At 41.7% G+C, this 288,358-nt stretch overlaps 5 protein-coding genes, 1 long non-coding RNA gene and 1 pseudogene across 24 annotated transcripts in view; 3 read left to right on the forward strand and 4 right to left on the reverse strand.

Moving 5' to 3' along the window:
• The first annotated feature begins 351 nt into the window (after positions 1-351).
• On the forward strand, positions 352-10,881 carry SPIC (Spi-C transcription factor). Of its 2 annotated transcripts, none has more exons than XM_039483661.1 (6): positions 352-418; positions 2,047-2,073; positions 2,725-2,818; positions 4,862-4,977; positions 7,003-7,111; positions 10,180-10,881. In XM_039483661.1, exons 2-6 carry the CDS (start codon positions 2,071-2,073, stop codon positions 10,599-10,601), a joined length of 744 nt encoding a protein of 247 aa, XP_039339595.1. In that variant the 5' UTR covers positions 352-418; positions 2,047-2,070; the 3' UTR covers positions 10,602-10,881. The 2 variants fall into 2 exon arrangements, with proteins under 2 accessions (XP_039339595.1, XP_039339603.1); XM_039483669.1 differs by having other exon boundaries at positions 4,865-4,977.
• Positions 10,882-11,495: 614 nt separating this feature from the next.
• LOC120369936 lies at positions 11,496-80,586 on the reverse strand. Of its 2 annotated transcripts, none has more exons than XR_005583517.1 (3): positions 80,496-80,586; positions 70,019-70,174; positions 11,496-11,986 (listed from the first exon to the last, which is right to left on the reverse strand). It is a non-coding gene; the product is annotated as an uncharacterized LOC120369936 (long non-coding RNA). The 2 variants fall into 2 exon arrangements; XR_005583516.1 differs by lacking the exon at positions 11,496-11,986 and adding an exon at positions 56,779-57,385.
• On the forward strand, positions 72,753-189,094 carry MYBPC1 (myosin binding protein C1). Of its 7 annotated transcripts, none has more exons than XM_039483618.1 (33): positions 72,753-73,022; positions 103,702-103,755; positions 105,328-105,369; positions 116,024-116,059; positions 116,452-116,490; positions 117,848-117,883; positions 120,266-120,370; positions 121,065-121,213; positions 121,629-121,746; positions 123,365-123,416; positions 126,170-126,226; positions 136,804-136,967; positions 140,555-140,687; positions 142,157-142,281; positions 143,450-143,555; positions 143,880-144,046; positions 145,770-145,932; positions 147,338-147,444; positions 148,472-148,605; positions 149,963-150,122; positions 151,081-151,185; positions 151,859-152,047; positions 154,172-154,306; positions 158,553-158,606; positions 160,065-160,232; positions 161,504-161,592; positions 162,135-162,330; positions 163,154-163,293; positions 169,402-169,561; positions 171,064-171,200; positions 172,192-172,378; positions 182,504-182,543; positions 188,407-189,094. In XM_039483618.1, the coding sequence occupies exons 1-32, from the start codon at positions 72,998-73,000 to the stop codon at positions 182,512-182,514; spliced, it is 3,543 nt and encodes a 1,180-aa protein (XP_039339552.1). In that variant the 5' UTR covers positions 72,753-72,997; the 3' UTR covers positions 182,515-182,543; positions 188,407-189,094. The 7 variants fall into 7 exon arrangements, with proteins under 7 accessions (XP_039339552.1, XP_039339520.1, XP_039339510.1 ...); XM_039483586.1 differs by having other exon boundaries at positions 182,504-182,510; XM_039483576.1 differs by lacking the exon at positions 182,504-182,543.
• On the reverse strand, positions 184,989-187,371 carry LOC120369878 (annotated as a pseudogene).
• Positions 189,095-199,917: 10,823 nt separating the features above from the next.
• On the forward strand, positions 199,918-240,217 carry CHPT1 (choline phosphotransferase 1). Its single transcript, XM_039483647.1, has 9 exons — positions 199,918-200,403; positions 215,391-215,538; positions 217,547-217,688; positions 230,000-230,084; positions 231,826-231,957; positions 232,492-232,650; positions 234,539-234,664; positions 235,564-235,674; positions 239,972-240,217. The coding sequence occupies exons 1-9, from the start codon at positions 200,161-200,163 to the stop codon at positions 240,014-240,016; spliced, it is 1,191 nt and encodes a 396-aa protein (XP_039339581.1). The 5' UTR covers positions 199,918-200,160; the 3' UTR covers positions 240,017-240,217.
• SYCP3 (synaptonemal complex protein 3) lies at positions 231,265-263,505 on the reverse strand. Of its 10 annotated transcripts, XM_039483738.1 has the most exons (11): positions 257,667-257,800; positions 253,057-253,210; positions 250,105-250,183; positions 248,883-248,917; positions 247,201-247,318; positions 245,043-245,142; positions 244,054-244,152; positions 240,219-240,323; positions 237,622-240,051; positions 235,627-235,695; positions 231,265-231,535 (listed from the first exon to the last, which is right to left on the reverse strand). In XM_039483738.1, the coding sequence occupies exons 2-9, from the start codon at positions 253,187-253,189 to the stop codon at positions 239,998-240,000; spliced, it is 723 nt and encodes a 240-aa protein (XP_039339672.1). In that variant the 5' UTR covers positions 253,190-253,210; positions 257,667-257,800; the 3' UTR covers positions 231,265-231,535; positions 235,627-235,695; positions 237,622-239,997. The 10 variants fall into 10 exon arrangements, with proteins under 10 accessions (XP_039339672.1, XP_039339689.1, XP_039339682.1 ...); XM_039483755.1 differs by lacking the exon at positions 244,054-244,152; XM_039483748.1 differs by lacking the exon at positions 235,627-235,695.
• GNPTAB (N-acetylglucosamine-1-phosphate transferase subunits alpha and beta) overlaps positions 259,096-288,358 on the reverse strand; it is a 60,622-nt gene continuing 31,359 nt past the window's right edge. Inside the window, exons 9-22 of one of the 2 annotated variants that reach the window (XM_039483562.1) lie at positions 286,331-286,510; positions 285,303-285,473; positions 283,694-283,817; positions 279,100-279,303; positions 276,569-277,695; positions 274,139-274,338; positions 273,617-273,836; positions 272,359-272,472; positions 270,312-270,397; positions 268,847-268,945; positions 265,670-265,837; positions 264,987-265,077; positions 263,466-263,578; positions 259,096-262,294 (exon numbers count right to left, since the gene is read on the reverse strand). In XM_039483562.1, the coding sequence (XP_039339496.1) occupies positions 263,501-263,578; positions 264,987-265,077; positions 265,670-265,837; positions 268,847-268,945; positions 270,312-270,397; positions 272,359-272,472; positions 273,617-273,836; positions 274,139-274,338; positions 276,569-277,695; positions 279,100-279,303; positions 283,694-283,817; positions 285,303-285,473; positions 286,331-286,510 (2,862 nt within the window). In that variant the 3' untranslated portion in view covers positions 259,096-262,294; positions 263,466-263,500. Of the gene's footprint in view, positions 263,579-264,986; positions 265,078-265,669; positions 265,838-268,846; positions 268,946-270,311; positions 270,398-272,358; positions 272,473-273,616; positions 273,837-274,138; positions 274,339-276,568; positions 277,696-279,099; positions 279,304-283,693; positions 283,818-285,302; positions 285,474-286,330; positions 286,511-288,358 lie in introns of both variants that reach the window. The other variant, XM_039483557.1, reaches the window with a different exon arrangement.

Genomic DNA, 288,358 nt, shown 5'->3' on the forward strand with positions numbered 1-288,358 from the left:
AATCATCATGGCAAAGAGAAGGCAAGCAAATTTTGTACCTGGGCTGTAACATTTTCATGACAATTTTACAAGGCTGTTCCACAGTCACACAGAATCAGTTTTAATTGCTTATAATTTTGCTTGTTTTAAGCAACAGTTTAAACACTTTTTACTTTATTCCAAAGTAAATTGCTACTATTTTGGAAAAAACATTCTGCAGCACATAGTCATTCTAGCTATTGCCCTACGCAAAATTAAAAACTATGATGGCACTGTGCTGCACCTTTGCTCAAAAACAAAACAAAAACCCCTAGTTGAAGCACTTCCCCAAAATCGGCTATTTAATGCAACCTTTCTGCCAGCCTATTGCTGTAATAATTCAGTCCTTCATTATTTATATAACTGGTTCTTTGAGTTGTATGTGAAGTTTCTATCCTAGGTAAGTGTTCAGATTATTTTTCTCTCTCTTTCTCTGTTTTCAGCTCTGCAAATGGTACAGTCATTCAGCGGTTACCAGTATTTTACCTTGTTAGGCTATGTAAGCCATCAGTTATTGTAGCAATGTAATCAACTTTACCACTTACTAGTCTGGACTTTTGGCGGGATAAAACAGCTCCATTTTAAGAAATGTATGTTAATTAAAATGCCAGGAATGATGGTTTTAAATAAGAACTCCCATGGGTTTCAGCAATGCAGAATCAAGCCTTTAAATTAAATTCTAAAGCTCAGTATGCAACAAATACCAGGGCCAAAATCTGTCTTAAGTTACCTCTGAAATCAAAATCAATAGTTTTATACCAAAGAACAACTTGGTCCTTCCTGTGTATGTTATAGAGACAGAACATTGAGGAGAAATCCTGATCTCATTGAAGTCAATGGCAAAACAACCATTGACGTTGCTGGGCCAGTATTTCACTCTTTTTTGTGTATACCCTCAGAACCACGTATATGGTAACAAACAATTTAGTCAGGAAGGGTTTAAAAGACATCTATAAAATTAGACAGTACCTTGATATACATTTTAAAATACACTGCTACTTGTTTACAGGAGTGTATTTAACAGGTCAGATCTTTACAGTCAGTTAGGAACAAAGTATTTGTTTCTCATTTATATTTAAATACCTCATCCAGATTCTCTTACGGAGCTTAATTCTACTTCCATTGAAGTCAGTGCCAAAACTTCCACTGTTTTCAATGGAGCAGGATCAAACCTTTAATGAGGTAAAATATAGATTGATTGAATTTTTAAGGTAATTTGAATATTACACTTAAAACTGAAAAAAATTACAGGTCCCATTTCAGAGAGGTAGCAAAAACTAATTATATAAAACTGCATAAATATATATGTCTATATGTGCCAAAAGAAATGCTAAGGAACCATCTATACATAATGCTGCACATCACATATATTCTATGTTCAGCTGGTTAAAAATTAATCTATCATAATTGTTTATAAAACAGCCTAATTTGCTTGAGGGACTGACAATTACTCTGGATGGCTATGTATATGCATACATATTTATATGCTAAATTACAGTGGGGGAAAAAACTATTCTTGTTTTCAGTGACGTCTGAAAACCAGAAAGACTTAAATACCTGCAGTTGAGTCAGGCCAATAATCTTTGGGAAATTAAGAGGTTAAGGTAATCAAGATTTAATGCCAATAGCAATATATAGTCACTTTAAAATTTCTCTAAAATGTTCATATATAGAGGTTAGATATGTGAGGTAATAATGTCAGAACTAATAGTTTTAGTGAAAGTAACATGGTGCTTCCATGAAATCTTAATATTGAGAAATTGTGTGGAATTTTTAATACAAAATCCAAGACAAATCTCTAAAATCAATGTTGTAACTAATTTAATATTAATTATATTAAAAATTTCAGTCAAAGTGCACTTTCTAAACGTAGGTACATTTTTATCAATAATGATTTAAATTACATAAATATTTCACATTCTGTCCTGAGTTGCACTGCTAATAATCTGGAGTAACTCCATTGATTCCACTGAAGTAATTTTAGTCATGTTGAAATACCTGAAAATAATATTGTTTCCTTTTAAACAGGATTGCAACTTTGGTATCTAAATAATGGTAAGTCTGCAGTCCGTTTATTCTTATTTTTCATTAAGAACAGCTTCCAATTTACTACTAGAAAACTCTTAGGAGTTTGCATAGTTTGCAAAATTATTGTTATCCCTACTTTGAATAAAATACCAAACTGCCATACAAATGGCAAAAAGTGGTTTTATAAAATTCCACAATGTGGCTTCCTATATGCTGCTTTACAATATTGTAGCCTTCAGTTCCTAATTTGTGTGTCACATGTTAAGCCACTTCCATGTTATTGTTTCATAACTTTAGTTTTAATAAGTCATATTATATTACAGATATAAAACTTCTTATTAAAGCCTATAAAACAATCCAACAATCTTTTGTAAACTTTTGCTGCAAATTAAAGACATGATCCTGGAAACATTTGCACTCCTGGGTAATTATACTCACATTAATAGTCCTGTTGATCTCAAAGAGACTTCTCAAAAGACCAGAAACTAGTCACATATATAAGAGTTATAGGATCAGGCTGTCAGTATCTGCAAAATGTATATTCTTCCAGGATGGTTTATTCTATGCATAATCTATTATATTGTTCTATTTATTTGGGATTTTCCAAGTATTTGGAATTTGAAGTATCAAAGCTGTTCTTTGTTGATTTCAAGCAGAAAAGACCTATTGTTCTTACAGAATTATTCTGACCAAGACATATTGGGTCAAGCCTTTGAAGATGCCTTAGAGGTGTTACAGCAACATTCTGATGGTGAGATTCAGTATTCACCAGGTAAAAATAATTATTTTCATTATACTTTATCATTTTTAATTTTTTATACACAAAAAACCTTAGACTGCTTTGTTTGGACAATTGTTTCTTATTGTCAAAATATTCATAATTACTGTGCAGCAGTCATTTATCAGTTTTCCTGATGTATTTAACTGCAAAATGTCCCGCAAATTACTCTGTGGATGAACTGATGCAACAATGATTTGCAATGCAAAAACAAAAAAACAAAACAAAAACTCTCAAGGACAATTGATTTCTATATTCACTGAATTTACATTAAGATGGATCCATTAAATACAAATTAAGATAAACATTTTTGTGCATATATAGTAACTTAAGTTCTGGATAATCTCTTTTAGAAAATTGTGATTTTATAGGTTTTAAGTGTAAACATGATGGCTTTTAAAAACTTGAAACAGTGGCAGGTTGTCAATTGAGACCTGCAATATAGAGAGGTCTTTTGAATCAAAATACAGTACAACTTGAGCTCTTTTCTATTTTTTGTCTGTTCATTTTACATAATGAATAGATATGGGGACACAGGAAGACAAAGGGTTAAATCCTGGTCCCATTGAATCAGTGGCAAAACTGCCATTGACAGTTTTCTCTCAAGAGGTATATATTATTATTTGACATGTTAACCTATTATAGTCTAATACAGGGGTGGCCAACCTAGGGTTCCAGAGCCACATGCGGCTCTTCAGAAGTTAATATGTGGCTCCTTGTATAGGCACCGACTCCAGGGCTGGAGCTACAGGCACCAACTTTCCAATGTGCCGGGGGGCGCTCACTGCTCAACCCCTGGCTCTGCCACGGGCCCTGCCCCCACTCCACCCCTTCCTGCCCCCTCCCCTGAGCCTGCAGAGCCCTCACTCCCCCCCCCCCCCGCCCGCCACACAACAGCTGGTCAGGAGGTACTGATCGGCAGGGCTCCTGCCGATGGGAGCAGGGTTGGGGAGCTGATGGGAGGCTGCTGATGTATTACTGTGGCTCTTTGGCAATGTACATTAGTAAATTCTGGCTCCTTCTCAGGCTCAGATTGGTCACCCCTGGTCTAATACTTAGATAGTAATATATACATTGGGCCAGATCCTCAGCTGGTTTTTATCAATGTAACTCCATTCTATGCTGATTTACATTGGCTGAAGAACCCATTATATATAATTTCTTACAAGTGTTGATAACTTGTATCATATGTAGGACTGATCTTGTGTAAATCCATAGGGGTCCAATCCAGAAAGATGCCAAGCATTTGCAACTCACAGTGCTCAGCACGTCTCAGGATTGGCCCACATTTCAAAATGGAATAAGCATATCCCTTCAAAATCGTCTTCTGTTCATTTAAACAGTGTGTAATTGTTTCCAGATGTATCAACCCCGTGTTCCCTTATGCTATCTTTAAACAACCTGAGGATTTTAGTTATTTCAGTGTAAATTCTTTTTGGCATTGCAGATGCTCACACCACAGGAATATTTTCCCTGTAGTTCATTTAGATTAGTAGCATTCTCTAGGCCCCTCATTATGAAGATTTTTAGATCAATAGGATGGAACTGCCTAAAATCATGTTTACAGAATTCTATTTATTATTTCATTCCACTTGGCTGTACTGATGGACATCTGCATAGAAAGTGTACAAAGTATTCTTTTCCTTTCTAACAATTCTAACATTTGTTTTAGTCCTCTATGATGTTCCCTGCTTTCATCATTATATTTGGTGAGCATGGACCTTTTCTTTATTATCCAAACTATTTTATATTGCTCAATGAGCCTCTTTTCATTCATTCCATTTTCCGTCAAACTAACAAAAACAACAACCTAGTGACATTATTATTATTAGTCTTAGTATATGACTACTATATGCTTGGTGCTGGATAAGCCACCAATATTAAGAGAGTCCCTGCTCTGGAGAATTTCTAATCTACAAGGCAGACAGAGAAGGACAAGGTAAAATGGTTGACCTGGAAGGAAGATTTAGGTGATTAAAAAAAATATTTCCTTTTCTTCCCTTTTCTCACTCATTCTCTTTTTTCCAAATTCTCAAGTAGATTATAAAAATTGCCCGACCCTAATCAACCACCATCCTCACCTCAGAGCAAGTCCAAACTACTCTGCAGCACCACCTACAGAGGAACCAGTATACAACTGGAGAAATGTAATAGTAAGTAAATCACACAGTGTAGCAAGCAACCATAAGAATGAAAGCTGTCTTTTCATATTTCACATACGGACAAAAATCCACCCTCATAGGCGCCGACTCCATGGGTGCTCCGGGGCTGGACAACCAATGGGAAAAAAATGGTGGGTGCTTAGCATCCACCGGCAGCCCTCCTATCAACACCTCTCCCTCCCCCCAGCACCTCCTGCCTCCAGCAGGCCCCGCCAATCAGCACCTCCCCGTCCCTTCCAGTGCCTACCACCTGCCACAGATCAGCTGTTTCACGGTGCCAGGAGGCGCTGGGGGGGAGGGAGGAGGAGTGAGGGCACAGCACACTCAGGGGAGGCAGAGCGGAACGGGGTGGGAAGAGGCAAGGCGGGGGCATGAATAGGCAGGGAAGAGGCAAGGCGGGGGTGGAGTGTGGGTGGGAAGAAGCAGGGTGGGTTGAGGCATTGGAGGAAGGGGTGGACTGGGGGTGGGGTCTGGGCAGAGCCAGGGGGAGCACTCCCTCGCAGATTATAAACTTGGTGCCTGCCTGGTCAGGAGCAATTCAGTTTAAACTGCATGGGAAAATCTTTGCACAGTGTGTTTCATGGTCTCTTTTTAGCACCAAGATTAACTATTTGACACCATTGGATAGAAGAGATCAAAGGGTACTGATGGAGATGTAATTCTTAGTCGTTTGCATAGTGGTTCATCAATTAATGTGGATCACTGGAGCTCTGTGCAAATTAGCAGACAAAACTACCAATAAGGTATTATTTGGGCAGCAGGCTGAGAAGAACAAACTCCAGTGTCCAGTCTGTCTCCATTTTAGGATGTTTTTAAATGATTCTCTTATCTGACATGGATTATAAGAAGGAAAGCAAGATTGCCGAGTACTGTGCATGTGGTTGCCTCACCAGCAGCCTAATTTTAGAGAGGAGAAGGTGGCGGAGGGTGGAGGGTTAGGGTTTGGGCCCCTTGGTACAACTCTACCCTGCAAGACCTTCTCCATTTTTTAATGAGAGTGGTCTTCCAAGTACTGAAAGAAAACATCACCCTTACTCCATGGTCTGCTTCTTAGTATGCTGATAGGCCCTAGGCTGCATTGCCTTCCCCACAAAGTCCCCTCCACAGCAGGAAGACCTGGTGAGAGTCACAGGTAGCTTGGTTCCATCAAAGCGATCACTCTATGTCTGACCTATCAGTCCTCATCCTCAAAGGGAACCTGCCCAACACTTTCCAAAGAGGAGCCTGGGAGCTTAAATTCATAACTTTGCTGGACACTAAGGGCATGGCTACACAAGAGAGTGTACAGCAGCGCAGCTGCAATGCAGCAAGAGGTAATGCAGCTGTGCTGATTAAAGCTCTCTAATGTAGCCGCTCTAAGCTGTCTCATTGGCTTACCTACTCCAGCCTCCGTGACATAGCGCTGTCCACACAGTTCCTATGTTAGTGTAATGTATGAGGCGTGTGTGTGTGTGTATGTGTGTGTGATTTATTCATCCCCTTAAGTGACATAAGTTACACTGATATAACCTGTAGTATAGATATAGCCTAAAAATCATGGACTGAACAGAGACACTAGATTTATGGTTTATTACAATCTGTAACCCACTAACCACCCTTTTTGTCCTATGACTGCAGAGGGTGTTAACAGACCACTCTACCTTGAATGTCCCTTAGAATATATGCTAACTACTTTTGCTATAACAATCTGTTATTTAGCCATGACACTAGGAATATCTTTCCTGGACTTGAAGAAGAGCTCTGTGTGGTTCAAAAGCTTGTCTCTCTCACCAGCCGAAGTTGGTCCAATAAAAGATATTACCTCACTCACCTTGTTTCTCCTAGTTTGACAGTACTCTTTATTAACACTATGTACTACACACAGTAGTTGGGGGGGGGGGGAGGGAAATCTCCTGTGTGTTATGTGATGAATGATAGGTTTCCTGAGGCTATCCAGTGAGCCAGTTCTTTTCAAGTTTTCTTTTTCTCACATGGTGTTTTCTGGTAGTAATGCTTTGTTGTCTTAATTTCTTGAAGAATAGTGCAACAGATTTATATTCTGAAGGAACTGTTTACCACACTCTGTCGAATATTCCAGAAAACCAAGTGATGCATACTACTACTAGCCAGCAAAAAGGAGGGAAAGGTGTGTAGAAAGAACTCTGCTATCTGTGAACATTGTGTTATCGCCAAATCCTTCTTTTAGAAGTGGTGAATCATGCTTCTTTCATTATTTCCTCAATTCTTTCCTTTACTATTATCAGGAGAAATTTAATTAATCTTTTGATGTAATATTTACTGGAATACAACTCCCAAAAGGCTTAATTCTGATCTGAGGTCTGCAGACAGATAGCAAAAAGACTGGAATAATCTAGCCATCTGATTTATAGAACCCCCTACATCAAAATGTTACTCCACTAGAAGATTGTAATTTTCCAAGAATAGATACATCTTTTGATATCTCAGTCTTGGACAATACCACCTCCTTACCTGAAAAAAGGTAAATCATCTGTGGTGAAGACCAGTGCAAAGAAATAATTTAGCTCTCTGCAAATGTCCACTTATCCACTTTATTTACTTCTTTTATTCCCTGTGGTCCAGCAGACTCATCAGTTCCCTGGTAAGCTTTTGATATACCTAAATAAAACTTTAATTTATTTTATGTCTTTGTCTATTTGCTCTTCAAATTCCCTTTTAGCTTTCCTAAATTCCATTGTGCATTTTACCATAGTTTATGCTCCATTCTATTGACTTCACTAGAGTTGGATTTCCGTTTTCTGAAGGATATCTGGTTTGGCTCGAATTACCTCATGCACCTTGCAATTTAACCACTCTGTTTTTCTTGCCTTTCTGCTTGTTTTTGTTTAGGGGTAAGCATGCCTTCTGTGACTCTGCTATGGTAGACTTAAGTAGCCTTCATGCTGAGATGAAATGCTCCTTTTTTGACTTGAGGGTCTTCTTGAGTAGCTTCCCTTTTCTGTTGTTGTGTTTGAAAATTCCCTTTCTAATGTTTAGTCTCAGAGTGCCAACTTTTGTTATGTTCCCTTGCTGACTGATGTTAAACTTGATTATACTTTGGTCACTATGACCTAGTGGTTCAACTATAGTTACTTCTTGAATAAACTCTTTGGGACTAAGTCAATAATAGCCTCTCCTGTGCGCATTAGAGCTCACTATTCCAAGAAGCAATCACTAAAAATATGGAAATATTGCCTCTCTAAACTTATCCTAATGCAATACTTGACCATTTTACATGTTGTTAGTTGCAGATACATTTGATTATTATTCTTTTATTAGACTAAGTTGTCTGTTTGCTCTCTTTCAACCTTGTGTACTCAATATCCTTCTGCTGGTCAGGAGACCAGAACTACACACCCTACTAATATATTTGTATTCTGACTTGGGATTTGTATCCATACTGATTTTCCACTCCAAACTTTTAACTTTATTATATGGAATCTGTTAATGCTACTGCTGCAACTTCCTGTATAGTTTCTAGCCAGGGTGCCTTGACTTTTGTCATTCTACCAAGTTTCAGAAGTGCCTATTATGTCCTGTAGAAGCAGCAAAGAGTCCTGTGGCACCTTATGGACTAACAGAAGTATTGGAGCATACCCACTTCGTCGGGGCCCTCTTCCATTGCCAGGCATTCTAGTTCACTTATTTTTGCTTTTAAACTTTTCATTGTGGTAGCAGAGTATTTGTTTCTAGCTGTTGCCTGATTTTAGGGAGGTTAATAATGTTGTTTAGATAATATGGGTCCTATAGGCTACATAGCTGTATGCCTATTTTTAATTAACTCCTTAGCCTGACATCCTGTTACTTTTCTGGAAAGTACCTCTGAGCTCAAGTGGTTCCTCCTCCAGTACAGCTGTCCTATTCTTTTTGACCAGATGCAGGGTTCCTGTCATCCCTAGCAGATGTCTTGGTCTGGACTAAGTGGTCCTGGGCAACTGTCAGCTTGCCCCCTCCTAGTTTAAAACAATCACCCCAAATCATATTAGTTTTAGGTGCCAGCAGTCTGCTTCCACTTTGGTTAAAGTGGAACTTCTGCATAGACTCTCCCTTCCCCCAATTTTCCCCGTGTTCAATAAAATTAATGGCAGGTCTACATTACCGCTTAAGTCGATCTAACTTACATCCCTCAGGGGTGTGAAAAAGACACCACCACCCCGAGCGACTCCAGTTACAGCAACCTAAGCGCTGTCCACAACGGTGCTATGTTGGCTGGAGACACACTCCCAGCAACATAGCTCCCGCCTCTCAAGGAGATGGAGTAATTCTGCCAATGGGAAAGCACTCCCCCGTTGGCAGAGAGCATCTTCACCAGACGCGCCACAGTGGTGCAGCTGCTGTTGCACTTTTATTGTAGACCTGCCCTAAGTCCCACCTCTTTACACTGGCTTCTCATCCCCTGTCTTGCTGCTCTGAGCATGGAACTAGAAACACTTCCGACAAAAGCAACTTTAAAGCCCTGGAGTTAAGCCTGTTTCCTAGTAATCTACCTTAAGCCTCCAGAACCAGAGGTGGCTGGAGGATGACAACTCTGTTTCACGACAACTTTTGAGGTATTAAAATTTGTTTTAGTTCTACCTTGGAATGAAAACAAAAGCTTTCAAACATTTTTGTGAAATGGAATTGTGTCAATTGCCTATTTTGTGATAAAAAAGGTCAGGGTTTCGATTCAGATCTCTCTCTTGAATTGACCAGCAAGTCCACCCTGGACCTCAGAAACCTTCCCAGTTGGTCAGAATCGATTCGTTGAACCCAAATTGTTTTGGCCTTGACAAAACAGCATATTTCAGCAACCACAACAACAACAAAAAATCCACCCCTTTTACCTTAATATTCTGACTGGTTCCATTCAGAACCTCTTTCCTGCATTGCTCCATGGCATTGGTTCCAATATGTATCTTGACTATGGGCTCCCCCAAGCATTCATTAGAAGTCTGTCTAAATATCTTGTTAAATTTGCCACTTTTGAGGCCAGCTACCAAAGTGCCAAATGTTATTTATGGTCACCATATACCCCACTATCAATCTTGTAATGATCAAATCCCTATTGCCACAGTCTGGCTATATCTCACAACTATAGCCCCATTAAATCCATTGCTGGTCTTCTACTGCTCCTGTTATACTGGCCTTTTAATCTGTGACTGGGTACTACCTTGACCTAGACTTTGCTCTGACCACTTGCATTTTATTTTTTGATAGGGAGAAAAAAACTTCGCCTGTTTGAATATCTTCATGAGTCTCTGTGTGACCCAGATATGGCAAACTGCATCCAGTGGGTGGATAAACCCCATGGTGTCTTCCAGTTTGTTTCCAAAAACAAGGAGAAACTTGCAGAGCTGTGGGGGGAAAGAAAGGGAAACCGCAAGGTCATGACATATCAGAAAATGGCCAGAGCATTGAGGAACTATGGAAGAACAGGGGAAATCATTAAAATCCGAAGGAAGCTGACATATCAGTTCAGTGCAGCTGTTTTACAAAGACTCTCCCCTTCTTACTTCCTGGGGAAAGAAACAGTTTATTGTCAGTATCTTCAGTACAATCAAGAATACCAGTGTTCAGACGACTGGATCACTTATAACAATTACATGTATAACAGTGAGCTGCAGCATGCTAACGGCTAGACATGTGTCACATTAATTTATCTTTTTAATAGTTAGAAATATCTTAAAGCTCACAATTCTTCTCTCAATATATATTTTTCTTTTAAAATGTAACAAATACACACACACACACACACACACACACCATGGGTGTGCTTATCAGAAAAGAATGTTTCAGTACTGGCCTAATTTTGCACCCATTGCAGTGAATGAGAAACTTTAATTGACTATAAGAACATAAGAACGGCCATACCGGGTCAGACCAAAGGTCCATGCAGCCCAGTATCCTGTCCACCGACAGTGGCCAATGCCAGGTGCCCCAGAGGGAGTGAACCTAACAGGCAATGATCAAGTGATCTCTCTCCTGCCATCCATCTCCATCCTCTGACAAACAGAGCCTAGGGACACCATTCCTTACCTATCCTGGCTAATAGCCATTAATGGACTTAACCTCCACGAATTTATCTGTGCAAGCAGCAGTTGATAGGTCAGATTCTGATCTCCATTATACAATTAGAGGAGTTACTCCAGGTTCACACCTCTGTAACCAAGATCAGAATTTGACCTGTTGCCTGTTTGACATCACTGGCCATATCCTGACATTGATCCTCGTGCGACTCTCACTGACTTCACTGGCACTTCTGTGCATGGAAAAATGGCAGGGTATGGCCCTGAGTTTTCAAATCACAGAGTTCATATGTACCTATACTCCACTACTCAGACTTGCTTTCAGATGGATGCACATGAAATACGAGTTAGAGGGTGTTAAACCACTTGCCACTAGTGCTAGCTTTATTAACCAATACTTCTCATTAGTGACATTTTCTAAGTAAATACCATGCTGGATTTGTGTGCCTACATGACATGGAAGCTGGGACCTGCGAATGCTGGTGAAGGTACTAATCCTTAAGCATTTAAGTTAACTCCTTGATATACAGAGTCAGGATTTCCAGGCACTCATTTCATTACTGACAGTAACACTCACTGGGAGAGCTACTATACCAGGAAGGAGTTCATCAGGGATTAAACTTTTTAAAATTTATTTACAGTTCTTTTCCTCCTATTTCTAGAAGCTGCATTTTTAAAGGGACAGCAATTTTGTATTCAGTTGTAAATAACAAATCTATTTTTTACGTTCTCTTAAGTAGTTATAACTTACATGTTTAAAATACCACTCTCCGTCTCCACTCAGCAGCCTCACACTTTATTAGTGTTGAGGAAATTAAATTTAGATAGATACAGAATACATGCACTCGTTGCAAAGTTAGTGCAAGTTATATTACTTTACCATTTACATCTGTTCACTGACCAACTTACATCATCATTTATGTCACTTCAGGTTTTGTCCCAGATAGATCCATGGGATCTGTATCCAGTCCCACCAGGCCTTGATTTGCCCATGGTAACTATAAACACAAATATGTATGGAGAAAAAACTGGTTTGTAAAGGGCATTAATAATGTTGACCTGACCTGTCTGACATTAACATGAAATCATGAGGAAGTAGCTCCAGTGTAGATGGGTATGAAAATAACAGGCTTGATTCTGATCTCACACTGATTTTTACCCCAGAGTAACTCAATTGACTTTGATAGTTAATCCTGATTTACACCAATGTAGGTAAGATCAAAATCAGGCCCTACATAGTGTTTATTAATATTGGGGGTGGTAAGGCAATCACTTTTGATGGTGGCTCCAATACTACATTCCTTAGCAAGCAAAACTCTAACGGAAGTTAATTTTTAATATGATAGACGGGTTGTATTACAAGAAACTTGAGTGAAGCCATAACATTATACCAATAATGGGTCCAATTACTGAACTCAGTGGGAGTTTGCTGACTAAGGAGTGGAGGAGTTATCAGTGTTTTGTTTTTGTTGACATTTCTTATAACATAAAGACTTTAATATAATAAAAAAGACACCAGAATGTCTCTGGTACTACACATTTGGGTCCAATCCTGCCCTACCACTAAAGACCAATCCTACCATACCAGGAATATTACCCAAGGTCAGAGTGTGAGCTGAAGCTCTTTAATTTGTGATTCTTTCTCTATGTAAATAAACATGCAAGTACAAAATGTAACTAACTTGAACTTTCTGAATGTGTGCAAACTATTTAGAAAGCTGAGTGAGCTTAGTTATTATGTCTGTGTCTCCCCTTCCACACTGATTTTGATATTCAATTGAATTTTACAACAGTATGTATCAAATTAAATGTTTGCTTTGTCTAACATTGTATGTTCAGATTTGCTGCTTTTGACCTCAGCTGTTTGCCTAGAAAATAAATACTTATTGAGATTGATACAATTATTTTGTTTAAAATTTTGATATAAGCATTAGGCTTTGGCATGTTGGTTTGATAATCTGCTAAACAAAGCATGGAGAGTTAACAGCAGTGGTGAACATAAGCATGGCCATACGGGGTCAGACCCATAGGCCATCTAGCCCAATATCCTGTCTTCCAACAGTGACCAGTACCCCATGCTTACAGAGGGAAAGAACAGAACAGGGTAATTGATGGGTGACCAATCCCCTGTCATTCAGTCCCAGATTCTGGCAAACAGAGATTTAGGGGCACCCAGAGCATAGGGTCACGTCCCTGACCTTGTGGGCTAATAGCCATTGGTGGGCCTATCATCCATTAACTTATGAAATTCTTTTTTGAACCCACTTATACTTTTGACTTCACAACATCCTGTGGCAATGAGTTGACCCTGTGTTGTGTGCAGAACTACTTCCTTATGTTTCTTTTAAACCTGCTGCCTATTAATTTCATTGGGTGACCTCTGGTTCTTGTGTTATGTAAAGGGAGTAAATAACACTTCCCTATTCACTTTTTCCACACCATTCATGATTTTATAGACCTCAGTCATATTTCCCCTCCCTCCCTAGTCATCTCTTTTCTAAAATGAACAGTCCCAGTCTTTTTAATCTCGCTTCATATGGAAGCTGTTCCATATCCCTAATCATTTTTGTTGCCCTTCTTGGTACCTTTTCCAATTGTAATATATCTTTTTTGAGAAGAGGAAACCAGAACTTCACCCAGTATTCAAAGTATGGGAGTGCAACAGATCTGTAGAGCGGTACTATGGTATTTTCTATCCCTTTACTAATGGTTCCTAACATTCTGTTAGCTATTTTGACTGCCGCTGCACACAGAGCAGATGTTTTCAGAGAATTATTCACAATAACTCCAAAATCTCTTTCTTGAGTGGTAACAGCTAATTTAGACCCCCATCATTTTGTATGCACAGTTGGGATTATGTTTTCTAATGTGCATTACTTTGCATTTATCAACACTGAATTTCATCTGCCATTTTGTTGCCCAGTCACCCAGTTTAGTGAGATCCCTCTGTAACTCTTTGCAGTCTGCTTTGGACTTAACTATCTTGAGTCATTTTGTATCATCTGAAAATTTTGCCACCTCATTGTTTACCCCCTTTTTCCAGAACATTTATAAATATGTTGAAAAGCACTGATCCCAGTACAGATCCTTAAGCGACCCTTTCTCCACTGTGAAAACTGACTAGTTATTCATACCCTTTGTTTTCTATCTTTTATCCAGTTACTGATCCACGAGAGCACCTTCCCTCTTACTCCATGACTGCTTACTTTTCTTAAGACCCTTTGGTGATTGACCTTGTCCTAGGCTTTCTGAAAGTCCAAGTACACTATAGCCTTTGGATTTCCCTTGTCCACATGCTTGTTGACACCCTCAAAGAATTCTAGTAGATCGGTGAGGCGTGATTTCCCTTTACAAAAGCCATGTTGACTCTTCCCCAACATATCATGTTCATCCATGTGTCTGATAATTCTGTTCCTCCAAATACCATCATCTGCCTGTCTAACTGGCCCTAGTCTAACAGGTGAGAGTATATACCTGTAGGTGTAGAGAAATGGGGATGAAGGAGAATTGTGGGGAACTGCTAGAAAAGCACTTTGTGAGGGGTAGAAGAACCGGAGGTTATTCAGACCGAGAAGAAATGAGGATGTAAAGAGAATTTGTAGAGGCAAAAGGGGAAGACCACATGCTCTTAAGAAGAATTAGTGGGGACTGGAAAGAGAGGTCAGGAGAACTAGAAAGAAGGGCAAACAATGAGAAAGTTAAGATCTCATTTTTGCAGTGGGAGAATATGGGTGGGGGGAGGAGTGCTAAATGATTGGTTTGAGCCTGGGGATACTTATGAGCAATGATGAACTGGAGCCGGTTCACTCCGGTTCGCATGAACTGGTTGTTAAATTTAGAAGCGGGTTTAGAACCAGTTGTTAACAGGGTGGGCAATTGGGAGAGGGAGGTTTTTCTGTCGTTACACCGGCCCATGGGCCACATCCGGCCCACAGGACCGTCCTGTCCGGCCCACCTGAGCTCCCGCCAAAGGAGGCTCCCCCGGCCCCTCCCCCGCCTTCTCCCTTCTCGCAGAGCCTGGCGCCAGTGCTCTGGACCGCTCCTGGGCAGCTCTGCAGCTCCTGCTGGCCGCACGGCATCCATACACGCTGCCCTGAGCAGATTGGTAAGGGGGCTGGGCCAGGGCTGGGAGGAAGGGTTGGATAAGGGACAGGGAGAGGTTGGAGGGGCAGGAGGTTCTGGGGGGGCAGTCAGGGGATGGGGAATGGGGGAGTTGGGTAAACGTGGGAGTTCTGGGGGTCTGTCAGGGTGGTGGTGGATGGGGTTGGGGCAGTCAGGGGACAGGGAGCATGGTGAGTTGGGGAGGGGGTGGGGTCCTGGGGGGCAGTTAGGATGGGGGTTTCAGGAGGGGGTTGTTCAGGGGACAAGCAGCAGGGGGAGTTGATGGGTTGTGGGTTCTGAGGGGGGCAGTTGGGGGCAGGACGTGGGTGGGGGTCGGATCGGGGGGGACAGGCTGTTCTGGGAGGCACAGCCTTCCCTACCTGGGCCCCAACACAATTTTGCAACCCTGATGTGCAGGGCCGGCTTTAGGAAGTGCAGGGCCCAATTCGAACAGTTTTGACGGCTTCCCCGGCTTCCCTGGCAGGGATACTGAAAAAAACATGTAATAAAACATGTGGGGCTTGTATTCACTGGGCAGCATTCCGAGTCTTCAGCGGCACTTCGGTGGCGGGTCCTTCACTCGCTCTGAATCTTCAGCAGCTGAAGACCCGGAGCAAGTGAAGGACCTGCCGCCGAAGTGCCGCTGAAGACCCGGTACGGAACCGGTTGTTAAGATTTTGGCAGCTCATCACTGCTTATGAGGAGCAGGCAATGGAGTGAAGCCAGGGTATATTGTTGTGAATTAAAGAGGATGACTGGATTCTAATTACAAATGTACTTACATGGATAAGTTAACATTGTTAAAGAGGAATAAAAGGTCACTTTAAAAGATGTTAACACTTCCAAAACAACTAAAGGGAGCTGGATAGTTTTTAGGAACAAATAGTTTTACTATATTTATGTAGCTACATATTTAGTGTCCCTGAATATGTCTGATGGCCCTAGGTTGTACATATATGCTGAAGAGATTTCTGACTGAGATGTCATTTACTTTAGGAGAAAAAAGCATAAAAAGATCCAATGGCTGGAAGATGAAGATAGGCAAATTCAAACTGGAAATAAGGTGCAAATTTTTAAGAATGAGAGTGATTAACTTTTGGATCAATTTACCAAAGGATAAGGTAGATTCTTGAACACCTGAAGTCTTTAAATTAAAAGTGAATATCTCTCTATAATATATGTCATAGCTCAACCAAAAGTTGTGGCTTGATGCAGAAATTGCTGTGTGTAATTCTACAGCATGTGTTATACAGAAGAACAAATTAGACTATTGTAATAGTCCCTTCTGGTCTTAACATTTATTAATCTATATGATTGTATCATGGAAATACATGAGAATAGCTGCAGGGCTGCGACAAAAGATTTGCAAAGAATTAAGTAGTCATATGTAACTAATACAATGCTATGTGTAACTTCAGTTACTCTCTGATTATATAATACGCCCCTCACAACCAGTATTAGCAATCTAGTAGGAACTACAGCAACCCTGTTGTGTAAGTGTAACAGAGAGTTGTCTCAATGTTAATGTCGGTACCTCACATTCTCTTTCTTCAGAACATTGGGGACAAGTCTAGGTGTCCCTAGGTGTGTTTTAAATATTTGCTTTTGTCCCAGCTCCCTTCTCTCCCCTGCCCCCACACCCAATTTATGTGCTCTGTAGTATGTTGAAGGACCTAAAAGCAGCAGAAGAGGAAGGAAATGTACCCCAAATAGTGTACAGAGGGTGGAATAAGCTTAAACATCTGAAAAGAGAAGGGTAAAAACAATCTTCTGATTAAAAATGCTGCTGCATCAGTGTTGTTCTTGTGTAGTGAGGCTTGCTTATCATATGTTACAAGGTCATGTCACTGTGTCCTAGCCAGTGTCTCGCTAGTTAATACATTTAGCAATAGCAAGAGTAGGATAACAATAATGAAAAACATTGTCATGTGACCCTGTTTCAGCCAAAAATATTATGTCTGTGAATTTAAGAGTGTAATATATTACAGAGAGAATAAACTGGCAGAGATCCCTGCAAGGTTATGCTGCGGTTTTGAGAACCGTAACTCTTTTGAGTTGTGCTATCTCTAGAAACCACGAGATGGCAATATAACCTCATATTTCAGTTTGATTGAGACAGGATCTGAATTGTTTTGGAGGCTTGTTTTATGCACCTCTTCATTTTTCACTTAACTTCTTCACTCTTAAGATTGCATCAGCGACTGAACCCACAGCATCTTTTCTTGAAGTTGCTACCAGGGCAGCTTCAACTATGGAACATCCTAAAAATGTTGTAACTCCTGGGCTTGACATCACGGCTGTGAATTAGAGCAGTTGAGTAATATCTGCACCACAGTATAATTACACACAAAAAAACTACATTTAGTTGAATAGTGTAAGTTTCACACAAACTCTCCCTTGCCACCCATAAAATTTGGATCATTTTGTACATATGTCCTGGGCATCAACTGTTTTTTGGGTTAATCAGCACTTCAGCCACAGTCTTGGCAACATCTGAACAACCACAGCTAAATAACCAACTGTCACAGGAGCATAGAGCCATGTATCAGTTTAGCACTGTGCCTCAGTGGTACATTCAGTCCTGTATTTATTGGGATCTTCACAGAACTGAAGGCAGCTTGTCTCAAGACAAGGTTTGGTCAGTGCTTGGAATTTCCTAGTATACAAACTTGCTTTTGAAGGGGACAAAAAAGTTCTTGACCCCAATCCTGCAGCAGGATCTGCAAGACCCATTCATCCATACAGAGCCCTACTGAAGGCTTTTGCAGGGTGCAGTGGTCTGCATGCATGGATCCAGTTGCAGGACTGGGGACTTAGTGGGTAAGTGATACAATGAGTTAATATATTAGCCTTTCATCACTGGAGTTCAAATCTGCCTTAAATTTCGGGTGACTAGATATTCTGTTTTGAAAGGGACAGTCCCGTATTTAAGTCCTCCTGCAGGTGTCCCAACTTTTTCCTAAAAATGGGCAAATTGTCCTGTATTTTCTCTCTCCTCCCCATCAATACTGGAGAGTCCTGCTGCTGGCCAGATCCCTGTTCGCCAGCCGCCTCCCGCCAGCGGTGAGTGGTGGGGTCCAGTGACCAACGATGGGAGTGGGTGTGCCAGGCTGGTGGCAAGGCAAAGCTGCAACCTGCGGGAATGGCTGCTCTCCCTGCTGGTCCATCAGTGCAGCCCCTGCTGTGTCCTGGCTCTTGGCCAGCAGAGCTCCACCCTCACATCCCGTTTCCAGGCGGCACAGGCTGTGTGCTGTGGTGGCTGGGTAGTGCAGGCAGGTGCCAGGTGGCAGCCAGTTACATGTCACCTCTACTGCCCACCACCAGCCCTTTATGTGCTCCCCCTCTCACTGTCCTCTCCCTGCTTTTCCCCTTCAGCCCCCCAGCTCCACTGCTCCTCCATATCCCCACTGTGGGGTGTGTCCCACTCCCAGTGCTGTGCGGAGAACCAGCCCCTGGTCAGAGAGCTCAGCTCACCAACAGCCTGGCTGTGGGGCTCCTTCCTTCCTTCCCCCACTGCCTCTGGCTGGGCCAGCAGCCCCCGGAAAGCCCAAGACTCTCTCCAGCCCTGGGCCCTGGCCAGGAGGAGCTGAGGCCTGCATGTGCCAAAGCCCCATGTACCATGGGCACAGGGAAGCCTCTCCGCCCCTCAGCTAAGCTCTTGGGGCGGCACGGGGAGGGAAGCGATTTCCAGCCTGTTCATGCCCCGAACCTGCAGGCTGCACAGCAGCCCCCGGGGCAGGAGCTTAGAACCCTTTTCACCCCCACACCCTTCCCCACCCTGCAGGGCTTCTCCATCCCCTAGGCACCCTCCCCTGCTGAGCCACCTCTCTGGCCAGGTTCACTGAAGCCCCTGCAGTCAGGTACCCTGGGCCCTGGTGCACAATGCATCCTTAGAGCTTAACTCCTTCCTGCCTGTGTTGTAGCTGGGGGGCAGGAGGTGGGACAGGAGGCAGCTGGGTTATGTCGGTGGCCAGCAGCAGCCTGGAGGTGTTAGTTAGGTATTAGTGCCTTTTGACACTGTGCAGGCAGGAAGGGACAAGCTGCTTCCACCCATGGGGTGTGGGGACTCGGGGAACAAAGAAGAAGAGATGAGCTGCTCTGCAAAGACACAGGCCGGGTCATCCTTTCCCCCCTCCTCCTCCCCTGTGGCTGGATTCAGCTCTGGTCCCTTCCCTCCCACACAGTGCTGAAAAGCTGCTGCTGGCCACATTCTGGTGTGAACCCTGGCAGAAATCTGGGATGAGGAGAATGTGACCCTGAGTGTCCCCCACCCAATGTTGCCTCAGGAAGACATGGCGCCAGGTATCAGGAGAGGTGGGTCAGTACTGAGGGCCCAGCCAGGCATGGAGGGCAGCAAGTGCTTGGCAGGGAGAGTTAGGTCAGCTGGTTACCCCCAACTGTGTGAGAGGTGTGTATGGGAATGTGTGTGTGTCATCTCTCCCCGTGTGTGGGGTAGGTAGGAGTGTGTGTGTCACCCCTCCCTATGTGAACCCTGAAGCCTTAAAGATAAGAAGGTAAATAAAAAGCATCCAACTACACAGTATTTCTTTTTAAAGGGGGCTCAGTCAACTTGATGTTAATTTGAACATTTGTACTGCATAGCTCTGATTGATTGCCGTTGAACTCACTTGAATACGAGTAATTTTATCAGGTGTCCCATATTCCACATAGGGAAATATGGTCACCCTACTTAAATTAGATGTTCAGGAGCTCAGTCTTATCCACAGTTGGACAGTTGTCCATATGGTAAAGACAGCCATATGATTTAGGCCTGTTCAACAAAGCTCAAATCAAGAAATCCTTATTGAGGAGTTCTCTATAAAACAGAATTGTCTCTATACATGTAAACAACTGGGTAATGCATACATTGCCAGTAGATGGTGCTCAAGAATACACAGCATTATTCCTGAGTTTTGTAGGACCAATAAAACTTGTGCACTACAAATAGCTTCTTGTGTCAAATTCTTTACATGCAGCTCCTAACAATCCCTCCTCAGGCAAAATTTCCCATGGCATGGAACTGAATAAGGACTGGTGAAGATACAGTCACTCCCCAGGGCAGAAGGCCTATGCACCTACAGCCTTAGAGCTGCTTAGGGCTTCTGCTGGCTCTCTGTGCAGGGGTGAATTTCATGCTACATGATTCAAGCCCAGGATTGGTAGGTTTATTCAGGACAGGTCTATATCTGTAATAATGGAGTGTAGGAGGTCACCAATGAAATGATTTAACAGAGGTATATAATAATATCTAATTCTTAACACCTTTCAATCGGTAGAGCTCGGAGTGCTTTATAAAGGAGATGTCATTATCCCCACTATATACAAGGGGAAAACTAGGGCAAAGGGAAGTAAGGTGACTTGCCCAACATTACCCAGCAGGCCAGTGGCCAAGCTGGGAATAGTATAGAGGCTACCTGAGTTCCAGTCCAGTGCGCTATCTGCCAGGCCATACTGCCTTGCATAAGAAACATGCTTTGTCTCTGTTTCTGCTTTAGTGTCCCCCTTCCATGTGCATCATCTTCACAAAATAAATAAAAATTCTAGTGCGTTTGTTGAAGGTGCTCAGGAGAATGCAATCCTCCTGTACAAGCACAGACAGCACAAACTTTTTCTCTCTGCCCAGCAACATGCCTCGATGCTGCATGTAGGGAACATTTGGGCAGGCTAGAGGGCAGTAGGCAGCATTTCTGAATATTGTTTTCCTCTCTCAAGGTAAAGAAGATATTGCAAAATACCTTGTGGAAATTGTAAGGAGCTCTCAGTCCAGAGAGTTTGGCCGCTAGGGGGCACTTTAGAAGTGTGTGCTTTCAGGACAGTATACTGCGTAAAGTATCAGCCATCTTACTGCGAGCTTGGACATTGGACAGTCCATGTTGATACAATGGCTTATAAGGTGAATTACTGTGCAACCAGGCTGTATTAGCAGAATGCCATCCAAGTGCACACAGAGTATAAGATGATGGATGGAAAAATAAATCCTTTACTTGACATTCCAGAATCACATAACCTGAGCCAAGGGCTCAAGAATAATGGTGGAATAAGAGAAAAGACAACTGGCAGCTAGTCATAATGCCTCTTTCCAGTTTTACAGGAACCAATTTCATTGCAGTAATATTAATGAGAGCTTAACAGCTGAATATACCTAATAAATACTTGTACTGTAATATCTCCAGTCGGAAATCTAACCATGCCAACATTTTTCCTGCATGGGAAATGAAAACACAACAAACCCTATTGGAATACCAGCAATCTGCACTTTACCAGTTTAAACCCAATAAGGATTTGGCCAGAAATTCTCCCCTGCAGGATCAGGATTTAATCACAATTAGCTGACACATAATTTGACCTAGCAGTACTGCCAGCCCCAAGCATTCGGACATCATGGTGTGACTTGCAATAAAATCGGGCGTATTGGCAACACTAACCATACTCAACAATGAGTTGCAGTCATCATCTTGTCAGCTATATCTGGTTCTTCACAGTCATGTTCAAATGGTAATATTTTGTAAGTTAGACACACTATAAGGGGTACCTGCAAGATGCTAGGTAGCCTCAGCCTGACCAGTGAAGCCATCATCTAAAGCAGGGATCAGCAACCTTTCAGAAGTGGTGTGCCGAGTCTTCATTTATTCACTCTAATTTAAGGTTTTGCGTGCCGGTAATACATTTTAACGTTTTTAGAAGGTCTCTTTCTATAAATCTATAATATATAACTAAACTATTGTTGTATGTAAAGTAAGTAAGGTTTTTAAAATGTTTAAGAAACTTAATGTAAAATTAAATTAAAATGCAGCACACCCTGGACCGGTGGCCAGGACCCGGGCAGTGTGAGTGCCACTGAAAATCAGCTTGCATGCTGCCTTCGGCACGTGTGCCATAGGTTGCCTACCCCTGATCTAAAGAAACAAAAGTCCTGATCCTCAGCTAGTGGACTAAATGGAGTTTATTTACAACAGCTGAGGATCAGGCTCAAGAGTCTTAAAAATAATAAGAAGACCTGTTTTAAAAATAGAAACACATCCCAGCAGAAAGACTGGAGTTCTGACCAATCAGCTGCCTGATGCCATCCTATCTTAGGTAAAGAACTTGCTAGGAACAGAAAATGTGCTGTTTAAAAAGAGTTCAAAGGCAGAATTTATGACTTGCAGTTCTAAAGAATAAATGAAACAATCACGCAGTGCAAGTTGTAGAAAAAAAAAGTTGTCTGACCTTATATTGTGTTATTTGAGAAAAAGCATTCAGAGACAGCGGGGAAAATTGGCATGGCCCTTGCCTGGCTCCAAGGTGATGGGGCCATCCAAGAAGCCTCCCTAACTTGAATGGCGAAACAAAGACCTCCTACAATACTAACAGTAGAGTGCAGAGACCACTTGCTCTCTCCCCCCTCAGACAGTAATGTCCCCAAACATGGATAGGGAAGAAGTTGGACCACAGTGCAAACTCCACTCCCCCACCACAATGGTAGAAGGATCAAAGTAGGACACTCTGCGGGAGCAACCTGCACCAGCCAAATGGTGGTGTAAGGGACCAGGGCACAGCAGGCTTCCCTAGCAGTCATGGCTGGGGCTTGCACCCATAAGTCAAGGAGAGCCTGGAAGCAGTACTCAGTGAGCAGGGACTGGAGTAACCACTAGAACCAGAATTGATAAGCAAGAGTCAGGGTCCGAATTAGGCCAGGGTCAGAGATCAGAGAGAGCTACCAGGCTGGGATTGGAGACTGGAGATCAGAAATCAAGGTGTAGTCGAGCATCACAGGAGGCTGGAAGTCTATATGGTTGCCCAGACAACTTCCTGGAGCAACCTTCCAGGGTTAAATATTGTGCATGGCCAATCAGAGGGCTGCAGATTATTGTCACTCTGGACATTTTGGCTAGTACTTCCTGTGGCCTGTACTCTCCACAATCAGAGCTGGATTACAGTTTTGTGGGCCCTTGGGCCACAGCAAATGGGGCCCCTCCCCACCTTTTCCGCCTGCAGTCCCCCTCCCCTGTGGCGCTCCTGCCAGGGCACGGGGTCAGGGCTTCCCTTGCCCACCCAGCACTTCTGCTGGGGGGCAGAGCGGGGTCTGCACACAGGAGCAGCAGGCAGAGTGAGGCAAGCCCCAGTGCCCTGACCTCACTACCCTCGGCAGGAGTGCCGGGAGGGCTGAGTAGGTCAGGCGTGAGGTGCCCATTTTTCTGGGGCCCCCACGCATGGGCCCGTTGGCCCAATAGCTAATCCACCACTGTCCACAGTACTCCTAGGATGTATCTTAGCCTGCCCTCCTGGTGGGAATGTGGGATGTCAGCTGTCTAAGGCCCTGCAGACTTGGGTTCTGGCCCCCTACAGACTTCTAGATTATCCCAAAGCATAGCTCCCCACCCCTGTGCACACTAAGTCTGCTAGAGACTGTTCCTCCTGCCAGAGGAAAAATCTGTCCTGTGTTCTTCCTATGATGAACTCTACACCACTCTTTGCATAAATGTCACAATCTAGCCCTGAATCATAATGCATACACATGAGATAGAAGAGTTAAGGTGGCATGTTCAACTATAACTTGGGCATGTCTCAGCTTACAACTGTTGCTTTGCATTTAATAGGCATATAACTCCCAGTGTGGTTCATGGGCAAATATTGTAGCCCTTACTGAAGCTTTGTCTACCTGGGAAAGTTTATTTCAATATAACCCGAGGTGTGAATTTAAACCAACATAGTTACACCGGTATAACTCCCCATGTGGACACACACTTATTCCAGAACAGAAACACTTTTTTTCAGTTTACCTTATGGCACTTGGGAAGGGGTTTAAGCTAAACTTACTGGAATACGAATGGCCGTACATGGGGTTATACCAATATAACTATAACCTGTACAACTTATAAAACTTTCCCATCTAGACAAGCTCTAAGGCATATGAGAGTTTTGTATGTGTAAGTGCTTCAGGATGTGCACTTCTGCAGAAGCAAACATGCACTTAACCACTACAAGTTGAGCAAAACATAGAAACATCAATGGCAGACTCCCTACTGTTAATCTTGGTCATTGAAGGCCTGATCCTGTTTCCATTGAAATCAATAGCAGAGTTCATATTGACTTCTGCGGGAGCGGGATAGGATACCAAACCATTATAGCTTAAGCAGATGTTTCTGATTCATAGGAAACCTCATCAATCTCCCATTTAGCTGAGATTAAGATTTTGCCACCTAGGGCAGTGCTAGAAATCAAACACCAATGTAACCTGATTCAGAGCGTTAAATCTCCAGGTGAAGAAAGAACAATTTAGAGAGTTCACTCTGACTACAAACAACCTTACATATTGCTGGATACTTTCCAGTTGAGAGAGACAGAGAGAATCTGTTTTAAGTATACATGTCTTTAAAAAATAAGGAATGAAAGTATTTCTTGTCACTTTACTAACCAGATCATTCCATTTGTATACTGATATGTAGCACCTTAGAGTATGCTGGCAGATTGCCCATTCCTGTCTTCTGGTTAGTCCCGATAATTAACGTTGAGCATGTGGGATAGATTTTCAGTACAAAGAATGCAGGATTAATTACTATGATTCACAAGGCAACCTGACTAAAACTCAAGAGACAGTATTAGATTATATAATTGCTCAGATTTCTACCTGGTGGAAATTACTCTGTTTTAGGCACTTGTCTGTGAAGTATCCGATTCTGCAAGGGCAAAATTCACCTCACGAAGCTTACAGAAAGCCTATGCACCACTTCAACCCTCAAAACAGGGATTAAGGCTATGTCTACACTACACAGCTTTTAGCGACATGGCTGTTCCGCTACAGCTGTGCTAATAAAAGGTGCGCAGTGTAGTCGCTGTTTGTCGGCAGGAGACAGCTCTCTCGATGACAAAAGCTTCCAACTCCCCCCGCCCATGAGCGGCGGTAGTTTTGTCAGCAGCAACTGTTCACACCGGTGCTTTTCCTCGACAAAACGTTTCTCTTTTTGGGGGGAGGGGGTGCTTATTTAACACCTCTGAACGACAAAAGTTTTGTTGTTCACTTGTCAGTGTAGACAAAGCCTAAGTGGGCCTTAAGTGAGACATAGGTGCACAGGGATGAATTTCACCCTCACTGAGAACTACAGTAGCATAGTGGTCCAAAGGATGTTCACTTGGAACTTTGGCTGCAATATTTATATTCAAATACATATATCTACAATATTGAACCTCCAGCCCTGATTCTGCAGATTCTTAATGGACTATCCATCAATATCAGTGGCTCATTGGGATAATAAATAAATAAATAATAATAATGTGTATTGTAGATACAGTCGTGGATCATTGTGCTAGGTGCTATGTGAACACAGTCTCTGCCCCAAGATATATGTTGTATATTCATTAGCAGTAAAGATGGTAATGTAGATTGAGTGTTGAAAAGATCTTGGTCTTTTCTTCTCTAGACAAAGTGAATGCAGCATCAGGCATTCTGTATATACTACACAATACAGTAAAACTATCTCAGAAATATTTTAGAAAGTGTTAAAAAAAATTGCTGAGACTATTTTTTAGAAAGCTTTGTGACTTAGTTACCCTGAGTTCAACTAGATAAAGCCTCAGAGGAAGGAAAAACTAATAACTAATACATTTGAAAAACATTTAAATTGATCACAATTTTTTTCTATACATAAAAATGCCATCAATTTATAAACTGATATTCTATGACCTTCCAAGATTAGAAGCAAGCACTGTGTCCCACGGAAAAGCTGAACTTCTTCCCTTTCTAGTGCTGTAAAGGCTTCATTTCTACGCCTTCAGAACTGAAACCTGTTACAGGTGTGGAACTTATGATTACTCAGCCTGGGCCTTGGGCCAGTGTAATTTGGAAATGGAGGGAAATTCTATATTTAGGCCCTGGCCTTGGAAAGATTTAAGTAAGTCCTTAACTTTATGCACTGTGTGTAAAGATAAGTAGCTGTGTAAGAATTTGGGGGATTGGGGCTTTAAGGGAAAAAAAGGAAATATTTTGCTAGAAGGGTTTTAATTTTGTTTTTTCTTACAATGGCAGCTCAGAAATTCTCAGGAATCTGGAATATTAGAATAAGTCCTGGGGAGGTGTATTAGGCCTCAGTCCTGCAAAGAATTGAAGTAAATGGGACTACTCACAGTGTGTAATATTAAGCATGTACAAAAGTCTGTGCAGGCTCAAGCCTATACAGGCAGCATGAAGATGAGGTGGGCAGAGCACAGGTCAGGTGGCCAAGGGTATAAGATACATGCAACTTATCGTATGAGTCCACAATTTATAACAAGACTTTCCAATTTATTGTATTGTTATCTCAACATAGGCAAGTTTTCATGACAATTTTGCAAAGATTTGTGTGTATGTGTGTGTGTGCGAGAGAGAGAGAGAGAAAAATTGATGGTGTCTGGAATTTTCTTTGATGCAGTCTTATCATTTATAAGGAATGTATGAAGTCCTGCTTCTCTAAATGCAGGAGGAACCAAGAACAAGAGGAGCATTTTCTTAGCTTACAGCTTAACAAATCCAAAAGATCTCTCTCTCTAGTTCAGTGGTTCTCAACCCTTGGCCCGTGGGCCGCATGTGGCCCAATTAGCACACAGCTGTGGCCTAGCTGTGTGCTAAAAAAATTTCAAAATTTGCTGCTCCGGTCTGGCGGGGGGGAGACAGCGTGAGGCAGTCCTGCTGAAGCGCTCCTGCCAGCAGCAGACTGGTGAGTGCTGCAGGGTGCAGGGTGCAGGAGAGTGGGTCTCTGGGGAGGTTTGGGGGGGGGACTCTGGGCAGTGAGGGGGTGGGAAGCTCTAGACAGCATAGGTGTAGGAACTAGGGATGTGCGGGGGTGCTACAGCGCCCTCAAGTTTTATGTGGGTCTCAGCTCCTGGCCCCACACCTGGGGTCCTGGCTGTGGTCCCGTACCTGGGGCTCTGCTCCTGGCCCCACACCGGTGGTTCCGGCTGCTTGACCCGGCAAGGCTCAGATCCCGGCTGCCCAGCCTGGCACAGCAGGGCTCAAGTCCTGCCTGCCCGGCCCCACGCCCGGGGCACCGCTCCTGGCCCCAGTCTGTGCGGGGGGCACTAGGCATAGGGACTTGTGGGGGGGGGGGTTGGGAAGGCAATGTGGTTCTCAACCAGCAGCTCACATAACACATTGTGGGCTGCATATGCAGCCTACAATGATAAATAGGTTGAGAATCACTGCTCTAGCTTTTTCCAGGGTCACACTGTGCTCACTGGCTACAGCTTGGCTTGCTTGCTTTTTGCCTCTGCCTCCTTCCCTGTTCTGTGTGTTCTGCCTTCCCACACCCACACACAAAATACTCAGAAAAAGCCCTTCACTCACCCAGTCCAAACTCCTGGGTGGGTTCACAGTTCCCTTTTGTGTTAAGTGAGGTGCTTCTGACTCAATCATCCTGACAGTGCTGTTAATTGAAGGGTGAATTCACACCCAATCCCAATCAGATTTTAACTCAACCCATAACAAGGTTTCGATATATATATAAAATCCATGACATGTTTCCTCACTTAGGCCCTGATCCAAAACCCAGTGAAGTTATTGACTACAGGGGCTTTTGATTGGATCTGTAGATTAATGGTTAAACTCCCACTGACTTCGATGAGAGCAATACTGAGCCCTTAGGATATTTCATAAGTGAAACAAGAAATTTTGTTTCTACTTTGCTTTTTTTAAGTAAAATAAATAATTTGTTGGTATTTGTTGAATGCCCACAGGTGAAGAATATCAGAGGGGTAGCCGTGTTAGTCTGGATCTGTAAAAAGCGACAAAGAGACCTGTGGCACCTTATAGACTAACAGATGTATTGGAGCATGAGCTTTCGTGAGTGAATACTCACTTCATCGGATGCATGTAGTGGAAATTTCCAGAGGCAGGTATAAATATGCAGGCAAGAATTAGGCTAGAGATAACCAGGTTAGTTCAATCAGGGAGGATGAGGCCCTCTTCTAGCAGCTGAGGTGTGAACACCGAGGGAGGAGAAACTGCTTTTGTAATTGGCAAGCCATTCACAGTCTTTGTTTAATCCTGAGCGGATGGTGTCAAATTTGCAGATGAACTGAAGCTCAGCAGTTTCTCTTTGAAGTCTGGTCCTGAAGGTTTTTTTGCTGCAGGATGGCTACCTTTAAATCTGCTATTGTGTGTCCAGGGAGGTTGAAGTGTTCTCCTACAGGTTTTTGTATATTGCCATTCCTAATATCTGATTTGTGTCCATTTATCCTTTTACATAGGGACTGTCCAGTATGGATGATGTACATAGCAGAGGGGCATTGCTGGCACATGATGGTGTATATTACATTGGTGGACGTGCAGGTGAATGAACCGGTGATGGTGTGGCTGATCTAGTTAGGTCCTGTGATGGTGTTGCTGGTGTAGATATGTGGGCAGAGTTGGCATTGAGGTTTGTTGCATGGATTGGTTCCTGAGTTAGAGTTGCTATGGTGTGGTGTGTAGTTGCTGGTGAGAATATGCTTCAGATTGGCGGGTTGTCTGTGGGCGAGGACTGGCCTGCTACCCAAGGCCTGTGAAAGTGAGAGATCATAGTCCAGGATGGATTGTAGATCACTGATGAAAGAAGAGGCCAAATTTATTCTTATTCCTTGTGTGGTGTCTAAGCGTATATTTTTACATTGTTATAGAAAAAATAGAAAAAGTATTTACAAAATCTAAAAAAATAACTAATATATATATATAATTATATATAGAGAATGAACACACACAAACTTTAAAAAAAAAAAAAAATTAATATTTTAAAACATTCTAAAAATTAATAAAAAATATATATATATATATATATATAGAGAAAGGTCCACACAAATGGGGGATAGAAAATAGTCCCTCTAGCGACATTTCTCTGAAGGTGTCATTCAGTTAACAGGAATCTTTATGAATAAAGGGTTATTTATAATCTTTAATATGATTACCTTAGATCTTCATTAGCCCTGGTGCAGTATGAAATTAGCAGGGCAAGAACATTTCCAGAGCATGTACTGACATGAGTCCTGTCACTGAAACAAATGTGATATATTCACTCTTCACAGCAATGGGTTCCATGTGGAGGTACACCAGATAGATAGATATGCAGCGATACACTTGTTAAGAAGTTATTTTCAATGACTGCCTATGTTGCCAATTTTCCATGGTCTGCACTGGCTTCCAGGTGGAGTTTAAAGCATTAATTTTGACCTATAAAGTACTAAACAGCTTGGGACCTGCCTATCTGAGAGCCCGCCTCTCTCCTGTCACCATTCAGCCCCAGTAGCGAATCCATCTCTTGTGCCTAATCCCTCTTGTTAGAAAAGGGAGCAGTTGAAAGAGCATTCTCTGCAAGGGCCCCTTACCTTTGGAACATTTTCCCCACCAAGATACAAAAATAGCATGAATTTGTTGATCCTCCAGACATGCTGCAAACCCCATCTGTTTGAGCGGGTATTGGCTGTAGTAGTAAAGGGAGGCTGAAGCAGTTGAAGGTGGGATTTTCACTTGGCAAGGGGTTTAAACTGAACTGATAATGAAATGATGTGTGGGAGGAAGGAGAAGTACCGCTGCTTTGCAGGATTTATGTTCTGGAATTCCTATGTTGTTTTAAAATGCCTGGAAAGGCCACCTGGAGCTTTGGATGGGTGCCCATTGGTGTGGGGTTTCTTTTAGAGTGAAACATACATATATACATGTGTCAATTTGTGTCTGATTGACCAGTATCTATGGTAGGTAAGTGCTGAAAGTACAAGAAAGATTTGACCATAAAGATGAAAGTGTGTGTAGGAGGAGCAGAGAAGTGGCCCTATAGGAACAGTGAGGTGGCTATGCCTTCCCTCTATCTTGCACAGCGCCCGCCTTTTCCACTAATTATTCATATTGATTAGAGGGGAGAGAGATCAGTTATTCCAGCACATACACTGTACTTTAAATCAATATGATGGGGAATAATCCACTCCCAGTCAAACTAATGATATCTTAAGATAAATGAAAGAAGGTCTGCTAAAGGTGACAAAACTGCTCCGTTATTTATAATCCTGATTATTAAACAGTGCTTTTAAAATTATTGAATTTCTCTAGTCTAAAGAACAGTGTTATTTTCAATTGTTTGAAATGCACCTATATATTGTACACTCTGCATGTAGAACACCTTAATGCATGCATATGTTAACAGAAAAGCAATTAATGAGGAATAAAACTTCCCAATGACAATGCTCCCAGACCTCTTCCCCCACCCACACACACACGTGAGGTTTGGGAGCATTGTCTTTGGGGAGTTTTATTCCTCATTAACTGATTTTCAATTAACACATTGTAACAGGGTGGGACTCACCACCTGGCGCCTCCTGCTGGTGACTCTGAGAATTAGCTCTGTCCAGTGGAGCGCCCCCTCCTTGTGGTGTCCCGTCCGTCGTTCCACCCTCTGTTGCTGTCTCTGGACCCACGTTGCTGCCTGCTCGGCGACGTCCTCTTTGAGGCCACTGCCCTCCGGCAGTGCTCCTTAGTCCATCCACACCCCCTTCCGGGGGTCGGTGATCAGCAGTCCTACGCCCCAGCCACTATGTCCAAACACACCCTCTGAGTCCAATCCCTCTTGTCAGGGATCTGGCGTAGTATAATGGCTGCTCCTTAGGGCCATTGGCTGGGTGTACTGCAAGGGCGAAGGGGGGGGACCCAGGACAGCCCTCTACTCTGGGTCCTGGCCCAGGGACCCTCTGGCATCAGCATCGCTGTCCTCCTTCTCTCCCCTCCTCTGTCTGTTTCCCTGGGCTGCTTCCCCTATGGCCCCTTGCACTCGCTAGGCCCTTCCTTTCAGGGCCTGCAGCCTGGCAGCAGGGGCAGCTCTAGTCATTTCGCCACCCCAAGCATGGCGGCATACCGCGGGGGGCGCTCTGCTGGTCGCTGGATCCGGCGGCTCCGGTGGACCTCCCGCAGGCTTGCCTGCGGATGCTCTACCGAAGCCGCAGGACTAGCGGGCCCTCCGCAGACACGTCTGTGAGAGGTCCACTGGAGCCGCCTGCTGCCCTCCCAGAGACCGTCAGAGAGCCCCCCGTGGTGTGCTGCCCCAAGCACATGCTTGGCATGCTGGGGCCTGGAGCCGCCCCTGCCTGGCAGGCTACTGGCTCAAGCTCCCTAGCCTGGCCAGCACTGCGCTGTCTGCGGTGCTAGTGTCCTCCCTTGGAGACTGACCTTCTCCTCTCAAAGGCCTGGGACAGACTGACTGCTCCCTTCCTGGGCAGCCTTTATATGTGGCTGAGCCTGGCCCTGATTGGCTCCCTCCAATCTGGGCCCTGATTGGCTCCCTATAAGCCCTTTTCTGATTGGCTCCCTGTCTGCGTAGGTGCCCTGGCCTGTCGCAGCCCACTCTCACAGGGAGTGGGGCTGTCCGCCCCACTACAACATGCAGAGAGAGAGGCCTATATATATATTTATATAGATAAATATATTTGGCAAAGAAACACAACAACTTATCTACATGGGAAAGTTTCACCAGTTATACCACTAGTTATACCTGTTTAATCCCCTATGTACATGCTTTAGTTCAGTTGTAGGGGTGGATTTTTTTTTCTATTTAGCTTAACCATCTTCCCAAGAAAAGTAAGCTAAACTGAAAAAAAAGGCACTCATACAAGAATAAGGGTACGTCTATACTACCCGCCGGATCGGCAGGTAGTAATCGATCTATCAAGGATTGACACCTGTACTCCACCTCGGCAGGAGGAGTAAGCAGCGTCGACGGGGGAGCCGCAGCAGTCGACTCGCCGCCGTGAGGACAGCCAGGTAAGTTGAACTAAGATACTTCGACTTCAGCTACGCGAATAGCATAGCTAAAGTTGCATATCTAAGACCTGGTCTACACTACGCGTTTAAACCGGTTTTAGGAGCATTAAACCGATTTAACGCCACAACCGTCCACACTAAGAGGCCCTTTATATCAATATAAAGGGCTCTTTAAATCGGTTTCTGTATTCCTCCCTAACGAGAGGAGTAGCGCTAATATCGGAATTGCCATATCGGATTAGGTTTAGTGTGGCCGCAAATCGACGGTATTGGCCTCCGGTTGGTATCCCACAGTGCACCACTGACCGCTCTGGACAGCAATCTGAACTCGGATGCAGTGGCCAGGTAGACAGGAAAAGCCCCACGAACTTTTGAATATTTCCTGTTTGCCCAGCGTGGAGCTCCGATCACCACGGGTGGCGATGCAGTTAAAAATCAAAATAAAGAAAAAGCTCCAGCATGGACCATGTGGATGTGATCGCTGTAAGGGCAGGCAAATCTGTTCTATCAGAGCTCCGTTACAGAAGACGAAATTCAAAATCATTTTTAAAAAATCTCCAGACAGACGCCATAGCAGGGGCTCAGCGCACTGCTGCGTGACAAGCGTAACGGAAAGCCAAAGAATCAAATGGACGCTCATGGAGGGAGGAGCGGGGACTGGAGGACTCAAGCTATCCCACAGTTCCTGCAGTCTCTCTGAAAAGCATTTGCATTCTTGGCTGAGCTCCAAATGCTTCTAGGGTCAAACACAGTGTCCGCGGTGGTTCAGGGCATAGCTCGGCAATTTACGCACCTCCCCCACCCACCCCCAGAAGTGAAAGGGAAAACAATCCTCTCTTGACTCTTTTACATGTCACCCTATCTTTACTGAATGCTGCAGATAGACGCGATGCTGCAGCAGTCAACACCAACATCCTCGCTCCCCCCCCACCACCATGGGTGGCTGATGGTACAATATGGCTGATATCCAGCGTCATCATCAGCCTTTTGGCAGATGTTGTAGTGCAAAAGGACTGGTAACCATGCTGACTAGCATCAGTGAGGTCAATCAAGGGCACCTGTGTAAAAAACTCCTAATTTTTCCTGGTAGATGGTGCAGTATGGCTGGTAACCATCTTCATCATAGCAACAGGGGGCTGAGCTCCATCAGCCTCCGCCCTTCATGTGTAAAGAAAAGATTCAATTGTCCCTGGACTAGCAGCGGGATGCTGGGCTCCTCTCCCCGACACTGCTTAGTGTCCTGTCTGGGTTATCATAGCAGCTGGAGGCTGCCTTCTACTCATTTCTCACTAACAAGTCACTGGGTCTTATTCCTGCATTCTTTATTATGCATTGGGGGGACAATGCTACAGTAGCCCAGGAAGGCTGGGGGAGAACGGAATCAACAGGTGGGGTTGTTGCAGGAGCACCCCCTGTGAATAGCATACAGCTCATCATTTCTGCAGGATCTGACACAGAGCAGCTGTGCTCTCTGGTTCTATGATACACTGGTTCTATAGTACACTTTACCCATATTCTAGGCAGGACTGATTCTATTTTTAGATACCAAAAAGGAGGGATTGACTCAGGGAGTCATTCCCAATTTTGGCTTTTACGCCCCCAGCTGATCTCAGCCAAGGGCACTTATGACAGTAGCAGAAGGTGCAGTGCAAAAGGACTGGTAACCATGATCATCTTTTTGCCAATTTATGGCATGGTAGATGGTACAGTATGGCTAGTAACCATCTCTGCTGTCATGCAAAAGCAAATGCATGCTGCTGTGTAGCACTGCTGAATCGCCTCTGTCAGCGGCATCTAGTACACATACGGTGATGGTCACGAAAGGCAAAACAGGCTCCATGCTTGCCATGCTATGGCGTCTGCCAGGGCAATCCAGGGAAAAAAGGCGTGAAATGCTTGTCTGCCGTTGCTTTCCCAGAGGAAGGAGTGACTGACGACATTTACCCAGAACCACCCGCGACAATGATTTTTGCCCCATCAGGCACTGGGATCTCAACCTGGAAATTCCAAGGGGCGGGGGAGGCTGCGGGAACTATGGGATAGCTACGGAATAGCTATCAGGAGCAAAAGGCTGTAGCAAGCAGAGTTTGTTACCTACTCACACTGCGAATAATGAGAGCATCTTCCCAGCTGTAGATGTTTCATTGTGCGGTCTAAACTGAATTCATATCCTTTTACTAATGGTCAACGTTGCAAGTACAGTTGGTTTTCATTGTACCCATTCAGTGAATACTCAGCTGTAATGGATTCTGGTTTTTTGTTTTCCATGCTGTCACTTAGCTACTCAAAGCGCAGTTAGACCAGGAAAACAGTTTGGCAACAGACTGAGTGTGGCTGTAAGAAATGGAAAGGTTTTCAGTGCGTGTTAAAACAGCATGCAGTCAGTTCCAGGCATCAGTGGCAAGAGTACAAGAAAATTGAAACTAATAATTCAGTATGTGTTGCAGACATGCTCATGTCCAGTTGTCATGCTACCAAAACTGAAAATTGATAGAATGTTGAAATTCAGTGTAGTTGTAGCCATGTTGGTCCCAGGATATTAGATAGACAAGGTGGGTGAGGTAATATTTAAAGATATCCATAGAATCATTGATTATTAGGGTTGGAAGGGACCTCAGGAGATCATTTAGTCCAACCTCCTGCTCAAAGCAGGACCAATCCCCAAATGGTCCCCTCAAGGATTGAACTCACAAACCCTGGGTTTAGCAGGCCAATACTCAAACCACTGAGCTAGTCCTCCCTCCCTCCCATTCTCTGTACAAGCCAGGTTACTGCTTTTTGGGGACATGAAACACATAGAAATTACTTTCTTTTGTAAGAGTCTAAATGAACTGAATGAATTCTCCCCTGACAGCTGGGAGGGGGAGAGACTTCCAGAGCAAACTGATTTGCATAAATACACCCACTCTAAATGTCCAGCAGATAGAGCGGGGTTGTTCAAAATAATCAACTTTGGCTGGTGTTGGGTTACAAGTCACTTTGGTGCTGAGTGCTGGGCTGGTGGGGTGCTGTTGCCGATGTTGTGGGCTTTGTTATTGGGTGCAGGGAGGCAGGGCTGTGCTTGACCTGTCCCTAATGAGGGGCACCATCCTCAGCTGAAAGGACCTCATTAAGCCAGGGGCTGGAATGCCAGAAGCCCTGTGAAAATAACAGGGGTGGGGACAGGTGTACTAGTCGGGAGGTGTGGCCTATCCCCTAAGGCTCCTCCCTGGACTGGTCTAACCTATTCCCTGCCTTCCCCACCCCAGCTGTTCAAAGCAAGAGCTAAATAGGCTTCATCAGGAGCCTCTTTATTATTTTAAATGCTCAATCAGAGCTGAAATCACTTGAGATGGGGCAGTGTTTCTGACCAGCCTGCAAAGAGCTGAAAATTAGTCCACTAGTCTACACTGGCAACTTAAAGCAGCAACGCTTTAACATGGCTTGTGTAGTCGCGGCAGGGTGCTGGGATAGAGCTCTCTCTAAAAAACCCACCTCCACTAGGGGCACAGCTCTCAGCACTGGTGCACTGTCTACACTGGTGCTTTACAGTGCTGAAACTTGCTGTGCTCTAGGGAGTGTTTTTTCACAACCCGGAGTGAGAAAGTTGCAGAGCTGTAAAGTGCCAGTGTAGACAAGCCCTATGAGACTGATGTGCAGAGGTCACAGCAGAGAGGCAGGTGGCAGCAGAAGGTGACTGATAGTCAGCTGGCGAATGAGTGGCTGGAGAGGCGCAGAGAGCGGCCAGGGCAGCTGGTGGAGAGGTGCAGGGAGTGGCCAGAAGGGCAGCTGGTGGAAAGGTGCAGTGAGTGGCCAGAAGGGCAGCTAGCAGAGAGGGCCAGAGCAGAGCCCCACAGAAAGGGGTGGCAAGCGAGTGCCTCTTTGCCCCCCCTCCACCCAGGATGGGAGGTGAACTCTGCAGATGCATCTCTGAACTCTGGGTGTGCACTGACCAAGGACAGCAAATATGAGTGGGGTGCAGAGAAGGGTCTGGCACATGAAAGGGACTTTTGGGTTGCTGGACTTAAGAACCTGAGGGGAAAAGGACACTACCCAACTTACTTGGGGTTGGGTCTTTTGCTCATGGTTTAACCATGTTTGTGGTGTTTTCCCAAATTAATGCCAAGTTACTTCCCTCCTTTTATTAAAAGTTTCTTTTCTACACTCAGACTTTGTGCTTGTAGGTGGGGAAGCATTGCCTCTCAGAGGCACCCAGGAGTGGTGTGTAACTTTGCCAGGTTACTGGGTGGGGGGTTGAGGTGGTTCTGTGTTGTATCAATGGAAAGGAACCCCTAGATATTGAACCCGGCCCTGACTGCTGCTGGCTCCATCTGGCGGAAGGGTTACACTTCTATTCAACCCTCCCTTTACAATTGACTAGCAAGCTGGTGTGGATGTTATATATCTCATCAATACCAGAATGAATAAATGTATATAATATATGTAATATAATATATATTTTGCTGCATAACTCCTAAGAGAAAGCACTGCTGAAGAGTTGAAGAAGACAAGCCATGTATTTTTCTGTCCTTGTTGATGAAACTAAAGATGTATCAAAAAAAGAACAGATGTGTCTCTTAGTGAACTATAATTGAAAAGTAATCATTCAGGAACGAGCTCTAGGGTAATTCCACATGGAAAACCTAAATGCTGAATTGTTTTCTAACCTGATCTATTCAAGAGCTACAGCGTTGAAGCTTGATATCAATTACATCAATTACTGTCATCCTCACAGGGATAATCTCGTTATTGCAGACATGTTCTAGCATCATCCAGTGCCAGGAAGTCTTTATATTTGCTCAGGAGCTCTACATGTTCCTCAACAGTGGTTATAATCACCATAAGCTGTTTCTTAAAGCACAACAAGAGCTAGGCCTAGAAGACCTTGAGCTTGGTGCGTAATGTGAAACTTGGTCTTGGCAATATGATTCTATCTAAAAACTGCATGCAAGATATGGCACTGTAGTGGAAACACTGGAAGCTATTTCAGTTCAGACAGCTGATGGAATATTAGCTAGCACTGAAAAGGGCCTGTTGGAGAGACTGGAGAGATGTTTCTTTATGCTGAGGATCTTTGTTTTGGAAAAAAATATTCAAGAATTTGAACAGTTCTTCAGAAGAACTGCAAAATGAAAACCTAAATTTATGTAGTGCCCTAGAATTAGCAGCAAGCAATATTGCTGCTCTTCAGCAAATGAGATAATCTGAAAGCAAATGGAAGGAGCTCTGTGATGAAGCTGAAAACATGACCAAGGAACTTGAGATTGCCATTCCCAGTCAGGCAGTAGCAAAAGTTGACCTCAATAATGCAAAAACAACAAGGCCACAAACAACACACAAAATTTCCTCCAAGCTGGCACATTTCTTTGTTTCTGGCACTCTGGGTCAGTCATCCACACATGATGTTCCCAAGATAGGTCAAGAATATATAAAAACTGATTTATACCATCCTGTGCTGTACAGAATTATTGCTGAGCTTGACAGATGAATCACCTATAACTTGCTTTCTGCACTAAGTGCTTACAGTCCAAACAGTGACAATTTTCTTCATTATGTAATGCTGATAGACCACAGGCAGTGGCCAGGATCAAACTTGAGACCTCTGGAGCTAAATACATAAGCTGCAAGACACATGTTTTTTACCCAAGGCCTGTAGCAGGCTCATCAATCTGTAGTTGGTCTAGCTGCCACTAGAGGGGGACAGAGTGCCACACCAAATAGGCATGGGTTACCATTATAACAAGCTAAAGATAATAGCAGCTCATTAGGTATCAAAATACCCATTTTCACAGTCTTGTAAAGAATTTGAAGCTGCCAAGGTGCACATTGGACCACAAATATTGCTGCTCTTAGCCTCTGAGTGCAAAGCTGCAAAACACCTGCATGCCAGCAAGGCCGTTGATTATTTTGCTAAGATGAAAGACCAAGATGTTATCCACTATTATACCTGATATCAGAAGCCTTTTGCTTCCACCCTTCCCACTTCAAAAAATGTTGCAACTTAGTTGTTTCCTGTGTCAAAATGTTCCAGCTCCAACATCTAAAATAAATACCTCAGCTTCTCAGCAAGTCCACCTTAATCTTATGCCTGTGATAAAGGAATTGTTTCAGTCTCCTCTCCTCAATTTGCAACATGAGTAACTAGCTGCTAAAACTTCCATTTATAAACAATTTAGTGGAACCACATCAGTAGATAAGTTGATACTGTATTATACATAGTTCATGTTTTACATTAGAATGAGGAAAACCAGGTAGAATTATTTTTTGTATTTGAAACAACCAAGGATCACAACAGACTGCAGTACATGTCCTTCAGGCATGATAATGGGGAACTACATATACGGGTATCAGTAGATTTTTTAAAAAGTAAATTATTTGATTTTTCTCTACTAAAAATAGTAGCTATGTATCATACTGTATGACTGCACTGCTACCCTATGTAAAGGATAAAAGATTGATACATCAAAGCTGGGAGATCAATAATATTTTACTCTATTTGTCTCCCATGGGTTCTGAGCTTTCTCGTTTTCTGAGCTTGAAAATTAGGTGTTATTTGATCCTGGCTCTGCATGCCACAGGTGCAGGTTGCTTAGCTTTAGAAGTTGCCTGTTTGTCTTGTGTTGGTAATTTTGTTGTAGTAAACATATATAAATTGATATTAAAAATATAGAAAATAATCACAACAAATGCTCCTGAAGTAGATTGACTTTTACATCTTATCCTTCAAAAACTCCAAGAGAATCCAGGGGCCACTTAGGTCCCTGGGCCCATGCTATAAGTTGTGCGTGCACACACACACACCCTTCCCACAGTCTGAAACAGTGCTCCTGAGATGCAGTCTGGTATCACATTTGGGCTCGGGGAAGGTTGTGGCAGTAGCTCCATTGTCCACTGGGGACCACTGCAGAGTCTGGCTGCAAAAAACCCGATGGTGTGTCTGTGCATACTCTCTCTCTGCTCCCCCTGCTGGCTGAAGGCCAGTGTAGGCCCAGCAAGGAAGAGAAGGAGGCAGCAGCAGCAGCTGGTAGGAAGGTAAAGGGAACAATGTAAGGCATGGGAGGATGGGACGGAAGGGGAGATGCATGAGGGAGACTGCTCCCCAAGACCACAGGCCCCAGACTCCCAGAAACCCCCTACCCATGTCCTTCCCACTGCCTCACACCAACAATCCCTCTTCTAGACACTCCCACCCCAACACCACCGCAACATCCATTGGTGATGCGTAGAGGGGACAGGCGGGGTCATGTGCCCCCCAGATTTCTTCTTGGCCTGCCGGAGGAAGAGGGAGAGGGGCTTTGTCCTTCTCCCACTGCACTTACCCCCAGCATGCTTGGCCCCTGTTCCTGGCAGTCAGGCCCAGTTGGGAAGCGGAGAGGGTGGGCCACCGCCGCCACCTCCCCAGCCAGATTCTCTCTCAGGAAGTTACCCTGCTGCACAGAGCAGTGACCCTGAGCAGCCACCTTCAGTCACGTGAGAAGTGGCTCTCTCCCACTCCACACCTAGGCCCGGCTGCCAGGGACAGGAGCTGAACGTGCTGTGGGGGAGGCGGAGCAGAAGGACAGAGGCCCCCCCACTGGTAAAACTCTGGTGGGGTGGGGAGAACGCAGCAGTCCTGGCCTGGGTGCAGGGGGGGGGTCGCTGGGGAATGCGCCAGGAGCAGGTATGATGTGACAAACACAAGTGCAGCTTGGCAGGGCCGCCCGGGGGTGGGGGTGTTTCAAGTGGGGCAATTTGTCCCAGGCTCCATGAGCCACTCTGGGTTTTCAGCGGCGGGCCCTTCACTCGCTCCAGGTCTTCGGCGGAGGGTCCATCAGTGTAGCCGAAGACTTGAAGCGAGTGAAGGACCCGCCGCTGAAGTGCTGCCAAAGCCTCGGAGCGCCACCCGGTGAGTACAAGCACCGCAAGTGGCGGGGGGCGGGGGGAGCCACGATTGGCGGCACTTAGGCTGCTCTACCGCCGCCGCTTCATTCAATTGCTGCCAAAGACCTGGTCCTGCCCCTGGCCCCTGGAATCCTCTGGTGGCCCTGCAGTTTGGCACCTAGTTGGTAGATTTGAGAAGGGTGTGACATTATCTAGGGTACAATCTGGACTGTTAAACAGTTGTGTCCCCTCAGTTCTCCAACCTGCCATGCCTCTTACACTGCTTTGCTGTAAGAACATCCACTCTTGGCCTGTTCATTTACAGAGGAACTGGATACTGTGGTGTCTATATATTAAGCCAGATGACTGAAGACAGCAGAGAGGGATCCGCTTTACCACTAAGCTTTGACCCTTGGAACAAGTATGCTAGTGCTAGGGTGACCAGATGCCCTGATAAAATTGGGATTGTCCCGATATTTAACACTTTGCCCCGCATCCCGATTGATGTACAATTGGGACGCCATTTGTGCCGACATTGTAGGGTTTCCAGGCATCCAGTTGGCGCAGGGCTGGCAGGCTCCCTACCTGGCTCCGTGCAGCTCTCCGGAAGTGGCAACATCTCCCTCTGGCTCTTAGGCACAGGGACAGCCAGGGCAACTCTGTGTGCTGCCCCCGCCACGAGCGCCGGCTCCACAGCTCCCATTAGCCAGGAACTACTACAATTTACTAGTACATGTGTACTGTCAATTGTCTTGCATGATGTTAAGAATCATAAAAAAACATAATTAGTTATGTTTATAGACTCTTTTTATAAGTGCTATATGTATAGTAGGGTGACCAGACAGCAAGTATGAAAAATCGGGACAGAGTATTGGGGATAATAGGTGCCCATATAAGAAAAAGCCCTGAATATTGGGATGGGCCCTATAAAATTGGGACATCTGGTCACCCTAATGTATACATGCTGAAACATGAAAACTAGAATACTGGGGAGTTGTGCCATAAATAGGGAAACTCAGTGGCATTACAGTATTACAGTGGCATTTTAGTGTACATTATTTATTAATGCCATATATCCCAGAGTTATTAATACTGGTATGCATTCATTTTTTCCCATGCAGCCGTGCAACAAGCACTCAGGATAGAGGTCATAGAAACATAGGAATTGCAACACTGGATTAAACCAGTGGTCCATCTAGTCCAGTCTCTTGATTCCAACAGTGACCAAAATCAGCTGCTTCAGAGAAAGGTGTAAGAAATCCGGCAGTGGTCAATTATGGGGATAACCTGCCCATAGTGACAGTTTCTTCCTGGCCCCTATTAGTAAGAGGCTGGGGCCATTCAGTGGATACATTCAGGCCCTTTATGCAGTGCTTTGATCATGTCAAATGCCTATATTGTAAGAGCAAAATATCCTTAATTAGCCCCATTGCTATTACCAGTTTAAGGCCTGGGACACAAAATCCAGATCCGCATTTCAAATGCTGAAAGGTCAAGGTTGCTCAAATCTGGTGGTAGAGAATGGGGCAGGCTGTGTAATTTGAATCAAGCACCATGCTTGAATTCCCAGCTTCCTCCTCCCCAAAGTTTTGGGAGTATTCAGATCTGGAATTTTGTTTTGGGCCTATTTCTGAAAATTCATTTTGCCTGACTTTTGTTGCTGTTTGCTTTTTTACTCTTTTTCTCCCTTGCCCAGTACTGCCACATGCTGTAATGATACCAGTACCTCACAAATATATTCACTAGGTAAGAGAGAAACAATGCAGACTCTTGCCAATATCAGTCATAAGATCAAAGAGCATAGCACTGTATGTATCAGTTCTCAGTGTTGAATGTATACACATTCGTCTCTAGCAATTGCTTATTATGGGTATATAAGAGAATTTCCACATGCCAAAAGTATAAAATCTGAGTCACAGGGTCTTCGCCAGAAATTTATAAAGCTAAATTCTTCAGATTGATTGTGGAGAGTTTTACTTTTTCCTGAGCCAGGTATTAGCACCAATGTCACCTTCACCAGTCTACCATGCAGATGACTTTAGTTGTTTTTGACCCACAGCCAACACTGTATGTGTTACTTTTATGATCCAAACTTCTGCATGCTGAGGATGGGAACAAAAAATGTCTGACCTCAGATTACATTTTGGCGAGTTCTCTAGGATTAGGTCTCTACTCTAAACCCTTTTCAATCCTTTTTGCTGAAGCTTCATTTTTAAAAGGTTAACAAACATCTGAGCATCGGAGCAAGTTGGAATCAATAGTTTTTCTCTGATATATTTTACGTGCAACCTTTAGCAACTATTTTCAAGGTTTGTCTTACTAAACCAGATACCAGATTTGTTTTGTTTTTTGTTTAGGAAAAGAATTGTAGACACCACCTCCCCACCCCCAATTCTACACTACAATTACAACTGATTCAGAGGAGTCGATGGCCTGATGACAACATGTTTCCAAGTTTTAGGGCAGAAAGGACACTAACAGTGCTCTCAAGCCTGGTGAAAGCCTTAGTTTAGAGATTCTAAACCATGCATATGGTAAAGGCCTTGTCATCACTGTAAATTGGTGCTGTGTTGTAACCAGGTCAGAGGACAACTGTGTTATAACTGGGTCCCCTGACTCAGTTGCACTGTAGATGGAACCACAGACTTTCCTCCCCCCACCCCACTTCAGTGTATCAGTAATGTTACACTTGACAGCTCTCCTTCTGTCTGTAACACTCTGGTTATCTCCGGTGGTCTGCCCTTTTCCAGTGTGCTTTCATAGCTCCGTCTCTCCAATGCTTGCCAACCCCTCTCTAGTATTTCTCCCAGATGGTCTCAGTCTGACTGACTCCCAGTCTTCCATGGTCATGGATTATGCTAGACACTGGACTAGACAAAGATGAAGCATAGCACGTGCCCAGGACAAATAAATGTTCAGTATAGCAGCAGTGTCCAGCTTAGCAGTGCAGTTCTGTATTTTGTAATATAATGTTTTGCCCCCTTTTCCAGTAATTTTACCACATATTTACATCATCAGTTTCCTTTTGCTAGAGATGAATTTTTTACAGCTTTGTGTTGCAATTTTTAGTAATAAAAATAGAAGCACTGAAGTCAGTGCCTGATAAGTAACTCATATCAAATCACATCCCAATGGTGACTTGCCACAGTTCTTCCATTCTAAAGTATTATGTGAATGGATGCCCAAAATAACATGTATTAGGCATGCCAAGGTCTCACTTGTAATAACAATCCCTGCTGAAAATCCCATATGAATAAAACGAATCATGGCTCCTACTTAAGAACTATGGAGGTTCTTTTTACTTTCCTTATGTGTCATGTCTCATTAAAGTTATACCAAACTCATCATTACCTATCTGCAATAAGAGTATTAACTTTAAAGAAACTAAACCTTTATGAAATCTTTGAGCTAGTTTCTCCCATGAACAAAAACAAAAATTGCTTGTGTAAAAAAAAGGCATCCCATTAAAAGACTGAGAAAAAGTAAAATCACATTGAATATTATTTTTCCTCATATTTTCCCACGTTTTCCCTGGCGTTATCATATTTGCCATTGAAAAGTCAGTAGTTACCACCACTGAGATCTCCTAGTGTTTCCTATTCTGAGTACTGTATTGAGAATAAAAAGGGTACCCCAGCTGCCAACAGTGCGGTAGCTGTTGGGAAATGTTGGCTTTTGTAGTGAGGGGAGAAATAGTGACAAAACAGCTCAAGAAAAATGAAATGAAAGATCTGAGGATAATATTAGGGGCCAAGTTCTGCCCTCGCTGACCTCTGAACAATCCCATTGGTATATACAGGTATTTGGGTTGGATATAAGGTCTGGTATATTGTATGAGTATATAAATAGGACTTCAGGGAGGTTGCATGAGTACAACTGAAGGAATAATTTGGCCCTTAGATCATAGATTTGTGTGATGAATGTATAGGTATTATTGGTGCCGCCTTTAGAGGACACCAGAGCCCTGCTTCCCTCACCTGGGTGGTGCCCCTAAGATGAGGCTTTGCTAAGTCAGACAAGGGCCTGGTTTTGAGGGGCCAGGATTGATTCCCCAGCCGGGATTCAGTGGCTTTAAGGAGCCACTGTCAGCTGGGAGCTAATTAAGCACTTGGGTGGGGGGCCGCTGACCAGAAACCATGACAGGGATTTCAGCAGGGGGACTGACACATACCTGTGTGGTTTGCATTTTTTTAGTCTACTGCTTATAAGAATGCCTGGAAGGAAAGCAGCCAGAGTCTTTTGCCAGATCGGTGTCAATTTGAATTTACTACAACCCCCTGCAATAAAACCCCTGCCTGGAGAGAGTGATTGTGTGTTAACACCAGAGCCTTTAGCAGTAACGTTCCCTCTCATATTATTCCACCCTAGCCCTGTGACAGCCTGTCACACCTGTTGTTCTGCATTAAAGAGCATCATCCCACAAACAGTTACGTCAATTATTCCGGCCACCACGCGTATTCCACGCAGAGTCCACTGATGTTAATGGGATTCTGCACAAGAATAAGTATCCACACAGAAGGAACTGGCGCACAGGGTGATAAACGTAAAATATTCCCAGATAATTCATTCTGAAACAAGCCTAAAACTTAATGCAGAAGTGTCAGAAGATATTGGACTCAATTTTGCAGCCCGTCAAGGGGGTAAAACTCACACTGCCATCACTGGGAGTTTTGTCCAAGGGCAGCTGGTTTGGACCCATATCTTTTTCCTTTGAAAAATTTATTCTTAATACTTTTTAACAAAGAGGATTATAATATTGGATAGTGAAAGAGACTGAAAAGGTTGGCCAATATTTATAAAATTATCTAACTATAAACAAACAAAATCATCATCGGCAGTTGGATTTTCTTATAGGATTTTCTAACAGTCCCAGTATCCTTCCCATAGTAGTTATAAGGAAACACAGTTAATGCTGAATATAAGGAATATCTCTTTTATATGCTAGATTTTAGGTGGAATTCCTGGAACCTTAATAATTCTTCTTAACCTTCAACACCCTACACCACTCTGCCCATCTATTTCTCTGACCTAACTTCAACCTATTCTCTAGAGTTGGTTGGACGTTTTCCAACAGAAGGTTTTTCCATCCAAAAATGTTGATTCCTCAAAATCAAAATGATCCATGGGAATGTGTCAATTTTGACTAAATTCCGATGGAAACCAGGCAGGTTTCCAGTTGACCACTAGCAGGCAAGTGTTGGAGCAGCTGGAAACCTGACTGGTTTCCAGCCAGCTCACCTGCCCAATGGCATCTTGGGCTTCCAGGCTCACAGGTGCCAGGGCAGTCCTGCCAGGCAGATTTCCCTGGAGCTGGGGCTCCCAGAACTTTCAGGCGCCCATCTCCTCAGCTGATTGGAAGCCCTGGGAGCCACAGCTCCCAAGCTCTCTGCGCTGCTTAGGTCTCCTCCTGGCAGGCTCTGGGCAGCCTGGAGAGCCTTAGAAATGTTTCAGAAACATTGAAATTAAAATGCTATTTCAACTTTTTCCAAAAATTAAAGTTTCCATTTTGTGGGAAATTTCAAATTTTTCATTTCTTTTCAGAATGAGATTTTTTTTTAATTTTGGAATTTCCTACAGAATGGGAATTTCAATTTCCAGCTCTCTGACCTTCCACCCACCTGGCTCCAAATCCTCACCCCAGCCTGGGCCCATACATTGCATCCAACCCTCACCCTACCCTACCTACCCTAACATCACCTGAGTTCACCAGACAGTCCAATGAACGAATGCTTCCTACCTCACCGCTCCTATTATTCTTCCACTCTTGTTTGTGCTTTCTTATGCCTGAAATTACCTCCTGTTCTTTGTACAAATCAAATCCTACCTTAAAAGCAGCTTGCTTTCACCTCCTCTACCAGTGAGAACTCATCTAGAATTAGAAGTATTTTTTTTAAAAGTCATAGCTATATAACCTTCCGCTGATCTCTCTGCATCTGCATTGTTTTGTGCACCAGTCGTTAAGTCGTTACTTAGCAAATAATAATTAAGGCTACATTTGATGAGGGGGAAAGGAATTTTCAGTCGAATAGATAAACTATGATGGCAGCTGATGATAGAGCCTTCCTGTTTAGATTTAGCTTTCCTGGCATAGTGCACCTTGTAACATTCTCCTCAGAGAATCTGAAGAAAAATCAAAATGGCTTAATATCTTCCAACAAGGAAAAAGAAGATGGAGTGCTGCCATGCCATTCTACTGGATTATAAAGCTTACAGAATCAAACATACATCTCCTGTGATCTAACACAAGAAGGCTCATGTGTGGTTCTCATCTTGAATTATAAGCCTATACATAAGGAAAAGGAAACCAAGAACTGTGTCCATGTAAACACTCCCTTCCCACTCACAAAAAAGTTCTAATGCTCAGTTCTGTCAAAGAGTCACATCAAATTTCTCAGCAAGTTCCATCCTGTACAGAGTGTAATGGCTGTGGTCTTATTCTATCTTGGCTTTGGGTCATTTCTATGAATCTAATTATCTTTTTGGCTTTGCCTCATCAGAAAATTTGATCAATTTATAATTTACATTCTCCTCCAGGTGGTTATCATGCCCCATTGAAGTCAAGGGGAGCCTTACTATTGACTTCAATGGGAGTAGGCTCAAGCCTATAATGAATAATATTTTACTCTAACTTTATCCCTCTGGGAGACCACTTAACTTATATACACACCATTCTTAACTATGGTAAAACCTCAACAGTCCAAAATGATTTCACATCCTCTGTTAATCAAAAGTTTGTATGCAGAGAGTTGGCTGGCCACTCCAGCTTCAGGAATGTCTGGATAAAAATTCAATAATTCCATGTGGCAAAGATCTTATTTAAAATCTAGATGATTTATATCCATTGCACTTCCCTTATCCACCGCTCAGATACAATATTAAAAAAAGTTATCAGATTACTTTGGCACTGTCTATGTTTCACAAATCTCTCTTGGCTTTAAGTCAATAGGTTCCTCTGCTCTATATGTCTAAAAATAGATTCTCGTATTAGGTTTTCTAATATTTTACTTGGAATTGAAGTCAGGCTCCCAGGGCTAGAATTACCCAGGTTATGCCTTCTGGTTCTTTGTAAAGATCACAATCTTCATTATTCTTTCCTTCAGTTCTGGGGTGCCTCGTCTGTTTTCCGAGAATTAATGTTCACAGAACCCCAAAATGCATTGTGTCTAGGCCCAGAGATTTAGATGTCAAGTTTGCTTAAATAATTATTCATTACTACCTGTTTAATTGGTAGTAGTTTTTTATTTCCCTAATTGTTTATTGACTTAGGCATCGATTTTGCCTTGTTATCCTTATTGTATACCGAGGAGGATTAGTTGTTAAGAAATTCCTAACTCTCTATTATTGTCTTTTTAGCAGCTGTCCTATCTTGTTTTTGTTGTATTGCCCTGTATATAGGCATAAAACTTTTCCTATTTCCCAGCCCTACTTTAAGTTAACATGATTTAATCACTTCTCTCATTTTTCTACTCCAACTGAGATAGACTGTGATTTTGGAGTACAGCTCTGAGGAAGGAATGGTGCATAAACTATCTTAGTCCTGGAGTAATCTTGGAGGGCATTGTATCTCAGAGTCAGAGAGACACCTCTGAGCCACAGTTCCTGATTGCATCATTCTTGCTCCCAGAGGACAGTAATTTGTTGTTGGCCCATACCCGCAGTACGTTACTACTCTCCTCCCTCATGCTAGCTCAGCTACTCTGGCCAGCAAATAGTGGCTGGGGAAGGAGGGAGAGCCTCCTTTCCACTCCCTGCCACCTTGCTCTGAGATGGCCCCACTTACTCCAATCTGTCTGGATCCAAAGTCCAGACAGCCCACATAGAGATATAAGGGGTTTCCTACTCTCTCTTGCATGGACATTAGTCTGAGTCAGTCTAGCCAGTGCAAGTAATGATGAATGAATCTCAAAGTGTCCAGTTCAAATAAGTACCCAAAGTTTTGAAATTTATTCAAATCTTATCAGAGCCTCTTGGGGGTGCAAAACTGGACTGGAAATCTTGTGAGATCTCTCACAAGATTGCTGATATATTTTGCTGCTAGTTGGACTGAAAAATAGCAAAGGCCACCCCTTCCCACAATATTCCAACAGTGGTCAGAACTAGGGAGCACAGAGATGTATGAACATGAAATAGAGGTAGAAAAAAACCATTTACATGAACTTACTAAAACCCTGGAGATATTGTTTGTTTTAGGCAACAGTACAAGTTAGTTCTTATTTTATCTGAACTGGCCCATCCACCCTTTACCCTTAAGCATGAACACGATGGTTACTATTTTCGGTGCTGTCCTTACTCAGGATTGTTAGACAGTGAGTAGTCTCCTGTCTTGTGATCCTGGAGCTGGTATGAGGAATTTCATTCTGCAATCACCTTTAGATCAGCAGGAAGAACAACTGCTCATTTTCCTTCATGATGTACTACTTTGACACAACATAAATGTCAGCTGGCTGGCTGCCCATATCCCACAGAAATAAAACAATATTGGTGGAAGGAAAACCTTTCAGGTTAAAATTCATATATTAAAAAAAAAAATTTATTTACTGGTGTCACTAATGCCACCTTTGGGTATTAGAACTGAAAGAACTGTTAAAATGTAATTTACTTTTAATTATTTATGCTATTTGTTTACCATTGACATTTCACTGCTACGACAATGAAAGTAGTCTAGTAAGTCTCCTTTTCTGTTTCCAGTCAGTTTCACTTCCAGGTCTTCATGCATAACACAATGTTGCAATATTTGGGTGGTAAACACTGTATGGAACATTTAAATCTTTGAAAAATAAAAAATATGTTTCTATTTAATCCCCACCCCACCCACACACACACAAATTTTCATTAATAATAGAATAATATAATAAACAAAACTTCAAAAGACAGTGTAGCAGGCAATCAGTTATGCCTGAAAACCCTACCAAGTTAACTGGTAATTAATCCTGCTGAAAAATGTTAAGTGCATCATCCTGACTCACTATTGCAGGAGGCTTATTACCCCCTCCCTTCCAGATATAAGGGAAGTGGGAGAGGTGCTAGAAAGAGTGAGGCCCTAAGATGTGGGCTGAGCAGTTCTCAGAGGGGAAACTTAAGGCTTGGGCTGGTTTTTGTGTTTTATTTTGAGTTTTTATTTAAAATATTGCTACTTACTATTGACTGAGTTTTCTTTCTTTCATACATACATTTTATTTTTTTAAATGTTTAAAAACTAGCACAAAATACAAAAAGTTAAAAATAATAATAATTAAATAATTGGAAAATCAATACAAATTCTTGAATTCTGAGACTACATCTAATGAAATTTAAGATAAAAAGTCAAAGCTATAATATAATGTTTACTTAGTAGCAGATATTATATAGGCACCATCCTGCTGTCTTTGGAAAGAATGCCAAAATTCTAATGGCAAGAATTCTAGCTGATTTCAATTAGGTAAGACAGTAAGGTAGGATAAGGTCATAAGATAGGGTACGATAAGTTTGTAAGTAGGGCTTGTCAAATATTTTCCATCCAAAATCTTTTGACAGAAAATGGAGTTTTTGAAAAAACTGAAATTTTCACTGAAGTGCCTGCTTTCCTTGAAATTTTCAACCAATGCATTTCTTACCTGAAAACTTTTGGTTTTGGTATTTTGACAAAGTCAAAATTTTCCATTGAAAATTTCAATAAATAGTTTTTTCATTTTTGTCAAAATTTTATGGGGAGTGAATTTTCCAACCAGCTCTGTCATAAGCCATTTTCTTTTTCAACCCACATTTTCACATGCCAATAAATTTCTGAAAACTTTGCTCTAGGAATGAAAATTTCCATGCTAGTTCTCTTTCCAGAGGTGGATTTGGGAGGTTGGGGGGTGGAGTTTGAGGAAAATAAATCCAGATTTGAGTTATGGAAGAATGGTGAAAAAATTCCTATTTTCAAAAAAACAGACCACGATTTTGACTGGGTTATGTACAAAGTGCCTGAAATTAAATTTGAAACTTTGCATATGCTGGTTAATATTCCTCAATGAGGAATAGTGAATTTGATTGTTTGGGGGAAAATGTGAGTTGGCTTTGAGGAAAAATAGCCTTAATCCAACAAATTATTTTAGTTTGAAAACTGGATAGGCAAGCATAGCAGACAATCTTATTAGTCTGGAGGAGTGCACTTTGGAAGAGACACAGTGCGTGCAGGTGCAGCTCTGGGAGTGTCCACTTTTCCAAACGGATTTTCAAGCTGGCAAAGCCTTTCTATTAACTCTGAATTAAGACCCTTCCCTTTTCTTTTATTACTGGGTGAGGAGTCAGAAACATATCCTAGCACTATTTTCCAAATCTGTTCCAGTTCATTTCAGAGGCAGTTTTTTAAACCTTGGCCCAGCAAACATATATGTAAGTTACTCCATTTAAGGCAATGGAACTGTTCGTGTGAGCAGAATTACTCGCATGCATAAGTGTTTGCAGAATGGGGCACTTTGTTTTTGTTACCATCACAGTGATCCATGGGTGCTGGAGCTAGGAATGCTGGAAGTACTACCACACCCCCTGGCTTGAAATAGTAATAACAACCCAAATACATGGTTTCTGCCTTCATCACTCCCACTATAAAAATCGTTCCAGCACCACCACAGTGATCCCACTATTAAGTGAATGCTAATTAATGGTGCAGTGAATGGATTATGCACTTCTTTGAGGCACAGGTATGGGGCAAAAGTGACTTAGGAGCCTAATTTTCATTGAAAGACAATTGAACATAGACACATTTGAAAATGTTGCCCATGGTACTTACAAGAAACATACCAGTGCCTCCTAGTGTGCACAGGGAATAATTTTTGTTTGTTTGCATATTCTGTTTAAAAGAAAGAAGTAGAGGCAAAAATACTATATTCATGCAACATTCACGTTACATAGTTAAAATAATATTAAATCAGGAAATAGCAAAAGCTAAGGTTGTAAACTGGGCTACATTGCACATTTGTACAGTAGTAATTTCTATATCTGTCTTCTTTGTTTAGGCCCTGATCCTGCAAACATACATGTATTTAACCTTTACTACTGTAAGTAATCCCATTGACTACCATGGACTACTCAGAACAGTAAACATTAAGTACATGCATACCCTTTGCAGGATCAAGGCCTTAATATATCATTAGATAAATTAATTTTGTAGGTATTTTGGTAGGATATAGGATGCACTTTAAGTAAAGTAATAGGAGGATCTTTATCATAACATTTCAGAGTAGCTCACAAATATACAACAGCTGCAGCTGTTGCAGGCCTTGTAATCAAATGAGGCAATGACTCAAACTCATTTTGTGCCAGAGGATGCTGATAGTGCATTATAACCTTTGTGATACCTCCACTGAGGAAGTCAAATGTGAGTGAAGAGGAGGTACCCATAAAGGGTGAGCCCAAATCTGCCCCAGAGCCAGCTTGCAAGAAGGGAGCTAGAGCTCTAGAGAGAAATCATTAGAGTTAAACCTTTTTATCTGTGGTTATAACCAGCAGGGTCTCAGTAGTCTTTCACTGAACAACTCCTGTTAATAGGTACACTGCATATGTTAGGCCCTAACACTATCACCAGTTTCTGGTCAATTATTATTGTGGAAACATATATGTTAAGAAAGGTACCTGAATCCCATTCTGGAAAAGTGCCCTGAATCTACACCTTTGTTGTCAGTATCAGCCAAGGTTTACTTGTGCAGGGAGACTGAAGCACTTTCTAAACCTCTAGAAGTGTATTCCAGCATTTTCATCTCAGTATCTATTAGGGCAGGGGTTGGCAACCTTTCAGAAGTGCTGTGCCGAGTCTTCATTTATTCACTCTAATTTAAGGTTTCACGTGTCAGTAACACATTTTAACGTTTTTAGAAGATCTCTTTCTATAAGTGTATAATATAGAACTAAACTATTGTTGTATGTAAAGTAAATAAGGTTTTAAAAATGTTTAAGAAGCTTCATTTAAAATTAAATTAAAATGCAGAGCCCCCCAGACCAATGGCCAGGACCCGGGCAGTGTGAGTGCCACTGGAAATCAGCTCATGTGCCGCCTTCGGCACGCGTGCCATAGGTTGCCTACCCCTGTATTAGGGCATTATCTTTTTTAAAAACAATTGTGAATGAACTAAAAAGAGAAACAAATGAAGGTTGTTGAAGTAGAAGGTCAAATACAAGGCTGCATTATGATTAAAATGTGAGGAAACTTTTTAAATTAAGAAAAAAAGGAGGGAAAGAGATGAAGAAAGGAGAAATTATGGATTCAAACTATAATAAAACTGCATGTAAGGAGTAAAAACTAGAAGTTAAAACATTAGCTAGCTACAGCATATTAGAAAATGGTTAGCTTTTGAAAAGTCATTGGCTAGCTATCAACAGTGTAAGTCTTTAGCAACTCATATATAGCTCTTAGCCTACTACATAGATGTGGTAATCTGAGATTATTTATATAACTGTCCTAGAAGCACACATCATAATATTACCAGAGAGAGAACCATGAAAATTTGGGAACTAAACTCAGAGGAGCATCTCCACCATGCACAATCTGGGTATGTCTACACTTCAGTTAAAAACCTGTGGCTGGCCCGTGCCAGCAGACTCGGGCTAAAGGGCTGTTTAACTGCAGTGTAGATGATCAAACTCAGGCTGCAGCCCAGGCTCAAGGACCCTGAGAGTGGGAAGGTCCCGGCTGAAGCCTGAACATCTGCACCACAATTAAACAGCCCCCCAGCCTGAGCCCTTGAGCCTGAGTCAGTTGGCACGGGCCAGCGGTGGGTATCAAAATGTAGCATAGACCGACCCTCTGCTTCCCCTCAGTTGCTGAGCTAGAAGAATTGCATAACAGCATTAGAGGGCTGACTTTTAGTAGCACCGTTTAATAAATAGCAACAAAATCACCAACTAGTATTATTTACAACTGAAATTTATAGGTCAGCAAACATATTAGGTAATCCACCAGGTCATCTTTTCTATGCAAAACATAAGCATGAAGAGGAGATGCGTACTAACATCTGGGGAAGGAATAGAAACAATTTTTAAAGGAACATAGAAACTGCCATAGCAGATCAGACCAATGGTCTATTTAGTTTGGTACCCTGCTAGTCTGAGATGCTTCAGATGAAGGTGTATAACCCTCATAATGGACAGTTGGAGACAATTTCTTCCTGACCCTAGGAAATAAAAAAATATCCACAAACTGCTAAACTGTCTGCATATTATCTTGCAACAATAAATACTATGTTGTATAATTTTTTTAATCAAATGTCAAATTTGTTGCCATTTGATTTCCCGGCCCCTTTCTTTTTGTATTGCAAGAGAGTGCCTAGAATTGGCTAACTGACCTACTCTAACTCATTCATTTTTATTTTGTCACCTTTTAGATCTGATCAACGCTAGAGGCATTTCTCAGGCTAGCCCCTTTTAGCTCCCCTAGTGTACCTCTAGCACAGGTCCACAAAAAACGATCCTAGTGGTGCAGCATGGCAACATTTGGATTAGACTTGCTTTAAGAAAAGCTAATAACCACCATACCAATCTCATTACTATTGTGTCAATGTGGCTTGAGATTGCTAGTGTTATTGCTCCTGTGTTACTAATAGTTTTCTCACCGCTATCCCACAATACGCTGATAACTACTTCAGTGATTCTTCCGGTCTGTTTTCTGTCCTCCACTATGCAGATTTTAAGTTTGCCTGAAGCCACTGCACATGCCGTGGAGCGGAGTTGCATGCTATTTTACCCAGGGATCAACTTCCTTATTGACTTCATTCTATTTCAGCTGCTAGGGTGCCACAGGAAGTGACTTTCTTTAGGCCTAAAGAGACTCCACGGGCACTAGTGTTCATCTCATGAAGTGGGGAGATCTAGGGTCAGCTGAATTTGTTCCAACACAAACCTTTATTACTGAACAAGATTAAGAACTGGGCATTAATCCTAGTCTCCATTTTGAGAGAATTAGGAAATGGCAAATGGTATCTGGAGGTTTAAGGGAGTTTCCCCAGGGAATTATGGGATTTTGTCTTTTTCTCTCACAGTTCCCAGTCTCCCACAAGTCCCTTCAAAATTTTCCACAAGCCATTACTTCAGGGAGCTGTGCTGAGAACTATGGGATAGGTACCCAGAGGGCAGTGCTACAGTGCAAATATAGTTGTGAAATCTGTGAAAACTACATGAAACAGCATAGCTAATGTGAAGACATTGCATTGCATTAGTATTACTCAGATCAGAGTTATTCCACTGGGTCAATTATTCATCTCCTCTCCAAACTAAGTATTTTGGTCTGCCTGATCCCCACCTCAATCTGATAGAGCACCCAAATTCAGTGGCTAACATTATCTTTGCTGGTCACTCGTCTGTCAATTCATTTCTAATTCCTTCACTGGTTTCTCCTAGCCTACTATATATATCAAAGTATATTTCTTATTCATGCCTTTACAGCCATACACAGCTCTGCTGTAATCTACTTATCATATCTTGCTTCTCATGTGTTTTCTTTCACTCTGCCAATGATACCACCCACCATTTTCTTTTCTTACTCCCATTTTGTATCTTCTCCTATTAACTCCCTTCGCCCCCATGCTTAAAATTACCTCCTAATCCCACTGCATCAGACTTTCACCTTCTCATTGAAATTCTTCCTCTAGCTTTCTTGGCCACATGAACTGAAGACAAAAAAATGGTAATATTCTACCTCCATACTATACCCCATTGCATGTGGTCTTATACAAGTTTCTCTTCAGAGTGCAAGGTCACAAGGGCAGAGACTGTCTCTATCTGTGATTTATACAGCTTCAAATACACACAGTCTGCACTGAAACAATATTGTTAATCTCTCCTCAGATCCCTCTAATCAGGTTTGTTGCCCTTTTAATTGAATAAAACCATATTGCTGTTCCTGTGTTAATATTTAGTACCTATGCACACTACTTTACAACTTCAAAGTGTTCCTCAAATGTTTCAGGTAAAATTCTCTTCACCTCCTACATAGTCTGCTTAATTGGGCAGAGTGTGGGACGGTTTGTAGAGGATTGTGGTGGGGTGGAATCCACCCAGCTTCAAGCAGGCTGTGTTTCTGCCATTATAAGAGCAAAAGAATGGCCATACTGAGTCAGACCAATGGTCCATCTAGCCCAATATCCTGTCTCTTCCAGTGGGCAGGTCCAAAGGGCTTCAGAGGGAATGAACAGAAGAGGTCAATTTTGAGTGATCCATTGCCTGTGATCCAGTCCCAACTTCTGGCAGTTGGAGATTTAGGGACACTGGGAGCAAAGGTTGTGTCCCTGATCATCTTAGATAATAGCCATTAATGGACCTATCCTCCATGAATTTATCTAATACTTTTTTGAACACAGTTATACTTTTGCCCTTTACAACATCCTATAGCAACAAGTTCCACATATTGACTTTGTGTTGTGTGCAGAACTACTTCCTTATGTTTGTTTTAAGCATGCTGCCTATTAATTTAATTGGGTGACCCCTAGTTCTTTTGTTATGTGAAGGGGTAAATTACACTTCAGTATTCCACATATGGGCTGGCATAGAGACCACAGCTCCCCACATCCTTCATCCCTTTTGTAGGGAGCAGGATGTGGATGGTCAAGCCTAAAGGTTGGAGTCAGGAGCCTGAAACTGGAGCTGGGGTCAGAGTCAGGTGCCAAGCCAATGGTTAGAGATGAAGACAGAGCCAGGTGTCAGGGCTGGAGCCAAAGTCAGGAGTCAAAGCCGGAGGCAGCGTCAGGGGCAGGGCAGAAGAGCAGAGACTCAGACCGAGGCAGGAAAGCAGGCATCAGGAGCAGACAGGAAGGCATGGCTCAGGAGCTAAGTTCCCTCTGAGCTGCGTGGCCGCACAGCTGCCTATTAAGCCCTGTGCAGGGGCTGAGGGCTGCGGCGGGGAGAGGCGCCTCTCCCCGGCCCCAACATGGACCTGCCCCAGACTTGCCACGTCCGGGGGAGGGGTGTCCCTCTCCTGGCCCCAACCTAGCCGCTGCACAGACCTGCTGTGGCCCAGGGAGAGGTGCCCAGGTACTACTGCAGGGAGAGAGAGCTGGGAGGACTCCTCTCTCCCTGCCATAGCCCCCGGGCAGCCTGCACCCCAAACCCCTCATCCCTGGCCTCACCCCAGGGCCCACACCCCCAGCCGAAGCCCTCACCCACCCTGTACCTCAACCCTCTGCCCCAGCTCTGAGCCCCTCATCCTGGCCCCACTCTGGAACACCCCCCATCCTAATCCACTGCTCCAGCCCTGAGCCCCCCTCCCACACTCCAAACCCCTCAGCCCCATCCCCACCACATGAATTTTGTTATGTGCACCTGTCCCACATCACCTCCATATTGGTTCACATAACAAAATTCATTCCACACGTGTGTGGGGAAAATTAGAGGGAACATTGCTCAGGAGTCAGGCAAGTAGGCAGGGTCCATAGTAGAAGCCAACGAGAAATTCATCTATTCCAGTCTGGTTTTCAGACTTTTTAGGCTGCGTACCCCTTTTGAAATAATGTAGTCTACCACATACCCCAATCTGAGATAGGCAGAGGCAACACATGGGGTTGTTGAGGGGCTCACGGGGTCATGTGACCCCCCAGATTTCTGCCTTCCATTTAGCAACAGCTTCTAAAAGTTTTCAAACTCTGGGATGCACCCCACCTAGGGGGACACAGAGCAACGTTTGAGGGGGAAGCGGTGATGCCAGGCAGCTTGAGCCAGTTCCGCACAGTGGGGCTTGGGGAGGGAGCACTATCTTCACCTCCTTACTCACCTAGGGGATCTGATGAGGTAAATCAAGCACCACCACTCAGATCCCCAAACATTCCTGGGGGGCGCATCCCACAGTTTGAAAACCTCTGATCTAGTTGCTCAGACAACTTCCTTGGTCTTTGTTTTTGGTACAGCAGCCTCATCATACAAGGCTATGATTTATATATAAAGTAGCAATTATTCAATTATTCAATTATTCAATTATTCAATTCCCCTGATATTCTCACTAGTCTCTTTAGGCAAAATCTTTAATTCCAAGATGACTCAATATTTCATAAAGAAACCTTCATTCCATAGAATATTGCTCACAATTCCATAGAACATGATTAACAATTTCTTTGGTTTTGCACACGTCTTTATTTCTTTTAAATAAGTTTAACTTATCATTTAAGACACAATGACCTGTTAACTTGACTACTTCACATTTTGTATCATGACTGCAGATTATAGTATTATCTTATATTTTTGAGCAAACATCATAGAACCTTCATCGTTTTGTTTCCTTAGTCCATATTTCTTGCCATTCCTTCACAAGTTCCTATGTGACCACACTTTTGAATTCTTGTCTGCTTAAGGATACAGTATTTTAATATCCACCTCAATTTTTAGATCATGTTTCGCTGCATTGTCAGCCATCTCATTTCCAGGTATTCTGATATGCACTAGAATTCATGCTATTGTTATACAAATACATGCTATTGTTATACAGATACATGCTTGCATTATTTCTGAATATTATTTCACTCATGTCATTTTTGCTTTCCAAAGTCCCTGTTCTGATTGTCATTATCCCTGAAAAGGAATCAGATAAAATTACAGCTGCAGCCAGTCGCACACCTCTTATCCAGGTTAGTGACGACATTATTCCCATTAGTCCAGTCGTCACAGCAGTCATATAATTCAATAGCCTTTTAGATTTCTGGATTCCAAGAGTAGGAACACAGAAGGCGGTTTCCATTCTACCTGTGCTGTCACCTTTTGAGACATCTGTATAGCCTTGGCAAAGCTGGCCCTGTTTTTCATAAATAAATTCAGAAAATTCATTGGTTACAAGATTTATATTTTCTTTCCTTCTTTTTTTTTCATACAATTCCAAAATCCACAAATGGGGGAAAAACTGTCGAGTTGTAGTTTGACTTCCCATGAATAAACATTGTTAGTTCTCTCTATTTTTCTTTTTTACATTTCTTCTTTTACCCATTTTTTAACCCTGATAATATGTGGAAGTCTGTGACAATCCGTATCATTTTGGTTACTAAGCTCTCAGCAATGCTCATAAATCCAGTGTGTAATTCTATTTTCATGATTCCACTTTACCTTTACTCAAAAGTTAAGATCTACTAGTTTCATCCTTAGATTTATAGATGCTTCTCAAGTGGCTATTGGCGGAACACACACTGGTGTTGTTATCATTGTCCCACATGCCAATAACACAGCTTGGGAGAAAACTTGCTGTGCTTCTTTCTGGCTTAAGCAGTGTGTCCCAGCCAATTGATGGGGCTGGATGTCTCCCACAGTCAGGAGCTTTGTGGATGGGGGCTTCACTAGCCCTCTTCTCCACAGGTTCCAGTGAACTGCCAGGTGGTGGCTGCAGTCTGCTGAGCACTACCTGCAGGCTTGGTTTTGAGGCCCCCAATTTCTCACACCCTGATTTGGGATAGTTAGGCTATTGTGTTTGGGTCTAGGTGTACATCCAGTTGTTCTTCCCCTTTTCTGCCTATGCCATCCTCTGGCCAATGGAGGAGCTGTGCAAGTCTTAAATAGTGAGGAAGTGTTGTGAGGACTTCCCCCTGTTGGTAATTGTCACCCTCATACATTAGAAAGCATTTGTAAAGTAAGTATAATATTCCCATTTGATAGGTAGGGAGGCTGAACCACAGTGGCTTGCTTAAGGCCCCATGTGCTAGTGGAAGCAGTGGGGTTGGAATTTGTGGCTCTCAATCTCCTGTTCTCACTGCCTGCCTAAATGTTGGTGATGAAGTTGTCATATTTTAAATAAATAAAGCTAAAGTTCTACCTGTAGGCCACGACTGTGCCTATTTTCAAAAGCTCTGTGCAACCAAGTGTCAGTGGGAGCTATTAGGTGCACTTTTGAAAAGGAGGCAGGTGTGTAACTTTGGCTTTAGGAGCCTAACTTTAGATTCCTATTTTTAAAACCTTGGCCAATCTTGTGACATTTGCTAAAATTATTCTTCATACTTCGTAATATTTAAATGCCAAGTTAGTAACTAGGAAAAGTGATAGTGACACGCAGAACTTACTTTGGATATTTTGTGTGTGTGTGTGTGTTTCTATTTCTGTAGTTCTCTGAACTAGTCTTGGCAAAAGCATACACCACACAATAGCCTTAGCCTAGGACATTGTAGTGTGATGGCTGCTTACTGAGCACCCCTGTGTGGCCAGGGGTTGCTTTACAGGAACCCTCCCCTCATTAACCCCCTCTTGCAAGCCCCTTAAGAACTCCACACATTCTCTCGTGGCTAACAGCACCCATATCTAGGGCTGGTTTGAAAACAGAAAAGGTTCAAACAATCTGCAGAGTCCTTCATAACAAAAAAGGTTCAAACATCCTCAGAGAATCCCCACAATAAAGCCCATTCCCCGCCCCAGGCTTCAGAATCCAAGCTCCAGCCCGAACCACAACTGCAAAGTGTTGTCTACACAGCTATTTTTAGAGTGCTGGCCAAGAGCCCCACTAGCTAAGTCTGTCAACTGGGAGGCTTGCTAGACATACCTGAAGACTCTGAAAATTAAGCCTGGTTTTTTAAAAATGTAAACTGAAGCAGGCCCTAAAGGGTAACCACAGAAATGAGCCTGTTTAGCAATGAAGGGCTAGGTCTTGGCTATTAAGTCAGAGCACATATTGATGTGTGTGGAGGGGCTTGGTAGCAGGGATAATTCCTGAAGGCATGGAGGACTCAATAGTGGCAGGTGTTGCTGGCTGCTGTCTGACTGACTCAGCCAAAATGCCTCCAGGAGTGCTTCACTGTCTGGTGTGAAAGGAGAAAACTTTATGACTGAGATTGTGGCTGGTCCCTGCAGGGGAGTGCAAGATAGGAGAAGGCTCCTTGTCTCTCCTCCCCAGTTTGTCTACCCACATAGGACTGTACGAGGAGACTTTGGCAAACCAGTAAAGTGCCTAAGACCACTATGGCTTATTGTTAAAGGCGGCCTAGTCAGCAAGCTGTAAATTGGCCATTCAGCAATCTCAGCTTGACCAAGGCAGGAAGGGAGGGGGTTTTGGGTGCCACAGCAAGGGCAGCTTGACCCCCGCGTCCTTCCCGATGAGAATTGTGTTGAAGTTGCTGATACATGCATTTTAAAAGAGCAAGATGTACCCTCAGGAATGTCTATTGGGATCTCAAGGTTGAAGACTCTGGAAAAACCCACACCTGGTTAATCAATAATCAGAAGGAACCTCTTGCTTGATGATGGAAATTCCTTACTTAACAAAGTTTCTTGAAGGGACATGTCATTCTGTTACTAATGTATAAATAAGGGGAAAAAGCTTGACATAGTTGGACTTGTTTGCGGACTCTTCGGGACTGGTCTCTCCCTCTGGATGCATCTTCTGTTCCCCACTGGCAGACGGGCTGCCGCTGTGTCACTCGAGAGCCACACTCAGCTTTGGTAATTATCAAGGGCTGGGGGTGTTTTCTAATCTTGTTGTGGACGTGTGTAAGTGCTTGAGACTAGTACAGTTTAGCTTTAAGTGAAAGCACTCTTGTGTTGTCCTGTTTGTGCCAGCCATCTATCGGTCAGACGGCTGTGTCTCCCCTGATTTATTTCCTGACACTTCCACACACAGAGTAAAAGTTACCAAGAGCTTTGTGTTGAAAGAACCCTGGGTTACAGGACCAGCCACAGTCTGCCCTGTTTTCTGTGAAAGGGTATTTTAGATTACATGAATGATTTTTTTCAATCCCAAGAATGTTTGGTTTGTGGGAACAAGCCATGAAATATTTTTAAAGAAAGTTTAGTGGATAAATTAAAAAAAAGTCTGACATACTTGTTTAGTTGCCAGCAGATGGCACACAGTCTCTCTGTCCAGCTAATACTCAAAATAATCCTACAGACGCAATCCCAAGTGGGCTGTTGAACTTGTAATAACAAAGCAGTGACCATATCATGCACAAATGCTGCTCAGCCTGATTTGGGCTTATCATATGTTTGTATTGTTATGGTTCCAGACTGCTAATACCTTAAGCCCCAGGCTCTAACTTGAGCAGGAAGGGTTTATTTTTGGAAGAAGAATATTTCCCATAGTGCTTGTGAGTCCAGCAAAAGCCTATTTTTTTTTCTTATTTAAAAACAGATATACTGTTCAGTAAAGCTCAGACTAAACTAACAAGCCTCAGCATAGCACAGCACTGTCCTGGAATCAAGCTTTCTGGAATCAAGTCCTTGAAGCCCATGTATTAAGACCTATATACTGGAAATGGTATGTCTGGGAGGTGTGGTAATACAAGATTGAAAAACTTCCAGTCAAATATATTTAGAAGCTCACAAAGATAAATCTCTCCAACAAACATAATAGCTCAGAATATATGGAGAGGATGGTCTATTTTGTGTTTTGCATCTGAAACCCAAGGGAAAAAAAATCATACTCAGATGGGATTTCTCATCCAGAGTCCATGGAGTCACAGAGAAGCTGAAGTATGGGCTGGTAGTCAAAGAGCAGCACTAGGAGCCAGGTCTCCTGAGTTCTCTTCCTATAGCTGACATATTATGTGGAACTGGGCAAATCATTTGACCTATCTGTAAAATGATCATAATTTTCTACCTTCACAGTGTTGTTTGTGTGGCTTAGTTAATATCAGTAGGTCACTTTGTGTTATAGATTCATAGATTTTAAGATCAGAAGGGACCGTTGTGATTGTTTAGTCTGACCTCCTGCATCACACAAACGATAACTTTTGGTTGAGCTACAGCGTATCTTTTAGAAAGACATATAACTTTGATTTAAAGCAGTGGTCCCCAAACTTTTCAGGATTGTGCCCCCCCTTACTCCTGTCCATACCTCCCCGCTCTCCTGGAGCTGGGGCCAGGAGCAGGGCCACGGCTTGGGGTGGGGGAAAATGTGGACAGGAATAAGGGGGGTCAAAGCTGGGACCACAGCTGGGGTCTGGGGTCGGGAGCGGGGCCAGGAACGGAGCTGTGGCCAGGGGCCAAGACTGGGGCTGGGGTCGGAGCTGGATGTGGAGCCTCAGCTGGGTCACAGTCAGGGGCTGGGATCTGGGAGCGGAGTGGGCTGAGTGGTGTTCCCTGCCCATTCTTCCCCTGTGGGGGCTGGCCCAGGCCCCACCATGCCCCCCTGTAATCATAAGTACCAACATAGTAAATTAAATATGTACTTTCCCACATATTTAATATGTTGGTGTGATGTTCCTCTGGTGTTATCTGGACCAGTGATCTGCTAGGTCACTCCAATCCTTGACTCTGGGAGCCAGCCTTACCCTGCTCTGCTGTGAGAACCCCACCTCCTGGGCTGTCCACGCACAACCTCTAGCATGTAAGCTGCTCCTTGGATTGTACAACTCAAATGACACTAGCCAATATCTCCAGTCCCAGACACAATGCTAGGAACCTCCATCTTGCAGTGTCCAGTTATGCCTGCTGGACACTGCAAGCTTATATGAGTTCATTAATTTAACAAAGAAATGTATATGTACCAGGTTTGTTATCCCAAGGGGAGTCTCTGACACACTTCAAACCAAATGCACTGCTTCAGGTAGAATAAACAAACAGATTTATTAACTACAAAGATAGATTTAAGTGATTATAAGTCAAAGCATAACGGGTCAGAGTTAGTTACCAAAAGAAATAAAATATAAGCACGCAGTCTAAACTCTCAACCCTATTAGACTTGGCAGCAACTAGATTAAGCAGTTTTTTTCATCCCACTGGATATTGCAGTCCTTAATATACAGGTTTGTTCCTCAAACCTGGGCCAATCTCCTCTGTTGGAGTCTTGTCTTCTTCTCAGTGTCTTAGTTGCTTGCAGCAAAGGTGGGGGCAGGAGAAGGGCCCAGTATGTGTCCACTCTGTTTTATACCCTCAGTCCATGTGCTTGGGGAGCACAAGTCCAGGCATGTCTGGAAGGCATTGCTGAGTCTCTCATAGGGTAGGTCCATACTTACCCGCCAGGTCGACACGGAGAGTTCAACTTCTCGGAGTTCGAACTATCGCGTCTAATCTAGACGCGATAGTTCGAACTCCGAACGCGCTCCCGTCGACTCCGGAACTCCACCACCGCGAATGGCAGTGGCGGAGTCGACAGGGGAGCTGCGGAGTTCAATCCCGCAGCATCTGGACAGGTAGGAAATTCAAACTAGTTAGATCATGATTATATGAAAATGAGGAATATGGGGGTTACAGTATGCTCCCCCAAGGTATAGAATATCACAGTTGGTACTGTGATAGACTCAGGCCAGTTGGGTACAGCAGAATAGCTGAAGGCAGATATACTGGCCACTGGATTAACAGTTTTCTGTTCCCTGACTGACCAGAGCAGGGGCTGCTCCAGGCTAATGAGAACACCTGACTCTAATTAACCTGTAAAGAGTCAGGTGAGGCCATTCAGTTAATGTGACCACCTGACTCTAATTAAGGCCCTGCTGTTACTATAAAAAGGGCTCACTCCAGTCAGGCAGGGGAGCCAGAGGAGAGGAAGTGCAGCTGAAGGGCTGGTTACTGAAGACACCCTAAAACATCATTAAAGGAGCCCTAAGGTAAGGGTGAAGAAGGGAGAAGCAGGAGAGCTGTGGGGAAGTGGCCCAGGGAAATGTAGCAACTCTGGCAGTGAAAGGTTGGCTGCCAACAACTGCTACCATTAGGGTCCCTGGGCTGGAACCCGGAGTAGAGGGCGGGCCCGGGTTCCCCCCAACCCACCACTACAGGAACAGCTCCTGGAAGGGGAAGTCAGGTCCCTGTCAGGACAGGAGGCTAAACAGAGACTGTGGGAGTTCTCTCACCAACCTCCTTGCAGCCTATGATGAAAAGGGCTCAGTAGACTGCAACCCTGGCCCTAGAGAGAGAAGGGCTACGTGGAGGGTCACAGTGAGCCACTGAGGCTAAGCATAAACCGCCTAGAAGCGCAGGACCCACAGGAGCAAGGTCAGAGCTCTGCCACAGTACTTATGATTACATAAAAAAGTAATACAAATATTTTAAACTTGTTGGGGGAGGGGTTGTTTTTAAGTCCATCTGGCCAGTTTTGAATTCACAGTTTACTATAAAAATCAGAAATTTATCTTATTTTTCACAAAGACAATGAAATTTGGAAAGTCACTAATGCAGAAAATTGACTAAGGTGAATGTTTTTAATATATTCAAATGATACTAGGAGACATGATTGTTTCTGAGAAAACTATGTTGTGATGACAAGATAAAACAGTTGTCTGCAACTTTTTCCATTCAGACAGAGGGCTGATCTTTTAATTCCACCTTATATTATCACAGCCTCTGAAACTAACTCACCATTTAAGTGTATTGAGTGGGAAGAGTAGCAATTTTACTTAAAGTTCCTTTTTCTCTTAATGCAATGAGATTGTCACGTGATGTTTATATAAAGGATAATAGGAGCGGAGATACTCCATTTTAAAAAGTGATAATCTAATGACCATGTGATAAATTTCATGCTCCTGTAAAGTGATCGCCTATTAGGATAAGAAAGGAATTTCTTCTGACGTGTCATAGCGCTGCACATTTGACTTAGTGCATTAAGGGTGGTAGGGGTGTTTTCCTCATCTAAAGCATCATTGGCCAATGCTGGAGTCAGTATACCCTGCTACATGGACCAATAGCATGATCTGGTATGGCAAAGCTGTAAAACTAAATAGCAAATGCTTAATGAGCAAATCAAATTATGGCCAAAGAAACACTTCTTATTTATTGTTATATTTGTGTTGCACATTTAAAATTCAACCTTTTATAATGTAATGAAACATGAACCCAGTTCTGATTCCTCTCACAGTGGTATAACTCAATTGATTCCAATGGAGTTGCTCCTAATGTACACCGGTGTTCACAACAGCAAAAATCAAGCCTGTTATTTTTCTTTCGTCCTCTCCCAGTTGACTATTCCCCTTTCTCTTTTCAACTTTCATTTAACTAATTTACATAATAAAAATAAAGGGTGAAATACTGGCTCAATTGAAGTCAATGGCAAAACTTCCATTGACTTCAGTGGGGCCAGGATTTCAATCCAACTCTTCCCTCAGCCTTTCTTTCTCAGGATCTCTCTTCTCATCTTTTATGGCTAATTTAACAAAACAGTGAAAAAGAACAGAACTGCTCTGTTTATTTCTCCTATTATTTTTTGCCTGGTGCTCTTTGTAGCAAGTCTGTCTGTTAACCACTGCTGAGTGCTTCACAGCAAAGGAATGTACTGTTAGAAATGCAACACTGTGACTGCTATAACACTCCAGGACATGTGTTGCTTATACAGTAATGTCATTCTATGGGTCACTGTCAAGCAGAAGGTGAAGCTGCTGAGTGGTGTTTATCTGTCACTCAGATGCCTTGAAGTGTCTCCAAGCTTATTTATCTTGGAGGAAGAAATAAAACAAAAATCAACCTGGTTTCTGAAGTTTAACTTGGTCTCATCTTGAAGAAAACCCTCTTATCCAGCGTCACATCTCATATACATTACAAACTTCCCCACTTATCCAAATCCAGAATTTCTTTCACATCCTCATACCACTCACATAACTGGTGTTACACTGTATTCTATCCAAATTGGTTAAGATAAAATAAGAATGGACCTAAACCGTTGCCTGTTTTTCAAACCAAGGATCATATCCTCAGCTGGTAAAAATGTGATTTAAATGAGGTATGGTGAGTTACTCAAGTTGATAGTCTGGTGCCAGTACTTTTTTTTTTTGAGGCTTGGAAAAATTCAAGTAAAGGTTTTTTCCCATCCATTATTTTTCATTTTCTTGCATTTCTGTTGTTATATCCTTGGGGGCAACAGTTTCCAGAAGAAATCACCAGAGACACAGAGCTGTAAACCTTAAAACAGCCATTTATTGCCACACATTGGACTAACCAAAAACCAGCCAACAATCCCCTAACAATCTAACTCAGTTGCCATAGCACTTAAGTAAGTAAGATTCTATTACTACGACAACCAAAAACACAACATCTGTCCTTGCTAGTTCTGGCCAGGACTGGAAGCAAAATGTATGAGAAATACAGTGAGAGATCCTGACTCAGTGATATTGCAGCACAGTTTTACACACTGAAAGGATTCGGAGCATCTCAACTTTGGGCTGTTCATCACAACCAAAACTACACATCTTTTAAAATTTACCCATCACTAAGCATTAATATATTTCAAAGATCTGTGTTTCATACAAACTGCTGAATATGTTTCAAATGAAAATATCCTGGATGCTGCACCATAAGTATTGTTATTACCTATTATTCATTAAGGCCCCAATCCAGCAAAGTGTGTTGCTGCATCAGAGCCTATGTTCAGTAATGTGCTCGGTATTGTACAAGACACATGTAAAGACAACCTTTGCTCTGAGGAGATTACAGTTTAAGGTTCTGATCCTGCAATCTGATCTGTGCAGGTAGACCCATGCACCCCACTGACTTCAATAAAACTCAGCACAGATGTAAGGCATAAAGGTCTGTCTATATCACTGGTGCCCAGACTTTTCCTGTTGCACCCCCCCTTACCAGTAATGGAATCTGTCCATGCCTTCCCTCCATTACTGCACAGTTGGCTCAGCAGGGAAGCTTGGGCTGAAGGTGGAGCTGGGGGCAGAACTGGGGATGGGGGAGAAGCTGGGGCTAGAGGCAGAGTTGGCCTGGGGGCAGAGAGGGAATAAGAGTAGAGCTGGACTGGGGGCAGAGTTGAGCTGCAGCTGGGCCAGAGCTGGTCTGGGTGGCACTACATTCCCACCCCCTATGGGGGCTGGCCTGGGCCCTGCCGCACACCCTCCTGAACATTCCTGTGCCCCCCTAGGGGGGCATGCCCCACAGTTTAGGGACCACTGGTCTATACAGATCAGATTGCAGGATCAAGACCTAAAGATAGGCAAGATCTTGTGCTACAGCATTTTAACCTGGTCAGGTGTCGTGATTTCTTTCTTGCAAAAAATAAGAGAGGTGTGCATTTTCAGTAATGTACTTTAGTCTGTCATTGGCCAGTGAGGAGAACTGGGAAATACTTGTATTTTTTTTATTATAAATAACGTATGTTCCTCGGTGCATCTGTGGGATATTAACTCATTTGAATGCGCAGTTAGATCAAAAGGGGTTGTTCAAGGAACCAGGCAGAAAAGGCAAAACTATGGCCTAGTCAGATAAGGGCATCTCCTCAAACAATAGCCCCATTTATAGCCACGAAGAGGGATTCCTCAGCCCCGACTCTGGCAACAGAGCTGTTAGCCAAGGCTGAAAATCTGGATGTCAAAAGACACAGATCTGTTAAAGGTGCCCCTGGCAGAAAGGGAGGAGGGAAGTGTCAGCATGGCATGAAACTGACCCAAAGAGACAGAGAGCATGCTGCAGGCTGACTCAGACACTAACTGAGAGCTAGGATCTGCAGCAAGCAGGCAGCAGCTTGGTCCCCAAGAGAGTGGGTGACACCAAGGCTAAGTCACATCTACCTGGGAGCTTCAGGAAATACCAAGTGTAAGTAAAACAATGTGCTTATAAGACTCTTTGTTACTTTAAATCAGCTTCTCTAAATGCTCTGTACCTTTGGGATACACTATATCATGCTTTGTTGCGGAAAAGCTGTTTTTGTGTCACTGCATACTACTGCTGTCCACAGGCTCTCAAAGGAGAACTCTTGCAGGTGCCAAATCTATAGGGCAAGTTAGGTATCACCTACCAGAGAGGTAAAATCTGGAGACCCAGGCAGGGAGTGGTTGGGCCTCAGGGCCCCATCCCAAAGAGAAGTGAAGGCATATGTCTGTCACTTGAAAGGGGTGCAGTCAGGAAATTTGAAAAGGGGAATCAGAAGGGGCAGCCTATTCAGGGACTGTGACACCCAGTATCCTAGACAAGAGATTTATTCTTGTTATTGGTAAATATGAAAAAATGCTCATATCAGAAATTCAACCTTTAAAAGTGTTGATGGTATCTTTCTTTCTTTCTTTCTTTCTTTTTACACGGGGACATTAAGGTGTGTCTACACTTTGAGCTGGGAGTGTAATTTCCTGCTCAAGGAGACATCCCTGCGCTAGCTCTGATTGAGCTAGGGCACTAAAACTAGAGAGTAGTTGTGAGTGGTGGGAGGACCTAGCCAATCCAAGTACAATCCTGTCTGAGACACGAGGCACATAGTCAGGGCAGCTAGCTCCTCCCTCTGCTCACACCACTGTGGCTACATTCTATTTTTAGCATGCTAGATCGATCGCGGCTCAGGTGAAAATGTGTCCTCAAACTGGAAATTATACCTCCAGCTCAAAGTGTAGAAGTACCCCAAATGGCAAAGGCAGTACTCTCACACAAAGACAGTGATGCTACGGTGGTTCTGCTGCATGGTAGGAGAGGACAGGATTTCATGTCTCTGTGCAGGGAAGTAAGAGAAATGTGCCTTGTTAAGGGGTGGGGACCAGTGCACCAGAGAGTCTAGCACCACAGTCTCCCTGAGCAGGCATGTTCATTGGTTCTTTCTGGCAGGAGAAGGTGTAAGCAGTGGATCCACCAAGTTTTATACACACCATCTTTTGACCTCCCAAGGGTAGATGGCTGTGGAGGCTACTCAAGTCCTGAGGATCCTTTGCAGGCTGAGCCTAGTTGCTCTGGTAAGATAAGGATTTCTCTCCAGTAACAAATTTAGACACCAGCTTAATAGAATGGAGCATGTGGTAAACCAATGAATGCCGTCCTAGGAACAGCAGTGAATATGACAGACATGAATTCAGGCATGGCAGCTGCAAGAGCAAATATATATATGCATGGGAATTCATTAAAAAGCAAATGAGGTAATGATTTAACTATATAAAGCCCTGGTTAGTCCCCATTTGGAAACGTCATGCTTTAGTGCCAAAGGGACCATATAGAGTTATAAAAGGATACGCCATGTTTTGGAAAGAGGCCAGAAGAGGGCAATGAGATTAATTGGGTTGGGGATAGGTGAGGAAAGATTTACGGAGCTTAATATGTTTAGTCAATGAGGCAGCTAGGAAGGGATTTTAAGATGGTATAGAGGAACCTAAAGGGGATGGGGGAGAATGTGAGTATGAAACTGTTACAGAAGGATAAAATACAGGGTCACAAGCTAAATTAGGGAAGGAGGATCAATTTAGATATCAGAAGAGACTTTTTCACCTGAAGAGAGACTACCTTATGATGTGGGACACTCTGTACAAAATAGTACAGGATCTTAGTATTAAGGTATGTTGGTGATAAGATGATTGGATAATCATGACATATCTAAATCTACCTACAGAGACATGGGTTGTCCTGCTGAGAAGCAGAGGACAGTCTAGTCACTAGATGAAGTTTACTTCTTTCCATCTAATTTCCATTAAGTGGATGGCCCAGTAGTTTGGCAGCTAGGTTGTTATGTAAGAACATAAGAATGGCCATACTGGGTCAGACCAAACATCCATCTAGCCTGGTATCTTGTCTTCTGACAGTGGCCAATGCCAGGTGCCCCAGAGGGAATGAACAGAACAGGTAATTATCAAGTGATCCATCCCCTGTCTCCCATTCCCAGCTTCTGGCAAACAGAGGCTAAGGACACCATCCATGCCCATCCTGGCTAATAGCCATTGATGGACCTGTCCTCCATGGAATCATAGAACTGGAAGGGACCTCGACAGGTCATCTAGTCCAGTCCCCTGCATTCATGGCAGGACTAAGTATTATCTAGACCATCCCTGGCAGGTGTTTGTCCAACCTGCTCTTAAAAATCCCCAATGATGGAGATTCCACAACCACCCTAGGTGATTTTTTCCAGTGCTTAACCACTCTGACAGTTAGGAAGTTTTTCCTGATGTCCCACCTAAACCGCCCTTACAGTTGGGTTCATTTAAGATTTTAACTTCATGTGATTCAACGCTTTCTTTCACATATAGTGCCACTCCCCCAACAACATGATCTGTTCTGTCTTTCTGATATATTTTGTAACCTGCTATTATTGTGTCCCATCGATTATCCTTAAGGCTAAGATTTTATCACGGTTATTTTTAGTAAAAGTCATGAACAGGTCACGGGCAATAAACAAACATTCCTGGAGCCCATGGCCTGTCCGTTACTTTACTAAAAACAACCAGGGAGCAGGGCTAGGTAGGGGGGAGGAATGGAGTCCCATGGGGGAGGGACTGACAGGCTGTGCCCCCCACCATGGCTGGGGGCACAGCCCCATCTCCAGTGTCCACAGTGGGGGGTGCAGCCATGGAGGGAACACAGCCTCCGCTTCAGAGCTGGCCCATGCGGGACACGGGTGGGTGGCCCCGACTGTAGCCACCACCAAGCCCTGGCCTCAGCCAGGAGAGGAGGAACATAGCCCTGGGAAGCTGCAAGGGGGTCACATAGCCCCTGGTGCAGCTGGGGGGCAGGGGTGCACGGCCTAAGCTGCAGCCTCCACCAAGCCTGAGGCCTAGTCTACACTGCAGGGGATCAATCTAGGTTACACAATAACGTAGCTGAAGTCGATGTACTTAGAGCTACTTACCGTGGTGTCTTTACTGTGGTGAGTCGACTGCTGCTGCTCCCCCCTCGACTCTACCTGTGCCTCTCGCGGTGGTGGAGTACAGGAGTCGATAGGAGAGCACTCGGGAGTCAATTTATCGCGTCTAGACTTATCGCGTCTTCCATCCTCTCCTCCTTACTAGGACATAGAGCATCTCCATTAATAAATCCTCCCCTAAAGGTTGTCTCTGTCCAAACCACGTGCTCCTCCGCACCTGTTGGCTTTCCCCTAGCCCTTAGTTTAAAAACTGCTCTCCAACATTTTTAATGTTAAGTGCCAGCAATCTGGTTCCATTTTGGTTTAGGTGGAGCCCATCCTTCCTGTATAAGCTCCCCCTTAGCCAAAAGTTTTCCTGGTTCCTAATAAATCTAAACTCTTCCTCCCTACACCATCATCTCATCCACAGATTGAGACCCTGCAGTTCTGCCTAACTGGCCCTGTGCGTGGAACTGGAAGAATTTCAGAGAATGCTACCATGGAGGTCCTGGACTTCAATTTCTTACCTAGCAGCCTACATTTGGTCTCCAGGACCTCTCTCCTATCCTTCCCTATGTCACTGGTACCTACATGTACCATGACCACCGGCTCCTCCCCAGAATTACACATAAGTCTATCTAGATGTCTCAAGAGATCTGCAATCTTCGTACCAGACAGGAAAGTCACCATGTGGTTCTCCCGGTCATCGCAAACCCAGCTAGCTATGTTTCTAATGATTGAATCCCCCATAACTGCTATGATTGGGGAAGACCATGCTGTTAGCTCAGAAATTTCTCAATTATGCCAGTCTGCTCCATTCTCTTTAACTCAGTTTTTCACATTATGAAGTAATTGGATAGGGATCCTGTGAGGTGGGTGTACACACTATATGGTTCAGCATTGTCTCTTAAGGTTATTTGTACTGGATCGCCTTTCAAAAGTCCAGTATCACCAAATATTCCATTGAGTTCAAATACTGCTTCCAGTCTGCCCATTGTGAAAGTTTGTCAAAGATGAAATTCTCTGGGGCACTGTAGAGTGGCATGTTCATGAGTTCCTGCAACCTCTGTTACTGTTTCTTCTATTGGCAACTTTGTTGCTTTATTCTTTCTGTTCTTAGTTTACTCCTGATACCATGTCATGTTCTTCTGTGTCAGATATGGACTGGTCACAGAGCTTGCTTATACACACCAGATGTGTTCATCATAAAATTCTTTAATGCTCTGCTAGGTATGGTTGAGGTTCATTTAAATAAGGTATTTTACTCAGTGCCACCTCATGGCTGAACCGTATAATACAGTTTAGCATTCCATCACACGTTCCACTTTCACAACTCCCCACTGAGCGCTGCCAACACCACAGCTCCATCACACTTCCCACCTCTCTAACTGTGTTTATTGTGTCACCTCTCTGCAGGTCCCAGTGTTGGTTCTGCACCAGTTCTTCCTTCTATCTGGACTATCTGATGGATATGATCCACCTTCCCTTCCCTTCCAGTGCCTAGACCAAGAAAATTATCAGGACCTTATAGCAAGGGGAAAGATGTTATATTGTAGGGTGACCAGATGTCCTGATTTTATAGGGACAGTCCTGATATTTGGGGCTTTTTCTTATATAGGCACCTATTACCCCCCACCCGCTGTCCCGATTTTTCACATCTGCTATCTGGTCACTCTATTATATTGTGAGGATAGAAAGAAAGCATGGTTATGGCAAAGCCAGTTGAGAATAATTCCAGGCAAGAGTTCCTGCATGGGTCCACTTCCCAGCAGCCAGAAATCCTCCCTCGTACATGGCACAGCATCACCATATCGTTAGGAAATTTGCAAGTTCCCAGTTGGCAGTCCATTGATTAGCTAGATGCCTAAGGGTTAATGATATAAAACCTTACAGGCCTATAGTGATTCTGCTAATTACTGAAAATTTGTCTTTAAATCCCAGAAAGCCAAGTAGCAAATAAAAAATAGTGAAGCTAATATAATGGGAGGTACATTTCTGTTATGTTATACAAGAAAATGGTCCTATTTTATGTAGAAGTTACACTAAAGGGGAAGCCCAGTGGATTAGTTTAGCAGTAGAACTAAGAATTGTCATCACAAAGGATGTGCACTGGATTTCCATTCTTGCTGTCTTGCTTCCTGGGCTGGCAGAAGCTAGGAGTGCTGCAGAAGCCACACATTCACCTTTGGGGGCAAGGGAAAGCATCACATCTCTCAGCAATGACCTCTCCGACTGACAAAGGAGCAGTGCTGAAAGGAACCCTAAACTGTCCACCTATGCTAAAATGATCATGGCTGCAATGAAGGGATCCACACAGGTGTAGAGGTACCAAAAAAGGGATGGGGGAATGAAGTTTCATAGCTCCAACAGGAACAGAGAAGAATCCTCTTCCCTTGGATAGAAGTAACACAAAGTATTCAGCTCACAGTTCTTTTGTCTTGACTTTGAGCAAATTTTCTTACAAAGGGAGGGAAAAAGTTAAAGATTACTGTGTGCATATAGTCATGTATCTATTTGTGATCCTCTTATGCCATGGAAAAAAGGTAATTGTATACAAACAGTTCATATCAGTTCTGCATGCTGGAGAGCCCTTTGATAGCCTGGCAATGCCTTTTTATTCCTCTGTGTGTGGGACTGTGTGTGTGTGAGAGAGAGTGTGTGTGTGTGGTGCTGCTGAATATAGAAAGTTATAGATGTTCTCATCAGCCACATGAAATGCAACAGAGATTCCTTCCAAACGCCAAGAGAGCAGAGGCTGCAGACAACAGATGTAAGAGGGGCTCCCATAACAGCCAATTTTCAAAGTGTTTGCATTGAAAAGAGAGGAGGTGCTATTTTGATTGATATTTCAATGCAGTATATAAAGCAGAGGAATTCTTCTCCTCCTCTGCTTGTCATACTGATCTGCATATTCTCAACTGGACTTGGGGCTATTAGTTGTTGAATCTGAAGGACTGAAACTGATTGGGAATAAATAGCGTAACAATGCCGGAACCCACCCCGAAAGCTGGTAAGCATAACAGCAGAGCCTTTTAAAAGAAATTATGTATCTTAACAAAACACAGAAAGATACCCTTTAAACCATCTGGCATTGGAATAATTAGTGACATTGGAGAGCAGTCCTAACCAGTATACCAGCATTACATTATTGCATAGTTATAGCAATTTAAGCAATGGGACTACATTAAAGTAGGACTCCAATACAAAATTGAATTGACCTACAACTATTTAAAAAAACAGTTTATGAAAGAGCATTAAGGAGCTACTCAGTGGAGCAAGTATTGCATTCTCCTTTAAAAGTATGTAAGATTTTTGAAGTGTAATTTCTGATTTATTTATTTCTGGCTATAAAATTATCTTGGACCTGAAAAACAGGACATGAGGATTCATTTGTGTTTTCAAAATTCAACATATATATCTATGATTTTTAAGAATTCGTTTCTTGAAAATAAAGCTCGGGTCTGTATTAGACTGTTAAAGGATATGATCATAAATCAGTTTAAATAATTTGATGCACATGTATTCTGTATGTGTGATGTTTAAGAAAACACATTCAGTTTTTCTATATAAATTGAACTATGATAGTATATTTTACTGGACTGGAGACATTATTACGGTTGGTTTCAGGAGGACAGTTTAGGACTGAAAAACTATGCCATTTTTCCTGCAGTCCGTTCAGAGGCAAGTTCCCATTGAAGTCCCTAGTTACATAGCTTGTTAAGAAGATACATATTTGTATGTTAGAAGGATATTGGAATGGATTAAGAAGTTTAATAACTACTGTCTTATGATTTTGTTAAAAATGCATCTATTACTGTTTTGGAACTTTTTCAATGAGTAAAACCAAAGCTAATGTATTACATATATCAGAAGTACATTGCTTATATAGTGTTTGCTGAATCCTTGCACTTCAACAGTGATGTGAGACCCCATCATCATCACTTATCTTTCATAATTAAAAAAATTTTGTGGCTAGAAGGATGGAGGGTTCTTAGGTAACAGTTTTCATTCTCGGTCTTATTATTTACTTAGCATTGACAATGTACTCAGTGTTGTATGAGACAAAAATAAAGATAGATTGTAAACTCTTTGGGCAGTGATTAAGAAGGATTGTGTAGACAAATTACTAACTATATGTAAGCCACAGAAAATTTACAGTTACTGAATGAAACACAAAACCTTTCTTGCAAAGTTTAGGGGCTTACCCTATAAGCCTTACTCACATGAGTCCTTACTCACATGAGTAAGGGTTTGTAGGATCAGGCCCTTACTTTATCTCACCCAGTATGGGGTTTTCAATCACTAATAATTTCAAAAGCTGTAGTATTTATAATGGAGCCTACCTAATCAAGGGACGTCTTTAGACATGTAGGGTTAGATTCTGATTTCAGTTATATCAGTATAAACCAAGAGTACCCAGATGAAGTCCTTATTTTACACTGGTTTAACTGAGATCAGAATTTTGTCTCCAATGTACTTCCTTTTCCTAAGGGCCAGAGCCTTCAATTCCCAATGACTTCAAATGAGTTATGGGCATTCAGTGCTTCATAGGAAGTGCTCATCTCCTTGCAGGATTGGAACTTCATTTTATTTTTCAGTTGCTTATAAAACCCATCCAGATGAACAAAACTGAATTTTAGCATCAATCTTTAATAATCTCAGAAAAACTCCATTTATACATATGTGTATAACCGTTTGTTTTAACACTGACATATCAGTATAAATTGCATTATTTTGATAGCCTTTCTGAATATTTTTTTTCTGGTGTCATTACGAGTAACGAGCTGAATAACTTTCTGTGGGATTTCAGGGTTTCAGCACCTCGCAGGTGAAGCTATGCGCTCTGCAGGATTGACCTCTAAACAACTAGTGTTGACAGGCTGTGATGATCAGCTTACTTGCTGGCTTTCCTTAGAGCCCATGGACAATGATGGATGAAGTATCCCACTGAAAATAGCTACACCAAATGCATGCACTAATACGAGAACCTAATCCTCTGTAAGAGCCAAGCCCCTTCTAAAGTATCTTATATGTAATGTGAATGATTTATGTGTGTATTAAGTGTCCTTTTTGACTAGATATAACACAGCTTAATCATAATGCATTCTGAGACTACTGACCAAAACAAAACTGGAAACATTTATGTAATGTTTAGGCAAAAACTTTTGAGTGCAGCATGGTGTTGTTGTTTTTGTTTCATTTTGGGGTTTTTTTTTGGAGAGGGTGTTCTTTTTTTAAGACTAAATCAGGTTAAATGAAAAAGCTAGAGCATAGACAATTTAACAGCATTCTATGGTTATACTGCAAAATAATTTCAGTAGACTCTGAACAAAAAAATATAATGGTGATGGAACAAACAAGATGTTTTGGATGAGCCTACATTCTGGGACATAAGAAAGCAATAATATAGAACCCTTGGATCTTGAAAGAAAGTGGAACTCTAGTTCAGAGTTCATTTAATTCTGGAAAAAATATGTGTTCATCATGCATATCATCATCTCACCCAACTTATCTACCTCAAGCAGCTCATAATCCTTAAGAGACTTAGGTTGATTCTTAATACTTCTTGGTAGGTCAAGAGCTTCAGCTGTACTTCTATAGTGAGATTTCAGATCCCCATGTGTTCAGCAAATGCCTGTCCTCAAAGGAATTTTCTGGGTGTGAACGACTGAAATTAATTCATTAATTATGATTGCCCTTGTGCTAGCAAGACTCACTACACACTGGCAGGCACCTCATTCAGGAAAGGAAACTCTCTGCTTTTGGGAACTAATGGGCTGAATACAGTGGAAAAGAAAGAGCAAAGGGAGGCTTCAGGCACAGGATTTTGCATTGTGTTTGGCCAACAGGAGAGCAATCACAGTAGCATCTCAACAATAGGTTTCCCCTGATATTTCCAAAAGAATCAGTCTATGATGATGCTGATCATGCACCTCCTTATTCACAAGTAGTCCCAGTGAAGCCAATGAGAGTAGTCACATGTGGAAGGATTTGTGGAATCGGAAACTAATTTAACATTTTAATCTATATCTTATTACAGTGATCTGAGCAGTGAATTTTTGATACCATTGATATAAACAGCTCAAAGTCATCATTAGTAAGTATAGTTAGATTTTTTTTTAAGGTAGTTCTGCAGTGGGTCCCAGGTTGTACTTAGAGAAAACTCCCACTAAAATACACCATATTGAGGTCACTAGTTCCCTAAAGTGGGAAGTTTCCTGACTAGGTCTTTCTTAGGGCCCAATCCTACAGTACATACAGGTCTGTCGCATCTTACATGCATTTCACATGCGTGATTTCAGCTTTACGCGGTCAGCAAAAACAAAAAAAAAGAGAAAAATAACAATTTAAATACTGTTTCTGTAGTGCGGGTGATTCCGCCCACCATTCAACTCAATGTAATTTTGACTATACGTGGTTTTCGCTTTACGCGGTAACCGCGGAACGGAACCCCCGCGTAAGATGAGACCCGCCAGTACTTATACAAATAGCCCCACTGATTTATATGACTACTTGATTGAGTAAAGGTTGCAGGAGCACACCCATTTAGTGGAATCTGTCACTGTACAGACAGGCTTCTGGCACAGAGTAGTCATAATTAACTCATTAATTAAGGCCTTTATCCAGCACTGATGAAATCAACAAAAAGAATCCCATAGACTTCAGTGGGAGTTGGATCAGACCCTACAACTATAGTTTCATCTGATTAAGGTCTGCAGGATCAGACCTATTGCTGTTATTTTAATTTAGCTGTTTTGGCCTGCTTAAAATTTCACACCCATTAGATTAATAAGAGAAGAACATCAGTGGGTATCCTGCCAACTGATGTCAAGAGGTGATCTTATTAGGATTGGTAATCCCAAAGAATGTTTAGTGATACAGTTGCTTTGAGTGCCCTTTACACTTTTCCTGATGACTAAGAGCAAGTCTACACTACAGTGCTACATTGGCGCTGCTGCACCAATGCAGCTGCGCCACTGTAGCGCATTTGGTGAAGATGTGCTATGCCAATGGGCGAGCGCTCTCCCATCGGCATAATTACTCCACCTCAGCGAGATGCGTAAGCTATGTCAGTGGAAAAGCATCTCACCCCTGAGCGACGTCAGTTAGATCAACTTAATCAGTAGTGTAGACCTGCCCTAACAAAAATAAGTCTAACTCATGTAATGAATCAGAAGAAAATATAACAATAATTCACTATGCCCCACCCTTGCCTTTCCATCATGATTTCCTTTTACCAATGTTAGTCATGTCTGGCCATTAATTAGCTACCCTCTTAAAAACTGTCATGGACAAACACTTGGCCATGCTTTTGTAAAACTGCCAATTCTCAAACTATTTCAAACTATCTATGGACACCATCCTATGGGACAGGTGCAACAAGTATGTGGCAAATAGCTCCATAAACTTGTGTTTGTTTAGGTGGTGGAATCTCCTTCCTTAGAGGTTTTTAAGGTCAGGCTTGACAAAGCCCTGGCTGGGATGATTTAGTTGGGAATTGGTCCTGCTTTGAGCAGGGGGTTGGACTAGATGACCTCCTGAGATCCCTTCTAATCCTGATATTCTATGATTCCATGATTCTATGATTTTATTCTTCCCAATCTAAGAAATAAGCCATGGTCAGGGCATAGATCAGTGATTCTCAATGACCGGTCCCTGAGATCTCCCTGACACAAGTTAGGAAGGCTGCAAGCAGGTCCCTGGTATCAAAATGGTTGGGAAACACTGGTGTCGATGATCATTCTTAGTCACAATTCAAAAGCATTTGTCAATTGTTTGCCAGCTTTATTTTCTAAGATTTTGCAAAGACTATCAGAGGTCTAGCCATGTAGAATGTTCCCGTTTCTCCTCCATACTGGCAGGGAATGGAAATACTCTACAGAAGCAGCATGTTTTGCCTTATGTGGCTTTTTACTGACCCCATTTAGCTACTCTACGCAGAATGGAAATTACATATCTGGAGAAAGCAGTATGCAAGCCACAGCTGCAGGAAGAGAGAAGGGAAAAAGGAGTTACACTACAGCCTTCTTTGAAGAAGTGAAGGTCTGGTTCTCAGCCCAGTCCAAACAGACTGTTCCGCTGTTGTTGGTTTTTCCCCACCTGTGGTTTTACTTCTTCACTTGATCATTTTACAGTTAAAAGTAAAATCAAATAAGCTATTTCAAAAGTCTTGACGCTAGTTAGAATGGTCAAATTATTTAGTGACACAGATTTAGTTACATCCAGACAGAATTGTTCAAACAGATACAGTCAAATAAGCCATTTCAAAGCTTTCTTTGCAACATTTTAGCCAGATTTAGGAATCCCTTTTGTAAGATTTTTTATTACACTCCTCAGTATCTTCAACCGTAGTCTTAATATTGGGGATGGTTGAAAGACCACAAAAACTTATGAATATTCTTCAATTCCTAAATTTTTCAAAAATTAAAACTAAAATAAATGAAAATTTTACTCAAATATTCAGGGTTGCTTGGTTGAAATTCAAGTTATCGACAACAAATTTCTTAGAAAAAGCATAATTTGAAAAATGTTGACCGTCTCTACTCAATATACAGTACAAGTATCATTTACTACCACTGCTACTTTTCATTTCACTCAGATCTAGTCCTTCGGGTGACTACTGCAGAGTCTTGCCTCTGAAGATGATTATGATGCTTCACTGTTTCATAAGTTACACTTTTACTAATAAGGAGACCTCAGTTTCAGTCCTTCTTCAAACCCTAAGTCTGAGCCTAGGAACTCATCCTAATATAGCTCTCAAATGAGTGGTGCAGCTGCTGCTGTTCTTTCTGCACAGACACATGCTCCAGTAAGGCATGGGGCAAGCATGCAAATATTTTGCTGCTGCCATCACCATTTTTCTTCTGCAATACTGGTATTAAAACTTGTCTCTCCCTCTGCCCCGCACACCTTTTAGTTCTATTTGTTTGAGTACCAGTCCCCATAGCAGGATTCATGTAAAATGTAGTCACATACATGTCATTCACAAATACTCAAATAACACTGTAGATGCATGAAATTTGCTTGCACATTTTTAGTGGCACTAGCATTTTCTGCATCTTTACATTTTGGATGTGGGGAATGAAGGGGGGAACCCTATTTTACTTTCTCTCTCAATTCTTCATAAATTCTCGTTTCATCACTTCTAGCTATGATTTTGTAAAAGGAAGGCTTCCAAGCAAGGCCTTGACTATGTAACTGGATCTTCATGGGTGGGCCCCTGCACCCTTGCTGAGCTCTATTGAGCAGGGGTCCGCCCACATAGATTCAGTTGCAGGCTGGGGCCTGAACTACTCTTGAGCTGTCTTTGCGACCTCATAATTTATTTCCAAGTGTTGCTCCCACACTTCCTCCCAAGATATAAGTCTGTCTCTTGAATTTATATTTTGACCTTCAGCCTCCATCTCGCTGATGTTTGCTTTTATAATCTTAATCTCCTTAACCTGTTTGAAAAGCAGTTTTCATTGGCAATAAAAACAAAAAAACACCAAACTTGATTATGGAGAAACCTGGAGAAGTTGCACTAGCAGTTGCCTCTCCATTAATGGGCTGAAAATTGTCAATTTTTAAATTCAATTGATACAATAATAAATTGACACAGCAAAATCAGTCTTGGCCGAAACTGTTCTTATTTCAGTCCAAAAGTCAACCTGTCTTACTCATAAAACAATGTACAGGACACGTTTACCACGAGTACACTCAATAAATGAATAAATAAATCCTAAGACTGAAAGGAACATACGAGAGGGAATTCTCTTTTCAGTGCACTAGAGGGTGCTTTGTACTTGACAGAATTGTCATTTGCAAAATGCTGCCTTTATGTCTCTCCATGCTGCACCTGTTGTGAAGATAAATAAAGGACAGTCCAATTCCTTCCCCTCATAAGTCCTAAATATATCACATAAAGAAAGCTTTTTAAAAACATGCTACACTATCCTTCTCTCTTTCCCTGGCAAACTGGATGAGTAATTGCCTTTATTTTCAGGCCTCCAGCCTAACAAGAAGGGCAGGGGCTTAGGTCAAACAGCAACAAGATGGCACAGTTATCTGGTGAGGCACTGGTAGCAGTCACCCTGCATAAACTAATGGTCCATGGAGAACTGTGTATGGTACAATGCAAAGGAGTCTGTTGTATCAGAAGCATCCAGAGTACTGTTTGAACGGAAAGAACAAACTATAGCTTGGAACAGAGAGCTATTCGGAGCATGGAGAAAGCACCCTCAGAATAGGCCAAATCTTGAGGTCCTCACTCAGGCAAAACTTCCGCAGATTTCACCAGCCTAGTAGTGATCCCAATGTAAAATGAATGAAAAATTTAGTGAGGGCAGAAGAGTGTTTCTCAAGCATGCTGCAAACAGTAATAGATTGCCTCTCCACCTGTCGTCAGCGATGCTATTTATTATTTATTATACACCACTAAGCATTTGCATTGCACCTAGTAATGTTCAATGGAGTGGAGGAACAAGAGGGAAAGATTACCCACTTTTGCTGTGATCTGAAAGTTTTCCCAGTTTCAGCAACACCAACCCTTATAATGTTAATTCTCCACTTCCTCAGTCTCTTGAAGGTATTTGTTGTGTATTTGGTTGTCACGGTAATAGAATCTTGTTGTTGCTATGGCAACTGAGTTAGATTATTAGGGGATAGCCCAGCCAGTTTTGGCTGGTTCTTGTTTAGTTCAGTGTGTGGCAATAAATGGCTGGTTGCAAGGTTTACAGCTCTTGGGACTTTTCATCGACGTGCATCTGTATATACGCTTGACTCAGATCAATCTTACGAAACTTTTGTCACCCAGCTGGGCCTGTGAAGAGGTCATCGATGCGGGGAAGCGGGTATTGCTCTGCACACAACACTGGGTTGACACTGCACACAACACTGGGTTTAAAATCACTGCAAATCCAGAGGGAGCCATCTTTCTTCACTATTGGAACAATAGGAGTTGCCCATGGGCTATGGGTAACTGGTATTAGGACTCCATTTGTGACCAGGTGCTCCAGGTCTGCTTCAACCTTTGGCCTGATGGCATATGGCACAGTTCTGGCTTTCAGATATTTTGGTTGACTGTCAGGTTTAATGTTCAATGTCACAGTGATTCCCTTCATACTTCCCAGATCCTCTCCAAAAACAGCAGCATGTTTCCTTAGCATAGCGGGCAGACTGGTTTCTTCTTCTGCCCAGTTCAGCTGGATCTTCCTAAGCCAAGACCTACCCATTAAGGCTGGGTAATTACCTCTCACCACAAACAATGGCAATTTAACAGCTGTCCATTGAGCTCCACCTGAACATCAGTAGTGCCCAACATGGGCACAGTTTCTCCCATATATGTCTTCAGAACTGTTTTTGTTGCTTTAAGCAGAAGATGTTGTAGATTTTCTTTGTACACAGTCTCAGAGACCAGCGAGATGGCTGCATTGGTGTCCAGTTCCATGCGTATAGGTTTGCCGTCCAACAACGGGGTTACCCAGTATTCATGTGAACCCACTGCCAAAGACAAAATGTGGAATGGCTCTTCTTGTGATGAGGTGTCTCCTTGGTCATCCTGGGCCTGCTCTAGGGTATGCAGATTTCCCTTTTTGGTCGGCCAGACCACAGGCCTCTTTTTCTTTTGTTTACAGGCACACTCAATGTGTCCCTTTTTGCCACAGCGTCGACACACCAGGTCCTTACACCAGCATTCTGATGCATGGTGACCCGGCTTACCACAGCGGTAACACTCCTGACTCCCCACAGTTTTGTGGGTAAGTTCTTATGACACTTTATGCACCCTAGTGGATGCACCGATGGATTGCGCCTCCTTTTTGCCAGTTCCATGGAGACCGCAAAGTCAACAGCCTTCTGTAAGGTAAGCTGAGCCTCTGTCAATAGGCGCTTCCATATAGCTACACTGTGCAGGCCACACACTAACCTGTCACATAGGGCGTCATTTAGTATCTCTTTAAATTCACAGTGTTCTGCAAGCTTTCTCAAAATTCCTACAAATTGTACAACTGTTTCATCTTCTTTCTGGTCTCTTTTGTGGAACCTGTATCTTTCAGCAATTATCAATGGTTTTGGAGAAAAATGAGACCCCAGGATTTCCACAATGTCACTGTACGATTTAGTCTCTGGCTTAACAAGGTGTAGTAAGCTGCGTAGCAGGGAGAAGGTCTTAGCCCCTACAACACTCAAGAATATTGGCACTTTCTTCTCTTCTGTAATGTCATTTGCAATAACTAAAAACTCAAAACCCTCAGTATATACAGGCCATTGCACTATAGTCTCCTCAAAAGGTTCCAGTGGCCCTGTAAGTGTAGCCATGGTTTTAGTTTCAGTTTGCACAGTCAGTGCAAACAAGCCAGTTCTCACCCCCTTCGAGCAGCAAAAAGGGTTTTTTTTGTACCTTAACTTCTACTTCCTTCTGTTGCTGGGGCAGCACAGTCATCCCATCCTCGTCGCCATGTTGTTATAACTTTGGGGGCAGCAGTTTTAAGAAGAAATCACCAGAGACACCGAGAGCTGTAAACCTTCCAACCAGCCATTTATTGCCACACACTGAATTAAACAAGAACCAGCCAAAACTGGCTGGGCTATCCCCTAATTATCAGTATTGAGTTGAGTTCCTGAGAAACATGAAATATTTTCATTGTTCTCCTCCCACCCCAACACTTACTCCAAGTCACTATTGAAGTATCAACATCTAGAGATCCTGAAAAGGGGCTTTTTTTGGGCAGAGGGGTGGTTAGTGCTGTTAGGCAACCACAGATGGTAACAGTCAAGGCTAATTTTTTTATTATTAATAATTATTTCTGCACCATAATAGAAGCATATAGCACTTTAACGTTAAATCCAAGAAGTTCTTATTGGTTTTGCAAAAGTTCTCATTTTTAAAGCAACTCTTTCAGTTGACTTATAGGGGAAGAAAGGATGGGAATGCCCATGTTTGTTCACTATTAATTCTGTCAGGTTAGCAACCACAGGAATATTACAGTGACTGCACTATTAGTTTCTGAGTAAACTGTGGCAGTGTAGTAACTCTGAGAAAGAAGATCATTCATCTTGCAGTCCGTGTACCGTAGCCCAGTCCATCCTGTGTAGCAACATTATTCTCTATTCTTGGTTTTACTTCCCTACCTCCAGTTCTTTTAATATTGCATAATTTCAGCTCCATAGTGTGACTGCCTCCTCCCTTCCTCCTCAGCATCTTTTCTGCTAGTTCCCTTCTTTGCTTGAATTTGTGCCCTCTTATTTTTTATCTTTTTAGCCATTTGTATAGCCTTGGGATATCCCTACTTTCCTTCCAATGCCCTTCCATTATGTCCCATCTTACTCGCTTCTTTTCTAATCAATACAAAATCCATTTTCCCCACCCAACTTTTCCATATCAACATTGTTACCCACTTTCTGTACCAGTTCTTTAACAATTTAACAGTAATGCGGTCTCCAAAATGATGAGCGGTCTTATCAGACTCAATTCATGCCTGAAGTAATTCTAACTGAGCTGACCAAATAACGGGATTTTCAATTCGGGGGGCCACACCGTTAAAAAAAATCTTCAAACCAAAATGAAATATTTTAAAAGATTTTTAATTTTTCATCAAATAAAAATATTGCCATTTTAAATCAACCAAAACATTTCAAATTGACTCAAAATGTAGGTGGGTTTTTTTTTCAGATTTTCAATTTGTTTTGTGTCAACCAAAACATTTTCAACTGCCTGGAAAACAATTTTTTTTTAAAGTTTTTCATTTCTGTTTGGTCATTTGGGGTATTTTCACCTTTTTTGTGTTTTTTTTTAATTGACCAAAGTTGAAATTGAAACGCCCCTTTGAATTGAAAAGTTGAAACAAAATGTTTTTACACTTTTGGAAAAAAAATTCAAAGCAAAACTATTCATTATATTCAACCCGAATTCAGTGAATAGTTTGGGCCCTTTAAAATGCATTTTTCAATGAAAAACCAATTAATCAAAAAATTTTGCTCAGTTCTAAATTTCTGTAAAGCCAGTGGAATTCCATCAGTGATGAATTTGGCCCATTTAACTTTTGGAAGAGGACCATTATGATGCTGTCTGATTAGTTCTATAATGATGTATTCCATTTGCTTACCAGACACTGAGCTGGTGGTTTTAGTTTTCATTCAGTGTCAATCTGCAACTGATCACCCTCTTGCAACCTGTGAACATTTAACACATTTTGGTCCAAATTCATCCCTAGTGTAGCTTCACTTCCTTTGCCATTTAAAATCCTTTCCTCATCTCTGCACCTGACTGAATAAACCACATCTCTGCCCAGGCCTCCACGGTTGCCCAGATTTCTTTTGATCCGCTCTCTCTTCCCTGAGGTATTCTCTAGCACAAACCTGCATTTAGCAGCATAGCTCCCGAGGAAGCCATTCCAGCAAGCAGTTCTCCCAGGGGCTGTAATGAAACAGACACCTCCACCCGGCTACTCCCCATGTTGCAAACATGGAAGGGGAGTTACTGTTAATTCCAGTTGTAGTAACTTCCAGATGGATTTCTGCTCAGAGGCCTGCCTGGACCTGAGGAGCCCAGCATGCTGCATAGAGTGGCTGCTCCCTGGCTCCTCTCTGCCTGAACTCTGCCTTCTCAGAATTATGGAGCTCCTGCAACACAGAGGGTCTCCTGCAGTGTCTCGGGGAGTCTGTAAAAGAATCACTGCTCTCTCCTCACTGTGAGTTTGGAGATGTGTCCTGTGCTGTTTGCTACCTTCTGCCTGCACTGTGTAGTAGAGGATAGTCTGTGGTCAATTGGAGCTGCTATCGCCCTCATATATGACACAGTAAAAGTTATGATGATCACGTGATTGCTACAAAAAGCTCTATTTGTTCTAATGTAATTCATGGAGGTGGAAAGTATCCCTTTACAAGGTCTGGCTGTTCAATAATGTTATGATGCATTCAGAAGAGGTGATGTTGTAAAAAACAGAAACCCTGCAGGACACTGGCAGAATCCAGAAAATGTTCCCCATTTAAGCCATGAATGATGAGGACTAGATTGTAGCTCAAGCTGTGCACTCTTGCAGGGGCATGAGGGGAAGAAAGATTCTCCTCTCCCTTCCCCAACACATATGCCCTTCTGTCAGCTACCTGGAACATGGGTCTGTGGTCACAGACATAAAAGATATTGCATAGACACTTACTTACTTTACCCCTGCTCCTTGACCAGACAGGTGGGGCACAGGCAAAGCCTTAGTTTGTGCTGGTGGAAGGGGGTGTTAGTCATTTACTGTTGGCCTATACCAAAAGCAAGTTCTAAATTATTATGCCCTTGGGCAAGGGGTGGTGGGGGGCGGGGTCAGGAGAGAATTGTGGCTACAGTTCCTTCCCTGGAATACTCCTAGCGCAGCACAGCAACACAGAGCCCCACATTATGAGCTCTGACCTTACGGCAACCTACACCCATGTCAGTATTTAACATTTCCAGGTTAGTTCTCATCATCTCCTTTTCCCAGGAGATTTTTCTATCCCAGAAAGGATGCCCATATTACAGCTCCCACTAACAATTCTAACTGTTCCGCACAAGTTTTATCAGTGCTCCCACACCAACATTAGCCATTACAAGCAATTTCTGAGGTCGCTGTGCCAGAGTGGTGAAACTTTTTAACCTTTTTCTCACATGGAATTGAATTAGTCCAGATCTTCGCATTTACTGAATAGATACAGCACCACACTTCTGCTTTTCCTTCAAGAGTTCCGGGTAATGTTTCCACTAGAACTGAAGATTCTCTGTTTCTAGTGGAAACTCCAGAATCCAGTTTTGCTCTGCAGATGTGGGAAATGCCTAGAACCAGGAAGATCTAGGGCTAGTTACATCAGGAGTGGTATATAAATAGAAGGGATCTGTTGATTGATTGCTTCTGTGTAATGTATATATATGCACATACTCACTGTAGCACATCTGGCTTACGGCCTCTTTCCCCTATTTTTCTAAGAACCTAGCATGCAGGGGAAAAAAATGCACAAAACTAGACCCAAACAAGAGTCTGAACACTAATAATGGCTGCTGTTCCTGCACAGGTGCAGACTCCAGAGATGCCTGATGACATTTTTTCCATGGCATTCCCTCCGGTCTTACTAAGCTTCTGTCTAAGCTTTCCTTTGCCCTATTTTTAAAGAGGAAATCTGACCTCTGTCCTTTCTCCTTTGCCCTTGTTTTCCATTTGTGAAGAAAGTAGTCATCATAAAGCATAGACATGGTTGACTTCATTCATTTCACTACTTTAGCACACTGGGGAAAAAAAGCCTAGAATGGAGATGGGGAACAAATTGATACAGTCATGTGATAATCCTTAAAAATAAACCTGCATATGGGTAACTCTCTACAACAGTTCGTGGATTTTGTTTTGATAGCCTTGCCCCGTGAAAACAGCAAGAGAGTATCTGACACAGGACCACAGAACCTAAGTGGAGGTTCTGTCTTTAGACTTTTGCATTTGGAAGACCATGTACAGTACCGTCTATTTTACAGCTCCAGGGAGTGCATCAGCTAGAATTCCATCCATTTCACTTACATGCCATGCAGCTGTGTCATTGATCGCATACCTGTGCTGTTATATAGCAGGTGATTTTTATGGAGCAACCACCACAAATAGATTAGGCATCTTGAGGATTCTTTTTTCATACAGTGTCAGACAAAGTCTATATTAGGAATCATGTCCTTTAAGAAGGAAAATAAAGTGCAGTTTGTGATGAGTTGCTGAGGGTTTAGAAATTCAGATTAAAACAAGGGACACCTTCTATTTTTACAATATAGAAACAGAGCACCTAATTGAACATGTACACTCCTATGGCCTGGAAGATGAGCAAAGGGTTAGATCATGGGATTTACATAACCATGACCCATCCCTTCTTCCAATCACATTGTTTTGGTTTGTTTAACAGTAGCCAAAAGCTCTTAGCATTTCATGAGAAATGAATGGTAAAGAACCACTCAGAGCACGGGGAGATGGGAATGGGTAGGTGAGGAACACAAGAATTTACACTGTAGTTCAGGGGCGGGCAAACTTTTTGGCCTGAGGGTTTCATAAATTGTATGGAGGGCCAGTTAGGGGAGCGGATCATGGCCCGGCCCCCACCTCCTATCTGCCCCCCCGGGACTCCTGCCCCATCCAACCCCCCCCCATTCCCTGACAGCCCCTCTGGGATCCCTGCCCCATCCACACATCTCATCTCTGTCCCCTGACCACCCTCCTATCCCCGCCACCCCATCCAACCCCTCCTCTCATTCCTGATGGCCCCCCAGGGACCCCCGCCCCATCCAACCACCCCTTCTCCCTGTCCCTGGACTGCCCCCAGAACCCCTGCCCCTGACTGCCTCCTGCTGCCCCATCTAACCCCCCTCCTTCCTGACTGCTCCTCCAGAACCCCTGCCCCCATTCAACCCCCTGTTCTCCCAACCACCCAGACCCCTATCCACACCCCCACCCCGACCCCCACCCTGAACTCCCCTGCCCTCTATCCAACCCACCCCTTGCTCCCTGCCCCCTTACCGCGCTACCTGGAGCACCGGTGGCTGGCAGCGCTCTACAGCCGTGCCACCCGGCTGGAGCCAGGCCACGCTGCCACCACCATGCAGCACAGAGCACCGGGTCAGGCCAAGCTCTGCAGCTGTGCTGCCCCAGGAGCTCACAGCCCCGCCGCCCAGAGCATTGCACTGGCAGCGGCGCAGTGAGCTGAGGCTGTGGGCGAGGGGGAACAGCAGGGGAGGGGCCGGGGGGGCTAGTCTCCCAGGCCAGGAGCTCGGGGGCTAGGCAGGATGGTCCCACGGGCCACATAGTTTGCCCACCCCTGCTGTAGTTGATAGTTACAATTAAATGAGAGAACAGGTCATAAATATATGGACAATGAAGAGGGGCTCGTAATAGAGAAATGTTTGAAAGCCTCAGTCTTAGAGCAATATTCCCTGTACTACTGTTCCCAGTCAGCTGAAGCTAGAGAAGGTGGAAAACCCATATTTTTCCCTACAGAACATTTTGTAGGAAAAATACCTTTTGGGACTTTTTCCACTGAAATCTCAAATTTTGCACAGGAAATATTAAACAGTTGTTTTGTAATGATGTTTGAAAATGGAAGTTTTTCGTTTCAAATTCTCAAAACAATTTCTTAAATTTTTACTCAGTGTTTGGTTTTGGAAACCAAAAAAATTCATTTTCCCACTTTGGGTTTTTCCACCCCTCTCTCTCCTATTTTTGCCCCAACTGGAGCCAGTTTGGAAGGAGAAAGTGTGAAAGACCCCCTCAATGGGAAGATTTCAGTAGAAAAATTTCTAGGCTTCAGAGGGAACTACTTCCACTCGGATCTGCTAGGTTCAAAAGTGAACATAACTTTTTCTCCTGGTAGTATAAATGCCCACAAGCTGCTCTCTCTTTATGGCCTAATATTAAAAAAAAAAAAAAAAGTGGGTGAGGGAAGGGAAGAGGGATTTAGTTAACTCATTCTGGTGTTTTGTGGACTGAGTAAGTTGTCTTTGATGATCAAAATAAATATGTTGATTATTAACTCCCAGAAGGAAGCACAATAATTATGAGAAAAGAGGAAACTACTGGGGACCCCATGGAAACCAGCAGTTAATTGATACATTGCTCATAGCTGAGAAAACAGGTAGCTGCAAGTAAGACTAATGAACAGGAGGCACTGTGGGAATCCTCTATGGAATAGAGTAATTGAGAATGGAGAAGATGACAAGCAAGTGATTGGCCAAGGATAATGAAGTAAACTTAGTGGACATGGAAATGTATGCCCTGTTTCTTTGGTCTGTACTGCACAGAAGTCACTAATTGTGGAGTTCTGGCCAAGATCATTTGCAGTATTGGTTTAATATCTGATGCTTCTGAAGTCAGAGGGGACCATATATATGCGGTATATCTGGTGATTTGATCTCATATTTTGTAATCTCTAATTCCTATGCACCTACATAAAAAATTAAGTAGGGGTAATTATGTGGCTGGTTGTTGGAGCAAGAGTGTATTGCTGACATTAAGTACAAGGGCTGCACTTTCATTTAAAAAAAAAAAAACTTCTCTCCACAGCTGTGAGATGAGAATCGTCAGGAAGGAAACCCTGAATGCTTTGGCAGTTTACTCAAGCTAAATCTGGGACATAGAAGCAGAATCCAGCAAAACACTTAAACACGTTTAACTTGTATATTAAGTCCCATTGAAGGCAATGATTGTGTTTCTATTGACTCCAAAGGACTCTGGATCTCTGAGTTAATTTAATTTAGAAACAGTTGTGACTTCTATCCAGTATACTCAGGTAATCTTTATGGTTCTGTTAAACAAATGATGGTTGATGGCTTGCAAAGCATTGTCTGATATGGCCCTGCACTGCCCCAAGGGAAACACTGGTGGCATTTAGAATGCTTCCTGAGTGCTTGGGAGCAAGGGGAAGTATGCAACACCTCTTTAAAGAGGTCATGCAGCATACCCCTTTACTCTGAAGCTGGCCAGTGGAAGGGGCTTGTGGAGCCCTGGCTCCCCCTTTTTTCCTTCTCCACTGAGCTGCTCCTAAGAGTAGACCTTGCACATACCCCAGGGAAGAGGCTGCAATTCTGACCTCTTATATGAGCAGTGTGGGTGGGTGGAGGCTTCTTACACAGCACAGCCACATAAGGGTTGGGGAGCCACAGTTTTTCCCTGAATGAATTATTTATTTTTGTCTCACTAGTGGAGCTAACATTTTAGGAATGCCTATGTGACATTTATATTTGTTTGACCTATAGAGGCTATAAACACAAGCTGAATTCATTCTTTCAAGGTTGAGGCAGCTTGGCAGGACTGAATAATAGAAGAGTACAGGGTCATTATCCTCTCCATTCTTCTCTAACATATGTAATTAAGTCACTTTAATATGTTGCTACATGCCAAACATCTCTTGCCTGGTTCCATGCCAGTGCAGCCACTGCCTTGGTTTCCCTTTTGAATAAAGGTGGCTTAGTGCTCTCACAAAATTGAGTTCATCTCCTTTTGGAGTAACAAGTCCAAAACATGGCTCAAATCTTGGTTACCTGGTCCAGCAAGCCCCCACCTAATGGCAGTGAGAAATGAGTGTAGGGACTTTCCTCCTCCTTCTACTCAATATCGCAACTCTAGATCCCTGAAAGCAAGAAAATGCCTTTGTGCAAGTTCTGTTTCAATGTGCAAGGTCACTTCCTTCACCTATGGTGGGGGGAAAAAACCTTTGTAACCAAACCATTTTTTTAAAGTCACCTTTAGTCTCCTTTTTAGGGGGGTTTGGCCAGGAGAGACTTACCCTGAAGTACTAATCTCTCTATGGAATCAGCAAGAGAAAAATTAATTATAGCAAGTCCTCTTTCCCCGCATGCCTTGTGGTGGCCAACAACTCCCGAGCATCCATTTAAACTGCAAGTCTCAGGATGCTTTGCTGCCAAGATCAGGGTAGTTCAGGACCAGAGGCCTGTTTTAAAGGGGCTAGTACACCTCATTACATTTACTGTACACTCCGGTGGAGTCTCGTAAGGGATATGAAATATAAATTATAGGATAAACTTTGTATATGAGACTGCTCTGGAGGCTTTCTATGCCTGCCTTTGGGGTTGACATCAGTGGAAGCGGTATGTATATATGTCAGGCCTTTTGAAAATCAGGCCACTTATTTAGTACTTTTGTATGGACTTAGGATCCAAATTGTAAGCATCCATTGTTTAAAAAATCCTGGTCACCATATTTAAGCCTCTGGCCACAACAGTGCTTAAAGTGGTTGTAAATAATGCACTTCTGATCCCAGTGAAGACAGGGCCTATAGTGGAATTGAAATTTTAAATGATGAATGCCTGGATTTAGCAAGGTTATTAAGCACATCCCTAATTTTAGCATGAGCAGTATCATAGGATTTATTTCAATTTGTCCCATGCATAGCAAGGGATTTAAAATCCCATTTTAACTGAAAAATTATGGATAGCTGATTGAAAAATCATTGGTGATGACTCAAGTGGCAATGCCTGCTGTTTTACAAGGCTGGATGTGTGTGTATAATTATAAATCAGAAAATCAAAATGTCTTGGCTCTCAAACTGGATCCGTAATCCTCCTCATGACATGACTGAGACATGAAAGCATTTGTGGAGATGTTATCTAAGTGACAGTTGGGCTTTCACTGTATTTGCTAATTACACTTCTTGACATACTATCCTTTCTGAGTAGCCTTATGCAAGGCAATGCTAGGTTAGTTTCATTTCTTTCCGTATAGTTTTTTACTATCAGCTGTCTTAGATATTTCATTAGAGAGACAAGTTTGATGAGGTAATATCTTTTATTGGACCAACTTCTCTTGGTGTTTCACATCTCACTGATAAATTAGGCTCTTCATGGAGCACAAAATTAACAAATGAAACGCATCAACCATGTACAGTGTTACTACAGATGCGTAAGAATTGCTTTGCTGAAATAGCTTCAGAAAAGGGGATTGAATTCTCAATTTCAATGCATTTGTTTTGCCCCATATACTCCAGCAAGGCAAAATTCATTTTAGCTGCCCTAGCTGGAGACAGATTGTCAAATCTATTGCAGCCATTGTACAACTCCATTGCAACTTATTGGCATTATATTAAGTAGTTGCAAGGCAGACCTTTCAATTATTTTATTTACTGTTAGGTATTTTTCCACTAAAGTCTTTGCATAGCCAACCAGTTGGAATTAGCTTTTTTCACTCCTGCTCAGCTGAAGTTTCACCAGTCTCTGTGCTCTGCAGCCCAGGAGGTTCATGATGATTCAATGGAAAATTTCTTCTCTCCAGTAGCTGTGGAATGCCTCATTGAGCATTTTGGCACCAACACTTTCTTCACAGTAAAGTCTCTGACAACACCTGCCCAGAGGGATATATAAGGCAATTGGGCTCTTAAGAATGGCATCTGGGGACTCTGGTGAGCATAGAGAAAAGAACACCACAGTAGCTGTTGGTTGAATTTGCTGGGCTCTTTCCTGGCTAACAAGTCCGTTTCTGAGATCGGCCAGGAAAGAGGAGAGGTGGAAGCTACTGAGTCCTCCTGTTAATGTTTTTTTTCCTGGCTGGCCTCAGGAATGAAGCTGTCAGTCAAGTGTGATCATTAAAGGGGCCACACATGGAGTCACAGATCCAGTTAGATGCTGATTGCAGGCCACCCACCAGACTGCTGTAAGGAGAATCCAAGCCTTTAGGTCCCTGGCCTCACAGAGTGTTTTAAGCTCCTATAGCCTGAACGGAGTTAATCACTGCCCCAATCTTGGGGTCTCTAGGCCCATGCAGGAGACACAGACATTTGGTTAGCACCCCATCCTGACAACTGGAACCCTCTATCCAGTTGCATAGCTCTCCTGAGAGCAAGGCTGACCCTTCAGACTCCTCTGTACTTAAACACGCCTTTTCCCAAAATCCCACCGAAAGACACTGAGCCTTCTGGTTAACAGTTGAACTCTCTCAGGAGGCATGTGGTAATTGTGAGGCAGATACTACACAGAGACACTCTGCATAGAAGTCTAACACATTTGCTCATTTACTTAATCATTCATATAAAGCACAAGAGAGTATAGAAGATATAAAGTATAACAAACATCCTAACTGCAATTCCCTTTACCATCTCACCCTTCCCGTGGGAGTCCTCGGAGGGCCCTCTGGGCTCAGGCAGGGAGGCAGGGCTCCCTGCCTCATGCAGGCCCCTCCCTGCTGGGATGCTTCTTTCTCCTTTTGAGCTGGAGACAAAATGGTCAAAGACCCCAGATAGATCAGCTCCTCCCTTTTTGTAACTTTTCACCCCCTTTGTCAGTTGACATCCCACTTGGCCTCCCCTAGGTGACCAGAAACCTCTGCCACGTGACTTCGTTGCCAAGGCGACCTCTCCCCTGCTAAATCAGTTCTCCTGCCTGGGAGCCAATTTGTTATTTAGAGCTCTTACCTTTTAATGGAAGAGCACTTATCATCAACAACTCATTTTTGTTATTCTTTTGCCACCAGTTTTTGGAATTTTAGCCCAACGTGGAGACAAAACAATAATAGAGACTGTATGGCCACACATTCAAAATGGAGCTTGCAGCTTTATAAAAATATATACAGAGAGGCATTCATGATTACAGCTGTTTTCATAGTAACATTTCATAACAACTTCATAATATCACCGGAATTGATACAGATAGATTCCCAAGCTGTCACACATCGCCAAAATATTTTCTTAAAATCACACCACCTTTGCCACCGCTTATGCCTGGAGCATCCTTTCTCCCTTTTCCTTCCTCTTTATATTTAATCCCTCCTCCAAGCTCACTTCTTCTGAGAACAGTTCTGTGAACTTCTCTCAGCAACAACCTGTGATGCCTTGAATAAGTATTTAAGGGGAAAAAAACCAAAACACTGACTGAATAGAGATTCAGGCATCAACCAGTGTCTCTTGTATATTTGAATGTAAAAGATTTTGTTTGGACTGACAATGTCTTATTTATAATGTAAGCTTCTTGAGGCAGGGACCATGTCTGCTTCTGGGATCTGCACAGCATCAGGCAGACTGCTGGCATTCAAGAAACCATTAATACTAATCAAAACTGTTCCCCATATGAATATAGGCCATTGTCCCATTAGGCTTGAGTGACAGTTATACAGGAGACAAGAGCTATACTTCAGACTAGAGCCTTCTTTAAAGGGTGGGGGGAAATTTTTGCCAGAAGCTGGGAATGGGAGACGGGATGGATCACTTGATGATTACCTGTTCTGTTCATTCCCTCTGGGGCACCTGGCATTGTCCACTGTCAGAAGACAGGATTCTGGGCTAGATGGACCTTTGGTCTGATCCAGTATGGCCGTTCTTATGTAAAATTCAGCCATAGTGAAATAATGCATATAAACGTCCTCTGGTGTATTTTGCAACTTATTTTTCAGTGTGATGGCCTTCTACATCAGGCCTTTTCTGATGACACAGTAACATTTCTGCACTGACAAGGACCTGAGATATACATGGGTTTGTACTGAAAGAGACCATGGTTAAAAAAATTATTTGCTAATAATTAGTAACAGCACAAATATGAAGTATTTTACATTAACATTCAAGAAGTGAAACAATGGGAGTAAAACCAGTTAACCAATTCAGTCTAATATAAGTTGCACCTAATAAGTAGAGCCATTCAGAACTTTCTAAACAAAATCCAAAACTCAAACCCCAGAGCTCATTGAAAGATGAGCCTTTCAGCTGAGCCTGGACTGAGTTTAGAAAGATTAGCCTAGACATACAAATTGTGGTCCATAGCTTATCAGTGTTTGGTTCTTCGTAAAGACCCATAGAGAGCTGACTGGTCAGATAGAGCTGGCATTCTTCCTTGCTTCCAGTTGCTAAATCATATTTTAAACTGTTAAACATACATTTCATAATTTCCTAATGCTACTTTTCTGGGTAAGGTCCGGAATTGTTGTGATTGTAATTGTCACCGAGATGTTATCTGTGTTAGGGGAGAGAATCTGCATGAATGGGAAGGGAGATGTTCCAGGAGATAATTTACTCTATTAAGATGTGATCCACATTATGAAAATATTTGAGAAACTCTGACCCAGGCAAGTTTACAGCTTTAGGTAAAAAAACATCTGACACTGTGTGGCTTCATGTGGTTTTAAACCCAAATGCAGTAAAATTTGGAAGCTTTGCTTTCAGCTTAAGGATATTTTTAAAGCCAAAACTCAAAGCAAAGCCAACTAGTGAGAACCAAGTCCAGATAAAAAGGTTGATATGAACCCATATAAAGCATCATGGTAATCATACTGCCTATTTACTGACATCTAATGGAGTTTCACCTTTATCTTAAATGGTACAGGTCTGTGACTTGGGAGCTTATGGTCCTGGACTGTGTCCCTACAACTAGTGGCCATAATATCTGTATGTATTCATTACACTGATTCACTGTAGTGTGTAGCATAATATCTGACTTCAAACCACTTCTGTGATTGAAAGTTCCTGAATCATCCCAAATCTTCTGTGTACTAAAAGTATTTTTCTCTTTTAAACATTAAATGAATTTATTAAGAATGGTAAGTATGAATCTAATTATATTTATACCTAAGGGCAGGGGAGTAGTCTTACTAGCATTCCTATGTGTCAGAAACTGAAACTTTATTTCCTGGATACCACCTGGGTCATGGTTCCAAAGGTAATAGGTTAACACCCTGTCACATGACAGGGTCAGTATCCATTGACTTCAGTGTCTACTATTACAGTTAGAAGAATTCAGCCTTTTAAATTTACTCTGGTTAAAAAGATTCAAACTATAATTTGATACAATAGGTACAATAAGTATTTTTGCTTTTTGATCTAGTGTACAGTCCTAATACCATTATAGTTTGGAAACAAGTTATCTTATTCTGCTTTAATAATAAGCTCTTTAAAGGTTTTATAATGACAAGGGAACAAATAAAAAGTACCCCAAAACTGAAGTTCTTTCATGATAATATTTTCGGGTTGGACAATAAATGATCCCAAAAATAGGTCTTAATTGAGTTAGGAAATTTGATGCTATGTCATAAATATGGTAAGGGCAAAATTTAGTCTATAGATTCAATATTAACTAACATGGAGAAAATGTAGAAATGATCTTTCAGTTCTTAACCAGAAAGAGTTATGGTGGGAGATACACTATGGAAAAAAAACAGGATAGCATCACCTGTGTGCTCAACGTGAGGTATTTTGTAGATAGGCTTAGAAAGATTAGATTTGTATTTTTACACACACAAACGAACAAAAAATATTTCCATTGGTAATAGAAATTTACATACACTCAAAGTAAAAAAAAAATGACTGGGACCTTATTAGCATTTGATTTAAGGATATTTATTTTGTATGTGATGTTGACAATTTGTCTTTTAATAGTTATAAAGCTTTAACTTTTTGAATCTCAGCATCTATTTTCATTAAATAATTATTGTCTGACCTGTGCTGTTGTCTGACACCACCCCTTAATTTCCCAGAACTGTGAAACTTTGAATCGATAAAAAATTTTAAAAAATGCTTTAAAATTAACATCTATATTATCTGTCAAAATTATTTTTTAAAATGTCAAATTCTGTCAAGCCTATTTACCAGTCTTACATTACATCCAATAGTGTAAAAAAAGTGGGCACGTGGCACAGAAAGGTGTTGGAAAATACGTGTGTTTCAGAATATGTCATAGGGATACTTTAAGATAAAATTATTTTAGGCAATGCAGGAAAGGTATAAGAGCAAATTTCTCCCCTAAAATCTAGATGGTGGATTTTTATTCTGATATTTTATGCTTTCTACTTGCACAGAACTTCCACAAACACTAATGGAAAATCTGATCATGTTGGGAGAATGGCATATCAGAATCAAGATCCACTACATGACTCTGAGAGAAGAATTTCACCCTAAAACAATAACACTTTGGGTATGTTTACAGTATGAAATTAGGTCAATTTTATAGAAGTTGATTTTTAGACATCGATTTTATACAATCGATTGTATATGTCCCCACTAAGCGCATTAAGTTGGCGGAGTGCATCCTCACTACCATGGCTAGCATCAACTCATGGAGCGGTGGACTGTGGAAAGCTATCCTACAGTTCCCACAGTCTCTGCTGCCCATTGGAATTCTGGGTTAAGCTCCCAATGCCTGATGGGGCAAAAACATTGTCGCAGGTGGTTTTGGGTATGTCATCAGTCTCCCCTCCCTGCCTCCCTCCCTCTGTGAAAGCAACTGCAGACAATCATTTTGCGCCTTTTTTCCTGGATTACCCATGCAGAGGCCATAGCACGGCAAACATGGAGCCCACTCAGCTCACCGCTGCTGTTGCAAGCATTGTAAACACCTGGTGCATTATACTGCAGTATGTGCAGAACCTGGCTAAGAGACGGCAGCGCGAGGGCGATTGTGAGGAGAACATGGACACAGACGTTCCTGAAAGCATGGGATGTGGCAATTGGAACATCATGGCGGCAGTGGGGCTGCTTGATACAATGGAACGCCGATTCTGGGCCCAGCAAACAAGCACAGACTGGTGGGACCACATAGTGTTGCAGGTATGGGATGATTCCCAGTGGCTGTGAAACTTTCGCATGCATAAGGCCACTTTCCTGGAACTCTGTGAGTTGCTTTCCCCAGCCGTGCAGTGCCGGAATACCAAGATGAGAGCTGCCCTGACAGTTGAGAAGCGAGTGGCGATAGCCCTGTGAAAGCTTGCAACGCCTGACTGCTACCGGTCAGTCAGGAATCAGTTTGGAGTGGGCAAATCTACTGTGGGGACTGCTGTGATTCCAATAGCCAATGCAATCACTGACGTTCTGCTATCAAGGGTAGTGACTCTGGGAAATGTGCAGGTCATAATGGATGGCTTTGCTGCAATGGGGTTCCCTAACTGTGGTGAGGCGATAGATGGAATGCATATCCCTATCTTGGCACCGGACCACCTTGCCAACCAGTACATGAACCGCAAGGGGTAGTTCTCAATGGTGCTGCAAGCGCTGGTGGATCACAAGGGACGTTTCACCGACATCAATGTGGGATGGCTGGGAAAGGTGCATGATGCTCGCATCTTTAGGAACTCTGAGCTGTTTGAGCAGCTGCAAGAAGGAACTTACTTCCCAGACCAGAAAATTACTGTTGGGGATGTTGATATCCCAATAGTTATCCTTGGAGACTCAGCCTAGCCCTTGCTCCCATGGCTCATGAAGCCATACGCAGGCAGCCTGGACAGTAGTAAGGAGCAGTTCAACTATAGGCTGAGCAAGTGCAGAATGGCAGTAGAATGTGCCTTTGGACATTTTAAAGCTCGCTGGTGCTGTTTGCTGACTAGGTTAGACCTCAGCACAACCAATATTCCCATTGTTATTACTGCTTGCTGTGTGCTCCATAATATCTGTGAAAGTAAGGGGGAGGCGTTTATGGCGGGGTGGGAGGTTGAGGCAAATTGCCTGGCTGCCAATTTTGAACAGCCAAATGCCAAGGTGATTAGAAGAGCACAGCTAGGCGTGCTGTGCATCAGAGAGGCTTTGAAAACCAGTTTCATGACTGGCCAGGCTATGGTGTGACAGTTGTGTGTGTTTCTCCTTGATGCAAACCTGCCCCCTTTGTTGATTTTAATTCCCTGTAAGCCAACCACCCTCCCCACTTCAAAGGAAATAAAGTCACTATTGTTTTGAAACCATGCATTCTTTCTTTATTAATTAAAAAAAATAATTTAAAAAAAAGGGAGATAACTGATAAGGTAGCCCGGGTGGGGTGGGGGAGGATGGGAGGAGGGAAGGACAAGGCCACATTCCTTATTGTAGCCACACTACAAATCAAAACTGTTTGAATGACAGCCTTCTGTGCTTGGGCCATCCTCTGGAGTGGAGTGGCTGGGTGCTTGGAGCCTCCCACTTCCCCCCCCACACACACACACACTCTTGGGCATCTGGGAGTGGAGGATATGGAACTTGGGGAGGAGGGCAAGCGGTTGTACAGTGGATGAAGCGGCGGTCTGTGCTCTTGTTGGCTTTCCTGCAGCTCCACCAGACACCTGAGCATGTCCGTTTGCTCCCCCATTAGCCTCAGCATTGCATCCTGCCTCTTCTCATCATGCTCACTTAATGCTTTCCTGGACTCTGCCACTGAATGCCTCCATGCATTCAGCTGTGCCCTATCAGTGCAGGAGGACTGCATGAGCTCGGAAAACATGTCATCCCGAGTGCATTTTTTTCGCCTTCTAATCTGCAATAACCTCAGGGACGGAGATGATAGGAGGAGCATAGAAACATATGCACCTGCAGCAGGATAAAAAGGAGAGTAAAATTTAAGATAAATACATTTCTGAGAACAAAAGGGAGACTCTTTCACAGTGAATCAGCAATTCACAGCAGACAGCACATGTGCTTTAGGTACAAGGTCACATTTTGCCTTTTATATTGAGTTCCTGCCGGCACACATCACACACGGCTGGGCAACAGAATTCGGTTTCCAGGCAGCCATGGTAAGCCAAAGGGTACACGAGTTTGGATTCTAACGCCTTCATAACATGGAGGAATGTTTTCAGACTGCAGCGCCTTCCTTTCCCATAGCAAGCAATGCCAGCTGGATTTGCCATTTAAAAGGAGGGGCTGCAGAACACATCACCCTCCACCCAACCACGTGGCTATTTGGGATGATCTCTTCACCCCTCCCCCCGCTGCGTGGCTATTCTCAAGGATTGTCCCTTTTAGCCAAGTGCAAACAGCCCAGCATGAACGGGTCCTTTTACTGTTCCCTTACAAAAATTCCTTTATTTCAACCAGGTGACCTGAATGATATCACTTTCCTGAGGCTAACACAGAAAGATATAGATCGAATGTTGCTTGAATGCAACCAAAACCCAGGATCATTCACTGCCATGCTTTGTGCTGCAGTGATTCCAGACTACTTGCTACTGGCTTGTCATGTAAAGTGTCCTACCGAGGAGGACGAAATAAGGCAGCCCTCCCCAGAAACCTTCTGCAAAGGCTTTCAGAGTACCTCCAGGAGAGCTTCATGGAGATGTTCCTGGAGGATTCCCACACCATCCCCAGACACGTTAACAGACTTTTCCAGTAGCTGTACTGGCCACGAATGCATCCCAAGTTTTCAGGGCAAATCAGACATTAAACACTATTGCTCTTAAACCCTGTAGTGTAGTTACAAATGTTCACTCACCAGATGTACCTTCTCAGCCTTCAGGGTCGGGGATTCCGCCTTGGGAGGATATTGGCTCCAAGGTGATGAAAAGGTCCTGGCTGCCGGGGAGAACAGATTCACTGCTTGCCTGCTGCTCATTCTCCTCCTCATCCACAAAATCCTCCTCCGTGTTGCGTGACACTCCCTCCTTGCAGGTGTCCACGGACAGTTGTGGGGTAGTGGTAAGGTCCCTTCCTAAAATGCCATGTAGCTGATCATAGAAGTGGCATGTATGGGGCTCTGACCCAGAGTGACCGTTTGCCTCCTTTGTCTTTTGGTAGGCTTGCCTGAGCTCCTTAACTTTCACCCAGCACTGCTATATGTCCCTGTTATAGCCTCTGTCCATCATGCCCTGTGCAATTTTGGCATACATATTAGCATTTCTTCTTTTTGATCGGAGTTCTACCTGCACAGATTCTTCTCCCCATACAACAATCAGATCCAATATCTCCTGTTCGCTCCATGCTGGAGCTTGTTTGCGATTCTGGGGTGACTGTATGGTCAACTGTGCTGCCGAGCTCGCCACGCTGACCAAACAGGAAATGAAATTCAAAAGTTCCCGGGGATTTTCCTGTGTACCTGGCTAGTGCATCGGAGTTGAAAGTGCTGTCCAGAGTGGTCACATTGGAGCACTCTGGGATAGCTCCCAGAGGCCAATAACATCGATTTGCATCCACACTACCCCAAATTCAACCCAGCAATGTCGATTTTAGCGCTACTCCCCTCGCTGGGGAGGAGTATAGAAGTTGATTTTAAGAGCCCTTTAGGTCAATGGAGCGGGGTTGCTTGTGTAGACGCATTCATTATAAAAGCGACCTAACGCAGCTGAATTCAACCTAATCCTGTAGTGTAGACCAGGGCTAACAGTGGTACTAGTGCTGCCAGAAGTGTTCCTCCACTAAGTCAGTTTAAAATGCTTCCAATATTTATGTATTACCAGCTAGCATACTGATTACAGCTCACTATCAAAGCTCATACTCCATATTCCTCTAGTTGAAGGAAATTTTGCTGGAACATGGGATATTTTTGCTATATTAAAAAAGGGGGAAAAGCACCTGACAAAAGCATGATGATGATGGTGGTGGTTTAGGCCCTGATTCAAGAAAGCATCCATATTCAGGACCACGTGTGCTTAAGTTCCATTGACTTGAAGAACTCACAAAAAATCTCAGAATGAATTTTTACTTCAATGGGACATCTAGGGGGCATGCTTAATTGCTGTTCTGAAATGGCTTGCTTTCCTGAATAAGGCCCTTCTATTGTGGTATTGCCCGAATTCCTCAGTCAGGGTCCCACTGGACAAGGTGTTATACAAACACACAAATAGATATGGTCCCTGTCCCATAGCACTTAAAATCTATATTGGAAAAAAATGGGTTATAAATATTAGTATAGCATGTGGTAGCCATTTATTTACTATGCTGAGTTATTCAGATAGAAAGTTGAACCACAAAAACTAGTGTAATTTGATCCAGAATTAAAACAAGTAGTAGATCAAATCTATATATTTAAGGCTAGTAAAGAACAGAATTATCAGACACATAGATCAACATGATTTGTTGTGGAAGAGGCAACATGGTTTTCGTAAAGGGAAATCATGCCTCACCAATCTACTAGAATTCTTTGAGAAGGTCAACAAGCATGTGGACAAGGGTGATCCAGAAAGCCTTTGAAGAGGTCCCTCACCAAAGGCTCTTAAGCAAAGTAAGCTGTCATGGGATAAGAGGGGAAGCCTTCCTATGGATCAGTAACTGGTTAAAAGACAGGAAACAAAGGATAGGAATAAATGGTCAGTTTTCAGAATTGAGAAAGCTAAATAGTGGTGTCCCCCAGGGATATGTAATGGGACCAAGGCCATTCGACATATTCATAAATGATCTGGAAAAAGGTGTAAACAGTGAGGTGGCAGATGATACAAAATTACTCAAGATAGTTAAGTCCAAAGCAGACTGTGAAGAGTTACAAAGGGATTTCACTAAACTAGATGACTGGGCAACAAAATGGCAGATGAAATTCAATGCTGATAAATGCAAAGTAATGCACATTGGAAAGTATAATCCCAGCCATATATACAAAATGATGGGATCTAAGTTAGCTGTTAACGCTCAAGAAAGAGATCTTGAAGTAATTGTGGATAGTTCTCTGAAAATATCTGCTCTATGTGCAGAGGCAGTCAAAAAAGCTAACAGAATATTAGGTACCATTAGGAAAGGGATAGTTAATCAGTAAGGCTATGATTTAGTCATGAGTATTTTTAGTAAAAGTCACAGACAGGTCACAGGCAATAACCAAAAAGTCACGGCCAGTGACATGTCTGTGACTTTTACTAAAAATAAATACCCCTAATTAAATCTTAGGTGCTGGGGAGGGGGAAGTCCTGGGCCCTGCCGCCTCCACTCTGGGTGGGGGTGGCATGGGGTGCTGCTGCTGCTGCTCCCAGACTGCTGCTGACCCCAAGGCCACCCCAGCTGCTCGGGGAGCCCTGGGGTCAGCCGCACCAGCTGCTGCAGCTGCAGAAGTCACAGAGGTCCCAGAAAGTCACAGAATCCATGACTTCTGTGACCTCCATGAAAGACTTGCAGCCTTAATAATAAGACAGAAAGTTTCGTAATGCCACTATGGTATGCCCACACCCAGGGCCGTCCCTAGCTATTCTAGGGCCTATTCAGCCCCCCTGTTGGGGTTTGGGAGGGGGCAGGCCTCTGGGGGGGGCTGGCCCCAGGCCTCCGTGGGGGGGGCTGGCTTGGGGGGCAGGAGGGAACCGCCCCCCAGCACTCACCGGCAGCACAGCTGAGGCCAGGTCGCTGCACTTCCCACTGCTGGTGAGTGCAGGGATCCAACCCCTGCTGCAGTCCTCAGAGGAGTGGGGGCAGGGCTGGGGTGGGAAGGGGCAAGGCTGAGGCAGAGCAGGGGCCATGGAGAAGAGGCAGGGCAGGGGCTGGAGCAGCACACAGCTGCTTAGGGCACCAGGAAGTGTGGTGCCCCAGATTTCCTGGTGCCCTACACAGATGCATACTTTGCCCACACCATGATTACTGGGTGCAGTTCTGGTCACCGCATCTCAAAAAAAGATATATTGGAATTGGAAAGGTACAGAGATGGGCAACAAAAATGATTGGGGGTATGGAACAGCTTTCGTAGGAGAGCTTAAGGAGAGATTAAATAGGGAGAGATTTAAAAGACTAGCAGTTTCCAGCTTGGAAAAGAGGCAACTATGGGAGGATATCATAGAGGTCTATTAAAATTATGAATGGTGTGGAGAAAGTGAATAAAGAAATGTTATTTACTCCTTCACATAGCACAAGAGCCAGGGGTCACCCAATGAAATTAATAGGCAGCAGGTTTAAAACAAAGGGAAGTGTTTCACACAACACACAGTCAACCCGTGGAACTCTTTGCCAGCGAATGTTCTGAAGGCCAAAACTATAAGAATTAGGTACGTTTGTGGAGGATTGGTCCATCAATGGCTATTAGCTAAGATAGTCAGGGATGTAACCCCATGCTCTGAGTGTTCCTAGCCTCTGACCACCAGAAGCTGGAAGTGGACAACAGGCAATGGATCACTCCTTGCTAATTACCTGGTCTATTCATTTCCTCTGAAGCACCCGACATTGGCCATTGTCACAAGACAGGATACTGAGCTAGATGGACCATGGTTTCACCCAGCATGATTATTCTTATGTTCTTAAGGCTACTGGTGATATTAGTTGTAGAAAAAGTGTATAGAACTGCTAACGAGATTCTGTGTAGTAGCAAATGGGCCCTGTTATAATTTCTGTCCTTTTTTGCACAAAATAAAAACCATTTAAATATAAATCTCTAGAATAACTGGTGTCATTATGAAGACACAATACAGAGAAATTACGAATGACATAGGGAATAGGAAAGATGTTTTGCTGTATGTATCAAAATATAAGCTGATTTTTGAGGTTTGGTTTGAAGCCTTAAACTAGCCGTTAATGTTTCTGGTTTCAACAATTATACAGTTAAATGTATGAAAAATATGTTTTTTACTTCAAATTCAGCCTTTTCCTTTCTTTATTTTCAGCGAATGAAACTGAAGCAGAAATTTTGCCAGCTGCAGAAACCACGCCACCTGCAGGTTAGTAAAGGAATTGCCTTCGTTACCTGATTTGGTCTGTAGCATAAACAGAATTGTGTGTGTGTGGACTGTGCTACAATACTGTGGTGTCTATTTTTATTGTCTGACTGTAAATAAACAGCTGCTGAACAATAGGAAGTGAGCTTGATTTAGTAAGGTGTTGTCTTCACTTACCATTCATATAGGTTTGCCTAAGAATTTCTAATTTCTCAAGCTTGATGTTGTTTAGAAGAGAGCTGGTAAATATGACACTGAAAATATCTTTCTGGACACAGTCATAGTAAAGGGATGATAAAATCTGGGGACTTGATTATGTTACCCACATTCATGTTGTTTCTAAACAAAAAGTCCGATTCATTTCCCATTGAATGTATTACTCAGTGTGGATAAGGGTGTCAGAATCAAACCCTTACTGAATAAGGCTTCAGATAAATATGAAGCTTTGAACATAGCTAGCCCCTTTTCTCTTGTGAGAATGTGAACCATAGAAGGCCCAAGCACTTATGGTTTGATCTTCATGCTCACCTGAACAACATTAACACTCATAAAGTGGTATAACTATATACTCCATGTATTTGTTTGGCTTATTATTGGATCAATTCTAGTTTCTAGTCCCATCTTGGACTGCACCTCAGCTAGTTAACTCTCATCCAACCGCCATACTCTGTTGGGCACTACGTAAGTCATTCAACCACAGTGAGGTCAGATTTGATGGGAAATAGAGTTGAGTGTCCTCTGTGTGCTGAAGACACTACAATCCATACATCCTTGCAACACCTCCAAATGGCCCCATAAACAAATTGAACAAGATAGTTAACAAAATAGAATCCAGCAAAACCCTGGAATAGAGAACCCTTTTGGCAATTAAGAATTTACAAAAACTAACCTCTGGATTGGCTGATGCAGAAAAGATGAGTCACTCAGGAGTGACCCTATCTATTCCTGCTATGATCTACATTAGCACCTCACTGCCAACAATAATGAAAGCAGATAGCCTAAAAGAATCAGTATGGCTATTTGATTTTAAACCCTCCCCAGGAAGAGATGTCAGACCATATCTCCAGCACTATCTGTCTATACTGTACACCAACCTAAAAACAAATTGACTGGGGCTCAGGAGATCTGAGGCATTTAGGTACTATCAGAATATGACAGTATCAAATACCTGATCCAAAGCCCATTGACATCAATTGGAGTCTTTCAATTGGCTACAATGGGCTTCAGAACAGTTCCCAAGAGAACAAGGGTCTAACAATTGCTGCTTTCAAAGAAGGTGTCACTTTGCTTCCTGTGAGGGAGGCCGCAACAATCCTTTTCAATAGTACATAATCCGATAACATATCAAACACAAAGTGCATGTATATTATTCTAATATGTAACATTTTGTTTGGTGAATTATAGCTACACATTATACAATTACCAATAACCCTAAGAAATAGCCTTTTTGCGGGGGTGGAGTGAGGTTTACACATTTACATGACCTAAAGCTTTGTTGTATTCTTTATAATGCTGTGTAAGTTTTTCTTTTTACTTTAAGATTCTCTCAAAAATGTACTTGTACTTCCTACACAGAACAAAAGAAACCAAAAGAGGATGGAACTGAACAGGCTAAAGGTGAGTGGACAGTCATATCCCAAAAGCTGGAAGCAGGCAGAGCATCCATAAATGCTGTAATTATGCTAGATTGTTTGAGCTTTTTTTCAGAATTTTGGTGCATTATATTACAGTAGTATGGTTTGAAGCTTCCGGGATTTTTTTTCTGCATGACTCATTGAGCATAAGGAAATTATGCTGTTTATGTGTTTTCTTCAAAAGTTCCGTAAACAAGTATGAAACTCACTAGCCTTTGTTGAGCTATGCTGCATAGTAACCATGATTAGTTAGATAAAATGGTCCATCTTCCTGGATCAGATTTCAAATGATTTGCATGAGCAGAAAGCCATCTTCAAATGAGCATGAATGGTGACATTGACAGAATTCAACAAAATTCAGATCAGTGCATACCCGTAGCTCTTGCATGAGGTGGGCAATCTCATTTTATCATCCAAGGCTGTATCTATTCTACCTTAGAACCTTGTTATTTCATGCTGTACATTTTCATCAGACATCTGGTCAACTAAGTTATCTAACTTCCACATGTTCTTTTGTAAAGGAATCGTCTCACTTCATTAATTTTTCTTCATTTAAGGCCCAATGGTAAACCCCAATACATGTTCTGTGTTACTTCCTTACTTGAAAAATCATCTGCTGTGAACACACAAAAACATACACATAATTATACATGGATCCAACAAACAGCTACATTTTCAAGATACATAGCTATTCCTGCTACTTAGCTGAAATTAGAATCTGGCCCTCAATTGGCAATTCTTCCATTTAGGAACACGCATTTGGTGGGACTGGGTCAAATTCTACCCTTTTGTATGAAAAGAAAGATCAAATATGGCACATACTGTGCATTACTCTGTACTCTCTACCTGAGTAGAATTAAAACAGCTCATCAGTTCACTTTGAAATGGACAATATAGTTTATTGATTCAAGTATGAGGTTTCTGATGCTGATAAAAAACAAAAATCTCAGTCAGACTAAGATTTGTTTATAGTTGAGCCAACATTTTTTTTCATTATTTGGAACAGGCCTAGAATATCTACTCTGACTTTGATCTCACCTAGCTGGGAGCTTATAGATTTGCCTTTTTAAAAGACTAGATGTGATGTGGCATCTAAGACTTGTTTACAGATTAATTTGAAAAAGATGTGACACAGTGCATGGCCATTTGTGTCAAGAAAATCTGAATGCCGATGTTGAGAATGAACGAACCAAATATCACTGACAGAATAAACATGCTGAACTTAGCGTCAGTGCATGCTGCTAACTGTCTTCCAATAGTGCTTCTATTTTGTTACAAAAATATTTTGGGAAGGACTTAAATCTGTCATTCTTGGCAACAGTTTTATTCAGGAGCATTTTGCATTCCAAATAGGTAGAAACAGAAATGAAGATTTTTGCCTTATAGTAGTCTAGCAGTTGTTGGTTATGACTGCTTGAATTTTGAGCTGGGAAAAACATTTTGCTCCTGAATTGAACATCTATAATATCTTCTCCTCTAACTCTACAAATCTATATTTTGCTGAATTAAAAAGACACCGTGGTAAGTATCTCATTGAATAGATACTTTTCAATGTATCTATCTGTTCTATCTTTTTTATACAATCTGTCTTGTGGTTTTTGAAGCTTCACACTAGCAAAGAATAAAGAGATTTGCTGGAGGGTAGGAGTTTTTCATGGGGCTGAGCCATTTACTTCTAGTGCTTGGAATGGTTTTTAAATTTAAAAAAAAATGTTTGAGATTCTACTACACAAAGTAAAAGTTGAGGTGTTTCCACTTTTAATCACATTTCAACTAGCAACAACCGCTAAAGTAAGAGTTCCAAATAAGAAACTGAATAGTGAACTGTCAGAAGGATTGTGGTAATGATAAGTAGAAAAGATTCTCTTCTCATCCATCATGGTCTAGTGGAGCTGTTCCTTTACATAGCAGCACAGATGTCATTGTCAGTAAGACTCAGAGCATGCTGAATGAGTTAGCTGATATTATTAATTTAATGTATTATTATTTACATTGCAGTCCGAACCCCAGCTCCTGTGAACCCCAATCCAGGGCTAGGATTATGGTGTGCATAAGGGAAGAGAGTCTCTAAGACTTTCATGCTCATCTGTTATGAAGAATTTTGTATATGGTATTCTTTATAATAACAAGCATAGTTCCTGAATATTAGAAGAAAAGGCCTCTCTCTTCCCCATTTGCTGAAAGTCATGTTATATTAGAAAAAATATATTTTAAAGGGCTGTTTACCAACAAGGAACAGGGAGAGAGCCAGCCAACAACTGGCTTTTGTACTACTTAGTCCAGGATGGAGCTAAAAACTGCTTCCATAACTTTGCAGCTGGCAATTTTGGGGTCTTCTCTGAATTATGTGGGATGGTGAAGGGTTTCACATCTAGATAGCGTAATGCATGGGTGCTTTGCAGAGCAAACAAATTCTAAGGGCTTGTCTACACTACAGGACTATTAATTTGTGTATCCATACTAAATACACAATCGAACTTCTGAGTCCACATTCACGGGCCATGCACTGTGGGAAGCTATCCCACAGTTCGCTGCCCATTGATTTCCCCAATGCATGCTGGGGGAAAATGTCATTGAACGTCAAATCCGCCCTCCCTCCCCTCCTCTCTTCCTTGAAAGCGGAAATCTGTTCGCGCCCTTCTCTGGTCGGTACGCCACAGCACTGCGAGCATGGAGCCCGCGCGCATCATCGCTGCACTTATGGCCGTTGTCAACTCCTCGACGTTATCGTCCACCTCTTCCACAGTCAGATGCTGAGGGCAGTGGAGATCATGGTGGCAATGGGTCAAGTTCATGGTGTGCGATTCTGGGCCCGGAAACAAGCACAGACTGGTGGGACCGCATAGTGCTGCAGGTCTGGGATGACACAGAGTGGCTGCGAAACTTCAGGATGACACTTTCCTTGAACTGTGTGACTTGCTGTCCCCTGCCCTGAAGCGCCAGGACACAAGGATGCGAGCAGCCCTGACTGTGCAACGCCAGACAGCTACATTGCTGTCATTCTGAGCAACTGCTCTCAAAGGTAGTGACTGTCGGAAATGTCCAGGTCATCATAGATATGGGATTCCCAAACCGGTGGGGCTATAGATGGGACTCACATCCCTATCCTGGCACCAGCCCACCAGGCCAGCGAGTATTAAAAAAAAAAGGGCTACTTTTCAATGCTGCAAGCTGTGGTGGGACCCAGGGGACGTTTTACCAACATCAATGTTCAGGAACTCTGGTCTGTTTAGACGCCCAGGCAGGCACTTTCTTCCCGGACCACAAAATAACGGTTGGGGATGTGCAGATGCCTACAGTGATCCTCGGGGACCGGCCTACCCGCTAATGCCCTGGCTCATGAAGCCCTATACAGGCGCCTTGGACACTGAAAAGGAACTCTTCAACTACCGGCTGAGCAAGTGCAGAATGGTGGTGGGTGCTTCGGACGTCTCAAGGGAGATGGCGGACACATCAGCGAAAAGAATATCCCGTTATTGCTGCTTGCTGTGTGCAGGCTCCACAATCTCTGTGAGAGGTTGAGGCAAATCGCCTGGCTGCTGTTTACGATCAGCCAGACACCCGTGCTGAGAGAATATCGAGCAGGGTAACCTGTGACTGTCCACTTGATTTTAAGAGAGCCTGATCATAAACCAAGTTTTCCCCACTTCCCAAGGACGTTTTAAAACTAAGGACATGTTTTAGTAATTAATAATAAATCTTTCGTTGACTTTGCATTTCTGTTTCTTCGTTGAAACATGGAAGCATTCTGTGCTGGTTAAGGTGTGCACTGATGGGTGGGTTTGCAGGAGGTGTGGGGAAGGGTGAGTATCTGCCCCTGGATGAGGTCTCTTTCCAAATGCATGTGAAGGGAAGCCTGCCTTTACATTCGGGATGTCAGGCACCAGGACCCTACACATCAAGGAAAGACCGGGCAGCATACACCACACAGACTGTCCCTGGTGCCTAGTGACTGCAGTCTGTGTGCCCCAAGTCTGTACCCTGGTAATGTGGGCTATGCACTGTAATTAAAAATCCCCACAAAGTCTTCTGACAGAAAGTAACAGCAAACCGCTTTTAATAATGTTATACACAGTGGGGGTTGAAACTTGGATTTGGGACTGGGTGATCCTGTAAGGGAAGAACTTCTACAAATTTACAGCGTGAGAGGTGTCTTGTACATTAGCTCTGCTGCGGTGCAGTGACAGTTCTTCCTTCTTGTCACTTTGGGTGAGGACAGGACTTTTGCAGATGCACTGCAGGGGGCTCTCCTCCTGCCTGTGGTCTTGCAGAACATCTCATTAGACCAAGCAGCGCTTGAGTCGCCTGCTGGTCTTCCTGCCGCCACCTATCCTCCCGTTCCAGGTGTGTGCGATGCTGCTGACACAGGCTCTCCTCGACTGTCTCTGCTCTGCCTGGAGCTGGCCATCAGTTCCTGGAACATGGTAGGTGATTTCCTTGAACAAATACATGTTTGCCAACAGTAAACACAGTCTAGTCATTTTCAGTTAAGAAGACCAAACAGGAACCAAGTCTCAGGAGATCAGAGACAGCTGCATCCTCTTGCACAAAGTCCTGGTAAGCCTTACAGTACAGACTGCTTATCAGATAGTGCATAGCTGTGCTCTCCTGCTGGAGGCAATGTGCAAAGCAGAAAAGATGAGCATGCTTTTCCTCTGAGGCCTGCAACACGTGGCTGTAAGCGAGGGTCATTCTTATGCAAAGTAAAACTCTGTTAAGCGAGGGTCATTCTTATGCAAAGTAAAACTCTGTTTCATTCTTATGCAAAGTAAAAGTCTACCATGCACAATAGTAACAGTACACTAATTCCACTAATTAGATGCAGCACTTCCACAACGACATCACCCTGAGGCGTCAGGCGCACACAGAGAGAGCGGATGTTAATAGAAGCCCTGCACAGACCAGGACCTACGCTGCCATGCTAGAGGCGATGGTCCCCCTCTACCTGAGGATGGCATGGGCACCTCTCCCAAGAAACCTCTTGCTGAGGCTTTTCCAGCTGCTCTCTGAGAGCTTTTTGAAATATCCCCAGAGGACTATTGCTCCATTGCTGTTTGTGTAGACCTGCTGTTTGTTTAGTTTCATATTTAAAAATGTTTATATAGTATTTCTATTTTTATATAAATCCCTGTTTCTTAAAAAAATAAATGTTTCGTTTTGTAGCACTTACCGCCTGATCCTTCCCTGATTCATCTCTGTGAGGGTGATGAAGAGATCCTGGCTGTCAGTCTAAAGACCCTTCCTCATCTTCCACACTATTCCGCTCGAGTCCACCGTCACTGGTGGGGCACTGGTGGCAGACCCACCTAGAATGGCATGCAGTGCCCTGACTTTTTGATACCCTTGTCTTAGGTCCTTCACTTTCCGCATCCGGCTGTATCCTTTGTCTTTCATGGCTTTAGAGACCTCACAGACTCTCGCCCCACACAGCGATCAGATCCTGGACTTCCCATGCTGGGGACCTCTTTCTATTCTGGGATTGCCGGACTCCTCTGCTGGAGAGCTCTGCATCAACCAGAACGTCAGATTCAAACCGCCCAGACAGGAAAATGAATTCATCATTTCCTGTGTGGCTGGCCAGAGAATCCAAGCTCGGAATGCTGTCCAGAGCGTCAACAGAGTGGTGAACTGTGAGCATCCACACTACTCCACCTGCCGGGTGGAGTTCGAATTAAATGGCTTCCGCTGATAAAATTAAAGTCCTAGTGTAGACCAGGCCTAAGATATTCATGATAGTTCATACCAGCCATCCACCCCGGTACATGGGAAGTTGTCTGTCTGCAGAAAGGTCAGGTTGTACATGAATCCTACAGCCAAGCAAGAAAACCTAGGCCATATTCTTCATAAATTCCAGATTATTTTTGTGACATAGAGCCAGCAGTTAGGCAGAAAAACTAGACCTACTTGTGTGTCTGCTCTACTATTCTGTTACTTGTTGGTAGTTACTGTCTGTCTATGGTAAAACATTTGTCTACCTATTATGTTATTAGTAGATCTAGTAGAGTTGAGAAAATGGGTCACACCATGTGAAAAATTCTTTGTTCTCTTTCTAGGTTTTTCACTGGAAATGATTAATTCAGAGCAGTGAAAAGAAAACTTGCCTGCTCCTGTATAATTTTGCCACTTTCATAGACATCTGAGTTGTGTAACTGGAAGATTCAGAACTCAGATGTAGCTACTAAGTATTCATTTTATTTGCAGAACAAGAAGTGAATCAGCAGAAGTTCCACCAAACTTATAGCCATGTCATCTTATACTGAGCCCATTTTCTATTTTTTCTTTTTTCTTTTTAAATTTAGCATCTTGTATACAAAGTATTGTTATCATGATTTTCTCAATCTAAAAACAGTTTGCTTATTCCTTTCTTTAGGTACCATCCAGCCATTCAGGTGTCTACTAATAAATTTCTGCCTATTTCACTGATCTGCTTTCTCTAGGTTCCATCCAGCCATCTACTAAAATGTCTGCATGTTTCATCCCTGTATTTTCTTTAGGTTTCACTAAGCCTTTCATCTGTCTACTAAAACTTCAATTCTTTCACTTGGCTGCCCAGCACTTTAAGTACCTAACAGTTCCTGTACAGTTTAACAGGAGCCGCTGAGTCCTCAGCACTTTGAAAAGCGAAACAATCTATTTAATAAGCTTAATTTTAGGCACAGAGTTTTGAAAATCTTAGTCATTGTTAGGACTAAATTGTGCTCTCAGTTACACCAGTGTAAATCTAGATTGACTCAGTGAGTGTAATTGGAGTTACTCTAGGTTTATCCTAGTAAAAGTGAGAAGAGAATTTAACCCAGTTTCATTGTGACTTTATAGTAAATTTATGTTAATTTATGTACATTAATTTGAATACCTCAGATTGTAAGGATATCCTCAACTCCCTCATAATCTCTAATTTATTAATAGATCTATAATTATATATATTTATATATCCCCACCAGGGCCGGCTCCAGACCCCAGCGCGCTTGGGGCGGCATGCCGTGGGAGGGTGGCAGGCGGCTCCGGTGGACCTCCCGCAGGTGTGCCTGCGGAGGGTCCGTTGGTCCCGCGGCTCCGGTGGACCTCCCGCAGGCGTGCCTGCGGAGGATCCGCTGGTCCCGCGGGTTCGGTGGAGCATCCGCAGGCATGCCTGCGGGAGGTCCACCGGAGCCGCGGGACCGGCGACCGCCAGAGCGCCCCCCGCGGCATGCCGCCCTGCTTTGGGTGGCACAATTCCTAGAGCCGCCCCTGATCCCCACTAAGTGTTACTGATAATCAGTACATGCAATTATACATATATATATAATAATCCAAATGCTTTATGACTCATATATTGTGTTAGTGTAAGAATGCACATTCTCATCTATTTCATCTCGCTTTACTCCCTCCCTATTTGTGAAAGCTAACATCTTTAAATATAGTTCTGTTCATATTATTATTCTTAAATCATTTTAAGGTCAAAAAGTGTTTCTTCCATGACACAGACTGGGTAAAATATAGTTCTCCATTATCCTAAGCAAAAGTACCTGAGGTTGCCTGGGTATGACTGAGAGGAAATTTTGACCTGTTACATGTATGGGTCTTTAGCTTTTTCAGATTGCAATACCTATTCTTCACTTGCCTGATCTGTAGCAGCAAATATCCAAATCACTTGCTTACATTACCAAACTTCCTGCACAACTCAGAAATCAAGTGTTTCCATGCTCACAATAAACAAAAGTATCATGTATTTTAACGGTGCTGTTTTGTATCTGCTCTCTACTCAGTTAACCTTTTCTGCTGTTTTACAAAAGTGACAATAGTGACTCCAGATTTAAAATAGTGTTCAGTTTTCAGTTAAAGTAGAGCATACATTTGTTTGGTAGACATGAGAATATATTGAACAGAACTAAAATCACCCTATGTGTAGATTGAATTTTGGGGGAAGTCTGATGTGAATTCCTTCAATAGTTAGGAGACTGAATGACTTTTTAAAAAAAATAGTTTAGAGTTCTTTTTGTGAAGCATTCTGGTTTAGAAATTATTAAGGTGTAACAGTTCAAATTTTCTAGAGATATAGATCTAAACAAAATCTCACATAGGCTATCTATCTATCTATCTACTTTATGAGATATATGTTTATTTGTCATGAAAATTAATATAGAAAAGATTAGATGTCAAAAGCTAATGTACAGAATTTTACACAAGAAAACACTCCTAGTTTCAGGAACGTTATATATGAGCCTTTTCCACAGAGGCACAGGTGAAAATAGATTGTTAGAGAGGATTGGCTCCCCAGTAGAGCTCCAGGTGCTGAAGAAGCAGGGTAGGTGCTCCAATATAGCTTAGTGTTGTATACACCTTCTCTAGAAGCATACCTCCTAGGTGTACAGAATGGGGGTTCTTAGATCTGTAGTGGGACTCCCCTCCTGTACATCTTGGGAGCTGCACAGCTTTTCTGCTATCCCATTTGCACACTGGAAGCCATGAGGGACCCAGCACCATAGAAAATGTAATACATATGGCACACAAAATTATCTGTGCAAATCCAATTCTAAAACTTTCAGGGCTCCTTATGTGGTATTTCTTCTTTTAAAAAAGAAGAAAATACCAACACAGAAACCTTTATTAACTTAACATTAAGGTTGCTAAAGTAATAATTATAATTTTTCAATAAAATACAGAACTGTAATATTATTATTTTTAAAAAACCTTAAGAATTAAGGGGCAGATTGTGGAACGCCCTCTCTTGTGTGCACATGATGTAAGGGGGAAAGAGTAAGACCACACTCACCCATCTCTGAGCAACCTCCATGCATCTTGGCTCCTGGCACAGTAGGGAAAGCAGTGTGACCAGTGTTCAACACCTGACCAGTGTTCAACCATCCTATCAAGCAAGTGGGTGAGGAGGGGTCCAAAAGTTAAAATCTTAGTCTCACCCCCAACATGTTGACTGTAACAAATTATTTACCCCAGAACCAATTCTAAGCCCTCTGGGGCTGCTCTGGGAGCTGCACGGCTACAGACCACCGCATTACACAGGACTGTGCCTAAAAGTACAATCTAGCTGTAGAAGATTAAGGATTATCTATGTAAATAGGCATTGCTAATGTATGTGTACCATTGAAGGAGTATGTATGCATGAGTATGACTTGTGAGTCAAAGTTAAGGTGGTCACATTTTCACATGTGAATGCTGTCAGAAACTGAACATGAAGGCAATATTTATTACCTTTCATGTTCATTCCCACTCTTTGTAATGTTTGAAGTTGTTCTGCTGTTGATCCTGTATTGTCTTTTTTATGGAAGAGTTTTATATTAATTACTTCAGCAACCTTTCATCCAAGTTATCAGTGTTATCATTTGCTTTCTGTAGCTCTGTTAGTTTAGTGAATCTCTTTACAAAATTAAATGAGACTGTTTTAATATTTCCCTATAACAGAAAAGTCACATTTATCTACCTTCATTAAAGTTCCATGCTATGTAGTTATATTAGCTGTTAGTTACCATAAAACCATTTATAGTAGTTCCTGAAGAGGAGGAAACAGGTTGTTATATTAGGCCAATTTAGAAAAAGATGCAAATTTTGTTTAACTTTATAAAGTTAAATAAAATAAAGTTTATAAAGTTAAAGATGCACATTTTATTTAACATTTATAAGTACAGTAGAACCTCAGAGTTACAAACACCTTGGGAAATGGAGGTTGTAACTCTGAAATGTTCGTAACTCTGAACAAAACCTTATAGTTGTTCTTTCAAAAGTTTACAAATGAACATTGACTTAATACAGCTGCTTTCTGTACAGATGAAAAATGCTGCTTTCCCTTTTTTTAGTAGTTTACATTTAAAATAGTACTGTGCTGTATTTGCCTTTTTTTACTTCTTTTTGTCTCTGCTGCTGCCTGATTGCGTACTTCCAGTTCCAAATGAGGTGTGTGGTTGACTGGTCAGTTCGTAACTCTGGTGTTTATAACTCTGAGGTTCTACTTATGTCTGTATATCTTGAAGCCATAATTATATCTAGTTTGTTCTAGCCTTTCAACAAGTACACAGGTAAAAATTATGTTTTTCTACTAAAGCCCATTTAAAACACTTATACTTACGGTCTATTTTCACCAGAGTCTGAGCTCTGTGTGTGTTCTATTCAACAGCTAAAATTCAAATACAGTTATCAGCTAATGAAAAATACTGTACTGTTGTAGAAAGTACTTTTTATCTTGCCACTAGGGTCTCCTCACAGTCATGAATATTGTCACTAGACCTTAATATCAATATTTTAATGACACTTTCATAATTTTTCAGGTTTATTATTATTATTTTATTTATTTGTTTATTTATTTATTAATGGCATAGTATATGAGTTAACATTTTAAAATAACAGTACAATTGCTAAAATAGATTATAATTCTTAGGAAATGAAGTATTAATACCAAAGAGTGGGGTCACTATTCAATGTTTATGAAAGGAAAACCAAGTGAACTGCTAATGATTCAGTACTTGAAGTGTTACCTGTATATGGAAAAAACTGAGTTGCTTAATCCCTTCATTTTGGATTAATCTTCTAAAGCAGGAGTTACTAACTGTGTGTATAGTGGTGGTTTTTTAAATTGTGGTATGTTTTGCGTGTCTGAAATGGTTTAGTTATGTTGAATGTATATGTGGTCCGCATTTTACTTGCAGACATGAACGTCAGCGAATCGACATCCTCTTCAGAAGGTCAGATGTGTGGTTGACCTTGATTTCATTTTTTGTTCTTTTGTATTCACTGTGGATTACATCTCTAACAAACAGAATCACTTAAAAAACTCTCATATAAATCCATATTTTAATAATAGATCACAGTTCACATCCCATTCTTTTATTTATTTATTTGTTTATTTATTTATTTTTACTTGCCTGGAGCATTAAGGTTTACCATTTCAGCTACTGAATTACTCAACGCTTTATTCATCAGTTTGAAGTTTCCATTACGAGTGTTTCCAACTATCATGATTTCCCTCCCCTTTTTTTTTGCAGGTTTCACATTTTCGTTTGTTTGTACTAAAAAGGATAATCTACAGTGCTCTCTTTTTCCTTGTATAGTTTTTTATTCATATTTCTTTTTACAGATGAAGATGACAGTGCTTCAGTTAATACTCCACAAGCAGGTTAGGATTATTACAGTGCTTTTTTCCTTCCTCCTTAGAAAAAACTAGACTAGAAAAAAATAGGTCCTGATTCTGTAGTTTGCACTTAAGCATAATTTCCATCAACACAGAAACTTCTTTAGATGCTTTAGGTGAAATTCACCTCCCCATGCAGTGGGCCAGTACAAGGCTTTTACAGCACTGAAATCCCACTTGTATCATCTTTTAAGGACTTAAGTGAGACTTCACTATTTCATAGCAGGTGAAATGCTCAGCTGCTCTGAAGGTCAGGCTCTGTATGCATTCATCTGGAGGAATATAGGCTGCATTTTTAAGATTAAACCTGAACCCAAATTTCAGAATTATAATTAAACTAAATCCTTATGATTTAAAACTAGTTATCTCCACCTGATTGGATGTCACCTTACTTGGGCTGTTTACTGATGCCACTGCTCTACCAGTCAATCAGAAATCAGGTGGCTTTTATTTTTCAGTGCTGACCACCAGTCAGCTGACAAATAAAAGGCCTTCAAACCACAGTCACTGAATGAAAAGCAGCAGTAAAAGATGCTGCGTAAGGTCCTAGTGCCACCAACTTTGGGGTGTTGCTGAAACCTCATCCTGCCCACACACATGCTTTCCAACCATGTTTTATGTTAATTTGTTTAAAAAGGAGTGCAAACCCTTAATGAAACCCAATGATGGAATGCCTAATGATGCACATCAACTTATTAAAGTAAGAAATGCTGTGAATTATTTTAGTTCCCTTAAGAAATTATCAACTTTTACACAAACCACCTGAAAATGAAATTTTACAGGGGCCAGATCTTCAGCTGAAATCAGTGGAGTTACACTGATATGTACCAGCTGAGGATCTGGCCCTTAATTCTAAAAATAAAACTATTATTTTAACCACTCCTAAAAAGAACCCTCAACATTTCTCTTCCATTATTTCTCTGGATTTTTTTTTCAACCTGAGTCATTATATTGTTAAACTTCAAGATACTGTCCTTTAGGCTGAATAATGGACTGAAATGTTTTCTATTATCTTGAACTATCCAGAATTTTGAGGAAAGTATTGGCCTTTTTGCATCCTTCTAAAATGGAAAGGAAGCCTTGCACAGAGATGCGTACTATGTTAATTACATTTTCCTGTGTTGAATACAGAAACGGAAGAACGATAATTGAGGTTTAGACTCAGTTATACACTTTTCATATTCCTGCATTGAGACATCTCCACATGATTATGCTCCTAAATTTCTGTTCTACCTCTGCGACTTGTGTACAGTCAATTTTTTTTTAAAGAACCAGTAAACTCTAAGGTCAATTACACTGTGATCTCTAAACTGGGATCATCCAGGTTACTCTTTCCTTTCAGATGGGACTACTCGGTCAGTGGAGAGAAAAGATTCAGGTGAGACCTCCTGAAAAAAAATAGAAACATTCCAACTCTAACATAGTGCAATTATTATTAATTAATTATTTCTTGGCACTAATTTACCTTTATTTTATATTACAGTCATTCATATGCCATTAAATCTTAACTTTTCAGTTGATTTTAAATGTCAAAGAAAAGGGGTTACTTGGGAAAATCTACTTGGAAATTTAGAAAGAGACATCTCTCTTAAATGAAATGTGCAGATGGGACTTCAACCCTGGTTATTTACCTGGAATAGCTGAAATCTGTGAATCTTTTTAATAAAAACCAAACACATGATGACTTTATGTGATCTTCTTGCATATAGAAATGTTTTATAACATTTTTTTCAGATTCACCTTGTGGTTTATTAGGATTGCAGCTGGTTTCACACTAAAAATTCCAGTACCAGACACTGCCATATAAAGAATTTTCACTAGTGACCCTTTCCCATTTGTATTTATGTTGTGGTTTTGTATGTGTACCAGAATACTACATATACAGCATATAGATAGATACATCTCTCCCTATACATTTGTGTATGTATGTGCATGTGTATCTGTGTGTTTACATGTGAGCAATAACACAACTACATGTGCAGTAGAATTGGATACTCCCACACATTGAGTGCATTAAGAGACAAAGCTAAAAGCCTAATTCTTTTAACCATCCTAGAAGTGGAGTTATTTAGTATTCCTGTACCTCCTGAAATGTGTTATAGCTTTTAATAAAACAAAAACATTTGGTTCCTTTTTTCCATAGTTGGCTAATGAGCGGTGGCCAATGTATTTAATGTTACATATCTGTGCAATGTTAACTGTCACCAGCCAGCCTGATTCCTTCTGTAATAATCCTTTATACAGTGTAAAAACCATGCTGACATCTGACGTGATCTTTTACAACAGGTACTGTACATGAAAAGGAACTTTTTATATTAGCAACAAGGCATAACAAAATATGAATTATATTGCAATTTGTTGTGCCTGTTTGTTAATCGTAAGTTCAGAGACCGATGGCCTTTGAACACACTTTGAACACACTGACCCAAATAGGGTGACCAGACGTCCCAATAAAATCAGGACTATTTAGGCATTTGTCCCATGGTCGGGATGCAATTTGTCCCGATATTTTGCACTCTGGTGCTTTGTTTTGTTTTTTGCTCCATTCATGTTTTTTTCCATTCAGGAACAATAAGGAGGCATTTCTGACCCAAAGAGAGCAAAGAAATGGCCAGTTGTAGGGATAGACCAGTATTCATGTTCTTCTGCACAGATTGTACTTACTGACATATATGCCTGGGCAGCCCTAATTTTACGAGCTACATTCATTTCCCCCACTCTGTGCTAGCCCACACGCCTCAGTCTAAGGGAGAGTATATATCATTCTTACTGCACACATTCTAACTCAGAATATGGGACACGTGTTTTACCCTGTCTGTAGGAGGAGAGACTGTGGCCCTCAAATGTTTTCTTTATTGCTTTCCATAGGGTTATCCACTGGGAGTCAACTTTGATTCCTGCCAGGGCTCTGAAGGAGTTGTCAGAGAGGGAGATTTTCTGGAGACTCAGTACATACATCCTTTTTCACCATTGCTGCCCACTTTTGGCTCAGAACTCCCATTGACTTCAACAGGAGAAGGATCTGTACCTGAGTGTGTGACTTAATCATTTGTGTCTGGCTAGTTATTCACCTATAAACATCAATCTATGCACAGGGCTGGCCTGGGGATCTGCCGGACCCAAACTCTCAGGAGGGTACATGTAGGCGGAGGCTGGTGGCAGTGGTGGTGGGGTTGGAAATCAGGCTGCAAGTTGCTGCCTCACTGGTTCTATCACAGAAGGGAGAGATTGGGATTGTACAGTGAGCCTCTTCCCGTCATTATCTCACTGGCAAAGGGGAAAGATTAGTTTGCATGAGTTGCTGAGCGAGTGCAGGATTGAGGGAGAGCCACAAAAATCATGCACCAAGTGGTCACACTTATCCTGCTTGTGCCTAAGACTGGCTGTGCCTTTGGACCTTCGAGCCATGGTTTCTGTTTCTACAAAGCACTTTCGTGGACTATATCTATAAAGCGCTCGTGGCTGAACATTATTGCAGTCCAAGTTACAAAAGACACTTATACCGTCCATCTGCCCAAATTCCTTTCCCAAATAGTTCCATTTTCCATCATCACATAGATGATGTTTCTATAGGAACTGTAGAGCGTATGACAGCCCCGTCCCTGACAGTGGGTGTCACTGAGAGTAAGGGAACGGAAGACTTACACACCATTGAGGATGCCTAAAGGGTTAGAGAGATTAATGAACTCAGGTAAGTGTACTTTGGTGGGAGTGAACCATGCTCAGACAAATGATATTTCTCCCTCTCTCTGCATATTAGTATGGTCTCTTGGAGATGGAACTCCAGAAGAACCAGAGAAACTTGACGATTCCCAGAGATCCACTTTATTTATTGAAAAACCACAGGGTGGTTCAGTGAATGTTGGTAAGTGGCTAGAATCAAATTAAATATGGGCGGAGGGGGGGGGTTATGATACAGATAAATTCTGACAAGAGGTGCATTTCACATAACATTTAAATTCTGCCTTCAAGCACGTGCAACTCCTATTAACTTCAATGGGAATCGCACACTCCTCTTTAAAGAACAAATTTGGCCGGTCTGTGAAGAGACTATTCAATTGGTTAATACCAAGATCAAATTTAGATCTAATAATTTAGTCAGGGTGAAAGCTGGAAGTTGTGGTGATTTGGAGAGGCTAGGTGATTGCCTGTACTACTCTTAGCTGTACAACAGCTGACACCATGGGAGAGTTTCAGAGATTGTTGTTCATATGCTCTTACACTTTCTCAGTCTCTAACTAGAAGAAAGAATTTTGTGGGAATCTGTAGAGCATAAACAAAACTAGGGACTGGAGAAATAGGAACTAGACATGTCCCTCTCTGAAGCCCATCAATACTGGTCTTTCAGGCAGCCATTTGGGGTTGCCATACAACCTCACTGTCAAGTCTCTTTCTAACGGTATAGCCACACTGCATTGTGAACCTGGGCTCAGACTCAGATTTGAGTCCAAACCCCTCTACCATCCACACAAATCTTTCTATAAAAGAAACTTGTACAAATGTGACAGGCAACCACATTTTCAGTAATGACTGAATTATTATTTTTTCTTTTTTTAAAGGAGAAAATATTACATTTATAGCCAAAGTAGAAGCCAAAGATCTTCTCCGAAAGCCAACTGTAAAGTGGTTCAAAGGGAAATGGATGGACCTGGCTAGTAAAGCGGGCAAACACCTTCAGCTGAAGGAGACATTTGAGCGTCATAGCAAGGTACACTTCTATTTTTCTTTTTTAAAGAGACAAAACTTGAAGCCTTAAAAACCATTCTTAATCAGCCATTCATCTAAGGATGGAGGGCATTGTGGTTCAGGCATTGGATAGAGACTCAAGAGAACTGGGTTCAATTTCTGGCTGCACCATACATTTCCCTGGGATGTTGTGTCTGGTAAGGATCTGATGCATCATGTCCCCTGGCATAAAACAGGAGCTCCTCTGAGTAATAACTTTGAAAAAGGGGCTCTGAGTCACAGTTCCTTTCCAGAGTTCCTCCTGGGCAGCACAGCTCTGCATCACTCCTGACACAGGCAGAGAGAGTAAACTCTCCATCTAGGCCATAGCTTTTTACTTCCTCTTTGTACAAATGTATCCTAAACTAAAATGATTATACTTCACATTTGAATTTCAGGTTTATACATTTGAGATGCAAATCATTAAAGCTAAGGAAAACTACGGCGGGAACTACCGGTGCGAAGTAACATATAAGGATAAGTTCGATAGCTGCTCTTTCGATCTTGAAGTCCACGGTAAGATTCCCCTTTTATCCACTTATAGATTTTTTTTCATCTTTTTACAACAAATATGGTATAATTATATCCTCATGCCACAGTGAAGGAAGTTTTAATGTTAACTTTTTGAACACAATGCCTCCTGAGCAACTGTGATTTATTTTTGGAATGAAATATATGGTAGAAGGGGGTGGCTGGCAAGCATGGGTTTGAGCCAGAGCCCACGGAGGTCAATAGAAAGACTTCTATTGAATTTAGATCAGGCCTCTGCTGAACAAAAAGAATGCCAGTCATAAATCTGTCAAGAGATACCACATGGGAGAGCTTATGTATGCGGTTACATCCAAGAGAGGTTCTGATATGGAATGGTTCGGAATCCCCACCTGTGCAGAGAGAGCGTAAAATGGTACCTAGTCAGTGGTAGCATTTTACATCTACTTTGCCCAGGTATAAATGACGGCACAATGCAGTGGAGATTCAGGGCCAAATTATTTGTCGACTTATGTATGATAAAGACCCTCTTCCTGCAAACATTTACACACATGCTTAATTTTACATATGGGACTTCTCACATGAACAAAGTTTAGCACAGGCATGTTTGCAGAGCCAAAAAGAGATAGGAAGCAATGAGCAAATAAGAATGAACAATCTTGTCTGCCCCATAAAGGCTATTGTTCTAATCTTAAAACCTGCAAATGTTCACCTGGTCCTGTAATTTCAGCTGCTAGACAGATCCAGGCAAGCTTCCCAAATATCCAGAGAGCAGCAACACTCCAAGCAGCCTAGTCGAGTATTTGTTCATCCTAGCAAAACAAGCCTACCAAATTACCAAGGTCATCAGCTTGGTCATCAGCCAGGGAAGAAGGCTGCAGTTAAGGGAATGCCCAACAGCTGATTGCTAAGTGACAGAGACAGGCCTAGGAATCTGCATGTATTTCATTAGGCTGCTAGGTGAAGAACTCATCTATCCACATCTATAAACTTTCTATAGGACAGAGTTGTTTCATCTGTCTGATTCATATGTCTAATTCATGCAGGGGGAAATTCATCCTTGTGCCAAGGCCCAGCACAAAGATCTATACATCAGTTATATCACAAATAAACTCTCCAAATAGGGTTTATGTGGTGCAGAGATCTTGTGCTGGCCCTTGACACAGGGATGAATTTCCCCCAGGATCTCCCACTCTCAGTCAGACCAAGCTCTTGTATCTTTCTTGCTGACCACCCAGCGGGAGAAAGACAGTCAATTCTGGGTGGCAAAAAACAACTGATGATGATTTGGGCCCCCCATATGATTATGCAGGACTTCTTTTTTCCTGTAAGATGTTGGGCAGGAGTGAATTTACTTTGAACAATGGAAGATGTCAGTGAAAGAAAAAAACATGAGAAAGTCACAGGGTGTGTGCGGTCAGGAGGGAATGTCAGAGAAACATCCCACAATTTGATCTTGTATGCAAAAAAGTATAATGTAGTTTAGAGAAATATACTAAAAAAGATTACCTCTGCACTGATGAGACTTGCACTTGGCAGATCTTGATGCCAGAAGGGCATATACATGATGGTCACTTAGCAATGAAACTGAAGTAGTTTAAAGCACCAAGGTAAACATATTTCTTTAATTTATTTTCTTTCATAGAATCTTCTCAGGCTGCTCCATCTATTGACATCCGATCTGCTTTCAAAAGAAGGTAACTTTGAGTGGTGATCCTGTGAAGTTACTCAATAATGGACACATAGCATACAATCACCTCATACCATTTCTCCTAGCCAAGCATATCACGTGTTATAAAAAGGTGGTGTTATAAATAAGGATGAAAAAAGTGAGAAGTAAGGTAATTGAAAGTGGGTGGGATGAAGTAGCTTTATATCAGAAACTGCATATACAGTATAACAAACTTTAAAATGAGAGTCGAGTGCAATTGCTATAAGGGGAAGTGTTGATGGAGTTAGATAACCATACAGTAAGCACAGCAAAGGCTAAATGAAGTTATAGGATTGCATTTCTGAAATTCCATTTTTAAGAGATAAAAGCTTATATATCATTACCTTTAAGTAACTCCAGAGTATTGCTGGGAAAATAACTGATTTTGGTTCACTGGCAGATAAAAAAAAAAGAAAAAAAATTTTGGTTCAGGTCAAACTAAATCAAAACATTCCCCCAATATAGGTGAATTAAAGAAGTCCATTTTGGGTCAAACAAAATATGCCATTTAGCCTGAAATGTTTTGTTTCTGGATATTTCAAAAGAGCTAGATTTACATAATAATCAGATGGAGGAGGAGGAGATGGAGATGCCTCCTTTACTAATTAGCCCAGTGATTTACGGGTACTCACTTGGTAGGTGGGACACATGGATTTAGTTTCCTCCTCTGTCAGATGTAGAGTGAGGTTTTGAACTTGGGTTTCCCATATCCCAGGTAAGTGAGTACCACCATCACCTTCTCTACCTTCAGCCATTTTGTGAATCTAGCCACATTTTTTTCTGGCTGAAACTATTCAGTGAATTCATGTCACATTCACAAATTGTTTCAGGTTGACCAGAATGGTATTTTTAGGTGAATAAACTATTCATCTGAAAAATTTCACCTAGCTCTACTCCAGAGTTAAATAACCACACCAATTACTAACATTTATGTAGCAACTAGTGTGTGAAGATTCCAAGACTCTGTCTTTTTGCAAGCAGTGTCTTCTGGGATAGAAGGTAGTAGCCTATAAACATCATATACTAACACTACACAGTAGTTCAGGGCAGAAAATGAAAAATGTGTATTACCTCACCCACCTTGTTTCTCTCATTCATTTAAAAATAGGCAGGAACTTTAGATAGGCAGAAAATAATTACACAAGTGGGATTTAGCCAGCACATTGCAAAAGAAGGTTGTCTGTTTTAGCAGAGGGCGGATAGATAACATCAGAGACAGAAAAAATCTAAACATTTTAAAATAGATATTGACACTTAAGAGCATTACTTCATAAGACAGAACTTGTGTTTTAAACTCGTTTAATGTGTGTTTCCCAATACATTTTCCATCTTATTTGTAAGATGCCATTAAATATTATCTATTTCTTTACAAGAATTTTTAAAATTTTATTTTGTGATTCATTAAAATATCCTACGATATATGCTCCCTGATAGTCATTATCTATGATGTGAAAGTTACTGTGGGCCCAGTCCTGCACTCATTGAAATCAATGGCAAAATTCCAGTTGACTTCAATGCAACAGGATTATTTTATGATAAAAAGAAAAATGCATATCAAATTCATCTTTATAATAAAATTAAAATATATGCATTCCAGAAGTCTTAGTATATAGCATTATATCCTAAATCTTCTCGCAGATTATTGGAATTTGAGATAAAATAGCCATTAAAACAACTGGTATATATAAATCTGCACACATTTTTCTTATCAGAACAGAAATGTAAATATTGGGAATATAGTTTGTGGACAGAAAACCAGTATCATTTGTTAACTTAAAGAAACAGGCAAACATCCTTTATAAATGTGATTAAGTAGTAACTTCTTTTATTTAATGATGAGTTATTGAGGTAAATTCATGCTCAGAAGGATATTAATTTCAAGGTGAATTCTTTCCTAGGGACACATTTTTTGCACACTGTACTATGACTCAGCAGCAACCACAATGCCGACAGAAAAAAATACTTCTGAAAACTTTAAAGGAATACTGTATGCAAACTCTAAGGTGAAATCCAAGTGCCATTGAGTTAATTGACTTTGACTTCAATAGTGCCAGGATTTCAACCCTAATGTTTACTGTTATCACCCCAACAATAGAGCATTTTCTTCTATGTACTATATATTGTAATACAATTTTCTTGCTTAAGAAGACCTTCTAGAAGGGACTGCATCTTTAAAAAGGCTACAATCCCATTTTAAAAGAGTACAAGTATTTTCTTTTTTTCTGTCTGACTTCTCCCTTCGCTGACACACAGAGGTTAAACTTAAGTGTAATGCTTTGCTAGCTGGTATTTGACACAGCTACGCATTGTTAAATGCAGTACACTCAACAATGCAAATCTTTGTTTTACATTTATAACCAAGATCAGCACAAGCCCTTTGTTTTTTACACATACATATTACTCAAACCCAAAAACAAAGCCCTTTGTGTTGATTGGCTTAAGTGAATTTGTGTTCTAAAATATAACACAAATCTTAGCAAATTAATGTATGCAATCTACAAAAATTTGCCTTAAAAGTATAACAGCAAGCAATACAAACCTTTGTGTTTATTTTTCACAAGTGCTTGTTATGGAACCATAACTTGCGTGGAAACGAATACAAGTTTGTGTTGATTTTATACCATTATTTGTGTGCCTAGACAGTATTGCATATACAGGACATCTAGAGTGTTTGCAATGTGTGTTGTCCAAGTCTCTCTGTATTAAACAAAGATTTGATCTTTTTTTTATTAACAACAGTGGTGAAGGACAAGAGGATGCAGGAGAACTTGACTTTAGTGGTCTCCTGAAACGTAGGTGAGAACCAAGTGATGAAGTGAGCAGGTGTGGATTGGAAATCATTAGGTTCATACGCAGAAAGAGTCAGGTTTAGCATTAATCGTTTCTCAAGAATTTTATGCTCTTACTTTCTTCTGATATTCCTAATTTTAATTATTTGAGTATGAAATGCAAAAGTTCAACTAATCATATCATGTAAACATAGTAGGCAGGAAAGAAACCTCAGATTTGAGTGTGTCAAAGATTTTAGGTTGTGGTGCGCTTTCTTAATGGAACAAATCAATAGTATTTAGTCTACATGCTATTTATTTTGTGTTTGCATGGGGTTTTTTTTCCTATGCAGGGATGAGCAGGTTGGACAATTGAGTCTGGTGTGAAAGTAAGAAACTATTGGGGTTAAGCTGGCCTTTTTGGGCACACTTTAAATTAACTTTAGCAAATATCCTGAGTCTGGAAATTACATACAATGCTTTCAAAATGTAGGCATTTATATTATTTCCAAGGGGTTTTCTGGTTCCAGATGTGCAAATCAGGGGAAAAGGATATTTTTTTAGATGATCGCTGACTCTTCTGCTCTTCCCTTCTCCATGCCCAAGCTAGAGAATGCAGTAAACTTATTAATTATTGAGCATTATGTGCTCTTTCATCATCTGACCAAAAAGCAACAAACAGGTTGTTCAAGGAACAGGCAGATAAATTATTGAGACACTGAAGTCCTAAATAAAACTTGATAGCTTCTTACAAAAATGAGGAAAAAATAGCTTTCAGATAATATGTAGCATGACTTTGCAGTTCTAATAACCAGAGAGAACCTAACATCAAATTTTTGTACATGCACACCAAACCTTTAGGTACACCTCTACCCCGATATAACGCTGTCCTTGGGAGCCAAAAAATCTTACTGCGTTATAGGTGAAACCGTGTTATATCAAACTTGCTTTGATCTGCTGGAGTGCACAGCCCCGCCCCCCCGGAGCACTGCTTTACCGCATTATAACCGAATTCATGTTATATCGGGTCGCGTTATATCGGGGTAGAGGTGTATATGAACAAGAGTTCAATGTTAATTTGATTTTCCTTCACGTAATGGCAGCTAAAAAAATTAGGCATCTGCTCCTGAAGACCCCATTTAAAGTTTGGATGCTATTAGGACAGTCACATCCCTCCAGGTTTCTAGACCTTGGACCCAGTTTTGCCCTTGGATATAGTATAGTGCAACTTCGTCAGTGAGAGGTGAGCATAGAATCATAGGACTGGAAGGGACCTCAAGAGGTCATCTAGTCCTGTCCCCTGCACTCATGGCAGGACAAAGTATTATCTGGACCATCCCTGACAGGTGTTTATCTAATTTGCTCTTAAAAATCCCCAGTGATGGAGGTTCCACAACCTCCCTAGGCAATTATTCCAGTGCTTAACCACTCTGACAGTTACAAAGTTTTTCCTAATGTCCAACCTAAACCTCCCTTGCTGCAATTTAAGGCCATTGCTTCTTGTTCTATCCTCAGAGGTTAAGAAGAACAATTTACCTCCCTCCTCCTTGTAACAACCTTTTATGTATTGAAAAATATTATGTCCCCTCTCAGTCTTCTCTTCTCCAGACTAAACAAGCCCATTTTTTTCAATCTTCCCTCTTAGGACATGTTTTCTAGACCTTTAATCATCTTTTGTTGCTCTTCTGTGGACTTTTTCCAATTTGTCCACATCTTTTCTAAAATGTGGTGCCCAGAACTGGACACCTCCAGTTGAAGCCTAATCAGCACAAAGTAGAGGAATTACTTCTCGTGTCTTGCTTACAACACTCCTGCTAATACATCCCAGAATGACGTTTGCTTGTTTTGCAACAGTGTTACACTGTTGACTCATATTTAGCTTGTCATCCACTATGACCCCAGATGAGAAGGTCATGTGAGACAGTATCAAAAGCTTTAGTAAAGACAAGATATGCCACGTCTACCACTTCTCCCCTATCCACAAGGCTTGTTACCCTGTCAAAGAAAGCTATCATGTTGGTTTGACATGATTTGTTCTTGACAAATCCATGCTGACTTTTACTTATCACCTTATTATCTTCTAGATGTTTGCAAATTGATTGTTTTATTACTTGTTCCATTATTTTTATGGGTACAGAAGTTAAGCTGACTGGTCTGATATTTCCTAGGTTGTCCTTATTTTCCTTTTTATAGATTGGCACTATATTTGCCCTTTTCCAGTCTTCTGGAATCTCTCCCATCTTCCATGACTTTTCAAAGATAATCACTAATGGCTCAAATATCTCCTCAATCAGCTCCTTGAGTATTCTAGGATGCATTTCATCAGGCCCTGGTGACTCAAAGACATCTAATTTGTCTAAGTAATTTTTAACTTGTTCTTTTCCTATTTTAGCCTCTGATCCTACCTCATTTTCACTGGCATTCACTATGTTAGATGTCCAGTCGCCACCAACCTTCTTGCTGAAAACCGAAACAAAGAAGTCATTAAGCACCTCTACCATTTCTACATTTTCTGTTATTATTCTCCTCCCCCACCCCACCCATTGAGCACTAGGCCTACCTCATCCTTGGTCTTCCTCTTGCATCTAATGTAGTTGTGGAATGTTTTTTTGTTACCCTTTAGGTCTCTAGCTAGTTTGATCTCATTTTGTGCCTTGACCTTTCTAATTTTGTCCCTAAATACTTGTGTTATTTGTTTATATTCATCCTTTGTAATTTGACCTAGTTTCCACTTTTTGTAGGACTCTTTTTTTGATTTTTAGATCATTGAAGATCTCCTGGTTAAGCCAGGGTGGTCTTTTACCATACTTCCTATCTTTCCTGTGCTGTGGGACGCATAATTTCCTACACATGGATAATTGAAGGGAGAATTTTCCCTTAATCTCTGCTAGCACTCACCTCTGACTGAGAAAAAAACATGTGCCAATAAATACATTAAAGATTGTGAAGGTCTGAGATAGTATGATAACAGGGGCCATATAAATAACTTAGATATCTAAATAGCTAAATTTTGTCCTACACGAAAAATAAAAATACCTGATAGAACCAAGAGAAGTTTCTAACTTAACCAGTGGCAGAGCTTCCATGGGACCAACTTTCAGTATATAGTAGAAGCAGGATGTGAAAGAATTGTTTGAATTGATTCATATCCACCAGGTCTCCATTTTTTATCCTCTCTTCATTCCTAACTAGGAATTTCAATCTGACTTGTGTTCATTTAACTATCCTACTGAAACAACAGTAATGTGATAGTTCTGATTGACTGTCTTGGTTTTTTTTTTCTGTACTAATATATGGATTGCATGTGGGGAGGTTTCATTGTTTTTGTGGTAATGTGAAATTGTAACTATCACTTCACTAACATAAATAATTCATTGTTTTATTTGATAAAATATATATATTTCATAGAAACACAGTATAACTCTTGTGTGGTTAATGGGGAAACCAAACCAACCCGTTTTTAAATAGAATAATTTTATATTGATAAGACCAGTATTTTGCATCCACATTTCAGCTGCTGAAATTCAATATATAAGTACCTGAAATATATATTTTAACAAAAGTCTAAATGTGTAGAGTCTGAATGCTTTTTTTTAAATTATTACTATTTTGTGATGCTGTCACAGGAAGTCAAACCAGTAAGCCATCTTAATGACATACTGTGTGAGGTGGTATGTCTTATCACAGCAATGGGTCAATAATGCCACGAAATTCCAAAAGGCGCTAGATCTCAAAGAGACTCAAACATTTATACTTTTTTTTAAATAAATTTTTCAACAAAATGCACATATCTCAGGGGGAAAAAATTGGATGAGATTGTGGTCTAGATAATTTACAATGGATCTGTCTGGAAAGTAATAAATGTTTGCCCACTATCCACAGGTACAAATATTATAGTCTCAGAACAAAGTGTGGTTGTTCAAAGTGTTAAAATTTGTTCTTAGTTATGCAAGCTGAATAGAGAGTCTGAAATAATTGTTTAATTACTTGAAAATCTGGATATGCTGATCCTCATTCCCAACCACTGCCTGATTTTAACGGGGCACATTATCATCTCGGTTCATGTGGATGTGTGTGTGTAACTCTCATTAGCATTGATAGGAGTTGCACAGCTAATGGCCAGCGCAATGAGATGAGAATTCTACCCTTTAGCGCGTGTCAGCTTTTACATATGTTTGCAAGCTGGTTTTGACCTGGCCTCATGCAGGAGGAATCTCATTGAAACACGACTGTTTTCAGTAAGTAGTCAGTCTCCATAAACCATAAGCACAAAACAAAAATTAAAGACATAAAATATCATGCAATGCCAGTCTTTATATTATCTTAGGAGTAATACTACACACCATAAATATTTTGAATCATCTTTAGTTATTTCTTAAAAATACCACTGAACTACTATAAAAGCTTGTAAACTTTATGGATTATATAATGGTCTAGTACTGTACCATAGTCACTGTCCCAACCCTGTCAGACTTCTCAGATATCCCATTATTTCTCTATACCATAAGGCAATAAAGGCTGAAGTTTTTTTATTTTTCCATACATTTGTGTTCTTGCTCTGTTGCCAAAAGTGCTGATTCCCCCAGAACCTGTCAGATTTAATCAGGGCAACCCTGGTCTCAGCCAGCACATGCTTCTGGAAAAGAAGGGTCAAGACCTTTGCCCTCTTTCTCCTATACCCCTAAATTATACTAGTGGCTTTCTTTTTCTGAGATAACCAGGGGATCTCATCAAAATTATGATCTTATCCAGACTGCCCCATTATCCCTGCATTTAATGCTTGCCAGTTTCAAAATAGTTAACTAGTTTTTTTTTATCAGCTGACTCTGTTAGCTCAAATATAGACTTTGAAGCTAACTACAATAAATATGATACTCTAGCTTGTTTAATATGAAATCTGATAAGCTTGAACAAACAGAACTAACTCTAGAGAGCTAAAAAATGCTTCCCATTACTAAAGACCACGGTAAGTACAGAGGTCAACATATTTGTGTCATGAGTACAGGTGTTGATGGACCCATAATACCAGCCTTGTACCAAATTTAACCCCAGTCCTGCAGTTTGAGAAGTACAGATGTCAGAGATGGGGACATGGGTGGTCATGCCTACTGGCTGGAGCAGGAGTCAGCCTAGTGGTTAGAACAGGAGTCAGGAGCCAGAAATAGGAGCTCAGGATCAGAGCCAGAGCCAGAGACCAGATTACCAGAAGCAAGGGTCAGAGTCAGAAGTCAGGAATCAGAGCCAAGGATCAGAACCAGAGTCAGAGGCCACATGGCAGAGCCAAGGGTCAGAGACAAAGTCAGGAATCGGAGTAGAGTCAGAGCCGGGTGACCTGGAATGAGGCAATGCAGAAGCAAAGTTGAGGCCAAGGCAGGAGCAGGTACAGGAGCTATTGCAGCTGTGGGGAAATGCTTTGAGTAGCCGTTGGACTAATGCTGCTGCTGTGCTTAAGAGCACACCTGTTGGTTCCTCCAGCTAATCAGGTGGTCTGGCCAATCAGGTGATTCTGCTGCAAGCCAAGTGTGATTCAGCGATGAATCCTCTGTTGCTCACTAGGGAAGTGTAGCTCGCTGGTCCCAGGCTCAGCTGCAAACCCTAATTCCTGACAGCTCGCCTGGGACCAGTGAAAAGTTCACAGTATATCTGCTCTGTGGATATTCTCCTCTGGTTCCCTGGATGGGTCTTCCAGACCATAACCTTCCCAATAACCAAGTATTAGACTTTCCCTCAGACTCACCTGGAGTCAGGGATCTTTTGAACTACATACTCATCTTGCCCCTCGATGGATACGGGTGTAGGCAGGGGATTGGATGGGCTGGAAACAGGTTTTCTGTGCATGGCTTGAGAAGGGAGGTATGGAACATGTTTAATCTTCAATGACTTGGTAAACTGTAGCTTGAAAGAGACCAAGTTGTTCTGTTCTATGAACATGAAGAGCCCTGTGTATCAGTGATCCTGTTTAGCTGAGAGGCAGATGGATTTAAGGTTCTGGGGTGGACACCCAGATCTTGTCTCCTATTGCAAGGTTGGGAATGTCTGAATGGCCCTCGTTGGCATGGCATTTATAGGTTTCCTTCACGGTGCTTAGGTGCTCTTGGAGCTCTTGTTGTATCTGATGCAGATGGGTGGCCAGCTCCACTGCTGTGGATACCAGGGAGACTGTGGGCATGGAAGCGAGGATGGAATCTGTAACTAGCATAAAACAGGCTTTGCTGAACAGAGGCATGAGTGGAACTGTTATAAATGAACTCTGTGTGTGGTAACAAGGGAACCCAATCGTAGTGTTGGTAATTTAAGAAGCAGTGGAATAATTTTTCAAAGATCTGGTTAACGTGTTCCGTCTGCCCATTGTGGTGAGGGGGATATAAGGGACTCCACACCAAGGAGCTTGAAGAAAACCAGGAAATAAATTGTGGCACTTGGACTTACACCACACCAGAAGGCAAACCATGAAATCATAAAACATTTTCCAAGAAGAGTCAAGCTAGGGTGAGAAGGAATGAAATGTCCTTCTGGAACATAGGCCTGTTCCTTGTAACAGACTGTCCCATCCCTCAGTTGAAATTCTGAGTTGGTGGGGAAACAGTGGTATTTAAGATCTGACAGAGGTGGGTGGCAAACGGGTCACAAGACGAGAGATTGGATGGAAGACATCAGGCTACTGTCCACCATACCACTAATAAAATTAGATGATTTAAGGACCATGGAAGGGGATTCTGAGTCCGTTTCGAGGTATTCATCTTCACAGGATAGGGCATACGCCTTCCCATTTCTTACCCTTGGGCAGTAGATCACCATGAAGTTGAACCTGGAAAAGAATAGGAACCAGCAAATCTAGTGTTGGTTAAGGCACCTGGCCATGGCAGAGGAATTCCAAGTTCTTGTGATCTGTAAGAACCTACACCAGAAACTCAGCTCCTTCCAGGAGATGGTGCCATTCCTTGAAGGCTGTCTTGATTGCTAGTAATTCCTTATCCCAGATATCGTGATTCTTTTCTGCTGGGGTTAGTTTACAGGAGTAGAAAGCACGAGGATGAAATTGATTATGGGTGCCCCTTTGCTCCAATAGTTTGTCTCCAATGGCAAAGTTGGATGCGCTGGTTTCTACTATAAATGACCAGGTGGAGTTGGAGTGGACCAGGATGTGTGCTGATGTAAAAGCCCTCTTCAAGTGGTCACAGGTGAGTTGAGCCTTTGGGAACCAGAGGAACTGAGCTCCTTTCCAGAAGAGTGCCATCAGCAGAGCTATCAGAAAAGTTTCAAATGTACTTCTGGTAAAGGTTGGTGAAGCCTCAGAACTGCTGCACACACACACCCAGGTGTCCCTTGGTCTGTCCAGTTAGAGATGGTGGCTACCTTGCAGGGATCCATAGCTAGTTCCCTATGGGAAATAATATTACCTAAGAACTTAATCATAGTCTGATCAAATTCACACTTTTCTAATTCTGCATAGAGATGATTCAGATGAAGGCTCTCCATGACGTGGCACGCATGTTGACCATGAAGAGTCTGGTCTTCAGAGAAGATGAAGCAATCATTGAGTTATATAACAAGAAACTGATACAACACCTCTATATAAATATCATTGATAACATGTTGGAAGGTCACTGGGGCATTGCACAGTATGAAGGGCATCACCAGATATTCCAGTGTCCATACTGGGTGTGAAAGGCAGCATTCCACTGATCTCCTTCAAAACCAGAACCAGGTTTTAGGCTCCATGGAGGACTAATTTGGTAAAGACTCTGGCAGAGCGAAGCTACTCAAAGAATTTGTTGATAAGCAACAGGGAGTACTGATTCTGGGTGGTTATTTTATTCAACACCCAGTTGTCCACACAGTATCTCAGAGAGACGTCTGTTTTGGCCACAAAAAAAGATGGGACATGGAAGGACAGATGATTCCCTTTTCCAGGTTCCCTCAGAGATAGACTCTGAGTGCCTGTAGTTCTGGTTCAGCAAGGGAGTAGATACACCCAAAGGGAGCCTCGGCTCTGGGCTGAAGGTTTATAGGACAATCATAGCACCAATGAGAAGGCAGAACATCAGCCTTCTTGCTGTTGGTGCCAGCAGGGACAACTTCAAGCTGGGTCCCCCTGTTCTGAAGTCCTTGAGGTGGGGGCTGGACTCACTCAGAGGGAGAAACTCTAACCTACAACTGGACTCAGGAAAGCAGGACTGCTGGCAGTACCGGGAATTAAAATGCACCATGCTTGATCCCCAAAGGATGTGGGGATCATGTGTCCCAAGCAATGTGATGCTAAGAATGATTGGAAAGTGTGGGAAATGGACAAAACCAAACTGGAAGGACTTATGATGACCCTGATAGGTGGTGACCTCCAAGAGTGATCTCTTGTGTGATTGGACCTAAAGATAGGAGAGAACTGTTGATGGTCTCCATGCAGTGATGGCCTTAATGCAGTGTCAGAATCTTGTGTTTTAGGGAAAATTCTAGGTCCATACAATTCCTGGAGGCACCAGTGGTTCCAGGCTGAGCTCTGTCATCAGGGGATATCGTAGACAGAGCAGCTGACGGTGTGTTGAGCATTGATTAGATGCCATCAAGGTGCCTGAGGATCACTGTAGGAGCCATGAATGGGAGAAAAGGGGAAGTGCTAGCCTCACCCAAATCCCTCTACTGGTGCTGGAACCTGACATTTTCTCAGTCATCCCTTTGCCATACAACTCAAAGCAAAGTGTCTAGGTCCTCTGCAATAGAGACATAGCTCTGATGCACCATGTCGATCTTTCTCTGTATCAGAGAGACGGTGTCAGGCTGTGTCCAGTTGGATGGGCTCAGGCTGTGGAGTGTGTGTGGAAGGTTTTCTGACCAATGCCAGGGAGGCACTTCTTTTCCTGTTGGCATTCCCATAGGCAGTTGTCTATCTTAATGCAAACAGGGCATCCAGGTTGGTCGGAGCTTCCGCCCACACAAGCTTGCCTTTGCTCTTGTTGTTCAGATGGAGCCAGAAATGGTAGCACTGTGCAGTTTTGTACCACTTGGTGTCTGTCACCAGGCGCTGAAACTCTGTGTCGTAGTTGCTGACTGGTTGGCATCCCAGTCTCAGGATGCCACAGCTTGTGCTGTGAATGTTCATTTTGGGTCATCAAAAATTATTTCCATGACTTGGACAGAATTCTTGAATTGGCCCAAGAAAGGGCTGTATTTTCCCCATAGTGGAGAGGCCCAGACCTGCATGTGCCTGGTCAGCAAACTGATGATGAGCCCCACTCTGGACCAGTCCATGGGGTAAGTTTGCAGGCATAATAGAAACAGGAGCCGACAGCGGTTCAGGAAGTCACAAAACTTTCCATGGTGTCCATCAAGCTTGCCTGGTAAATGAGTCTTTGATTCTTTAAGGTCCTGATGCAAGGCTTGAGTATGTAAAGGCAATGTTCTGCTCCTGCAGAGTGCTAATCTGCATTTGTCAATTCTGCAAGGCATCGACCAACTCCAACAAAGGGATGTTAGTTTTTGTGGGATCCATCCTGGAAGAGGAAGCTACCCCAATTTTGGTTTGGAGCTGCACAAACTGTCAGAACCCAGAACGTGGGTGGTCAGACCTAGCGATTAGAGCGGGAGTCCAGGCTAGTGAAGGAGCAGGAGTCAGTAGTCAGGAGTAGGAACCTAGAGTCAGAAGTCAGGAATTGGAGTTGAGGACCAGAGCTGGGTTACCTGAATTGAGGCAAGGCAGGAGCAGGGCTGGGGCCAAGCCAGGAGCAGAAACTAATGTAGCTGTGGGTGAATGGATTGAGCAGCCATTGGCCTAATGCTGCTCCTGTGTTTAAAAGCACACCATTGGTTCCTTCAGCCAGTCGGGCAGTCTAGCCAATCAGGTGATTTTCTTGCACGCCAAGTGTGATTCAGCTACAAGTCCTCTGTTGCTCACTAGGGAGGTGAAGCTAGCCTGTCCCAGGCTCAGCTGCAAGCACTAATTCCTGACAATGGGTGTACCCTTATGCCTGCACAGATGCCCGTTGACTTCAGTGAGGTTCTGTGTGTCCCCCACTACCAGAAACAATTGCAGAATTGGGGTCTACATTCAAAGAATAAAGGCCCTTTTATAACTATAGAATTTATACGCTAGACTGTGATCTCAGTTATGTTGGTGTAAATCACAAGTGACTTCACTGACGTCAATGAAGTTACAGCAGTATGAGAAACTGGTTTGTGTGAGATCAGAATCAGAACCTTATTATACAACTGTATTTTCAAATATTTTTTTCCTCCTGAGCAAATGTAAAAATTTCCACAGATTGATGATACTTGGACATCTCAAAAAAGAACCTTGGATCCTGCACTTTTTGGAGAAGTTTGAATCAGGATCTGAATTTCATAGTTAGCCTTCCATCTATAAGAGACAAAACCAGAACCATTGAGTCAGTTACCTCATGTACTGTGAGAAACTTTGAATCCAGAACTAACCTCAATAGCTCAGGTCCATCCTTAAGTGAATCAAATTTTTTATTTAAATCTTCAAACCTTAACCAAAACTTTTCTAAGATCACCATAGAGTTAATACCCACTTGTCCCGCTCTTTTCTAATGCAATGAAGTCTCATTAACTACTCTACATTAAAAAAGAACTTTTTTTTGCTACTGTTAGGGAGATTAAACAAGAGGAAGAGCCCGAGATAGATGTGTGGGAGCTCCTGAAGAATGCTAATCCCAATGAATATGAGAAGATTGCATTTCAGTATGGTATCACTGATCTGAGAGGCATGTTAAAACGTCTGAAACGCATGCGCAGAGAAGAGAAGAAGAGTGCAGGTATGACCAAGGAAAAGGTTTCTTACATCTGTTGGTCAAACATGAACCATCTTCTTGAGAGAGAGGGTGAGACAAAGTCCGTGAAATATACAGGGACAAGCTCTAACCTGATTTACACACAGTGAAACCCCACTCAAGTTGAAGAGGTTGTACAGGGAGTAAACCGGGGCAGGTTTTGGCTCACAGTGCTTAACATAAAAACCACATACCATTCTATATTTATCACTAATGTCCTGTATGCGAAATTGTGGTTCTTAATTGAGCACAACTCTCATTGACTTGCAAGGGGGGTTTGCTTGGTTAAGGATGCAGAATTAGACCCTGTGTTAGGAGTAACACTTTAGATTATTAAAGTTGAGGAATACTAAACATATTACTTGCTCTTCGCCATTTATTTTTTTACTTAATTTTGAAACTTCGCTCAGCTTCACTGAGATCCTGGCTAGTGCGCAAACACTCCTTTGGGTGCAGGGTAGGCTGATTCAGGACTGTCCTTTCCCACCCAAGATGCTTCGTAATGCAAACAGTGCAACATATGTACATGCACACGCATTCTGTCCAAGGTAATATTCTGGCATTTGCTTGTATACCGTGGCACTTCTCGGGTTCATTCCAGATACTTGTGTTGCACCGTTGGTTCCCCAGAGGATTCCCCTTGTGTAGAAGATATCTCCCTCCCAGAACACAGGTCAGGAAGCATTCCCAGAGACAAGGGAGCATGGCGAAGGCCTTCTTGTATCCCAGTGATCCCGATCTATTAGATCAGTCCATTGGGGCCGCTGGCCGTTGGGTGTAAGTTAGAGCAGTCTTTAAAGTGCTCTAACTTATGCCAGAGACTGGAGTAATCCCTGGCCAGTACCAGTATTGGGGGAACATAAAGATGGTATAAGGGCCACCTTTGCTCAATCTCTCTGGTTCTGCATTGAGCACAGTTTGGCCACACCAGATATTCTGGGCCAATAAATCCCGAAATAAAATGTACATTTATTTAACTATGTCAAGTACTATCAGAAGTAAAATAAATGGTTCTGCTGCTTCAGTCTTGCTTGGAAATTTAAAATCATCTACTGTCATTTACACAATCAGAGATCCATTTTTTTCTTGGCTGTTAAAAGCAATTGGATTTAAACTGTCCCTTCATACTATAATATGGTGGAACTCTTCTAACATACACACTGATATAGAAAAGGTTATTCTCTCACTCCTATTTACCGTCTAATAAAACAAACAAGGGGACAGTCCATGTAAATGAAGAGCAACACATTTAAAATTAATAAAAAGAAATACTTTTGGTATTTTTTAAACACAGCATTTAATTAATTTGTAGAATTTACTGCCAAAAGATATTATTGAAGTGATGAACTTAGCGTGGTTCAAAAAGGGATTAAGCATATATCAGAATAACAAAACTTGCTCTAAACTAGAACAAAAATTTACATAAAACATCAAATCTCTGCTTCTAGATAGAAGTCAGCCACCAAATTCCTGAGGTCAGGGAGAAGTTACCCGTCTCCATCACCATAGCCATGTTATTACACAATTGACTTTTATGGGTACCGTTCCGCATCTGCTGAAGCATCTGGCACTGGCCAGTGTTGAAGAAGTATTGGACTAAATGGGCCTTTGGTCTGTGCCACTATGGCAGTTCCTCTGTTGGTGGAACTCTCTAAAGGGGGAGAGGCAGGTGGAGCCATGTGGGGAGAATCTTCATGTCCCCTCCCAGGCCTGGTGCAGGAGCAGTGCTGTGAATCAAAGCAGGAACTGCAGAGTTGGCAGGAACAACTGCACCCCAGCCAGTTGCTACACACAAGGACATTTGAATCTTCTAGCAGGAAGGATGGGAAAGGAGCACTAACTGCTCCAAGAGGCAAAGGACCAGGATGTCTCTCAGCACCTGCAACAGTTCTGATTAGCTGCCTTTTCTATTCTCCCACTCCCTGAGGAGGGGCTGCCTAACCAATGAGGTTTTTCCTGCAGCTGAGGAGACCTGTAGGAGAGTCTGAAAACCTATAGACCTTGAGGGAAATCTGTAGCTTTGGCAGATCTGTAGAGACCTTTCTTCCCCCTCCCCCTAATTGCACTATAAACTGAGTGTCAGTTTCAGGGTAGCTGCACCTGTATCCTCACCTCCATGGCTCACTCCAGGAGATCCCAGTCAAGTTTCAGGTGTTCAGCCGCCACCTGTCTCTGGGTGGGAACCCTGGTGCCACTCCCTTCTGACAGGGGGTTTTAAAGCTACACAACTTCCTTCCTTACTCTGTAATATTCCCAGCCTAACAGCCAGTGCCTGTGCATTGTTTTTTCTCTCTGAGGGCTATGAACAATGTATTGACAACAATTACAGGTTACCACACGGCTCTTACTAGGCAAGCACATTTATTCTTAAGATAAAAGCATTACAGAGAAAACATAAAAAACAATGGAAGTTCCTATGCATAAGATAAAAGCTTACCAGAGGTCACCCATCAGTCTTATGAGGCCCTAGTAAGCCAAAATCTCTCCAATCATTTTGCAAGGGACAAGCTTCCCCACCCCCCTTAGAAAGAAGGTCCCGAGACAGCTTAAACAGAGCCTTTCTAAGCCAAAATGTTTGTTTTCTTTGTTTTCAAAGTATCTGGAAACTCAGTTTGAACTGGTATATGTAAACCTCCCCCAGGGAAGATACCTTTCTAGAGGTGTTTACAACATGAGTGATTTACCTTACTCACCCTCTCCCCCATACACACACACACACAGTTCTAGTTCCTGAAGGAGCTGTGGTAACCCTCCTTCATGGAGTAGAAACACAATCATACATATAATCCCTGGCCCACAGTGATACATAAACTTAATACAATCTGTTCCCCCAAAGATACTGCATGAGGTTGCAATTGCTGTCACACCGAGACTGATTACACTGTAATTAGCCGTGAACAATTTATCTGTGGGAACATTTTCTTCACTTTCAATCCACTGGGTACGTGTTCCCCTGAGTCTCAGTTCTGTGCCTGAATGTAAATAAAAACTCAAAGTGAAATTCTCTTGAAACCTCTAGGCTTTACCTAGCCTTAAGTTTAAATGAGATGAAACCATACATTTTATATAATTTTTATACAAAGCCACAAATTGGCCCAAAATTATAGCTCAGACCAGGTTTTGCTTAAGCAGATTTGCAAACCTGAGTAAATCTTTTGACAAAACTCATTAGTTTTTAGCTTGTAATGAAATCTGAAACTGGACTATTTTTGCCTGATTTCAGGTATTTTTATAAAGCTTTCCACAGCTCCACTATAAAGGGAACTGCAGTTTGCATATTCCAATCCACTGAAACAATTTGGGACTTTCATTCACTCTTAGGCAAACCACAAAGTGCTCACTCTGACAACAGGAAATTCAGTGGGAATTTTGCCTAAGTAAGGACTTCAAGGTTGGCCTAAGTAGCAATAAAAACAACAACAACAGAGAGTTCCACCATAGTTAAATTCATTATAAATGGGTTCCATATTATGTACTGTATCAGTCCCAGTTGGGCTTTGCATTATGCAATGTCTTTATAACATGCACATTTTCATTTGTTTCTCCTCTTCTTTTCATAAATCCTGCAACAGCTTTTTCCAAAATTCTGGATCCTGCATATCAGGTGGACAAAGGAGGTAAAGTAAGGTTTGTGGTGGAGTTGGCAGATCCAACGGTGGAGCTCAAGTGGTATAAAAATGGCCAAGAAATACGACCAAGTACAAAGTAAGTGATTTTTACTAAACACATATAATAAATTCCACACACTTTCTCGCTGAACTAACACATTGCATCTTCCCTTGACGCTGGTTTTGTTTTGTGTAGATTTACCTCTCTCAGTAACCAAGCTCACACCAACTTCTTTTGCAGACTGTTTATCATAATCAAACTATATATAAGTTATATGCACACTGTAAAGGTGTCAGTGAACTATAGTTCAAAGAACAAGCCACAATATGCTTCAGTGTTAATATAGAGTGTTCTCTGCATCCCCAGGAGTGGAGAGGAATGTAAAATATATTCCCACAACAAAACATACTGAACTATACTCTGCCCTCTAATCTGTAAGGGATTGGGAAATGGTATGGTCAGAATTACTCCATAGCAGTTCTGCAGCGTGACTTGGAGGAGAGATGGCTGGCTTTATATACCAGACCATGCACCATGTCCCCAGGCGGGTGGAGGCGAGTCTATAAATTAGGGGAGTGGTGGTTGGGAAGAAAGGGGAGGAAGCAGGTATGTCTAATGCTCCCTGAATAAATTATCGCTTATGCTAAGGTCAGCACCATGCATTATCTATCAATGGATAAGGTCACAATGAACCTGCTCCCAGGAACATCAAAATGTACTCAACTCAAAATCCCAGTATGCTGCTTGCACTAGCCTGCCAAGAACGTCCTAACCAGCAAAACCCCTGTACAGAGGACTCAGTAAGCAGCTTTCCTGCCCCCCTTCTCAGTATTAGCCAGTGCAGGATTTGGCCCAGTATTAAATGACTGCCATCATGCAGAAAGTCGAGGTATCTTATCTTGAATCCCTTAATCTGCCTTGACCAATTCAGGGTTCCACCACAGGCTGATTTGTGGACACCCATCCTGTAAACGCTGAACTGAAACCATCAACTCATTTCACACAGGCTGCAGAATCTCTGTCAAATGCTAATGAGCTTTGGTCATTACTGACCTGAAGTAAATCTGAACCAGTGACATAAAGGTGAAATGGTCCATACCCTATTACAACTCCCCTGAGCCATCTGGCCTACCGATAATGGTAACTTCTTCACCTCAGTTATTATTGTACCTCAAAAATATGTTGAGTGTCAGAATGAAGCCTAGGCTCCTGTTACTGATTATTTTCACCGCTACTGGTCTAGTGGTCAGACACCCACTTTGTTCTGCTATTTTCAAGAGCCAGTTTACAATTATTTTTCCAAATAATTTTGGCTGGGATTTTCAAAGGAGCCCAAGGGAGTTCAGTGCCAAACAAGCCTATAGCTTTTCTTTCTATTGGTTATTTACAACTACATCTCCATCCTTGTTAAGGCTGGAGAAGACCTTTCAGGTCATCCATTCCAAAGCCACGCACAAAACAGGATTTTCCCCTACAATAATCCCTTGAACATTTTAGTTAAAAGGAGAACAACAAAAGAGACCAAGTTTTGCTAACTCTGGGTTGCTCTGTGCAAATTCAAACAGGTACATTTTTGAGCACAAAGGTAACCAGCGAATTTTGTTCATCAATAACTGCACAATGGCAGATGACGCCCGCTATCATGTGACGGCTGGTGATGAGAAATGCTCCACAGAACTCTTTGTAAGAGGTAGTGTACATCATCTTGCTTTTTAGTTTTAAAACAGCAGGTCAGATCCTTAACTGTTGTAAATCGGCATGGCTCAATTTATTGGAACAATGATGATTTACATCAGGTGAGACTCTGGCCCAGTGTGTGTCTGTATGTCCTACCCTCCCCATCCCCTAAGATCTCTCTCTATCTCTTTGATAACCCTACTGATTTTTCATTCCTCCACCTCTTAGTGGTCTAGTGGTAACATAGGAGCTTTGTGAAGCTGTGATCCTCTAGGTAGATTGCAACCTTTTTGGGGTACCCACTGAGAACAGCGTTAGGCTTCCTAGCAGCACAGAGATTTGTGATATTGAATACACTCAAGCCAATTGAAAATCATCGCAAACCAATCTTTCCAGCTGTAGATTTAGGCCACTGACCTTTAGAGAAAACTCTTCTTTCTCTCTAGCGTGTGGACTGGTGACTGGTTCTCCAAGTCTCCGTGCACTTCTGCTGTTAATATTCTTATTGGAATCACTGATGGTGCTACTGGTGCACAAGCAGGAAACTGAGTAAAAGGGAAGCCTTTTGGTTAAAGCTGCATTAGAAAATTGGAGGGCAACTCCTGTTTGTAGGAAGAAAAATTACAGGAAAAGAAAGGCCATTTCATATATACCAAAAAGCTATTTAAAACTATAGTGACTAAAAACCTTATCAAATAGTTGTCAGTGTCCTTTTAAATTAATGTAGCACAAGGGTTGTATTCTCTCTTGTTTATTAAGTTGACTTGAGTTTGAACAAGCAGGGATGGATCTACCCTATGAAGATTCAATATTATGCCATTTTCATCATATGCAATGTATGATGAGACCATTGTACTCTGGGGGATGGAAAATAGGACTGTGGATCTGCACTTACTCCACTTAGGTTGGCACATTGTTTGTAAAATGGATTAAGAGGTAGGTTTTTCTTTTAACTGACTCAAGATCTTGCAATAACTATACCTGCTATTGGTACATGGGCCATCTTCTTACTACTGATTTCAAGTAGAAAAAAAACAAAGTCTTAGCCAATAGCTTAAGAAGATGATTGATGTTAGAATTTTTAAAATATAATTATTTTCTGTACTGTTATAACACATTTTTTCTATTTCGTTTAGTTCTGTTTCTGAAACATAAAACCATATTTTTTTTTCTCGTCATAGAGCCTCCAGTGGTGGTGACCAAGGCGCTGGAAGACCTGAGTACCTATGTTGGTGAAAGAATAGAATTATCCTGTGAAGTGTCTGAAGAGGGTGCAAATGTGAAATGGTAAGCCACTTTCATCCACCTCAGAGAAGATGCTGTTTTCTCCAAGAATGAAAAGTGCAGTGTCTTAAGGACAATTTCATCTTCTGTGTATATAAATCTGAAATGTAATTAGAAAATATCAGAAAATGTTTTTAAAAATACTGTGACAGCAATAATATGCTTTTAGTTTAATTAATTAGTTCACTTAAATCTTTTCTCTTGTCCTACGGTCTACAAAAGCTTCCCTTGATCTCTTCAGGATACTCATTCATGCAGAACTTGCTTGATATAGTATTAGCAATGGTAAGTTTAATTACGGAAGTAATATTTATTATCCTCTATCAGGTTTAAGAATGGTGTGGAGCTGACCAATGAACCTAGATCTCGTTATCGACTTAAGGTTGATGGCAAAAAACACACTATGATCATAGATGAAGCTACAAAAGCTGACAATGCAACCTATTCGGTGATGACAACTGGAGGGCAATCAGCTGCTAAGCTTGCAGTTGATTGTAAGTACTGTACATCTCTCTGTTGGTGCTTGAAATTTTACTCCTGTAACAGAATTGTTTTCCTAGTATACTATTGCTATTTGCCTATTTCTATGAGTCTACTGGGAAACCTGACCAACATATTTTATTTATTTATTTATTTATTTATTTATTTGTACTACCGTAGAGCGTAGGAGTCCTAGTCATGGACCAAGACCCCATTGTGCTGTGTGCTGTAGAAACACAGAACAAAAAGACAGTCCCTGTCCCAGGGTGCTTACAATCTAATTATAAGACACAGGACAGCAGCTGAAAACCAGCACAAGGAGGAGCATAACGAAACAATGAGTATTGCTCATCATGATACAGTGGTTTCAACTGTTTTTTCTCCTAGTGATTTTTCTATTGCTAATCTCCAGGATCAGTGTATTACATTCTTTTCCTTTGGCTATTATGGGGGTTAACAGACAGTTAAGTAGGGCTGGTTGAAAAATTTCTGTCAAAACTCTTTTGATGAAAAGTTGGGGTTTTGATCAAATGAATTTTTTTTCACAGAAAGCATCTGATTTTTGCAACATTTTAAACTTTTTCATTAGAAAACCAAAAGGCAAATTTTTTTCACCCAAAACCAGAAAAAAAATAAACAGTTTTTTTTTATGAAGAGTCAACATTTTCCATGGGGGGAATAAACATTTTCCAACCAGCTCTGTAAGTATGAGTAGGGCTACCAGGAACTAGTTTCCCAATCCCCAACCCTTAGACTTGTCATCAGAAAAAAGAATAGAAACAATATTGAAAATATGACATAGAAATACATGTAATAAACTTCCCACCCTGGGGTTTGTGACAATATATCTTTAAAAGTGGCTAGAATACACATGTTTTCTAGCCAAGCGTATGCACATTTGCAGTTTACTGCTTTTTACTTTGGGGCAAGAGTTGGAAATTACTGTAACATACCTTTAATCATTTTGTAAATGTTTCTGTGTTTATGACAGAATGAACTCTGCTAAATTATATTCTATCTTCCTTCTAGCCATGTTAAGTCCTGCAGTGTTTGCGAACATGTCCCATTTTTGGTTAATCTATCTCAATAAGTCAAGATAATAACTACCAGGAGTATGGGTGACTGTGAAAATTATTAATATACACAAATTTTCATTTCTGGATCACCATTCTGAATCTGGTCCAGGTTGCAAGTGAGAGAAAGCCACTACTATCTTATAAGTGATCATTGGTATATATAAATTACATTTGTGGTCTCACTACAATTACTAGTGGACAGATGCCACAAAAATTGTCCCCCTTAGTAGGGAGGAAAGGGATAAATAGACTAAGATTCATCTACCATCTGACCTATGAAGGTGGTCCCTCATTGGCATGTTGTAAGGGAAAGCATGCACAGTGTTTGCCCATTCCTTGTCTGTTTTGTGACCAGAGAAGGAATTATGTTTCATGTACCATCAGTCAGTCAATATGGCACTTTTCAAGAACACACGCAATTAAAGAACTTTAGTCACTGTTACATGAAACAATCAAAAGCTAAGTGTTTCACAGCTTAAGTAAAGAATGCATGTCAGATTTGTACATATTACTAGTATTTAGCCTTGAGAGGAGTTTTTGTTAGTAATCATCGGGGCATTTATCTGATTTTCAGATTATGGCTGCTAGTAGCAGCTCCCAAATAAAATCATGAATGGTTATTCAATATCAGCACTAATTTCCATGGTTCTCTTTTCTTAAGTGAGACCACTGAAGATAATGCAGCCACTAACAGACCAGACTGTGATGCTTGGGAAAGAAATCACCCTGAAGTGTGAGATATCTGAGAACATAGAAGGGAAGTGGTACAAAAATGGGCAGCTTCTTCCAGCTAGTGACCGTGTAAAGTTATATCACAAAGGAAGGTAGGCCTCCTGAAACACAGATTGGACTGTAATAGTGACTGACCTCAGGCGATGCCAGAGTGTAAATTGCCCCAGTGATACTTTTCCACCCCTCACATTCAACCCCCTCAGAGATATTTATATTTGACCTCACAATAAAAGCAATATTCGTCAGCTACCAGCTTCACTACTGCGCCTCTATTTCAGTCAGTTTACTCAGACTGTTGATTAGCCATAATGGAATATTTCATGATGTACACACATTCAAGGAATGCATTTTGCTTGAAGTTTCTGTATTGCATTCACTGTGGAATAGTAAGTAGCAAGATTAAAACAATTATTAGAAATGACTGTTTTACCATTTTAAGATTTGTTTTACTGTCTGTTTCTATTCCATTTCCATATATTGCGCACAGAATTCACATCTCTGTCAATGCAAGTTACATGCATTTATCAGGTGCCTTTGCATTTAAAATCTGTTCTGAACATTGGACTAATTCTCCAGAAAAATTGTTTACTATTTTCTCCATTTTAAAAAAAGCTAAGGGCCAGATCCTCAACCTTAATACTTTTCCTTTGCCCTGTACCAACACACTAAAACAGGTATCTGGGAATTCCACATGTGTAGGAGAATTCTTAGGGTGGTATAAAACTACCATGTTGGCTCTACTCACTCTTCCGCCACCCCAATATAAGGAGCACCCGGGGACAAACCCCAGCTGCATAATAGACCCTTATGTTGGCATACAGTAGAATAGCCTTGCTGTTGCTCTAACCTGTGGCCCCTGGTGCCCTGGGACTAGATACGGGAGCCATAAAGGTGGTATAAAGCCACTTATCCTGCACTTCTCAAATTGGGTCCTGCCCTGAGCATAGCTCAGCCAGACCAGAAGACAGGAGCCCAAAAAAATCCGAGTGTATTTCTGGAGAGTTCACCCAGGCATAGGATAGAGAGCAGCGTGCCTTGCTTATCCACCCTGCCACTCTGTTCCAGGGACAGAACCAGTAAAGTCACAAGGAAGGACCAACAAAAATAAGACCTACTTCCTGGGAAAGGGGCATCAAATTTTCTCATAGAGATCTAATTGCAACCCTACAGGGAGTGGCTCAAAACACCTGAGTAAAATAGATTATACTCCCTGCAGTTTTCCATTTCCATGATCAAATGGAAAACGTTAAAAGCCCTAACTATTCCTAGTTTCCTTGATGCCCTTCTCAAGAAAATCAAATTCTAATCACCAACAGTTTAATCAGCTAAAACACTATTTAGCATACAGTAGCTAAGATTTTTTGAGAGTCAGCAATCTGACACAAATGAGGAGACCTGGTGAACTTGTAACTTCAGATGTAACAGTAATTCTTCCTTTTATCTGCATAAAGTCTACAAAATATAATTTAAACGGGTTTCTTTTTTAATTTGTCACAGAATCCACAGGTTGGTTATAGCAAGCTCCATTGTTGATGATGAAGGTGATTACATGTTCGTACCAGATGCCTATAAAGTTAACATACCATGCAGAGTACATGTCATAGGTAAGTGCATGACGCATCTATAGTTATAAAGTTTTCTTTGACCTGTGGAAAGTGAGTGCTGTGTGAGATATCCAAGATTCTGGTCAGAAATTCTTCAGAACACACATGTAATCTCCCATTAGCAAACCAGAGTTTTTACCTAGGCAAAATACAAGTCAGAAGTCATGATCTGATTATGATTTGAGGGCCTGATCCAAAGACCATTGAAGCCACAAGAAAGATTCCCCTGCTGAATTTCTAAGCCTAAAAATAAGCAAGTATTAAGAGTTTTCTTCATACACTTGCTGCTGGCCTTCTATGTAGCATGCGTAACAACAGCAGAATGCAGTGTTATGTTCTTCAAAGTTTTGACTGTCCGTCCCATTTGAATTCTGACACTTTTTGTCAATTTATTTGATACTGGAATAGTGGTACAGTTGCACTTTGCCCCACATACCAAGTGCATTAAGCAATCTATGGATAATTGTATTGACCAAGATATATTAAATCAGTCAAATATGTGGTTTGTTAATGCACCCAATTTTTCAAACAAAAGTAAAACATCACAGTGACTGTCCCCTCAATAATGCCCTGTTAGCTGGGTTATGAATCCTAATATTAATAGTAACCATTGAATATTAGGGGTGGCTTTGTCAAACTGTACATCTTTAATATAATGTTATGTTACCTGCATTTTGTTATATATGACTCTTGTATCAGATAGAGAGGAGACAGGCTAAGAACAACAGAGAATGGCAGTGACCTATCAATGGCTTTGCTGTGGGCCTTTGGAGAATGTTTGGAGATGGGTGGTGTAAGAATGGTAATAGGAGTGATTGTTTCCCTTCCCCCCCCCCCAAAAAAGGGGGACGGTTCAACTATATTAAAAATATCAGGGAAACACCCAACTTAGAAAGTTTTGGACCACTTTTCTCTGCATTATAGTAGGCTTTATATTGCACAATTATGCCCAGGTCATTGTACTTACCCAAATGTGCTTCTCAATGTGGCAGGACTATAATGAATTTGGTAATGTCTGAATTTTCAGATCCTCCTAGGCTCCACCTGGAAAATCTTGGTGACAATAACACGGTGACAGTAGTAGCAGGAAACAAACTACGATTGGAGATCCCAATCTCTGGAGAGCCGACTCCAAAAGTTATGTGGAGTAAAGGGGATAAGGTATAACAGCTGGTGCTACTATATGCGTATTTCTGTAGTCTGGTGAAGGGCCTTTTTCACCAAAAATAGTTTTCAGCACGGTGAGTCAATCTGTTTTAATTGTTTTATGGCTCTTACCCTGGCAAAAGATAATGAGGAGACACTTGCTCAACTACATTATATCTCTATGATTCTGATTCCAAGGATAAGAGTAAGCTTTATATATATTTATGTATTGTTATTTTCCATTTAGTGTTATTTTGAAACAAGGGTTGGATAGCTAAAATCATGCAAATGGAGGAAATGGTCTTGCTGTACATACAATATAAAGGGCAGTGATGAATCAGACACAGTGTAGAGTAGCCTACGCAATCCTCTCCTCTTCAGAAGTACATGTTTCTGTTGGAAAGAAAAACCCAATCTCCATGCTCATTTGGAGAAGTGAGCCAAACATATCAGACGTGCTATTATTGGAATGTAGACTGCTGTTCTGATAGATTCCTGGAAAAGGCTAAAAGGAACCATTATGATTGTCTAGTCTGCATAACACAGGCCTACAAATTACTGCTGTTGAGGACTTCCTGTAAACTAGCTGAATTGCAGCTACTCAGTACTTTTTAAATAGCACTTGAATTGCATTTCTAAAGTGATTTACCTTATTAACCTGCTCTGCCGATGCTTTCAGTTTCTATTCTGTGAAATTTTGATGGTTTTTGATTCACAGATTCAAGCCATCTGCTTCACAGGGATTCACACAGTCTGAAAATTTAAACATAACAGTCAAAACCACCAACGCTATAGCTGTTTTTTACATAATTTATGTAAAACTGCAAATGCTGCAAGGTTTTGACAAAAAGCCATTACTTAACTCATGGTTGCAAATGTTAATGACCCTCTTGACAAACTATTGGAGTTTCAAGTTTGTAGTGAAACAATGAGCCAGGCAAACTCCTTATGGTGACGCAATGCAAAACTTCACATAGATCTGTCTGTGACCACATAGTTCTAAGAAGTCAAATTTATCACCTCCATATTTTGAATGCAACATTCAGAGATAGGGACATATGGTCCTCATTGACTTCAGTAAGAACCACATGGTTGTCTATTCCTTAGTAAATTTTAATGGTAGTATCAAAGCTAAGAATCTCTGAAAGGACCCAGTCATGACTGACCCATCCCTTATTTGTGCTGTCATTTTATACATAGTAAGTGGTTGAAACTTTGAGCTTTAAATGTAAAGCTCAAGATGGTTCCTGCAGTTGTTTTGCAGATTTCTTTCCTTTAAGTGTACTGTATTGTTCTTTGGTTTTGATTTTTGTTCATTCTGGTTCTCAAGTCAGAAAATGCTACATTTCCCCCTCCTTACTTTGATTCCTAGTGGATCATGGAGACAGGTGGCAGAATACGGGCAGAAACTTATCCGGATAGCAGCTGTTTGGTAATTGATATAGCCGAGAGGGATGACTCAGGCGTCTACAAAATAATGCTAAAGAATGAGGCTGGAGAAGACTCAGCTAATATCAACATCAAGGTGGTTGGTAAGTCATTCTAATGCACAAGGCCACAGCACTAAACTGGCAGATTTTATCATATCTACTTCACTTTTCAATAAATACTTGTTAAAGAAATCCCCCACCTAGAATCAGCTTCTTTTTCCAATATGAGTCTTTCATATCTCTTATGGTGCCCTAGGGCTCCTCTGTTTTGTGACCACCCCAGCTTTTGGCATTCTAGATCCCATCCTTCTAGATGGACCCTTTTTGGAGCCTAAGATGGACTTATTAGCTGTAGGGTGAGAGAAACATCTAAGTACCTTATGTGCAGTGACTGTCCTCCCTAATGATCTATCTAAGCTGTTTACAGTACTTATGTGGCTCCCATTTCCATAGTATTTTGGCGCATACTTCACCACCTTTGTTGTATTTATCTTCACAACTTCCCTGTGAGGCAGAGCAGTGCTTTTATCACCATTTTACAGGGGGGGAACTGAGGCACAGAGAAATAAGTGACTCGTCCAAGTTCACACACAAACCATGTGGCAGAGGAGGGAATTGAACTGGGGTGTCACAGGCCATAGCATTGTATCCTAGCCACCAGATCATCCTTCCTCTCTATGCAGAGGTTTGCTCCAAATTAGTTGAAAGGGTTCACAAAGTGGGAGCTATTTTTGACCTCCTGAGCTAAACATTGAAGCCCACATTTCTATAGTGCTCAGGACAGGCTTTCATCTCCAGCATATTGTAACATTTTCTTCCCGCCTTGTATCTAGTCACAGTAACTATACCTTCTTGACCTCCAGACTTGATTATTGTGACATGTTTATTCTGCCTTTGAAAACTGCTCCTAGTCTTGCTCTCATGATTGCACTTTAAGAATTGTTATTTTTATTTTGTTTATTTTACAGCATTCTGTGTCCTCCTTTACTTCATTTTAGAAAAACGTTTTAAAGGTTCATTTTCTTCTAATTAAAAGATATATTTATTGTGTTTGCAACAGATGTTCCTGACCCTCCTCTTGCACCAAATGTGACTGAGGTGGGTGAAGACTGGTGTTTTATGAACTGGGAACCTCCAGCCTATGATGGTGGGTCTCCTATCTTAGGTAAGTGCATTTCCTTTATTTGGTGATATCATAGTATGGTCAAGGGAAGTGAACTCCAAAGAAATGGACCCTAAATTGAAACAGCTCAGCCTCTGGTCCTGGAAAGTTCAATTCTTGGAAATGAACAGCAAGAGCATCATATGGCTGTTAACTTCCATAAGAGGTGTTTTCTTAGATATCTGGGTTACAGATCCTTGGAGACGTGAAGATTATCCTCACCATCTTGTAATGTTATTAAATTACCACTATTCTGACAGGACTGAGTAGGGTGGGCAATTTGCATATTATCATAAACCACCAAACTCTGAAACTTTGTTCCTTTTGAGAGTTAGCAGACTTAGGGAACAGTTCCATGTCTAGCCGAGCAGCTTCCAGTATACTACAATAAATGGACATCGGGGTGCTCAGAAGCTGGTAGACCTGGGCTCTTAACCACCGTGGGCTAAATACTGTGATGTTATAAAATTAAGTTTAAAAATGGTTGCAATTGGAAGAGAGAGCCTAACTTGCACTTTTGGCAAAACCCCAAGGGTCAGAAGGGAACGTTGTATCCAGAAAGTGTAGAGTTGTATCCAGAAAGTGGCCAAAAAGATGGCATTCATTTTGGCTTTGAATCTGATTTTACAAATGCTGGTCCCTTATTTCAGTTTACATAATTATGTTTGTTCAATAGGATATTTCATTGAAAGGAAAAAGAAACAAAGCTCCAGGTGGATGAGACTGAATTTTGATCTGTGTAAAGAAACAACATTTGAACCAAAGAAGATGATTGAAGGTGTTGCTTATGAGGTCCGTGTATTTGCTGTTAATGCAGTAGGAATTTCTAAACCAAGTATGCCCTCAAAGGCTTTTGTTCCCTTGGGTGAGTAAACAAGAATATAGATGTATCTGCACGTTTAAAACATTGGCTTGTATATAAAATTTTAAAGAGCCATATCCAACAGTCCTAACTTTCTGCTTGTAATGTCTTCTTTTTATGAAGCAAGGGGATGTTTTACGCAGAAGGGCACACTAGTGGCATACAGTGGACAGAATTCATGAGAGAATAGGACAGTGACAGTCTTGGTCCCTCTGTGCATTCCTTAGAAAAATCTCTCATTCTGGAAGCATCCAAGCACTGGAAATTAATTTTTAAAATTGGCCAAAAATCAGATGTCAATATTTTCATGTTGAGTGGCTCAGTGTCATGTGCTACAAACGCCATATGGAGAGCTGAGTTTCTTTCAAGCTTACTCCTTTAGTAATAATATTTGGCACTTGCATAGTGCTTTGCAGTTTCAAATAACTGTGCAAACAGTAAATTATCCTCTCAACACATTTGTAAGTTGACAGGTATCAACTCCATTATACAGATGGCAAAATTGGGGCAAAGTTGTTAAGTTAGCCAAAATCATACAGTAAGTTAGGTAGCAGAGCTAGGATTAAGACTTAAGGAGGTCCTGGGTTCCAGCCCTATGCGCCATTTACCTGTGTTAGTGAAAACACATTTCTTTCCCCCAGAACAGCTAACATGGTTTCAACATCTTTTCTTAGCCAGGGTAAACTAACCATATTGTAAATAGTTTTGCATACCCTACTATTTATTATTTGTAATGTCATAGCACCTAAGAGCCCTAGTCATGGACCAGGACCCTAGTAAACCCCAACCTGGTTAAACCTGATGGACATTGTCCCAGAAAGCTATGCTGGCACCTTTGTGGAAAGACACATGTTTTTCAATGATTCTGATAAACACAGTTTCCCTTTAGTACACACAGTGCCTTATTCTCTAGGTCAGTAGGCAGCAGTGGATTAATGCATGGGCCCTCAGGGCGCATGCCCAGGGACCCTGGCCAATTTGGGGTCCCTTGCAGAAATGCCAAAACCTGGGTAGAAATGGGTGGGCCAGTGGCACTGGAAATGTGTCTCCTCCCTGCTTCCCCCACTTCCGCCCAAGGCCCCGCCCCTTGGCCAGGCCAGAAGCCAGAGCTGGGCCGTGGTAAGAGCTGCCCAGGGAGCCAGGCCACCATGGCGAGCCTCAGAAACTCCACCTGCCTGGGTGGGAGCCAGCGTGGCAAGAGCAGACCCTGTCCATGTCCCTGCCCCCCACCCCCGGGGCATGCCACCCAGGGCAGGTGGAGGGTCCCAGGCTCTGCACAGCAACCTGGACTCCCTGGGCAGCTCTTAATAGCTCCAGGCTCCAGCTTCAAGCCTGGTCAGGGCCTCAGGGGGAAGAGAAGGAGCAGGGAATGGGGCCCTGTGGAGTGGGGGAGGCTAAGGCCCTCCTCAGCCTTGCACTGGAAGAGGCTGGCGCCATTAGCAGGGTCTGCGCTTCTTAGCATGCGAGCTTATCAACCTATCAGCTCCCCTGCCACGAAGCACAGCCCCTGCCAGCACTACTCCGTGCCTGCCCAAGGCCATTATGCCCATGTTAAAAGGTGGGCAAGCAAAACCCTCCCACTTTTAAAAGTGGAAGGCCTTGCCCCCCACCCCCACCCTCCGGTTCCAGCACCCCTGGGCCCTCAGGGTGTGTGGGGGGGGGGGGGCAAATGTTCTTTGTGTCCAGGGTCCCAATAAATCTTAATCTGGCTCTGTCAGTAGGGGTTTGCTGCCTTTTACAGAGGGCACTCATAATCCTAGGGAGCATGGGGAAAGAGTGCTGCTGCAGTAGTGTCCTCTCCTCTTCTGAGAGTAACAATACTGTGGTCTGAGGATCTTCTCATCTATCCAAATACAAATCAGTGCTGCAGAGCCTCGTAGATGGAAGTTCTGGGAGCAGTTGCCGGAGGGCCAGTATTTTATTTACTGAGCAGGTGTTTCTTAATTTCTAATGGGACAGAATAAAACACACGCCTTTCATAAAGGTGAGAAATAAAGCCTTAAATTCTCCAGTATCTATGCCCTAGAATCTGTGTTGCCACTTTGGGCAGCAATTAGAAGATTCCCACTTGCTGTATATCATAAGGGCACATTTTAATGCTAATACAAATGTTTTCTTTATTTTTAGCTGTCACCAGTCCACCAACTCTCCTGGCAGTTGATGGAGTAACTGATAGCACCGTTACAATGAAATGGCGGCCACCAGATCACATTGGAGCAGCAGGTTTAGACGGCTATGTTATAGAGTACTGCTTTGAAGGAAGTAAGTGACAACAACTATGGTATGCTCCTAGTGCTTAAAATAGGTGAGACTTGCCCCACCTTTTCTCCGTGAGAGCTGACTGTTGCTTTGAGGTAAAAGTTAGCCAGCCAGAATTCTCAAGCTATTGAGTTTCATCCAGGCTCCTTTCTAGCTCCTGCACACCTATCCGTTCCTACATTTGAGCTGGCATTTCAAAACAACATCCAGTTAGTCTAGAGACTTGGTGGCTGTGCACTGTGCTGAGGTGAAAGAGTTCATTGTTCAGGGGCTTCCACAGCTTGCTCCCTGAGGACATGAAATCTGGCCACACCAGAGAGATTAAATATTTGGATGGATGGGGGAAAAGGAAAAGCAGGATAAATGAACCTCCTAACTGGCAGTCGGAGAAATCTGGAGAACCATATTTTGACTTGTTTTGGATTAAAGTCCAGTCACACAGGGGCTTGGAGAGTCTATATCTGGTATCTTAAATCTGTTTGGAATCAATAGTGGCTTCCTTGAGTACCAGTTTCACACGCAGAGGACAGACAGCCCTGTGGCTGTAGTATATCATCAGATAGAAGGAGTCCAAGCCACAAAATTCAGATTTGGATTTTGAATGCCCCTTGCATTTGGGAGTGTTCGTGTACAGGATTTTTCATTTCGCTATAGAGGCATATAGGAGGATAGGAGGAGTGTAACGGTGAAACAGGGGAGAGAGAATTAAATGAGCAGAGGAAAATAATGGGAGATAGAGAAATGCAAACAATGTATATCATACAACCAGCAGTTTTACTGTGTAAAGTGATCAAATAGCAAAACCTCAGTGTTTCCCAGTTACATACTTAGCAGAAGCTTTCTTAAGAATGGACATAGAAATGGAGTCTGGGGACAGAAAGCAATGAAGGCTGGTGACATCTGGAATGGGTAAGCAAAACTTGACACATTGGAATAAGCAAACTCCAGTCATTGTGGGCATCCAAGATGACTATTTCTGGGGCATCCAGGGGAATGGGTCTGCCAGAAAAATGCAAATTTTGATGAACAGTGGTGCAATTTAGTTCATTTTCACCACTTGTGATGTTCTAAGGACTAGTATAACCATATTACACAAGTCTCTACAAATGAACGCCAGTTTGTGCATTTAAATCAACAGGAGTTTTTCATGAGTACAGTCTATAGGATTCCGCCTGAAGGCAAGAGCTGTACAGGACAGAACATATGACCCACATCAGGAAAGTTTTTTGGGATTTAAACACCCCAGTGGAAAAAATAGAGCAGAAAATCAGCCAGATCCTGCATGGTACTGAGTAGCTTTAAATCTCAGTCAAGTCAATGGGAGCAAAGGGCTGTCAACACCTCTGAGGAAGCCCTCAGCACCTTGTAGGAGTGGGCTGAAAATCCGTAAGGAGCGGGAAAGAGAATCGAAGAAGCTCAGAGGCACTGAGCAGTTGACATAAAGGTAAAACACAACTGGAATAGTAGGAAGGGTTTTCCTTCATGTATGCAGGGAGGGAGATGGGAGAAGGTCTGGAAAGAGGAAACATGCAGTACTAGATCCAAATGCAGCACATACATGATACATTAATATTTTCCTGTGATATTTCAAATGCACAGGCATGGATGTTATAAACTCGGTAGAAAACACTGCACTAAGAAGGCAACTGACGACTTAATGAATCTAAGAGCTGCCGTACATTATGCCCTTGTTCCAAACACATAGCTCCCATTGAAATCAATAGAAGTGTTGGGCAAAAAAAGAAAAATCAGGGATATAATATGACCTTAAAGTCTCAGTACTATGTAGCTCATAGCAGAAGAGCATGACGAATTTTCTCTAATCAGATAAGAGGCTGAATACACTATTTATTTATGATAATACCAGTGATAGTATTGAGAGGGATTTTCCAAATATACATTTAAAGTGGCAGGAGACAAAAGATCCTTGTATACCTGTCGAACAGAGCAAATTCTTTACTTTTTTCTTTCAGATAGGTTTAAAACATAAGAAGATACAACAAAATGACAGTTGAGTCTGTCATTTTGGTGTTACCCACCTCAGATAAAATACAATGATTACAATGTATTTTACATAGATTTCTGTGTGTGTTTTTATATATCTATATATGCCTCACATATATACATATACATTTATATATACACAATCCAAATTATTTATGTATATATTTTATCATAACATTTAGGAAGCAAGCTTTATAGAAAATACAAACAAATAGATATTTAACTTACTGTGTATGCCTTTTTCTTTCTTACAATGTTCTCTTCAGTCTTTTCCAGTGTCTGTTGTCCCTCGGACTAATTTTTCTATAATGTTTAATAATTCTTTTGAATGTCAAAAGACAGTATCTGTCATTCTTCGTGTTGTCTGATTCTGCCTTTCTTGCCCGCTTCTTTATCCCTTCAGTAGTATGTTGTCTCTTTCTTGCCCTTGAATGTGGGATTATTAGAGTTTTTTTAATCATCACATTTTTTAGGAAAAATCAGGGAGAAGGGGGAAAATCATAGAAATATATAGATTACAAGTGTCAGGTGTCACAGGCATTGGTTTGTACCCTAGAAACCTTTATTTCCCCAGTGTAGGGCCTGATCCTGCAGTTGGATCCACACAGATGGATCCCTGTAGCCATTCAGAGACCCACTGGCTTCAGTGGGTCCCATGCAGCTGTAAGGTTGCATCTACATGTATCTATTGCAGAACTGGAGCATTGGGATGAATATCTAGAACTTGCACTGTGGGGCTTGCACTGTGATAACAGGGAACACATTTGAACACAGGAGATCCTACCCCAGAGCCAGCCTTTAATATCTAACTTGATTCTCCTTTAAAAAGGAAGCGGAAGGTCTTTTTTTCCCTTTTACTCCTTAGCGGTGAGAGAAACCTTATCCACCCTGGAGGAATTAAACCTCAGTAATATAGGGACTGGTCTAGTTCTTTGTGTCATCTCAGGGTTAGTTAAGGGTACAAAGGGCCCGCACAGGACCTGTGCAACCACTTAGACCTGGGCCTGTTTTGAAAGCTAGCAACTTGGCAGCTTACAAGGTTCTCAGTTGAATTGGCTCAGATACTTGCCATCACATCCATCCACCTGCATGCAACAGTTCCAAAATAATGGATTTTTAAAATTGTGGAAATTACAGAGCCCAGGATTTTATGGCCATGACAGCCTTAGGGGTTACTTTAAATTAATTTTTATTGCTGCACTCTGCTATTCTTCTTTCTTCCCCATTAGTTAAATTTGTCCTCTCTCAAACCTCTTTTTCATTCCTTCCCTCTATTCTCTTTGTCCTCCCTCACTCAATACTCTTTCTCACCATTCCCTCCTTTTGTATTGTATTTCCTTCTCCCTTTTTGCTCCATTTCTCTTCTCAAGCTCTCCTTTTTTCTCTTTCCTTTCCCTTTTTCATGACTGATCAGTCCAAAACATAATTTCTTCTGTCCCATCTGCCACCTTTTCCCTGAGCACAATGAATAGTTCAGAAGAGCATCTTTTCTTCCCTATTAGCCATCTCTAGAGCCATAATCACCCTGAATAGTAGCTCTCAACCACCTTCAAAGTTGCAACTGGCCCAAAGAAGAGGTCCTGTTCTGCCAAGCCACATGCAGTTTGAGGGACAAGATGTTTATTCAGATATGATTAGGCCTCATTTCTGTTCCCACCTGAGCACAAACTGATTACTGTTAGGGACCAAAACTCTTTCTGGAGCCACTAGGGGTTTTGCTGTAGGGATGCTCAAATGGAGCGAGTCAAATGCCCTGATGCTCATGGGTTTAAATAACTGGATGCACTTCCCAGTTCACTGAGAGATTCAGGCACAAAGCACCCAGGCCAAGGGATAGGGTTGAAGACAGCAAAACAGTGGTATGAAGAAGAATGGAAACCTGATGCAGAGAGAAGACAGCACAACAAAAACTTCCTTGAGTTATCCTATTTGAGTCAGTTGTGGTTCTTTCTTCTTCAACCTCACTTTGTGGGTGGAGCCTTGGCCTTAGTAAACCATGGAGGAAACCAGTTAAACTACTCTGCTTACCTGGAAGAGTACTACTTATACGAGCTTTATTCTGGTGAATGTCCTTCACCCCAGATGCACTTTGCCTGCAAACTCCCTGATCACCCTACAGGTTCCTCTGAATCTTCAGAGAGCAGTACAGATCTATGCATAATTACTAACAGGGAATGCTAACCACTGACAATACTCTTGTGTGAAAGTGGGTGTCTGATTAATTTTAATGATGGACTCTCACAAGGTATATCGGCAGATCTGTGTGATGAATTGGTGGAGGCAACTTATGACCTGGAAGGTACAGTATTCAATGAAGGTTATAAAACTTTCTTATCCTACCAAGACAGATTTCTGAGAGCCTAACTGACTTTGGGGGCCATGAACTTCCAGAACCTGCGGCTTTACTTACCCACAGAAAGCTCTAGGAGCATTCAGATGATGGGGAAAGGATCAGGAAACTGAATCCCTGACCCCAACCCTCTTGTGTTAGTTGGAAGAATTTTTTTTAAAACAGAACTGTGTTTAATCTCTTCCTTAGAGTGGGTCCCATCCTTATAAAAATGTATCCCAATATTCTTCAGTAATTCTCCAGTGCACTAAACTTGTAACAGTGTAACTAGTCTTGAGGGCCAATACCATAGTGGTGTGTTTTTTCTTTATAAGAGAAGTTAAACTCCTGACTTGTTGCTATAGAAATCTGACTCTGAATGCCAAAAAGCTAGGGGTCTTAAAGTGATCCAAATGTGGAGGGCAGGAGGGGAGGGATGGGGGAAACTGTCATATGTAACCTGGGCTTTTCTAAAAATATGTAATTTTGCAATGGATCCATGAATTATATGTGACTGTATTACAGCAAGATGAAAGAACAGAGAACACTGGAATCATTTGAAGAACTCTGATCAGTCTTGTCCTTTTTTCTTAAAGTGACAAGCAGAGAGTCTGTTTTTCATGGCACCCCCTATTTGTTAAAATTCTAAAGTAGCTAAATAACAAACACTTCATTAATAAGCATTAGAGCTAACAATATAATGCAGTTAGATCATATACAATGCTTTTGTCCATACTTAGATCTCAGAACACTCTACATTGTAAGTAAATATCATTAGCTCCATCTTACAAATGGGACGACTGAGGTACAGAGAGCTTTGGTGACCTAACTATAGCCAGTCAGTGGCAGAGCTGGGGAATAGAACTCAGATTGCTAATCCTAGGCCCTGTCTATGAACCATGATGTCTCCCAAACGAAGCAATAGCCATAGGAAAACTGACACTTAATACATAGCTAATTATGTGCTACTATCATCTATACACGACAGGTGTGATTTTTAAAAGTGCTCAGTGCTGGTCTAACTGTGCTCCCACTGAAGTCAATGGTAAATTTCTCATTGACTTCAACAGAAGCAGAGTTAGGCCAATGCTGAGTGCTTTTGGAAACCACACTCTATATGCCCTTGTTTTTTATCAACAGACTTTTAATGGATTTCTATAATTACATCCTGTAATTACTGTTCACATGTATTTACTTTTTAATATTTTTTAAAAAGACAATACTGAGTATCCTTAGAAACATTTCCCTACTTATTATCTCTGTATTAATCCAAATCAGTGTCATATAATAGCATTATTAGAGAATAAAATCATTAATCAGCAACAGTTTCTGTGCAGTTGTTCACTATACTGTAAGTTTTCTCGATGGAGAAGTGATTATGTATATAATTCTGTAATTTTGATCCCTCTTTTCTTTTTCCTAAACCAGCGGAAGAATGGATAGTGGCTAACCCAGACCTGACAGACAAAACAAGGTACACCATCACTGACCTGCCAACTGGGTCCAAAATTTTCGTGAGAGTGAAAGCTGTGAATGCTGCTGGTCCCAGTGAACCTAGATTGCACCCACAACCTATTTTAGTCAAGGAAGTTATAGGTAAGATATACCACTGTTTATCTCTTCTCTCACCAATACACACACACTTTCAGCATTCATGCTTCCTCTTTCTTGTGACTAGCACCTGCAGCTGGAGACTGCAGAAGCACGGCCATACAGTTACATGCTGAAGCCATGCCAATGCAGTACTGCAAACTCCAAGCATTCAAAAATCATGAGATTGCCTTAGAAATCATACATTTTGGGTTGTTTTTATTTGCCTTCTGGTTTGTTTGGGGTTTTTTGAAGCCTTAGGCCTCATGTTTTCAAGCTTCTTTCCACAGCCAAGAAGGCTAGACGTTTGCTTTTTCTTTTAATGGAAGTTGAGATTCTTATGTACTTACATGACTCCAGGAACTGGGGCTTAAAAAATAATAAACAGCCACACCAAATCTGATGAGACTCTTGCAAGAATTGGCAACACTGATGCTGGCTAGAACAAGCTGTAGGCACAGTGGTGAAAGTAGGTCACGTCTATCACTTCAATTTGCTTTTTCATTGTCTCAAAAAGTGGAAGGAACAGTAACGCAAAAACACATGGTTACACTTACATTCAGTCTCATTCCCTTCTTATGCTGCTGACCAGTGATCACATGGGCAAGATTTGACATTTGAGAGCTAGTAATATAGCTGAATTTGACCATCGGTTCATACACACATTGTTGTCCACTATTGGATCAGTACAACTGCCCTAGCACCATGTGAAGGTATTTACCCCCCAATATCTTTGTAGCCAGCTGGGACCAAAGGTAGTTAGTTGTATATTGCCTTTGCAATTGTCCAGTCCAGGGGGCTGCTGGGGGCTGGTTTGGCCTAGCATAAATGAGAACAGTTTAGCATGGGGCCAATATATCAGGCAGGGATCATGAAAGTGTAGCAGCACTCTGACCATTTTACACACTCCCATAGCCCTTTCCTATGGTGGGGGAATCCTCAGCTGGCCAGATAGGGCATTTTTAAAGACCTTCTGAGCCACTGGACTAGCACAGAAGGGCTTTAGCATGAGCAGGATCTGGCCCTTCATCCTTTTGTGCAGTTTGATCATTTCATTTTTAACGGTGTCCATCACTGACCTACCCATTAGCCAATCAGTGCGTTCAGCACTTTCTAAAAAATAAGGTCTCTTTAAGATGTCTTAAGTTGGGAACCCAAAAATGGAGGCATCCAGTTCACATCTCACTTTGGAGAAATGTAGGCCATAGGTTTTAATGTCACTAACGTTGGTGCTCACAAAAACACACTACACTACTTTTTAAAATTTGTTTTTTTAGAACCTCCAAAGATTCGTCTACCAAGACACTTAAAACAAACCTACATTCGAAGGGTTGGAGAAGCTGTGAATCTTGTTATTCCTTTCCAGGTAAGAAATAAAGACACAGTTATTGATGCTTATTTTTCTTATATTGCGATTGTTAGAACTGCATGTTATACAACTGCGGTGGGGCATGAAGTTAATTTAAGCAGAATTAAATCCTGGTCAGTCAGGATACCTGCCAGATGGCTTTTTCTGTGCCTTCTGAAATCAGACTGTGCTAAGCCAAAGACTGAATTTTGTAACTAGCAAACAGTGCTGATCTGTTGTCTGTTGTTGTCCACAGAATACCCCATAATCTCCAATGGAGACTTGCCATTACACACAAGAGAATCACTAGCACAGCACAGAGTGGTTGCAATAGACAATGATTAGATATGGTGTCTAGAGCTGGAATGTGACATTTATTCACTATCTTGTTTTGGGGGTGGTGAGTGTGTTTGTTTGGGTGTGTTTAGAATTAACTGCTTTTTCTTTAAAGAGTTTCCACCATTCTGGTTCAAGAAGACTTTTATTTTTGTCTTTGCAACAGCCTAACACCTCTTTCTCCTCCCAAAAGCATACTTCAGTTGTTCCATGGCTTTTTACAGGGAAGACCAAGGCCAAAGGTATCTTGGAAGAAAAATGGTGCTTCCGTAGACAAGAACCAAATTAACATCCGTAACAGTGAAAATGATACTATCATCTTTATCCGAAAGGCAGAGAGGAGCCACTCAGGAAAATATGACCTGAAAGTGAAAGTAGACAACTTGGTGGACAAAGCTACAATAGATATTCAAGTAGTTGGTATGTTTAAAAAAAAATTATTTTGGCAAAGCAGACTTCAAAAACATATTACCGGTTACCAGGAAAACATGAGATTTCCAGTCACAGCCTCCTCTACAATGGTACCTCTCTACTTCAGCTCATTTGGCCAGAGATTCTGAGCCAGGTCCTCAGCTAGTATAATTGGGGATCTCTGTACAAAACGTCAGTAGCCAGCCTGAACATTCCAGTCCCACCCTAGAATCCTACACTACTTCACTGTTTGTAATGGATTTTTATGTTCCATATTTGTCCGAAACACTGAAGCTTTTTATTGTTAAGGTGGCACTCAGTCAGATCTGATACAGCTCTATTGTAGCAAGAGTTAGTTTCTCACAAACATGACTTGGCAGAGACCACCAGTGTTAAAAGCCTTATGATGGAAAAAAGAGACACACCTGGGAAATCTCATACACTATCTTATAGGTGAAGCTGGTAGCACAGCCTATACTTAAGCTTGCCTGAGACTTCCCATTATAAGGTCACATTTTCATTTGCTTATAACTTTGCCAAAATAGTATGTGATCATGTAACTGAAGACTGTATCATAACGCATACGCACAATGGGGTCAAATTAAAGGCCAAAATTAAAGGCCAAATTAGAGGCAACTTGAATTCTGGCATTTCCTAACTTTTGAGTGCTTGACTTTGCAGTCTTCTTTTAGCATTGTTTTGTGTGTGTAAGATATATATCTATATCTAGCTATATCTAGATAGAGATAGAGATATATCATATATCAGAGAGAGAGGGAGAAACAGAGAGCAGGCGTAATGGAAAGATGACCATGCCATATCATCATTATAGATCGCCCTGGACCACCACATGTTGTAAATATTGAGGATGTTTGGGGAGAGAATGCTGCTTTATCATGGCAGCCACCAAAGGATGATGGTAATGCTGCCATTACTGGGTACACGATTCAAAAAGCGGACAAGAAGAGCATGGTAAGTTATAAAATATGTTTGACTCGGTTTAAATCCGACAGCCATCATGTTCTTTCTTTTAAATATAAAAAGCCCTATTTGTGTGGACAAATGTCGATGATTGATGCATTGGATCATTACAGAACCACACCACTACTCAGAAAATCTCAAAAGTTCATCAGAAAATCCCAATGTCCACAGTACTCAAAGTTTATAAATGAGAAAAGACGGTTACTCACCGTTGTAACTGTTGTTCTTCAAGATGTGTTGCTCCTATCCATTCCAGTTAGGTGTGCATGCCTAGGTAAGGCGGTGGGGTCGGAGTGAGACGTGGCAGAGTGTAAGACTGCTGAGCCGAAGGCTGCATCGTCTCTGGATTGCTGCACCAACGCGTAGTGGGAAGCGAAGGTGTGGACAGAAGACCAAGTGGCCGCTCTACAGATGTCCTGGATGGGGACATGGGCCAGAAAGGCGGCAGACGAGGCTTGAGCTCTCGTAGAGTGAGCAGTGAGACGGTTAGCTGGTACACTATGGCACCCAAGCTCAGCAGAGACTCGACCTCTTGTAAGAGGACTTGCTCATGAGAGGGGTCCCTGAAGAGGGACGGGGTGGGTGGGTGGGAGGGAGGGGGCGAAACAAACTGAAGACTGTAACCGGACTCTACCGTGCATAGCACCCAGTTGTCTGTTGTAATCTGGGAACATGCCGGGAGGAAGTGGGAAAGACGGTTGAAAAATAACGGGGAAGGATCCAATGAAGAGACTGATGGGCCGTCCTCGGGCGTCCCATCAAAATGCCTGTTTCGGCCCTTGAGGGGCTTTAAAGGGCGCCTGGGACTGGGTACGCCGATTGCCCGAAGGTCTACGGCGGTTCAGTCTGCCTCTGCGTCCATTATCAGGCCTCGACCTGGACTGATTAAATGGCCGATAGGGCTGCTGCCTGAAGGACCTCCGCTGGGTAGCAGGCGTGTGCATGCCCAGGGTGCAGATGGCAATACGGCCATCCTTAAGGGTCTGGATTCTGGAGTCTGTTTTCTCCGAGAATAGGCCCTTGGTGTCAAAGGGCAGGTCCTGCAAGGTATACTGGACTTCTGGCGGCAAAGTAGACGATTGCAGCCAGGAGATCCTCCTCATGGTCACTCCTGATGCCAAAGTCCTGGCTCCGGAATCTGCAGAGTCCAGTGAGGCCTGGATGGAGGACCTGGAGGCTTTCTTGCCCTCTTCTAGCAGGGCAGAGACCTCCTGCCTGGAGGATGTGGGAATCAACTCCGTAAACTTAGAGAGGGCCACAAAGTTGTCGTAGGCATAGCGGCTAAGGAGAGCCAACTGATTGGATAGCCATAGTTGAAGGCCGCCAGCCGAATAGACCTTCCGGCCCAACAGGTCCATCCTGCGCGCGTCCTTGGACTTCGGCGCTGGCGCAGGCTGTCCATTTCTTTCCCGGTCATTCACCGACTGCACAACGAGGGAGTCTGGGGCTGGGTGCGTATACAGGTACTCATACCCGGTCGGGGGCACTGAGTACTTTCGCTCCACGCCTCGAGCAGTGGGAGGGATGGACACAGGTGATTGCCAGATTGTAGTGGCATTTTTCTGAATCGTGCGAATGAAGGGCAGGGCCACTCGCATCGGGGCCTCAGCTCCAATCACATTAGTAACCGGATCCTCGTCCTCAGTGACCTCTGCGACCGGGAGGTTGATGGCTTGTGCCACCCGACGGAGGAGGTCCTGATGGGCACGCAAGTCAATCAGTGGGGGATCCGATGATGAGGACCCCGCCACCGCCTCGTCCGGCGAGGAAGACGAGGAATGGCCCTGACCCATGGCTTGTAGCTGTGGTTCGTCCATGGGGTGCGAAGCCTCCGCCTCTACGGGATGTTCCGCCGGTACAGGTGGCGGCGGAACCTCAACCGGAGGTGATGGAGGGGGCCTGCTGACAGTGGCTTCCGGCACCCTGTGGTCGGAGGGCCTGGGTCGCTGGAGGGAGGGGGCGCCTTGAGCCTCATGAAAGGCCCAGGGGGTCCAGAAGCCCCATTGCTGTGGACCGTGGTCCTGTCCTTGGGGGTCTGCCCGGTGATCCCCACCGCTGCCCTCGTGCGAGGCGACCGACGGTTGGCGGGAAGGCCACGGGGGGGGGCAGAGGCACTCAGGGACTGCGCCGTCGATGCCACTAGTCTGTCCGTGGACGGTGCCGGGGACCGGTGCCGATCGTTGCGGTACCGGGAGCGAGAGCGGGACCGTCGACCGCGTGAGTACCGGCAGGTCGACCGCGATCTCGACCGTCGTCGACGGGAGCGGCTCCGAGAATGGTGACGGGAGCGGTGCCGGGATCCGGACCTTCTTCGGTGCCGACGGTCCGGAGATCGGGACCGGGATCGCCTCCGGGAGTGCGACCGGTACTGCGATGAGGAGTGGTACCGGGACTGCGACCGGCGCCGAGATGGAGAGCGGTACCGGGATGGTGACCAGTGCCGGGACCTGGATCGGCGTGAAGGTGACCGTCTCCGAGATCGGGAGCGGGAGCGGGACCTGGATCGCCTTCTATCCCATCTGTCAGGGGAAGTAGGCCGTATCATGGCCGGCTTGCCCACTGACTGCACAGCCCGCACCGGCGGTGCCGGGGGCCGGAGGCTCGGTGCCTCTGTTAGCTCTATGAGCTCCCTCGCTGTCGAGAACGTCTCGGGCGTGGACGGGAGAGGCAGCTCGATCACGGTTTGCACCGGGGAGCACGGAGGTACCGGACTCAACGGCCCTGTCGGTGCCGGAGTCGACGGTACCGGGCACGGTCGGTGCGCTGTCAAGGTCGGTACCGAGGGGGTCGACACTGGCTGCTGGACAAGCGGTCTCGATGCAGCAGTCTTCCCAGACTTTGGCTGCGGCTTCCGTTTCCCCGATGGTGAGAGGGAACGGTGCCGGGGCTTCGGTGCCGGTTGCTTCTTAAGAGTCTCAGTACCAGACCGGTCGGGGACCGCTGGAGCGCTCCGTGCCGAGGACGACGGCGGAGCTGATGGTGTCGGCACCGCAGGGGTAAGCGCCGATTCCATTAGGAGCTGCCTTAATCTAATGTCCCGCTCCTTTTTTGTTCTAGGCTTGAACGATCTGCAAATAGGGCACTTATCTGGTCGATGGGCCTCACCAAGACAACGCAGGCAGGAGTCGTGAGGGTCCCCAATAGGCATGTGCCGCTGGCAAGCCGCACAGGGCTTAAACCCCGGTGTCTTGGGCATACGCCCGCACCGGATGGGAAAAGAGGGGCTAAGCCCCCCTAATTCCCCTTAATCTACCTAATAACTTACTTAAATAACTACTACTATATACACTAACTACAAAACTAGAACCGAGGTGAGCTAGGGATGTGGAGGACAAACGAGCACTCCACTGTTCCAACGGCCGTCACGGGCGGGAAGAAGGAACTGAGGAGCGGATGGGCCGGCTGGGGTATATATCTAGCGCTATAGCGGCGCCACTCCAGGGGGCACCCAGCCAGCCCGCTGGTGTTGCTAGGGTAAAAATCTTCCGAAGAGCCGTGCACGCGCGGTGCGCACACCTAACTGGAATGCATAGGAGCAATCACTCGAAGAAGAACATGTGTATTTACAAATCTGTGTTCAGATTAGAGATGGGGCAAGTGAGGGGGACGGGCAGGAGTAGATCTGCATCTCATTTGTCTAAACCCCTCAGAGTTCACGAGGAGCTCAGAAAAATAATTCTGTTTTATTCCCTCTGGAAATAGAGAATCAAAATCCCAAATGGTCATTTTGGAGGCAGTGTGGCCCCACAGATAGTCCACTAGGTCACTCTTTCCCAAACTTGGGATGCCGCTTGTGTAGGGAAAGCCCCGGGCGGGGCGGGCCGGTTTGTTTACCTGCCAGGTCCGCAGGTCTGGCCGATCGCGGCTCCCACTGGCCGTGGTTCGCTGCTCCAGGCCAAAGGGGGCTACGGAAAGTGGCAGCCAGTATGTCCCTTGGTCCGCGCCACTTCCAGCAGCTCCCATTGGCCTGGAGCAGCGAACCACAGCCAGTGGGAGCTGCAATCGGCCGGACCTGCGGACGTGGCAGGTAAACAAACCAGCCCGGCCCGCTAGGGGCTTTCCCTACACAAGTGGCATCCCAGGTTTGGGAAACACTGCACTAGGTGGTTAGGAGATCTGAGTTCTATTCCCAGCTGTCACTGGCCTGCTTGGTGACCTGGGGCAAATCCCTTCACTTCTCTGTACTACACTTCACAAATTAGGTAAGTATCATTATCCCTATTTTACAGATTGGAATACTGATACTTACTTAATTTGAAAAGTGCTCTAAGATTTGTAGATGAAAAGTGCTATATGAGAGCTAATTATTGTTGTTATTTCACAACCAAGCCCCTGTTTATAGCTCTGTAACAGACCACGATTGGATTTCTACATTTAATAGATACTGCAAGTTTGGACATTGTGAATCTAAGAGAGATGAACCAGTTTGCATGAGTAGGATACTAATATACTGACCTGCTGTGTGACTTTTGACCAGTCAGTTCACCTCCCTGTGACTTTATTCCCCCTCCCACCCTTCATCTCTCTTTAGACCATAAGCTGTTCCGGCCAGGACCTGTCTCTGATTATATGCATACACAGTGCCTAGCACAATGGAGGACCGTCTCAGTTCAGACTTCTAGGTGCTACTGTAATACAAAATAAAATAATAACTAGTGTCCAAAGTGTACTGTGTGCTCATAGGGCAGTGATTCCATGTTATCTCCACACTGTCTGTGACAAGAATTTTCCTGTAATAGTACTAAGGGGATTTTAAATAATGATTGTTTCCAAAGGGACATTCTCTTAAACAATTGCCTCTGAAGAAAGGATGTCCCAAGTTTTTTCGAATGGATGATCCTTTCTGAGCACTATGAGCTATATTACTGGGAAGTCTAAAATAATGTGGCTCTGCAGGTTTAGTACATATCAGTATAAACTCTGGCACAAGAAACTTACACAAATATATACTGTGAGAAAGAGAGACAACTGGAAGGGGTGGCATAAATAAAAGAGAGAGCATTTTCATGGTCAGATTCTGCTTTACGTGAATAATATTTTTAGCATTAGTCTTGCTGATCTCACTAGGTGGATATTGTGTACCAAGATCAAATTTAAATTTGATATTTAAAGAGATGCCTTTCATCTAAACATGGGTCTCTTGAGAGCTATGCAGATAGATGCCTGAAGCAGTATGCACTGGAGTATATAATACTTCCCAAGAGATGAGTGTTGTGCCAGAAATCACAGGAATTCAGAGCTGATGAAATCACATCCACAGGACTTTGTTACAGAAAAAAAAATACACATGCCATACATTGAATGCTTGTTTCTGTCCTCTAACTGTGCCCCTGGAACTGCCTCAAAAACTGATTTAACAAACAGGGTTTTTTAGCTGTTTATTACATTGTGTCAGTGTCCCTTATTTACACATGATTTTTCAAAATTAAATACAAAATGAATTGGAAGTCATATTTTTATCAAATAAAAATTCTCTCCTTAGACTGTACTGTTGCTACTGCTAAGAGAAAGAGCCTCTAAGATCCAGTCACCTGGCTGATGAAGTGTCTGTAGTTTGGGCTGTATCCACTGCTCCTCCTATCCTATCAACTGTTCTTAAATCATGAGAAATAACCGGAATGGAATCATACTTTCCATAATCATATTGTTCATTTAGGCTAGTGCCAGAGGAGGCAGATTAGTACTGGGATTGCATTCTTATCTGCAGCAATACTTTCTCTGTCAGCAACATGAAATCTGAGTGGCAGAGCCTGCCTTTCTTCTCTTGCACAATAGGACCTTTGTAATATTGCAATTCCTACAATTACCCGCCTGACTAACCATCAAAATGTGACAATTTAATAGCATTCACTTTCCATTCATCCTTCATAGCGCAATGGTGAATTGCTTGTGACTCTTCCATCATCACCCAGTTACTGTGTAGTGATTAGCTTAGACTCCATTGCCATCAACTCAGTTATTGTATTATGCCTTACTGGTTATATAAATTCCTTAAAATTTGTTCTCATGCTTTCATATGCACAGTGGCTATTCTAAACCCTAGCTTTTGATAAATGAAGTGTGTTGCAGGCAAACTTAGTCTGTATTTGTGTCTTGCAGGAATGGTTCACTGTAATTGAGCACTACCACCGAACCAGTGCCACCATTACTGAACTCATCATAGGAAATGAGTACTACTTCCGGATCTTCGCTGAAAACATGTGTGGCCTCAGTGAGGATGCGACAATGACCACAGAGAGTGCTGTGATCGCAAAGGATGGTTAGCTGTCAATTATGTTCTTAAGGGGGAAGGATGGGGTTCAGAGTGGGGAAGGGAATCAGAGACAAAAGATTTGATTCTCCACTGTTTGTACCTGGTGTAGCCACTTACACCTGTGCAAAGTGAGTGTAAATTGCTACCATTCCAGTTTGGTAGTGTATGGCATTCACTACACACAACTGCAAATTATGGGACAAACAACAAACCATGGGAGGAGGATGCTTGATTTTAAATGGTAACATCAAATCCTCTCTCAATTCTGAATTATATATCTGAGCTTTCAAACAGTTTAAAATAGAAATGAAGGCATTGTTGTAATCTATACATAAACCGTTGTAAAGGAGAATGGCAGTGGGCATGACCTGAGTTCAGGAATGCTCAGTCTCTCCGATATAGTATGTCCTGTGAAGGCAGCTGCCTTAAGTTTAGAGAGATGGGGTGACAACCATCGCTTGCTGTACTAGCCAGTGCTAATGGCATTCCTATTGGCGACGCAGAACTTTGTTCTCTCACTCAAAAGAAAAGCATCTCCGTTCTGCCCATCAAAAATGGGGACTTCATAAAGGAAACTAAAAACAGTGAGTTCACAAAGCTGGCAGTTCTCCGTGAGATCTCTCGGAGTGGAAATAGTTTTCTATTTAAAAGTGGGGTGGGGGTGGTCAGAAGAGGGGCTGTAGAATTTGTTTCTTGTCACTGAAAATTCACCCCTGTGCTGAGGGCCAGCACAAGGCCCATGCACCCATGAACACCTGTTGGAGAGCCTAAGTAAGGTGTAAGTGGTGCATAGCCCTTGTGCTGGCCCTTGGCACAGGAGTGGATTTCACCTCGTATGTCCATTCTATGCATCAGCATAGTTTACAGAGAAAAATAATGTTTGTACTACTGTCAGCACCACAAGTGCAGATACATTATCAGCGAGAAAGCCAGCTCTATTAGATTTTGTTTTATACAGGATCAACACATTTTCTGCTGTCTTTATTGGTGGTGCTGTGCAATATGAAGCAGAAGAACATATGGAGTTTCAGAGACTGTGCCAGCCCAAGTTTACAGTACTGGCAATTAGGAAATACTAGTTGTAGATGGAACAAATTAGGAAAAGAAATCAGTGACAAGAGTAAATGTGGAACCTTAAGATGACGTTTTAGTCACCTCTTTGATCACTCTTACCAGCCCGCTAGTCAGTATTCATATTGTTGTACAAAGTGTGTGTGTAATTGCAGGCATGCATACAGAGTATAAATTATACTTAATATACCATGTATTCATACAACAAGAGGAGATTTTAAGTCCTCTGTACAGTATGATCAGAAACTACAGTAACTTTCCAGGCTCAATTCTGCTCTCACGCTAGTGAGAATGAGTGCAATAAATGGAGTTACATTGGTATATAAAGCAGTGGAAATTAGAGCAGACTCACTCTTTACTGTTAAATACTGTTGAAAACAGTATGAAATGCTTAACTTTGTTCTAACAGCTCCTTACATCTTGTATTTATTTCATAGGTAAAGTCTACAAAAATCCAATTTATGAAGACTTTAATTTCACCGAAGCACCAATGTTTACTCAACCTTTAATTAACACATATGCTGTAGCTGGTTACAATGCTACTTTGAACTGCAGTGTTCGAGGAAATCCAAAGGTACGGCATACCACTTAATGACACCAGTGAAGGGAAAGGAGAGTTTAATCAGTCACTAATATTTCCTAGTACTGTTCCTGTTATAATTCACACACATGCTCTAAGGAGAATCAGTGGGCTAAAGAATAGAGCAAGAGTCAGGATTCCTCAGTACTCTTTGCCGTTCTGCCATTGATTTGTTGTATCACAATGGACAAACCACATCTCCTTCGTCTCAGTTTACCCCTCTGCAACGTAGGTATTATGAGATTTACTGAGTCCACAGATTATCCTAATGAAAATATGGACTTCTCCCAGCTGATCAGGCAATCTAGGGTTGCTACTTCAGTAACTCACAAGAGCTGCATGGTCAATACATCAATAAGGATTTTGGTTTAAAACAAAATACTCTTTATAATTATAAATATTTATATTATAGTAGCGCCCAAAGGCCCAGTCAGGATCTGGGTCACATTGTGCTAGGCACTGTACAAACACATGCTCCCTGCCCGACTGAGTTTCTCTCTCTCTTTGACCAATTTTCCAGAGTAGAAAATTGAAGTGACCCAGTACAATCAGAATTCAGAATTTTTATTTAGAAGTGTTCTCTGATCCACCATTCACTGCCAACGTTTTGGATTAAGTTCTATGCACTGGTTACTAGTAAAAAAAACCAGCTTTATTGACAAACCTAGAATATTTAGATCTTGAGAATTATTAGTCAGTTTACTATTGTATGGCACAGCCTTTGTAATGTAACTGATCTACATTTTTGCCCACTGAAAAATATTACCTTGATTGAATTCAGCTAAATTATAAGGGCCACAGGGAGCTGTGCTTAAAAAACAACGGCATGATATGGCCCAAACTTATTTTTATGGATGGACTACAACTTTCCTTTTTTCAATATTTTTTCATTGTATACCACTAATATATCATTCAACTTTAATACAAGGTCACAGAAAGAGATTAACATTTAATTGCCTATATTTGTGTGCACTTTTCACCACAGCCCAAAATAACCTGGATGAAAAACAAAGTAACTATAATAAATGACCCAAGATACAGAATGTTTGGTAACCAAGGTGTCTGTACCTTGGAGATCCGCAAACCCAACCCTTATGATGGAGGCACTTACACCTGCAAAGCAGTCAATGAACTTGGAGAGGCAACAGTTGAATGCAAACTGGAAGTGAAAGGTAAGGTTTCTAAGATCAGAGCAAATCCACTCTTTGTTTAGATACAGCATATATTAAAGTCAAGAGTGCAGTAAGCAAATGCCGGGAGGTACATCCGACCACCATTTTTATTCAAATATCCATTGACGTCAAGGGTTCTTTCATGAGTGGACATGACCCTTAGGGACCAGAAGGTGTACTGCTTATGTGACAAACTCCAGCTCAACTCTCAGATGTACAGCGCATGCCACAAGCATTAGGCATGGAACAGTTTTGGATGGAAGGAGTATCTGTAAAGGATGCCAAAAGGAGTTAAACTAAACACGGCAATAAAGTTTGTCAGCCTTAAACAAAAGAAAACAAAAGGAAGTGGAAGAGGAGGTTGGAGTAGAGCTGGGGGGTTGGATCAGAGCTGTTGGAGGTAGGGGGGAGGAGCTTGGAGTGGAGCTCAGAGGGTGTGAATCATAGATGGGAGGATGGGGGCTACAGGGGGTTGGAGCAGAGCTGGGAGAGGGCTTGTACAGGCCTGAAATGGGGCTGTGGAGGTGGATCAGGAAAATAGGAGGCAGGAGGGGAACTAAAAGAGTCTGCGGGGGTGACTGCATTGGGGTTGGGGGAGCTGGGGGCTGGACTGAAGGACTCCGGAGGATGGTTGAGGAAGAGCTGGGCGGGGGTGGATCAGAAATGGAGCAGGGTGAGGGGGGCTGTGGTAGGTACTGGGGACATGTAGGGGGCCTTGAGGGAGCTGGAGGGAATCTTATCAGGAGCTGGGGGGTGGGATGGCTCAGTTGGGGCTGTGGGGGAGCTAGTGATCTGGAGGGACAGGAGGGCTGGAAAGGAGGTAGGGGATGGGGGCTGGATTGGGTCTGTGGGCCCCCCAGTGTGGGGGACCTGGAGAAGGGCAGATTTCAAAATCAGAAAAGGGTCCCCTAACCTATTCTTGCCCCAAGGTACTTTGAGGCTTTTATACACCACTGATCTAGATAGTTTTTCCACTGTCCAGTGCAGGGTTATTCCCTACAGCAGGCCTGCACAACTCGTAAAGCGGCGAGGGCCACATTACTCCAAAGAAAACAGATGAGTGCCGAAACCCCCCAGCCCCATGGAAACACACACCCCCAGCACCTCCCGGCCCCGCGAAAACACCCCGCTCCAGTACCGCCTAGCCCTGCAGAAACAAACCCTCCTTCCCCAGCACCGCCCCACCAAAACAGCTGTGGGCCAAAAAGGAAGGTTCGGGGTGGGGAGGTTATTTTAAATCAACCGGGGGCTCCCAGCTGAAGAGGTGGCTGGAAGCCCTCAGGGGCAAATTAAAGGGCCTGGGGCTCCGGTGGCTGGGGGAACCCGGAGCTTTCCGGGGCTGGGGCAGGGATTTAAAGGGCCCAGAGCTCCTGCCACTGAGGGGAGCCCAAGCCCTTTAAATCCCAGCCCCAGCCCATCCACTGGAGCCGCGGATGGGATTCAAAGGGCTCTGGGCTGCCCGCAGCGGCGGGGAGCCCTGAACCCTTTAAATCTCAGCCACGTCCGGGAATCTCTGCGGGCAGCCCAGAGCCCTTTGAATCCCGGCTGCGGCTGAGATTTAAAGGGCTCAGGGCTCGCCGGGGCTGCGGGCAGCCCAGAGTCCTTTGACTCCTGGCCGCAGCTGAGATTCAAAGGGCTCTGGGCTCCCCGCCGCTGCGGGCAGCCCAGAGCCCTTTGACTCCCAGCCGTGGCTGGGATTTAAAGGGCTCTGGGCTCCCCGTCGCCGCGGGCAGCCCACTGCCTTTGACTCCCGGCCACGGCTGGGCTTCAAAGGGCTCTGGGCTGCCGCAGCCATGGGAAGCCCTGAGCCCTTTAAATCTCAGCCGCGGCCGGGATTCAAAGGGCTCTGTGCTGCCCGCAGAGCACCGTGTGCGGGCTGTATGTTGTGCAGGCCTGCCCTACAGTATATTTTCCTACTGTTTTGGCCAATGTACTTTTAAATGCCTCAAGTAATAGCACTTCCACTAGTTCCCTAAGGAGAATCTTTCACTGGCTTATAGATCTTATTATTGTATTTGTTTTTAGGAAAAATACATATAGAAAATCATATTGATTTTGCAAACTGATATAAAGGGGAAGAAGTTGGACAGATATATGCAACCTTGAGAATATCCCTTTAAATCCATTAAATGAACAGATTTTCTGAATTCCAGATGTTTTAGTATTGACTGCAGGTATTGTGAATGGTCCTAAGGCCCAATCCAACATCTGAAGTCAATGGGATTCGGATCAGACATGCAGTAAATGGTCTAGAAAGCATATTTTCATAGGACTACCAGTTCATAAGACTTACTCTGTAGCCATTATTTTGTATGTACTGAAAGCCAATATATTTAACTTTTCTATACTGGTTGCTTTCTGTTTGTTTTGGATTATGATTAACGTTGTCTCTAATTTCTGATATATCTTGTCACATAGCTCAAATATAATAGCAAGGAAGTAATGACATAACTGGTCTGTTCAGAAAGTGGTGTGTTCACCTAATGAGAGTGGTAGTAAAGCCACATTTCTTGACTGTCCTGGTACCTTTTTACTATATTCTTGCAGGTGAAAGTGATGTCCTCATTTTAGATTTATACAGTCTGTTTCTTAATACCAAGCAAGGCTCCCTGTTTCACAGCACAGGAGAGGATCATATGGCCTAACAAAGACAGCCATTAATCACTAAAATCTAGAGGCCAAGTTAGACTAATCTTTCATTATAACTCATAAGCCCCCAAGCCCTAAATACCTTACCAGTAGTTGCCTTCAACGTTTGAATCTTTAATGTTCTGTTCACAATAAAATGGTAAAAATAACACAATTCTATGATCACAGTAAGATCTGTTTTCAGAGTAGCAGCCGTGTTAGTCTGTATCCGCAAAAAAAAACAGGAGTACTTGTGGCACCTTAAAGACTAACAAATTTATTTAAGCATGAGCTTTCGTGAGCTACAGCTCACTTCTTCGGATGCATCTCACGATGTAGCTCACGAAAGCTCATGCTTAAATAAATTTGTTAGTTTTAAGGTGCCACAAGTACTCCTGTTTTTTTTTAGTAAGATCTGTCTGTCTCTCTATGTGTCCAATGACTTAACAGGGCACTTTTTCCTACAGAATAGCTTTTAATTAAATGAAAATAGATCATATCAAACATGTTCAAACAGAAGAAACATTGTTGGTTAATATTTGTCAAATTTAGGAGTCTTAAGCATCCATAGACATTACTGTTGCCAAAGACTGTGTAGCGTTCTTCAGTAAACCCAACAGTGTTGATAATAATTGTACAAGGGAAAAGATCCAGTTTGGTGCTTTTGTTGAGAGTGAAACCCTATACTCTGGAAGTCTTTGCTACTGGACATCAGGATGAATTATAGTCTTGCCGTTTTTAGCATATGATGCAAGACCCCCCTCTTTATTCAGGCTTTCCCTGGTGTCTAAGCTACAGAATACTTTGCATCATTGACCTGGAAATCATTGACCAAGAATTGATCCTGCCCTGAACAGCGGTTTATTGAGGAATGAATGAGAGATTTTGCCATTCTGATCAATATTGATGTGAATCATGTTTCTTTACATTTGGCATTTACAAATTGATGTTTGAAGTGTAAAAATGCTTAGATCATTTTTCAATGTGTCTGTTATGCTCAGTAATGTAGTTAGGTTGAACTTTAATGTCTATGATGCAAAAAGTCATTACCAGCTACATTTGAGATGACCCCTTTGAGCCTTTTCCTGATGGGCATTTGATCTGACACCACCCACCTCTTACTACTTTTTAAAAAAAATAATTTATAAGACTCTAGTCTGGTGCTCTGGATGGTGCACAAAAAACTGCAAACAATCCAAAATACTACCACTGACAGCCATGCCTACCCTCATCCACGACTGACTACTTCCACAGCTTGTTACATGAAAGAAAAACAATTCTTCACAACTCAGCTCCTAACATCGCCCATGCTCCACCCCTCAGTTAGATCTCTTCATCCCCCGATCATCCATCCCAAGGGGAATCCTCGGTAAACATGTAGTCTTGCAGCATGTCCTGAAGGTCACACTATCAAGTTTTCAGCAGACCCAACTCAGGAAGCAAGTTCGAAAGCCAAAGAATCACTCAGCAAGAATGTCAAACTAGCAGCCCTGTCCTTTTCATACTGTCAGGGACAGCAAGCTTAGGTACCTCAAATAACCTCAGTTGCTGTGGTATCACATCCTAGATTAGCAAACAACCATGCATGTGCTGTGATGGGAAGAAGGGTGTGAAACTCACTCCCCTTAGCGGTGCCTCAGTCCATCCTTCCCCACTCTTAAACAGAACCTTCCACTACCCCGTCCCCCAGCTTCACCCTCAAGAGCTCTGAAGCACGATCATTGTTGGATCCTTATTTATAGCTTCCATGCCTCCTTTTTCCCCTAAATAACTCAACATTTACGTTAAAAAAGTAAAGTGGATGATCGTGGCAGACCCCAGAGACTATACAAAAGCTGAAAGTCTTCATGTTCAAAGCATGTAATTGTATCCACTTTCTGCATCAGATCTGGAAAGAGTCCTAGAAATAGCTGTGTGTTTTGTCAGCGTCCTGGGCTGTGCATTCTTACTGTCTTTGACCAATTCTTTGTTTAACCCACGTCACACCTCTCTTGTTGATTGACTGGTTTTTAAATCTAAACTCATGTTAACCATTGGGCAGTCCAGCGCGCACACACCCCCAACTCATGAGGCATGCAAATCCATTTTCCCTTCCTGATCCCCAACAATTAGGGACCACGAATCATCTCTCTTGTTTATATTCCTTCCTTTAAACTAGCATATTTAGCCATTAATTCTGTCATCTTTCAAAAGAAGGTTCAGACTAGCATGTTGTTCGACTCAAATACAGTACATCTGTTGAGAGGTTTCAGTCTTGCTGCTATTAAAGTCAGGGAGAGTGTAACCATGGCATTCAACTGGAGCAGGATCAAGCCTGTAATCAGCAATTGTACTGAACATAAGAATGGCCATACTGGGTCAGACCAATGGTCCATCTAGCCCCGTATCTTCTCTTCCAACAGTGGCCAGAGCCAGATACTTCAGAGGAAATGAACAGGACAGTGCAATTTTTTCAGTGATCCATCCCTTGTTGTCCAGTCCCAGTTTTTGGCATCTGTGCATTAATAAACAGTCCGGGTTTGCTATGTGAAAAAGAGACAAATGCAGTGGGTATCGCACATAGCCAGATTGTAAAAACATAACTTTACAGGTGTTCCCCATCCATCCACTTATATGCTGGTTGTACACTCTGCCCGTCTGCTGCCTCAGCGGGAGCGATCAGATGCTTGAGCAGCACAACAACACAAAGAAAAGTGATCTCTGGAGGAAAGGCATTCTGAGTCAATGGAAACAAATCATTGTGTATATATTTTTTTTCAAATGTAGCTTCTGCTTTACTCCAGGAAGTAAAAAAGTAGAGCCTGAGTCTACAGTCATTTTTCAGGCAAAACATTATTGATTTCAAAGTGAATTTTTCCTGGTTAAGGACTGCAGGTCAAAGCTAGAATGTAAGAGATATTACATAACTGGTGAGTTTAACAGCTACAGTACTGTAACTACTTTTTTTTGGATAGCACATCATGTTAGACAGATATACACTATACAAAAATATATGTTGCACTAACTCTCATTTTTCTAAATAGTCCAGAATTTCTTTCCTCTGTTTCTGAGCTGTTAGTAATCTCTGTTTTAACATGTAGACATATTCCTAGGAATGTCACAAAAATATCATGGATACAGTATACTACTCATATTTTATATGGTATCTAAATAAATGAAAAGTTATGGTAATAGCATGGTATACCAATAGTGCATTACAATTGTCTTCTTTTATCACTTTGCATATATCATCTTAGGCTTCAAATCTAGACTCTCAGGAGTTACAAATTTTACCTCATTTCTTTAAACATTTTATTGATAATAATAGACAAATAGAATAACAAGTATTTCATTTTACCGTCAGTGAAATGTTTTCTGTTCATAGATGTTATTTATTTCTGATAAACCACAGCATTTGCTTAATCTTTTTCAGGTCTATTAGATGTACTTAAAATGGCAAACAGTTGGGCTATTTACTATAATAGCATGACAAGTTTATTTGTCTACAAGGGTGCTGAAAAAGTTCATGCTGCAATTTGTAAAAGACCTTTGTTAAAAAAAAAATTCTATCTGAACTATGTCTTGGAAGATGACAAGCTATATAAACACAGAATTCCATTAAAACTATTATTATATTTTTCACACACTCTCTCCCCAAAGAAAATGTTTAAAATATTTTTTACGGTTCCTTGGGCTAGATTCCTAATCGTGGCTGGTTTGTCATAAGAATTTGTAATTCGTCTTGTTTTGTTTTCAGTATATAGAACCTGTTCCAAAACCCATTGAAATCAATAGAAAGACTCCCTTTGACTTCAGTTGACTTTGGATCAGGCCCTAAGATAATTCATCATGAATAGGGCCCTACCAAATTCACGGTCCATTTTGTTCAATTTCACAGTCACAGGATTTTTAAAATTGCAAATTTCATGATTTCAGCTATTTACATTGGAAATTTGATGGTGTTGTAATTTTTGGAGTCCTGACCCATCAAGGAGTTGTAAGGGGGGTTGGTAACTAGGGACACAAAGGAGGCACCAGCTAAAAGGAGGCACGTGATCCCCTCATGTGACTCCTCCCCAACCTGTTCCCCACATGACCCCCCATGTGACTCCTCCCTGCCCCCAGCCCAGGGACCCTGCGCTCTCCCCATCCCACGTTACCTGGCGGGCGGGAGGATGCTCTGCTCCAGTCCCCCTGGCCTGTGTGAAGCCACTAATGCACTCTCCTAGGCAGCCTCCAGCCACACTGCCTGCCTGGGATGTTGCCTGTGGTGCAGCATGCAGCAGCTGCTCTCTCCCAGGCAGCCTCCAGCCACACACAGTCTGCGAGCTGCACCGGGCATCGTGGCCAGGAGGCTGGAAGAGGAGAGGATCTGGCCCTGCCTCTTCCCTTCCAGCTCTGGCCCTGTCCCTTCATCTTCCCAGCTGCTGGCCTTGCCTCCCTCAGTGTTTTGGGGAGGGTCACATGACCCTTCGCCCCCCCTCCCCCACAGGTCACCTGCTGGCAACAGCCTGCCTTTAGAGCTGGGCAGCTGGAGAGTAGGGGCTAGTCCCCGGGAGCCCAGCTCTGAAAGCAGAGCCACCACCAGCAACAGCAGCACAGAAGTAAGGATGGCATGGTATGATATAAGGGGGGAGGGATAGCTCAGTGGTTTGAGCATTGGCCTGCTTAAACCCAGGGTTGTAAGTTCAGCCCTTGAGGGGGCCACTTAGGGATCTGGGGCAAAAATCAGTACTTGGTCCTGCTAGTGAAGGCAGGGGGCTGGACTCAATGACCTTGCAAGGCCCCTTCCTGTTCTATGAGATAGGTATTTCACCATATATAATTATTACTTCTGTGCTGCTGCTTGCAAAGCTGGGCCCTCAGTCAGCAGCCAGGTCTGAAGGCAGCACAGAAGTAAGAGTGGCAATACTGTGACACCCCTAAAATAATCTTGTAACCCCCCCCCCCCTGCAATTCCCTTCTGGGTCAGGACCCCCAGTTTGACAAATGCTGGTCTCCCCTGTGAAATCTATTTAGTATAACATAAAAGCACACAAAAGACCACATTTCACAGGGGGAGACCAGATTTCATGGACCATGACGTGTTTTTCATGGCCATGAATTTGGTAGGGTCTTAATCATGAACCTGTTGTCATGAGATAATTGACTACTTTGGAGAGAGTGATCAGCCTTAAGAGCAGGGCCAGCTTCAGGGTTTTTGCTGTCCCAAGCAGCCCAAAAAAAAGAAAAAAAAGCCACGATCACGATCTGCAGCTCTACCGCCACCGCTTCAGTCTTCGGCGGCAATTCAGCGGCTGGTCCTTCGCTCCGAGAGGGAGTGAGGGACCGGCCGCCAAATTGCCACTGAAGACCCGGACGTGCCGCCCCTCACCGTTGGCCGCCCCAAGCAGCTGCTTGCTGGGCTGGTGCCTGGAGTTGGCCCTGCTTAAGAGTGAAGCCAAGGTTGCTTATCGCTTCAATAACTCGATGATAGTAATGGATTCTGAGAAAAGTTGCAATTCGTTTTAATCATATTTAAAAAACTAAGTTGTTAAATAAATTAATTGAGAACAATTTCAAACAAGAATAAATACCAGTACGAATATTCTAATTCTGCAGTGTTATATCATGGAATAATTACCCCAGGAGAACCATTCTTCTTGGCGGGGAAGAAACAGGTTTATAAAAAGCATATTCCACTGGACATTACCTTCCATTCCATTCCTCTCTTTTTACATCAAAATGTATTTGCATGTAAAGTGTGTATTCCTTAGTTGCTTTTAGATTGTATACTAGCTAGTGTCTCATGGCATACATTGGCTATGTCACATGAGCAAAGAAGGCCAAATTAATCAAGAATGTAGGAGCTAACATCAGAGTTATGCAAAGTTGAGGCAAGAATTTATACTTTCTCATTAGACATAAAACCATGCATATATGTGTGTGTAAAAAACAAACAAAAAAGAAACCTTAAATGTATGCAACTCCCTTTGTCAAGGTGACTCAATTTCTCTCAAGAGGTGATCTGCATCTCAGAGGATCAGGTTTAAGTTAGTTTGATATAACCTGGAGAATTATTGAAAGAACAGAGCTATCAACGTGTTATCCATTTTAATTAAAAAAAGTATTCCTTATTGTAAACTAGATTTCTATTCTGAATTGGTACTTAGAACTTCAATACAGGCTGACACTTGGCATGCAAAGTCTAAGGGGGAAATACTAACTCTATTGAAGTCAATGGGACCTTTCCATTGATTTCAGTGGGTATGTCTACATGCAATTAAACACCTGCACCTGGCCCATGCAGTTGACTCGGACTTGCGGGGCTCCGGCTAAGGGGCTGTTTAATTGCAGTGTAGACTCCCGGGCTCAAGTTGCAGTTTGAGCTCTGGGACCCTTCTACCTCACACGGTCCTACAGCCCAGACTCCAGTCCAAGTCCAAACGTCTACACTGCAATTAAACAGGCCTGCAAGCCCAAGTCAGCTGGCATGGGCCAGCTGCAGTTGTTTAATTGCAGTATAGACATACCCACACAGTGGGGCCAGGATTTCACCCTTAGAACCAAATAAATTATCTATGAGCATAACTCTGTTGACTTCAAATTCAGCTTCAGCTGAATTACACCAGCAGAGAATTTACCCCTTTAAATAGAAAGGACATTTTTAACATTACCAACATTCAAAAATATCAACTTTGCCATTTTTAAGTTGCAGAAATGCCCAAACACTGAGAATTTACCCCTTTAAATAGAAAGGACATTTTTAACATTACCAAAATTCAAAAATATCAACTTTGCCATTTTTAAGTTGCAGAAATGCCCAAACACTGATATTTCCAGTACTGGAGGCTTTCAGGTGCACAATTTAAAAACTTACTCTTGTGACACAATTAAGCTAGAATGTACTGCAACCATTTTAGATATTTTTGAATATTTCTTTTTGTAAATGGCTGCTACAGTTTAGTGCCCATACATAGCACTACGTACGTAAAATACGTAATTAAAACTAATGGTTCCTATAGAGTAAATGGCATGTCTTAACTAATGTAAATATGTATTTGTGTACAGGTACATAATAAGGAACTGGTGTGTAACTAGTCTATACTTGATAATTTTGCCTTTTAGAGTTTCAACATATGTATATATATATATATATAATGCTATGTGTGTGGGTTTTTTCCTGTGTTGAAAAACACAAATATATATATATGTTTTAGCTTCGCCTGAAGCTAAGTTTGGAAACTTTTATTCTAAAAGTCAATTGACAATTTGACTGGCTTCACTGTGTACTCTAGACTAATTTCAGAAGACAGTCATATTTGTTTGTGCATATTAATATCACATATTAATTATAATTTTGAAGTGATACTGGATCCCTGCCATTTACTTTCCATGTGCTTCTATTTCTTACATATTTTACATGACTAAGGATTAAAACATCATCTTGTCATAATTATGAACATAATTTCACCCAACAAGTTCTCGACTTTGGTGTTAGCAATTAAGTGCTTATTTCTCTTTCTCTCTCTCCCTTAGTTGCACAGTAAGGATTTTTGAATGTATATTGCCATCTAAGGTAAGCTTTCATATGGTTCTTGCATATGAAGCTTATGTCTGTTTTCACGTCATACAAAGCCTGCCAAGTATGGCATGATTTTCATTATGTCATTTAATGAAAATGTTTTTAAATCAATAACTTAATAATTAGAATTTATATTACACTATCCATAAACTAACAATTAACCCTTAATTTTTCCAATAATTGCTTGTTATAGAAACTCCCGTTAGTAGTACATCCACTTACTTTCTGCTAGTGAAAATGCTTCAACTGAATTTAACAGAGCATGAGTTAGGTTAATTACTTACCATAGAGAAAATACAAGTAACATAAGAGCATTTTTCATCTACAGTCAATTATTTGCATCTAAGGATAGACTTCTAAATAAATGAGACCATTTTTATATCACTTAATTTTATTTAAAAATGAATGATTCTTATGAAAATTTGCATTACACAAGTTTTAAAGAATGCTATAAAGCATGCCATTTTTTGTCTGTATTAAGCATTTACCTAAGACTAGGAAAGCACAACTCTGAAAGAGTGATAAGGTTAAATGATGTAGCTCACTTACTTGGACCTACAATTAAATAATGTCTCCTTAGTAGGAAAATGTTGTTAATAGATATATTGGCTTGTCCTAAATTGTGTAAATAGAATAAGATTATATCAATATTGGATCAGTCATTTTAATCTAGCTGAAATGTACAGTTTGCTCACGTAGAGAGAATGATGTGTTCATTCTGAAAATGTACTTTTGCTTTAAAACTTTTGGTGTGCTACAGAAATGCCTCAGAAGGTAAGTATTATTAGGGGTTGGTTGTGTTTGCACCTTGCAGAAGTGAACATCCATGCAGACTTATAAAAGGTACAGTAGTAATGCAGTTTCTTTATCACGCATACCAACCTTTCCTATCGAGGAGGGGTGATCTCTAATATTTTTAGCAAAATATTTGCCATTTTCCCACTGTCCCTCTCTGACGGTTCATGGAGTACCCAAGACTGAGACACACACCTTTTTACCCCCTGCATCTAAGGAGAGGAAGCCTTGTCTCAGGTAGTTCAGTGTTAGCTCTCTAACATCACCAGCCTGCTAGCCACTCAGGCACTCTCCTCTGGGCTAATCCAGTGCTGTCATCATCTTGTAAGTTAGCATTAGGTGCACCCTCGTCCCCAAGTCCCTTTGAATCATTCTCCTGTGATATCCATCTCCTGACACTGGCTACTCACAGAAATCCCAGGTCCTCTGCTCTTAGAGGAGCAGTGTACCCCAATTGGCTAGTTTTACCTTAAACCACTGCTCCAGTAAAATCACACAGTATGCGTGAGCACTTACAACAAAACAAGATTAGGTTTATTTAAAAAAGGAGAGTTAACTAGAAACAAGAGAGAGTGGTGGAAGCATGGTACAATACAAAACAAAATCATAAAATTCAAAGCTGGGTCTAAAAACAGACCCACACACAGTGAAAAATGTAAAATTTTCTCATGTATCTAAATATATTAAAATCTATTTTAAAGGTCTCAAGCCAACTTGCAGGGCTGCCCAGAGGGGGGGCAAGAGGGGCAATTTTCCGCAGGCCCCGGGTCCCGCCGGGGCCCCCACGAGAGTTTTTCGGGGCTCCTGGAGTGGGGTCCTTCACTCGCTCTGGGGGGCCCGGGCCCCCAGAGCTTCTTCCGCTCCCGGTCTTCAGTGGCGGGGGGGTCCTTCCGCTCCAGGGCGGAAGGACCCCTCCGCCGGCGAATTACCGCCGAAGTGGGACCCGCTGCTGAAATGCAGCCAGGTCTTCGGCGGTAATTCGGCAGCGGGGGGCCCTTCTGTTCTGGGACCTACCACCGAAGTGCCCCGAAGACCCGCGGTGGGGCTCCCCTGCCGCTGAATTACCGCCGAAGACCCGGCTGCACTTCGGCGGCGGGTCCCGCTTTGGCAGCAGGGGGCCCCTGCCGTGGGTCTTTGGGGCACTTCGGCGGCGGGTCCCAGAACAGAAGGGCCCCCCCGCCACCGAATTACCGCCGAAGCGGGGGCCCCCCACCGCCGAAGACCCCAGGCCCCCGGAATCCTCTGGGCGGCCCTGCCAACCTGTGCCCTCCATCACACCGGGCTAAATTCTGGATCACTCCATTGTCTTCATGATAGCCCCAGGTTTACATTGTGCCAGTGTAACTAAAAACAGGTTTGGTCCTATCTCTTTACCCATACAGTGCCAGACACTGCTGCCTGTCAAAGTTCCAAAGCAAGCCCAACTCCCCAGATACAAGAAACAGAGCTTTCCAGAGGGTCGGAAGGGACAAAGCAACACACAGCATTGTGAGACCCCTCAGTTCTTATTGGGACCTACCACCTTTGTCACCTCTGTCCAGCCTGTCCTCGTCTATCCCTCCACGAATGCAAGTCAACGCCATACCATTCTGTTTTGTTGAGAGCACTTCTTTCCATTTCTGGCCAAAGAGTTTTGTCATGGGATCGGCCCAGCGTGTTTTCGGTCTGCCCAGCAGTCGCTTGTGGTCTCTGGAGATACAATCACTGATGAGGGTGTCCACCTATTGTCTTGTCTGCAGACTACATGACCCGCCCATCTTCAGTTTGCATTGTATATCACCTGCACTACACTGGTCACCTCTGTATGCCTTCCGATCTCCTCATTCGGTATGTGATCACGGAGCGATATCTTACACATTCGCCTTTCCATTGCTCTCTGACAGTGAATTTTTCTTCCTCTGATTTCGTCGTTGACCAGCTTTCCGCTCTGTATATCATTGCTGTCAGAACAGTGAAGTTAAACAGTTCTTTCCTTTTCTTCATGGGCAGTTCATCATCCGTTAGACATCTCTTTATTTTGTTGAAACTTGCCACCCCACCTTTCATCTCCTACTGCATTCCCCTTTGAATGAGTTGTCTCTGCTCAGCTGCTGACCCAGGTAAATATATTTTCGACCTCCTCGATTTCTTTCCCGTTTACACTGATGATTCCTTCTGCACAATGCTCATTACACATCCACTTCGTCTTTGACATCTTCACTTCCAACGCAATATCATGAGAAAGTCTTTGCAGTTTCTGCAATTTGTTCTCCAGTTCTGCTGTGTCCTTTGCCAGTATTACACAGTCATCAGTGAAGAGAAGATGCGTTAACTGTTCTCCGTCAATACTGATTCCTTCTTCCCAGTTCAATTTCTTGAACAGCAACTCCAGTACTGCTGCAAACAGCTTCAGTGAGATTGTGTCGCCTTGTCTGACTTCTCTGCATATAGTAATAATGCAGGGGACAGTGAATAATGTTATCTGTTGAGCAATTGTGGTTAATTTATTCCAGCAGGTCAATGTACCTCAGGTCAGTTCCAAGAGCATTGAATACAGTGTTGATCTCTACCGAGTTGAATGCCTTTTTGTAGTTGACAAATGCAATACACAATGGTACTTTGTATTCCTTGCATTTTTCGATGAGCTGCCGAACTGAGTGGATGTGATCAGTTGTCGAATACCCCGAGCGGAAACCAGCTTGTTCTCTGCTTTCGTGAATTTCAAGATCCTTCTTAATCTGATTGAGTATGATGTGGATGAAGACTTTATACACTTGAGAGAGGTGTGATCGGACAGTAGTTGCTCAGTTCTTCTGGATCGCCTTTCTTCATCAATAGTATTGTTTTCATTTTCTTCCATGCATCTGGCACACGCTTGCTATTGATGTAGATGGTGAACCACTGTGCCAACACTTTGAAGAGAGTATCTTCCCCTACTTTGAGATATTCCGGCCAAACATCGTCCACTCCCAGACTTCTCCCTTTCTTTATGTTACAGACTGTGTATTCAATTTCTTCCTACATAACATCAGGAATTTCTTCTGTAACCTGCTGCCTTGACAGTGTACGCTGGATGCGAGGAGTAGAGGTCAGTGTAGAATTTTGTACATATTTCATTCATCTTGCTCCTTTTCAATGTCCTTTCACCATTTACATTTTTCAGCGCTGCCAGGATGATCTGTTTCAGCCTAACATCTCTTTGTACCTTCTTCAGACTCTCATTCTTTTTGGACTCCTCTCTCAATTTCTTATTTCTAAAGTCTTTGTAGTCTTCTTTGATCTTCACACAAATTTCTTTGCACAGTGTTCTGTATTATTCACCCATTTTTCCTTCTAATTTCATGCACACCCTCGTGGCCATCAGATTCACAGTTTCCTCGCTGATCCTCTGCTTGGGTCCCAGCATTTTCAATGCCTTTGCCTTCTTAGTTGCTGAGATTATGTGTGAGATAAACTCTTCGTAGTCCTCATCGATGTTCTTGTTGACCTTATACTCAAGGTCCATTTCACTCACTTCCTGTGCAAATGCCTGTTCACTGAAGTGCCATTTTTGCTTCAATTTCTGGCTTCTCTTAACTCGGTCTTGGGATCTATGGGAACTACCATAATATAAATTTTTAATAATAAAGCTGCAGGAAGCTGGGAAACAATCATATCACTATGAATAGCAGCCCACTTGACAAATTCTTCCACAGGGGTCTCCCCAAACCTGGGCAGACTCCTCACACCTATGGCTTTCATGGGCTCCAGTGGCTAGCACTAGATGTTTGTAGGAGAGGTCATGAATGAGCCATAATTTTAGGGGAAACTGTGACAAATTTTGAACCCTAGTAACTGATTTACATTTTCAAGGTGCTGCCTGCAACAAAGAAAGTTAAATGTATCACCTTAAAAAAAATAACACAATTACTGAGATGTGTCTTGATAATTCTGTTTTTCCTCAGAATCAAGGAAGAGAGGGAATGGGGGAAGCACATCCTCTGGCTTCACACCTCTCAAAGACCAGCTCTGACAGCAGTATTTGACAGTATTCATTGATTCATTGTGTGGAGTGCCTACTGCCAGTTTGGAAGGAGCATATGCAGTGTACCCATGGCTCCCCTCCAAATGTTGACCCTGCAGTCTTTCCATGTACATTAACTCCCCTCCATACAATGCAGAAGAGGAGCATCTGGCCTTAGTGATTTCCTTAAGGTCACGGTATCAGAAAAAGGTTTCATTTTCCAGAGTTGCTGGCTCCCACACCTGTGCTCACACTATAATAAGGGCCAGTGCCATATTGAAGGTGCTGAAACTAAAATGAAAGCTCACTGCTGTATCTTAGGAGAGGAGATTTTTTACAATAGAAACAGGAATAATACTCATGCCAATTCTACTTCATTTATTTGAGAATTTATGGTCAGATTTTCAAAGAACTTTTTGAAAATCAGGCTACTTAATTAGGTGCCTAAATATGGGCTTCAGAACCTAAATTCAGGCATCTGTTTTTGAAAATCCTGGCCTTTTTCTGTAATTCTTTCATACACATAAATAAGTTACACATACTTCAGTCAAATTCCAAGAGGTATAGTAAATATTTTGCTAAATGTTTATTATAAAATCCAGCACTAATAATGTGAATCTGCATTTCTTGTTTTTTTTCTGCGTGTCAAGTTCTCTGCACTGGACTTTCTTAGTCAAATTCTACCCTTAGATACACTTCATGCAACTCCATTGAAATGAACAGGGTTGATGAAGATGAAGCTATTCATTGTGTATCGGTAGGGTTGTATTTTGTTGCAACTGATGACCGACCCTGGCCCATTATAGGTGAAATACACCCCTTTGCAAGGGGCCAGCACAAGTTCTATGCACCACTTAAAATCCCAACTTAGGGCTTAAATTCTGAGGAAACTTTGTGCTGGCCTGTTGCACAGGGGTAAATTTCACCGTGTGTCAAGAGAAAATATAGCATAGGGACTGACTAGATCTCTGTCACTTAACTGGGTCAATATTTTTCACAGAGAGACAGAGAAATATTTTTAAAAAAATCTATTTCTCCTCGTAATTTTAACCATTTGATTGTCTTGTTTCTTGTCCATAGGTGGACTTTCATTCTTCAGACTGTTAATGCAAGGGGTGCCTCCGCATATCATTCATTCATATATGCAAGAAATGCAAGCAGGCAACCCTGAGGGAAAGTGAGATCCCGTCCACAGTGCTTTCCCGCCACTGCATTGGAAACTGGTAGCCAGCATTACAGCGTTTTAATTCTTGCAATAGCATCACAACAGTGTGCCTCCCTGCTTTTTTCCCCCTTCCTGCTGCTGAAAATAAAAGTTACGCATGGATTGCTTTGGGGTTGAAATTGAAGCCAAGACACATTTTGTAACGTTCAGCATTGTTTTCTGTTTGATAATGTGTTTTGTTTGTTTTTTAATGAGAAAGGAGAAGAAGCCATGTAATACGCATGAGAAGACAATCTTCTACTTTGTACTTTGTAGGGCTAGGCATATTTTTGTCAGAGTGAAAGTAGACTGATCAACCAATGGCAATCCAGTAGGGCCTTGACATACATACCTCTTTTGATAATGGAGCTTATTCATCTAACAGTAGTTCAAAATAATACGGTTTTGCTATAAACTGACTGTTTAATACACATACATTTAATGGTAATTTCAGTTGAATATTTCTTCATCTAGATGATTTATATTTCTTATGACTCACCCACAAATCAAGTTTCTTTCAACTGAAATTAAAGTGTTTTATTTAATGTACAATAAACATGAAGTGTTTAAGACCTTCCAAAATACTGTTTATTGATTGTTATTTTACATTATCTCACCATATTACTATTTAAGAACATAAGAACGGTCATACTGGGTCAGACCAAAGGTCCATCTAGCCCAATATCCTGTCTCCCAGGAGTGACCAATGCCAGGTGCCTCAGAGGGAAAGAACAGAACAGGTTATCATCAAGTGATCCATCTCCTGTTGCCCATTCCCAGCTTCTGGCAAACAGAGGCTAGGGACACCATCCCTGCCCATCCTGCATGAATTTATCTAGTTCATTTTTGAACCCTGTTATAGTCTTGGCCTTCACAACATCCTCTGGCAAGGAGTTCCACAGGTTGACTGTGCGTTGTGTGACAAAATACTTCATTTTGTTTGTTTTAAACCTGCTGCCTATTAATTTCATTTGGTGGCCCCTATTTCTTGTGTTATAAGTAGTAAATAACACTTCCTTATTTACTTTCTCCATAGCAGTCATGATTTTATAGACCTCTATCATATCGTCCCTTAGTCGTCTCTTTTCCAAGCTGAAAAGTCCCAGTCTTATTAATCTCTCCTCATATGGAAGCCGTTCCATACCCCTAATAATTTTTGTTGCCCTTTTCTGAACCTTTTCCAATTCCAATATTTTTTTTTGAGACGGGGCGACCACATCTGCAAACAGTATTCAAGATGTGGGCATACCATGGATTTATATAGAGGCAATATGATATTATCTACCCCTTTCTTAATGATTCCCAACATTCTGTTAGCTTTTTTGACTGCTGGTGCACATTGAGTGGATGTTTTCAGAGAACTAGCCACAATGACTCCAAGATCTCTTTCTTGAGTGGTAACAGCTAATTTAGACCCTATCATTTTATATGTATATTGGGATTATGTTTTCCAATGTGCATTACTTTGCATTTATCAACATTAAATTTCATTTGTCATTTTGTTGCCCAGTCACCCAATTTCGTGAGATCCTTTTGTAGCTCTTTGCAGTCTGCTTGGGACTTAACTATTTTGTGTAGTTTTGTATCATCTGCAAATTTTGCCACCTCACTGTTTACCCCCTTTTCCAGATCATTTATGAATATGCTGAATAGGACTGGTCCCAGTACAGACCCCTGGGGGACAACAGTATTTACCTTTCTCCATTCTGAAAACTGACCATTTATTCCTAGCTTTTGTTTATCTTTTAACCAGTTACCAAATCATGAGAGGACCTTCCCTTTTACCCCATGACAGTTCAATTTGCTTAAGAACCTTTGGTGAGGGACCTTGTCAAAGGCTTTCTGGAAATCTAAGTACACTATATCCACCAGATCCCCCATTTTCCACATGCTTGTTTACCCCCGAAAGAATTCTAGTTGATTGATGAGGCATGATTTCCCTTTATAAAAAACATGCTGACTCTTCCCCAACAAATTAAGTCCACAGGACTCTTTTCTACTTTTACAGATCCAGACTAACACGGCTACCCCTCTGATACCCAACAAATTATGTTCATCTATGTGTCGGACAATTTTGTTCTTTACTATAGTTTCAACCAGTTTGTCCGGTACTGAAGTCAAGATTACTGGCCCGTAATTGCTGGGATCACCTGTGGAGCCCTTTTTAAAAATTGGTGTCACATTATCTATCCTCCAGTCATCTGGTACAGAAGTTGATTTAAATGATAGGTTACAAACTACAGTTAGTAGTTCTGCAATTTTACATTTGAGTTCCTTCAGAACTCTTGGGTGAATAGCATCTGGTCATGGTGACTTATTGCTGTTTAATTTATCGATTTGTTCCAAAACCTCCTCTAATGACATCTCACTCAGGGACAGTTCCTCAGATTTGTCACCTAAAAAGAATGGCTCAGGTTTGGGAATCTCCCTCACATCCTCAGCCATGAAGACTAATGCAAAGAATTCATTTAGTTTCTCTGCAATGGCATTATCATCCTTGAGTGCATCCTTTAGCATCTCGATCATCCAGTGGCCCCACTGGTTGTTTAGCAGGTTTCCTGCTTCTTATGTACTTAAAAAAATGTTTGCTATTACTTTTTGAGTCTTTTGCTAGCTGTTCTTCAAATTCTTTTTTGGCCTTCCTAATTATATTTTTACACTTAATTTGCCAGGGTTTATGCTTCTTTCTATTTTCCTCACTAGGATTTAACTTCAACTTTTTAAAGGATGCCCTTTTGTCTCTCCCTGCTTCTTTTGTTTTCTTTTAGCATTTAATTTCCACATTGCAGATGTGCCAGTGGTAACCAGGATATCATTGTGCTAGGTGTTCCACAAGTACATATGAAAACATGATCTTTGACCCAAAGAGCTTACAGTCTAAGACAAATGGCATACAAAAGTGGGGGAAGATATATACTATTTTATATTTGCAGTGTTTTTAATTATAATAGGAATAGTGACATCTCTCCTTATCCTTTCACCAACCTGTCCCTCTCCAATTCACTGATTCCTTATACACATCGCAGCAGATGTGTAATTCATAACCATACTGCTATTGAGATTCTTTCCTCATCATGCAAGATGAAAATCAAGGATAAGATTTATATAGAATTTTTTTGATTAGCTAAAATAGTTACACTAATTTCCCAGTGCTAGGAACATTAACCTCCAAGAGAAGCAAGGGGTAGCATTTAATGAATGTGGTGTTTTTCTTTAGCTCTCCACTGAACTCTGTGAAACATACAAGACGTGGGGTAACAAATAATTTGGCTGGGTTCTCAGTTATGTTCTGTCCTGTCATTTATTTACTGATTGTTACTCCAACTCCATGCATAGGCTAGGTTATGAAGTGCAGTATTGTTCAAAGGTTTATCATGTGGTTGGAATAACTGGTTGATGCAATAATAGAGAAAGGATACAGAAATTGCAACACAGCAGCTGTCTGATGTTGGAAGAAGCATTAACATGAAAATAACCATTAGATAAAAATTATGAAACTGTAAATGGGCTATTATAATTAAGACATTCTTTGCCGCAGGCATTTTCATTGTCACTGGCAAGTCACTGCTGAGCTAGTGTTTCTGCACTGCTTTATAAGCATCTGGTTATCACTTCCTCCTTCACCTTGGCAACTTGAATATCCTCATGCCCTTTGCTCTGCTAAGCTTCCCGGTCTTGATACCCTTTTCATTTCCTTCTCCTCCTACCCCCATTTTCATGCTTTCTATGCATGACAGGAACGCCCACTACTAGTGCTCCAGGCACCAACCTTTCATTTCAGATCTCACTAAAATACCCATCTCTGCTTGAAGCCCAACAAATAAAACCATGTAAAATATCAAATTCAAATGAGGGGAAAATGGAATAAAACACGAAAGATATCGCCTTCCTCTGCATTCCCCCAATTAATCTTGTCTTTCTGTACCTTCTAGACTAAGCCCTTTGAGACAGGGGCTTTCTTGATCTTTGTCTTTAATGCAGCACCAAGCACTTTGTCTTCATTTATATAATAAATAACAATAGATTGGTTATTAGGGCCAGACCCTGAGCTGTGGCTAGAAGTGTTCAGTCCTCTTTGGTGGCAGGGAGCATTTGTGTGCATAGCCTCCTATGCTATGTGCACGTGTTTATGTGCACAGCTTTATGCCCTCTTTATGCTTTCTCAATCATGGAGCCACGCATTTGTCAATCTACTGACCAGCATAAATTTGAGGTGCCTTAGGCCATCTGCTCCTGAAGGCTGCTCTCATTTATGCTAAGTGTCAACAAAGAGCCATTCCAGCCATTTCCAGCAGCTGGAAATCCCAGTTATGCTCTCTGCATTGGCAACTGGATAGAGATGGCGTCAGAGCTTCTACATCACTCAAGAATCTCCCTAGAGTACGAGGATCCTCTGGTGACTAGATCCACTCGCTTGAGGGCAGTTTTGCAGATCCAAAGAGGCACAGAGCTGCTGCTTCATGTTTCAGGAATCTGAGCTTCAGTCTCACAGACACTTACCACAGTTGTTCCTTCTGATAAATGCAGATGCACCTTTTACTTTCTTTGAAGCACCCAATTAGGCCCAGCAAACTTGAGTATGTTAAATATAAAGCTCAAATAGAACCAGTTAAACAGATTATTTATAGTGTGCCATTGGTGCAAATGACAAATGAGACCTTGGCCTGGGGAACTTACAAGCCAAGGCCCTAGTGCAGCAATTGACAACTTGTGGATGGAATAATGCACCCAACAAGGAGCCCCACTAGGGAGACCACTTTTGTTGGATGGAAATAAGGGAAAACCACATGAAAAATAAGGGACAATATTGTATTTTAAGGGACATTTTAGGGAAACACCATGTTCCTTAGCATATCACGTACTTTTCTCTCAAGTGTACATTTCTCCTGCCCTTAAGTATACAATGCAATTATCATAAGCTTCAATTTAATGTTTAAAATGGTCAAGGAACAATCCTTAAAATAAGGGATGGGTGATCACCCCAAGCTCCATTGACTTCAGTGGGACTTCATGTGAGTGTAGCAATCTGCCCATGCATTATAAATTGTAGGGTTGGGGCCTAAATAAGGTGGAGAACATAACAATGACAGACCAAGACGTGCAAAAGAGAAGGGAGGAAATAAGAATAGGAAATAAGGGGTAAATTGGGTAACCCCTTGCGATTTGTATCAATGAGGCACAGTCATAAATGGTTCTCTTTGAAGCCACTGGGCTCTGTGTGGGCAGAGGCGTCCACCCACATGGCACTCATTGCAGGACTGCAGCTCATATTAGCACCTAGTTTAATTTGAATGATTTATCCACACCTATGCTGCTACAAAGTTATCGTTAGTTTCTTTAAAAAAATCTGTTACTCCTAACCACATTTCTGTTTAACTAAACCTATTTCTCCAACTCATACCAGTCTCCCTGCTGATTAACATTTTCTCAAATAAGGTTAAAAATATAAGCTGCCTCTCTTACATTAAGGAATCTCGCTAACAGAAATTTCACCCAGTGACCATGGAGACAGTGACTCCTACTCACCCTCTAAAGGAACTCCATACTCCGTACTGCCACTAGTCATTTGATTCCATCTACAGAAATGCGCATGGCACTCAAGACAACACAGAGAAGCATCCCAAGTATTTTAGAGTGCACCACTGAAGATTAATAGTCATAAAAACATGACCATACTCAGATAAGGTCTAAACATCATGGTATTAAAAAAACTGAAGCCCTCAGGTGCCTTATCTACCAGCAGTAGAGCCAAAATGATGTTAGAAACAGTACACATGTTTTACTCCTAATAACCCAAGCGCAGACAATACCAAATAGGCAGCCCTTCATTGATTGATCAGGCAATACAAGCCCTGATCCAGCAAAGACTTAAGCATGTACTTAACTATACACACAATAGACCCCCATTGAAGTGAATGGGAATACTGGTGTGCATAAAGTTCAAAAGGGAAAAGTAGAATATTTGAACAGCAATAGGGAAAAAAGCTTAGATTTAATTGTACTTACCTATACAGATATGCAATAGACTAGAGAATGAATACAGGGCCTCATATTTTGGTCTCAAAATTAATTGAAATTGACTTGAAGAGGAATTATAGGATTAAACTAGATAGGAAAGGAATTTCAAGTGGATTAAAAACTGGCTGGAGGACCACAAACAAAGGGTAATGAAAGATAAACACTACCATTTTAATTTAGGAGCGGTTATCTGGTCAGATGCTGCACGGATCAGTGTTCAGCTCAGCCTAATAACCCTCTCTCCTATTCCTTCTCTGCTTTCTTTCTTTAATCAAAAACTCAACAGCTTCTGAGTGCCCTCTGCAATGGATTGAAAGAAAACCAAAATGGCGATCCAGACATTCATTGAATGAGTTCCTCCTGTGGAAGGGATTGTTAGCTAGTAAGCCCATAAGTATACAACTCACGGTATGAGAGCAATGATTCTAGGTTAGTTTTGAAGAAACAGAAGAGTTTCTGGCTGCTTCTCTTAGGTTGGTGACAGAGAGTTTTCTTTTTGTATATACTTCACGTGTATTTGATCTCAGGTACTGTAGGTTATTTTCATTCACTCTCTCTTATAGTCTGTTAATACTTTCAGTAATAATAATAATTAGGACTGTCAAACGATTAAAAAAATTAATTGCGCGATTAATCGCACTGTCAAACAATAATAGAATAACATTTATTTAAATATTTTTGGATGTTTTCTACATTTTCAAATATATTGATTTCAATTACAACACAGAATACAGAGTGTACATTGCTCACTTTATATTTATTTTTTATTACAAACATTTGCACTGTAAAAAACAAAACAATTTTTTCAGTTCACCTAATACAAGTATTGTAGTGCAATCTCTTTATTATGAAAGTTGAACTTACAAATGTAGAATTATTTACAAAAAAACTGCATTCAAAAATAAAACAATGTATAACTTTAGAGCCTACGAGTCTACACAGTCTTACTTCAGCCAATCACTCAGACAAACAAGTTTGGTTACAATTTGCAGGAGACAATGCTGCCCGCTTCTTGTTTAGTGTCACCTGAAAGTGAGAACAGGTGTTTGCATGGCACTATTGTAGCTGGTGTCGCAAGACATTTATGTGCTAAAGAGTCATATGTTCCTTCATGCTTCAACCACCATTCCAGAGGACATGCATCCATGCTGATGATGGGTTCTACTCGATAACAATCCAAAGCAGAATGGACTGACGCATGTTCATTTTCATTTTCATCATCTGAGTCAGATGCCACAAGCAGAAGGTTGATCCTTTTTTTTTTTTTTTGGTGGTTCGAGTTCTGTAATTTCTACATCTGAGTGTTGCTCTTTTAAGACTTCTGAAAGCATGCTCCACACCTCGTCCATCTCAGATTTTAGACAGCACTTCAGATTCTTAAACCTTTTGTCCAGTGCTGTAGTTTTTTTTAGAAATCTCACATTAGTACCTTCTTTGTGTTTTGTCAAATCTGCAGTGAAAGTGTTCTTAAAACAAACATGTGCTGGGTCATCATCTGAGACTGCTATAACATGAAATATATGGCAGAATGCAGGTAAAACAGAACAGGAGACAAACAGTTCTCCCCCAAGGACTTCAGTCTCAAATTTAATTAGTGCTTTTTTTTTTAATGAGCATCATCAGCATGGAAACATGTCCTCTGGAATGGTGGCCAAAGCGTGGAGTGCCACATGAATGTTTAGCATACCTGGGATGTAAATACCTTGCAGTACTGGCTACAAAAGCACCATGCAAATTCCTGTTCTCACTTTCAGATGACATTGTAAATAAGAAGCAGGCAGCAGTATCACCCATAAATGTAAACAAACTTATTTGTCTTAGCGATTGAATGAACAAGAAGTAGGACTGAGTGGCCTTGTAGGCGCTAAAGTTTTACGTTGTTTTGTTTTTGAGTGCAGTTATGTAACAAAAATCTACATTTGTAAGTTACATTTTCATGATAAAGAGACTGAACTACAGTACTTGTATGAAGTAACTTGAAAAATACTATTTCTTTTATCATTTTTACAGTGCAAGTATTCGTAATAAAAAATAATAATATAAAGTGAGCACTGTACATTTTGTTTTCTGTGCTGTAATAGAAATCAATATACTTGAAAATGTAGAAAAACATCCAAAAATCTTTACTCAATTACTGCATTGAGTGTGTGTGCCAAAATAAGCTGATAACTGAAGGCTGGTTTCATATTATTGGGGGGTGGGGTGGGGAGGTGATGAACCAGAGGGGAAATATTTGGATGTCTGGTAGTTAAAAATTCAGGAAGGATGGATTCGGGGAGACTTGGGATTGGAGTGACTATTAGTGTTATCCTGAAACGAACATAAGAACTTAAGAATGGCCCTACTGGGTCAGACCAAAGGTCCATCTAGCCCAGTATCCTGTCCTCTGACAGTGGCCAGTGCCAGCTGCTCCAGAGGGAATGAACAGAACTGGTAATCATCAAGTGATCCATCCTCTGTCACTCATTCCCAGCTTCTGGCAAACAGAGACTAGAGACACCACCCCTGCCCATCCTGGCTAATAGCCATTGATGGAGCTATCCTCCATGAATGTATCTAGTTCTTTTTGAATGCTGTTATGGTCTTGGCCTTCACAGTCTCTGGCAAGGAGTTCCACAGGTTGACTGTGTGTTGTGTGAAGAAATACTTCCTTTTATTTGTTTTAAACCTGCTGCCCATTAATTTCATTTGGTGACCCCTAGTTCTTGTGTTATGAGAAGTAGAAAACAACACTTCCTTATCTACTTTCTCTATACCAGTCATGATTTTATAGACCTCAATCATATCTCCTCTTAGCTGTGCAAAGAAGGTACCAATGTGAGATTTCTAAAAATAGCTACAGCACTGGACAAAAGGTTTAAGAATCTGAAGTGCCATCCAAAATCTGAGAGGATGAGGTGTGGAGCATGCTTTCAGAAGTCTGCAAAGAGCAGCACTCAGATGCAGAAACTACAGAACCCAACCACCAGAAAAGAAAATCAACCTTCTGCTTGTGGCATCTGACTCAGATGATGAAAATGAACATGCGTTGGTCCATTCTGCTTTGGATCGTTATCGAGTAGAACCCGTCATCAACATGGACGCATGTCCTCTGGAATGGTAGTTGAGGCATGAAGGGATATATGAATCTTTAGCGAATATGGCATAAATATCTTGCGACGCCGGCTACAACAGTGCCATGCGAACGCCTGTTCTCACTTTCAGGAGACACTGTAAACAAGAAGCAGGCAACATTATCTCCTGCAAATTGTAACACAAAATGTACACAAGGAAAATCATGTTAAGAGAAAATAAAGTTTGTGAGAAAATGACCAGGAAATTTACAGCAGAGGATTCAACCTACATTATCTGCAGTAACGTGACTCAAGCACAGCCTACATAATTTTGCAACACGGGGTCCATGATTACTTTCAATATCATAGAATCATAGGGTTAGGTCAGGGGTGAGCAAACTACAGCCCACGGGCCAGATCCGGCCCCTCAGGGCTTTGGATCTGGCCTACGCGATTGCCCTTGGTGGCGCTGGGGGCCCAGTGCCGCACTCAGAAGCAGCTCCCAGGCGGGGGGCGGAGGGGGGGGGGCGAGAGCTCTGCGTGCGTTGCTCTTGGCTCCAGGCACCGCCCCCCGCCGCTCCCATTGGCCGGGAACGGGGAACCGTGGGAGCTTCGGGGGAGATACCTGGAGGCATGGCAAGGGCAGCGCAGGCGGAACCCTCCCCCTTCCCTCCCCCAGGGGCCACAGCGCTTCCTGGAGTGGTGTGGGGCTAGGGACAAGGCAGGCATGCAGGGAGCCTGCCCTGGCCCCGGTGGGTGCCGCTGCCACCCGGAGTCGCTTTAGGTAAGTGGCACCGGGCCAGAGCTTGAACCTGTCCTGCACCCCACCCCCCAACTCCCTGCCCTGAGCTCCCTGCCTGCACCTCGCACCCCTTCTGCAGCCCAACTCCCTGCCCTGAGCCCCCTCGTACACTCCGCACCCCTACCCTGAGCTCCCTGCACCCCTGTGCACCCCAACCCCTGCCCTGAGCCCCTTCCTGCACTCCGCACTCCAGCCCCTTGCCCTGCCCTGCATACAATTTCCCCACCCAGATGTGGCTTTCTGCCCAAAAAGTTTGCCCACCCCTGCCCTAGTGGAAAGTGTGATCTGTGGAGACAACAGGCCTTAACATGAGATGATGTGACCGGTGTAGCACCTGATCTGATTATCACAGATGACCTGTCTCCATAATTTGTTAGTCTCTAAGGTGCCACAAGGACTCCTTGTTGTTTTTGCTGATAGAGACTAACACGGCTGCCGCTCTGAAACCTGACACCATCTAGTTATCACTGAGGTGATGGGCACTATGTGGGCAGCCCATTGCGCTAGGGGCACCATAGTGCCTAAGAGACCACTAGCTCGTAGTCATTACATACACAGTATACAGGGGTTCACAGGGCATATGTGTGCTTGTTGGGCTCAGCCTGTGGGGTAAGGGGGTGGGGGGGATGCCAGTGCCAGCTCCCCTATGGAGAAGGGAGGAGGAGCTGCCCAGCCCCCTGGGGGGCAGGTGGGGTGGGCAGAGGGAGGAGATGCCTGGCCCCCCGCGGGGCAGGCGGGGGGGGCAGAGGGAGGAGCTGCCCAGCCCCCTGGGGGGGCAGGTGGGGGGCAGAGGGAGGAGCTGCCCGGCCCCCTGGGGGGGCAGGCGGGGGGGCAGAGGGGGGAGCTGCCCAGGCCCTGCGGGCAGGCGGGGGCAGAGAGGAGCTGCCCAGCCCCTGGGGGCAGGTGGGGGCAGAGGAGGAGCTGCCCAGGGGGGGCAGGTGGGGGCAGAGGAGGAGCAGGGGCTGGGGCAGAGGGAGGAGCTGCCCAGCCCCTGGGGGCAGGTGGGGGCAGAGGGAGGAGCAGGGGCTGGGGGCAGAGGGAGAAGCTGCCCGGCCCCCTGGGGGCAGAGGGAGGAGCAGGGGCCGGTGGGGGGGCAGAGGGAGGAGCTGCCCAGCCCCCAGGGGGGCAGGCGGGGGAGCCGAGGGCGGAGCTGCCCGGCCCCTGGGGGCAAAGGGAGGAGCAGGGGCGGGGGCAGAGGAGGAGCTGCCCGGCCCCTGGAGGGCAGGCTGGGGGCAGAGGAGGAGCTGCCCGGCCCCTGGAGGGCAGGCGGGGGAGCAGAGGGAGGAGCTGCCCGGCCCCCAGGGGGCAGGCGGGGGGGGCAGAGGGCGGAGATGCCCGGCCCCCAGGGGGCAGGCGGGGGGCAGAGGAGGAGATGCCCGGCCCCAGGGGCAGGCGGGGGGCAGAGGAGATGCCCGGCCCCCAGGGGGCAGGCGGGGGGGGGCAGAGGGAGGCGATGCCCGGCCCGCTGGGGGCCGAGGGCGGCGCCGGGGCCGGGCAGCTCCTCCCTCTGCCCAGCCCCTCGGGGCGCAGGCGGGGATTAGGGCTTCCCGGCTCCCCGTATCCCAGCGGGGCGTGCTGGGGGCCGACGCGCTTCAGGGCCCGGCGGCCGCGGGTTAAATACCGGCTGCGGGCGGCGGCTGCGCTCCGGCCTCCGTCCCTCCTCGCTGAGCCCGCCCCGCCTCGCCCTGCGCTGAGTGGCCCGGCCCGGCGGCGAGCCCCGGGAGCAGCCAGGCCCAGGCGCCGAGCGAGGAGCGGCCATGGCCGGGCTGTGGGCGCCGCCCAAACCCCTGAGCGCGGCGCAGCTGAGGCGGCTGGAGCAGCATCGCTACAGCGCGTCCGGGCGCTCGCTGCTGGAGCCGCCGCTGCAGCTCTACTGGGCCTGGCTGGTGGAGCAGATCCCGGCCTGGCTGGCCCCCAACACCATCACCCTGAGCGGCCTCCTGCTCAACCTGCTCACCACGCTGCTGCTCATCGCCTACTGCCCCAGCGCCACCGAGCAGGTACCGCCCGCCGCAGCCCCCCAGAGACCCAAGGAGCTTCTGCTTCCCCCAGTCGCACAGGCCGTGTCCCTGCTCCCCTCACCCGCAGGAGCCTCAGTGCCCTGTCCCCTTAGCCTGTACTAACCCTCAACCTATGTCTTTCTCCCCAGCCACCCCTCTCAAATCACCCTCTGGCCCCATACTGCCCCCCAGGCTAATCTTCCCTCTACCTCACCCCCTACTGTCACCCCCAAATACCCCACCCTTATCCCCACAGCGTCACCTCTTCTTACCCCACAGTAACCGCTCTCCCATGTCCAGTTAGAGCCCCCTCTAGCCAGCTCTCAGCCCCTGCATTGTGTCCCTGTCCCTCACTCAAACACCTTCTCCTCCTCCCTGCACATATGCTCCACTGTAAACAACTTCGCTCTCTCCTGCATTGTAATCACTAGATCCAACTATGCTGTAACCGACCTTCTGCCCCCACGGTCCCTGCTCTGACTGAAACTCTCCCAGCAGCTCTAGCATTCAACCCTCATTTTTCCCTGTAACACCTTTTGTGCACATTGTACACACCCATTGTCTGAGGGCTTATAACCCTCTCTCTAGTGTAAATGTCAGCCACACAAATACACCCTGTATCCCTCACACATACTGTAATCTCCAGGTGTAACACACAGAGCACTCACTACAAAACAAATTCCTACACAAACTGAGAACCTAGCCACATTGTAATACCTTCATACTGTAAACCCCGGGATGCTGTAAAAAACACACAACTGGTGCACTGTATCTTCAGACAGTGTTTTGAGCCTATGCACACAGTAAATCCTACTGTGTTGCGTCAATAGTGCCCCACCTATGTTATAAGTAGGTTTGGCCTCTTTCTAGAAAGGACTAAACCATGTCTACACAGGAAAGACCAAACAGTTATAATGCCATCCAACAGGGTCTGTTCTATGCAGCGTAGTTGTAGCTGTGTTGGTCCCAGGATATTGGAGACAGTGTGGGTTAGTTAATATCTATTGTTGGTGAGACAGACAAGCTTTTGAGCAACCAGAACTCCTTCCTCTGGTCTGGGAAAGGTACTCCCAGCATCACAACAAGGTGGAACAGATTGTTTAGCTTAAATAGTTAGCACATATTGTAAGGGGTCATTCAAGGTAGAGTGGCCTGTTAACACAGTCATAGGACAAAAAGAGAGGGTTAGTGGGTTATAGGCTGTTGTAATAAGCCATAAATCCAGTGTTTCTGTCCAGAAATGATGCTCAGATCAAGTGTGAATAGTCTCTTGGCCTATCCAAGGCTGTGATCAAATGTCTTGATGTTTTTGGTCTTTTGGCCTCAAGATGAAAGCCTTGTCTGTGTCTTTGGAACCTTGAGGTAAAAATATTATCTAAGTTGTATCTAGCAGAGTAATGAATTTGGGCCCCTAGGCTTGTCTTTTGAAAGTGCTATGGTGGTTTCCTTTGAGGTTGAGGACTGATGGGGCAGATATAGAGTAATGGCTTCATGAAGAGTGTTCACCCGCAATTGATAGGGTGTTTTTGTCTTTTATCATTTTCCTGTGTGAGTTCATTCAACAGCATAGTGATTATGTGGGTGAAACCAGTTTTTACTGGGGCATTTAGTGGACTAGATGAGGTATAGGGTGACCAGATGTCCCAATATTAACACATTTGTCCCATGTCCAACTGCCCATCGGTCAGGATGCCCTTTGTCCTGATATCGGGGACTAGGTAATAATTGGAGATATACCAATCTCCTAGAACTGGAAGGGACCTTGAAAGGTCATCAAGTCCAGCCCCCTGCCTTCACTAGCAGGACCAATTTTTGCCCCAGATCCCTAAGTGGTCCCCTCAAGGATTGAACTTACAACCCTGGGTTTAGCAGGCCAATGCTCAAACCACTGAGCTATCTCTCCTCCCCTGCTCACCATCACCGCCAAAGTGCCAGGGCTGGCATGGTGGCACTTCCTGGGGCAGCTCCCGGTGGTGCACCTGCCTGCTGGCAGGAGCCTGCAGTGCTGGCGGCCCCTAGGCAAAGAGGCTGAGGGGTTTTCGCCTTCCTCTGCAGCATGGGGCACAGGTCACTTGCTGGAGGATTCTCTGCAGCTTGAGGTCTTCAAACCACAATCTGAAGACTTCAATAACTCAGACATAGGTTAGGGGTTTGTTACAGGAGTGGGTGGGTGAGATTCTGTGGCCTGCATTGTGCAGGAGGTCAGACTAGATGATCATAATGGTCCCTTCTGACCTTAAAGTCTGAGTCTGAGTCTCCATGTGCTGCACCAGCTCCCTCCTGCCCAATCAGAGCTGCAGAGGTGGGGCTTGCAGGCACCCGCAGTGGGCAGAGAGCCCCGCACCCCACCCGACCTGACCCTAGGAGCCAGAGGGACCTGCTGGATGCTTCCTGGGAGCCGCCCCAGGTAAGCATCGCCAGGACTCCTCACCTTGCCACCATTCTGGCTCTTAGGGTCAGGGCCCTGTTTGCGGCGCAGAGCGCCACCCCAGCTCCCACCATCCCAGGAAGCGCAGCTAGCCAGGGCGGCTGTGAGCAGGGGGAGAAGACTGCCCCAGAGTGGCAGCACAGTGCCACTGGGGGAGCCGCCACCGCCTGGCTCCGGGCGGGTAGAGGGGGCCCTGGCATTGCCCAGCCCCACAGACTGCGTAACTCCTCTCCCCACTCATTGCACGGACAGCTCCCTGCGGCGTGTGGGCTCCATTCAGCGTCAGTCGCCACGCGCACCAGCGGGGTAAATAGCTCCCTGTCCCCTGCCACGCCGCTGCCCTGCCCAGGCCGCTACCTGCCAGCAGCCGTGACCCAATGAGGGCATTTGGCCAGGGCTTGCAGCCTGCAGCGGCCAGAGGAGGGGAGGGCACCGAGGGGGCTGCGGCAGAGAGCAGGGGCGGGTGGTGCCTCGATGTGGTGCAGTTTCCCATGTGCCCCTCCCCCGCAACTGTCTCCCGCAGCGGGGGTGGGGGTGGTTATAAAGCCAGGCGGGCAAGTCAGTGGCCACTTTGGGTGAGTCTGACCGCAGTTTAAGTGCAGGGTTAGTGGGACTTGAGTCAGCTGAGCTGTGTTAGGGAGCCCTGGGCTTAGAGTGACCAAAGGTCCCAATATTAGAGGCTTTGTCTTATATAGGCAATTATTCTCCCTGCCCTTCCCCCCCCCCCCCCCCCCAAAAAAAAAGTGTCCCGGTTTTTTACACTTGCTGTCTGGTCACCCTAATGAGGTATATCACATGTTATGATAGGCATGTGTAGAACCCATGGATCTTGAAAGATGTGTTGTGGGGGGTGTTGATCATTGTAGCAGTGGAGATATGTCTGCAGGTTTTGCATCGGTTGTTCTGGAATGGTCTGGTGCCACTTTGAGTTGGTGTGGTCTGGTCGGTGGGGAGGTTGCTTCTCATGCTGAATAGTTTCTAATACTTTGACTTACTCCAAACCTCACTCATTCAGTGGGAAAGGAGACTCTCCTTTGGGGGGAGGAATTTCAAGCCTGTTTTTGACATTTCTCTTCTAGAGAGAAAAGATTTCTTGTGTATTGCCAGCACTCATGATTTTTATCATGAGAGTCACAATATTGGTGTCCTTAAGTCCAAGCTCCTGTATTCGTGTCATTACATGAAAATCTTGGCTTTCTGCAACACTAAAGGGGTTTTTTTGCTCACAATATCCAACAGTCTCACCAACAGGTTGGCTCCAAAGATGGGAGTGCTAGTGTAGACCGAAGTTGCTGGCATTTAAAGTGCCTAATGCTACTCTGTTAACTTAAGTTCTCAAACTGCGGTCCGTGAGCTCCATTCAGATGGTCCATGGATAGTTCCCTCTAAGGTGTGCGCCTGGGTGGCCATGCACGAGAATGAAGGGTCACCCACCTAATTAGTGGAGCCACACAGGCATGGTTCCACTAATTAGGTGCCTGGACCCTGGAGAAGATGCACATGTAAGGTGAGGTGGTGGCCTTGGGGGGAATAGGGGTAGGTGGGAGGGTGCAGTGGGGTGAGAAGAGAGTGTAGGGGAAATTTGGGACAAGTAGGGCTGCAGCGGCTAGAGAAAGAGGCGACTTTCCCCAGCTCCTGGGCTGCGGCTTCTGGGGAGGGATGGCCCTTCTTCCCAGCCTCAGCTCTGTGGCTGCTGTAGTGAGGGAGAGACCCCTCTCCTTCCCAGCCCCAGCTAGGGGGCTGCCGTGGCAGGGGGGAGAGGGCACATCCATCACATTAGAAAGGTAAGACTTCTGATATTAAAATATGAGTTGTGTGCTTTTAGCTGTAGAACAAAAAAAGTTAATGATTAAGATTTTTTTTAATATAGTGCTTTTATCCAAAGCGCTTTACAATAGTTAGCTAACGGTACAAACAACATTTGGAAATATCATTAAGTGGTCCGCTGAGACCCTCAGCAATTTTCAAGTGGTTCGCAAAAAAAAAAAAAAAAGAGTTTGAGAACCACTGACTTAGGCTATGTCTGTACTGGAGCTGGGGCTGTAATTTCCAGCTTGGGTAGACATACCTTCACTAGCTCCGACTGAGCTAGCATGCTAAAAATAAAAGTGTAGCCATGGCAGTGCAAGCGCGGGCAACTGCTCCAAGTACATAGTTGGGGTCGTGGATAGGATCGTAGTTGGGGTGACTAGTCCCACATGACTACACTTCTGTTTTCAGCGTATAGCACTATAGTGCACTAGCCCGATGAGAAATTTTTCCCATTTTTTTCAATGGTGTTAATTTTATAGAAGTTGAGTTTTGTAAAACCTAAATGCTGGGTCAGATTTCAGCTGGCAATCTATATTTAAAAATCTCATTCAACCATCACAACATCCATTGAAAACATGAAGCAGGAGCATCCTTTTATTCTGTGTTCTTATTCTTCTTGTTTTAATTTAGGGGGTTGTTTTATGCCTCCCATTACAACATTCTCTCTCACCAATGTATGCATCTCCTTACAAGACAAACTCACCCTGTTATCCAACTCCTGTTTGTCCAAACAAATTCTGTCATCTTTCATGTCAAGAAAGAGAGAATGAGCAGTGTGGGAGCCCTCTTGTAGTTCTGAACTACTGCACGTGTGGCAGGGGTGAATAGGGCCTAGACTTTTCTATCACAAGCTGGAAATGATGGCCTTAGTCCTGCAAATGTACTCACACAGTCCAACTCTTGCAGCGCCTCATTGATGTTAATGGGGTTTTGCAAAGGCCTGTCTGTGCAGATCCACTTGCAGGATCTGGCTCAACTTCTGCTGTACTTTTGGGATGTGGAGAAACCTGCGTTAGGAGCTAAAATTAAACCTCCAAACTTATTTTCACTTGTGACCAAAAATGTAGGAGAACTCATGCCTTCACAGGTTAAAGACTAATGGGTTAACCTGCTGTTTTAAATATCACGCTCAGATATTTTCACTTCAGGAAAAATACATGTGGATCATACAGAAAAGAATTTACACGATTGAGATTGTAATAATGCGGTGAGATGGAATTACAAACTTGTAGTTAGTTGCAGCTTGGTATGTGGTAATACACACAAATTCCTCGGGGTTTATAGGAGTGCAGTTGTTCAGAGACCTGGCTCGTTCATAACCTTACCCATACCAAGGTTGAAACTGTGCTAGCCACAACACTATTGGAACATAGTTGTTGGGATTAGTGTATTATAGATCTTTTGATATTGTAACACTTGAGCATCTTGTCTTGTCTAATATTTTTAATACCCTAAACTTTTGCATTCTGGCTGTAGATTAAAGGCCTGCAAACTTTTGTTTCCTTAAAAATAAAAGGGAGGGGGGCAGTTCTAGTTGGGCAAACTGGGAGAAGCATGCAAATTTGCAATACCTACTTTTGAATTCTTAATACCCAAATTGTTTTTATGCAGTGTAGTTGTACCGTGTCAGTCCCAAGATACTAGAGACACCAGGTGGATGAAGTAACGAAACATTTTATGAATTATTAAATCATTGGCCAACTTGACAGCATAGTTGTACATTTCAGCATCTCACCTCTACATAATTGGCCGCAAGAAGCAATCTTTCCTGTTATAATTGAGTGAGAGTCTTGACTACTTAATTGTGAGGAGTATTACAACACTGCATTTCCCTCTATAAAATTGTGAATATTAGAGACAAAAGTTTCTATATAATTAAAGTCCCCTGCTAGTAGTACCTTAAATTATTGAAACTGAATTTTAACACACTTTTTTTTTAAAAAGTGTAGGTAAGTGTAGGTACACATTTCATAATATAATAAAAAAATAGGTAATTTATTGCCTGTGAAAGTCCTCAATTGAGAGCCCTCAAGCCTTGATACAGGTTTTAAAGACACAGGGGAAAGATGCACTGAGATTGTGACTCCGTGACAGGTCACAGCTCTCCATTCTTACTGCCAATCTCTCACTAAGAGTACTGTAGCATTTTGGGGTGTTTTTTCTTCCCAGCAGAACAAAGTTAGTTGTTCACTGCCAGATGGGGATGGTGTGGAGGAAATACGCCTTCCTTAACCTGGAGCTTTACAAAGACATTGTGAAATAATAAATGTGTGAACACTATGCATGCACTAAAGGAAGTGATGCAACCCCTGGTTCCTTCTGGTGGGTAGGACATGATAATGATGCAACCTCAGTATCTTGATAAACATCTTCAGAACAGCTGTGACAACAGTCATCTGTTGTAGCACACTGACTGATGTTTGCCTTTTATTGATTTTGACAATTTGATAGAAATTTCTCCCCAGGTCAAATTGGCAGAGACTCTGAGGGTTTTTCACTTTCCTTTGCAGCATGGGGCCTGGGTCACCTATTCTCTATAACAGGGGTCGGCAACCTTTCAGAAATGGTGTGCCGAGTCTTCATTTATTCACTCTAATTTAAGGTTTCGCATGCCAGCAATACATTTTAATGTTTGTAGAAGGTCTTTTTCTATAAGTCTATAATATATAACTAAACTATTGTTGTATGTAAAGTAAATAAGGTTTTTAAAATGTTTAAGAAGTTTCATTTAAAATGAAATTCAAATGCAGAGCGCCCCCCAGACCGGTGGCCAGGACCCGGGCAGTGTGAGTGCTGCTGAAAATCAGCTTGTGTGCCACCTTCAGCACTCGTGCCATAGGTTGCCTACCCCTGCTCTATAACTTGAAGTCTTAAAACATGATTTCAGGACTTCAGTAACTCAGCCAGTGGTTATGACTCTATTACAGGAGTGGGTGGGCGAGGTTCTATGGCCTGCAATGTGCGGGAGTTCAGACTAGATGATCATGATGGTCCCTTCTGGCCTTAGTGTGAGTCTCTTACCTCCTGGTTACCTGCCTTAAGAACATAATTTCCAGTAGAGAGCGACAATTCTGTGAATATTATCCATACATACATTTCACAGTGATTACTGCATGCCACGGTTTAGTGAATTATAATGCATACGTCTGACTCAGGGAGCCCTGAAAAACCTGTGCACCTCCTGTGCCCTCTGTCTGGTGGCATCACGAGATTCTTAGGTCATGGGGACACAGTGATAAAATCTGTCAAAAGTATAAAAATAGTTGTTGATATTCAGGAGACTATTGTCAGACTCCAGAGGATGTAAGCAGTATGGGGGGCGGGGGAAATGGGAAGAAAAGGAGATAATGAAATTTTGTTTTTAGGTGTATCTCCAAATATCAACTAAAAATAGGCCCTTTTTTTGGTAACTGGGAATGTGGGGAAGGAAATGTGATAGTATAGGATGACTTGAAGGTAAGAGTATGTTGTGCAGTGGCCACAAAAAGGCTAACAAGTGTCATTTAGTTGTACATCAAGAGATCTCTTAAACCACATTAAAAAATATTGTGCCTGATATTTGGCACAGAGTTAATAAGTACAGTAACTCCTCACTTAATGTTGTAGTTATGTTCCTGAAAAATGCGACTTTAAGTGAAATCATGTTAAGCAAATCCAATTTTCCCATAAGAATTAATGTAAATGGGGAGGGGGGTAGGTTCCAGGGAAATTTTTTTTTGCCAGACAAAAGGCATTGTATACATTTTAAACAAGCTATTTAATACTGTGGTGGGGGGCAGGAGTAGTGTGCACGTGCTGTGTGTTTACAAACACACTGTACATACAGTACGGTACTATAGTTGGGAGGTGCCCCTGCCTTACCCTACACAGCCACAGTCCACTGGCACTGGAGATGAGGCAGGCAAGGAGGCTGAAGCTGTTGTAGGCTAGGAGAAGCACGTTGCGCAGCAGCGGCAGCTTCCCCTATTCTGCAAGCACCGGGGGGGAGCCTTAACCCTCAGCCCGCCCATTCCCCCCTTCCCCCAACCCCATCCTTGACCTGCCTCTTCTCCCCCCCACACCTCCTCCCCCTTTACTTCCACGCTGCGTCCTCGCTCCTCCCCCCTTCCTCCCCTCCTTTCTAAATGTGGCAAGCCAGCTGATTGCTGCTGGCAGGAGGCAGGGGAAGGATGGGGGAGCCTGCATGCCGAGTCCTCGCTCCTCCCCACTCACTCCTGCCAGGGGCAATCAGCTGGCTTGCAGTGCTTAGGGGGCAGGCGGGAGGGGGGAGGAGCAAGGACTTAGCACGTAGGCTCCCCCTCCCTCCCCTCCTGCCCAGGGCAATCAGCTGGCTTGCAGCGTTGGGGAAGCAGGTGAGGAAGGGAGAGCCTGCGCTCCGAGTCCTTGCTCCTCCCTGCCCCCGAAACACCGCAAGCCAGCTGATTGCCGCGGGTGGGGAGGGTGAGGGAGAAGGTGCTGATCTGCGAGGTCTGCGGGTGGGAGGGTGTGTGTGTAGGGAGGCTGCCATGGGGACACAGGGAGAAAGCAGGCAGCCAAACAACGTAAGAGGGGAGCATTGCACAACTTTAAATGAGCATGTTCCCTAATTGATCAGCAATGTAACAATGACACATTAACTGGGATGACTTAAAGTGAGGAGTTACAGTATAGTCAAACTCTTGAAAGAGTTTTTGGGAAGCCTATAAAGTTTATCTAGGAATTGGATCTATCCCGTGAGGAAAAAAATCTCAGAGCTTTGTGTTCAGCCTTTAAAGAAAAGCAATATAGGACTTAAATGTACATGTATATAAAAGTGTCATTTTAAGACTGGGTGGAGCAGAGTGGGGGAATGGGATGTGTTCATATTACAGGGAGATGGCAGAATGAGAGATGGTGATCCTCTATGCATCATTGAGAAAGTAGGTGTGATTTAGTTGCTCTCCTGAATAATAATCTAATTAAGAATAATTGTCAACTTAATTATTGGGTCCAACACTTCTGCCCTTTCACTATTCTGTCACTATCTTTCTTTTACCATATCTTGGTCCTTTTTACCATTTAGCATGCAGTAATTTTACCAGAATCCTTTATTTACTCTCTCTCAACTTCCAAAATATCCCTCCATTTGTAAACTTCTTACTGGTGTTTATAATAACTCCTTAAGGTTTCATTAAAAAACAAACAAAGCTACTTCAAGCTTGCCAATTTAAAGCTGCTGAATGGGACAGAAAGACAGTAACATTAAATTGTAATTTAAAATTTTTTAAATTTTTAAATTATTTTAGGTTAATTTTCCAGGCCACTGGAACCTCTGTGTTCATGACATTACAAAGTTTTAATTTCAGAATTTGAATGTTGGATTGATGCAAATAGCAGAATATTTTGTCTTCTCTGGAAGCCAAAATAGCTCAGGAGACCAGATTCTTGACCCACTCTGATTCCTAATTTGATCCCCACTCCTGTTGCTCCCTCTGCTGTCTTCCTAGGCTTCAGGACAGATCCTTTTCCTTCCAGCTACATAACTCCTGAGTTACGATAAATACTATTTTTTCTCATAATTGTGAAAGGTATGAGCAAGATAATGAAAAACAATGAAATTTAAAATTCATGCCAGTGTGCTGTCATGTACAGTAATCTTGCTCACTGACTGACGGGAAGAAAAGTTGGGCAGAGGAAGAACACATGTCACCATGGTACTCCATTAATTAGGAGCTGAGGGTATTTCAGTCTCCAAATATTAATCTTTTGACCTGAGACTGTCAACTAGGCCTAAGTACGGTGGTGGTTTTTGTGATTTGGACACTTGTTTACTACCAGTTAGATTGAGATCACCAACTCATTTCATGTCAGCTGCCCAACAACATGCAGGTCACTACCACCCTGGGTTAGCTTTGAAATGGTGCCCTTAGGGTGAAAGGCTCCATATTCCATTTCCAATTCCCCCAAGCCATTCATGCTGACACCTGTTGCTACATTCTCAGTGCAATCTGCTTCCCCTCTCAGCAGGTGTTCTGTAGCATTAACTGATATGGAGGAGATAGTTAGAGGGAAGATGAGAATGAAAACCCTTTGCTCCTCACACTCCATGGATCCTGTCATGGTGGGGATTTATAAGGAAATGGAAAGCCCATATTGCGAAGGCAGGGGAAAATTTTTAACTTGAATTCTAGCATATGTGTGTACACATTCTAATCAAGGGAAAAAATATATTTATTTTATCAAAAATCAGTTTGAAGTTGAGTGTAGCAGAACTGTTTTCCATTAAATAAAATCTCTTCTGACAATATGATCTAAAGTTATGACTGCAAACATTAGCATGTTCTCTTTAATTCAAGAATCTTTGTGTCAAAGTTTGATTTAAGAAATCGAACTGTTTCATGTTTATTCTGCTGAATAACTGTGGGGTTGTTGAAGCTGTCATTAGCTAACAATGAATACAGTAACTAATGTGCAAACTTTTTTAATCTGTACAAATTGAGGGATTGTAATATGAAGCTTGTTACCTCTTCATATAAAGAAGCTCTAAAGTAAGATCCTTGATACAGGTTGCAAATCCAGCAATGCTTTGAAAAAAGGCAAAAGGCAACCTTAAAAAAAGAGAGGGGGCGGGAAAGGCCTGACTGATTAATTGGAGTATCCCAAACTTGGAAATATTAAAAATGTCTGTGTACAGGGAGGAAGTCACAGCATTGTCTTTCTGTAACAAAATACAGTTGTCTTTACTTACTGTATCAAGCCATTTTTCTGGCTTTCTTCATTTTATTTTATGAAATAATTATTTAAAAGATTAAACAAGATAAATAGCAAACATACTGCATAGAATGAACTGGAATTAAATAGCATTGCGATTGTTGAAGAATGTGAGATGATAGCTTTTTCTTCATGATTGACCATTGAATATGGAGATTTTGCATTCAGAAACAAATAAAATGCCGACTGTGGGTGAGATCTTGTTTAACAATAGTAATCTGTTTAGCAGTTTTATGTATCCAGTGGCTTTAGAAGAAGGGAGGAGTGTGGGAAAATAAAGTGGTTGAGAGGATCTTGTTAACAGAATTAGCACAGGGTACAGTTTTCATTCTGTGTATGATATGCATAATTGCTTTTTTGGGTAATCTGGACTATAAAACTGTATTTTAAACTGTAGGCAAATGGCTGAAAGGGAGAATTTATTGCAACCCAAGCAGCAGAGGCCCGGGCAACACAGCCAAGAATCTGTGCTGGGCCCTTCCCAAAATTGAGAGGCCTAGGGTCATGGATTTCATAGACCTCAAAGGCTAGTTTTGGGCAGCTGAGGGAGGGTATGTGTGTGGGCAGGGCTGGCGGGAGAACATTGAATAATACTTGATCTTTATGAAAACATATTGACACCTAGTCCTAGTGATCAGTTTATATTTTATCTTTGCAAGGATAATGGTTAGAACAGAGATTTTATTTAAATGGGAATTTAGATTAATTTAGGAGATTTAAAAGTGCTAGGGTAAATCCACAGAGTTAAGTAGCCTCAGAATCCAGGAGTGTCCTCGTCAAATGGCCCTGTCCTTTCTACATGGTCACTTTCCTGTTTTCCTGAGGGAAGATGAGCTTGGATTTTGCCCGTTCCTAGCTTATACAAGTTTTGAAAGTCTTTGTCCCTTTTCGTGTTTTGCCTAAAGATGGTAAAACGATTTTGCCTCCTATTTAATAACTAGATTAATGGGAGAAAAAACATAAAAATTATTTAAAATTTTAATGTTAAACCTGTATTGGAGGGGAATGAAAACTAGTTTATAATCTTTCATTGGGTTACCATAATGCTATTTTGCTTTCTGCCTGCCACCAAAATGCTCACGTCAGTTGGAATTTAAATCTTTTTCTTATCCAATTTACAGATAATGCTGAAAGTCTTAAGATGCTAGACTTTTAATTTCCCCCTCACTTAATACTATTTGGGAGGAGGGGAGGAACTGTTGGAGCATCTTGCTTCATAAATCATTAGGTTTAGGCCTTTGTAAAAATGTGAGTCTAGATTTTTGACCTAAAGATTGGTGGGGATTCAGCGTCCCTAATACTGTGTAAACTATAGTGAAAGTCCAAAAGTCACTGGTTTCATACCTGGTCCAAGAGAGAGACTACTCTTTGAATGAAAGAATATATATATTTGACTGAATTGTTACAAATAATCAGTAACAATCATCAAGGTATATTTAAACATATCACAGAGATTGCAAGTGTCATCTTGTCTAAGGAGTGAGAAGAGACAAGATAACCCAGCTGGAATAGGTGAGGACTTACCAATAGGAAAAAAAAAACATTTTGACTAGAATTCGAATGGTAGTCTTATTTTAACTTGAAGTAATACCAACATAAAGAGCATAACAGATTTTATATTATGACTACATAAGTAGGTACCCCCACATTGATGAAGCTTAAACCCAATGACAATTGACATTTTTAAAAATCTTGAAAGCCCATATTTTCTAAGAAATCTTCTAAAATTGTGTCAACTGTTTGCAGGTGCAAGTAGAAATTAGACACCTAACTACCAAAATTAGTCCTGCAATCAGATGAGTATCTAATTAAACTCTGTACTTGCAGAATTGCAAGTGCAATTTAGGGGATCAGGTTGAGATCCTTTCACAAACTTAGCTAGAGTATAATGAATTCTCAGGGCTCCTTAAAAAGATAATTTAGGTCCTGTTTTTACTTCCTATCCAATTCCTTTGGGTGACATACTCTGGAGAATTAATCTGATTCTGTACTCAAGACATTCAGATCCTTTATTTCCTCTAGAGTTTTCACTACTTTACTTTTCTTCTGTCATGATGCTAGACAATGGTTAGCATAGTTACCCAGAAATTTAAAATAGATTTAGCAATGGTCCAGATAAGGATTACTCAGCCTGCTCTTAACTAGGATGATGCTACTGTTGCCTCCAAGTCGGAAGTATACTAGATTCTCATTTAGAAGTTCATATCAAGGTTAAATGGATTAGGAAGGGTCCCAAGTAGAGATACTACTGATCTTTTCTTTCTGAAAGTTATCTAAGTTTTTTGTTTTTTAAGTTTAAAAATTCATTTCCTTTTTTGGCTTTGTGAGCAAGGCTTTTAAGCTCAAAATGGAACCTTCCTTAAATATGGTCCTAGTTGGAAGGCCTTGTCTTGTGGATTCCTGGGATGGGTCTAAATATGATGCGTGATTTGTTCTAAACAAACTGGTTCACAAGTGCTATAATGGGATATAATGAACAGGGCTTAAGAGCAGCTATCTCACCATACTTTCATTTTTTCCCCCCTTCTACATTCCCCTCCATGACAACCTCCTGTCCTAACTTAGTTTAAAAGAAGTTTATTATTTTCAGTTGTCAAAATTCTTCCCTTTTCTGGTTTGACTGAGACCACTGGCTGGTTTATGTGGATGTGTACCTGTTGTGTGAGGATTTATTTAAAGTGGGTTATTTCCTGTCTCTCAGCCCGACATCTACTCATGAATATTCAGTCTATCCATATAATGTATAATTTGTTATCCAGATACACTCGCTAACCTTTAATAAACACACTTGGAAAAGAAATATTATCAATCTTGATTACAATATATGTGGTACAGCCAAATTCTGCCCTGTTACACCTGTCAGCTCCCACTGAAGAGGGATTGTACGAGAGTAACTGAGGGCAGGATGTAACAGACAGTTCCTACGTAGGGGTAGAAGAGAATTAATTTTCATGATTTCCTATGGGTTTTTATCTATTTGATATAAACATCTTGTAACCTTTGACTTTGTTTCTTCCCGAACAATTTTTTGTGTAAAGTATGATTGGTAAGAACTAGGGGGCAAAAATGTGACCTGGACTGAAACTAGATTTGGGGATGTATGAGGAAAAGTAATCATCAGTAAGGACTAGTTTCAAAGTGGTACTGATTTTCTGAAAGCTAAATCTCCCCTCTGAGATGAGACCACTATCATGGCAAGTCCTGCTAAACTAAAACCCAGTAATGAATGATCAAAAACAACCCCCAATCAATTTAAAACAAGAACTAAATAAATGATCAAAGTCTACATTTAGTAGACAGTTCTTCTTCTTTCTTAAGAGAACCATTTATTTACTTGGGAGAGATTCTGCAAGGCACAAATGGCAGTTACCATAGGTGTCTGCCTGCCATTTGAGCCTTGGAAAAATCTCCAACTTTGTCTATTTAAAAACTAAAACTTCTGTTATAAGTAGAAAATGCACTAAGTAATTTTGTTATTTGCATAGTAACTGAAATTTGAGATACAAATATAACCAGTACTCTAAATACCTAGGAAGAAAATAAAATTTAAAGTTAATCATCTAATTGACCTCGGAGAATTTGAATGAAACACTGAACTCTTTTTTTTTTTTTAAGACGCTCTTTTTTGTTCGGGTTCTGAGTCCATAAACATGGATAGAACCATTCCTACTAATTATGTGCACCTCTCTCAATTTTGAGGTGAGAAAATTTAAGTTTATTAATCTTGATGCCACTTTAGATAGCTGTATCTACCTAAACTTTTAGTTTTGTAAATGAAAGCACAAGTGTGAGGCTGCATAGATTCTGTTTCAGTGATATAAACTGGGTGATTCATTTCAGATTTAGTGCAATTTACACTGCTAAAACTGAAAGAAGACTTTGGCCTGTCTATGGTAGTCTCTTAGCAAAGTACTGCTCTGAAAGCTTTTCATGCAGATAAAATCTGTAGTATGATCGATTTTGGCTAATAGTAAGTAATCTAGAACTGACAGTATTGATATTTATGCATCTGTTCCAGGCACCGTTTTGGGTATTCCTCTTGTGTGCATTAGGACTCTTTGTTTACCAGTCCCTGGATGCTATTGATGGGAAACAAGCCAGAAGAACAAATAGTAGTTCCCCCTTAGGGGAACTTTTTGACCATGGTTGTGACTGTATTTCCACAGGTAACTTTATTTCTTCATTTTTAAAACTCAGGTGGGAGGAGGGGATTGGGAAAAAAACTAAATCCTAGTAAGATATAGTCTGGCCTAATGGATAAAAACTAGACTGGGACTTCGGAGTCCTAGATTCTCTTCCTGGCCTGCTGGGTGACTATGAACAAGTCACTTTGCCTGTTGGTGCCTCTTTTTTCCATCTGTAAAATGGGAATAAGACTACTAACCTCATATGTAAAGCTCTTTGAGATCTACTGATGAAAAGTGCTGTATGAGAGCTAGGTGGTTATTACTTACTAACCTAGGGAGAGGGAAAATATTTTAGAAGTGGCCCTGAGACATGTATAATGCATGTTACCTAGCTCTTGCATGTGTACATTGAGAGTATGAAGTGAGTGTGTTCCCGCCATTGAATCTGATCACTTTTTGTAAGCAATACAGTACATTCAAAGATTTCCTGGGAGAGAAGTGCAGTATCTCCAGGCAGTAGGCACACCATCCTTCAAGCTTTTTTTTAACATTAGTGTCTACAGTATGCATTTCCACTAGAGCTGAGATGACTAATACAAGTAACAATAAGGAATTCAATCTCTCCTGACATGGTACTGTAGTTCTAACAATTTTTAAGTGTGTTTACTTTTCCTCACTTCACTTTCATAGTTCCTGGTTATGTTGACATGACTCAATCTTTCTAATTAGAAAAGATTTCATTTCTTTTTAAGAAAGAAATTAAAATGATGGGCTAGATTGTTTGCGTCCATCAAAAAACAAAACAAACAAAAACATGCAAGTTCTTGCGTTTCTCTGCCCTGAAGTGATGCTTTTCTGAATTGCTGTCCAAGAGACAATTTTTAATTGGCTACTGCTTAATATCTTAATATATTAATAGTCCACTTTTGTTGTTGTTTGTACTACAAACCTTAATTCATCTTGGCGATTTAGCATCAAATTAAAATTGAACTTCAGGTATTTATACTGTATCTAGCATCTTAGATACCTGCGTGTTTGAGCCACATAAGTAGTGAAGCCAGCCTTCAGTTCTTCTGTCAAGTAAGTTATGACAGATGTTTGATTAATCCAGTAAATAGGCCTTGGTATGTGTGAGGGCCCCAAGTCTAGGGATTGGGTCCTGTTCCTGGGGGGATAGGGTGTCGTGGGGGTGGGGCTTTGCAGAGCCCCCCCTGCAGCTCTGGTTACATGGGGCTGGCTGAGCTCGGCTCCATGCTCTGGGCCTTGTCTGCTCCATCTGGGTCAAATTTGTGAGTGGCGTGACCTGGCGCACAGGGTCACAGTGCCCCATACTCATATTTGAGCTGGCTGCCTTCCTGTCGTCATGATGGAGGAGCAGTTGAGCCAAACCTGAGTGGCACTGTGACCCCATGCACCAGGCCACAACAGTCTCACGGGACTGGAGCTGCTATGTGATCCTTTGAAACATTCCAGTGACCCAGTTTTGGGTCACAACCCACAGGTTGAGAAACCCTGATCTAAATCTAGTGAGACAAGGAACACTACAGTGAGTGCTTAGCTGTGCATGATGTAGTTAAGGTTATCCAAGAGTTCATTTTCTCCCTGTTTTCACAATATTCCAATTATCTGAAGATGTTGAGATGAAATTCCCTATATTGGTCTGCACTTGATAATGATGTGATGTGTGGTTTTGTTTTTAAATAGACCTCAGGGAAAAAGTTTATTCTAAAATGTAAAACCTATTTTTACAGTAGTTTGTAACTCTCACTATCACTACCTTATAACAATGTTACCCAACATGTAGGCATGCCTCCCTGGTTGTGGGGTGGGGTGGGGGAAGCTGAAAAGGTATACCTTAATATGGGTGAGCCTCTAACACCACATTATGGGGCTGTTCATTTTCCTGAAGCTTCAAGTTTGGGAAATGCTGTCCAACAAGTCACTATACTATTGATGCTGTTGCAGTCAAACTTTGTCTAGTGTTTATCTTTAAAATTGCAAGTAGTATAATTATTTATGACTAACTATGCTTATCTCTGCCTTTCAGTTTTTGTTTCCATTGGCGCCTGTATAGCTGTTCGACTGGGAACGAACCCTGACTGGCTGTTTTTCTGTTGTTTTGTGGGGTCGTTCATGTTTTATTGTGCTCACTGGCAGACATATGTATCAGGCATGCTAAAGTTTGGAAAGTAAGTAGAACTCTTTTCAGAATTGTGTCAAATCCAAAGATCAAATATGTACATCTCATTTCACCTTCCACCCATCCTTCCCTTCTCCTCTCTCCAAAAAAAAAAAAAAAAAAAATTCAATCTCTGTTTTATCTGAAGTTCATATCTGGTCCAGGACCTGAAATTCATATCAAAACTGACATTCCTTTTTACAGTTGTCAGATGTCCCTGAGACCTCTGTACAGTTGCTATTGATTTGCAATACATTAAACACTATTTCCAGTAATGGCTTCATAAAGTCACTGTTAGTCATTGGGGTGCACAGTGCTTCCCAGAACTCCAGGAGCACAGTGGGCACTTCACCTCACTTCTCCATTGTTTGAGGAGGGTGCAGAATGTACTCTTCACTGAGCCTATCCAGGGGGTACGTGGCCCTGTGCCTTTCTACTTTGGGGAGGCTAGTCCTGGAAGTGATGTTAACCGTGTATAGTCCTTACAGTCGAGTATACAAGGACCACACTATGTCCACTCAGTACTAATTCTTGTTCAGCTAATCACTCAGACAAACAAGTTTGTTTAAATTTGCAGACGATAATGCTGCCTGCTTCTTGTTTACAATGTCACCTGAAAGTGAGAACAGGCATTTGCATGCACTGCATGGCTGTAGTAGCTAGTAGTCATAGAAAGAATATCAGGGTTGGGTTGGAGGAGGAGATCTCAGGAGGTCATCCTGTCAAAAAAAACAAAACAATTCCAATTCCCAACTATCAGCCCCCACTTTGTCAAGTCCCCCCTGAAAAAAAATCTCTAAGGAAGGAGATTCCACCGCCTCCTTGGGTAACCCATTCCAGTGCTTCACCACTCTCTGAGTGAAAAACTTTTTCACTCAATCCAACCTAAACCTCCCCCACTGCAACTTGAGACCATTGCCTTTTGTTGTCTGCCTGCCACTGAGAAGAACAGCCCCCCCCCATCCTCTTTGAACCCCCTTCAGGTAGTGAAAAGCAGCTATCAAATCCCCCTCATTCTTCTCTTCTGCACCCCTCTCTCTCCTGCTCTGCTCCCTCCAGTCTCCTCTGCTCCTCTGCTTAGTTGCTTTTTTCCTTCCCCTTTTTCCTCTTGCTGGACACAGGCCCAAAACTGAATAGTCACACAGTAAACACCCTCACCCAGATCAAATGAGTGAGTCTTAATGTGCCCCCCAGTCTGCTGGCAATGCCTGGTCTTAGCCTTCCCAAAATGCGTTAGCCCAGTGGCAACAAGAGCTTCACACTGTTCAATATCCCTCGTCTTCTTTAACAGCCAGGTCCACTGTTTTCTCTAGGTGTCTTCCTCAGTCCTAGTCAGTTAGTCTATAACAGTGAGTGAGTCTCAGTGTCCCTATCTGCTTCTGTCCTTCATCTGTCCTGGACTCTTTCCTTGTCTCTCTTTTTCTCAATCATCTTCTTGTTTGTCTAGATCCTCCTCCTATCCTCCTCTGTATGTATCCCCTACCACTCCTCCCTCCTTAGTCTCATCCCAGTCCAGTGTTGCAGTCCATGCCACCCTTCAGATCATTAATGAAGTCCATGAATATCAGATCCCAACTTCCAGCCCTCAGGGCCTCAGGGCACTCCACTTGAAAAAACTGCACTGCACTGACGATCAGCTACTGAGCCAGCCCTGCCTATCCTCCCTACAACATATCCCTAGCCCAGTTAATCACTTGCCATCCAATAATTAATTTTTAATATTGCTAACTTGAATACTGTGAAACTCAAGGTCAAACATTGCTCAAAAAACACCATCAACATACCTCCCATCATCCTCTTCCCCATCATCCTCAGATCTAGTCTAGGTTATAGCTAGGTTAGTCAGGCATGGCTAGTGAATCCATTCTGACCCTCTCCTGATCACTTTCCTCTCCTCCTGCTCCTTCGCTGATTTCCTTTTTGATTCCTTGAGCTGGAGAGTGCTGCAGGAGAGGAGGTGCTAGGCAGAGTGGGAGGAAGACGAAAGAGAGGGAAAGAAGAGATGGAGAGAGGACAGAGATAGAATTGAGATGCGATCCATATATCATTGCCCCTTCCCCTACTGACCTAACCTCCATGCACCATGTTCTGCTGAGTGATATCCAAAGCAGTTTGATAACCAACATGTAAAGCACATACAACCAACGCATGTTCATTTTCATCATCTGAGTTTTTTTTTTTCTTTTTTTGGTTTTGGTTTTTTCTTTTGTTGGTTTGGGTTTTGTAGTTTTTTCCTTCCTGATCTTTCTTGATCTTGTCCAAAAAGCTCTCCTCTCATTTCCTCGGCACTTCAGGATTTTGCACTTTCAGATTCTGTTTTAGCTATCTTTAGAAATTTCATATTGGTTCTTTCTATTTTCTTAAATTTTTTTTTTTTGTCAAAAGTGTTTTAAAAACGTTTTTAATCATAATCATCATCTCATCATGCATCCGACACTACATATATGGCACATCAAAATGCGGTAAAACAGAAACAAGAGCAGGAGACATACCTCAGGAGAGAAGGAGTTCAATTTTTTTTTTTTTTTTTTTTTTATTTTAAGCATGCATCACATGGCATGGATATGGTCCCCTGAAGCAAAAAAATGAAGATGAATCTTTGATTTATTAGCACATAATCTGGCATATCTGCCAGCTACACAGTACCACAACATGCTGCTTTTGCTTTTTCAGGTGACATTGTATTTAGTAATTAGCAAGTGCATTACCTCTCGTGTAAAAAAAAAAACTTATTCTTCTCTGAGCGCGATTGAACAAGAAGAGTAGACTTGGTGGACTTGTAGGCTTTTGAAGTTTTTTTTTTTTTTTTTTTGTTATGCAACAAAAAAAAAAAACATTTGTAAGTTGTTTCATGATACAGAGATTTCAATTTCATTTCAACAAGTATACTGTGTAGCAAAAAAAATATTTCTTTTTATCATTTTTACAGTGCAAATATTTGTAATATAAAGTGAGCACTGTACACTTTGTATTCTGTGTTATAATTGAAATAGATATATTTGAAAATGTAGAAAAACATCCAAAATATTTAATAAATTTCCATTGGTATTCTATTGTTTAACCGTATGATTAATTGCGATTAATTTTTTTGAGTTAATCACGTGAGTTAACTGCAATTAATCGACAGCCCTAACTAGTATACTACATTGATGAGTCTTATGAGTACCTGCATAGATTAGTCCATTTTATAAGTACATATTGAAGCACATAACAGCAGACACTCTCGAAAAGGATTTATTTAGGTACTCTGCATGTTCTGTATCATTTAAATATACATTTCCCCTTAGAGTGCAAAAGTGCGTGCAAATGCTAAATGTCAGTTCTTTCATATTACAATTTTAATGACTCTCTCTTTTTTGCAAATTTTGAGTTATTTAACTGGGAGCAACTCTTATATTTTTCTCAACTTGTAAGTACAGAGCTGATGAAAGGGGTCTGAATGAAGATACTGGAGTCTATATAGCTCTGTCCACAGTAGCAGAGCACAAATGGTGGCAGTGGAAGCTTTTCTACCAATTCAGGACTAAGGGACATTGGCAATCTTCCCTCTAAAATGAGAAGATAATTTAATCTTCTCCCCCTTCTGTTCTTGGTCCCCTTTGCTGAGACTGCCAGCAAGGGCTGTGATTTTTCTGTGTGATGTGGGTAGCTATGTACTAGATCGCTTCATAGCATTAAATGATGATCAGATGGGGAATGACATTTGGACACTACTAACCTAGGTTGGATTAGAACTAATGGCACAATCTCGCTACCAGTGGTCTGAGCCAACCAATACCCTGAAGAGCAGACAGACATTCATGTGAAGTTGCAAAACTGAGATCCTTTTAAATGGTGCTGATGCACATCCTTGTCTTTTTTATATTCATAGTTCTTTTGTCCTACGAATACACATGACAACACTGTTTGGCAGTCTAGAGGAACTAGAGTCTATTTAAACATTTTAAATTTAACTTCACATATATGGTGTAAGTTCTGTGCACATAAGCTTTGTTCATTATGTAACTGACATATAGTAAGTGCTAGTAGCTTTCAGACATGGATCTTCAAGCACTTTGTAAAGATGGGCATTTATTACAGATGACGAAATGCAGGGAGAGAGAGTTGAGTTGAATACCTCAGGTGAGTCATTGAGACAGGGTCAGAGTTGGCAGTGAACCCAAGTCTTTAAACATAATATTTCCACTGCTGTGTGTATTAAGAACTCTTAGCACAAAAAGATAGATTGGCTTTGCTACAATAATGACTTACAGTAGTGAAGTAGTCTTTAAATATATTATGGTACAGGGTATTTCCCCAGGTAAGTGTGTGTCAATAACAAAATCCTTTACATGAGTCCCAAAAATTTACTTCGAGCGGCAGTATTCTTTATACAAATAAAGTATAAGGCAAAAACTGGCAACACAGACTTTGCAAGGTGGAACCCGTTCGGATCTTTTTGATTCTACACGTATTGTTGACTTTGCTGTATGTTCAGGGCCTATGTGGTTTTAGGTTCTTTTTAGGGTTTAAAGGGTGAGTGGGTATTACCTTGTAAATGGGGTTTTAAGTCTGGTCTACTTTAGTGTTTAATTGGCATGTCTGCTCTCTATCTTACCTAGCACTTTTGTTTGGCAGGGTATTCAATACAAAGATCTGGTCCCAACCCTAAGGAGCCTTGAATGGCAAAAGCAATGTTCAGGAGATCATTACATTTTATAACTTTGTCCTTCTAATAAAGAATTGTTGATATTATCTCAATAGTTTGTTGTATGCGTTCAAATGTTATCTCCAAATTAAAACTTCTCTTCATTCAAATAAGAAAAGACAGTGAGTACAGATAACTCTGGACAGGTCTGTACAAACTTTGGCAGTGTAAACATTGCTAGTTTACTATAGATTAATTTTTAAAAAATCATGCCATCCAGAAATTTATACACATGCTCTATTAAAGGCTACTTCATGGGTTTTGGGTAGAACTAGAGAGAATCTCTCTTCCCTTCTCAGTGACACCCATTGGAAATCGTCCAAATTTTAAGCCAAATAACAAACCAGAGTTTTAAAGATTGGAAGACCCTTGGAATGCATACTGTTGGCCAGCTGTTCACTAAAGGAACTTATTTCGAAATCAAAACTAACTGGCCAACTCTCCTACTGGTACCAATACCTTCAAGTTAGGCACTGTTTCTCAAGTTTCTAGAAGAGTTATTCTTCTTTGAGTGCTTGCTCATCTTGATTCCATGCTAGGTGTGTGTGTGTACCATGTGCACAGTTGCCAGAGATTTTTCCCCTCAGTGGTATCTGTAGGGCCCACTGTAGTGCCCCCTGGAACCCTACGCACATGTGCTGGTATAAGGGGCACCACCAGCTCTGCAACCTCCCGGTTCATTCTTACTGCCCATGATGGCTGCTTGGAATGATCTTCTTGCTCCTGCAAGGCTTCCCTAACAGTGGTTTAGACTCTGATCTCTATTGTGTATAGTTTTTGTAGTTAGCAAATTTAGTTACCAGTCAGTCTTAGTGCATGTAGTATAGATAGCAGTCCCAGCTGTAGAGGGACATCCATCCCAGGGCTGTGCATGCCATGTACCTCCTTGCCTGTGAGTAATCCACATTTGGCCTGTCTAAAGTGCTCAGGGAAGCTCATGTTGAGGAAATGTGTAAGATCTGCAGGGGCTTCAAACTGCAGACTCAGAAAGACAGATATTCGCTTCAAGGCTCTATTAATGGAGGCAGCCCTCAAGACCATCCTCGGAGCCATCTTGCTCCAAATCGGGGCCGAGCACTTCAGCCTCCATGCAAAGTGCTCCACCAGCAGTGTGCTCTTCCCGGCATCGTTCTCCATTCCCAATGCTGAGGAAGCAGCACAGGGAATAGCGTGCTGAGAGAGGGCATTCTCCGGTGCCAAAGAGGGGAGCAACTGATGTAGTGAGACCCATGCCGGGCCACTCGTCCTCCCTAGAGCCACAGTTGGCTCTGGCAACTCTGCTTAAGCACCGAGCCTGGTTCAGGATCCGACTCCAGGGAGCGGTTGTGGTACCTTGCACTTGTGGGCCCCCTCAACTCCAGAGGCTTTTCAGGCTGCAAAGGACTTGATGTCTCTCCCAATACCGCCCACTCCCCAAGATCCTGTACCAGCCAGGGCTACCTTGGACAGAAGGACACAAGAGGCGGAGCGCTCCTTTGCAACACCAGCCATAGAGGTGCCTTCCAGAAGAAAGCCCTCCATGGCCCCACGGCAACAGTCCCTGACCTGATATCAGTCACCGAACCCCTAGCGCTGCCTGGAGGCAGAATCGGAGACCACGGAGGACCTGTACCCGGGAGACGAATCCTCTTCAGAGTCTGAGATGGGATCCTTCGCCCGCCATAGTACTGGTACCCATAGGTGCGGACTCTCTGGGCTGCAGCCCCCCATCAGCTCCTCCCAGTACTTCCCACCCGCTGTGACATGCAGGAGGTGCTGGGGGGAGTAGGTGGAGGAGTGGGGGGAGGGTGTGCTCGTGGACTCGGGTGGAGGCAGGAAGGGGCAGGGACTTGGGGGAAGAGGTGGAGTGGGGGCGGGGCTTGGAGTGGAGCAGGCATTGAGCATCCCCTGGGAAAGGACAAAGTCAGCACCTCTGATGGTACCTGACTTATGCACCAGACTTCAGTACAGGCCCTGCAGCCAGTGCTTGGCCACCAGGACATTGGCCCATCCAGTGACAGTATTGGAATCCATGACGGTTTCCCCTGGCTCCGGGCCCCCTTCCCAGCAGTTAGACTCCATCATGTCCAAAAGACAAGCCACTGCATCGTCCCAACTGGCACCAGACACTGACTCTGGCACCAAAGTCACTGAAGTGGTCGCAATGGAGGTGGTACAGATGGAGAAGGAAGGACCAGCCCCTCCTATGGCATTAGCTGCCTCCTCTGCCTCATCTAGGGACGAAGTAGCAGGCCCTTCTAACCCACTCCTGCCAGATGATTTCAGGGCCCCTCAGGAGCTCCTGAAATGAGTCACCACAAAGTTGGGGCTGGAAGTAAAGGAGCTAAATGAGTCCATACAGAGCCTGATTGATATCCTGGCCACAGTGGCTTCCTCCAGAATGGCCCTCCTAGTCAATGAGGTGGTGTTGGGACCAGTCAGGGCTCTGACAGATCCCTTCCTCTCTGTCCCCCACCTCAAAAAGAGTGGAAAAGTAGTACTACATACGGGCCAATGGGTTTGACTTCATGTATTCACATCCCCTTACCCTCCCAAGGTCCCTGGTAGTGTCAGCTGTGAACGAGAGGGACAGACAAGGTCAGTCCATCACCACCCCCAAAGAATAAAGAGGCTAAGACACTATATCTGTTCGGAAGAATGGTTTATTCCACGGGCAACCTCCAGCTCCGTATCTCTAACCAGCAGACATTGTTGGGGAAGTACGATTTTAACCTGTGGGACTCAGTGGCCAAGTTCAAGGACATCCTGCTGCAGGAGTTCATGGCCATCCTGGAGGAAGGCAAGACAGTGGCCAGGGCCTCCCTCCACGCAGCTCTGGATGTGGCTGACTCTGCAGTCAGAACGATGGCATCGGAAATCACCATGAGGTGCTGTTCGTGGCTCCAGTCACCAGGCCTTTTGCACAAAGTGCAGCAGTTAGTCCAGGACCTCCCCTTTGAGGGTACCTCTCTGACCTCAGAGCAGACGGACTCCACAACTGCACTGCCTCAAAGACTCGAGAGCCATGCTCCACTCTCTAGGTCTGGACAAGCTCCTGGCCTCCAGGAAGCATTTCAGGCCTCAATAGCCTTCCAAATTTATGGGGCCTCCCAGGCAGGAATCCAGTAAGAGGGAAGGGCTATAAGAGCTGTCAGCCCCTACCTTCTACCTCAGCCTCAGTAGATACCCGAGTGGGTCGACAGGGCTTTTGAGGGTACACCCGAGGATGGCATGCTAGATTCGATTCAGAATCCATTCCCCTTTTTGGTTTTAGACCACCTATCGCCCTTCTGCACTGTGTGATCCTGCATAACATTGGACCATTGGGTGTTCAGTACTGACACAGTTGAATACACCCTGAGTTTTTCATCTCTCCCTCCCATTCCCCAACCCCATCTCTCTTCACGGACCTTTCTCACAAGCAACCTCTCATCTAGGGGCTGTAGAGGAAGTGCCAAGGTTTGAGAGGCAAGGGGTTTTACTCCCAATTAAAATATTGGGAAAGGTAAAGGGGCCCTATGCCCATCCTGGACCTGTGTCACCTCAACAAATATCTCAAGAAATGGAGGCCAGGGAGACCATGCAGAACCTCAGTCATTCCTTCCCTGGATCCAGGAGATTGGCACACTGCCCTCAATTTAAAGGACGCTTATTTCCACCTTCCACAGACATTGGAGATTCCTCTGGTTCATGGTGGGCCAGTGCCACTACCAGTTCACTGCGCTTCTTTCAGACCCATGGATTTTAACAAAGCATATGGTAGTGGTTGCAGCCTGCCTGAGATGTCAAGGTGTACAAATCAACCTGTACCTTGACAATTGGCTGATCAAAGGCCACTTGTAGGCTGAGGTTCAGCCCAGCATTGGCATAGTATGGGCCACTTGTTGGACACTGGGCCTGTTAATAAACTCACAGAAATCGACACTAGTCCCGGTGCACAGAAGAGAGTTCATAGGGGCAGTGCTTGACTCCATTCAGGCCAAGGCCTACCTGCCAGAGGCCTGGTTCCAAACTGTTAGATCTTATCACCCGTGTCAAAGATCACCCACTTATCACCACCTGGGTGTGCCTCAAACTGTTAGGTCACATGGCAGCATGTACCTATGTGGTGTAGTACACGTGGCTGGTGTCAATCTACTCCCAGGCAAACACAACTTGGACTCAGTTCTCATGATTCCGTCAGCCGTCTTAGCTTCTCTGATTTGGTGGGCAGAGCTGCGTTCAATGACGAAAGGGGTGCCTTTCACTGCCCAGTCCCCAACAGTAATCTTGGTTTCACATGCATCAAACCTGGGGTGGGGAGCCAGCCTCAGTAGACTTGGAACCCAGGGACTCTGGTCTCAGGAAGACCTCTCCCTGCACATAAATGTCAGGGAACTCAGGGTGATAAACGTGGCCTACCAGGCGCTTCTTCCCCTGCTCTCAGAAAGGTCATGCAGGTCTTGACGGACAATGTGGCCTCAGTATTTTATGTCAGCAGACAAGGGGGAGCTCACTCAGACCTGTGTCGAGAGTCCCTCCAACTGGGACTTCTGTATGAACCACACTGTTCGCCTCGAGGTGGCACACCTCCCGGTAGACTGGAATATGTTGGTGGATCATGTCACCACAAGTGGTCTCTTCACCCAGACGTTGCCAGAATTATCTTCCAGAAGTGGAGGGACTCCCTAGGTGAACCTGCTCAACACCAGACAGAACAGGAAATGCCACTGGGTTCTGTTTGATGACCGGGCTCAGCAACGGCCCCCTGTCTCCTGGGCAGGCGGACTGCTGCATACTTTCCCACTGATTCCCTTGGTACACAAGGTGCTCCTAAAGATCAAGAGGAACAAGGCGAAGGTTATCATGATAGCTCCGGTGTGGCCACGCCAGCACTAGTTCAGCATGCTTCTGGACCTCTCGGTAGCAACTCCACTAGAGCTCCTACCCTGTCTGGACTTGATTTTGCAAGACCATGGCTGGTTGCTTAACTAGACCCTCGCTATACCTGACAGTGGCTTCTGCACGGCTGAACCCTGAGAAGCAGACCTGCTCAGATTAGGTAGCAGGAAACCCTCCACCCAAGCTACCTACTTTGGTTAAGTGGAAACATTTCACTTGTTAGGCCTCTGAATGGAATTTTTCTCCATCTCTGTCTCCCTGCAGTCCATCTTGGACTATTTGCTCCACCTGAAGCATCAGGGTGTAGCTCTGCCATGGGTCAAAGTTCACTTTGCAGCCATCTCAGCCTTCCATCCTCCAGTCTAGGGCAGATCAGTCTTCTCCCATGAGATGATGATGATGATCAGGTTCTCAAAGGTTTGGAAAGATTCTACTCTCAGGTTTGTGACCCGATTCCCCCATGGAACTTAAACCTGGTCCTGACAAAGCTCACGGGGGGCTCTCCTTCAAGCTGTTGGCATCTTGTTCCTTATTGTTTCTTCGGTGGAAGGTCACCTTCCTGGTGGCGATTATAACGGCCAGAAGGGTCTCCAAAATCGAAACCCTGACAGCAGGATTACCCCCTATCCCCCGTATACGGTGTTCTTCAAAAACAAGGTCCAACTACGCCCCCACCCGGCCTTCCTCACAAAGGTGGTGGTGCAGTTCCATAACAACCAGGACATTTTTCTGTCTGTCTTCTTTCCAAAGCCTCACAGCACCAATGAGGAATGTTGGCTACACACATTAGATATAAAAGACCATGGCCTGCCTAACATCTAAAGGTCTAAGCCCTTCCACAAGTCTATGCAGCTTTTTGTAGCTATGGCGGACAGGAGAAAGGACTATCAGTGTTGTCCGAAAGACTCTCTTCCCGGATAACTGCCTACATCCAAGCTTGCTACGAGCAGGTGAAGGTTCTGCCTCTGGCCATCGTGAAGGCTCATTCCACAAGAGCCCAGGCTTCATCAGCAGCATTTCTTGCGCAGTTATCAGTTCAGAACATCAGCAGGGCTGTGTCATAGGTGTCAGTTCGTACCTTCATGTCCCACTATGCCATTACCCAACAGACCTGTGACAATACCAGTTTCAGGAGAGCAGTGTTGCAATCAGCCCATCCATGAACTCAGAGCCCACCTCCAGGGATATTGCTTGTCACCTTGCACGGAATCGACATAAGCAAGCACTTGAAGAAAAAATGGTTACTAACCTTTCGTAGCTGTTTTTCCTCAAGATGTGTTGCTCATGTCCATTCCATGACCCGCCCTCCTACCCCTCTGTCGGAGTTACCAACAAGAAGGAAATGAGAGGGTGCGGAGCCAGTGACGCCTCTTGTACTGGTGCATGTGCATGAGGTCCAGGGGGCACTAGGGTCAGCCCTACAGATACCACTAAGGGAAAAGATCTCTGGAAACTGTGCACATGGTGCACATACACCAAGTATGGAATGGACACGAGCAATACATCTCAAAGAACAACAGTTGCGGAAGGTTAGTAACCAGTTTTTTTTAACACAGAAACTAACTTAATAGAAGTAATGGCTTTTGGAAGGTTGGAAACAATAAATTGAATAAATAAATACATTAAAAAAAGATATAAATTTGTTAGGAAAGTTTTTTGCAGAGATGTCTATATATGATGTGGTGGGAGAAGGATTTGGATAGACGAATTACCCCAGGGGAATGGCTTTCCTCTGGAAAAGTGGACAAGCAATCTGTCTCCTAAGAGAGATTTTCTTTAAGATACAATTTAAAATGGTACTTCACAGGAGTCAGATGGTATTTAACAAACGTGATAGATTTGAATGGGGGATAAATGTTGGAGAAATTATGGTAAAAGAGAGGATTATATGCATATATAGTGGACATGTCCAGTCATTAGAGAATATTGGGATGTGATTAGTCACCAAATATTGCCGATTGTTTGTTAATACATATCCAACAGTCCTTTGGCAGTCCTCCTGGGGCTTCCTAGCAGAAATGGTCACATAAAAGGAAACAAAGAATCTTAGCCACTAGTAGGTACTACACTACTGATTAACCTCTCACTAGAAAAAGGAAAAATAGTCTAAAACTAGAGGAATGGTTTTGTTTTTTTAAAAAAAGGCAGGTTATGGAAAAATCAATGCATCAATTTCATATCTAGCAAAATACACGACAAACAGATGTTCGATATTTGGCTGCCATTTATTCAATACTCAAAGTACATTTGCCTGCAAAAAAAACAACCCAGCACACCCGTCTAATATTAGTGAATATTGATGTTTGATAATCACACCGTTTGATAAATGACTAGTCAGTTTCACTCAATTTAATAAAACAGCCCCTGGATGATATAAAGACTCACTCTGCAATATGAATAAAACCCTGTTAAATAGAGAGATCGGATGATGAGAGTATTGTTTGTTTTTTCTTAAAAGCTCACTGTTGTAATTGTTGTTTTGCTTAATATTTATGACAATGATTTGTAAGCGTGTTAAAATTTCCTAAATAGCTATACAGTACTAAAAAAAATCCCACTTTTTCTGTGCATAACTATAAACGATATACAGGTATTTAGCAAAGTATGTTTTTGCTTTAGTTGGTATGTAGAATTTTGTGGTCACAGAAATCATGTCTTTTATATACATGGCATGTCCTGAATGGATACGTTTTAATTACCTAATAATTTATTCCCATTCCCTCCCCTCAACAAACAGATGTATGAACTAAGCCTGCTTCGTCTTTTCTTTCTAGGGTTGATGTAACTGAAGTTCAGATAGCCATAATAATCCTCTTCTTGATGTCTGCGTGTGGCGGAACTACTATGTGGGACTATAAGGTAAGTGTATCAAGCATTCAGACTTTCACAGTTTTATCTGAAGCTGTCATGTGCAGGTGTGTTGATGTTTAGTCATTGCTTTTCAAATCTTCTGTGTTCAGTTTGTTGTATTTGTTAAATCTTATTTTTTATTTCAATTTTAATACATACAAAAGTTGCTTCATATACTTATTATAGGGTGCCTGTTTCCATGTAGTTCAGTACTGTATCGCTTGGATGTGATGGTGTGGTTTCCTATGCATGAATTTAGAGCTTCACAAAGGAAAAAGACCCCATCTGCCATATATAAACTTCAGGCCTGGAAAATACATTTTGATTATAGTTCAAAGGAATCTTATCCACCATCTATATTTTTCATATGTAATAGTTTCTATTACATCCAATTTTTATATTTAATTATTCCTGTACCATAAATTTCTGCTCAAAATATTTTTTTAAAATAGACTGTCTCAACTGTAAAACAAACTGTCCATTAAAATCTACAAATCCAATGGGCTAAGTTTTTTGCTTTATGCTGATGTAAATATGGAGTAACTGTTAAAGTTAATAGAGCTGCACTGGATTTACACTTGTGTAAGAGCTGATCTGGCGCCATAACTTTAAAATGTCTACCCAGCAGTGTTCTGGCATCAGTATATTAAAAAATATTTCTAGTCTATTTGAGGGAAAGGGGAACAGCTCATATATTTCATGTAGAATAGGACCATATAGGATTGAATGCAAATATTTTTAAAAGTTGGAAACAATTTCAGTGAGTCCTGCTGTATACTGGACTGTAGTTCCTATTCCTGGTGGTGGTTTCATCTGTAGAATACACAGTACTAGTTGATTGGAATAGATATTAATATCATGCAACATCAAGTTAATTTTGCAGTCTGAATTATTTTGGTAATGTTTTATTGTACCTGACTCATTCATCAATCTGGCAATTATGAAATGGCAAGTTTTTAGAGGGAAATGCTGTCTTAAACAGTTCGGTTTTCTTCTCCCCAAATAGCTTTTGTTCTTTCTGAAACTATTAAGATTGAAATGCAAACCATAAGTGAGATCTTTAGACTTCACAAACTTGGCTAATTGACTATATATTCTTTTTGTGTTAATTGGTGGATTGTTTTGAGATGCAGGGGTCTCTGCCTTTGATTTTAACATTAAAGAAAAAACAAGTCTGTCTCCAAAAATATGTAGTCCATGGTTTCAGAAAATTTATTGCTACTCTTTTTTTAACCCTTTGCTGCCTTGGAAGTTTTCTTGAAACTGCATTTGACTCTAAAAGGTAAATATTTTGTTAAATCTATATCTGGGTAATATACATAATACAAAGATACATCATATGGCATATTATGTTACATAATCACAAAGCAGGCAGATGGAGTTTGCATTTCCTGTGGTGCTCCATTGTGCTGACCAATGAATTTTAGAAAGAACTATCCTTTTTCCTCTGACACAGATTTCTGTGGAATCAAATTTGAAATAGTTAGCAAAAGTATAAAAAGAGCTTTTTAATGGTGTTGCAAATATAGCTGAATTTCAAGGGCAGAATTTAACCTCCTACTTCTCCAGGACTTAACCCCCAAAAAAGGCATCTTAAGGGCAGGATTTTGTTGATTTGAGTATAAGTTTCAAGGAAAAGGGATAGTTAAAATAAAGCAATACAAATTTGTTTTTGAAGTCTTCAGCAGCAGTTTAACTTTTTCCAAGGAACAATGTCCTTTAATTTTTTTTTAAACATTTTTCTTGCAAGATCCCTTTGCTAGACCTAAAACTGAAGACTTTTCCTGTTCTTGGAATAGTGGGTGGAGCATTGTTTTCCTGTTCCAACTATTTCCATGTCATCTTTGGTGGTGGAGTTGGCAAAAATGGATCTACAATCGCAGTAAGCTATTTTAGAATTTAAACTGTATTCTAATATTGGGGTGGGGAAGAAAAGGGGTGTTGTCTGGTTTGTATGTTAAATTCTTACATTACAAAAAAGTTAGTACTTCTGACCATCTTACTGATTGAGTATTTAAGCAATCTAATACATTGATTCTATTGTTTGATATACCTTAATGCTGTCTGTAAAGCCATTAAATATATATGAATGAGACAGCTAATAAGAACTCAACTCCAGTGGTAATCCAAGTCATGTTTTCTGTATACCCTTGATTAGGGGTTTTGTATTGTCAGAGAAACTGCAATGAGGTTTGAGTTTATAAAATATAATGGGAAAGAAAAGTCAATGCCAGTGCCCCTGCTGTACAGCAGTTCAGGACCTGATTTTTTTTCTTTCAGACATGTTGAGTACATGTGACTTCATTTGGCTTTTAGTGCAAGTTGTAGTTGGTCAGCAGTCCTAAAAATTGGGCACAAAAATTTATGGTATGATTCAGGTTATGATGAGAAACATTTTCTGCTTTGTGTGTTTCAGGGCACTAGTGTTCTTTCACCAGGCCTCCATATAGGACTAGTTATCACTTTGGCAATAATGATCTATAAAAAATCTACAACTCAGCTGTTTGAAAAGCACCCTTGCCTCTATGTCTTAACATTTGGATTTGTGAGTGCTAAGATCACACAAAAATTGGTGGTAAGGAATCTTATTTGTTGTTGTTGGATGTGTGTATTTGGTACTTATGAAAGTGAGGAACTTTGTAAGCTCTCCCACTCAACTCTGCTAATATACCCTGTTGGTTATTGCAGAACCTCTACTACTACTATAACTAATCTGGGCCTGTCAGAGACTGGCTGGAATTCACCAGGGGGACCTAAATGCCACTTGAGGTGGCCATGTTCAAAATTTAGTCCTCAAAACACAAGGTGCCTAAACTCCCTAGGCTCCTAAGTGCCTTAACTTCCACTGGAGGGAAATGGAGGCCGCCACCTCAGTCCTGCCAGCAGTGTGCAGCTTAGTATCTAACTTTCACCTGTGCCCCAGCAGGGTTCACAAACTAGATATTTACCCACTATCTCTTCTGTGGGATCCAATCCAGTAGATGTGCTCAGAGGCCTCCATAGAGCATAGCAACTGGATTGGGGCCTGCACAAAACAGCCTGAGGAGCAGGTGGTGATGACTCTGCCTGATCCAGAACTTGGTTCTCCCATGTCCCAGATGAGTGCCTTAATTACTGGACTATGGGGGTGTCTCAGTCTCTCTTGTTGAAACTGTTTCACTTTTATAAAATAATTATTCATTGGGCCAAAGAGGGGGAGAATGCAATTTCATAACCCACTGGTTAGGGCACTAACCTGTGATGCAGGAGACTCAAATTCAAGACCATGTGCCACTATTTAATTAAATAGTCAAATATTTTGTACAAAGTGGAACAGCTTCAACAGGAGACATCAAGACCCATCCAAGAATACCCTATAGCCCAGTGGTTCAGGCATTCCTGCCTTAACTTTTTAATCTTTAGACTAGGGCATACAGAGTTCTTCTAGACAACTGAAATTACAACGTTATGTTTATCTACTTTTTTTTTTTCATTCGTAAGAGGGCAAGACTCACCAGACTGAGATCTGCCTTACCCAGACAGGAAACCATAAACTCAACAAGCTCGTTAGCATTATTCTGGATATAAATATTGGAGGGCTTTTGTCTTGTGACTCTTTTTGTATGGGTACAGACTCTGAATATTCCAGGTGTCTTAACAAACCTTCACTGTATAGCTAAATAGCAAAGTATTTGCTTCGAGTTGAGAAGCAACTACTTGGCTTACAGTAAGCATGGCACAGACTCACTGCTTAGACTTCAAGTGTATACAGAGCAGAGAAACAAGGAAGGACTGGATCCAGAAGGCACATTAAGACTGTTTTGAAGGTGTACAAGAACTTGTAAACACAGCTAGTTACCAGTCAGAAGGGGAGAAGGCCTTTGGGAAGGAAGAGCTATATGTGCAGTTGTTACATAGCTGGACTGGATCCAAAGTTAGCTTTTTCTACTTAATGGAAGTCTTTGTAGCTAACACATTGACAGCAGTAACATATAGGATCAGTCAGTGTCACTGTTTTGTTGTCTAGTCACATGAGCTTCATGGTGGCATCACTTTCTTTATTATGGGTGGTGAGGGGAGAAACTTGCATACTTATGCTTCTTTTGTGTAAAGAGGTTCTAGGGGTAACAGCAACAGCAATGCTGAAACTAACTGAGCAGCAAGCAGGCATGTATTAGAGAGGCAGAGGAGACAGGGTGAGCCAAAAGCAGATTTTGTGGTGGTGCTCTTGGGCTCACCCAAAAGACCTTGCTAAATAGTAGCAGAGCTTAAAGTAATTTTAAATAGAAAATGTCCTTATTAAAACCTCCAGTTTTTTTATTAGTCAATTGCACAGGTTGACTGTCCCTTTTAAGAGCATTATTTATTTGTACTGTTCCTTAATTTAAATATTTGTTACCATAATAGTTCATATTCTCAAAGTAAATTTTTCATTGATGCCAAATGTCAAACTTTGTAGCTATATCGAATCTTGTTTTATGTAGGTGGCCCACATGACAAAAAGTGAGATCTATCTTCAAGATACTGCATTTATTGGGCCAGGTCTTCTATTTTTGGACCAGTACTTCAACAGTTTTATTGATGAATATATTGTTCTATGGATAGCTTTGGTAAGCATTTGTTTTAAACTTTAATTTACAAATCCACCGAAACAGTGTTAAATACTTATTTTCATATGGAAGCCTATATAAGGGGCAGGTTGAAAACTCAGTCCCTCTTTTCCGATGCCATCATTTAAACTAGTTGTTTCCAGTGTCGTAACAAGGGCGAGGTGAGTGAGGCACTTGCCTCGGGCACGCAAAGCGGAGGGGCGCAGCTCTACCGCAATCGGCGGCACTTCAGCAGCAGCTCTACTGCCACCGGTTCTTCAGCGGCAATTCAGCAGCGGGTCCCTGAGTCCCTCTCGGAGGGAAGGACCTGCCGCCGAATTGCTGCCGCCACGTCATTCATTATTCGGCGGCGAGTCCTTCTCTCCGAGAGGGACTCAGGAACCCGCCGTCAAAGAACCTGGAGCCGGCCCTTGCCTCGGTCACAAAAATTCCTTGTTATTGCTCTGGTTGTTTCTCCTTTCTTGGCATCCAATACAGTAGTAGCTATTCTCTACAAGACATGGGGCTGAAGTTTAGGAAAAAAGAAAATCATGGAGACTCATGCCATGAATTCAGGCTTTTGCTTTAATGTAAATGTTAACCTGAATTTAGCAGAGTAACTTAATAATTCATGCAGATCGAAAGCTTTGTTAGCAGTGGAAATATAAATACATAGTTAATTTGCAATAATGGTTTTAAAAAGTCAAACTGAAGTTAAAAGCCATCTTAATTTACAGGTTTTTAAGTTAGCTGAGTATAAATTTAATCACTTAAATACCTTTTTAAAACTACCGACCCAACAATAGATGGGATAAACAAAGATATTCTTAAAATAAATGAACATGAGGGCAGAGCTATAGGGTAGACCTTTTGGTTTCAAAGCTTTTTTTGTAACATGAATTTGTTTTTGTTTATTTTAGGTCATATCTTTGTTTGATTTGCTGAGATACTCCACTGGTGTATGCATGCAGATTGCTGCTCACCTTCGCATACATGTCTTCAGAATTTCATCACTTCAAGCTCCTGAACAGGTTCAAAACCATACTGACTGACTAGTAATTCAAGCAGAAGAGGAGAAGCAGTTAGGGGAATAATGAATGAAGTAGATCCCCTTTTCAGGAATACAGATATAAAGCTTTTCAAGAAAAGTCAATGAAAAGCTCCGTAATTTGCTCAGATAACAAATACAATTACTTAAATATGAAGTTGTGCAGAGTCTATTGTGATTTATGCTTGTATCATGAAGCATAAAATTCCTCCATTGTATTGTAGACATTGCAATCATTACTTTTGATCATGGATTCATCAGTCTGAAACTGATTTTTCTGCCATGCACTAGATTCTGCTTGATTGAAAAAAGATAGACTGACTACAAATCTAAAGTTATGTACCAGAATTAAAAGTACTCACTATTAAAATTCTAAGAGCTGTTTCACTTCACACAAGTGGAAAAATGACTAATTTTCTTAAGTTTACATTGTTTCTAAAATCTCAAACTGATGAGAATTGCTATAAAATTAATCAGATTTCTAGTCTGTGCCTAAAATTAAAATTTTCAAATCAAGACTGATTAAAAATTAACCATCCAGCAACTCTCTGCTGCTGTTACTATAATATATGGTGTTTGAAACGGTGAAGAGAAGTCAACAGAGCTCAGTGCCTGACTAGTCCAACCATTTTTTTTGTTTTTTTTTTTTTTAAAAGCTACTTGATTTTTCTCTTCCTTCCTCCCCTGCTTCATCTTTTATAACAAACTCTGCCCACCAATTCCAAATATCATTATCTCTTTGGGTACAGGTTCAGGGGTGAAGCTTCCATTTCAGCTGTTACTGAAAATATATATAGCTTGAGTTTCCTTCTAAGGCCTGGCTTCTAGTTTTGCACGCATTATAATTTGTAAGTAATGCTTGTTGCTTGCAAATTAGATACTTGATGGTACTTCAGCATTATCAAATACATATAAATGGCATACATTTTAGCTGTAGTTATTTGCAACTGTAAACCTGGAATGTAAATCTGCAGACTAAATATTTGGCCTATATATTTATAGAGCTTATCAGCAAGTATCGTTTGAACACAACAGTGCAACCTATCAGATTAACTGCCATCATAATGTGTTCTCTGTAGTTTTTACTTTGTTATGGTAATAACGAGCTGTATGTGAGACTTTTTTTTTAAACACAGACTGTTCAAGGAATTAAGTATAACTTGTCAGTATTTAAGTATAAAAATCTGAGTACAAAACAGTGTGAAATTTTTTTCTAATCTTTTATCAGACACTTCACTGTATTTCATCACAGATTATAAAATGGATTATTGTAAAGCAATAACCAGTGTGATAAGAGAGCTCAGGCTGTGAAATGAACTGGTTGGTTAATACATTTGTCTATTTGAAAATACTGGCCAAAAATAAGGGTAATCTAAAACCCAGTGTTTAAATCAATGAGAATCAGCAGAAGAGACCTGACTTACTGTAGCTAAAGGCTAGTGACATTTCCACCAAATCTAATTTTTAGGTAGCAAACATAACATAGAAGTCAACCCTAACTTTTCACCTCTCCAAGCTGTTTCAATAGACTAGTTACAAAAGCCCTTCAATGTGAAAGAACCCCTTATCAATTTCTGGCTTGCATTTTAAGCAATGAAGAATGCAGTTCACAACATTCCCAAAGCTTGGAATATACTAAACACGTTTTCACTTTTGTGAAGAAACCCACCAACATTATTATTGTAATAATATCATGATAATATAATGTTAGATTTCAAGTGGTTGAAAGCTCTCAGCCTTCATTCACCTGTGATATGATACCTGCACTCCTGTGGTGGTGTTTCTTACTACTGCTAATAAACTTGAAAAACATTCTGAATAAAGATTATACTTTCTGGGCATGAGGTTCTCCACCCCATTTATTATTAGAGAATCCTACTGGAAAACAGGATCACTGATTGCTGAGGCTATACTACTGCCGTAAACTCACCACTTGCCATCAGTGGTGCTGCACTGACCATGTAGACAAGGCTTAAGAGTTCATCCTCCTCACCCTGTTCAAGAAACTGGGAGAAAAGCATCATGCACAGAGGAACTTTTAACAATCATTTTCATGCATGTTATTCATAAGATATATAGTGAAAAGTAATAATGACAACTTTAACAGTTCTAAATGAGATGCATCAGTTGCTCTGTAAATACTGTAAGCGAGGACTGCTTAATGAAATAATTTTCAGTTACTCAGCAGTTTCTCTTCCACAGCAAGCTCAGCCTTATTTTCACTAAGCAGTAGGCCTAAGAAGCTTGTGTTGTGCTCTCAAAACAAGTTGCGATGTAGGGTATAGTTGTGCCTGTGGGTATTAATGTTGTGCAGTAATAAAATTATGTTGTAGGCAATTCTTTCTATTGGACTGAAAAACATTTGTTTGACTATATCATACCAGAAAAGACTGAGTAAATCTTACAGCATTATCTGATTATACTTAAATGACAACTTAGAGATAATATAAGTGGAGTTCCATGACTTGGTAGACACCAAAGAGTCTCACACTTTAACATGTCTTCCCAACATGTGTGAATTAGCACAGAACAAGTGTTTATTGCTCTGAGTCCTAATAACTGTTGTGGAAAAGTGTGGCTGCAATGGTGCTTACTAACTCAAAATTTCAATCTCAGATAAGTAGCTTAGTAGTTTCCATTGCATAGGCCATCACAAATCCCCTCTCTAGAAGACTGTTCCCCTCCTCTATCCCAGTTTTAAACAGGGACTGAAAAACTGCCCTGCCAATATAAACAGCTGGTCTAGATGTCCCTATCCAGAAAATAGTGCAACAGTAACTCCCTAAAATATGACACAGGCTCCAGAATCCAGGAAGCAGTCAGAAAATGGGGGGGAACCCAATTCCAAAATGTAAACATTAAGTAATGAACAAATATTTTATACAGAATCTCTATGGTCTGGTTTTGGAACCCTTTGGAAAACTGCACTTTTAGAGCAACTCTAGAAAAGACTGGACAAAAAAAATCATTCTTTATGGGCATATTACTATACATTTTTATAGAATCAAAGCTAAAACTGTCATTACAACTGAGTGTTAGTTCCTCCAAGTTATATTTGTTAGTGATGTCAAGCAGCTAATGACCAAATGTTATTTTTTGTATTAAATCAAAATTTGAAAATATTTCAGGGATTTCCTAAATTGTAAGAAATGAATGTGTATACAGTGGTTTTCTGTAAAAGAAATGCATGAAAACTCCAACCTGGCTGTAAAAAAGTAAATCAGAATTCACTGTACTGTGATATACAAAATATAAAGAATTTACTTTAAAAACTTAATCGTCACTAAACTGCTAATTCTTTCAAAAAGCAGCAAGAACTACCCTTCCAACTACAGCTCTGGAGATGGGCATCTACTTTAATATCGCTTCCAAAATGGTCCACAGGAACTGATAGTATCTAGATGTGTAGTTTTATCAATAATCACTGCAGACTGTGTTGTAAATTGTTGTTTATTTTGGCTCATTTAAACCAATTATGTGCTCTATGCTGTAAAGCCAAAACAGCTAGTTTAACATGACTAACGAGTCTTGCCGCCTTGGCAAACGTATGTCCTTGTTAGTGCAGTAAAGTACAACGTACAGCTTATAATAAGGCTATTAATGATACTTTAAAAAAACCTTCAACCATTACAGTGTCTAGAACAGAAAAAGAGTAAACCACAAGATGTAGTCTAATAACCTAAAGTACCAAAGAAATATAATTTGTGTGTAGCATACTTTTAATTCCTAAACTTTCTGGTATGTTATCCTGCTAAATATGCAAGATATATACACAGAACCTAGGATTATTTTGGAGGTTTCTTTAGTTCACAATTATAAAGTTGCAAAGGTACATTTTTGCATAACGAGTATCAAGTTTTTAATGTGTCCTTTTAATCCTGTGATGTCATTATTGGTGGAATTTTGTGATCCATTTTGCATTAATGCTAGCTATGGTACACAGATTCATATTCACCTTTTCCAAGAGGTAAACATCTATTAACCTCCATACTGCTATAGTCTTGCATTTTATAATACTGCCTTAGTGTTAGAAAAGCAACTCTCACTGCAATGAGGTTAAGGAGGATTCGAGCAGACATATTAATAGTTTCTGAGGAAAGAATCCAGTTTGCAATCTCTTCCATTAAGAACATGAAAAAATAGGATTATCAAGTTCACTAGTAACATTATTGAAACAATACATGTAACAGTTTGATTAATAGGAACTCTTAAATTGGAATTTTAAAGGAACAGACTTATTTTTCCATGGCTAATGGCTATAATTGTATCATGTTACTTAGGTGCAAGTTGTTTCTTCACTGAGCCATCAGAATAACATGGACTGAAGAGACTTGCGAACAGTTGCCATCTCTTGCTGTTGCTGTTACGAGAAAGGAGATAACACTGAACAAATGCAACATTTAGGAAAAAATACATCAGTCTGAAATATTGAAAGAATTAAAAGTGAATGTTAAATGATTTTTCTACTTAATGTTCTGTCTTTTCATTTTTAACTGTTTTCCCCCATAAATCAAAGCTAATACTTACAGTGTCCATCATGATTTTCTTTTGCAACATAGCCATTTCTTTGCGAAGTTCATTTTGTGCACCTGCTAGAAGGTTTTCATGATTTTTCTCCAGTTCTTCCATACTCTAAATGACAGAAATTAACTTAGTATAAAACTGCTAATATTTATTCTCAGTTTTGGTTTTAAAAAAAACCCCAAAACCTAGATTTCCAAACAAATCCTATTCACAAACCAGAAGTAAACAGAACTCGCTGAGCACCATACACAACTGGTACCACAATCACTACAGAGTTCCGAACTGACCAGTCAGCCACACACCTCAGTTAGAACCTGAAGTATGCAATCAGGCAGGAGAGAGAGAGACACACACACACACACACAGAGAGAGTACATTACTGTGTTAAATGTAAACTAAAAAAAAATGGGGGAAAGTTTAAAATATTTTTGACAAGGTAAGGAAACTGTTTCTGTACCTGTTTCATTTAAATTAAGATAGTTAAAAGCAGCATTTTCTTCTGCATAGTAAACTTTCAAAGCTGTATTAAGTCAATGTTCAGTTATAAACTTTTGAAAGAACCACCATAACCTTTTGTTCAGAGTTATGAACCATCTCCATTCCCGGGATGTTTGTAATTCTGAGTTTCTACTGTATCATAATTAGCAAGTTACAACCTTCACAAAGGGGATCATAATTTCATCTTCTAGAGTTATCCCACAACTGGAATTTCCAGTTTACAACAATATACTGAGTGTTGATTAGACTACCAACACCATTTAAAATATCTTACTTATCTAGTAGTGGGTTAAAAGGGTACTGCATAAAGTTGACTTGGTGAGAGTAGAGCATGAAACTGAGTAACAGCTGAAAAGGGCATCTTGTAACAGTGGTGTTTTAAGAAAACTACATGCTGAACTCTAACAAGCCAATGAGAGCTACAGGTGTAAAGTGCCTCTGATAATCAGGCCTGAGATATATTCCTCTTTCCCCCCTCCTGTATTCATAACTTAAATGCCCTGCACTGCATCACTTTCGCATACTATTTGGGACCTGTAATCCTGCAAATGCTTAATATTGTGCATAACTTTAAACATTAGTTGTCCCATCAAGATAAGTGGGGCCACTCAAAAGCATGAAGTTAAGCTTGGGTGTAAAGGTGTGCAGGATTTGAGTCCTGATTTTATTTGGAAGTACAAGCACTACCACAATCTTTTATTCCATTCACTTTGCATCCTAAGTAGTAACTGTAATTTGTCTTTCTAATTTTAACATTGCTTTTATATGACATGTTAACTGAAAGTTTGAAAGTACTAAGGTATGGTTAAATACGCTTTTATTTCAAGTGTGTTCGTCTAATATTAAGATGATAGGTAACTAGGTTTTAGTTTTGGTTTCTGTTTTAGCAATAGGACAGGGGTAAGCAACCTATGACATGTGTGCCGAAGACGGCACATGAGCTGATTTTCAGTGGCACTCACGCTGCCTGGGTCCTGGCCACTGGTCTGAGGGGCTCTGCATTTTAATTTAATTTTAAATGAAACTTCTTAAATATTTTAAAAACCTTATTTACTTTACATACAACAATAGTTTAGTTATGTATTATAGACTTATAGAAAAAGACCTTCTAAAAAGGTTAAAATGTATTACTGGCACCCAAAACCTTAAATTAGAGTGAATAAACGAAGACTTGGCACACCACTTCTGAAAGATTGCCGACCCCTGCAATAGGGTATGAGAGCACCTTTTTTGTTTTCATGCTAACTGTGAGATTTGAAAGCTACTCTAAACTAGACTTGGTTGAAACTGATAGAAAAGTTTTCCTGCCAAAAAATGAGGTTTTGTGGGGAAATGTCATTTAACAAAACTTCAATTTTGATGTGAAATTTTGAAACAAAACAAATTTCCACTTCAGTCTGGTTTTTCCCCTCACTCCCTTTTCTACTCTAACACTTAAAATCTTCCTCAACTTTTTAAAAGTCAAAGGTGGGGTTGAGAATTCCGGACATTATTCGTTTTACTGCAGTCAGAGGGGGAAAACATGAAATTTGTTTTTCTACAAACAAACAAAAAATGAAACAAACCCTCAAACCCCCAAATGTCATTTCAAGCCCCCCACAAAAAAAATACCTTCCACATTTAAAATGTTTAATTAAACTTTTTTCATTTTGTTGAGTAGGTCTACTCCAAATTAAATTTCATTTTTTCTCTCTCTTTTTTTGGTAGCTATATTCAATTTTTTTCAGAATGGTTATTAACTTTTAAGTTAGTGTAAAACTAATACACTATATTAGTAACTTTTTAACATAACCAGATTCTTCATGTCCAGCTAACTATGAAACTAACCTATTGCTGACCACAGAAAATGCAATAACACAGACTCGAGTACTGCTGAAAACGTTTTATTTTTAAATTGTCTATGGTAGCAGTTAAACTGTTTTCTGTACCAGAGCTCAGGGAAATGTAGAACAGTGGTATCTTGGAAACAGATGGACCCATTCTGTGGTCTTAAATCAGCTTAGATTAAAAAACACAGACTTGGTTCAAACTAGAGAGATACAATTTATATTATTCATCTCACCTATATTCCAGAGCTATGTTCACCTGGCTTCTGAGACAGGAAAGAAGGTAAAGATACAATATAGACTCTTCTTCATTCAAAAGTTAGATCTACCTTATTTTAAAATAAGTAGTGACCACTTTACAGTAAGAGTACATCTATAAATTGTATATGAAGGGTTAACAAGTGATGTTTTAATAACTTAGATAATCAATTGTTAAGAGTCCATAATCTATTATACATATTACTTGTCTGTAATGTATTTAACGTCTGTTAATCATTTATTAACCATTTATGTTAAGGGTATGTTTATAAAGTGTGAACCACACTTTCAATATAATATCAAAATACATAGTAAACCAACAAAACCCCAGAAAGTCAGTTAAACTGAAGTGAATATTAACTGCCCCAGTTGGGCCCACTTTCACAGAAGACCCCTATTTTGGACTGACTTTTGTTGCTGGCATCAAAGTGCATAATCAGTTTTAATATTGGTTTATTAAAAGTAATACCCATTGTCCTATGTTTGGAAAACTCACCCAATGAAGCATAACTTCTTATCATAAAAATTACTTAAATTTTAATTTATTTAAAATGAGTATTTATCTTTCTACAAATAGCTATTTGTAAAAAGATTACTGACAATGGGTAGCACTATTCTATGGTAGCCATTCACTCTTACTGAGACCACTACCTCTAACACAAGCATAACAAATGCTAAATTTTGGCTTATGCTTTATTTTCAAATAGTGTGAAATATTACACTATTTTATTTAAAAGAAGTGTTCATAACATTAATCTAACGCCTAGTCTTCACACAAAGACACATTGGTTGAACTACAATTGTGGTTACTCTTAATTTGATTTCAATCTGATTTATCAGTTTAGCTTGCACTGGTAAATATACAGATGCAAGGTAAACAGATATAAACAGTTTTAATCAGATGTGTGTGCTCACCCAGGGATTTGACTGGCTTAATTAAATCACTTTTTAAAACAGATTTTAGTTATGTGAGTACAACTTGGGTGTTTAGACAAGACCTTCATGGAAAATGGAACTATCCTTGCAGACTCCAAAATACCATTACACAAACATTCTTGATTAATTAAAGGAACCATGTGTAAGGCTCTCTTACTAGTATCATCCTTAAATGGATTTTAATTAAATAATTATTGTAAAATATAGGGAATTTTAATCCTATTTAACTGTAAATTTCAATGCAGCCTTACCTATGGAGTCATTAAGAATCCCTCTAACAGAATCATGGTCTAGCTTTAAAAAAAGTATATATACTGGACCTTTAAGAACTGCTCATACAGCTGTTTAATTGTTTTGAGTCTCTGACTCTGAACTATTCTTGCTTGTTGAAAAACCTTCTGTTGCTGGCGAAACATATTCTAAAGCACAAAAAAGAATCATGTTAATTGACAAGCAGTAGTTAGGTCAATGCTGTCAGGGTTCAAAAGTAAAAGTTCCCCTTTCACTGGAAATCCACGTTCTAGAATCTATAACATGGATGTCTGGTAGAAAACAGGGATGGCAAGGAAAGGGGAAATGCTGCCCAAATCCATTCTCTAGACCTATGTTGCTGTCAGGGGACAGCACAACTTGTAAACAGAAGATGAACACAACTTCTTCCAAGTAATCTGAACTGATGCAATGTGCTCCCAGAGTAATTGTGCCCCTCTGCCATTATATAGCTTCCTTCCCCCCATTATTAGGGTGACTGCTCTTGTTCTCTGTTCCTTGTGAACAGGATCGTGTGTAAATGCTATAATTCCCCAATGTCATCCTACCCTACAAAGATTTGGCATCGCTTCCCTATTTCCATCCCAAGCATAATGTTCCAGTCTCTCTTACTCTATCCCACAGTCTCTAGAGATATGGGTGGAAACTTGCCCATATATAGTGGGACATTTAGGGTCTACTCTGATCTTCCATGAGAACCTTGCATCTCTGCACTGAGTCGGCATGTGGCTCCTGCACATGAGAAGCATTTACCTCTATATTGATAAGGCTAGGGAGAGACACTACAACATCAGATAGTCTTTATCACCTCTTCAGTTTGCAATACATCTGATAATTTATAAACATTTTACACTTGGAAGTCCTAAAAAATAAAAGAAAACTTTAAGACACAGGCAGTCCCCAACACCATATGTTTTGTCTGAAATTCATGTAAAGTGTGTTTATACCTGTGAGAGGTTGGTGTCTAACAAGAATAATTAGCACTTGTGAATATATTATAAAACAAATGTATCAAACAGTTGCCAGGCTAGAAACAAACCGCTAGTTTTTCTTCCTGTTCCTCTCCTTTCTGCATGTCCATATCCCATTGTTGAAATAAAGTCAGGAACTGCTGGGAATACTCCTGGTTGAGCTTCTGTCTATAAATACATCACAATAACATCTAGAGTTAATTGATCACTTATGAAAAGTGCTATATATTATCATCCCCATTTTACAGGTGGAGAAACATGTCTCAGTTGGCATGGTTATTATAATTGTAGAGCCACTAATGCCAGAAGAAAAACTTTAAAACATTCTGTTTATAAATAATACTGTTTACATAGGATTAGAAGATGAATTGCCCAAATGTGGGTTTCTTTGGGTGGAGGGTTTGGAAGTGGGAAGAGGAAGGTCTCTTTTCTTGAAGTTGAAGACCGGGGGCTTGCATAATTTTTCTACCAGTATGTCAGGAATGGCACAAAATAAAGACCTAAGCTACTTTTGCTCATTAAAATGGTGAAATATGACCCTAAAAGGATTCTGTTCATCAATTTGAAAAATTAAGAACATAGATGTTTGTTTATAGGCAAACTAATGTCATTTAAAGTTATGTATTGGGCAGAGTGCATTTAAATACAACTACCAGGTCAATATCCAAATCAGAGCAAATACTATCAGAAATATCCAACTTGTTCTGAGTTTTTTAGGGATGAAAAAAATTAGGGAGGTTACTTGGACCAGTGGCAAGTGCCAAAGGTGCAAAGCCAAGTACAAGTAGAGGGGGGCTGGTGTAGAGCCTTGAATGCTTGCCATGCATTTTAGATGCACTTCTGTGCGTGTAGCACTTCTGTCTCCCTCCCCGCCCTCACAGAAACTGGGACCTCTCTCTCCCCACTTCCTCTCTCCTCACAGAAACTGGGATCTCCTCCCCGCCCTGTCCATTGCTAAGGGGGTAGGGGAATTGGGTCCCCAGGAACCACGCCTAAACATGGAGAAGGGGAAGATGGGTATTAGGAAAGCTGCTCTACTATTCCACATAGGGCTCTTAATTACATTGGACACTCTCACAGTGGAATCTTTGGCATAAAAACAAGAAGGTAGGTTTATACTGATTCACAGGAATTTAAATAAATTAGCAATTAATACATTGTGTGTGCATGTACAATATTTTATCAATGCAGGTTTAAAATACCAACATTACTCCTGGATGATAAACCAGGGGCAAATCTACACTACCACATTACATTGATGCAGCTGCACCTCTGTGGCGCGTCTGGTGAAGACGCGCTATGCTGACGGGAGTGCTTTCCTATCGGCATAGTTTCTCCACCTCAACAAGAGGTGGAAGCTATGTCATGGGAGAGAGTGTCTCCCGCCAACATAGCGCACGGTGCGTACAACACTTATGTTGATGTAACTTACATCCTTTTTACACCCCAGTGACGTAAGTTACATCGACTTAAATAGTAGTGTAGATCAGCCCCAGGAGTGAGTTATGCTGGTCCTTCCAAATGAGTGCCAATAAAACCTTTGAATCATATTGTTAAGTATTTTGAACATATGTTATAGGTGTCTGAAATATTTTACTAGTACCGTTTTTCACCTCCTTTTGCCTTTAATGCCTGTCTCTGAGTAATTAAACATGCCTCAGAGAGAAAGAAAAATAATGAATTAATAGTTTAAAAAATCCAAAAGTAACCTTAGATTAGTTTTCAGTACATAATAAAATTTATGAGTAATATTTTTTAGTTTGTAAAAAGCATTTGACTTTATTTTAAACCAAACAATCAAATCTTACTGAAAACTTCTACTGGAAATTTTTCAGTTTTAAAGTGGAACAAAATTTTGACCAAAAATAAAAATTGTGTTTGCTCAGAAACTTTCATGTCAAATTTCTCTTTCATAAAATAAATGAGATGTGTTACTCTATTACTGCTGATTTAAACAAAGCAGACACACCTAACCAGATGTTTGGGTAGAATGTCCCTTGTGACCCAAGTAGATATGACACAATTCCCTGATGCTATGACAATATATTCTGTGGTCCAGAAAATAGGGCTTTGGAGCTGTGCTCCGGCTCCGCTCCAGCTCCAGGCAAAAACCTGCAGCTCCACTGCTCTGGAGCTGCTCCGCGCTCCAGCTCTGGGCTCTGCTCCAAAGCCCTGCCAGAAAAACAAATTAAACACATTTTTTCCAGCAGTAACTGTGACTCTTACCTCTGTTCTTGCTGTGTTTTCCAAACATGTTCAATTTTCTGGTTACTGGTTTTAAGAGAAGCCTTAGTATACATTTCTAATCTTTTCCTCTTAGCCAAGAGAGCCTTGTTAATGTCAGCTGTATTTAGACAAATAATAATCAGAAATTGTATTATGTATTGCAACAGATCTACTATGCATTTTATTAGGAATTTCAAAATATTTTATTATCATTTTTTTATATAACTTGTGCATTAGTGAAGCGCACACAAAGTTTTGTAATTGAAAAACTGCTCATATGTCTTGGGCTGCTGACTCTTAAAAATATTATTTATTCAAAAAGCACCGACTAAAACTGTTTTGGAAAAATATGTATTAAAGTTACTTGGATTTAAGTAGCAAAAGTGTGGGCCTACCAACACTGTCAAAATCTTTTAAATGAATATAAGTGATAAACAATTTCTTATTCTTCAAGCACATTAAGTAACTTTAAAAAAGGATGGTTTGAGTAAACATCACCATTTTATTATGACATAACTAAATTTGTTTGGAAAGTTATTAAGCAAATTACAGGTATACCCAATTTCATGACTGTAACAATCACTTTGTTCCTTCTGCTATAAATTACTTCAAGGCTATATCAGCTGATCTCTTATTGTCCCTCTGTATTGGCTCAGACTGATGTCTCATTGCTAGCTCCATTCTTAACTACTATTTCTGTGCAGGTGGCATTATCTCTTTCTCTCAACACATTTTCTGATTACTCCATATCTCATCCTTTTACCTATCTTTAGTCTACATTAGACTAAATTAACTTCCTATTATTTAATTATTCAAAGACTGAAGTCATCTTTCTGTTAGATTGCTCTGACTAGCAGAGCATTCTTATATTTACCTCCAAAGCAAGAAATCTTGGGCATTTTTAAACAGTTAATTCATGCACAAGGGAGGTCCAGAAGATCCACTCCTACTTTGAGGCCCACATACAAAAGATATTTATTCTATAAGACATCTATTTATATATGATATAAAAATAAAATTACTACTCAACCAATTGTTGAGTAGATGTCATCTTGTTGTCATGACCCTTCTTTCCTGTCCTCTTCCTTGCCACTTCTTTTTGCCCCTTTGTTACACAATGTGTTAATTTATATACGGTAATAAATTTATGTCCCTGTTTTCTTACACCCCTCCTACTTCCTGATCTTCAGTTTGCGTCTTCACTGTGACAAAAAGGGGAAGGTCACGGTGAAAGGGATAGCTTTTTCACTCATACTGCCCTGCCACTCTGGAACGCTCTCCTCCAAATAACTGCATAAGTTCTTGTCATACTTCATCTTTAAAATCTTCCTTTCTGCTTTAGACTGTGATTGGTATTAAACTCCACTCATATATCCTTCCATTCTCTCTTCTTTGATCATTACTCTATAAGAATACTTGTATCTTCACTATGTTTACATTTTAGCACTTACCTTGTATTGTTCCATTTATGCATGTCAGTTGTCACTTTCTGCTGGAAAGTGGCTGTATCCAATGCTATAAAAAGCGATCATTTTACTCTTCCTCTCACATTAAACCTTTGATACTTTAATTAAAGCTACTGTTATAAAAAAGAGTTAGACTATATACTTTCAATTTTGTTACTTAAACATTAATATTTCTTAATTCAATACTATATGAATAATATTTTAAAATATACTTACCTCCAAATCGTTCCAACATAGTCTGTACTTCACCCCTACAAAATATTGTGTTTCAAAAACTTGATATGACTATTTTTGTATAAATGACAATAGAATTAGATCCATTGTATATACCTCAAAGTTTAACTGTCTAGTTTTAACATCTATTGTTTTATTATTTGTAACTGCTGACAAAATTGTCACTGTTGTTCAAGACAGAAAATGATAGCAGTACATGTGCTGAGGAATGTACAAGCTAAGAGAAATACACACACATGATAGGCTGTAACAGGAAGTCCAGAGATAGATTTTTCAGTTATAGTTTTCTATTTAATTAACTTACTGGGGTCAAGGGAGTATTCAGTCTGTAAGGGGATATGTTTGAGGAAAAGACAGTGAATTGGTAAACCAAAATTGGGAGGAGAATTCTATATATAAGAATGATGAGTGACATGGGAAGAGATAAATGTGCCATCACGGTTGGCATCACTGGAAGAGCAGAGGGTGATGATACAAGACAAGGTGCAAGATGTAGACTGGGATGGATTTGTATAGCACTTTTAAGGAAAATCCATGAAGATTAAACAGGTCTGTGTGGCAGTGAGGAAATAACTGAGAGATTAAATAAGGGCATGACATTCTGGGCAACAGGAAAGGAAGATATCCCTTGTTTACATGCATCTTTTCTGTAGGGTACCATTTTCTTTGTGCCATATAAGAACTGGTTTCTATCTCAATCCCCCAGACTTCACAGACTGGAATCTACTATCACTAAGACTTATTCCAACTCTGTATATTTTCAAACATAAGCCTCAAAAGGCTGACTTTACTTATAAAAAATATTGGATCTTTTCAGGTAGTAATGGACACATTTAATTTTTGAAGCATTACTGTCATTCTCAAGAAAAATAAGAATTGGGAAAGAGGTTCAGCAAAATGATAAAACTGTTTCGGGTGGGAGAAAGCTTTGAGAAGCCAGAAAACAAATATTAATAACTTTTTTAGCTGATAGTTACAGCTATTCAAAAGTTAGCATTGCTATATAAAACATAGAATTTTTCCTTTTTTTAAACATAACTGTAGCCTGGCCTACTTTACCAATATATTACTAATAGATTTTACTGTCTTTAAAAAAATATCTGACTAGAATCTACTAGGAGAAAAATAGGCATGTTAAATTTCAGTAATTAATATCTATGTGGAAATTTTTTCTTAATAAAAATAAGATTTTTAAGCAAATTACCCCACATCATCTTCAACTACCGCATGAGGAGTCACCGAAGGTCTTTTTTTCCCACGTTTTTCAATTACTGGAGTGTCACCTTTATATATTAAAAACAAACAAAACAGACACCACTTACAAAATATTTTGCTGGAAATTATTTTACTTAAAGTGATAATTATCTATGCATAATCCTGCTTTCTTACAAGATCTCATCATATAGGATTTCCAGTCTTGGTTTTAGCTCTCTAGCATGAAACAAGCTGGAACTCCTCTAGCTCTTAGAACTTTGGCTATCTGATGCACTGGAATCTTGGACACAAATCCTTCCCCAGTGTTGAACTGGCACTGCCTCAGTTCCCCCTATAACCTCCTCAGTCAGTTCCTGAATGCTCAAGCAACAACAGCTCGCAAAACTGAATATTTGCCAAAACTCACCACAATCATCTCAAAAATGGAAATAATCTAAACTTTAAAAAAAACATATCACTTACATTGGAAACCTAAATTTGGAGAGGAAAAGAGGTGAGTGAATGGTAATACTGTGAAATTTGATTGTTTAAGTAACTATCCCTTCTTTAAAAAGATTCCAAACGCACAGGATTTCCACTACTGTAGAGCAAGAAACCTGAGGGCTATCTCGCACTGGAACTAGAAATATATATTGCCAAAAATGTATTTATGAATGTTTTCACATTTCTTAAAAAACAGTATGAGCCACAGTCCAAAGCGTCACTAGACATTCCGAAGAACAACGAACTCTAGGGAGTGAGAGAGCTTGAGTATCCCTCTCAGAAATATTGTTAACATAGACCAACAAAACACAAAATGGAGACTCTTTTCTTGAGGCCAAAACCAAATACTAGCTGCAGCGCCTCAAGTACATATATACAGAAGAACTCTGTGATTGTTTGAGTTTACTTTAAATTATTTAAATTGTAACAATGGAAGAGAGGAAAAAACAATAAAGGACAGAATGTGCCTGTCAAAAGACTGCATCCAAAAGAGATGACAAAATCAGCTTAGAGTTGCTGGAAAGAACATCTTTGCTGACCATGTTCAGAAAGTAACTGAATGAGAGATATTGGAGGGAACTGAGGCATGGTGAGGGAATGAAACATTGGGGAGGGACTCATGCCTAGTGCCAGTGACTCTCAGGGGGAAAAAAAATCTATAAACTAGGGCAAAGGTTTTCAACCTGTGGTTCATAGATTCCCTGGGGTGTCCCTAGACTATGTCTAAGGGGTCCACGAAAGGTGACTATGAAAATTAAGCTTCAGATCCCAGAAAAGGCATTCTGTTTCTCTGATAAATCAAAAGTATGTGAATACCCCCATCTCAGGTCAAAACCTGGAAGCACTGTCATTACCACAGAAGCCCACAGTTTAGCACCCTTTCTCATGGTGTGTCAGATTCTATGCCAAACAAGCACAACATTTATAGTTGAATTCTGTTCAGTCATCTGTCAGTCTAAGACTTCTACAACAGGGGTGCGTAGACCACAGGTTAAATTCCCAAAGGGGTCCACACCTCCATTCAAAATTTTTTAGGGGGTTGCAAATTAAAAAAGGTTGAAAATCACTGAACGATGGAGCTTCAGGCTCTCCCACAGTAGGAATCTGAGATCAAAGTAAGGGAATCCTGGTGCAATACCTTTAAAGATTATTTTGCTGTTAGCTCTTTTGGACATCAACTAACCTGCTAACAAAGCTAGCTGAAGGAGAGTAAGTACTTCTTACAATATAGTTATCATCAACTCATTTTCTGACATGACATTATACCGAAGTAGAACCACAACTGTGTAAGAGGAGCATTTCTAGTATCTGTACAAAACTTCTCTTTTGAAATCAGTTTTGTTGGCATCTGATGAAAATTCTGTAAAAATATATTTACACAAAATAATTGTTTTGATATATAATGTGCGAGGGACTTTAGTTAAATGGTAATTACGCATATAAACCATGAGATGGTTGCAGAATTTGTGACATGCCACTCAGTGACTAGAAAACTATATCATCTGCTGTTTGCACAAACTAACTGTGCAAAAACCTTTCATTTCACTCTGAAGGGCTCCCATCATTTGGTTGGTCAATTCTAAATTAAATCCCATCATTGTATTTTTCTAACAAAAGTATGTCCCTTATGACAAACTACACTTTCCCAAAGCAGAAGCAAGAACTCCTTTACTGATTTCTCCTTCCTTCTCTTTCCCCTTTCCTGCCTTGTTGTCTATCTCCTCTTCAGGCTACCCTCTTGCCCTCTCACCCTTCTTCCTCAAGACTTCTGTCCGTTTTTCTTACTGTTTTTCACTCTCTGCCCCTCCCTTCTTCTCACTTCCAGCACCACAATCCAAATCCAAATCCCACCCTTTGACATGAGAACACTTTCCTTGCACAGCTAGGTACATCAATCGGCACCTGATCTGGGCATCCTTCCTTACATCCTTTTGTCCATGTGGCTCAGACAGAGCAGGATGGAGAACAATGTCAAGCTTAACCAGAGCATGCTGCTCTTGCCTGAACAGTGCTTCCATGTCATCAATGGCCTACTGTGAACCACAAAACAAGAGCACCATCTTGGGGACTGAAGGACAAGAGGGAGTTAAAAAAAATCTTATTGTATTACAGGCACCAACAATAAACCTCAGACATATAGTCACATACTACATGGAGCTGTTCCATTGTTTTAAAAAGTGCTCTCCAGGTGATGGTCAGTCAAAATCTTTAACTTAGAAGTCAAGCTATCAGTAGCAAAATTATGAAACCTTATTAAATTAGGTAACCACTGTGACATAGAAACTATCTTGTTTTTATTCACCATCAGAAATGTCAACAAGAAACAGCATTATACTGTATCATTAATCTTTCAGTAATTTTAAATATATATTTCTATATATAGAGATAGATAGATGCACACACAAACACTCTCTCTTAATCAAACTTGATGAAAATGATTTCATGGGATATACTGCACCTTCCCTAATATCTTCTTCTGATCCACTCAAGTTTTTCTTTTCCTCTTCCTGAAAGTTATAGGCACATAAGGCTTGATCTTCCTGTATTGGTTTACCAGCTTTCCCTGAATGCTTTCTTCCCGATGATGCCATAATCAGAGGCTTTTTCCTCTACTGTAACAAATATACTATATTTGTAATCACTTCTTCCCATGATTTTTTAAAGAGTAAAATTTCAGTGATTCCTACTGGTAATACCTACATACATTCATTTTCTGAATTACTTTAATTTTTAGCTACACTTTGTAGATTCGGTTTCTAGTGTAGTTTGCATAAAGTAATACAATTATATATTTAAAACATTGATAGTGCCCCTGTAAATATATGGCATGCATTTAGTTACTCAAAGCATTAGAGTTGTTATGTGTGCCTTTGTACAATAGTTAAAATGAATGTTTAAAATGACACATTTTGAGGAAAAGTTATTAAATATTGTTAAAAGTATGTGTATGCTAAAATGACACTAAAAACCTTTCTTAATGCTTCCTGTTCAAGAAAATAACAAACACATATAGTAAAATGTGTTAGAGTGCATGGGTGTGCTAAAATACTAAATTACAGGATCAGAATCTGGCTGTGGAGGTATTTTAGCCCACATAAATGATTTTCAAGCCACCCTTTGGGGTACTTCTATGTATAAATGTGTCACGGTGATCTATACATTTAAAAATTCCTTCAAAATAAAAAAAAAATCAAGGTACTCGAGGTAGAGAAGGATGAAAAAGGGGAAATAAAAAGTAGTCTTAGGGTAGTCCTTCTTCCAAACCTGACTGTAGAGGGAAAAAATGTGACCAAGTCAGTGAGTTGCTAGATCTGGACACAATTCAACAGAGGTAGGAGTGTCACCAGCTATTCCCACACCCCAAGCAAAGATAATTTTGATAATTTAACTTTTTTCCACTGAGAAGAAAACATGTGAGCCTACAGCAATGACAATCTAAATGAGATCTCAAGTAAAAGATTCAGTATCAATAAATTACCTCTACACAGTACCTTCCATCTCAAAAAGTGTTGAATAAACAGATATAAACTACTGTACTCCTGTATAAACCAATTTAAATAAGATGACCCTATCCACCCACCCCAAACTACCACACCATTGCATATTTCAGCAGCATGTCCCCCTCCAGCTCTTACATGGAGGCACAACTGGGTGGCTTTGCGCCCTGCCCCGTCCACAGGCGCCGCTCCTGCAGCTTGGTTCCCAGCCAATGGGAGCTGCAGGGGCAGCGCTTGGGGCGGGGGCTGCATGCAGAGCCCCCTGGCTGCCCCTACGTGTAGGAGCTGGAAAAGGCACATGCCAGTTGTTTCCCGGGAGCCACATGGAGGCTAGCAGGGAGCCTGCCAGCCCTACTGTGTGGCGCCGTCAACTGGACAGTCAACGGCCCGGTCAGCAGTGCTAACTGGAGCCGCCAGGATCCCTTTACGACCAGGTGTTCCAGTCGAAAACCGGACACCTGGTCACCCTAGTTCCAATCCAACTCCCACTGACTTCAAAGGAGGTTTGTTTGAGCCTCAAGAGCATATCTCATAAGAGCAACACTTACAGGTTCTGAAAGAAATAGAAGTATAATACTAATAAAATGCATATATTAAATCCCTTGAAAATTACTCTTTAAAAAAAATAAAGGGAAATTAAAAAACTTACGTTCATGCACGAGAATTCAAAAGTTAAGGTTCCCACAGCAATATCTCACACATGTAGAACCTCCTACTTTTGTTTTTGCTGTTAATTTTATATCTTCTGTTATACTTTCTCTTGAAAATATTTTTTACCATAAAACAAATGGACGCTATGTGCAACATGGCCAAATTATACTGCTATAGGAACCTTAAAAGTTTGAAAATCAAACTTTCTGTGCTTATGACTCAATTTCTATATTGTAAAATGTTTTATGGGTTTTTTTTAAAGTATATAGTGTATGAAATTTTTTTTTAAAACTTTTCATGATAGGGGTGCTAGTTTTGGTTGAATGTATTCATGGAGGTTTCATCACATGACATAATCTTTAATTACTGGAAACTCCAGGACAATCCTGGTGGATTGGCAACCCTATCCCATGATAATAACCCCCCCCCCCCAAAAAATCATCTTAAAACTAACCCTCACATGAGAAAAAAACTTCGGGAAAAATCTGAAATTCTCAGCTTGTCTTTTGGTTTTCAGATGACCAAGTTGACATGGGTAAGAAAAGTCAGGCAGATCAAGTAATGAGGCTTCTTGATGTGTGGGTCTGGTGCCAAAAACCTGGTCAGCGTATAGACTGCACTGTGGGAGTTCTGGGGGTTCCTCAATCAAGATTTATATTTACTAGGGCTGTCGATTAATCATAGTTAACTCACGTGATTAACTCAAAAAATTAACTGCGATTAAAAAAATTAATCATGATTAATCGCACTGTTAAACGATAGAATACCAATTGAAATTTATTGAATATTTTTGGATGTTTTTCTACATTTTCAAATATATTGATTTCTATAACAGAGAATACAAAATGTACAGTGCTCACTTTATATTATTTTTATTACAAATATTTGCACTGTAAAAATGATAAACAAAATAGTATTTTTCAAGTTCTCATACAAGTACTGCAGTGCAATCTCTTTATCGTGAAAGTGTAATTTACAAATGTAGATTTTATTTTTGTTACATAACTGCACTCAAAAACAAAACAATGTAAAACTGTAGAGCCTACAAGTCCACACAGTCCTACTTCTTGTTCAGCCAATTGCTAAGACAAACAAGTTTGTTTACATTTACAGGAGTTACTGCTGACTACTTATTTACAATTTCACCTGAAAGTGAGAACAGGCATTCGCATGGCCCTTTTGTATCCGGCGTTGCAAGGTATTTACGTGCCAGATATGCTAAACATTCCTATATCCCTTCATGCTTCAGCCACCATTCCAGCGGACATGCTTCCATACTGATGATGCTCGTTAAAAAAATAATGCATTAATTAAATTTGTGACTGAACTTCTTGGGGGTAAATTGTGTGTCTCCTATTCTGTTTTACCCACATTCTGCCATATATTTCATGTTATAGCAGTCTCGGATGATGACCCAGCACATGTTCATTTTAAGAACACTTTCACAGCAGATTTGACAAAATGCAAAGAAGGTACCAGTGTGAGATTTCTAAGGACAGATAAAGCACTTGACTCAAGGTTTACGAATCTGAAGTGCCTTCCAAAATTTGAAAGGGACAAGGTGTGGAGAATGCTTTCAGGTGTCTTAAAAGAGCAACACTCTGATGAGGAAACTACAGAACCCGAACTACCAAAAAAGAAAATCAACCTTCTGCTGGTGGCATCTGACTCAGATAATGAAAATGAACGTGTGTCAGTCTGATCTGCTTTGGATCGTTATCAAGCAGAACCCATCATCAGCTTGGATGCATGTCTTCTGGAATGGTGGTTGAAGCATGAAGGGACATATGAATCTTTAGTGCATCAGGCATGTAACTATCTTGCGATGCCAGCTACAACAGTGCTATACGAACGCCTGTTCTCACTTTCAGGTGACGTACACAAGACATGGGCAGCATTATCTCCTGCAAATTGTAACCAAACTTGTTTGTCTGAGCAACTGGCTGAAGTAGAACTGAGTGGACTTGTAGGTTCTAAAATTTTACATTGTTTTATTTTTGAATGTAGTTATTTTTTGTACATAAGTTCAACTGTCATTATAAAGAGCTTGCAGTACTTGTATAAGTGAATTGAAACATACTATTTCTTTTGTATTTTTTACGGTGAAATTATTTTGTAATAAAAAATAAAGTGAGCACTGTACACTTTGTGTTATGTGTTGTAATTGAAATTAATATTTTTAAAATGTAGAAAACATCCAAAAATATTTAAATAAATGGTATTCTATTATTAACACTGCAATTAAACACAATTAATTTTTTAATCGCTTGACAGCCCTAGTATTTATTGCTTTGTGCTCAAGGACACTCTGTGGGGCAGGAACGTTGCACTCCCTCCAGCTAAAGCAGTGGTAGTCCATAGCCAGACAGCGAGTCACATCTGGATTACCAGATGCTTTTGAACAGACCTCAAAATCTTTTTATTTACTTATTTTCGCCGGTGTGTGGAGCTTGACTTTGCCGTGATGAGAAATGTGGGTCCTTGACAAAAAACAGTTGCCTCTCGCTGAGTCCCCTTATACAGCCCTGCCCTCTCCCCTGTGACACAGTCACGGATCCAGGCACCTCACTCTCACCCTCCCGCAAATGGGAGGAAGTTGGGACTTCATTTATTTCTCTCCCCTCACAGATCAGACTCGCTAACGTGGCCCAAGCCCGTGTGAGATTCCCGCCCCCCTGCTCCCGGAGTCTCCCGCTTCCCCCCTCAGAGCGGCACCCGGCGCGGGGCGGGGCCCGCCCGCAGCAGCGCGAGCCGGGGCAGGCGGTTACTAAGGGGCAAAGGAGGAGCCCGCAGCCGGGAGTGAGAAATGGTTCGGGGGGCGCCCGCTCCTCGCCAGCGCCCGCAGCTGCTTCGCTCTGGGAGCTCCGGCCCCGAGACCGCGTCTCCCCGGCCTGGCCCCGGCGCCCCTCACCGCACGGACCCAACGCAGCCGCCGCCGTCTCCAGTCCCAACGCGCCCGGGCTGCACAGACCAGCCAGCCGCTGCCGCCGCCGCCCAGGAGACGCGCGCGGGCAGGAGGCGACGAGACCCCGCGAGAGAAGCCGGGCACGCGCCCTGCGGGAGGGAAACGTGTGGCCTCTTCCCACCCCGCGCGCCCCCACAGCCCCGCCCAGATCCCTTCAGCCCCGCGTCTCCATCCCCTCTCCCCCCACCGCCTGTCCCCCCACATCCACCCTGAGCCACTCACAGAGCAGCCTCAATCCTCCCCCCACATCCACCCTGAGCCACTCACAGCCCAAGCTCATCCCTCTGCCCAGATCCCCCAGAGCCCAGCCAGCCTCTCCCCACCATACACCTTGATCCCCACAGCACAGCCTCTCCCTCCCTATCCTCCCTGTTCCCCGCAGCCCAGCCTCTCCATCCCCCCATCCACTCACAGCCCAGTCTCTCCACCCTCCATTCCCTCTAATCCCCTCACAGCCCAGCTTCTCCATCCCCCCCATACACTGATCCCCAGTTTAGCCTCTCAATCCCCACCCCACCCAGATCTCCTCATAACCCAGCCTCTCAATCCCTGCCACACTTAAATCCCCTAAACGCCTAACTTCTCTTCCCCCTGCCTCCCCCCCCATAAGCAGTCATCAGCTCTAAACCAATTGGAGCAGGACAAAAACAACAGCATTGGGCAGTAGGTGCCTTCCCTGCTCTAGCACAGAAACCAGTCTCCACTCAACCCCCACTGGGCCACACTCACTTCAGTGCTTAGGGGAGCTTTCACAATATAGTTTTGTCTCCCATAGCCAGTCATTCCTCCCCCAAAAGGCGAATCCTGATGCTACTCATCCCCCACCTGTGCCTGTGTTCTCCAGAACACAGACTCACGCAAAGAACCTGGGTAAAGGGACTGAATAGCCCCCAAATCCACTCTGTTTCACCTACACCAGCTCCTGGTCAATATGTGTGTCTCCAGATGGGTATCTACATCCAGCCACCCCAACACCACAGACCCTTTCACTCACCACAAGCTCTCATCTCCAGGCACCTATACATCCACTTCTTCATTCATACATATTATCCTCCCATGTATCCACATACATTTTACACACAGGGACCAAATCCACCTTCATTATCCTCCACAGGGTGTTTCTGCTTACATGGATATTAAATATCCCTATGCATTTTTCACAAAAAAGTGTCTGACCAATATTTGCCTTCTGCCACGGCTGTACATTGTGCTGGGCAATGGATGTTTGCCGCCATCAATCTAAAAGGTGGCTGAATTTCAGAATGGTAAATATAATGTATACGGTAAATGTAAATTAATAGAAAAGATAGACTCCTTTCCTTGAAGGTCCAGAAAAGACACACCAAGCAAAGACAGAACAAGACGATACACTGGTAGACAATAATCAACATCCAGAAATGTTTTATTGTACAATGCACCCATGCATAATTGATTTTGTAATAGCTTGAATTAGAAATGAATAAAAATAAGCATGTAAGTAGTTGAAGATCAACCATGTGCAAAAATGAGATTTTAGTTATTCAGACCACTGAAAACTTGGAAATCACAGTAAAACTAACAGGAAGAAAGATGATGTAATTTTTACAAAGGGAACTGTCAAAAACAGACATTTGTGGAGGACGCTGCATGGCACAAGATTCTCTAAGTCCAAAAACACTGCTCACATTTTTTTTCTTTTACAGATGCCTATTCTTTGGAAGATTAAGACCTTGTCTACACTGGGAGTTATTCTGGAATAGCTACTGCAGAGTATTCTGTGCTATAGCTATGCTCATCAAGTTCACAGCGTATAAAAGCCTGAAGATTCAGCCCTTTCAGCAATCCATGCATTCTTCAAGACAGGTTAACATCCTCTAACAAGCTCTGCAATTTACTAAATAATGAGAATTTTCCTGGTTCCATTGTCACTCTTTTTACTGGTGACATCAAATAAGAGAGTGCTCTTGCACAAATTTAATTCCTTTTAGGGTCCTACTAGGTGTTACAGGTAATAAGGACATTATATTTTAGAAAGCCTGACAGGATCTTGAAGTTAACCGTTCTAAATCAGTGACTATGTTAAATATCTAAACACCCATGAAAGAAAGAAGAAAATGAGCTATATTATCTTGTTTCTAGAGCTCAAGTGTCAGTGGCATTCTTTGCAAAAAAATACATTTTTTGGATTAACACTTAGGAAAAAAAGGTATCTATAAAGTGATATTTCTATAGTTTTCAAACTGATTCAAAACCAGCATAATCAATTTAACAATGATTTTAAAAAAGGTATTTGAAAAATCTACCTGAGCCTATTTAATATTTCTTCCTTATTTAATACTTTAACATTTCACTTCCTTAAATGTGGTTTCTAATGGAAACACACAGGACCCAATTTAGGAAGATAGTTAAGCACCTGCCTACCACATGAGCTGTCCCTTTGTCTTCAATGTGATTATTCCTGTGCTCAAATATCTTGCTGCATCAGGGCCTTAGAGTCTGATCCAAAGCTCACTCAAGACAATTCAAAGACTTCCAGTAATGTACTGGGCTTTGAAACAGGCCCTAAAAAAAGGCCCCTTGAGACACTAGGTAATAAAATGTTAAATTTATTAATACTTTGCTAATGGTGAATAAAGAAAAAAGCTGACACTATCAAAATGTTTTAAATGTAAACAATGTTTTTAAAATGTGATTTATTTATAGATAATTTTTCAATTTTACTAATAATTTACCTGCTCTAGTCCAAAGGCACTCACAAAGACAGTCTCTCTCAGCATATTGAAATGCTATCTGTCCTAGTTCTGTTAGGACATTTGTGCGGATGCAAGGGTTCACCCACACATAGCTCCTTGTTGGACTGTGGCCTTAATAGCCTATTGTGCAGTCAATTTTTAGCTTTATACTACCAAATGTTACGTTAATGTTCATGGTCAAATTGTTTGACATCTCATATCCGAAGATTTATTTTTTGCCTCAAGTGACTCCTTGCTGACAAAGTTATGGACAATAGCCAAAAAACCCTGAACTAGAAGGTTATGACATGCATTTTACGATTTATGGATCAAATGCTAGAGACAATCTTTTTAGTTATAGGAAAAGTAATTTTCAACAGGTGATATTCACTAATTTTACTGAAGAAAGTGATGCAATTAATTATGATGCAAGTGAAAGTGATGCAATTAAGGATCCAAAGCTTTAAATGTAGCCAAGTTTTGAAAGTCCTTTCTCTCTGGACTTTAATATTGATTCACATGCTAATTTCTACATAAAATTTTCCTTTGGTTTTAAGAGCTATTGTATTTGAAACAGGTCACTTCAAAAGTAAATTTTTTAAATAAGATGACAAGATATGACCTTTGGGGCAAAAATGATATGAGTAAGCTGTCAGCTGCTGGCAGACATTATAGTGGTAGCATATTTCTGATATCCTGCTTTATTAAGTGGTGATCATCATATGGCTCAGAACAATCATATTGCTCGTTACAACCATATTGCACAGAAAATACCAGAAAAAGGAAGTAATTTAAGATTTTGTTTCTCTCAAACCATGTAGTGAATCTATATGCTTCTTCGTCAGAATATGGTCTTAATGAAGTTTTCATCTCTCCCAATTATTTTATCTAACTACATTACAATTACATAAAAAATTCTAAAAAGTGAGCTTAAAGATAAAATATATTGTCAAGAACTTTTTATTGATCATTTGATTTCTACTCTCTGCTCTTTAACCTCATAGAAGACTGGAAATATTTTACTTCACTAGTTTTGTCCTTTCCAATTTACCAAATATTGGGGTAATATTTTCCTCCTACACCCAAATTTTTTCAGCTCTGCTTGCTTTCCTTCTTTTTTATATCACTATCACACACATCGACATAGATCTGGAAATAAATTTCATCAGTTAATTTATGCTCTGTCTGCTGGCTGACTATTGATGCAATAAAACAAAATAATATGAACCTAGTTTTCAAAACTGTTTGTTTAAACTGCACAAATGAACGGGCATTCTGTATATGGAAATTCATGATTTGCACATGTAACTTAGACAAAAGTTTTGAAAAACTGGCCCTGTAGTTATTTTTCTTTAATCATTTCTTATACTCAAGTATTTTTAAAAAATACGATGCAGAATACTAAAACAATTTTAAGGTACATCAAATTTTGGACTTAGTCTACTTGAGAGTGAGTGTCTTCTTAAAATAAAAAGTTTTAAAAATCTAACTTTATTTCATCCTGGTTTTCCTGTAATTTCATTTGTTGAAGTATTCTACCATTCTTGACATTTCTGCCAAAATAGAAGACTTCGACAACTGAAAATAGGGCAGATATGAACTGCTTATTTTATATGCTATGTGTTTACTTTAATGTGTCACCACATATGAAATATATCTGGGGTCTTCTAGTATGAAATACTAAAAAAAAATACAAATGCTTATATTTTAAAATGTTTAAAAATTAGATTCTATTTGGTTTAACAATCTGTGTATGCACTGGATAATATGAAAACAAATTAGAGTTACCTTTGAATATTTCTGATGACAAGCAAACTCTACAGGAATAATAGGTGTGAGTAATTTACTAAATTGGATGTATTTTCTTTTCCTCTAGAGCACAAACAGAATAAACCAAAATAACTTCATTGTTTATCACAAGACTTTAGTTTCTTTTAAAACAAACTGAATATCTTACAGCACACAATGTATTGTATCCCTCATATTCCAATTACAAAATAATTCGTGGAGTGATTTTAGAAGACTACTGTTAATAACTATGATTGCAAGTACTCTGTCAAAAATATCTGCTTGAAAAGATTCTCAGTATTGTCTCCCCCTTAAAAATCTTGCTATCCTGACACCTGTCTTAACAAAGTATGACAGGATTGCCTGTGCTTGTCCAAATTTTAAAACATTAATGCTTCATATAAGAATATAATTACCAAATTCAGAAATGAAACATCGCTGTAATACAATGCAACATTAAAACAATATATTACTCATTCATATGGTGAGGCACTTTTGCTTGTATATTTACAATGGTTGTAAAATAACAACATCCTAGTTACTTTTACTTGACTACAGCGCTCTCTCTTTGTAATTAGACCTACAAACAATACCACAGTATTCCTGGCAATTTAATGAATTAGGTGAGAAATAAAATCTTTAAAATAATAGTACCAGTAGTTTTGATTCTTGATTATATCATTAGGATATATATCATCCAAATTCCTCATTAGATACCACCAATTTGAGGTTGCATTGTTGGTGTATTTAAACAATGTAAATGTCATTAAATGTAGACTATATCTAATTGGGAAATGAAGCAATTATCCTGTTTTACTTCTAAAAATGGAAAAAGCAGCATCAACACAAATGTATTGATTAATTCAGCAATCTGCAAAATGCTTTGGAATGCAAGGTGAGGGACATCTTTCTAGTTAATCCTGAACAGTTTAACTTTCCAACATTATACTTAGTTGGCAACATCCACTGCTTTAAATGCAGCTAGGTTTGTTTCAGTAACCCTTTTTATAAAAAGGATAACATATCCGTGAGCTAATGCTTGTAAAGTAAAACCAGTTGAGAACTGCCAATGCACACTCTTAACTATCTCCCCCCCCCCGGCCCCCCCGTCTCATAACGTCAGGAGCTTGCGTGTTACACGCAGCGCCATGAAGGCTATAATTTATGGATATTTGACTTTTTTTCTTCATGTCAAACTAGCCAAATGTTACATCATAAAGACACTTCTCCAGTAACAGTTTTAAATGCTTATTACATCTTGAGGTAGACTGATTTCCAAGCAAAGCTCTTCTAAACCTTGATTCGTTCATGACCGACTTCCTTTTGGATCCTCCTCCTCGGAAAAAGTTTTCGTTTAAGTGCAATTAGCTGAAAGATTAAAAAATAATTAATATTTAGTTCTCCCAAGCATCAAAGGAGAACAGGTCATCAAACTTTCTTCCCACAAACCCCATACAACCTTGACCATTTCATAGCAATCAAGTATAAAAGACTATACCCTCAATTTTTTCACAACACAAGAGGAAGGGAACAATTACTCAAACTCTCTTCTATTAGAGACACCTAAGCCTATTAGATTTGTCAATGTCTGGGTCAAGAACACTGGAACAATACAGTGAGTGATTATTTCCAAGACTGATAAATATACTAAATCTGAAAGTGCATATTTTAACTAGCTCAATAAAAAAACTGGGCACAATTAATTACAAGAGGATTACCACAAATCTGTCTGTTCTTAAATATAAAATTTAGAGCTTTAGTCCTTGCACTAGATCAATTTATTATACCTTCTAAGCCAAGTTTTTATACAGCAGGAGTTTCCAGAAGCTAAAAAAGCTGTAAACTGGGAATGTTGGGGAGGGGCAGCACACACAAGAGCTGTAGGTGAAATTTTTTATAGGACTAAATAAGGATATAATGGACAAATTTTCAAGAATCACACTCTCCTCATCAGATCATGGAAAGAGTGAACAAGATTAACATAGCAGCATAGAACAGATACACAGGAAAAGAAATTGGACAACATGGTTCAATTATTTTTTTCCATCAAATACAAACACTACAATAGAAATAAAGTTTATCAACAGGAAACATAACAAGCAAACATAATTTTCAGTGATAAGTTTGTTATCTAAGGCCCTGATCCTGCAAACAAAAATATGTGATTAGTTCCACTGACTATTTTTGAGTTCAAAGGGACTCAAAAATAATAATTTTCATGCCTAAGGGTTTGCTGAACTGGAGACTTTTATTGGGGCATAATCCAAAGTCCACTGAAGTCAACAGATGTCTTTCTAATGACTTCTTCAGTAGGATCAGATGCTTTCTGCCCTAAGTTGGATACTGTCTGGACCAGCTGATTAGTATTTTTTCAATTTTTCCTAGTGTTATCTTATTTTGCTTTTGTCTGATAGAAATATTTACAGGCTAGGATTTTCAAAAGTGACTGGTATTTTGAGGACCCAAACTGACACACCTTAAATGGACCTGATTTTCAAAAGGTGCTCAGCACCCACCCTGAAAGTCAGGATCCTTTAAGGAATCGCAAGTCACCTGAAAAATGAGGCACCCCATAATCACGAATCACTTCTGAAAACTTTGGTCGTGGTGTCTTCCTTCCTTTATTGTTCCAAAACTTCTTTACTACATGTATTTCGTATGCCACAAAACAGTACTTCAGCTATTGCTCAAAACCCCTAGAAAAATTAATTCATTTTATAGAGATGACACTGTATACTACTAAAGTTGTGTATTTGGATGAAATTATAATTTTTACCTGTTCAGCAAAAAATGAGATGACCGTAAACACAATCAACGTCACTAAAACACAATGGGTCCAAAATTTTAGTTTGTCTCTGTATGCTCTCCTGTACAAAGATGGAAACAGAGTTTTATATATTAACGATTGTACCTTTGCAATGACATATCGTAAAGTTCCTAATATTCCATGGAGTAAAAATATCCAGATAAAGAGGAAAAAATATGCACTGTTGTGAACAATTTACCCCTATATAACTTGGTTTAAAAAGCAAAATGCTTTTTTTGCAATGTACATCATAAGGTCTACACATATTTCTCATAACAACTCTCTTTGGTTTCAGCTAACTGCTTTAGTAGCATGCTGGAACAGCTCTTGGGCCCAATCCACAGTATATAGTTTCAAATATAAGGCCACTGTGTTTAAACATGGTTTAAACTCAATTGTAGGTAAAACTGGACTTCTAACAACATTTCATCATGTTCTAAACCCAACACTGGGTTGTCAGAATGTGCTAAAGGGTAACGTGTGAGGCCTGCGGAGTGGGACTCGGAGGAGAGCAGCAGTGTGGAAGGCCCTGGAGAGGCAGTTGCAGAGCCTGCCCAGCACTCACCCCTTAGCAGCTGCTCCATACATTGAGTTAGATGCTGGTACAACACAATAGCTCACACAGAATGAGGAAGAGAATCTGTAAAATTTACCATTCCTGAAGCTCATGCATATGAAGGAAGCGGTTCCGATATTCTCTTGGCAGTTCAAACTGAGATGGTATGGGAAACATTGATTCATAAAAATCCCTAAGCACTGCTTTCACTGTCTGAGCATCCTTATGATTGTGATCAATGTTGTCATTTAGGCAAACAAATTTTCTAGAAAAATGAAGTCAGTGTTAGCTTTGTTATTATACTAAAAGAAATATCCTATTTGCGAACTGTATTTTTGGTGAATATAGATATACTCGAATACAGGTAACAGCACTCCTTATCTTTGCATTATCTGATTCATTTTTCGGGTGTTAGAAGTCAAGGCCTTCCTCATCCACTGAACACGTAGGGTGGCAAGAAGTCCAAGTGTTGTACCTAACAACATATTACATTTGCATCTGTCCTGTACCATTTGTTTATGTGCAGCACTGCCCTCTAATGGAATTAATGGCAGATGTTTAAGAGTGAATCACCTCATAGCCCTCTGTTGATTATAAAGACCACAGAGAATAGAAGCCCCAAATTACAACACTAGCAAGATAGTTTCATGGGTCACTAGTAATGCATGTTATTCTCTCAATATCATAAACGATCAATTGAGTTGCACTGTATTAGGTGCTGCTGCACAATACTAACAGTTTAACTATTTATACTGCATTTTTCAGAGGCTCTCATGTGAAGCAATGGAAGGTAATAGTTTTACTGAGGGCAAAATTTGGCCCAGATAACACTTTACTGGTGATGATGATATATAAGCCAGACAGAACATAACTTGATTTACAGACCCCAGGCTGAGCTTAAAGGTTTGGTAGTCAGGAAAAAAAACAACCCACTTTTACTGGTAAACTGTGTAGCTTGAAATCTCATCTCTCTCACCAACAGAAGTTGGTCCAATAAAAGATATTACCTCATGCACCTTGTCTCTAGAATGTATATGAAAACCACCAATAAACCAGGATCCCCACAATGCCTCTTGTATAGAGTCCAAATAGAAAGACATTGAGATCTAGGTAGTGTGATTTGCTGTAATCGAAGAAGCATACAGTCTGCCTGACAGCTGTGTATCCTTGGCCACTCTGAGGTGCTGTTTGGCAGCAAAATGCCCTTTCCTACATATAGGCAAGGTTTTATGCCCTATTTATATTGCAAGACAAAAGAGCCTTACTTTTTCCCCAAAGAAAGAAATCATATCTGGTAACATATGCCTGGTAACTGCTAACCTTTGTTAGGAAATGGGCTGAGTCAGCTGCTGTACAGTATAATGTGTCCTTTCAAAGAGTGGAGAAAATAATATTTTGCATGTATTTAGCACCTGGCCTTCCAAAAGATCTAAAAATGGTTCACCAGCTACCTACATAAAGCTTCACTATCACCATGCTACTCTCTGGGGTGAAGGACACTGTCTACCTAGATCTTTATACTCTGCCCATTGCCTTAGAATCTGTTTGGCAACCAGGAAAACTGGCATACATTGCTCTACACAGTAGTGAGCAGAAGAGATATTTTGTCTTAGTAGAATGAGGCAAATCAAATGGATATTTAATATCCAACAAGAACAGAAAGCGCCTCTGTTTTCAAGGTTTTACAATGGATTTTTATTAATTTTTTTCATAAGATGGAAGGACTAGTTCAATTCTTTCAGGATTTGAACCTGCAGGCCCAATAGTTCTGGGCCAAAACTGATGCCTAGACCACAAAGCTTTCCCTTGCTTGGAGCACTTTGTAAAAACCTTTTACATGGATTAGTAAATAAGCAAAAAATAATACTTTGAAGTCATCAGATGAAAAGCACTGGATAAGGCTTTACAAAGTTGAGTAAGGGGCTAGCTCAGTGGTTTGAGCATTGGCCTGCTAAACCCAGGGTTGTCAGTTTAATCCTTGTGGGGGCCACTTAGGGATCTGGGGCAAAATCAGAACTTGGGTCCTGCTAATGAAGGCAGGGGGCTGGACTCAATGACCTTTCAGGGTCCCTTCCAGTTCTATGAGATAAATAAAATATATGGAAATATACCTAAGTATTATCACATTTTACATATGAGGAAAGCAGGACATGGAGAAGTTAAGTGAGTTGCCCAAGCTCCGATACTGAATCAGTGGACAAGCTGGGACAACTCAATTCTTTTGACTCCGCATGTCCTACTCTAATAAATAATGCCACCTGCAAGTTACTCCAGAAGCGTAAGAGCAAAGGAGGAATGCTAGGTTAAGATTCAACATTTCTATTTTCTTTCTACTCCTTGCAGAGTTAACTATAATTGAAGGTATTGTCTACACAGCGAGCAGCAGCCCATAAGAGGAACTCTCAGAACGCAGGCTCACAGGGCTCATGCTATGGTGCTACAAATAGCGAGTAGAGGTTGCGGCTCAGGCTGGAGTTTGGGCTCTGAAGCCCATCTTCCTCTCTAGGCTTCAGAGTCCAAGCTCTAGCCAGAGCTGGAACATCTACATAGCTATTTGCAGTGCAATAGCGCAAGCCCGAGTCTGTCAACCAGGGCTCAGCTGCCACAGGCCATGTAGAAATATCCTGAGGTGGTGGGTAGGTGGGGCAGAACATTTGACACTATATACAAAGTAAATCAGCACACTGATTTGGTAACAAAGGATCTTTCAAAAAATGTTTAGACAAATACCTACATATTGTAATATTCAGTGTCTTCAAATGTTTCATATATCATTTAAATATATGTACAAAACAGATCACAAAGTGGCCAATTCTTTAAAGCCTGTGATCTCTAGAATCCTGTTCAAGATTAAACTCTCAGCAGCAGCTGCTGAAGTTTTCTGCAAATTTCCAATGGTTTTATAAATATAAAAATTTAGCAGTGGTGAATCAAAAAGTCAGATACACAAGTTATTCTACATGACCGCGTGAAAGATCTTCACAATTTTCATCAGGTTTTCCAGAATATTCAACACCTCTAGTTCATTATAAATATGAAAATTATGTAGCAGAAAAAGTATGGAATGAAAATAGTTAATAAGTTGTAGTGCTAGTGACAGAATAATTTTTATTTATGATTAAGACTGCAACCTGATGTTTAAAAAGTAATTTTTACTCACAATTGCCTTACACCTAATAAATATTAGTAAAAGCGCCCTATAAAACGAGATGTTTGAAGCTGTCTCAAGGGAAAATAAAGCAATCTCAAAACATAGAAAACAATTAATGTGTACCTGGGATTTTTTCTTATATCATCTAGCTGGCCAACTACATGAGAAACGTTGGTGCGGATCATTTTGAAAGCAATTTCTTCTTCTCCCATGATTTCAAACCTTAGTATTATTAAAACAATTTTTAAAATTAGCATAATAGCATGAATCAGACATTACAAACATGCATTCTACAAATTATATGTCTTATTGCTGCATTGGTCTACATTTGATTGTCATTTCCCCCCACCCCCAATAGTAGTTTAAAATTAGATTACTCTCTCTCAACATATTTACTCAAGGAAGCAAACTCACTACGACCGGTGGTCTTACACAATCTCTTTTCTTTACATTTAAAAAAAAAATTATTAACCTGTTGGAAAATTAAGACCTGAATTCTCATACTCACATTGGTTAACTAGTATCAGAGGGGTAGCCGTGTTAGTCTGGATCTGTAAAAGCAGCAAAGAGTCCTGTGGCACCTTATAGACTAACAGACGTATTGGAGCATGAGCTTTCGTGGGTGAATACCCACTTCGTCGGATACATGTACATTCACCCACGAAAGCTCATGCTCCAATACGTCTGTTAGTCTATAAGGTGCCACAGGACTCTTTGCTGCTTTTATTGGTTAACTAGTGGTCTCGAGGGAGAATGTTAATGAGACTTCCTGTAAACTATGTAAGCCTCTACTATTTACAATGTATGCTTTATTATGTTTGCATCACATGTTCTTAAAACCACCACTCTCTCTCCATCCCTCCCCTACCCCTTCACTCCCCCCTCTGAAAGTCTGAAGGGAAAAAAATAAGTATTTTAATTATAGAGGACTACCTAAAACTCTGATCTTATGACCAATTCCTGCAAAGACTCACACATCTGTTTAACTTGACAAACTGTGATTACTTCCACTGCCTTCAATGAAACTACTCACAGTGTATAAAGGTGCATAAGTCTTTGCAAGATGTGGGCCTTACAATTAAATTAATTTTCTTCATAAGATGGAAGGACTAGTTCAATTCTTTCAGGATTTGAACCTGCAGGTCCAATAGTTCTGGGCCAAAACTGATGCCTAGACCACAAAGCTTTCCCTTGCTTGGAGCACTTTGTAAAAACCTTTTACATGGATTAGTAAATAAGCAAAAAATAATACTTTGAAGTCATCAGATGAAAAGCACTGGATAAGGCTTTACAAAGTTGGGTAAAGGGCTAGCTCAGTTGGGGGAGGGATAGGCTCAGTGGTTTCAGCACTGGCCTGCTAAACCCAGGGTTGTGAGCTCAATCCTTGAAGGGGCCATTTAGGGATCTGGGGCAAAAATCTGTCTGGGGATTGGTCCTGCTTTGAGCAGGGGGTTGGACTAGATGATCTCCTAGGGTCCCTTCCAACCTTGACATTCTATGAATTACGCATTTTCACCTCTCATCTTATTAGTATGTGTTTACAAATATTATACAAACAATTATAAAAAATAGAAGTAGTATAACATACCTATATTTGTTTTTGTCCTTGTATGCCTTACGAATTCTGTCAGTCACAGGTTTACAATTAGTTACGAGATTTTTAGTCACCGGAGGCTGTAAGAAAATACAACTGGGGTAAACAACATCTTTGAGTAACTATTTTATAAACTATATTTTTAAAAGTCTCCTGGAAAGAAATGCATTGTAAAAAGAACAGATCTACAGTCTCCAGAGAACTATACAAAACTTTGCTCCTAGGATGAAAAACAATAAATAGTATTTATTGCTATGTAATGTGAGAAACAATCAGTTTAGTTAGAAAAAGAAGGGATGTTGATGCATTCTAATATTAGTATTTGTTATACTTTCTATTTAGCTTCTGCATTCCGGCCCTAATACAATATTCAGTAGTTGAAGCAGGTTGGACAGCTGATTTTGGCATTCCTGATGCAAGCCAGTCAATGCCAACAAGTAAAATTGGTCAGGCAAGTGCTAAAGAACAGCTGATGGGTATTAACCGTATTATTCCTAGTCTGAACTATGTAGAAACAACAATTCTGGGAACCAGATCTCTATTCCCAAGGGAAGTTTTCTACAGCGCTACACTCATTCCTACAAATTTAGCCCTTGCAACCCAGAAAAGTAAAAATAAATTCTACCTCTGTGCTAAAAACAAACACTGTTATGTCACTATTTGAAGTGGACTTAAAAATGATAATATTAGTACTCATGATTAGTGCTTAGATTAGTGACAGTTTATTAGCACTCCCAAGAGATTAAAATAATTTAAAATTGTTCCTAACTATTTAGACTTACTTTTAACTCTATCCCAAGTAAAGTTTATTGCCTCTCCTCAAAGTTTCACTTTACTGACAAACCTACAGACTGAACCATTGCATAGTTTTGCAACTGCACTCAGATGATCACAAAGGTATGGATACCACAAAAGACAGTGAGATAATCTGGACTGCAATGTGTTGAATATCTGGATTCTGGAGCATTCCCAAATATACATTTACATTTCATCAGATCAGGCTGATGAGTATCCCGAGTCTTGCTGAAGAAACAACTGCCAAGAACCAGCTCCTTTAGGGCAGCCTGAGTCCCCTTGGTACACAAGTTCATATATTTTAAAGGACTGTCATTGGAAGTACATTACTCTGTGCTCTGCCTACCAACTTCATTTCTGAGTACAATGTACCACAAAGTATTGGTTTGAACTTATAAAGCCTTAAGGCCCCAATTTAGCAAAGCACTAGAGCAAATTTTTCAAAAGCAACCAAATGACTTCATAGCCTAATGGCATATCTACACGACAAAACTTCTGCCAGCATAGTTATGTCAGTCAAGGGTGTAAATAGGTGTGATCATTCTCCCACATAGCTGTTCCAAAAAAAGCCTCTAGTATAGACCAGCTTATATAGGCAAACTGCAATTTTACTGGTATATCTCATTTAACTCAGGGGGTATGGAATAAATTATACCCGCAAAAGATGAGTTCACACTAGGAGCGCTTTGCCATTATAATACACTAGTATACCTAACCAGCAAAGCACTCCTAGGGTAGACATGACCCAAGTCCCATTTTTAAAAGTGATTTAGGCACTGGAAGCCTAAACCACATTAAAAGTTAATCGGAATTACTCAAAGATATCAGAATTATGAGGAAGGCATCTCAAGACTAGGTACACAGAGCTGATCTCTTCACCAGATAGGAAACATTCCAGATCAAGACTTGCCTAGTGCCATCAAAACCCTCAGATAAATGAGGACAGTGCATATTGCCTCTCTGGTTCAACATGCTGAACTACATTTCACGTTTCGAAAAAAGGACCTTATAAATCTCATGTATATGAAAATTTGAATTCTTTACTTTTGTGGAGAATATTTCTTGACCTTAACAACTAGAAGTGTGATTTATAACAGTTTTATACCTAAAAAGATTGAAATCTGCATACGTGCTATATTTTTTGTGAATTACTCTTAAAATTGTGCAGGGAAAGCAACAAATTCAGTAGATACAAGCTCAGGAAATGAGACAAAATGCACCTCTTTTAGGCTAAATATTTTCTTACCAGATTGGGATCATAATAAGCTTCCTGAGTTGGAGGAATGACATTAATCTGAGTGATGTTGGCAGGAAGTGCTTTAGAGCAATTTATCAACATTTGCTCCAGACTTGTCAAATCCTGTCAGAAGAAGAAAAGAAACAAATCCATTACATATTTTCTCACTAACATAGTTCTATAATTATACTATATTCAGAATGTCTAAAAGTACCTTTAAAATATTAGCTACAAAATGTATTGGACTATTTTTTAACAAAATCAAATACCCATATAGGCTATTATTCAGCAAGGTATTAAGTACGAGTAGTCCCATTAAAGTCAATGGAGCTGCTCACCTATGTAAGGTTAGGCATATGCTTAAATACTTGGCTGAATCAGGGCCACAGAGGCACAACCAAAGCAAAGGAATTCCCGTATCCATTTGATCATCAATAAAATTGCACTATTGATGATTTCATGTAAATTTCAAAATTTGAAATGACTTAAGTTATTTAACAATGGGGTGGAGAGGAGGGAAGAATTGAAGAGAGACGAAAAATGGTCTTCTCGTTAAAGCTCTGGCCTGGAACACAGGAGATCTGGCTTTAGCTCTAGCACTGTCACTGACTTCCTGCATGATCTTTGGGGCAAGTCACTTACCTACTTTGTGCCTCAGCTCCCTATCTGTAAAGTGGAGATAATACACATTGTCTGTTTGTGTCTTTAGAATTCAAGCCCTTCAGGGCAGAGACTGTCTTTTTTTGTTTGTATAGTGGCCAGCACAATGGGGCCTTAGGGTGTATTATAAATATATACTATAATTTTTTCACATCTTAGCTCAGAGAGATGACACTACTTCCTTTCTCTCACCACTCCACCTGCCTTGTCTATTTAGCTGTAAGTTCTTCAGGGCAGGGACTTGCTCTTACTATGCATATGCACTGAACCTAGGACAATGGGGCCACAATCCTGGTTAGGACCTTTAGGCACCTCTATAATATAAACAAATACTAAGTCATTTAACATTTTATTTTATATTATGTTCAAACCAAATGCCTTACTGAATTCAGAAGAAAACAGATTGCTTTTCTACTACAGTTAAGACATTAGTAAAAGTTTGCCTGAATGTTATTTAAAAAAAAAAGTAGCACATGTTAAACTTCCATTGTATGTTTAAGATTTAAGAATTGCCTTAGGTTGCAGTGCTTGTTTTCTCTCGTGATAATGATCATATTGAATTTTACAGCTATAGTAACAACAAAAATGGTTCCTGAAGAAAATGTACCTGTAAACTTAAGGGCAGTTCATGTATTCTTGTAGCCAATGTGCGAATCTCTCTGTCAGACAAAATACCTGACTGATCTGTATCAACTTCATCAAAAACCTGGGAAATATTCAGTGGCTGAACTGCACTCATGAGGTAATAGAAATATGAAAAAGCAAACTGCATATCTTCTGAGTGTCTCACTTTGTGAAATGAGGTCTTGTCAAATTCCTCAGGAAACCTGTCCAGATACAATATAAAATCAATTCATTACTTTGCCACCTTAAAGTGAAACATTCCTTACTGAAGAAAAGTATCTCATCTGAAGTTCAAAAAGTTCTCCAAATACTACTTAACACTGTTGTCCTAGTGAGGGAAAAATTCTCTCTCCCCTCTGTCAAAGTACAAGTTTAACGAAGACAGTTATCAACCCATAGGCAGTCAATCATCAACGCATAGTTATAAATTCAAGAAAGCAGACACAGAAGATAGAATTACAACAGCTCTCGAGTTTCACCTTATTTCAAACAAAGGCATACTCACATATCTTGTAGTTCTTGCATAACAATGCGGTCAATCATGTGAGGCATATGAGCAGGGACTTTCCGAGATGTAAATCCAAATTTGCTGTTTAGAAGTTTATTTACATATCGGAGGGAATCAGCAAATGTATCTTTCAACTGCCTGCCAATTCGTTTACCATCAGTAAAGTAGGACATCTGCTTAATTAATGCCTCTTCTTCCTAACAAAATGATAGGCATACCCCAGGGTTACATTATTAGAGATACTAACACACATGCATGTTGATAATTCCAATGAAGTACTAAGCTCTTTTCATACACCTCTACCCCAATATAATATGAATTCGGATATAACGCGGTAAAGCAGCGCTCCCGGGGGGGGATGGGTTGCGCGCTCCAGCAGATCAAAGCAAGTTCAGTATAACGCGGTTTCACCCATAATGCACTAAGATTTTTTGGCTCCTGAGGACAGCATTATATCGGGGTAGAGATGTATTTGTAAAACTGTAAGCTGTGTCAAATGTTCTTGCTCAAACAGTGGAGTTCTCTTTTTTTACAGTGACAGTTTAGGCCTGAAATGTGACCTTCCTTAAAACTCTCATGCGCCGACAGGAAATGGCACATGGAACCTCATTTAATTTGTTAAATTTTAATAGAAAAGCCACTATTTGTTGTAGGACATATATGTAATCTTGCATTCCCTTTGATGGCTATGCATCTACAATTAACAAAAGCAGGTCTCTGGAGTATGACGGTTCCTCCTACCGTATTTTCCGGCGTATAAGACGACTGGGCGTATAAGACGACCCCCTAATTTTCCAGTTAAAACATAGGTTTTGGCCTATACTCACCATATAAGACTACCCCCCCTTCCGAGGCAACACCTGACTGCCCCGACTCCATCCACCACCATCCCAACAGACCCCAGGAACTCCCACGCAGCGCCTACCCAACCCCCCCTTCCCCATCCCCCGTCTGCCCCCCCAGAACCTCTGCCCAATCCAACCCCTCCTCCCCCGCCCCAGTCCTGGCCCTGGCCTCTTACCCCTGCCGGGGGCCAGGGTCGGAGCCGCAGCCGCGGGGCCCGGCTCCCCGGGCCCGGCCGACACCGGGACCGGCGCCGCGCAGCGGGCCCGGCTCCCGGGCCCGGCCGACACCGAGCCGCAGCCGCAGCCGCGGGCTCGACTCCCCTGGCCCGGCCAACACCAGAGCCGGAGCCGCAGCCACGGGGCCCAACTCCCCTGGCCGGGCCCGAGCCGCAGCCGCGGGGCCCGAGCTGGGTCAGGTCCGAGCCGCGCAGGCGGGACCAGCCCGAGCCGGGGGTGCTTGGCTGGGACCGGGCTGGGGTGCTCGGCCAGGGCCAGGAGGAGCCGTCCCGCCCCCTCCCCCACACGCCCGGCTTACCTGCCCACTCCTTTTTTCAGGCTTCCCGCGAACATTTGATTCGCGGGAAGCCGGGGAAGGGGAGGAGAAGGAGGGCGGAGCGTTAACGGGAGCGGTGTCATCTATTAAGCCTGCTCGGATTGGCTGAGTCAGAGAGGCGGGCTATTACAACCTTTGCCAATCCGAGCAGGCTTTGTATGCATTAATAGAATACACCGCTTGCCGGGATTGGCTCAGCGCGGTACATACAGTATCAGCACAGGGCCGTTCTGTATGTAGCCGAAGCTGTTTATACCCAGCGTATAAGACGACCCCCGATTTTTGGGGGTTGTTTTTTAGTATAAAAAGTCATCTTATATGCCGGAAAATACGGTACATAGAATCCAATCAAAGATTACGTTTAAATAGTTAAAATATCTTACATTTTAAATGGAGCACCTCTACTACTTGAAAGCAATTAGGAGCAACCTCTGCCAGATGACTGTGTGTTCCACCTTCTTCCATTCCAGAGATTCCCAGAACAAATTTTTTGGGCTAGGCATCTGGGAGAGGATTGCCTCCTGTATCCTCTTGATCTGTTCCTATAAGTTTTTGTTGGCATAATGAAATAGACACTTAACTTACCTTTTAGACCCAAAAATAGAGATGGATTTTTTAAAAGACTGGGTTTATACGAAAAATAAAATTTTGTACGTATATACAAATTTACATGAGAACTAATTTAAACCTTCCCTTGCAGTGCTGCAAACCTGAACAGTTGCATTGTGCCAGTGCATGAAAACTAGACCGCAAAACTGACTAAAAAACAACTACAGGAGAAAAAGTGAACTTGGACAGTTCTTTTATTACCCATGGAGAAGCATAGAAAGTAAATGAACAGTGAAAATAATTAAAAGTAAAACAGATTTTTAAAAAATCTCTCTGGTTTTAATAATTTCAGAGTTTGTCACATAAGCAATGTTTCACTATGATTTTCACCTTAACTGTGTTCCATTAAATCATGCATAAAGCAAAGATGACAAATTTTCTGAAGTGATATATTCTGTGTTATGCAGTTAGGATACTCACATCAAGAAGATCTTGGAAATACTTATTTTTTTCCCATGGCAAAAAGCCTTGATCACTTCCAGTGTAATATTGCAGTTTCCTTCCTGGCAACACTTTGTTGCCTGCTGTATCTATGTTGGCATGCTGATTGTTTATTTCCATTTCCTCCTTTTTCTCTTCTTCAGTCCTCACATTTCCAACATCTTTTGACTTATGGGTTTCTTTTGGTATGAGTGCATTCAGTATTTTCTCTCGAGTTCCATTTTTATTTCCCATGTTCTGGATTACAGGCATGGATTCAGAAATTGATTTTAGAGGAAACTGACTGTTCGCCTTCATTGCCACAACAGTACTCTTTATAGCTACTGACTTTGAAGGAACTGCTTCATGTTTTTTTGTTGCAGCTTCTATTTTGCCAACAATTAAATCTTTATAAGGCTTGTGCCAACTGGTAAGGTTCTTTTGTTCTTTTACATCATCATAGATATCTTTCCTTTCCACACCTGGCATCTTCTTAGTTTTTGTCATTGTAGGCAACATTTGGAAAGAACTCAGAAGAGCAGCCTTTGATAGATTATAACCTTTATGAGTGATATCCCCATTTTCTAGCTTTAAATCCAGGTTCCACAGAGCCAGCTGAACATCTTCAGGGAGGAAAGACACATTTACTGGTGGCATTACCACATCTTCAAGAAAACTCTCCTTTGTGTTATTTGGACGTTTCCTGACTCTTGGAAAACGTTCTTCTTCAGGAATATCCTCAAATATCATTTCAGCTTCTGATACTGAAGGTGTAATGTTAATGAAAGTGTCCGATTTCTGAGTGGAAGTTGTGTTCAATTTTGGTTCCTCTCTGGTATCAACCTCAACAGCTATCTGCATTTTAAACTCTTCATCATTTTTATCTTGAAATGTAAGATTAAAATAGATCACAGTTGCATTCATTCCACTATGCATTACCAGGTGGATAGTTTTCCACTTGTTGGCAACAGAAGCATGACGTATAATTGGATTATCGCTATAGGCACCCTCAATTCCCTTCTTGGCTATTTCAGCAAAGCTGAAATAGGGCAGGTATTCACCTTTTGGAATAATGTAATGGGTTTGATTCTGCTGGAGAGTCACCTTGTACAACTCGTCAAAGTGATCTGGAAAAACAAAGAATTAATAATTTATCACCCTGTCACTTTTCTTCAATCCCCTGTTTTAAGCAATAATCAGAATATCAGCAGAGTGAGCTCAAAAATAACTACAGTTATTAACTAATAACTACAGTAACTGCCAATTTTTCGCATTCATTTATCCTAATAATGGATCACCATCTTATAACATATTAAGATTTATAAACTTGTGATTCATTCCAGTGGCAACTCTAAAGCTGTGATGATCAGACTTTCAGTTTCCACCTTCAGCATTTCTGTGGCCCATTACCACTTTCCCTCTTATTTTAAACTACAGATCATAACGGATATCCCCAAATTTTGCTTTCACCACATTCTAATGGAGTTTCATATTTGTTTAGATGGACTATACTACTTTATCGTATCTTGACTAGAGAACTCAAAAATCAACATGGCCAAAATGAATTTCTTCCTTCCTCCCCAATCATCTCCATCACTGCTGACAAGTTTGTCATCCTCCTAGTGCGCTATATTGGTGTCTTACTGTATTCCTCTCACTTTCTCCATGCCCCAAATTCAAGCTCTCATCAACCTCTGATGCTTTTGTCCTTTCTGCTCTATTCCTACAACAAAAAATTTTTTGGCCTCTCTGAATCTCAGCTCAGCCCCTTCCACCTACATAAAAAGCTGCTAACATCTTCCACTTAACTACTATGACCATGTCACTCCGCTCTTTGAACTGGTCCATTAATTTCCTCTGGTCATCAATATCAAATTCTAATTTCTTACATGAACGTTTAAGACTCTGCATAGCTTCACACTACCAACATCTCTGTGCTTTCATTTCTTTGTACTGCCTGCACTCCTCCCAGGCCCTTTTTGTATTCTGCTCCCTTTCTCATCTTCACATTCTTTTCCATGCCATCCCTTATACTTGTAACTCCCTCCTTTCTCCTAGTGTCCCTGACATTTTCTCTTCCTTCAAATGATTCCTTAAAATATACTGTGAAGCCTTTCAATACTAGTTCAGAGGTAAGTGTCTATAAGTGCCTCACTGAGATTAGGCCTACATATCTGGATACATGGTGCTTGTGTCTCTGTGTTGAATTTTTCTAATTTAAAACGTAAGCTTCTTGAGGCAAGGGACTTGATACTCTGTGTTCTGCACAGCACCAAACTCACTGTCCATACTTAATAAATAACTGCTCAAGAAAAAATAAACACAGCCCACAACACTCTTTCGAGTTTGAATTGGTTCATGAAACAACCACCCAGACGCATTTTCCCAAGCTGTTAATACACTCACAGCTCTTTTCCCTCAACTCTGCAATGTGTCTTAACATGGGACTCTACAAGCAATAACTACAAAACAGTAACATACAGTTCTGAAGAATTCTCACATAAAGACCATCAATTATGTACTTTACATACCTTGCCCACAGTCACCAGCATCAAAGCCACAAGAGAGGACATTGCATGCCTGGTCACAGAATTTATCTGCCAGCCAGGAATTGGCACAGCCCTGGTTACAATAAGAGACTCCACTGATTCCAGCACCAAATTGCCAGGGTGGGCCATTCCCTGCTCCTCCACCTCCACCACCACCAGCAACGTAACGACTACCTCCGCTGTTCCCTAAAGAAGGGTAGGGATGTGGGGGGAAAACATCCATTAAAACCCTTACTTCTGACATAGATTACTCTCTGCTACTATTTTAAACCTCATTTGTTAAAATTAGTTTGAAAAAAAGTAGACTCTTACATACTAACAACAAATCTTAACATTAGCTGATTGCAGTAAAAAAAGCAAACAAGATGTTAGGAATCATTAAAAAGGGGATACAGAATAAGACTGAGAATATATTATTGCCCTTATATAAATTGATGATAAGCCCACATCTTGAATACTGCGTACAGATGGGGACGCCTCATCTCAAAAAAAGATATACTGGCACTAGAAAAGGTTCAGAGAAGGGCAACTAAAATGATTAGGGGTTTGGAACAGGTCCTATATGAGGAGAGATTAAAGAGGCTAGGACTTTTCAACTTGAAAAAGAGGAGACTAAGGGGGGATATGATAGAGGTATATAATATCATGAGTGGTGTGGAGAAAGTGAATAAGGAAAAGTTATTTACTTGTTCCCATAATATAAGAACTAGGGGCCACCAAATGAAATTAATGGGAAGCAGGTTTAAAACAAATAAAAGGAAGTTCTTCTTCACACAGCGCACAGTCAACTTGTGGAACTCCTTGCCTGAGGAGGTTGTGAAGGCCAGGACTATAACAGGGTTTAAAAGAGAACTGGATAAATTCATGGAGGTTAAGTCCATTAATGGCTATTAGCCAGGATGGGTAAGGAATGGTGTTTGTCAGAGGGTGGAGATGGATGACAGGATAGAGATCACTTGATCATTACCTGTTAGGTTCACTCCCTCTGGGGCACCTGGCATTTGCCACTGTCGGTAGACAGGAAACTGGGCTAGATGGACCTTTGGTCTGACCCAGTACGGCTGTTCTTATGCTAACTCTTCCCCTAAAAGCTACCATGAAATTTATCCTACGTTACCCCTATCTTGAATAGGAAACCCCTGGTCTTAAGAAGTAAGATTACCAATATATATTTGTCCAAATTTTAAATAAAGACAAATTTATGGTAGGCAACTGATTTTTGCTACTCCCTTGCTGGTTGCTTGAGATCAGTTGTCACTGTACATCCTACAGGAGCAAAATTATTTAGTAAATATTCTTAAAGTACAGTTCTGTGCTGCAAAGTGGCTTGCTATTGTGATGTTCCATGTTTTTTGTATCATGAATTTCCAGATACAGTTTCCTCAATTCACACGTAAGCATTTTTTTCTTCTCATAGGTACCACTACTGCACTAACAGCCTGGGAACTGAGAGTCAAGCTGGACTCTTTCTTTCTCACACATCACTAGTAACATCTTTTGTAGACTATGAAGTATGGGGAATAGAACTCTTTCACTTGACACTGAGGTAGTACTCACTCTATTGCCCTGCGATGGAAGAGAGTCTGTGTCCTGGCAAAGAATCTCCTCATGAGAGTGGTCCCTGGAAAAGGATTGGCTGTTTGTGGTGGGGACAGCACGTGAGAGAGAGAGAAATTTGATGGAGTAACCATGGTCAGTGATTTCTAGAACCCACCTGTCTGTCAAGATAGAGCCCCTATTGTGAGCAAAAAGTGAAAAACTCCCCCAAAGATTTGTGGGGTGCAGGGGAAATAGAAGTGGTTGGCATCAATAAAAGTAGGCAATTGTTGACCGAGGCATCAAAAGTCGCTCCTTTAGCAGGTGAGTGGGAATGGGTGGAGATCGTGGCAGTAGAGGGTCCTGAAAATGGAGGTCTCTTGAACTCTGTTGCTTGTGCAGAGGCTCACCTGGGCGCTGGTGGCAGAATGTTTGTAGAGGGGATGGTCTTTGCCTATACACCTGTCTGTAGTTTTTTTCTTTTTGTCACCAGGGTGTAAATTCTCAGGGAGCGGAGGGTCAATCTAGAGTCTTTTAGTGAGTGTAGAGACTCATCAGTTTTCTTGCTGAGTTTGACGCAAACAGTAAATCCTCTCTGGAGAACCCCAAAGAGTGAAGCCAAGACTCTCACCTCATAACGACACCAGTGGCTAGCCCTGTAGATGCTGTGTCCGCCACATCCACTGCAGCTACCGCCAAAGAGTCAGGTCCAACATTCTGAGATGGAGCTGAAGAATGCCAGTCTTTACATTTAGGAGTTGGAGCCAACAATGGGACTGACAAATCCTTTTTCTTCTGTGCTACACCCTCCTGCCTGGGGGGGTCTTAAGTGGTCCTGAGCCTTAGAATCTGTGTGCAAAGGTTCACCCGACCCAGACAGAGTCAAGGAGAGGGTCTCCTCCCTTAGGAAGAGATGTGCATGGGGATCTGTCCTTGTATCCATGAGTGCCCTTTACTCTCATGCGAAGCCCTGGCTGATGATTCCTTGTGCTTGGCAGCTCCAGGCTCCACTCCCAAGCTCACACTCACAGGGCTGCTTCTCAGTCGGGGCCAATGTTTGGGGGGGGGGAGGGGCGGGGGAGGTGTCCCTAGCCTGGATCAGCGTGAGGTCTTATGGCCTTCTCCATAAGCTCATGAACTTCACAAGTTCACAGGGGAAACAAGTGGCAAATGCTGCACTTTGCAGAGAGATGAATCTCACCCAAACAGCAGGGGCAGTGTTGGTGGTCATTGCTCACAGAGGAGTGAGAGCAAGAGACACGATTTTTAAACACTGGTACTCTGGGCATAGTTCCAGACTGAGGGAAGGGATTCCCCTAAAGGGGAAAAATTAAGCTATTCTAACTATACTATATAACACTCTAACTCTACTAAAGATACTGTAAATAGTTTTTATATATTTACAGGCTTATAATAAAGAAGCTGGAGAAATCTATGCACACAGAGGGTTCCGACTCAGGCCATGTAGTGGTAAGAAGGATCAAGAAAGGCATGGGCCTGAACTGCCTTTTACAACCTCACTCTGGAGCACAAAGAAGGCTATTGTGCATGTGTGAGTCAACGGACAATACTTATTAAGAATCTCCAGACTCAGGAGCTTGGCACTCATGCATACCCACATGGGGAATATACATAGGGACCAGAACTCAAAGAAGAACTCTGAACATTCACAGAAAATAGTCAGTAGAATGAAAAGATGCCATTTTATAGAATAATTTTTTAGACTAAAATTACACTTTAAAACACAAACACTGACAGGACTTTTGAGAAACCCTGCAACAAGAGCATCTAGAATTATTTTAAAATACAGAGGGGAAAACATTCATTTGCATTCTAATCCTGTGTATACATTTATGGCCCAAAGCTTAAAACAAGACTTCCCTTTTAAGAAAATGCATCCAACACTCTTGTGCTTAATAGTACTCACTTATATAGCAGAGAAGACCAATTCTCTCCATTGCAAGACGTACAAGTGAAATTCTGTACCCTATGTTTTATGCAGGAAGTCAGACTAGATGATCATAGTGGTCCTTTCTAGCCTTATATAAAATCTATGAAAAACATAAAATCACCCTCATAAAACTAAATATCTGACAAGAAGAGAAGTGGAAGGGGAAATAATGTTCTTCAGTGTGTTCAAATCTGGAGAAAGTTAGGGTGTTTAAATGTGGGGAAATGGATGTCAAGATGGAGCATGTTCTAGTTAGACCCCCAGGTCCACCACGTCAAAGATATGACCATCTGCTAGCTTGACTCTGGACAGTAAGTATCCAAAATATGGATGTGGGCTGAACACAAATATTCATCAGGACCAGGCTTGAGGAGGTGGTCAAGCATCTAGCCAGAGCATGCTCTATAACAGGTTTTTAAAACATCAGGAGAAATTTGATAGAGAAGTGAGTGTGGATAATTTCCTTAGCAAAGGGAATGAATGACACAGCATGTAAAATTAAAAAAATTACTAATCTCACAAAGTAAACTTTGAATTAAATACTCTGGCAAACCATTCATACGTAACGTCCAATTTTAATTAAAAACCCAACCATATAATACTGAATCCGTGATATTAGAGAGAATACACAGCTGTCAAAAGTATGTAAAATGCCATTATTAATCCTCGCTCTTCCCTTAGTGTGATTCTGGTCAGAAGAATGATTCTGAAATTGATATCTAGTTACTGCTATACCTCTTTTCCCTATATATCTTCTGAGTGATGTGTGCTTTGTTCATGAGTAAAACCAACATTTTACTACCATCAGAGCTGCAGAGCTAATAGACATTAAGGCTCAAAACCCCTTCATCTCATCTAGTTAGATCCAATACACAGAGCAAGATTTCCCTGTGTACTGCTCAATACCGTAATTTGCAGCATCCGTTATAAAGATAAATTTCATTATGTGGAAAATATCTGTAAGAAAGACCAATTTATTTATTTATTTTTCTATTAAAGAGGAATTGTTCATATATACAGGATATATCTACCAGCTACAGAATTTTTGTAAGAAAGCAGGTCCATTAATTAGTTTCTAAAGTCTCTTACCAGTGCAATCCCCTCCATCCCAATCACATGCTGAATTATTACAGGCCTTGTCGCAGTAACCATCTTTAATCCATGAGCCAGGACATCCTTCCGCACAGTTTGGCACAGGCCAAGTCAAGTAAACCTAGAAGGAACAATATTACAAGCTCAGCTTTTTGGGCAAGTAAGCATACTTAAAAGTTACCTATGCACAGTGCTTTACATGTTCAAAGACTCTCGGCCCTGGATTCATTCCCACCGACAATATTTATATAAAGGTTAAACAGTGTTTAGAAGATAAAAAAGTCTAAAATAACTGACTTCAGTTCATTTGTCAGCTGACCCAAACGTTTCCTGGTGCTGCCTATTAGTCATGTATGTGACAAACAGATGTAGAACTAACATACTAATCATTAAGCATCTGATAATCTACGAGTTAAATGTTTCCAAGAATTTCTTACATGACACACTGTAGAACAAAAACATGTTTAGTTTACAAAGCATTAAAAATGAAGCACTTTTTTTTTCAGACCTTCCCACTCCCACCCCCACCCCACATCTAAACTCAGTTGTAACAACTACTGATCAGATTTCATGAAAAAAAACTTCATTTGACTCCACGTCATTATGAGACTTGACAAAACAGTAATACAATGAAGAATTGTATGACAGCTCTCATTAGAGGACTCAGCTGAATGTGTGACTATTTACCTACATTAAAGCCTACTGAAGCAGTTGGAATTTTCTGCTAGTCAATAGCAACAGTTTTTAATCACCCCAAACTCCTGTAATTCCCACTATGCCTTGATGCCATCTTACTAACCACAAAATATGCCATGGTTTATGATTTAATGGTGGTGTAAGGCCCATCCACACTAGACTTTGAGAAAGCACTGCTACTGGTGCAGCACTACTATTGGTACAATGGTGGGAGCACTAGCAAAGGCAGGATTTAAACAGACATCAGTGTTTTTTAACCACAATCTCATAAAGACCTGCTCTGACCAGGATTAGATAATACAGTGGAAAAAAATTTCATGTGCCCTCTTTACAGTAACACTTCTACTATTGCTATCAGCTGCAATGATAGTGTAAGGGCTTGACCACACGGACACTTAGTGCACAACAAGCCATGGTGTGAATATACAGCTCACTAGCCTACCACACATACCCTGCAACCGCACTAAAAGTTCCATAGTTCACTCTGACCTATTACTGTTTCAAGCAGTAGGTCAAAGTGCACTACGGAACTTTTAGTGCATGGTAGCAGGATCCACATAGCCAGTTAGTGCGCAGTAAGCTAGTGAGCTGTACAGTCACCCCCTGGTTTGCCACGCACTGTGCATCTGTGAGGTAAAGATACGACGTCCGATAGCTGAGGGGGTGCACTCGGAGATCCAAAAGGGGACAAAGGTGCCGCTAGCACTGTAAGCATGACACCTATATTATACAAGCATTCAAAGGTATGAAAAACACTTTATTTTCAAATCCCTGCTACCAAATGTCTAATTTTTAAGAATATTTTTAGTCCTCCTTTCCTTTCATATTAGAATTTCTTCAATTTATATCACATTAGTGAAGAAAAAGTTTCTGAACTATTTCTGGTTAAGCTTGTTTCATGGTGACTTACCTTCTGACCCTTAGAGTGACTGTAAAAATCATCAGGCCAAACATCCTTCCCAAACATAACATCATCATTTAGGTAAATGAACTTCTGGGAAAGGCCAGCAATACGATGAATGTGACTTTCAATGGCTGGGGAACTAAAGGTAGGCAAGTGACTCAAATTCTGAAATACGTCCTGTCGCCCAAAAAAATAAAATAAAAAATAAAAAAAACACATCAGGTACATCAGACAACGCTTTTTATCTATTCAATGTAAAAATGAATTTAGACAAGAAAAGTAAAGAGATGGGAGAAAGAGACACAAGGATTAACTGAAATAAATAGGGAGACGGTAGAGAAGAAATAAGTTTTACCATCGTCTCTCCATATAGCTAACGACATACAAATGTCAAGATTAAACTGTCTTTTTTTGCTCTATCATATCTACCAGCATTATTTATACTTGATCCAAAGCCAACTGAAGCCAATAGAAAGACTCCCATATTGCTCAGAGTTTCAGCATGCCAAGATACCAAATACTCCAGAATTATTTAACCAAAAGCCAGTGATTTTTCTGTTGCTGCTGTTTGCTTAGTAGATTTGAAGGAATTTTTTATTCCATTTTTAAAAGACACAACTAATATAGCTTTCCAGCTATTTATTATTTCCAGTAACAATAATTCTAGTCTATCCTGTCTTAATACAAGTGTATTGGCTTTCCACTGGCCCTAAGAAATTCTTTATGGATTAAGATTCAAACAGCATTTACCTTCCCTTAATTTTTTACAGAGAGACTTCATAAGGGTATTAGAAAGACACAATTTAGCTGAAGCCTCTGGCTCTTTGAAAACAAAGAGTAAGTCGAAGGTTTGATATACCTTCAGTTGTCTTGTGAAGCAACAAAGTGAAATATAAAATGTAATATGTTTTAATAAAACGGGGGGGGGGGGGAAATTAACATGGTTCCTTCTATCTTTGCAATAAAATGCAAGGTTTACTTAGAAAAAAAAAGTGCATCTTAAAATCACTATGGAATCCTTTAGAGAGTTTTACCTGATGTGTTACTATAGTTATCCGAGGGTTATCCAGATTAAGCCAGGATGGAATCTGCCCATTAGTGATGATGAAAATGTGTCGAACCCAAGGGGCGTGCCTCTCTATTGATCGGAGGGAATATCTCAGCTCTTCATTATCTTCAAAACGGCTGGCTGAAATATCTTCATCCTGTTTAGACTATGAAAAGAATTTGACCTATATTAGACTTAATTAGAGAGTTAAGACCCCATTCCTACAAAGGTTTATGCACATGCTTAAATGAGGCACTGCACATAGTCTCAGTGAAGTCAATGGGATAACTTACAGTGAGAAGGTTAAGCACATGCGTGCGTCAGTGTGATACAGGACGAGGGCCTTGGCTTGTAAACGGTAAGTATAATGAAAAAATACCATTATTGCTTTACAAACTGTCCAGTTTCACTAAAATACATTGACATCAGCTGTCTTTATGCTGTTGACTACTAGGTATCGCCAGTATGTCTATGGATAATAATGGGGGCACACAGTTATTTGAGTAATCTGGCTCCACTTTCTTCAAGGTCCCAGAGAGATACTACCCTATCTTCCTGGCTTATGATTAGATATATTATTTTTCTGATCTCACACTCCCTCATGTGGTGGATTGACTAAAAGCCACATTGTATTTCAATTATTTTATGCTTCACGACATTAATGCATAAAAGGCATTTTTAATAGTTGTGTCTTTTGGTGCTATTGTATTATATACTATTTATAAATATTTGTCATCCTAATGATTTGCTTGAATTGCCTTGTGCAATACACATTTTATAAAAACCTACTTTTTAAAAATCCTGATTTCTTCTATGTTAAAAACTCCCAACAAAAATAGTTTATTGAACAGAAGTGGCACACAGGTCTCATCAACCATCAGATAAACTCAAATATTTCAGTATTTTCTTGTTAAAAAGACTACACTCAGACTGAAGCCTCATTTTTAAATTTGTTAGGTAGGTCACATTGTGAAGTCACTATTGCAACGTATTTAATCCCCCTCAAAAAACAAACTAAAATCCTTTGTTAGAAGACAGTTAACACTCCCTAAGGGAAATCCCCATCTATGTCACCCTTATAAGGAATGTCCAGTTAAGGTATCCCTCTTTAATGTCTCTTGATTTGAATGACTACCACTTTCAATGCAGACTCTAACCCCCATAAATAAGTCCTATACATCTCCAATAACACTATATATACACCCCTCATTCTCCTTAATCACACTATAGCTCAAAATCTTAACTCCCACCTCAGCAACACCAATATACATGCCTCTGAGACATCCACCCATCAGCAACTGGAATAATGCATTATTCTTCCGTGAGGAAGTGAAGTCTGAGTTAAGGTTCTGCATTATAGTGAGAAAATATGAACAATTCCTGTAAACCAAGCAAAAGTCAGCAAGTTCACATAAGTATTCAATTTTAATTATATGATTAAGTTGTTGACTGGTTACAGCATATAACAAGACTTTATAATAAAATATATGCATTTGCTTTGTGTGTGTGTATGCGTTTATATAGATATGTAGAGTTTTACTATAACATAAAAAGGCCTTGGAAGAAAGAAACTGACACGGTTTTTGGTTTTTTTTAATCTTACTTTGAAAACAGACGTTTCCCCACTTCATTTCATATAATTTTGATAAAAATGGGCTTTGTCATTTGTTCCACAGCAGAAGACAGTTCTCTTTTACTGAAATCTTCTAGTTAAATAAAAAGGGCCAAAAAAAATTTTAGATGAGACACCATTAATATTTTGGCACTACTAACAGCATGTGTATTGTTATTAAAAAAAAATGCCATGAGGAGCAAACAAAATGTGTTATTTTAACTAAGTCTTTTTCCCATCATGAAAAATAAAGTGCTTATCTGAAAGTCAGTATCTACTAAAACATGACACTTTTGTCAAATTAAAATAATCTGACTAGTTTGTAGACAATTTTATCAAAGTGTGTATAGAAGGTCAAATATTTTTGACTCAGTGGTCCTAAAAGACAATCTGATTAAGCTC

This window comes from Mauremys reevesii, linkage group 1, assembly GCF_016161935.1.
Source record: "Mauremys reevesii isolate NIE-2019 linkage group 1, ASM1616193v1, whole genome shotgun sequence".
Taxonomy (NCBI): Eukaryota; Metazoa; Chordata; order Testudines; family Geoemydidae; genus Mauremys; species Mauremys reevesii.

What these genes read in the sequence shown, in the direction of transcription:
- SPIC (XM_039483661.1), top strand. An exon ending in ACAACTGGAGAAATGTAATA is followed by an intron (nt 4,978 to 7,002) that starts GTAAGTAAATCA and finishes AATTTCTTGAAG; the next exon opens with AATAGTGCAACAGATTTATA. An exon ending in CCAGCAAAAAGGAGGGAAAG is followed by an intron (nt 7,112 to 10,179) that starts GTGTGTAGAAAG and finishes ATTTTTTGATAG; the next exon opens with GGAGAAAAAAACTTCGCCTG.
- MYBPC1 (XM_039483576.1), top strand. Translation starts at nt 72,998, where the DNA reads ATGCCGGAACCCACCCCGAAAGCTG. An exon ending in AAAGGCTTTTGTTCCCTTGG is followed by an intron (nt 152,048 to 154,171) that starts GTGAGTAAACAA and finishes CTTTATTTTTAG; the next exon opens with CTGTCACCAGTCCACCAACT. An exon ending in ATGCAAACTGGAAGTGAAAG is followed by an intron (nt 172,379 to 188,406) that starts GTAAGGTTTCTA and finishes TCTTGTCCATAG; the next exon opens with GTGGACTTTCATTCTTCAGA.
- CHPT1 (XM_039483647.1), top strand. Translation starts at nt 200,161, where the DNA reads ATGGCCGGGCTGTGGGCGCCGCCCAAACCCCTGAGCGCGGCGCAGCTG. An exon ending in GCCCCAGCGCCACCGAGCAG is followed by an intron (nt 200,404 to 215,390) that starts GTACCGCCCGCC and finishes CATCTGTTCCAG; the next exon opens with GCACCGTTTTGGGTATTCCT. An exon ending in CTACTATGTGGGACTATAAG is followed by an intron (nt 230,085 to 231,825) that starts GTAAGTGTATCA and finishes TTTTCTTGCAAG; the next exon opens with ATCCCTTTGCTAGACCTAAA.
- SYCP3 (XM_039483694.1), bottom strand. Translation starts at nt 253,189, where the DNA reads ATGGCATCATCGGGAAGAAAGCATTCAGGGAAAGCTGGTAAACCAATA. An exon ending in GTAGTTGAAGATGATGTGGG is followed by an intron (nt 248,918 to 250,104) that starts GTAATTTGCTTA and finishes AATATTTTGTAG; the next exon opens with GGGTGAAGTACAGACTATGT. An exon ending in AAAACACAGCAAGAACAGAG is followed by an intron (nt 245,143 to 247,200) that starts GTAAGAGTCACA and finishes ATGTATTTATAG; the next exon opens with ACAGAAGCTCAACCAGGAGT.